Source organism: Mesoplodon densirostris, chromosome 14 (assembly GCF_025265405.1).
Source record: "Mesoplodon densirostris isolate mMesDen1 chromosome 14, mMesDen1 primary haplotype, whole genome shotgun sequence".
Taxonomy (NCBI): Eukaryota; Metazoa; Chordata; class Mammalia; order Artiodactyla; family Ziphiidae; genus Mesoplodon; species Mesoplodon densirostris.
In genome coordinates this window covers 31,121,505-31,343,770 of record NC_082674.1, presented here as the reverse complement: position 1 = coordinate 31,343,770, position 222,266 = coordinate 31,121,505, and the positions used below count along the sequence as shown (strand labels likewise).

The 222,266-nt window shown below is 40.8% G+C and overlaps 6 protein-coding genes across 8 annotated transcripts; 3 read left to right on the top strand and 3 right to left on the bottom strand.

Annotated features, from left to right (window-relative positions):
• Positions 1 to 34,968: 34,968 nt before the first annotated feature.
• On the bottom strand, positions 34,969 to 39,657 carry GEMIN6 (gem nuclear organelle associated protein 6). Its single transcript, XM_060117375.1, has 3 exons — positions 39,569 to 39,657; positions 38,831 to 38,974; positions 34,969 to 35,737 (listed from the first exon to the last, which is right to left on the bottom strand). Exons 2-3 carry the CDS (start codon positions 38,953 to 38,955, stop codon positions 35,362 to 35,364), a joined length of 501 nt encoding a protein of 166 aa, XP_059973358.1. The 5' UTR covers positions 38,956 to 38,974; positions 39,569 to 39,657; the 3' UTR covers positions 34,969 to 35,361.
• A 7,317-nt stretch (positions 39,658 to 46,974) lies between these two features.
• Positions 46,975 to 48,720, bottom strand: LOC132501323 (tetratricopeptide repeat protein 39B-like). Its single transcript, XM_060116940.1, is given in 3 exon segments — positions 46,975 to 47,675; positions 47,678 to 48,555; positions 48,557 to 48,720. Coding segments are annotated over 3 exon segments (1,743 nt in total).
• A 14,131-nt stretch (positions 48,721 to 62,851) lies between these two features.
• Positions 62,852 to 68,304, top strand: SRSF7 (serine and arginine rich splicing factor 7). Of its 2 annotated transcripts, none has more exons than XM_060117879.1 (8): positions 62,852 to 62,997; positions 64,031 to 64,211; positions 64,473 to 64,649; positions 65,517 to 65,591; positions 65,683 to 65,784; positions 67,013 to 67,066; positions 67,591 to 67,626; positions 68,004 to 68,304. In XM_060117879.1, exons 1-8 carry the CDS (start codon positions 62,970 to 62,972, stop codon positions 68,056 to 68,058), a joined length of 708 nt encoding a protein of 235 aa, XP_059973862.1. In that variant the 5' UTR covers positions 62,852 to 62,969; the 3' UTR covers positions 68,059 to 68,304. The 2 variants fall into 2 exon arrangements, with proteins under 2 accessions (XP_059973862.1, XP_059973861.1); XM_060117878.1 differs by having other exon boundaries at positions 65,683 to 65,793.
• Positions 68,305 to 79,547: 11,243 nt separating this feature from the next.
• Positions 79,548 to 177,434, bottom strand: GALM (galactose mutarotase). 2 transcript variants are annotated; one of them, XM_060116885.1, is made up of 7 exons: positions 177,170 to 177,434; positions 122,825 to 122,979; positions 119,208 to 119,414; positions 114,245 to 114,326; positions 82,962 to 83,103; positions 81,288 to 81,462; positions 79,548 to 80,710 (listed from the first exon to the last, which is right to left on the bottom strand). In XM_060116885.1, the coding sequence occupies exons 1-7, from the start codon at positions 177,180 to 177,182 to the stop codon at positions 80,633 to 80,635; spliced, it is 852 nt and encodes a 283-aa protein (XP_059972868.1). In that variant the 5' UTR covers positions 177,183 to 177,434; the 3' UTR covers positions 79,548 to 80,632. The 2 variants fall into 2 exon arrangements, with proteins under 2 accessions (XP_059972868.1, XP_059972867.1); XM_060116884.1 differs by lacking the exon at positions 177,170 to 177,434 and adding an exon at positions 130,094 to 130,469.
• LOC132501713 (small ribosomal subunit protein uS19-like) lies at positions 103,709 to 104,182 on the top strand. Its single transcript, XM_060117418.1, has one exon. It carries the CDS (start codon positions 103,722 to 103,724, stop codon positions 104,157 to 104,159), a length of 438 nt encoding a protein of 145 aa, XP_059973401.1. The 5' UTR covers positions 103,709 to 103,721; the 3' UTR covers positions 104,160 to 104,182.
• Positions 176,445 to 212,834, top strand: HNRNPLL (heterogeneous nuclear ribonucleoprotein L like). The gene is made up of 13 exons (XM_060116886.1): positions 176,445 to 176,996; positions 188,388 to 188,506; positions 193,451 to 193,688; positions 195,118 to 195,198; positions 196,817 to 196,918; positions 197,006 to 197,078; positions 201,363 to 201,434; positions 205,676 to 205,893; positions 207,780 to 207,901; positions 208,358 to 208,559; positions 209,459 to 209,516; positions 209,604 to 209,702; positions 212,599 to 212,834. Exons 1-13 carry the CDS (start codon positions 176,802 to 176,804, stop codon positions 212,652 to 212,654), a joined length of 1,635 nt encoding a protein of 544 aa, XP_059972869.1. The 5' UTR covers positions 176,445 to 176,801; the 3' UTR covers positions 212,655 to 212,834.
• Positions 212,835 to 222,266: the final 9,432 nt, after the last annotated feature.

Genomic DNA, 222,266 nt, shown 5'->3' with positions numbered 1-222,266 from the left:
TTCTAAGCCCCAACAAGATGGTCAGAATTTAATGTTAATTTTATGGAGAACTCTGTAAATGTTTTCTTAAATATTTGTTTTACTGGAATCTAGTTAGGGAACAATATTAATGAAATACTCGCTACAAAATTAGTCTGCACTGCTGTTTTGTAGTACATGTAATTGGGAAGTTCTCAGGAAATGAGACTATCTCAACACTTGCAGAGGGGGTCAGATTGATAAAACATTAGCTTTGTCTTCTTCCTCAAGTTCCACATCTGAATGTTACCATTCAAACTCCCTGACAAGTAATGAACTTCGGCCTTTAAAGTGCTCAGATAATAGAATGGGGAGGAGAAAAGTATATCAAAGCATGAAGCCTGTGGATCTATAGGCATGGTCATTGTTTTTTCTTTCTAGGCAATGGTTTGAATATGTCCCTTAGAGGTTATCATAAAATAAGATCTTGTGAAAGATAGGCTGGGACCTGGGACCCTTTGCTGCAGTGCTTGCACCTGGACAAACGTCTCCTCAAGCAACAAAATACAAAAACAACAACAACTATAAGGGACTAAAAATAACTGTGTGCATGAGCAGTTGGGGCAAATTATGATCAACAAGATACAAGAAGACAAAAAACCCAACAAAAGCAGGGTGTCAGGAGCAAAAGCAGGGTACTGCACATGCCCCCTGCACACGGCACCACCAAGGGGGTGAGCAGACCACCTAAGCCACCCCTCCCGCCCGACTCCTGGACCCGCCCCTACCCTCACCCCCATGTAAGGGACCAGCTTGCACCCCTCAGGGAGCGAGCAAGGGGAGCCCCAATAAAGCCTTGCTTGAATTTCTTGTCTGGCCTCTTGTCAATTTCTACTGATTAAGGAGGCCAAGAACCCTGGTCGGTAACATAGGGACAGAAAAGACTGAAAAAGAGAAAGATTGCCGTTTCAACCCACTCCCTGTGGGTATCTATTCAGGCACCAACCTGTAAACTTCCAGAAAGGGCCAGTGAAGGCAGTAGCACCCTGTCCACTGCCCACCGGGGTGATCAAGCCTGGAAAACAGCCAGCTGTATGTTGTCTGTGGGTCTCTGACCCACAGGTGGGACTCACCCACGCATACACCAGTATACAGAAATCTGCCTTTTCAGCCTGTTCCCAATGGGACTTCTCTTGGTGGCAGGAAAATAAAGGAGAGAATATTGGGACAATCGTACTTCCAGACCCTACATGATATGAGGTTTGAAATCTATTACTCTCAGAAATCTCCCATCAGGGAGAGCCCACTGGACCAAGATCTGCAAAGTGTGAAAGGAGCCTCCCCCTGCTCTGCTTGTCACCTGCCAGCATGAGCTGTTACCTGCCAGAGGGAGCAGGTCTCACAGGCTGAGAGGAGTGATGCTGTAGCTGCCTGATGTCCACTCTCTCAGGACAGGAGAGAAGAGAGGACAGAGAGAGGAGAAGTAGAGAGATTTCAGGAGAGGGAAAGGGACAAAGGGGAGGGGAAAGTGGTGAGGGAAAAAGGACTAAGGAGAGGGGAAAGCATTTCCTGAATGAGGGCACTGAGGCCCTCAGGGGCCAGGAAGGCAGACCTACCAAATGTGGTGACACTGAAACAAGAGGTTCAGGCAGCTTTGTAAATTCAGCACCTGCGGAACATCCAAATGGACAATGGGTGCTCTTGCAGCTGGGACAGGTCTGGCCTTAGCAGCTATGGGCTTTGTGGGCGTGTACATGCAGGGGCTGGGCTGGGTCAGGGTCTCAGCTGCCTCCACAGCTCCCATAGCGGGCCCAGGTGCGTGACTACTGCAGTCCTAGGACCGGCTTCAGTGTATTTGTGCTGGTAGCCTTGTGAAAACAAAGCCTGAGAGGCACCAGGGCCCACTGCCAGCATACAGTGGACATGGGGCCAAGGGCAATGCCAACAACCGTGTACTTTGTGAGCCCACACAACGGGTTGTGAAAGGTGACACAACAGCACAGCCACAGGTGAACAGCTCCAGCAGAGGAATACTCAGTGGCTCCTCTCCCAATGGCAGCGCTCCAATCCCACCTACCTTGCACCACAGATTAGAAACTCAGCTCAGAATGGATCTGGCAGCTTCTACTCCATCAACTAGAGAACAGACCCTGCTCCTGACAGGGCAGTGACAACCACAGAGCAAGGAGGAAGGCCTGCTCAATATCCAGTGCAGGCTCTGGTCACCACAACATCATTCACACCTCCTATCAAGGGGATAACGGCCAGTATACAATGAAGAAAGAAGTGACAGCCACGCATACTAAAAACAGCCCTCGCACCAATAAATATTAAACCCACACAGGCTACACAGGAACATTCCCACATAAAAATAGCCCTCCAAGACCACAGTAGATAATTGTTTCCCCTAAACTCATAGAGCAAGAGAAATATAAGTAAAATGAAGAAGGAAGAGGAACCACTCCCAATTAAAAGATCGAGAGATTTCCCCTGAAAGAATAAAACAGACCTCTTCAGTCTAACAGACGCCGAGTCTAAAAAGGAGATAATGAAAATACTGACAGAATTAAGAAAGGCTATCAACAGAAATGCAGATTACTGTAAAAGGGAACTAAAAACTATAAGGAGGAGCCAAGAAAAATTAGAGAATTCATTTAAAGAGAAGAAAGCTGAACTAAAGGCTATAAATAGCAGAATGAATAATGCAGAAGAATGAATATGTGATCTAGAAGATGAATAATGGAAATCATCCAATTAGAACAGCAGATAGAAACGAAAATTTTTAAAAAATGAAAGCAATATAAGAGACCTATGAGATAATATAAAGCATGTCATTTACACATAATAGGGATCCCAGAAAGACAAGAAAGAGAAAATGGGGTTTAAAATGTATTTGAAGAAATTATGGCTGAAAACTTCCCAAACCTAAAGAAGGAAATAGATATCCAGATACAGGAAGCACAGAGGGTTCCAAACAAGATAAACCCAAACAGACCTACACCAAGATATATTATAATAAAAATGGCAAAAGTTAAAGATGAATAGAGGATTCTAAATGCAGCAAGAGAAAAACAAAGAATTAATTACAAGGGAACCCCCATAAAGCTATCAGCTGATTTCTCTACAGAAATGTTGCAGGCTGGAAAGGAGTGGCAAGACATATTCAAAGTCCTGAAAGGGAAAAATCTGCAACCTGGGATGCTCTACCCAGCAAGGTTATCATTTAGAATAGAAGGAGAGATAAAGAATTTCTCAGACAAGCAAAAACTAAAAGAATATAGCAATACTAAACCTATCCTAAAGGAAATATTGAAAGGTCTTCTCTAAATAGAAAAGTAAGAGTCTATAAGAAAGAGAAAATCACAATTAGAAAGTAAATCACTTAAATAAGCCAGTACACAGATTTTTTAAAAAATCAAAAAATTTCTGTGAAAGCAATGATAACCACAATGAACAGCAAAAGGATGAACATGAAGATGCAAAAGAGGACATCAAAATCATAAAATGTGGGGGAGGAGAGTAAGAAAATGTAGATTTTTTTTTTCTAGAATGTGTTTAAGTCTATATGGCTACCAGTGTAAAGCAAGTAGATATAGGAAAGGGTTAACATACTTGAAAAACAGGGCAACCACAAATCAAAAACACACAATAGATTCACAAAAACCAAAAAGAACAGAACATAAGCATAATACAAAATAAAATCATCAAACCACAAAAGGAAAAACAAAAAGAAAAAAAGGACAAAGAAGAAATATAAAATCAATGGGAAAACAAGGTTTAAAATGGCAATAAATACATATCTATCAATAATTATCTGTCAGTGGACTAAATGCTCCAATCAAAAGACACAGAGTGACAGATTGGATAAAAAGGCAAGACCCTACAATATGCTGCCTACAAGAAACCCACTTTAGGGCAAAGGACACACATAGATTAAAAGTGAGGGGATAGAAAAAGATATTTCACGTAAATGAAAATGACAAGAAAGCAGGGGTCACAATACTCATATTAGACAAAATAGACTTTAAAACAAAGGCTATAAACAAAGATTAAAAAGGACACTATATATTGATAAAGGATCAATACAAGGAGAGGATATTACACTTGCCAACATATATGCACCCAATATAGGAGCACCCAAATACATAAAACAAATACTAACATACATAAAGGGAGAAACTGACAGGAATACAATAATAGTATGAGACTTTAACATCCCACTCACATCAATCGACAGATCTTTGAGACAGAAAATCAATAAGACAACATAGATCCTACATGATACAACACAACAGTTAGACTTAATTGATATCTTCAGGACATTACAGCCAAAAAAAAGCAGAATACACATTCCCTTCAAGTCCACATGGAACATTCGCTAGGACTGACCACATACTCGGACACAAAACAAACATCAACAAATTTAAGAATATAGAAGTTATTTCAAGCATCTTTTCTGATCACAACAGCATAAAACTAGAAATCAACAACAGAAAAAGAAAGGAGAAAAAAAATTTCATGGAGACTAAACAACATGCTACAAAAAACCAATGGGTCAACGATGAAATCAAAGGAGAAATTTAAAAATAACTTGAGGCAAATGACAAGGAAATATAACCATACAATATCTATGGAATGCAGCAAAAGCAGTTCTTACAGGGAAGTTCATAGCGATACAGGCCTTCTTTAAGAAACAAATCTCAAACAACATAACCCACCACCTAAAAGAATTAGAAAAAAAACAAACAAAACCTGAAGTCAGCAGAAGGAAGGAGATAATAAAGATCAGAGAGGAAATAGAGATTTAAAAGAAAAAATAGAAAAAAAATCAATAAAACCAAGATCTGGTTCTTTGAAAGGGTAAACAAAATTGACAAACCTCTGGCCAGGCTCACCAAGAAGAAAAGAGAGAAGACACAAATAAACAAAATAAATGAAAGAGGAGAAATCACAACAGATACCACAAAAATATAAAAACCGTAAAGTGTACTATGAACAATTATATGCCAACAAATTTGACAACCTCGAAGAAATGGACAACTTTCTAGAAACATACAGCCAACCAAAACTGAATCAAGAAGAAACAGATAACCTGAACAGATCAATCACTAGAAATGAAATAGAATCTGTAATGAAATAAACTCCTTATAAACAAAAGTCCAGGGCCAGATGGCTTCACTGGCAGGTTCTACCAAACATACAAAGAAGAACTTCTACCGATCCTTCTCAAACTCTTCGAAAAGACCGAAGAGGAAGGAACACTCCCAAAGACTTCTATGAAGCCACCATCACCCTAATACCAAAACCAGACAAAGACACTACCAAAAAAGAATATTATAGGCCAATATCTTTGACAAATATAGACACAAAAATTCTCAACATTTCTGCCCCAGCATGAGCCGAAGCTGCCCTCCACCTCTTTAGGAGACTCTCCAAGACCAGCAGGGCTCTGTTCTCGAGAACGCTGTGGTTGCCTGGGCTTGGATTTTCCTTCAAGATAGAACTTGATGTTCATCTATGGGGAGTGTGGTCACTTGACAGCCTCCAGCTGCTAATGCCTTCAGGACCCACTTCAGTTTTCCAGATGAAGCTATGCTCTTCCTGGGCAGTGACTAGCCAGCTACTGAGCATAAAGGAAAGGCATCCAGCACAGCTTTCAGCACAGGTCTGTCCCAGGAAGCATCACGTGACATTAGGAAGACTACCTGGGACTCAAGCTCACATCTTTGAGTCCTATAAGCATTTAGGTATACCACATTCTCCCTCTGTCACTCATAAGACTCCAGTCCACTCAGAAATCCACTGACTTATACTTCTGGACACAGGGCTTATCTTTGAAGCCATGTGGATGAAAGGCTCTTGGTGCTGCAGCCAGGAGTCAGTGCTGTGTCTCTGAGGTGGGAGAGGAAATTTCAGGACACTGGGCCACAAGAGACCTCCCAGCTCCACATAATATCAAATGGTGAAAATCTCCCAGAGACCTCTATCTCAACACCAGCACCCAGCTTCACTCAACGACCAGCAAGCTACAGTGCTGGACACCCTATGCCAAACAACTAGCAAGACAGGAACACAACCTCACCCCTTAGCAGAGAGGCGGCCTAAAATCATAATAAGGCCACAGACACCCCAAAACACACCACCAGACGTGGACCTGTCCACCAGAAAGACAAGATCGAGCCTCATCCACCAGAACACAGGCATGAGTCCCCTCCACCGGGAAGCCTACACAACCCACTGAAACAAAGTTAGCCACTGGGGACACACACCAAAAACAATGGGAACTATGAACCTGCAGCCTGCAAAAAGGAGACCCCAAACACAGTAAGATAAGCAAAATGAGAAGACAGAAAAACACACAGCAGGTGAAGGAGCAAGATAAAAACCCACCAGACCTAACAAATGAAGAGGAAATAGGCAGTCTACCTGAAAAAGAATTCAGAATGATAGTAAAGATGATCCAAAATCTTGGAAATAGAATAGACAAAATGCAAGAAACATTTAACAAGGACCTAGAAGAACTAAAGAGAAATCAAGCAATGATGAGCAACACAATATATGAAATATAAAATACTCTAGATGGGATCAATAGCAGAATAACTGAGGCAGAAGAACGGATAAGTGACGTGGAAGATAAAAAAATAGTGGAAATAACTGCTGCAGAGCAGAATAAAGAAAAAAGAATGAAAATAACTGAGGACAGTCTCAGAGACCTCTGGGACAACATTAAATGCACCAACATTCGAATTATAGGGGTTCCAGAAGAAGAAGAGAAAAAGAAAGGGACTGAGAAAATACTTGAAGAGGTTATAGTTGAAAACTTCCCTAATATGGGAAAGGAAATAGTTAATCAAGTCCAGGAGGCACAGAGAGTCCCATACAAAATAAACCCAAGGAGAAATATGCCAAGACACATATTAATCAAACTGTCAAAAATTAAACACAAAGAAAACATATTAAAAGCAGCAAGGGAAAAACAACAAATAACACACAAGGGAATCCCCATAAGGTTAACAGCTGATCTTTCCACAGAAACTCTACAAGCCAGAAGGGACTGGCAGGACATATTTAAAGTGATGAAGGAGAAAAACCTGCAATCAAGATTACTCCACCCAGCAAGGATCTCATTCATTTTGATGGAGAAATTAAAACCTTTACAGACAAGCAAAAGCTGAGAGAGTTCAGCACCACCAAACCAGCTTTACAGCGAATGCTAAAGGAACTTCTCTAGGCAAGAAACACAACAGAAGGAAAAGACCTACAATAACGAACCCAAAACAATTAAGAAAATGGGAATAGGAACATACATATCGATAATTACCTTAAATGTAAATGGACTAAATGCTCCCACCAAAAGACACAGATTGGCTGAATGGATACAAAAACAAGACCCATATATATGCTGTCTACAAGAGACCCACTTTAGACCTAGAAACACATACAGACTGAAAGTAAGGGAATGGAAAAAGATATTCCCTGCAAATGGAAACCAAAAGAAAGCTGGAGTAGCAATTCTTATAGCAGACAAAATAGACTTTAAAATAAAGACTATTAGAAGAGACAAAGAAGGACACTACATAATGATCAAGGGAGCGATTCAAGAAGAAGATATAACAATTGTAAATATTTATGCACCCAACATAGGAGCACCTCAATACATAAGGCAAAAACTAACAGCCATAAAAGGGGAAATCAACAGTAACACACTCATAGTAGGGGACTTTAACACCCCACTTTCACCAATGAACAGATCATCGAAAATGAAATAAGGAAACACAAGCTTTAAATGATACATTAAACAAGATGGACTTAATTGATATTTATAGGACATTCCATCCAAAAACAATAGAATACACATTCTTCTCAAGTGCTCATGGAACATTCTCCAGGATAGATCATATCTTGGGTCACAAATCAAGCCTTGGTAAATTTAAGAAAATTGAAATTGTATCAAGTATCTTTTCCGAACACAATGCTATGAGACTAGATATCAATTACAGGAAAAGATCTGTAAAAAATACAAACACATGGAGGCTAAACAATACACTACTTAATAACGAAGTGATCACTGAAGAAATCAAAGAGGAAATAAAAAAATACCTAGAAACAAATGACAATGGAGACACGACGACCCAAAACCTATGGGTTGCAGCAAAAGTAGTTCTAAGAGGGAAGTTTATAGCAATACAATCCCACCTTAAGAAACAGGAAACATCTCGAGTAAACAACCTGACCTTGCACCTAAAGCAATTAGAGAAAGAAGAACAAAAAAAACCCCCAAAGTTAGCAGAAGGAAAGAAATCATAAAGATCAGATCAGAAATAAATGAAAAAGAAATGAAGGAAACGATAGCAAAGATCAATAAAACTAAAAGCTGGTTCTTTGAGAAGATAAACAAAATTGATAAACCATTAGCCAGACTCATCAAGAAAAGAAGGGAGAAGACTCAAGTCAATAGAATTAGAAATGAAAAAGGAGAAGTAACAACTGACACTGCAGAAATACAAAAGATCATGAGAGATTACTACAAGCAACTCTATGCCAATAAAATGGACAACCTGGAAGAAATGGACAAATTCTTAGCAATGCACAACCTGCCAAGACTGAATCAGGAAGAAATAGAAAATATGAACAGACCAATCACAAGCACTGAAATTGAAACTGTGATTAAAAATCTTCCAACAAACAAAAGCCCAGGACCAGATGGCTTCACAGGCGAATTCTATCAAACATTTAGAGAAGAGCTAACACCTATCCTTCTCAAACTCTTCCAAAATATAGCAGAGGGAGGAACACTCCCAAACTCATTCTAAGAGGCCACCATCACCCTGATACCAAAACCTGACAAAGATGTCACAAAGAAAGAAAACTACAGGCCAATATCACTGATGAACATAGATGCAAAAATCCTCAACAAAATACTAGCAAACAGAATCCAACAGCACATTAAAAGGATCATACACCATGATCAAGTGGGGTTTATTCCAGGAATGCAAGGATTCTTCAATATACGCAAATCAATCAACGTGATACACCATATTAACAAATTGAAGCAGAAAAACCATATGATCATCTCAATAGATGCAGGGAAAGCTTTTGACAAAATTCAACACCCACTTATGATACAAACCCTGCAGAAAGTAGGCATAGAGGGAACTTTCCTCAACATAATAAAGGCCATATATGACAAACCCACAGCCAACATCATCCTCAATGGTGAAAAACTGAAAGCATTTCCACTAAGATCAGGAACAAGACAAGGTTGCCCACTCTCACCACTCTTATTCAACACAGTTTTGGAAGTTTTAGCCACAGCAATCAGAGAAGAAAAGGAATCCAAATCGGAAAAGAAGTAAAGCTGTCACTGTTTGCAGACGACATGATACTATACATAGAGAATCCTAAAGGTGCTACCAGAAAACTCCTAGAGCTAATCAATGAATTTGGTAAAGTAGCAGGATACAAAATTAATGCACAGAAATCTCTGGCATTCCTATACACTAATGGTGAAAAAGCTGAAAGTGAAATCAAGAAAACACTCCCATTTACCATTGCAACAAAAAGAATAAAATATCTAGGAATAAACCTACCTAAGGAGACAAAAGACCTGTATGCAGAAAATTATAAGACACTGATGAAAGAAATTAAAGATGATACAAATAGATGGAGAGATATACCATGTTCCTGGATTTGAAGAATCAATATTGTGAAAATGACTACTACCCAATGCAATCTACAGATTCAATGCAATCCCTATCAAACTACCACTGGCATTTTTCACAGAACTAGAACAAAAAATTTCAAAATTTGTATGGAAACACAAAAGAACCCGAATAGCCAAAGCAATCTTGAGAACGAAAAATGGAGCTGGAGAAATCAGGCTTCCTGACTTCAGACTATACTACAAAGCTACAGTAATCAAGACAGTATGGTACTGGCACAAAAACAGAAAGATAGATCAATGGAACAGGATAGAAAGCCCAGAGATAAACCCACACACATATGGTCAACTTATCTTTGATAAAGGAGGCAGGAATGTACAGTGGAGAAAGGACAGCCTCTTCAATAAGTGGTGCTGGGAAAACTGGACATGTACATGTAAAAGTATGAGATTAGATCACTCCCTAACACCACACACAAAAATAAGCTCAAAATGGATTAAAGACCTAAATGTAAGGCCAGAAACTATCAAACTCTTAGAGGAAAACATAGGCAGAACACTTCATGACATAAATCACAGCAAGATCCTTTTTGACCCACCTCCTAGAGAAATGGAAATAAAAACAAAAATAAATGAAATGAAAGTTCAAAGCTTTTGCACAGCAAAGGAAACCATAAATAAGACCAAAAGACAACCCTCAGAATGGGAGAAAATATTTGCAAATGAAGCAGCTGACAAAGGATTAATCTCCAAAATTTATAAGCAGCTCATGCAGCTCAATAACAAAAAAACAAACAACCCAATCCGAAAATGGGCAGAAGACCTAAATAGACATTTCTCCAAAGAAGATATACAGACTGCCATCAAACACATGAAAGAATGCTCAACGTCATTAATCATTAGAGAAATGCAAATCAAAACTACAATGAGATATCATCTCACACCAGTCAGAATGGCCATCATCAAAAAATCTAGAAACAATAAATGCTGGAGAGGGTGTGGAGAAAAGGGAACACTCTTGCACTGCTGGTGGGAATGTGAATTGGTACAGCCACTATGGAGAACGGTATGGAGGTTCCTTAAAAAACTACAAATAGAACTACCATATGACCCAGCAATCCCACTACTGGGCATATACCCTGAGAAAACCATAATTCAAAAAGAGTCATGTACCAAAATGTTCATTGCAGCTCTATTTACAATAGCCCAGAGGTGGAAACAACCTAAGTGTCCATCATCGGATGAATGGATAAAGAAGATGTGGCACATATATACAATGGAATATTACTCAGCCATAAAAAGAAACGAAATTGAGCTATTTGTAATGAGGTGGATAGACCTAGAGTCTGTCATACAGAGTGAAGTAAGTCAGAAAGAGAAAAACAAATACCGTATGCTAACACATATGTATGGAATTTAAGAAAAAAAAATGTCATGAAGAACCTAGGGGTAAAACAGGAATAAAGACACAGACCTACTTGAGAATGGACTTGAGGATATGGCGAGGGGGAAGGGTAAGCTTTGACAAAGTGAGAGAGAGGCATGGACATATATACACTACCAAACATAAGGTAGATAGCTCGTGGGGAGCAGCCGCAGAGCACAGGGAGATCAGCTCGATGCTTTGTGACCACCTGGAGGGGTGGGATGGGGGGGTGGGATAGGGAGGGTGGGAGGGAGGGAGACGCAAGAGGGAAGGGATATGGGAACAGATGTATATGTATAACTGATTCATTTTGTTATAAAGCAGAAACTAACAACCATTAAAAAAAGATGTAAAATTCTTAGAATAATACTGATATGAAAAAAAAATCAGTCAACTTAAAAAAAAATCTCAACAAAATATTATTAAACCAAAGCCACCAACACATAAAAAAGGTTACACACCACAACCAAGTTGGATTCATCCTAGGGTCACAAGGACCGTTCAACATATGCAGATCAATCAATGTGATACACCACATCAACAAAAGGACAAAAACCACATGATCACTTCAATAGATGCAGAGAAAGCATTGGATAAAATTGACCAAAACTCTTAAAGTGGGTAGAGGAGGAACATATCTCAACATAATAAAAGATATTTATGACAAACTTACAGCCAATATAATACTCAACGGTGAAAAGCTGAAAGCCTTCCCACTAAATCTGGAATCCCACTAAAATCTGGAACAAGACAAGGATACCCACTCTCACCACTTCTCTTCAACATAGTATTGGAAGTCCTAGCCACAGCAATCAGACAAGAAAAAGAAAAGGTATTCAGATTGTTAATAAAGAGGTAAAATTGTCATTATACGCAGATGACGTGATAATATATATAATATAATATAAATATAAATATAAATATAATATAAAGACTCCACACAAAAACTATTAGAACTGATAAACGAATTTAGCAAGGTAGCGGGATGCAAGATTAACATACAGAAATTGGCTGCATTTAGTGCACTTTACATTAACAATGAAATATCAGAAAGAGAATGTAAACAAACAATGCCTTTTAAAATCACAACCAAAAAGAAAAAAAAATACTTAGGAATAAACCTCAGCAAGGAGGTGAAAGAATTTCATGCTGAGAACTACAAAACATTAATAAAGGAAATTAAAGATGATTCAAAGAAATAGAAAGATATCCCATGCTCTTGGATTGGAAGAATTAATATTGTTAAAATGGCCATACTACCCAAAGCAATCTACAGATTTAATGTGATCCCTATTAAATTACCCAGGACATTTTCACAGAAATAGAACAAATAATACTAAAATTTATATGGAACTATAAAAGACCCAGAATTGCCAAAGCAATGCTGAGGAAAAACAACAGAGCAGGAGGCATAACCCTCCCAGACAGACTTCAGATAATATTACAAGGCTACAGTAATCAAAACAGCATGGTATTGGCACAAAAACAGACATACAGATCAATGGAACAGAATAGAGAGCCCAGAAATAAACCCACACACCTATGGACAATTAATCTTCAAGAAAGGAGGCAGGAATATACAATGGGGAAAAGACAGTCTCTTCAGGAAGTGGTGTTGGGAAAGATGGACAGCTGCAAATAAATCAATGAAGTTAGAACACACCCTCACACCATACACAAAAATAAACTCAAAATGGCTTAAAGACCTATATATAAGACAAGACACCATAAAACTCCTAGAAGAGAACATAGTCAAAAGATTCTCTGACATAAATCGTAGCAATGTTTTTTTAGGTCAGTCTCCCAAGGCAATAGAAATAAAAACAAAAATAAACAAATGGGACAATCAAACTTAGCTTTTGCATAGCAAATGAAACCATAAACAAAAAGACAACCTACAGACTGGGAGAAAATATTTGCAAATGATGCAACCGACAAAGCATTAATTTCTAAAATATACAAACAGCTCTCACAACTCAATAACAAAAAAACAAACAACCCAATCAAAAAATGGGCAGAAGACCTAAATAGACATTTCTCCAAAAAAGACATACAGATGGCCAAGAGGCACATGAAAAGCTCAACATCGCTAGTTATTAGAGAAATGTAAATCAAAACTACAGTGAGGTACCACCTCACACCGGTCAGAATGGCCATCATTAAAAAGTCTACAAATAAATGCTGGAAAGGGTGTGGAGAAAAGGGAACCCTCTTGCACTGTTGGTAGCAATGCATTGGGCTGGCCGAAAAGTTCATTCGGGTTTTTCCATAACATCTTACAGAAAAACCGGAATGAACTTTTTGGCCAACCCAATAAATTGGTGCAGCTGAGACAGGCTGGGACCTGGGTCCCTTTGCTGCAGTGCTTGTACCTGGACAAACATCTCCTCAAGCCAAAAAATACAAAGAAATTATAAGGGACTAAAAATAACTGAGTGTATGTGCAATTGGGGCAAATTACAAACGACAAGATACAGAAAGACTGAAAGAACCCAAATGCCATTTCTGAAGAGCCTGGAGCAAAAGCAGAGTACTGTGCCTGCCCCCTGCACACCCACCACCAAAGGGGTGGGCAGACCACCTAAGCCAGCCCTCCGGCCCGACCCCTGGTCCTGCTCCTGTCCTCACCCCATAGAAGGGACCAGCTCGCACCCCTCAGGGAGCAAGCAACGGAACATGTTACTTGTTTTCACTCTCCTGCTGCAGCAGGAGCCCCAGTACAGCCTTGCCTGGATTTCTTTTCTGGCCTCTTGTCAATTTCCACTGATTAAGGAGGCCAAGAACCCTGGTCGGTAACATACTTTGTGATGACAGCTTGCAGGGACAATTGTCCCCTTCCCAGGAGAGGATCTGGGCACCTCCAGGACGACCAAATGCAGTTTCCCCATGGGTGACAAGTGGCTGCCTGAGCCTCTTGTTTCAGCATCACCACATTTGGTAGGTCTGCCTTCCTGGCCCCTGAGGGCCTCAGTGCCCTCATTCAGGCAACGCTTTCTCCCTCCCCTTTGTCCTTTTTCCCTCACCACTTTCCCCTCCCCTTTGTCTCCTTTTCTCTCTCCTGAATCTGCTTCTCCTCTCTCTGTCCTCTCTTACTTCTATCCTTCCGAGAGAGTGGACATCAGGCAGCCACAGCATCACTCCTCTCAGCCTGTGAGACCTGCTCCCTCTGGCAGGTAACAGCTCATGCTGGCAGGTGACAAGCAGAGCCGTGACAGGCTCGCCTGGCACTTTGCAGATCTCGGTCCAGCAGTCTCTCCCTGATGGGAGACTTCGGGGAGTAATAGATTTTGAAACCTCATATTGTGTAGTGGCTGGAAGTCCGATTGACCCAATATTCTCATCTTTATTTTCCTGCCACCAAGAGAAGTCCCACTGGGAATGGGCTGAAAAGGCAGATTTCTATATACTGGTGTATGCGTGGCTGAGTCCCACCTGTGGGTCAGAGTCCCACAGACTACGTACAGCTGGCTGGTTTGGTACCTGAATAGACATCCACAGGGGGCGGGTTGAAAGGGCAATCTTTCTCTTTTTCAGTCTTTTCTGTCCCTCTTCCCTTTACCTCTCCCTTGGTCCTCACCCCTAAAATCCCACCTCCTTTATCCTAAAGGCTTCTTGTCTCTGTCTTTAAGTTTCTGTCCCTGGCGTCTTTGTTTTATGTAGTTTTGTCTGTCCAAATGCTCCTGCAAGTCTCGCCAAAATTGTGGGCAGGGTGGATCATTTAATCCTTGAAATACAAACACAGCCCACATTGCCCAAGCTCTAGCCTTGGGTTACTTGGTGGGATTTTAAAGAGGAAAAACTAAATAAGTAAATAAATAAGAGGAGCTTGCACCTCTCTCCTCTGCATTTGCAGTGTAACTATTCTGCCTGGGCTCTCAGGAACTACCTGATCCATCTGTAGCCTCCCAGACTGAGGGGGGAAAAGAAAGAGGCTTTTAAAATTCAAGCAGGAAAACTAGATCTCTGGTTCTGTCTTTATGTAAAAACTAACTTGTAAATGATGAGCTGTATTTAATTGGCTTAAAGGAAATTGAGTGCTTATATACATTCTCAGAAATATAAAAGAAACTCACCAGAAAACATTTCAGGTTCATGTGATCTGGGAAATAGTCAATATTAAATGAATATCTGGTATTAAATCTAGCTTGAGCTTATGGGTTTAATTAATACAGACCTGTCTTTAGAGTCATCAACATTAAGTATAATACTTTTAATGTACCTAGGGTTACTGGAAGTCAATAAGTGCATATTGTTTATGTTATAAAATCTGTCAACAAGGAGAATAACCTGATACGGTTAAACTTTTAAGTAAGTATAACCGGGATAAGAATTTTTTGGTAAATTCTATAGGAGTAATTATATTTTGGAAATGTCCATCTAAAATAGTCTCTGCAGATTTTGGTAACTTGAAACTAAATTAAATTAAATGATAGAAATTCACTGAATAAATATCCAGGCCATTTCAAATAAGATGAAATACTGGAACATTAATTGTTGAACAGGTCTAAATTTACCTACTTTTGTCTTCTTGTGAGAGGGAAACTAAAGATGTTTGTGGGACTTCCCTGGTGGTCCAGTGGCTAAGACTCCACGCTTCCATGGCAGGGGGTGCGGGTTCAATCCCTGGTCTGGGAACTAAGATCCTGAATGCCGTATGGCCAATCAATAAATAAAGATGTTTGGGTTTATTAGACACGTGTCTTGTACCACATACTACATTGAGGAAATTGTGCTTTGGGATGATGCATGTTTCTAGAGGTTATGGGATATTCCAGTCAGGGAATGCTAATGTAAAAGACAGTTCATGGTTGCTTAAGGAAAGTAGCATGTATGTTTTCAAGAAAAGAAGGTATGAGGAATATTTTGTTAAAAGAAAAAGGGTGATTTTGCCCTAGAGCTCGTTATTTCTGAATGGGAAAAGAATAAGGGAGAAAATATGGCTAGAGAAAGTTGCAGAAGGTTTGTGGAAAAGGAACATTGGGAAAATAACTTTTATGTGGTCAGGACTTTCTAAGTTTGGATTAAATTTAATTAGGTAAATGGATTTTATTAACAGTAGGCTGGTGCAAGACTGGATTTGGTTTCTCTCTTGTAAGAGAACAAAGTTTTTCCTGGAATGCTGCTTTTGATAACAGAAGGCGTGAGTTCCTGTGACAAGTTTAGGGATGACTTTATCAGGCTGGGGTTGACATTCTCTCTTACCTGGCAGGACATCATGGTTATTCTGGCCCACTGTTGCACCTCGGATGAAAAGGAGCGTTTGTTGAGAAAGGCCAGGGAACACACAGATGGCATACTGGCCACCAATCCACACCACCAAATTTATCAGGTGGATGGGAATGCAATCCCAGAACATGACCCACACTGGGACTCTGAAGACTGTGCAGGCCAGGCTAGTACTTGTCTATCAGAGGGAATGAAAAGGTGTATGGTGAAGCCTGTAAATTATGATAAGGTCCAAGAGGTTACACAAGAAAAAAAACCAAAACAAAAAACCGGCAGTCTTCCTGAGCCAGGTGACAGAGGCATTCAGGAAGTACACGAATACATAACCTCAGTCCACAGAAGGGAGGAGACTACTGGCCATGCATTTTGTCATCCAGGTTACTCTCCTGATATCAGGAGGAAATTACAAAAGCCTGAGGCTGGGTCCCAAACACTGCTGTCAACCGTGGTAGAGGAGGCCTTCAGGGTCTGTAACAACCGAGACTTAATGGAGGAGGCCAATAAGGATAAGAGGCTAATAAAGAAAACATAGTTTTTGGCTGCTCTGATTTACCCACCACCCCGAGGGGACCCTGGAGGGCCGAGAAGACTGGACAGACCACCAAGAAGCCGCCTGGACCCAAACCAGTGTGCCTTTTGTTGGAAGGAGGGACAGTGGAAGGGGAAATGTCCTGAGCACCCTCCTGTGGGATTGGGCAACCCCAACTGGCCCCAGTTCCTTGTGAATCTCTCAAATGAGAGATTCCCGCACACCGACTGACGGGACCTGAGTGGCTGCCCGGCTCCAGATCCCACTCGATCCACCCTCATCACTCCAGCGGGGCCTCAGGTCACCCTCAACGTGGCAGGTAGGAGAACTGACTTTCTTGTAGACACTGGAGCCACCTGCTCTGTTCTGACTTGGCCGGCTGGGCCCCTCTCCAACCGGGACTGTACTGTGCCGGGAGTTGATGGACAGACAAAGGTAGGACGATTTACATCTCCCCACGCCTGTGGAATCCAGTCCATTATTATTCTCACTCCTTTTTGTATACGCCAGAATGCCCTGCCCCTCTCGTCAGGAAAAATTTGCTAAACAAGTTAGGAGGTAGAATATTCTTAGGCCATGGCGAAGTCCAAGGAGGTATTCCAAAATATAAGTCCAAGGAGAATTCAAACAGAGAATGCATCTATCAGTAGCCCCAGATGACCCACCTGCTGGCCATCAAAATATTCCAAGACATCCCTCAAGAAATTAGAAAACAAGTAGATCCTGCAGTTTGAGATACCTCAGGGCCAGGAAGGGCAAAACGTGTTCCCCCAATAGAAATAAGGTTAAGGCCTGGGGGAAAATACCCCTGGAAGAGACAATATCCTTTAAAGCCTGAAGCCCTGAGGGGAATCCAACCGCTGCTCAAATTCCTAAAACACGGACTCATTAGGCCCTGCCAATCCCCTTACAACACCCCAATCCTCCCCATTCAGAAGCCTCACAAGGAATATCAGTTTGTGCAAGACTTACGAGCGGTGAATGAGGCCGTTATCCTTATACACCCACTGGTACCAAACCCATACACCCTTCTTGTCCAAGTCCCGGGAAGCGCTCAGTATTTCTGTTTTGGACCTCACGGGTGCATTTTTCTGTATTCCCCTATATCCAGACTCTCAATACCTTTTTGCCTTTGAATGGAGGAACGCTGACACCCTGGAGGCTACCCGATATACCTGGACAGTGCTTCCACAGGGATCTCCAGACAGCCCCCATCTTTTTGGGAACGTGTTAGTAAGGGAACTGAGGGAACTGGGCCTTGAGAAGGGAACTCTGCTTTAATATGTTGATGATTTATTGATAAGGAGTGAGACCAAACAAGATTCAGATCAAAATACTGTTAGGGTCCTAAATTTTCTGGCAAAACGGGGATATAAATTTTCCCCAACCAAGGCTCAGATCTCACAGCAACAGGTTCAATATTTAGGTTTTGTTTTGACCCCACAGGCATGAACCCTGGTCATAGATGGAAAAACAGCAATTAGTGCATTACCATCTCCAACCACAAAGAGGCAATTCTGAGCCTTTCTTGGGATGGCTGGGTTCTGTCGTAGTATCTGGATTCCAAAGTATGGCCTTATAGCTAAACCCCTACGTGAGGCTCTAAAGGGAAAAGAAAGGGAGCCCTTTCAGTTGAATAAGGACCATCAGCAGGACTCTGAAACTCTAAAGACTGAGTTGAGTGGAGCACCACCACTGGGGCTTCCAAATTTGGACAAGCCCTTTACCTTATATGTTCATGAGAGGTCAGGGACGGCACTAGGAGTCCTGTCCTGACCCAAAAGCTGGGACCGGATCAGAGACCAGTGGCTTGCTGTTCAAAACAATGGACTCAGTAGCCCTGGGATGGCCAAGCTGTCTGCAGGCGGTAGCAGCCACAACCCTGTTGGTTAATGAGGCTTCCAAGCTCACTCTGGGACAACACTCAGATGTATTAAGCCCTCATCAGGTACCAACTGTGCTGGAAGTCAAAGGACAACATTGGTTGACTGGAGGATGGTTAACAAGATATCGGGCCCTCATAATGGACACCCCCGACATTGCCTTAAAGGTGTGCCAAATGCTGAACCCGGCAACTCTGCTTCCATCGGTCGACAGTGAAGCCCTACTGCATCAGTGTACAGAGACCAGAGAACAAACGTACTCCAGCAGGTCTGATCTTCTAGATGAACCTCTTAACAGCCCTGAGGTTGAATGGTTTACTGGTGGGAGCAGTTTTATAGAGAGAGGAACCCAAAAGGCGGAGTGTGCCATAGTTAGTTTAGATGAAGTCATAAAAGCCAAGACCCTGCCACCCCAGACGTTGGCCCAGAAGGCTGAACTTATTGCATTAATGAGAGCTTTGCAATTAGAGAAGGATAAGCAATTAAATATTTTTACTGACTCTAAATATGGGTTCCACGTGCTACATGCTCATGCTGCCATTTAGAAAGAAAGAGGAATGTTAACCACCTGATATTCCCCCATAAAACAAAGATTCGTTTCTGGCTCTTTTAGAAGCAGTGCAGGGGCTTCCCTGGTGGCGCCGTGGTTAAGAATCCGCCTGCCAATGCAGGGGACATGGGTTTGAGCCCTGCTCCGGGAAGATCCCACATGCCGTGGAGCAACTAAGCCCGTGGGCCACAACTACTGAGCCCACGTGCCACAACTACTGAAGCCTGAGCACCTAGAGCCTGTGCTCCGCAGCAAGAGAAGCCACCGCAATGAGAAGTCTGCGCACCGCAATGAAGAGTAGCCCCGGCTCGCCGCAACTAGAGAAAGCCCACACACAGCAATGAAGACCCAACGCAGCCAAAAATAAATAAATAGATAAATAGATAAATAAAATTTTAAAGTTAAAAAGAAAAAAAAGAAAAGAAGCAGTGCAGCTTCCGACTCAGGTAGCAGTAATCCACTGTAGGAGCCATCAGATGGATGGAGCCTTTGTGAGCCGAGGGAACAGCAAAGCTGATCAAACTGCAAAACAGGAAGCTCGATTGCAGGAGCCTGAGCAAGTTATGGCCCTAGTGATCGGCCCCCCTGAAGTCCCTAGTCTCCCCCAGTACTCCTGAGCAGAAAATGCTGAGAAATGGGGCTATGAGAAAGGAAGCACAGGCTGGTATAAAAAGGAGGATAAGGTTCTAATCCCTGAGGCCCAACAATGGAAACTTACTAAGAGTTTACATGATGCCACCCTCTATGGGAGGAATAAGGCTTGATACAAAAGGCTTTTTCAGGGAAGGGGCTTAAAAGAACAGTAAAACAAGTAATGCTTGCCTGTGATTTATGTGCGCATAATAACACAGGCCCATCCAACACCCCCTTCATTACTCAGGCCAGAGAGACATATCCGGGGGAAGACTGGAAGCTAGATTTATCAATAAATCATCAACATATTAAAGCAGAGTTCCCTTCTCAAGGCCCAGTTCTCTCAGTTCCCAAATGCCCCCACAATCAGGACATAAATATCTTCTAGTGTTAGTTGATACTTTCACGGAATGGGTTGAAGCTTTCCCCACCTGATCTGAAAAGGCTATGGATGTAAGTCCCTTCTAAAAGGTTATGGAAATCTGTAAGTCCCTTTTTCTTTATTTAAAGAAACAATTCTTTGGTTTGGACTTCCAAAGTTCCTGCAGAGCAATAACGGGCCCTCTTTTATAGCTGAAATTACACAGGGGCTCACAACGGCTCTAGGGATAGATCACACTTCTTGGCAGGCCCAGTCTTCAGGGAAGGTAGAGAAAATGAACCATACTTTAAAGAAAAGCATAGCAAAGCTCTGCCAAGAAACTCATGCTTCCTGGACCAACTTGCTTCCTATTGCACTCCTCAGGTCCGTGTAGCCCCCAGGAGTGGTCTGAGACTCAACCCATTTGAAATGACCTATGCAAGGCCTTTCCTTACTACTAACATTCTACTGGGTGAGGAAGTGAACCAGGTGCTGAGATATATTACTAATTTAGGACAAGTTCAGAAGGTAATCCAGGACTAGGCCCACAAGGCACTGCCAGCTCCCAATAAAAATACAGATGAAGGAGCATTTCCTTCACAAATGAACCCCGAGGATCCAGTTCTTCTTAAAACCTGGAAAGACAGGTCCCCCAAAGACCAAATATTGCCAAAATGGAAGGGCCCCTATAAAGTAATTTTAGACACCCTCACTGCTATCAAACTGCAAGGGATATCTAGCTGGGTACATTTGTCCAGACTAAAGCTTTTACCTCCAGAAACCCTGCGGGTCACAACAGAAGAACAATACACCTATAAGCCAGCGGGAAATCTTAGATACCTATTCAAAAGACAGGCACCGGGACTTCCCTGGTGGTCCAGTGGTTGGGACTTCGCTTTCCAATGCAGGGGGTGCGGGTTCGATCCCTGGTCGGGGAGGTAAGATCCCACATGCCTCGTGGCCAAAAATCTAAAACATATAAGGGACTTAAAATAATTATGCATGGGCAGTTGGGGCAAATTATGAACAACAAGATACAAAAAGACCAAAACCCCACACAGCACCACCAAGGGTATGGGCAGACCACCTAAACCCCCCCTTCTGGCCCGACCCCTGGACCCGTCCCTACCCTCCCTCCATGAAAGGAACCAGCCCGCCTGCCGCAGGGAGGGAGCAAGGGAACCTGTTACTTGTTTTCCTTCTGCCTGCAGCAGCAGGAGCCCCAATAAAGCCTTGCCTGAATTTGTCTGGCCTCTTGTCAACTTCTATTGATTAAAGAAGCCAAGAACCCTGGTCAGTAACAAAAGTACTTCGTAAAATTAAAATATAGCTAATGTAAGCAAATTAGGGCTGAGGGTGTGGTTTTCAGTTGCGGCCCAGGCTGTCTCTGTGGGGACGCCACTCTGTTGTGTTCTCAATTGCTGGGCTGAGAGCTGGTGAGCTTGGGCTTCACTCTCTGAGGGTGTCTTGTGGGTGTCACCCAGTTGCCACATAAATAATGGATTCCTGGGGACAGCAGAGTATGCTCACAGTGCCATTATTTTGCTTGAACAAGCCCAGGCAGAGGCTGGCTCTTTCTTCCTGAATCATGCTAGAATTAAGCATAATTCCTAGGGTTTATTTTCCCCAAAATGCAGGGAGAAAGTCTGCTTAAAATAATACATACAAGGTGAGCTGTTGTTTTCGGAAATTAGAGCTTGATCGTAAACCTGTGTCAGTCAGTATTTGAGTGCCACAGTACAGAGTGCCGCGGGTAGAAAAAACAAGTACAAGTTATTATCATAGCAGTAGTTTCAGACCATTCTAGAGTGACGGGCTTCCTCCATGTCTAAAACTGCAGTGACTGTGTGAACAGTAAACCACAATGAGTCATTAACATGTAGAGACTTTTGTTGCCATTTCCAAGTTATCACCCCCAAATGGTATATCAAAGAGACTGGTCTTAAATAGGATTTGCAGTCAATCACTAATCCTTAAGGTGGTTTTAAATCTTTTTCATAATTTGTTTTATCAAAGAGCAGAAAAAGAGTTCTTTTGAAGAATAACTCGAGCCCTGTATGTGAACCGTCAGGGAAGCACAGAATCCATGTTTCATAAATATACAGGACAGCAGCCCAAACAGGAACTTTTTCCCACAGACAGTGTGGTCTCTGCTCTATCTGTGCCCGAACTGGGCCAGCCCCAGGTCTGCTCCGGAGTCGGTTCTAACCCAGCTGCTTGGGTAAACAAGCCAGAACACAGTGCCCCAGAGAGATAGCTAGGAGGAGGATGGCTTAGAATCAATAAGCTAGGTTTTTTCACCTCTATTTTAACCTTTTCAGAAAGAAACAAATGGCAACAAAAGCCAGCACTACAGGGGTTTGTTTGGAAAAGCAACTACCCAGGGGTGGCCTTGGAAATTCAGCCCAATCCCATAACTACCAACAGTGAGAATCAGCATTCAGGATGATGACCCTGACATGTTACAAATACAATATTGCTAACAATGGTATAATAAAGTAAAGTGATTTAACATTTCAACAGCAGCATTTCAAACAGCGAAGTTTTAAAAAATTATGCCTCATGTAGAAAATGCAGTTACTGCTTCCTCTTCTAACCTGGCTCTTACTAAAAATGGCCTGAAGGAGTTCATTTTCCTTTTATGTTGAATGATTTTACTTTAATCAAGAGACTATCCATAGCTGTGTTTTCCTACAACAATTAAAGACAGGATAACTTAGCCAAGAAGACTCATGTACTTCATGAGAGTCTTCTTTTAATAAGTTTTGTCTCATTCCATCCTTGGGTTTCAAATGTGTTATTTGAAAGGTTAACAGACACTTTTGTTGTAAGACCTTACTTGTCCAGAGAGGTTGATTAACTGTAACAAATACAGGACCTTATGTACAAAAACTAAAGAAGTTTCCTCACAGGAGAAAATGTAGTTTTTGTTTTAAAATCAGTGGTTCTCAACTGGGGGCAATTTTTGGAGGTTTGTCACAACTGAGGCGGGAGAGGGTATTTTCGGCAACTAGTGGTTAGAAGCCAGGGATGCTGCTAAACATCCTACAGTGCACAAGACACCCCAACAAAAAATCATCCAGTCCAAAACGTCAGTAGTGCCAAGGTAGAAAAAAACAGTCTAAATAAAATGAGACAGGTAACTGCTTATAAAGTTTAACTGTTATTAGTCAGATATAAATTATGCCCATAGTTGTCTTTGAAGATGCAGATATACTTGGACTAACAAAAGCAAAACCTCCGCCAAATCAATTCTAATAAATATGTACTACGTGAAGAGGAGCTGGAGAGGACATGATTTTATAAGAAAATAGAGTACTTGAGAATTTGAGGTAAATGTATGTATGAATGGCAAAAGTCATGCACAGATGGGTAGGGATATATTTCCTTTAAAAACATGTTCTACCATCAAATTTTGTTTTTGTTTTTGGGTTTTTTTTGGCTGCGCCTTGCGGCATGAGGGATCTTAGTTCCCTGACCAGGGATCGAACCCATACCCCCTGTATTGGGAGCGCAGAGTCTTAACCGCCAGGGAAGTCCCGAAATTTTGTTTTTTTAAGTCACTTTTTTTGAAAATGTGAAAATAAGTCAAAACATGCTTTATTGAAAACGTGACTTGTGACACTAATACTGCTAGCACTTTCCACTGCAAAAGTTCTCATACTTAGGCCCACATTAAGATGTTTAAATCACACACACACCCTTACCTTATCTTTGTGTTATCTGAACAGAGTCCAACCTAGTAGACTTTGGCCAATAAACTAAAACACAAATAGTGTTAATAAAAGGGGGGATGGGAGTACACAACACTACAGGTGTATGACTGTAAAGTGTTTAAATCCTACATGAAGACTAATTAGGAACTATAATTTCTATGCTCAGTAACCCATCTCCCATAAATTGAGCTGGAAAAAAAATCAGCTTCTCTTACGACTTAATAGTAAGATTACCAGGCTGAACGTCGAAAATGTGTTATGTGCTTTAGAAGACAGATGTCTTTACAAATCAGAGGCCACGCTATACCACGGGCACCAAGGGACTATCCCATGTGAGGAAACTAATCCACTACTTATAGACCCAGCACAAAACAATCTGTAATTAAAGACATTTCTGTTAAAGTCACCCTTCTGTCTCTGAAATTCACCTGCGCACTTTCCCATTTCAACTCAAGCTGTCCCCATTATTTCTAGCCCATAAATCTTTATACCATCCTTTTCCACAGTAAGCATGGCTAAGCCTGGATTAATTGAAGCATGCAATCTGATTAGTTAACAAGAAGGCCGATTGTCCACTTTATAACTAATATGTGCTACATGGCTAGTTTGAGACCCATACTGGGGTTGCAGAAATTCCTCCCACATTTATTTACACTCATAATTTCAATATAACCAACTTATTTTAATCAGGTACTATGTGCCAGTCACCTTAGGAACTCTGGATACAAAGATAAACAGGCACACAGAAGAAACAGGACAAGAGAGAAATAAAGTTTACTTGAATAAATTCAACCGGGAACTAATTTACCCCCCTGCAAGAACCTCTGAAGGTTGCAAGGAGATGGGATGCCTGAATGTTGAAATTAAAAGAAATGGTACTGAATTCTTCAACCAAGCCCCTTAATTCTGTTTTTCGAGACTCTCACCTCGTTCAGCAATTAGGTGTGCTTCTTTAAACTCTGTGAACGACTTCTGCATATCAAGGAATCTGTAGGGAATAAATTTATGGCCTACTCACTCTTCAAAATGTATTTGGATAATGTTAAGTAAATAAGGAGGAAGGCAAAAGTGTGTGTGTGATAAATGAGCAAGGCCACGGGATACAAGATCAATATACAAAAATTATTTCTATATACAAGCAATCAATAATTCAAAAATGAAATTAAGAAAACAATTCCATCCACCATGGCGTTAAAGCAATACCAGGAATAAGTTTAGCAAAAGTAGCGTGAGACTTGTTCACTGAGAACTATAAAACACTGTTGTAAGAAAATTAAAGATCTAAATAATAGAGACATTCCAAGTTCATGGAATGGAAAACTCAGTATTATTATATAAGATGACAATTCTCCTTAAGCTGATCTATAGATTCAACACAATCCCTATCAAAACCCCATAGGCAGGACTTCCCTGGTGGCACAGTGGTTAAGAATCTGCCTCCAGTGCAGGGGACACGGGTTTGCGCCCTGGTCCGGAAGATCCTGCATGCTGCGTAGCAACTAAGTCCGTGCACCACAATTACTGAGTCTGCGCTCTAGAGCCTGAGACCACAGCTACTGAACCCACGTGCCACAACTGCTGAGCCTGTGCACCTACAGCCCGTGCTCCTCAACAAAAGAGGCCACTGCAATGAGAAGCCCGCGCACCGCAATGAAGAGTAGCCCCCGCTTGCCGCAACTAGAGAAACCCCGTGAGCAGCAACGAAGCAGCCAAATAAATAAAATAAATAAATTTATTTAGAAAAAGAAACCCATAGGCATTTTTTCCAGAAATTGACAGCTTCATCCAAAGTTTATATGGCAATGCAAATGAGCCAGAATAGTCAAACAACCTTTAAAAAGAACAAAGTTGGAGGACTTAAATCAAATCTTACTGTAAAGCTATAGTAATTAATACAATGTATTACTAACATAAGGACACACAAATGGATCAATGAACACAATTGTAAGCCCAGAAATAAACTTTTATAGTTTATGATCAACTGATTTTCAACAAAAGTACCAAGGCATTTCAATAGAGAAAGCAATCTTTTCAACAAATCGTACTGGAATAATTGAATTTCCTCATGCAAAAAAAAATTTAGACCTTTACATCAGACCATACACAAAAATTAACTCGAAATGGAGCATAGGACTTCCCTGGTGGTGCAGTGGTTAAGAATCCACCTGCCAGGGCTTCCCTGGTGGCACAGTGGTTGAGAGTCCACCTGCCTATGCAGGGGACACGGGTTCGTGCCCGGTCCGGGAAGATCCTACATGCCGCGGAGCCGCTAGGCCCGTTAGCCATGGCCGCTGAGCCTGCGCGTCCAGAGCCTGTGCTCCGCAACGGGAGAGGCCACAACAGTGAGAGGCCCGCATACAGCAAAAAAAAAAAAAAAAAAAGGAATTTACCTGCCAATGCAGGGGACACAGGTTCAAGCCCTGGTCCAGGAAGATCCCGCATGCCGTGGAGCAACTAAGCCTGTGTGCCACAACTACTGAGCCTGCGCTTTAGAGCCCGCGAGTCACAACTACTGAGCCTGTGTGCCACAATTACTGAAGCCTGCGTGCCTAGGGTCCGAGCTCCGCAGCAAGAGAAGCCACCACGATGAGAAGCCCGTGCACCGCGACAAAAAGTAGCCCCCGCTCGCCGCAGCTAGAGAAAGCCCACATGCAGCAACGAAGACCCAATGCAGCCAAAAATAAAATAAATTTAAAAAAAGAAAAAAAGAAATGGAACATAAACCTAAGTATAAGAGTGAATTAAAACATTTAAAAGAAGAGATAGAAAATCTTTGTGACATTGGGTTAGACATAAAGTTCTTACCTTTGAGACCAAAAACATGATCCATAAATGAAAAAAATTGATAAGCTGCACTTAATGCTATTTCTGAAGTGCAAAAATTTTTTGAATTAAGAAAACTCAACCTACTGTATAGCACAGGGAACTCTACTCAATATTCTTTAATAACCTATATGGGAAAATAATCTGAAAAAGAATGGATATATGTATAACAATCTCTTTGCTGTGCACTTGAAACTAACACAACACTGTAAATCAACTATACTCCAATATAAAATAAAAATTTTTAAATAATAAAAAGAATTCAAGACAAGCCACAGACTGGGAGAAAAAAGTGCTTTATCAGGTATTTAATTTGCAAACATTATCTAGAATATATATAAGAATTCTTACAACTCAAACTCACTTTTTTAAATGGGCAAAAATTTGAGTAAACTTTTCAGAGAAGATACACACAATGGCTTAATAAGCACATGAACACCACTGAACATCATTAGTCATGAGAGAAATGCAAATTAAAACCAAAATGAGATACGACTTCACAACCACTATAACCACACTAACAAGTGCTGGTAAGGATGCGGAGAAATTGGAGCCTTCGTGTATTGCTGATGGAGCGTAAAATGGCGCGGCCACACTGGAAAATAGTGCGACACTTCCCTGAACCGTTAAACAAAGTTACCATATAACCCAGCAACTCCACTCCTAGGTTTTTCACCCAAGAAATATGAAAATATATGCCCACACAAAGACTTGTCATGAATGTTCACAGCAGCATTATTCATAATAGCCAAAAATGTTAACAATCCTAATAATCCATCAACTGGAGAATGAATAAGCAAAATGTAGTATATTCATAATGGAATAGTATTCAGTAATAAAAAGAAGCCACTGATACATGCTACAACATGGACATCAAATTCAAGATTTAGGGGAATATTTTAGTAAGTTGTGGTTCATCAACACAATAGGATATTGTCCTAAATATTCTATAAGTGAATAAATTTAAGTAGAAGGAGCCAGACACAGACTATATGTTGTATGAGTTCATTTATAGAAATGTACAAAAAAATCAAATCCACAGGTACAGAAAGTAGATTAGTGATTGCCTGGGGCTGAGGGTGGGAATGGGAATTGACTGCAAATGGGACAGGGGATCTTGTGGGGATGGTGGAAATGTTTAAAAAATTAGATTGTGATGATGGTTGCACAACTCTGTAAATTTACTTTAAAAAAGTCACTGAATTATACACTTAAGGTGGAAGAATTTTATACGTTAATACCTCAATAAAGCTTTTAGAAATATGTATGGGGCTTCCCTGGTGGCGCAGTGGTTGAGAGTCTGCCTGCCAATGCAGGGGACACGGGTTCAAGCCCTGGTCTGGGAGGATCCCACATGCCGCGGAGCAACTGGGCCCGTGAGCCACAACTACTGAGCCTGCGCATCTGGAGCCTGTGCTCTGCAACAAGAGAGGCCACGGCAGTGAGAGGCCTGCGCACAGCAATGAAGAGTGGCCCCCGCTCGCCACAACTAGAGAAAGCCCTCGCACAGAAACGAAGACCCAACACAGCCAAAAATAAATTAATTTTTAAAAAAAAGAAATATGTATGAAGATGCCTTTGATTAGGAAGAAAAAAATAATAACTTTACAGTGGAGAAATCTGATGAACACCACCTAAACCAAGTAATCACAGTTAACATCACCAAATATGGGCAAATCAACATCATATGCCTCCTGATAATGAACACACTATCATTTCCAGGGTATTCCTACCCAAAAAAATGCATACCGTATTGGATCATTCGGAAACAGACAAACCTGAATTATGGGATATTCCACAAAATAACCAGCCTGTATTCAAAAATGTCAATGTCATGAAAGTCAAAGTAAGATTGAGGAGTTACTCCAGAGTAAAGGAAACTAAAGGGACATGATAACTGAATGTAATACATGATCCAAATAAGTCTTTTTTTGATACAGTGGACACTGAACAATAGGCAAAATCTGGATGTCTGTATTACATCATCCTACTGTATCAATGTTAGTTTCCTGATTCTGATAACTGTATCATAGTTATTTAAGAAAATGTCCTCATATTTCCATTGTGTCCACAATTTATTCTCAAACAGTTGAGGAGAAAAATGAACACACTCATACACATGCACAAAAAATGCAAATGTGGTAAGATGTTACCATTTGCTGGCTAGGGATATACGACAATTCTTTGTCCTGTTCTCGCAAATTTTCTATAAATCTGAAATTAGCTCAAAATAAGTTAGAAGCAATGCATGTATAATTACAGTTGCTTATTAACATATATAGCCATGTAGTAAAAATTAGAAACACAAACTGATATGACAAGATAAGTATGGGGAAATAACTTTTTGAAAACGAAGATTAAAAAAAAAATAAAGATGTGAATCAAACAGTTCCCATACTGGAAACACATGGAAAAATGCTAATAAATACAAATTAAAGCAACTTTAAAACACCATTTTATGTTCAGTTGTAAAAATTAAACAAAATATTAATACTCTAAGGGTGTAATGAAATTTGTATACACATTATTGCTCTTGTTGATGTAAAGCAGCACAAAATATTTAAAGAAGAAAAACCTACGTGTGTTCATACTCTTTCACTCAGTACTTTCCTTTCTAAGCACCAGCTTTCGATAATAGCAATAAAGACATATTCATGAAGATATTCTTTAGCACCATAATCTATGATAGCAAAAAGAACAAATCTTGGGACATCTCTGGTGGCGCAGTGGTTAAAACTCCATACTCCCAATACAGGGAGCCCAGGTTCAATCCCTGGTCAGGGAACTAGATCCCACATGCATGCTGCAACTAAGAGTTTGCATGCCACAACTAAGGAGCCTGCCTGCTGCAACTAAGATCTGGTACAACCAAATAAATATATATATTTTAAAGAAGAACAAATGTCAAAAATTTAAGGAAATGTTTTAGTAAGTTGTAGTCCAACAACACAATATTGTTTTAAATATTAAAATTATGAAAACTACAGAAACAGAAAACTAAACTGTATACATTGATTACAGTTATGTAGAATTTTAAAGGATTCTGCAGTAACACGCAAAAGTAAAAAGCATGTTTGGGTAATGGTATAATTTTTTTTAATAGAAATCCTTTAATGTCTGAAAAATCAAAACCAGTTGTATAATAATAAAGGCAGGAAAAGCTGTTGGAGGTAATGGATATGTTTACGGCATAGATTGTGGGGATGGTTCCATGGGTGTATGCTTATCTCCAACTCATCAAGTTATATACACTAAATAGGTAGCTTTTGTATGTTATACTTACCTCAGTGGTTTTAAAAAAAAAGATTGTATTTGGTAGTGGAAGCAATTAAGTATGTTTAATTATAGTCCTTCACTGTTCCGATTTCTCCCAAAATTTATAGTAATCTGAAGCCTTGACCCTAGTATTCTAGAGTCTACTTCAAGAAGCCTCATGAAAACTCCACCAGTTCTCAAGTAAAACTGCGAATGCTTTAAATTTCATTCATTTTATTGAAAACAATTCACGGAAAAAAATCAATTTCAGCCTTTGGAAGAAGGTGGAGAGTTTTAGGAAATCAGATGAACAATTGGATAGCAAGATACACCACAGAGGCTGGAAAGTTTGCTCCAAGATCAAAACATACTCAGTGAAAGTCCTAACCACCTTTTGTTCTGAGAAGTATCCTTCACACCAGCTGTGTTCAAGGACTGCCCTAGCTACTGCCTCCAGCTAGCAGAGCCAGCTTTGGGGAAGGATCTCCCTCCGGGAATCTGGAACCAGAGGAGGGATCAGAAACAGGTGAGTTAACTCCTAGGGAGAATCTGAGCCGTGGGACTGGCTGGCCCAGCTCCCTAAGCAGGCAGGTTTCCATAGCAGAGTCAGATCATGTACCCTCCTTAGCACTCAGGTTTTGTTCGCAAGGCAAATTTTTAAACAAATCAGATGACTCGGTTGCCAAGGAAGTCTCTGTCCCCAGCTCACTAGTCTGACAGCAAATAAATCCACGAACACCAGTGCACCTGTCCCTAGGTCAAGGTTCACTCCTGACCAAACATTGGATAATTTCCTACGGGTCTTCTTTCAAGGCCTCCCTCATTTTGTCGGAATCCTATCCATTTAATTTAAATTTGTTTTTATTCCCCATCCCCTATCTGCTGCCCAAGGACATTCCAGGGTTTGAAGGGAAAGGCTATGAGCTAAATTTCACTTTTAAGATTATGGAACTTTACAAAGTTGTGAGGGAAGGCCTTTCTGCTCCCCAAAGCTTCTAAACTGCTTTTGGCAAGTGTGATCTGGGACTGGTAGCACTACCATTATCTGGGAATTTGTTATAAATGCAAGTTCCTGGCCCCTTACTGAATCAGAATCAATTGCTGAGCCCTACTCCCAATACGTGTTAAACAAGCCCTCCAGCTGATTCTGATGCTTGCAAAAGTGCAAGAATCACTGGGTTACATCCTATTATTAGACAGCTATGCAGGAAAGTAACAGCTATGTTATCAAACTGCTTTCAAAGACCCCCTAAAACCTGAATATTTTAAAGTATTTCTTCCAAAAATACCACAAGAACAAAAAAACAAAAAACAAACAAAAAAGACACAAAAATACCACAAGATTCTTTTTGTATGGATGACAGGGTACGTAAGTCCACCTTGACCCCTGGCAGACCAGGCTAGTTCAAGGATCTCCTAGAGAAAACCTTTCTGTAAAGAGCCATATCTTTCTGTAAATACAAGCCATATCGTTTCTGTCAATATTCGACTCTGCCACTATGGCTCAAAAGCAGCCACAGACAATACACAAACCAGTGGGTATGACTGTGTTCCAATAAAATTTTAATAAATGGTGGCAGTAGCCTGGATTTGTCCCCATGGCCGGAACTTTGCTACCCCTGTCCTAGGGAGTAAGCTGCTTGGGGTTCTAATCTGATGGACCCTGGGGTCAATGTAGACATTCCCCTGAAAAGACCCCACAGGCATGCAAGACTTGTACTTGCCCAGCTTTGAGTCCAAAGAGAGAGCCCGGAAACAGCGACAGAGACATCAATGTTTAATAGATGGGGATCTTACACATCTGAAGCAAAGTCCTGGAGCGACGCCCTCACTGTGCATGGCAGACGGCGAGCAGGACGTGGCGGCAGTCTTCGCTACCCAGGGGAGGAGGCTACCATTTATAGGGGGAATTGACGTCAGGGTGGCTCATCAGTTACCAGGGAAACCAGCAGCTGAGACCCATCCCTTACAGCCCCTCAGTTTAATGACTAACAGGAGGGCAGATGTTTCCCTTTAATAAACTAGCAGGTGGAGCCATTCTGGCCTAAGGCTTAGAACAATCACTGGCGGGGGCAGGGTGCGAGCACGTCCAGGTGAGCAGCGTGTGGGCGCAGCAGGGACTGGTCACGCAGGGCATGTACAGAGAGCAAGAGGACAGCCACCTTGAGCCATCTGACCACACACTCCACCCCTACACACCCTGCACGACCCTTACCATCTGGGTCCGCCCCTCTTATGTGATATTCCTGGGGTCAGGTATCTAGAGGGGCACTGCAACCCACATACCACACATGCAGTACACACAATAGCAGCCGAAGAGTATCAAGAGTGCAAGACATGGGCAAACTTTGAGGCCAGGCACTTTATCCGGTCAATTTTTCATGGAAATCCCGAGGAGGACATCTTGCTGTAGATCCAGCAATCAAACTCATTTCACAGTGAGGCCACTGTTATCACCCAGTCCGCGGACAGATTACCTCTGCTCGGACTAGGGACAAAATGTATTAAATGTTCAACAGACACAAGAGATCATGACCATTAACCAAAATACAAGCAGTAACAGCATTCTCAGGTAATACCACCCCTGCCTGTGATTTTTGTCCTGGCCTGCAGTACCATCCCACCTGTCCACCCTCAGTATCCATAGCCAGTGCCAAATACAGGCAAGGTGGTAGAACAGCAGACCTCAAGGTTAATATAATGGGGCCTTCCTCCAGGAGGGGCCTGGATTAATTACCTTGGTAGTGGTAGGTGGGGCAGGTAGAAGACAGGTGAAACCTGTAAGTCCCTTTCTAATCCTATTCCCCACAGGGCAGCAAGCCCAAACCTTGGGGAACTTACCTGCCAGTCCCAGGGCCATTTATTTTATAATGTGTTTCCCTGTAGATTCTGTGGCGAGGGCAAACGTGAATTATCACCCTGACCAGTAGTTGGCAATGGTCCCTGCGGTGGTTAACAGGTGAACTCCGATGGTGCTGACTAGTTGCTTCTGGGTTAACATGGAGTAAGCACTGGGACGACTGCTCCTGGGATCCTCAGTTATAGTTCGTAGGGCCTGAGTTAGCCTCCTGGTCCACACGTAGAGAGCGGGTTTCCCATCTCAGTTGTAGTCCACTCATCCTTTCAACTAGCCTGGTAGCAGTGGGGGCGTAGGGTAGGTAGAAATGACAGTGTGTCATTTTCATTGGCCCATTTCTGAATTTCGTGGCCAGTAAAGTGGATTCCTTGGTTGCTATCCATGTCCACAGGGGTCCTATATGTCACACACAGCTGTTCTAGACCCTGAAGAGTGGTTTTTGCATTGCTCCAGGACTCGAGTAGGCCTTTAATAATGTCTTCCACCTGTTATAACTCTTTGTAGACTGCGTATAGCTGCTGTTCCATCACACTGCATCACTGCTTTGCCCCCTTCCATAACTGGGAACAGAAGCCCAAGGGTACTCTTATTATTTTGCCATTGCCATAGGCCTGAACCAAACCCTTCCAGGGGACTGGCCATGTCCAATTCACAAACCTGTCCCTAAGTTAATACCCCTAAAGCCTGTCTGTAGTTGTTTAAGGGTGGTAGGTTGGGGGTGTACTTGCCCTTTGTGGATAATTCAGGTCCTGATGTTTTGTATTCACCAGCCATCCCCGTGCAGTCAGATGAGCCACGAGCATAGGGCTGCTTTTTTTTTTTTTTGCGGTACGCGGGCCTCTCACTGTTGTGGCCTCTCCCGTTGCGGAACACAGGCTCCGGACGCGCAGGCTCAGCGGCCATGGCTCACGGGCCCAGCTGCTCCACGGCATGTGGGATCCTCCCAGACCGGGGCACGAACCCGCGTCCCCTGCATCAGCAGGCGGACTCTCAACCACTGCGCCACCAGGGAAGCCCAGGGCTGCTACCTTTAAGCTCAAAAGAGACTGAGTTTAACAGGATATCATCAATACAATGGAAGAGAAAAAAACACCTTTCATGGTAGTCAGCTGCCACAGGGCTCCACATGTTAGTGGGCGGCCACCCTGGGATCTCCCCCCGACTCCCCACTGCCTCCCGCAACTTTCCGTCCCCGTCCTTTCTTCCCCACATCTCGGCACTCACGCAAGTTCCCTAGGCCTCCTCGCTGGCTTGTGAATTGTTGGGCTGCACCTCGCAGGTCTGGAAGCCTTGTGGATGACCAGCCTCGAGACCGAAGAAAGAGCCCAGTGACAGCGCCAGCTTATTGGACAGGGCATCTTACACGTCCGAAGCAAGGTCCTGGAGAAACACCTGCACCGTGCGGGGTACACGGCAAGCGAGACGCAGCAGCAGCCTTCACCACCGGAGGGGGCAGGAGGCTACCATTTACAGGAGGAACTGACGTCAGGTTGGCTCATTAGTTACCAGGGAAACCAGCAGCAGCGAACCAACCCTTTCAGCCCCTCAGGTTAACTACCATCATGGGGGCAGGTGTTTCCCTTTAATAAACTAGCAGGTGGAGCTGTTCTGGCCTAAGGATTAGAACAATCACTGGCTGGGGCAGGGGGCGAGCACATTCACGTGAGTAGGGCGTAGGCGCAGCAGGGACCGGTCACGCCAAGAGCAAGAGAACAGCCATCTTGAGTGGCCTGACCATACAACCCCCAAACTAACAATCTGAGGTGCTCTTGTAGGCCAGAAACCTCCCTGACTGGCTTCCAAGGGGTAGAATCAGATGTAGTGAAGTGTACTTCCTGCATTGTCTCCCCTCAGTGAAGCCTGACAAGGGGAGTAGAGACTGTAGGAAGAAAGCACTGTGACCCAGAAGCCTGGGCTGAACCCATCAGGCAAAAGAACTGGGTTGAGCTCAGCAGCAGAATACCTGTCACACTTACCTTTTTCCTCAGAGATATCAGCCAGTGCTCACTTTTTAAGGCTTTGAGAGTTTATAAGGTTTATGTGTTAAGATTTTACCAAAACGTTCAAGTTTCAACCAAAAAAAGCATATATTCTGATTCAAAAGCTATTATATCATTACACCAAAAAAATTTTTAAACGTTTTAAAACAGACACATCTAGTTAGTGCAAGGGATGTAACAAGACTGTGATTTTACCTTAGCATTTTATATTGAATCTAACATGTTGCATCTTTTTCACATACATTTCTTGCCTAACAGAAATGGAGGTGTATCCCCATCAAAAGGAAAGGCTCTAAAAAAAAAAAAAAAAAGCTCTTATAATTCTGATGTCCCTATGTTAATTTTATTTGTTTGTGATGTCATCCTTGCCCAGTTCACTTATTAGCACTGATAGTCCCCATCTTTTGATTTTACCAAAAACAACAAAGAATTTTCACAAAATGAAGTCTTATTTCAATCAGTGCATCCATAGCTCTTGGCCTCTCACTGGGAAGCTGCAAGGTGTCCTTGAATAAGATCCTGAACACGGGACAAAATAATTTCATTAGAACTGTTGCAATTTTCTGGACCATATGGTGGATCTATAGTCAAGACCCCAGCCACACACAGAGTCCTTCGTGAATCTCCCTCTTCAGTGATGGGGATGTGGTTCTTCTCCAGCCATTTCTTCAGGCTGTTCTTTCTCTTTTCCAGATCCTCAGGGCTGTACGCCTTACAGTCTCCAGACATGAACAAATGCATCAGCTTCTCTCTCACGCTATGGTCCCCTTCATTCACAATTTCAACAGTCTGCACAGCATGTCCCATAATTCCGGTCACAGACATGCTGCCATCTTCAAGGAAGTTCACAAGGACAATACTTCGGAGGAAAAGTAAGTTCAGAGCACAGTTGCAAAAGAAAAACCAAAAGGCCCATAAAACTATGGAAGAAGCAGTGAAATGAGTCAGCACCAACCCCCAACAGGTCACTAGAACAATATGGAACGCTCTTCCCCGTTTTAAATTAATCCTCTCACCACCAAATGTTTTCACTTGTTCAATACGAATTCTCTGACGGCCCTAAACATCTAAGTCTTTTGTCCAGCCTAAAGCTAATCATTGTGGGATGTCATTAAAGCATTACTTAAAGAGTTATGAATGCTTTAAATGTGTATTAGGAAAGAAGATAGGGTACAGATTTAACTTTTAGAGTTAAAAAGCAACTGAATAACTCTCCTTCAGAGCAGACCAGAGAAAATAACACAGCACAAAATGAGAAAACAAAAGAGTATGCAACTAGAGACTGTCATACTAAGTGAAGTAAGTCAGAAAGAGAAAGACAAATACCATATGATATCACTTTTATGTGGAATCTAAAATATGGCACAAATGAACCTATCTACAACACAGAAACAGGGAATTCCCTGGTGGTCCAGTGGTTAGGACTCTGTGCTTTCACTGCCGAGCGCACGGGTTCAATCCCTGGTTGGGGAACTAAGATCCGAAAGCCACCTGGCATGGCCAAAACAAAAAACAAAAAAAAACAGGAAAACAAACAAACACAGAAACAGACTCAGCCATAAAGAACAGACTTGTGGTTGCCAAGGTGGAGGGGGGAGAGGGAGAGGGATGGACTGGGAGTTTGGGGTTGGTAGATGCAAACTATTACATTTAGAATGGATAAACAACAAGGTCCTAAGGTATAGCACAGGGAACTGTATTCAATATCCTGTGATAAACCATAATGAAAAAGAATATAAAAAAGAATGTATATATGTGTATAACCGAGTCACCTTGTTGTACAGCAGAGATTTGACACAACATTGTAAATCAACTATGCTTCAATTAAAAAAAGAGTCAATAAGAGGATCATCAAAGACAAAAGCTGATTCTTTGAAAAGGATATATAAATTTCACAAAACTCAGGCAAGATTAATAAAAAGAGAAAGAAGGCACATATAAGTAATATTAGGAATAATGTAGCAAAAATTAATAGTATAAAATATTAAGAACAAATTTAGGCCAATAATTTTGAAACTGAAAACAGAAAACTTCCTAGAAAATATAAATTTCTACTACTGACTCAAAAAAAAAGAGAGAGTATGTCAATAGTCCTATAATCTTTTTTTTTTTTTTTTTTTTTTTTTTTTTTGCGGTACGCGGGCCTCTCACTGTTGTGGCCTCTCCCGTTGTGGAGCACAGGCTCCTGACGCGGAGGCTCAGCGGCCATGGCTCACGGGCCCAGCTGCTCCGCGGCATGTGGGATCTTCCCGGACCGGGGCATGAACCCGTGTCCGCTGCATCAGCAGGCGGACTCTCAACCACTGCACCACCAGGGAAGCCCCAGTCCTATAATCTTTTTAAAAAAACCTGAAATAACCAGTTTAAAATCTTCCCATGGAAGGGTTAAAAAAGGCCTGGACAATTTTACCAGGAAGTTCTATAAAATTTTCAAGGACCAAACATTTCTAATCCAACCAAATTCTCCTATGGACTATAAAAGGGAGACTATGCCTTAACTCATTTAATGAGGCTAATATAACCTTGAGACCAAAAGCAGAGAAGAACAGGATTAAAAAATAAAACTATAAGCTAATCTCACTCATGAATACAAATGGAAAAATCCTAACTAAAATATGATATGATATGGTGTATGACATGATGTGATGCAATGTGACATGATATGAATTTCATTTCTGTGGTACTTTTCCCAAAAACCTATAACCCCAGTCTATGAGAAAACAACACAGGGAATTTCCTGGCAGGCCAGTGGTTAGGACTCTGCACTTTCACTGCCGAGGGCCCGCATTCATTCCCTCGTTAGGGAACTAAGATCCCGCAAGCCATACGACGCAGCCAAAAAAAAAAAAAAGAAATCACACAAACCCAAATTGAGAGACATTCTATAAAATAACTCACCAGAACACTTCAAAAGTGTCAAGGTCATGAAAAACAAGTGAAGACTGAAAAACTGTCACGTATCAGAGAAGACTAAGGAGACAGGATGCCTAAATGTAATGTAGGACCTTGGACTGGATTCCAAAACAGAAAAAGGCCATTAGTGGAAAAACTGATAAAATCCAAATGATTGTAGTTTAGTGAGTGTAAATTTTTAATTCCGACAAATATTTGACAGTTGTGTAAACTGTTAACATTAGGGGAAGCTGGGTATATAGGTACTCTCTGTACTTTCTTTGCAATTTTTCTGTAAATCTAAAATCGTTCCAAAATAAAGTGTGTGGATCACCACCTTTAAAGTTGCCTTGCAAAAAATAAATCTGATCCTAATCAAACCTCTAGTTATGAATACCAGTTTATAGGAAATACGAAGGATAAAAGAACATGTTAAACTATGCCATGATAAATGCAATGAGCTAAATCCAGAGTGTGTTGAATTCTATAGACAAATGATTCCATTTCTTCAACAAATAAATGACATGGAAAACCAAAGAGAGAGAAAGTACAGTTATAGATTAAGATTCTTCAGAGACATATCAACAAATTGATATGCTTAAAAAGATACATTGGAGACAATCAGGAAAATCTGAACTCAAACTAGGAATTAGCTAATATTAAAGTTACTATTACTTTTGCTACGTGTTATAATGGTATTGTGGTTACATTTATTAGAGAGTCCGAATCTGCTAAGAGATATATTGAAGGATTTATGAACAAAATTGTGTCTGTAGTTGGCTTTAAAATATTTGGAAGGGGGAATAAGATTAGTGTTCATTATACTACTCTCTTCACATTTGTGTGTATTTGAAATTTTCCAATAAAATGTAATAAAAAAGGAGTGTCCCATTTCTACGAACTTGGTTGGTCTGACAGAAATCTATAATTAGAACAGTACTTAGATTCAAAGGAAATTAAATTCTTATGTGGGAATAATTAGCCTTTCATTTATCTGCTTTCTTAGTATGGATGTAACAGTGCAAAGGGGTGATTTCTGGGAAGCAGGACCCATACTCACTTGGCAGAGACTGGGTCTATGGTTAAAACCCATCCTTTATACTCCTTCTCACTGGCTGCCACTCTGACTTCTTTGTAAGTGTAATCTTGCCATTCTAAGGGGCCTTTCTTCATCCATTCACTCATGGTTGCCAGCTGGCTAGATCTAAAACAACCACCAGTTCGGATTAATATATATGTTCCACTCAGGCAAATGTCTTACCCCAATCTCCATTCTAGAGGTAGAGAACACCTGCAATTTGCCTCAAGTTCCATATCAGAAAGACAGTTAAATTTTACTATTCAGTCTGAAAGCCACGGGGACATCGAGTTGCCACTGGGCCCAGTCTGGGGTAACTTATCTGGCACACTTCTATTTCACCTCCCAATCCCATTCCAGATCGCCTTCACGCTGGCTTTGATCTCCAGTCTGCAGATGCTCAAATCCTTGAACTCTGCTCTCCTTCCATCAAAGGAGCTCACGCCACACGACTCTTAGCCAAAAATGAAAAAGAAAACTCCTCTGATATCCACCCATTCCCTCTCTGGCTCTGTGCCTCCGCTGGATCCCGCCAGGGAGAGGCCCCCGGATCTGTGACACTTTTCATCTTAAAATTTGTTTGGAGGATGCGTAAACGAAGGAGCAGCAGCTAAGGCTCTAGAGCTGATGCCCTGGCGTAACCCGAAGCCGCATGATACTTAGAGCTGTACTCAAGCCAGGTGATACTTAACGTGTAATCCTGACAAATGAGAAAAATACCAGTTAAAACTCCTAGCACCGCCAAGTCCTCAGCAACCGCGTGGGAAGGAAGGAGTCTCTTGAGCCGAGCCTGCCGGAGTCCAGCGTGCTTTGCGCCGTGTCGTCACTTCCTTCCCCCAGAATTCTCTGTTTTGTAGTCCGTGGCCTTGGTAACAGCTCGAGGTCTCAGAGTCCCGAGGCGTGGGGTGATGAAAGCGGGGTGCAGGGTGTGGAGAAGGGCTAAGATTCTTTTGTAATAATAATAATAATAATATTTCTTGTTCGCTAGGGTCCGCCTTTCACTGCCACGATGGACATTTCAAGATAAAAATTTTAAGAGGAAAGGCTCGTGCCACCTCTTCCTTGGGAGTGGAAGTGGAATTCCACTTTTGTCATGAACCCTCCAGGTAAATCCTAAAGCTCTAGAAGTGTGAGGTGACAGTGCCTTGGAGAAGAGCCACAGAACCAATGTATTTCTTCTTTGGCCTGTGTAAGGCAATTAAGATGCCTACTCTTTTGGGATGTGCCTTTGGTACAGTCCTGAGGGTGTGCAGGAGCTGGAAAGAAAAGCGTAGGATTGGGTTGAATAAACCCGGGAGAGGAAAAGTGCAAGAGACTCGTTTCCACCACAGATTTCTGGTCACTGGAGTACTTCGTTGGCTAATGGCATGGTCCAGAATTTTTTCCGGACTATGATCCTGAAAAATGGTACAAGGTGGTAAATGTTGATTGAATTCCTGCAAATGTGAACACCAAGGGAGATTTACAAAAACTGAGTTAGAGGACTGTCAAACCACGGTACAGAAAACACCGACAGTTAATCCGCTTTCCCCTCGCTACTTGGGATTTGAGTTGCATAAAATCCTTGAAGTTTTCGTTTCTTAATGTCATCATTTCAAATAATCCTTCCCCAAACCTTCACTCATTGAATGATTGGCTTATGATATTAATGTCACTTTCATAGATTGGATTTTGCCATCTAATCTACAAAATCTAACTTACCAGTTAAAGTCCTCTATAGATCTACAAAGAGCCAATAAAAATAGCAGTTATTATTGTTATGGTACTATGAAGTAAAATATTTGAACTCATAAAAATTCAGTCTAAAAGAGGTACAACCAATTTGTGACAATTGGTCATTTGCATTTTAAGCCTACTATCTATACTGCAGAATGAAAGACTTTGGCCTTTGTTTTCTACAGGTAAAAGCTAGCCTCAAGCTTAAAGTTACCCCCTGTAAAGCAATGAGTGAGACAGGGCCATTTCCCTCCCTTCTCTCCTCTCTCCCTTTAGGCTCCTACGTAAACTAAAGTCTCATTCCCAGTATCCACTGGTACAAATCACTGACTTCTAACGGAATGAGTCCAGCGCATTACCTTACACAAGTTCTCAGAAAGACCCTCTCCTGCAGCCTGTCCTCACTGAGTTCAGAGAGTGTGGCACTTCCTTTCCCTGGTCAACTCCTGCTCTTGGTACCCCTGGAGCCCCCCTCATCTCCAGTTGATGTCCCTTCTCTCACATTCTCTACTCTTCTCCCTCTCTTTTCCCACCCACTCCATCCATCTCCTTCCTAAGATCTACCTCTCTCTCGAACCTTCACATTTAACCCTTTCCTCTGCCAAGACCAAAACTGCTTATTTTAGATTTTGGAGCACATTTAGTTTAGTAAGAAAGACATTCTAAAGAAACTTTTCTTAAATTCCCTGAGGAAAATCAGAAGTTAAAAACATTGTCAATAGTCTTATGCTGTTTACTTTATCATAGTGCAAAGATAAACCCGCCCTGCCCTGGCTAAACTATCACAAATTTCAGTTCACAGTGTTGAGTCTTAAAAGTAGGTAAAAAATGAAGTGGGGGTGGGAGTGGTAATTTACTGAGTATATTTCATGAAAGGTAAGGTCAGAAGAAAATAACCCTGGTCATTTTGGCCCAAGAATTTTTTAGTGTTCTTGCTTTTTCACTCATTCAATAAATAGAACCCATTAGAAATATCCATTCTTTATCTCTGTTTATTCATCAAGCATATATTGTGTACATATACATGCTACGCTTTCTGTTGAGAACTAGGAATTAATAAACTAATTGTAAGAATGTTTTGCCTTTGGGGAGTTGATAATGTCTTCTTGTACTTGTAACCAAGTAGGCTGGCATTCTACCTGGAGGTGGTAGTAAATGTCAAGGGGTGGGGAAGGCATTCTTAGAAAAGCTTTTTAAACACGTACCCCTTGAACTTGATTTATAGGCAATGAGAAACACCCACAAAAAATTCTGTGTCTATGGGATACAGAACCTGATCAAGGGAGGTGTGAGTTGGATTGAAGAACAGTGGACAGGGCGTTTTAGCAACACTGGTTTCAATTTGGTTAAATCCTGTAGTGTCCTGGCTTCTGCACACCACTGACTGTGCTCCTACCAGCTGTATGATTTTGGAAGTCATTTGCCTTCTTAAATTTCAGTTTCCTCATCCATAAATGAAAACATGGAATTAGGTGATCCAAGATCCTGTCAGCGCTAAATTTTCATGACTGAGACATACACAGTCACTTAGGAAAGCCCTGTAAACTCTCAGGGCAGGGGCCACGTCTGTTTTATTCACTGCCATATACACCACCTCTAGCAGATTGCTTGGTATATAGTAAGATGCTCAATTTGAATTGAATTTTTATTTCTTAATAAAAATTATATTTTATTAAGTTATATAGCACCTAATATGTGCCGTGCACTATTCTAAGAACTTTCAAATATTAACTCATTTTTATGAGTGAATAAACAGACCAAAGACAATGGAAGATATGTGAGTAATGGAATGATAGGTTAAATTGGTGTATTAAAAAGGATGCAGAGAAATTGGATGTGGGGAAAATAGGGAGCTATAGAGCATATACAGCATACAACTTTATGTAAAATGTAGCCTTTCTACTAAAACAAAGCAGTGGTATTAGGCGGAAAAAATTCCAGAACCACTTCCAAATGGAAAGTCAGTTTTTGGGAGGCAGTGTCTCCAAATTGATTAATTATCTGACTAGCCCAGCCCAGCATAGCCCTACCCAGCCCTGTCTACCACAAAGAGGGCAGATCTGTTTTCCTAGCAGTAGAGTGAAGATAGAAATTTTTCCTAGGATAAAAATGATTTGAACAGACTCTGGGGACTCTAGAGAAGTAAACAAATGTAAGGCATAAAAGTTTAGAAAACTGCTTCTGTACTGTTGTATCTCAAATATGCCCAGATAATAACTTTATGGCTAAAAATCAGTGCCTTTTTTTCCCATTGAGTTCCTCTCATTTAACCAAGTAATCAATCTAAGTGGTAAGATGTACATGTTTTACACAGATTTTTTTTTAATTTTTATTATTTTTTGGCTGCACTGCACAGCATGTGGGATCTTCATTCCCCAACCAGGGATCCAGCCCGCGCCCCCTGCAGTGGAAGTGCAGAGTCTTAACCACTGGACCACCTGGGAAGTCCCGAGATTTTATTTTTATTTGAAAAAAGAAGTGGAGTTAACCATTTTAATTTTTCCCTGGAATTGCCTTGGAACAAAAAAGGATGTTCAGTACTGAGTTTCTAAGAACTACTGCAGTAGTCCAGACAGGAAATAATAAAGTCCTAGCGTAAGTTGATAGCAGTGGAAATGAAAAAGAGAGAAAAAAAAGAATAGCTTCAACAAATATTTCAAAGGAGAAATCAAAGGATTTAGTGACTGTTTGGGGGCAAGGACATGTTGAGAACTTTGACACTAGGCCTTTAACAGAAATTCTCTTTGTTCTTTTATTCATTCATAACTTCCTCTTCCTTTTTATTTTTCAAGTACCTCAGGCCTCCAAATAGTTATCTACTAAATTAGATAAGAAAATTTCCTCATTAAATTAAAAATGCTTCAATAGGCCTATATCTGTGTTTATGACACAGGAAGGCAACAGTGAGGTACCTCCTCCAAGCTCTTATAAACTAACCCTCAACATTAAATAAAATGGGTGTGATTAGATCTGATACATTTGCACAAGAAGACCGTCTATCATCTGGGTAACCAAGAATGTGAAAATGACCAAATTCCAAACTAAGTGAGTTTGTTGTACCCTCTGGAAGCAGGACTGGAATGGGACTATATTTTAGTAAATGGAAACAGTTATATTGTATCCTACTTGGACTGAGTAACCCAGGGTTGGCAGAAGGCATAGAAGAAGGAATGTCAGCAAGCAAAACGCTGGGAGGTATTTCTTAGAGACCCTGAATCTGGAAGGCAGGGGCTTTCCAGAGATGTATGCATATTGTGGGGAATGGATGATTCATGAAGTCTCACCCTGGCCTGGAACAGATGTTTCTAAAACTATCTGCCTCCTTATACTCAGATTCCATGCCCACCAGACTGCCTTGTGACTTCTCTACTGGTTTTTGAGGTACACAGTTTATCAGGAGAGATGGTTCTCGAGACAGAAACGTGAACACTTTCTAGTCAATAGAAAGGAATAGACCAGAAGTCACAAACTAGGGCCAAAAAGTCTTATCAGGAAGTGCAGATAAGTTTAATATGTGCACAGTGTTTAATTTTGTCTTTCAGTTTGATAGCCTTTAAATAGGTTTTCTCTCTCTTCTTCACAACTATTTTCCACCACTTTTATTGTTTTACACTTGGCTGATTCATATGTTTACATTACCTGCCTGATTCCTACAGGAAATTGAGTTTTCAACTCTAGAATAGTCCCTACTACAAATGAATAAATTAGCAGAGTAAATTATACCTTAATCTCTGGTGAGTTTGGTGAGAATCAGCCTCAATGTGTCTAGTCAATTCTTGGGCCAGTTAAAGGCCAGAACCTGGGCTGTGGGTAGCAACTTCAAGGAAATGCCAGTTGCAGGATTTCCTGTTAGATCTCCATACAGACTTCTCCAGCTGATTTCTTTATCTGTCACCTTGCCCCCTTTTTAACTATGCCCCTCTGATACCATTTTGTAGCTTATTGTTATTCACATGTGTGCTGTGGCAGTTACTGTAGGTTGGTTCATTTGACAGTCCTCTCCCACAACCTCCTAATGAGGCTTGAAAGCTAAAACTTAATCTCCAGCTTCCCTTGCTGGTAGCAGTGACCATATGAATGCTTCTGGCCAGTAAGATATACATGGACGTCCCTAAGAAGGCTGTCCCTTCTGAAATAAAAAGGCAAAGTCTCCTAAGAAGGAGAAAGCCTTTTTGGTCCTTTAACCATTTCTCCTCCAGCCTGCCTGGAGATGAGGTAGCCTCTTTCCACCACAAGGAGAGATGCATGAGAAGGCCTGTATGCCACACGGAAAAATAAAAGAAAGAGAAAGAGCCACAGCAGACCTGAACTGCCTACCTTTGTATTTATTTTGTTTGGGACAAATAAACTCCTCTCTGTTTAAGCAACTGTTTCAAGTGTTTCCACCCCAACAAAATCCTTTTCTAATTTATCTCCCTAATAAAGTCCTCAGGAGAGAGACCATGCTTTATCTTTACATCCTCAGTACCCTGTTCAGTAACCGCATACAGTAGGCAGTCCACATAGATTTGTTTAGCCAATTAATAAATTTGCTATTTTGGGGGACAACCTGGGACAAACAGAAAACCATAATTTAAGCAGAGAGTTAACTTATTTCATAAGTGACCAAGATAAACTAAGAACAGGATAAGCAAATTGACAGGTCAGATTTTAGATTGGCAAAGCAGGTAACAAAGGGACCTTTGCTTTTTTCAAGAAAGTAATGTAAATCCTCTGCACTGAAGATTACAATGTATTCCTATCCTTACTAGTAGTAGTAGTAATAATAAATGCATATTAACTCAACCTTAATGAACATAGAAAAGCCATGAGATCAGAACTGTTATTACCCTTATTTTACAGCTAAGGAAACTGAGGCACGGAAGTCCAACGCCACATAGCTAGTTAGTGACAGAGCTAGGATACAAACCCAGGCAATCAGGCCAAAGCCTGCCCTCTTAACCACTATACCGTACTAATTAAATAATGCGGAATAACTCAAGTATAGTTGTTCACCTAAAAGTCTATTTTTAATTAGTGAGGAACACGTTTTTCCAAAGTAAGAGTTTCTAAATCCGAAATACCAGCTCTTCATTGTGCTCCAGTTGGTTGTCTGGACACCCAAAGCATTAAGTTAATGTGTTTCACCCATGTGTTCTGGCAAAGCAAACTCTCCCAGCAACTTCTACCTCCAAGCGTGACTGCAAGGAGGGTACACACAGCCAGAATTAATGGTCTGGAAATTAGGGACTGATTTTATCCCTAAAGCAGGTAAAGCCATACAAAGCCCCATTCCTACAGCTGCTGTTTACTCTCAGTTTAGCCCGTGAACAATGGCAACAGGGTAGATGCAAGCAGTTCAATGATGTGGAAGAGCTGATCTTAAGAGGAATTACACCTTACGGAGGGCAACTAAAGACAGCGCTATGCGGTAACTAAACTCTCCTGCCTACAACCTAATCTTTTCTTTTTTTCTACCCAGTGAATCTGTTCTCGTCCTCCAATTATCTTCAAAAGGCTTATGTGTGTGTGGAAGGGAGGCCTCTTTCTCCTCGATTCTGTGGCAAATTATAGGCCCATATTTGAGCTTCCTAATGAAAAAGGGTAAAGTATACCACTGATCACACAGGGCAAGACATCTTCTCTGGTATAAAAAGCCAATGAAAAGCATTGTGTACATGGGAAAACCATTCAGAGTCTATGCTATTCAGTGCATCGTTTTGAAATGTAAGACCTTAAAGTCTTTCTTCTTTCTTTAACGATTAAATAAAAACGGTCATAGGGCACTGGGATTCCTAGTATAGCTACTTTCCCTATTTTATTTGTGAGCTGTATACATTATCTAGTGAGATGTTAAAACATATTTTTTGTTTTTAAAAATGTTGTCTAACTTAATCGATAACTTCATAACATATAAGAGAGCCAGTACATTTTTTTTTTTTTTTTTGCGGTATGCGGGCCTCTCACTGTTGTGGCCTCCCCCGTCGCGGAGCACAGGCTCCGGACGCGCAGGCTCCGGACGCGCAGGCTCAGCGGCCATGGCTCACGGGCCCAGCCGCTCCGCGGCATATGGGATCCTCCCAGACCGGGGCACGAACCCGTATCCCCTGCATCGGCAGGCGGACTCTCAACCACTTGCGCCACCAGGGAGGCCCGTCAGTACATTTTATAATGTATATCATTTGCCTTCTCTTTTTCAGAAATGCACGTCACTCCATTTGCCAGTCTAAGACATTCCATTTTATAGGTATGCAGAAGGAAAGAGGGAAAAGTAATGGCCAATTCATTTCTTCCTGGTTACTGGTCAGATTCTTAGCAGCTGCCTCTTCTTGGATTTCTTCCACAAAGAAATTATTTTTCTACCTGTTAATTACCTTGCTGACTGTAGATACTTCACCCATTAAAAAACAAAAACACACTTTGGGTCTATATCACTTTTCTTTAGCTATTTGTTCAAGGGCTATGTGAGCCCTAAACTGTAATCGGGCTTCCATGGAATAGTCTTTGTAGTTTTTTATGTTTTCTAGGTTTTTTATTGCACTGGCATAATCTCCTTTTAGATAGTATAGAATTCCCAGTTCATGGTATGAATACGGCACCAAATAGTGGTCATGTTTTAACAATTTCTCCTTTTGAATGACATGATTAAAGTAGTGCTCGGCCATCGAATATTCGCCTAAGTATTTCAGGCACAGACCTTTCAGTAAATTTAACAGACTTATGTCAGCTGTGCCATACTCTTTACTTGGATTTTCTCGTAAAAGTTCGCCTCCTTTGTCAATTATTGATAGCCAGGTTGAAATAAGCTCTAGTTTTTTGCTCATGACTCGGAAACCACTCCAGGCATACATGAGTTCCAAAATGGGCTGTGCTGTAAACCAACCTGCAGTGGTCGCATAGCGCTGACCCTTCTCAGCAACAAACTTTTCTATTGGCACAGAAGTTCCTAAAATTCTGATTCTCAGGTTATCCACGTTTAAGAAGAGAGAGCTCATGTCCTCACTTACCGATTTCACAAAATCAGAAGGAAGCACGGCCAGTAGTGAAGCTTCAGCGAACGAATATATTGCCTTGGACCACCTGCTGTGTTGAAACAGTAGCTCAGCATAGTGGTAAACCTGCTTCCAATCCAGCAGAAAATGTGGCACCACATGAGTTCCCAGTAACAGAGGTGATGAACCTGCTTCCATTCGTTCTGAATAAAAAGGCACTCCTCTAATGTTAATTGGGCATGTTTAAAATATCCTTTCAACATACTAAAACGTGCATGAAAAAATTTAAGTATGACACAGTTTGGAAATTTCTGGAGGTAGATTAGGGAGAGATTCTCTGCAGCGGAATTGTGGCTCTTTTCAACACCAAAAGCTACGGAGATATAATTGTAATAAAAGAATAGAGTCAAAACACTTAAGATATTATTTATATGGGATTCAGATGCACTCTCATGAAGCAAAGTCAAGCCTACCTCTCTATTGCCAGAATATCCAACAACACTGAGTAGTTTAAGTGTCTTTGGTGGCACAAGTGATATCAAATTGAATACTCCAAGTCCAAAGTTTATGCCTCCAACCAGGTGTCTGTAAGTTATACTTTGGTAATTAGGTATCTGTGTTAATACTCGCTGACAGTCTTTGTATATTTGGTAACTTAACCCAACGTTGATCCCGCTTTTAAGAAAACAAAGCACACTGTCATCCTGTATAAACGTTACAGTGGATTTCAAGATCAAACACTCAGCATAGCAGATTTCTGCATGCAATTCCTCTTCTTTGATAGCATTTATTCCCTGCTTATTCCCTAGATGAGAAAAACTCATCATCCTAGATTTTCATCGGAAACTATTACAGGTTCTCAAAGCCTCCTTTGTGGCAGTCATCCCAATTTCTATCTCCTGTGGATCAAAAGTCAAGAAGGCCTTGACAACCATAAGGATACCATAAATTAGGGCATGGTACATGCTGTTTTTCGACCATGGATAAATGAGATGTATGGCATCTGAGAATCTGTTGTGAGAATCCAGTTGTGCATTCCTCCAGGGAAGATATTAGATCCATTGTTGTTGCTGCGGGGATACTTTCATAGGCATCTTCGAACTTGTCCTCCCTATCATTTTCTCCCTTACTAAATGATGTAAGGCCATCCTCATTATTTTCTCTTTTATTCAGAGGAGGTGACATATTTGTTTCCCCCCTTTAGAAATGAGAAATATCTGAAGTGCAGTGATGTGGCTGCAATGAGGGTAGCTCCTGCTCTCCTGACTGGGGTCACTTCTTCCACAGCCTGAAGTGTTGCTGTTATAACAGAGGCAAACAAACTAATAGTTGTGAGGTGCAGCACTGGGATATTCTCATCTCTGTCGGACAAAGGGGAAAAAAAGACAATTTTATTTAACTAGAATTTCTGAAAAGTTCAAATCATCTGGAATGTACTAAAGAAAACATGCTCTTTTAGAACCCTGGGAAGCAAATCCTTGGTAAACCGAAGATCTCTTTTGTTAACCATCCCTCCAGACTATCATTTTCATAAGATCATTCTTTTGTGTATTTGTGTTGTAGAACTGTACTATGACAGCTGTACAAAGAAAGTGAATTCTCTACAGGAAGACCTTGGGGGCAAGAATCGGGTGGGAAAGAAGAATGTATTTGCATAGGTCTCTAGTTAAGACTAGAGGAAGGGGTAAGTTGTCCAGACCAAAGACCAAAGATGATGGGAATTAAAAATCCACCCCATGCTATTCTTAGTACCACTGCTGGTGCTTGTATATATTTTCATAGAAAACTAGGTTTTGATAAAATATTATGGTTAGTTGTATAGGACTCTGGACATGGACAGTGCTGTGTAAACTAGAAAGATTTCCTCACATTGCTGCAATTAGGAAAAGAACTCAAATGTAATAGTTTTGATCACAGCGTTACTATAGCATCTTGGTAGGAAGGTGGGGTGAGGGTGGGCACAATGGAAAACCAATTCCAACTTGCAAGCTACTTAATATATTCATAATAATACAATAGGTTCAATTAATCTATTTGTAAAAATAGAAACTGCAAAAAAAAGAAACCACAGACAAAATACTTCAATAGTAAATTTCACAATGTTTAACAATAATTAGAAATACAGTTTAAAATGTACTTTAATTCTGTATTTTTATACGTTAAAAGACAGGAGGGGAAAGTAAAACAGAGGAGAACATTCAAAGGAAAAGAGAGAGAAAAGCAGAAGAGATGCAGGTTTTTACACAGAGGGAAAATAAGTTATATATGAGAAAAAATTAATGGGGGAGGACAGCCTCGAAGATATTATTTTAATAAAATTGCTTGTTTTTACACCTTAAGGTTTAGTTATGTTTCAGTATTAGCAACTGTAATCACTATTCGTTGAAAAGCTAAGTTAATTACACATTTAACTAAAAGGCTCAGCTCTGAGTGGAAAAGCTCTGAAGCCCATTAAGAGGAAAATTATTCTTGGGACTGCAGTAGTGGCTAGATTAAGGTTGGCTGGAGAAACCTAGATGAGGGCCATATTTAACTCAAGGACAAAGTTTCCTTTCCTCTGGCCTAATGCTTTCAAATTATATTCCCTAGAATCCCTATTCCCCAGCGAAGACAGCTCAAATTTTACTTTTTCTGAAACCTTACCTAAGTCTGTCAGCATAATCACTCTGATGGCATGCTGTATATATCTTTATTAGTATTTATCTCACTGCACTGTAATTATTTATACACCTGCTTTAACCACTGGCCTGGGAGCTTCAAGGCATGATTTGTATTTTATTCAGCATTATATCCCAGTTCTAGTACAATCCTTTGAACAAAGTAGGCATTAATAAATGGTTGCTAAATGGATTCGGGTGCCCACACATCTTTCTAGGAATTTCTTGAAAGCGATCTGTGAACTTATCTTTCTGCTACGTAATTGCTAGGTTTGCTACTCCCAGAGTCACCATGTTACGCATTAGAGCCTCGGACCTTATTCATCTTATAACTGAAAGTTTGTACTCTTTTACCAACCTCTCCCTATTTCCCTCACTCCCCTTATTCCCTATCCTTAATGTTCCCATAAGGAGACTCTTCTGCTAGAGAAATACTCCTGGCTGGTGGGCCTACCTCTGGCTGGGGGTTGATAGAAGGAACCAGGGAAGTGTCCCTCTATGCCTTCTGAATTCCTTCTTTTGGAAACAGCCTGTGCAAAGTCTGAAACCAAAAAACAGGAAGAGTTTGTTTTCTGCTCTCCAGCTACATGTGGGACCAGGTGGGTAAATTTGTTTAATTAAGGGGTGGCCGCATAAGTTAGCCCGCGTGGCAGCACATCTGAAGTCACAGTAACTATCAACTTGGTCAAAAAGGTCATGTTTTGATTTCCTTCTGCCGCACTCTTGCATCTGCATCTCGTTGGTTCTGAACTCAGGGGAGGAAAAGGGATGTTATTTGCTGACTCCCAAGACCATCTCCTTCTCCTCCTTCTCTTGTATTTCCTATCTAGATGGTTGACACCATCATTCACCGTAGACTCTTTTTTTCCTCTTCCCATATCCATCAGTGACCAAACTCTGGCAATTTTACTTTGCTGAATGAGGTGCCTCTCTCTTGTCCTCCAAATCACCCTGGGCATACTTCTTTAACAAGGCTTATCCCTAAGGTTAGAAGATGGTAAAATGCAAAGACTGTGAAGTTAGGCTGCTAAGGTGTGAATACTGATTCTCCCACTTGCTTGGCCTCTGTTTTCTCATCTGCAAATAGGGAATAATAGTACTTCTACCAAAAAGTGGTTGGGAGAATTAGGTGAATTAACACTTGAAAAGCAGTCAGGACAATATCTGGCATATATAGTAAATACTCAATATATTATTCTATACCCATCCCCCCATAGCCTGGAATATCGTAGGTGCTTACTGAATTTTTTAAATGGGATTTAGGATGCAGACTGCTATGTTTGGGAGTCCCAAAGCTTTTGGTGATAGAGGCAGAGTCATAGTCTTATCATTCTTTTGCTTAAAATGCACTATCTGAAATGTCTTCTTTACTTCTATCTGCTTGTCTGTGTTTGGAAGGATCACTCTAGTGATTAGGAAAGGCTAATGCTGAGCCAGGAAGATCAGACAGCTAGGGAGCTCGAGTAAGGTAGAGAAGGAAAGGCTGAAGATACAGAAAGGAACAATTCAATAAAAAGGAGGTAGTGGGGGATGCACAGAGCACAGCTGAAGGGAGGATAAGATAAGAAAAATCTCTTCCACTAACACAGAAGAGTCTTCCTTCCAGTCATTCGTTGAGTACATACTTAACTGAGCTCTTTCCACATGCTAAGCACTATTCTTGGTGCTGTGGGTACAGCAGCGGACAAAACAAAGACCCTGCTGTTGGGCTTCCCTGGTGGCGATGTGGTTAAGAATCCGCCTGCCAATGCAGGTTCAAGCCCTGGTCCAGGAAGACTCCACATGCCACGGAGCAGCTAAGCCTGTGCACCACAACTACTGAGCCCACATGCCACACTTACTGAAGCCCGTGCGCCTAGAGCCCGTGCTCCGCAACAAGAGCAGTGAGAAGCCTGTGCACTGCAACGAAGAGTAGCCCCCGCTCGCACAACTAGAGAAAGCCCACTCGCAGCAATGAAGGTGTGACACAGCCAAAAATAAATAAATTTATTAAAAAAAAACAAAAACAAAAAACAAACACCCTGCTGTCATGGAATTAATTTTCTTAGGGAAGAGACAAGAGGGAGGGACATCGTGATGGGGGAGAAAAGCAATAAATAAATGAATAAATAGCATGTCAGCTGTTGACATATGCTAGAAGAAGAATAAAACAGGTTAAGACAGAATAAAGAATTTAGAGATGGATGAGGTGTGAGGTACTTGCTAGTATATGGTGGGGAGTCAGGAAAGGTCTCCCTGATAAGGTGAAATTTGAGCAGAGATGTAGAAGATGTGAGGGTCTCTTGATTTCTTCTTTCAGTCTAAGATAAGTGAACATCCTGTGTGTTCCTATGATGCCCTGTGCTTACCTCTATCACAGCACTTGATATATATATTTTTTCAAGTGTCTGTCTTCTGACTGCATCTTTTATATCTGTCTTCATCACAGAGTACAATGACTGGCACTTAGTCATTAACCTAAATGAATATTTATCACATGGCTATAACAGTTTTCAATTCACATATACTAAGATAAATTCAGGATGGAGTAATCAATCAACTGTTAAAACTGTAGGAGTCTGCACAGACATAGAGAAGAGACTTGTGGATGTCAAGGGGGAGGTGGGGTGGGGGAGGAATTGATTGGGAGTTTGGGATTAGCAGATACAACTACATATAGAATGGATAAACAACAAGGTCCTACTGTTTAGCACAGGGAACTATGTTGAATATCCTGAGATAAACCATAATGGAAAATAATATAAAAAAGAATGTACATATTTATATATATGTATAACTGAATCACTCAGCTGTACAGCAGAAATTAACACAATATTGTAAATCAACTATACTTCAATTTAAAAAAATTTGAAAAAAGAAAGAAAAAGCTAAACTTGTAGCAACAGAGGGTAGAATGGTGGTTACCAGAGGATGGGAGGTAGGGGAATTGGAGAAATGTTGTTTAAGAGTATAAACTTGCAACTGGTAGATAAATAAATCCTGGAGATCTAATGCACAGCATAATGATGAGAGTCAACAATATTGTATTATAAACTTCAAGGTGTCTGAGAGACTAGATCTTAATTGTTCTCACCACAAAATAGGAATGATAATTATGTGACATGATAGACATGTTAGCTAACACTACAGTGGTAATCACACTGCAATATGTAAATATATCAAATCAACTTATAAATCTTAAACTTATAAAATGTTATATGTCAATTACATATCAATTAAAAATGTAAGCTTCTGGGCCTCCCTGGTGGCGCAGTGGTTAAGAGTCCGCCTGCCGATGCAGGGGATACGGGTTCGTGCCCCGGTCTGGGAGGATCCCATATGCCGCGGAGCGGCTGGGCCCGTGAGCCATGGCCGCTGGGCCTGCGCATCCGGAGCCTGTGCTCCGCAACGGGAGAGGCCACAACAGTGAGAGGCCCGCATACCGCAAAAAGAAAAAAAAAAAAATGTAAGCTTCTGAAAAAAACTATAAGAGTCTGGAAAATTTAACAGTGAACACAAATAACTGAAGTCCTTAATATGGTAAGGAGTTCCTATGAATCAGTAAGATAGAAGAAACACTCTAACAGAAAAATCAGCAAGCGACATAAACAAAATGCCAGTGAGCATAATGTTCAATCTCACTGTAAATCAACAAAATACAAATGAAAAAAATATCCATTAAAAAATCAAACTTGGGGCCTCCCTGGTGGCGCAGTGGTTGAGAGTCCGCCTGCCGATGCAGGGGATACAGGTTCGTGCCCCGGTCTGGGGGGATCCCATATGCCGCGGAGCGGCTGGGCCCGTGAGCCATGGCCGCTGGGCCTGCGCGTCCGGAGCCTGTGCTCCGCAGCGGGAGAGGCCACAACAGTGAGAGGCCCACATACCGCAAAAAGAAAAAAAAAAAAAATCAAACTTGGCAGATAAAAAATTTATAACATCCAATATTAATGAAGGTGCAGAGAACCAAATAACCTTGTGTGTTACTTGGTGGGTGTATAAATGGCTATAACCCTTTTGGAGAGCTACTTGGCAACATGTTTTAAAGCTTTTATATTTTTTTATACTCTTTGACCCAGTAATTTCACTTATGGAATTATTCTAAAGAAATAATCAGGGATATGCATTTATACAACTTGTATACACTTCAGCATTATTTATAATATAAAAAAATGAAAACAATCTAAATTTCTTACAACAAAGGATACCCATACAATGGAATACTATGCAAATATTATAAGGTTGTAGAATATTTAATGACTTGGAAAATTGTTTATGGTATAATATACCATATTAGTCAGGGTTCTCCAGAGAACAAAACCAATACCAAATATCTGGCAGCATAGTAAACATATAAAGGCCATATATGACAAACCCACAGCAAGCATCATACTCAATGGTGAAAAGCTGAAAGCATTTCCTCTAAGATCAGGAACAAGACAAGGATGCCCACTCTTGCCACTTTTATTCAACATAGTTTTGGAAGTCCTAGCCACAGCAATCAGAGAAGAAAAAGAAATAAAAGTAATCCAAATTGGAAAGGAAGAAGTCAAACTGTCACTGTTTGCAGATGACATAATACTATACATAGAAAGTCCTAAAGATGCCACCAGAAAACTACTAAATCTCATCAATGAATTCAGTCAAGTTGCAGGATGTAAAATTAATATACAGAAACCTGCTGCATTTCTAAACAGTAACAATGAACTATCAGAAAGAGAAATTAAGAAAACAATCCCATTTACCATTGCATCAAGAAGAATAAAATATCTAGGAATAAACCTACCTAAGGAGGTAAAAGACCTGTACTCAGAAAACTAGAAGACACTGATGAAGTAAATTGAAGATGACACAAACTGATTGTAAGATATGCTATGTTCTTGGATTGGAAGAATTAATATTGTTAAAAATGGGCTTCCCTGGTGGCGCAGTGGTTGAGAGTTCGCCTGATGATGCAGGGGACGCGGGTTCGTGCCCCGGTCCAGGAGGATCCCACGTGCAGCGGAGTGGCTGGGCCCGTGAGCCATGGCCGCTGAGCCTGCGCGTCTGGAGCCTGTGCTCCACAATGGGAGAGGCCACAACAGTGAGAGGCCCGTGTACAGCAAAAAAAAAAAAAAAAAAAATGACCATACTACCCAAGGCAATCTACAGATTCAACACTATCCTTATCAAAATACCAGTGGCATTTTTCACAGAACTGGAACAAATAATTTTAAAATTTGTATGGAAACATAAAAGACCCAAACAGCCAAAACAATCTTGAGAAAAAAGAACAGAGCTGGAAGAATCACACTCCCTGACTTCAGACTATACTATAAAGATACAGTCATCAAAACAGTATGGTACTGGGACTTCCCTGGTGGTGCAGTGGTTAAGAATCCGCCTGCCAATGCAGGAGACACAGGTTTGAGCCCTGGTCTGGGAAGATCCCACATGCCACGGAGCAACTAAGCCTGTGTGCCACAACTACTGAGCCTGCGTTCTGGAGCCCGCGAGCCACAACTACTGAAGCCCATGCACCTAGAGCCTGTGCTCCGCAACAAGAGAAGCCACCAAAATGAGAAGCCCACGCACCACAACAAAGAGTAGCCCCTGCTCACTGCAACTAGAGAAAGCCCACATGCAGCAATGACAACCCAACACAGCCAAATAACAAACTAACTAAATTAATTAATTAATTAATTATTTTTAAAAAAACCCCAGGGGCTTCCCTGGTGGTGCAGTGGTTGAGAATCTGTCTGCCAATGCAGAGGACACGAGTTCAAGCCCTGGTCTGGGAAGATCCCACATGCCGCGGAGCAACTAAGCCCATGTGCCACAACTACTGAGCCTGCACTCTAGAGCCCATGAGCCACAACTACTGAGCCCACGTGCCACAACTACTGAAGCCCACGCGCCTAGAGCCCCTGTTCTGCAACAAGAGAAGTCACTGCAATGAGAAGCCCATGCACCGCAATGAAGAGTAGCCCCCACTCGCTGCAACTAGAGAAAGCCCACACGCAGCAACAAAGAGCCAATGCAGCCAAAAATAAATAAACAAACCAAAAAAACCCCTCAAAAAACCCCAGTATGGTACTGGCACAAAAACAAACATATAGATCAGTGGAACAGAATAGAGAACCCAGAAATAATCCCATGCATTTATTGTCAATTAATCTATGACAAAGGAGGAAGACTATACAATGGAGAAAAAGCAGTCTCTTCAATAAGTGGTGCTGGGAAAACAGGACAGCTACATGTAAAAGTGTGAAATTAGAACATTCTCTAACATCATATACAAAAAATAAACTCAAAATGGATTAAAGACCTAAATGTAAGATCAGATACCATAAAACTGCTACAGGAAAACATAGGCAAATCTAGAAAAATGGTACAGATGAACCTGTTTGCAAGGCAGAAATAGAAACACAGACATAGAGAACAGATATATGGACACCAAGGAGAGGAAGGGGGCTGGGATGAACTGGGAGATTGGGATTGACATATATACACTAATATGTATAAAATAGATAACTAATGAGAACCTGCTGTATAGCACAGGGAATGCTACTTAGTGCTCTGTGGTGACCTAAATGGGAAGGAAATCCAAAAAAGAGGGGATATATGTATACATATGGCTGATTCACTTCACTGTACAGTGGAAACTAACACAATATTGTAAAACAACTATACCCAAATTAAAAAAATAAAAAAACAAGAAGTGATGACACACACACACACGAAAAAAAGAAAAAAAACAGGCAGAACACTCTTTGACATAAATCGCAGCAGTATTTTTTTGGAGCCACCTCCTGGAGTAAAGGAAATAAAAGCAAAAATAAACAAATGGGACCTAATTAAACTTAAAAGCTTTTGCACAGCAAAGGAAACCACTGATAAAACTAAAAGACAACCTACTGAATGGGAGAAAATATCTGCAAGTGATATGACTGATAAGGGGTTAATATCCAACATATATTAACAGCTCATACAACTCAACAAAAAAACCCCCAAACAACCCAATTTAAAAAATGGGCAGAAGACCTGAATAGACATTTTTCCAAAGAGGAAATGCAGATGGCCAGCAGTCACATGAAAAGATGCTCAACATTGCTAGTCATTGGGGAAATGCAAATCAAAATCACAATGAGATATCACCTCATATCTGTCAGAATGACCATCATCAAAAAGAACACAAATAAGAAATGTTGGCAAGGATGAGGAGAAAAGGGAAGCCTGGTACATCATTGGTGCGAATGTAAATTGGTGCAGCCACTATGGAAAACAGTATGGCGGTTTCTCAGAAAACTAAAAACAGAACTACCATATGACCCAGCAATTCCACTCCTGGCTATATATTTGAAAAAAACAAAAACACTAATTCAAAAGATACATGCACCCCAATATTTATAGCAGCAGGATTTACAATTGCCAAGATATGGAAGCAACCTAAGTGTCCATCAACAGATGAATGGATAAAGATGTAATGTGATACACACACACACACACACACACACGCACACACACACAATGGAATACTACTCAGCCAAAAAAGAATGAAATTTTGCCATTTGCAGCAACATGGATGGAGTTGGAGGGCATTATGCTAAGTGAAATGACAGACAGAGAAAGACAAATACTGTATGCTATCACTTTTATGTGGAATCTAAAAAATAACAACAAACTAGTGAATATAACAAAAAAGAAGCAGATTCACAGACACAGAGAACAAACTAGTGGTTACTAGTGGGGAGAGAAAAGGGGGGAGGTATAAAATAAACTACAAGGATATACTGTACAACATAGGGAATATACAATATAGTTTTACATTAATATAAGTGAAGTTTAACCTTTAAAAATTGTGAATTACTATATTGTAATCTGTACCTTATATAATATTGCACATCAACTATACTTCAATTAAAAAATAATTTTAAAAATTCTAGGATAACGTAGAGTTTTTGTTGTTGTTGCTTTAAATACCAACGGTGTCCTACAGAAAAATGGTAGTACATCTGCAGGTTTCACAGGCACATTTTTATAACATAAAACAAATGTTTCACTGCAACTCTCAGAGTTGATAAAAAGCCAAAACAAGTTACTTTTAGGGGGGCAGTGTGGCTCAAAAGAAAGCTCTATGGACTGAGAGAATCAGAGGTTCAGATTTGGACCTAAATAGCTGTATAACCTTGGGAAAATCATTTGTAAATATTAATTGATCAACAACCATGTGAAATAGTTTCTTAGTAGAATTCATTAATGCTACAAATATTACTGAGAAACTAGTACTCCATAGGCCATGCACAGTGCCAGACAGTAGGAATGTATCAGTGAGTAAAACAAAGTCCCTGCCCTTGTGGATCTCACATTGTGAGAGACTCTCATAGAATAAATGAAGAGGTCAGAGGTGAGAAGAGCTATGAAAGAAAATAAAGGTGAGTAAACTGTATAGAGAATGCAGGAGAAGGGCATATTATAATGTTGAAGCACTATTACAAAAGTACTGTATTTGCTTAAAAAAACACAAAATCTCCAAACAATACAGAAGACTACACTGTACAGTTAAACAATGAAGGCTCCTTTCTGTCTTCAACCAAATTCCACTTCCCAGAGGCAACCACAGTTAACAGTTTGGGAGTATACATATTAATGCTAGATTCTTCCCATATTAACTATCCTGTTTAATTTCCCCATTACTACTTCCACTTAAGATATTTATATTTATTTTTATTTATTTATTTATATTTAAGATTACATTTAATTTTTTATTATAAGTAATACAGGTCATAACAGAAAAAAATCTTAAAATAACCAAAACTCACGTAAACTACATTCATAATACCACCCACCCACAGATAGCACCCTTAAAACCTCCATTTTCTTCTGCGAAATCTTGAGCCTAGAATGACAAGTATAGTCACATGTTCGAATTAACACTACTAAACAGTGATTCTCAGTTCAGACTTGGAATTCTTCTGTCTCCAAGCCTCTCACTTTAAAAAGAAAAATTATAGGGCTTCCCTGGTGGCACAGTAGTTGAGAGTCCGCCTGCCGATGCAGGGGACACGGATTCGTGCCCCGGTCCGGGAAGATCCCACATGCCGCAGAGTGGCTTGGCCCGTGATCCATGGCCGCTGGGCCTGCGCGTCCGGAGCCTGTGCTCCGCAACGGGAGAGGCCACAACAGTGAGAGGCCCGCGTACGGCAAAAAACAAAACAAAACTTGGTCAAGGGTAGGCAGCTATTTAACCGTCGAACCCAACTCTGCCACACTCCATAAGCTTATGCTCTTCATCATTACACTATACCATTTCTCCTAAGAAAAGGATTTATGAACTAAAATTATTTTTATTAATTTACAATAGAAGATATTCATTTCCAGGGACTAGTAGCTCACTATCAAAACATCAAACAAAGTCGAGTCAATGGTCTTGCACGGTATTTCTCTAAGTACAGCTGAGAGGTGGTCAATAACATAGGTTCGCTCCTTCCAAGATGGTGCTAAGTGCTAAACTCAAAGTCTAAGGTAGTCTAGCTCTCTCTAATTAAGACACCAAGCTGACCAATTCCCTTTCATTAATGCTCTTCCTTTAGAGAAGGAACAACACAAGTGATTGTTTTAGGGCTTTTTAACGTTACAGTTTCTCACTTTTTAATACAATGAGGCATTCCTCAGAAAGCCTCCCTCTTCCCGGATTGCTTTACATGCCTAAACCATCCATTTAGGTAATATTTGTATCAGTGGATCACTCTTGCATCACAATTTTTCCTAGTTCACCCCTTGCAGTTGGTCAAAGCACTGGTGCTCTTTAACTGTTGCTCCCCTCTTCCTCCTATATACTTCAGTACTGATTGCAGTCCAGTACTTGGCTAATGAGAAGTTAATTTCTTTACACAATATGAAAGCCTTATAAAGATGCCTCTAATAATTTTTCCTTCCCAGAATTTAAAAGTATTCTAGAGGGAATAGAAGAGTATGAAATGTTGAAACAAGAAAAGAAAGTTGTGGTTGAACATAGTTGTTTGGATTGACCTACAGTACAAACATACACAGAACATACATAAATACATATTAAAAGACTAGTGTTGGGGGGATTCCCGGGTAGTCCAGTGGTTAGGATGCCGCACTTTCACTGCTGAGGGCCCAGGTTCAATCCCTGGTAGGGGAACTAAGATCCTGGAAGCCTTGAGGCAAAAAAACAAAACAAAACTACTGTTGGTAATACTATTCTAATATAAAGACTATTTTTTATACTAAAAAGTAATACATGTGCAAAAGGTCTAAACTTGTTTTTCTTCTTTTAAAGTTTTCACATCCAAGCTAAAATGGAGACAATGACTTAAAAGTGAAACTAAAAATAAAGTAAGATAAAACGTGAATATTTCTTTAATGCTTCTCTGGAAATAGTGAATCTAGGAAATGCAGATAAAATCTGAAAGCTGCAGCTTTCAAAAGAATTACCCCTCCCTTCATAAACTAATAGTATTATCAATATTTAACAACAGAAACTTAAGAATTATTCAATGGATATTAGGAAATATTAGGATATTTGTTGAATTGAATTAAGTAACTTTCACATTCAAACTGAATCTGGAAATGTGACATTAATTTAACCCAAAATTTTGAAACTGATTTCAAAAGTATCAGCAGGAATACAGGAACTCTGTTCAAAAAAATCTCCCTGATTGGATTGACATTTAGTGAAAAGAACTGGTTACATGTTCTTAGAGAAAGGGTTTTCAGTATAACAGTGTACGAAAGTAGTATATAGTACTATTATTTTTTCATGGCAACAAGGTTAGTAAAGCCCAGCCTAGAACTGGCCCTCCTTTCATGAGAGAGAAATAATACTTAGGTACAGAGGCAGGCAAACCAGTTGAGGTTTACCCTTTTCCCCTTAATGTGTTGAAATCAGTTTGTTGTAAGTTGGACAATTGCTCTTCTTATTGTTTACACTATTATTTGCTTAAAAATTCTCTTTTGTACAATAGACTTTGTATTCAGAGCCAAAAAATATTTATTGAGGCCTATAAGGAGGTATGCGGTATAATAAGCACTACCTTTTAATAAGTTACTTACACTTTGTACCTATGCTCTTTCTATATAAAGAATATATAAAGGAGTATAAAAAAGATCTTTATTCTTTAATCCTTTTAAGAAAAACGCTGTTAAGCAGATAACAAAAAATAAATAAGGGAGAACAAATATAACAGACTATAAACTTCTATTTTCTTTTTTTTTTTTTTTTTTTTGCGGTATGCGGGCCTCTCACTGTTGTGGTCTCTCCCGTTGCGGAGCACAGGCTCCGGACGCTCAGGCTCACCAGCCATGGCTCACGGGCCCAGCCTCTTCGCGGCATGTGGGATCTTCCCGGACCGAGGCACGAACCCGTGTTCCCTGCATTGGCAGGCAAACTCTTAACCACTGCGCCACAAGGGAAGCCCAAACTTCTATTTTCTTACTAGAGGTTTTCTTGAAATAGACACATTTCTTCCATAATTTGAAAAATTATGGAAAAAAAAAAATTCGCAGCATTACTCTGAGAGAATTCATACTTTACCTGAATACACGCTTATTTAACTAAGCCCCCTTTCTCCTATACTCTGTATCCCACACCTATACCTACCAAGTGAAGTTACAGCAGATGAAAAAAACAAAAATACAAATACCTAAGAATTTCCTCTTGTTTTGTAGAATATTTCCAACTCGTGTATTCCAACTATTTATAGTGTAATTTTTTTTAATGGATGGTAAAAAAAGACGTTAAATCTGTATTTATAGAGTTGGTATCTGGCAAATACACTGTATAAAGTTGAAACTGGATTTTTAAGCGATTCTAACAAAGAAAAGATTTTCATTTATTGAATATATAGAGTGGCTGAGCAGCAAGGCTGCTACTCAGAGACGACAAAGTCCTCGTCCTCAGGATCTGAGTATTAGTGGATGAGATTTGGTACTACAATACAAAGCAGAAAGCACTAGAAAGGAAGCACAAATACTCTGTGCTTCAAATGCAAATAACTTCAGAATTGCCACTACCAAAATGATTTAAGGTTTTAGGGAAATATAACAGGGGGAAAAAACACCCTCTATTCCTTTGTCCTCCTGACTCCAAGAACTCGGGCCGTGTTGCTGAACACTGGTGGCTGCTTCTGAAGTGGCTGGATGGTCGGTGCAGGGCGGGCGGTCCCCTGAGGGCGTCACCCCTTTTGAGGCCTGTGGTGCAGAGACCACTACTCACAACGGCGGGGTTCATGGAGTTCTCACCCTGGCCAAACTCCCGATTACCTCTGACGAGCCCCGAAGATCAATGAGTAGCAGTCTAGGCCAGGTCCCCCCGCAGAAAGGCAGCGACGGCTGCAACATCAGCGGTTAAATTTTACAGCCTTTCATAAACCCGGTCTCGTGCACCTGTAGTAAAATTACCAGGGCTGAGGGCTCCTAGATTGGGGAAAACGAAAGCGTGGACGGAGAAGGGAGGAAAATGAGGAGGGCACAGGGCAAGGGAAGGGGGCGGGTATACAGGCGAGCCCTTGGCGTTGCCATGGGAACGTATCCCTCCGCCAGTGATTCGCGTCTTAGCCTTTTCGGTTCCCTCCGCGCCGCTTCTCGGCTGTTTCCTCCCAGCTCCTTTGTGCCGCGCAGAACGTCGAGATGACGCATGCGCAAAGAAACCCAGCCGCCGCATATATAAGCGCGAACCCAGGCTTTTCCTTGTAGTGCCGCCGGGACCGTTGGCGAGTGTGTCTGCGTTGTAGGTTTTGTAGTAATCGATCTCTGGGCGCTGCGAGCTGAAAGAGCCGAGCTCGCAGGCCAGTCATCATGTCGCGTTACGGGCGGTACGGAGGAGGTAAGAGGATAGGGGCCATTGAGGGACGTTGATGTGGGTGTAGTGAGTCTTTAGAGCCGTGAGGTTGGCGCGGCGGCTGAGAGACTGTTATTCCTCGTGCGTAATGGCGGCTTCGGCGTACACCATACGAAGCCGGAGACGGCAGGGGCGGGGTATCGAAGGAGGACAGGAGGTGGCTGGGGTAGGTCTGTGCCGGGGTTGATATCAATTCTTGGGCATTTTCGTCTCCCCGCCCAGCCCTCGATCCCTGTTTCGTTGTTGCCCTTCTTCGAGCCGCCCGCCCGTCCCCCACGCCCCCCCGCCCTCGGCTGCCATTTTGCGCACATTGACGACCATGGTGGCGCATTTCCTTGGCGCTTTCCCGCCACTTTGGCGGACAGATGTGGTCGCAGCCGTAAAAGGAGTGAATTTAGAACTGAACAAAACTGTGGCAGTTTCGAGCTGCGCGTTCTCGTCAGTCAGTCGGACTGCTGAGTGGGAATGGAGACATAACACGATATTTAGGTCTGGCGGCTGGTGTCTTTTTCTCTTGTAGCTCTTTCAAGCGCGATTTATGCTCTGGGGCGGGGGACCTGGAGTCGTGGGCGAGCCTGCGCCTGGGGCGGTTGCCGCGGACGATGAGAGCCGGCGCAGCCGCGCTTTCCCGGTTCGGCTTCCGCCGGGGCCAGCTCGCCACCGACTCCGCTGCTGCCGCCGGCCCGCGCGCGCTCCTAGCGCGCCTGGGCCTGCCGGGCCTCGGGGGCGGGGCCGGGACGGATCCCGCCCCACGCCTCGGTGTGTCCTACCACGCGGCTGTGCTTGTGTTTTTTGGAGGTTCTCCTCCACCACCACCCCCATTTGAACGTTAAGAACTTTGTTGTACCCTTAGCTTTTCAGAAATGTACGGACTTGTTGGTTTTAAGGCTAAAGTCAATCCTTGAGAGAGCGTTAAACATGCTTTGCAGTCTTAAGGATGGACTCTTTTAAGGCAAAGAATTCAAACTTAAGTCAGTTTTTTCATAACATACATTCTTCTATTTGCGTTTTTAAACAGAAACCAAGGTGTATGTTGGTAACCTGGGAACTGGTGCTGGCAAAGGAGAGTTAGAAAGGGCTTTCAGTTATTATGGTCCCTTAAGAACTGTGTGGATTGCCAGAAATCCTCCGGGATTTGCCTTTGTGGAATTTGAAGATCCTAGAGATGCAGAAGATGCAGTGCGAGGCCTGGATGGGAAGTAAGTAACATGTCTGTTATGAAACTTAAGTGTTTGTGAGAATATTCCTGTGCTAAGCTTGGATTCTGTTGTCTGGAGATTTTAAATAGTCATTTTATGAAGACAGGAACTGGGGAGCAAAGGTGGAGTTTGAAAGGCTTCTAAAGGTATAGCTGAAGCTTGTGAGGGCAAAGAAAGAGTGGTTGGAAAGTTCTAAATATAGGAGTCACGTTTTTTTTTTTTTTTTTTAAGCATTAGAATTTCGTTGTTTTTCTTTTATAGAGTGATTTGTGGTTCCCGAGTGAGAGTTGAACTATCAACAGGCATGCCTCGGAGATCTCGTTTTGATAGACCACCTGCCCGACGTCCCTTTGATCCCAATGATAGATGCTATGAGTGTGGCGAAAAGGGACATTATGCTTATGATTGTCACCGCTATAGCCGCCGAAGAAGAAGCAGGTATTTATTTTAATAAAGGAGTGGTTGGTGTACTGGTTAATCAAGTTAATTTTCTTATTAGCAAGGCAGAAACTAGTATTTTTCTATAAACTTGAATGTTAATTGTACAGGTGTATTTTACAGTTTTTGTTTAATTAAATGTTAATGTATTAATAATCAACCTGGTCAAAACCTTTCAGGTTTCTTCGTTTGAGTCAGTCGCCTTGATTCAGAATGTCACGAGCCTTATGATATCATGCTGAGGCGCCTTGCAAATCCGACAATTAAGATCCTCCTAGACCTTGAGGTGATCAGCATAAGAGGCCAGATCCCCTCGAGTCATCTACACCTAGCTTCACCTTATTCTTTAAAGGGCAGAAAATTTGAGACGGTGATCGCCGTAACAGTAAATTTGGCTTACAATTGGGGCCCCCTCCGGTTTAGAAAGAGGAACACCAGATTGACCACATTCCCAACTAGAAAAATCTTCTTGCGTCAATCAAGCCTCACCTGGCTCATTTGGCTGTCAGTTTGATCGTCGTTAGATTGAAGAAAACATCTAGATGCAGCGATCGGCTATAGATACTTCTAGATCGTCTAGATCTACTAGACCATGGGCCAAAGAGGGTCGACCTGCAAACTTGCAAGGTTTATTTTAAATACACCTTACAGTGTTTTATATTATGTAATTCTAAGATGTAATTGAGCTTTTAACAAATCTTTTTTTAGGTAGTTAAAAAAAAAAAAAGACAACTAATAGGCCCAGAGTTTATTTCCAAATGAGACACTAAGTTTAAATAGTTTTGAGATTTGATTTCAGCAGAGGCACACGAACTCTAAAAAGGAGTTGCCATCTAACATTTTGCTTTTTTCTGACTTGAAAAATAGGTCACGGTCTAGATCACATTCAAGATCCAGAGGTAGGCGATACTCTCGCTCTCGCAGCAGGAGCAGGGGAAGGAGGTGAGAGATGTTGCTTAATTCAAGTTTTAACAAGAGATAGAAAAAAATTTTAATTGGAAGTGGACTTAAACAACTTTGATTTAATTTTTAGGTCAAGATCAGCATCTCCTCGGCGATCAAGATCTGTGTCTCTTCGTAGATCAAGATCAGCTTCACTCAGACGATCTAGGTCTGGTTCTATAAAAGGATCGAGGTATTTCCAGTATGTAGCACCTTTTTTTCCCCTTATTTGTATTTGGATTGTCACGTCTTAATGACAGCAGTGGAGTATCTTAAGGACCTAATTGACATGGAATGCTTCAGGAAAACGTTGAATGTGTACACGTCCAGATGAAGAAAAGCCCAACTAAAGATTTTAAGGGCTGTTACAGAGGTGATAGAGGAGGGTCCAAAGCACAAATCCTCAAATCATTCCAGTGAACACTCTGGGTAAACATGTTCAAAATTTTTCTGGAGTCAGCTTATATCTGTTGTATAGGTAAATGATAATGGCACTAGAAGATGATAGTTGCCAGATACCTGGTAAGAAACCCTTTAGAACCAGGAGGAGATTTATTTAGAGTTAGAAGCAAGTTAAAACACAGTTTCTCTTTGGAATGGTGGGGGTGAGTTTGAGACCATGGAAAGTTGGTTTAGGGTAACATACATATGGATGAACATGGTCTGTTTAACCAGATACTTGGGTTAGACACTGAAATTTAGAAAGTTAAAAATCAAATTAGGCACCTCCGCATTTTTTACTTCCTTTGTAGAGGACCTTAAAAGGTGATGGAAATTGATAAAATTCTAGGTAATGAGTTGATAGTGCTACTCATGTGTCAGTGGTAGGGAATGCTACTGGGAATTACTACTATTCAGTAATAGCACAGTCTTTATAAATTCAGGGATTCAAAAACTGTGGTCCAATTGAAAAATCTCTGGACTCTATAGATAAATGCATTTAACTTGGTTGCAGGACCTCAAGATGTGTATGTCGGCCTGATTTGGTTTGTGTGACAAATGGATGGCCCCTGAACCATGACAGTTTGTTGTTGATCCAAGAACAAAGCCTTACCCAGTCATGGCTTTTACCACCACTGGTTTCAGTTCAGGGGGTTGCTTTGATTCTTTTAAGATAAAATACCAGTTTTCTCAAACGAACACCATATATTTCTTTTGGATACTGTACACTGTTTAAGAATATACCTTTGTACAGGAACTGTGACAACCCAACTCATGATAGATAATTGAAAAGGTGGTTCTTTATTTGATAACAGAACTTACTGAAGGCAATTACTTGTCCAGTCTTGGACTGATACATGGCATCTTGCTCTGTTTTACCCACTTTATGCCTAGCCTACGTAATAAGGTACTCAGTAGGTGTTGAAGGAAATTACTCCTATGGACTAATTGGTATGATTGTATTTCTGTTTTTTATTAAGATCCCGGTCCAGGTCGAGATCAAGATCCAGGTCTCTTTCACGACCAAGAAGCAGGTAGGGTAAAAATCTCATTGATGCTCTTGTAGTTACATGGCGCCAATATCCAAAGTGTTTTTGAATTGCTGAAATTTCAAGTGTTAGCTGTAAGCTTAGGTGTTGAGTAGGAACACAATATCTTATTAATAAACCAAACTTCAGAATTTCATTTATACATGGCCTCTTCTGGCTGACTTCCTGGACAAGGGTGTGTCAAGCTACAGTGAAAAAGAAGTTGGTGAATTTGGGGTTATAGTAAGGCCTGTGTTAGAATTGATAGATGCATGGAGAAGCATTCTGAGTTCATTGTGCTTAAAGTAGAGTGTAAAAGATTATTTGTGATAAAATAAAGCAGGTCACTTATTTTATGAAGAACAGCTGTTATAGGATTAGCTTTTGTTAGTGAGAAATTGGTAGGTTCGTTTTCAGTTTAACTGCAGGACAATTTAAGGTCAAGACAGTTTGGGGGTTCATTTCGTGGTATTGTGACTTAAGGGGTTGGATAGTACTTTTTCTTAATAGAATTTCTCATGTTTTGACAGCCGATCGAAGTCCAGATCTCCATCTCCAAAAAGAAGGTAAGCTAAATAATTTGTTGCCAGATCTTAACTGTCAAGTGTGGCCTCTGCAGAATTTGTTTGCTTACTGCCTGCTTTCCGGGCTTTGAGCTCTGGAGAATTGGTGCTATATATTAAAATACTAGATGCAGAGTTTCTTAGATGATCCAAAAAAAAAAAAATCCCCAAAATTCAAGTAGTTGTTCTCTTTAGCTAAATTTTGTAATATTAGTGAAGAAGCTATTAAGCCTTACATAATTTTTTAGACTTCTGCTGTAAGAATTTACTACTTTTGGCCACTTTTGAATTTATTGAAACTTGAGTTTTGCCCTGACATATATGCAAGAAGAGTTTCAGTAGACACTAATTGGTTCCAAACCTAATGTTTTTCTTTTTAGTCGTTCCCCATCAGGAAGTCCGCGAAGAAGTGCAAGTCCTGAAAGAGTGGACTGAAGTTCTCGAGTTCACCTTTTAGGGAAAAGTTATTTTGTTTACATTATTATAAGGGATTTGTGATGTCTGTAAAGTGTAACTTAGGGAAGGGTAATTCAACCATCTAATCAAAACGGATCTGGACTATTACTCTGTAAATTCACAGCAGTAAGGTAATATAAATTTTTGTTGAATGTATTAACATCCTATGGTCTGAAAATGTGGGTTTTTATTTGGCACATTTAAAATAAAATGTTTCTAATTAGATTTTTGATTTGTGTTCAGTATTAACGCTCCTCAATTTGGTAGGCTTCAGGAGTCAACCTTGATATTAACCATATTCATACAGACCTACATTCAAAGTTTAATGGTGTTATTTAAGTCTTGAACATCACTGGATAGTATATATACACTTGGAAGATTCCTTTCTACCCTTAGAGTTTTGGGTAAGATGGTAAGAACTCGAGTGAGTCCCCCTTAGCATGAATGCATCATGACAAGTCCCTAAATCTATTGGAGTTGGCGTTTTTAGATGTTATCAGGCTAATGATCTCTTGTCAGGCTGTAGGGACCACTGACTTGCTATAAAGTGAGCACAACAGGAACTGAGCAAGAGTAGCTGGACTTAATGCTGGAGAAACTGAATTTTCTGAAGCCTATTTAAGTATAGTAACTAATTGAGGTTTTCAGCCTATTAGATAGGATGGTGTCAAATTAGAGTTCTCCATTCTAGGAAGTTATACTCAATGTTCTTTTGTTTCTTTGTTTTCAAACATTAACCAATTTTATGCCAAAATTTTTGCATGTTAGAAGAATTGTCTGAATTTGGGACAAAACATCTTCATGTAAACCAGCTTTGCAAAATTTTCCAGCCCAGATATTCTCCTCTGTCTCTTCAAATGGATTGCCTTATTCTGAGCAGAGATCTGTTAATTCCCAAGTTAGGTTTTTCAGTTCACGAACACCAACATACTTTATCTTATTTTGCCAGGCTGGTGCAAAGTAATTAAAGATGTCAATCAGAAATGTTAAAAACTAAAGTAGTTTTGTAAATCCAACCTATATTTAGCAACACCTCATGTAGTTATTTTTTGGTAGCATCTGGTAAACTTTAGAATGTTAGAGCCAGTAGATTCTTTATTTGGACTTTAAATATCTTAAGTATCGTAGGGCAGTAAAAATTTTGAGTTTTCTGGGCAAGCTTCTGGTGCAAAAAAAATTTAGTGCTGGTAGCACAGCTGTCTGCCCTTGTTTCTTATGCTTTTAAACAAAGTTATTGGATAACTTTACGATTTGGGAATACTGATCTGCCTCAAATTTATTCACTGGTCTGAATGATCATTAGTATGTTGGAAGTTTGGATGTTCTGTTTTTGGAATTTTGACAACTGGCTGCGTTATATGGTTGGTATAAAGCTATGTGTGTAATCAGCAGGCTTATTTGTTGCACTTGGTCAGCTTTAATTGTTCTGTATTATATAAAGATAAGATTACTCAACAATAAATCTGCAGAGAATAAACAGTCCTGATATTCAATTTTTGGAAGTGGGAGTTCTGAGCCAAGAGTAGGAAACATCCTGTAGCTTTGGGATGGATTACTAGTAGCATCCTAGAGATTAGTGTGAAAGGGTAAAAATGATATGGAGGAGGGGTTAGGGGCAAAAATGATTTTAAGAAACAAGCACAGAAAATTCTGTTTACCCTTATAGGAAAGAGAATACTGGGTGTATAGACCAACACCTTCTGTACCCTGGACTGCAACTCCGTACCCCTGTGTTTAGTATACACCTTAAAATGATACATGTTTAGTGCACCTTTTTTTTGTTTAAAGGTTGGGACTGCTAAATTGATTGTGATTGACTTGAAAAGTGCTGGTCTAAACTCATTGCTTCTAAATTATTAACCTGGCATTGATTGGTAGCTAATTGAACACATCAGACGTTGATGCTTTGGGCAGCGAACCTTACCTTGGTTCTCTCTCCTAGGTATAGAGGTAGGTAAAGCATAACTCATGACTTCACTTTGGTAGTTATCCTTTGGGCTTTGAATTAAGCTAAGCATCAAGTTAAAGTGTGGTCCTACCATTTTACCATGTCCTGTCTCCTGAGGACAAAGAATAAAATTTGAGGGGGTCTTGAAATACCATCAATTTGTGACTTTGGGTTAAATGAATGGTAGTGTGGGACTGTGGTTTTTGTCTTTGTGTAGCCTATCTCAAAGTCTAAAGGAACACAGTGATTTCCAGGATATATTAAGCTTAAGTAGGAATTGAACGCTCTGAAACTGACATGTTGGCAGTGAGTTATCAGTGAAGGACAGGAGCAAAGAACTCATTAGATCTGGCTCTGAGTGAGCAACAATTGCTTGGAGACCTTTGCCGTGGAGGGCTGAATGGTATAGCCTAAAAGATGTATGCGTAATTTTATAGCTGGGAAGACACGAAGGCAAAGAATGTCAAAGTAGCAAGAAATACTCGGGGCCTGGCTGGTATTGGAGTGTTCGGAGGGTGGTGAGAGCTGGTGACAAGCCAAAGAAATGAGACAAAGGTGCCTAGGTTTAAGGTATGGTAGTATTAAAGCTGTTATATCCAGATCTAAAAGGTGGGGAAGAAAAGCACCTTTAGGCGGTTTCAAAGCCTGTTAATTTTTTTCACAACTTAATAGGTTTACGGATACCATTCTAGTAAAAAATGTCAAAGGACATTGTCACTTAATCTTCACAACAAATTAATACTGTTAAAAACCCCATCTCATACAAGAGGAAATGGGCTCAGGGAGATTGGTAACAATACTGTACTATTAACCAGCTAAAAAGGTAGGAAAAGTTTGATTCCTACTTAATGGTTTCAAAGCCCTAACTTTTTTAATAAAGCACCTTACTGCTCCCTTAAAACAAGACCACATTATGGAAAAGTCAGGAAGTAAAAGAACAAAATAACTCTTGGTCCTAGTTAATAAGCTGTTTTCTTTCCAGACTTAATGGGGGAAAGATGCTAGATAGAAGGGTAATTCTAGAGCACAGCCCTCAAGGCCACTTCTCAAACCTAATGCTTTTTACTTTTCCCACAGGCTGCTGGCCCAACCTATTTTCCATTTTTTTATTTGGTAATATACTCGATGTGTATACAGTGAGAAGGCTCCCAACCCCTGACTCTCAGCTGCCCAGTTACCTCCCCAAAGGCAACCATTGTTGTCAGTTATATAGCCTGAGTACACATAGATATTTTCTCTTTTTTTTTTTTAATTTTAATTTTTTTTTTTAGCCACACCGCATGGTTTGCGGGATATTAGTTCCCTGACCAGGGATTGAACCTGGACTCCAGCAGTGAAAGCTCCGAGTCCTAACCACTGGACCGCCAGGGAATTCCCATTTTCCTTTTTTCTTTTAACACAAAATACATACACCTTGTTTTTCTCACTTAATATCTTGGAGATCTTTCGTATAAGTAAAAACGGCACTTTTTTTTAAGTTGCATACTATTTAGTTGCTTGGATGGTGCATAATTTATGCATTAAACTTTTGTGCCCCTTCAATGTGCCAGGTACTACTAGCTTTGGAATATAGAAGTGAACAAAGTCTATCTTCATGGAGCTGGAGTTCTGGAGAGACAAAATGAACAAATATCAGGTGGGTAATAACTGATAGGGAGAATGATGAAACAAAGGATAGGGGATTGGTTGCTGTTATGTAAAGGGTGGTCTAAGGAGGCCTCTGATAGCAACAACATTGGGGCTAGAGAGAAAGTTACACCAGCTTCTGAGGGCACAGTTCATGCAACGGCCCTAAAGTAGTCTGAGCTGTTGGAGGGTAAGGAAGCCAGTAGGAAGTGAACAGAGGGGAGAGTGGGAAGAGATGGCGTAGGAAGGGAGGGGATGTAGGATATAGATCACGTAGGACTTTGTGTCCTTTGGGAGGGACTCGCTGTTTTCCTTGGAGAGTTTTTGAGCAAAGAGTGAGAGGAATTGAATCAGTTCCCTATGAATGGATATGAGGGTTGTTTCTAATTACTATTATAATGCTGCAGTAAATAACCTTGTACAATACATTGCACATGTGACCCTGTATCTAGGATAATTCCTAGAAGTTGAATTGCTGCGTCAAAAGCTCCGGTGCATTTATATTTTTGCTAGGTACTATTTGCCCTGGTGGAAATGGATAGGAGTGCCTATTTCTCTCTGACATTGCCCATTTGGTACACATGGTGTAACCACATGGTGGGCTGTCAACCTTGTTGATTTTTACCAGTCTTGTGTTGAAAAATGGTGTCTCGGCATAGCTTGTTTTAATTGCGGTAAAATACATGTTTTCCTCCCACTCTAAATTGCCGTGCGTTCAAGTCTGGTTTAGGTTCGCTTGCTCTCAACACACTGTCTATAGTAGGAGACTGTAATTGCCTGTTTACTTCTCCGTCGCTATTCTACCACAAGACAAGTTGTGACAGCAGGTACCGGGCCTTGTTCTGTTTCTTCATTGCCTAGTGCTTATTAACACTTAAATATCTGATGAATGAAAAGTGAATTCATGGATGAATGAATGAATTCTGTTAAACCAAATAGAAAATTAGAACCTCCTCTCTTCTGTGAGACCTTTATAATTAATCACCATTTCAATTAAAAGTCCATATTTTCAATTTAGCTACCTGTAAGACTGACTCCTGTCTGAATCTGCCTGCAGGGGATTTAAATCCTTAGGCTGCTATTTACAGTGCCCAGCTCTACTCTGCAACTCTAGTGCAAGGTTTTTATCCCCTCATCTAGGTTAAGCTGAGAGTTCTGCTCAGAAAGGGTGTGGGAAATTTCTGTGCAGAAAGTCCTCTGCAGAAAGGGTACAAACTTACTAACACCCCAAGAACTGGTGAGCCTAGGTGAGTCAGCCTAACCTACATAAGGAAGATCAAGTCATCCATTTCTTACGACTGTCAGGTGCCTAAGGTTATGTCCTATCCACCTCTCTAGATTCCCTGGGTTCTTAGTGACAAGCTTGAAGATGGCTGGATGTGATTCTATACAAAGACCCTGTTTTTATCTCGGTTTATAATATGTCTTTAAGAAATCTGGATTCTAGAAAATGAATCCTTTCGCTGCCAAGGATAAAAAAACTGGCTGTAAAGAAATAATCTTTGTGGCAGAGGTAAAGGTAGATGGGTCTGTTTATCTTGGTCACTGACATTGTTGAACTATCACCAGAGTTCCTGGGCCCCTATAACAAGAATTCCTTTGCCTAAGAACGGGTACCCTGTGACTTTTTGTGTTACAGTGGCTGAGTTGAGTAATTGCAGACCGTAAGTGCCACAAAGCTTAAAATATTTACTCTCTTGACCTTTAAAGAAAATGTTTGCCAACACCTGGTTTAGACATTTCTCTTTTCTCTCTTTTTTTTTTGGCCACGCTGCATGGCTCTCAGGATCTTAGTTCCTTAGACCAGGGGTTGTACCCACACCCTCATCAGTCAAAGCCTGGAGTCCTAACCCCTGGACCACCAGGGAATTCCCACGTTTCTCTTTAACTGTCACAATCTTCAAAATAATTAGCTCTGAAGATCTTGAGTACCAGGATTATTGGTAGGGTTGCCAGGGCCTTACCAAGACATACTTTTGATGTGGGAAGATTGTTTCTCTGTGACTCATTCTTGAGGAAGTACTTCCTGAAGCTAGAGAGCAAATTCTAGCTAAACACACTAATGCGCTTAAAATACTGGTGAATGTTATGAGGCAATAATGAGGAAAGCATTTACACTAGGGCAGTGGTTCTCAGGCCTGGTTACAAATTAGGATCACCCAGGGAGCTTTAAAAACATTCTAATGAAATCAGTTGCTGAGGATGAAGCTTGGGCATTAAGATTCTCAAAATCTCCCTTGGTGATTCTAATATACAACCAAAATTGAAAATGCTGCTTAAAAACTAGTGCTAACCAGCTCCAGCTTCACTAGTTGTTATTAGACAGACTGGCCTAGCTTATTGCTATTAGAAAGTTAGCAGCACTCACATACGATTCAAAGGAGGATTCTACAATACATCCTCTAGGATTCTCTGATCCTTTCTCTAACCAAATGACCCTATGCGGGAATGGAACCTTTCTATGAAAAAGGGGTTTATATTAGTACCAGTAGAGGTCACTGTGTTCAAAGAAATACTCATTTTTTAAAAAGTTAACATTCTGTTCAAGAGATTTGAAGGAGTATTTATCAGAACTGTTGGGTTATATCCAACACTAAGTCAACTCCAGACATGGCCTCTCGTCACAATTGCTTCAAAGCATCTAAGGCTCTATTGCATGCGTACATTTATAATTGTTATATCTTCCTGATATATTGATGTTTTTATCCTATAAAATATCTCTCGTACTATTTCTTGATTTTAAGTCTTTTTTCTGATATTAATATAGCCACTCTACCTGTTTGTTTGTTTGTGGTACGCGGGCCTCTCACTGCTGTGGCCTCTTCCGCCACGGAGCACAGGCTCCGGATGTGCAGGCCCAGCGGCCATGGCCCACGGGCCCAGCCGCTCCGTGGCATGTGGGATCCTCCCGGACCGGGGCACGAACCTGCGTCCCCTGCATTGGCAGGCGGACTCTCAACCACTGCGCCACCAGGGAAGCCCCATTCTACCTGTTTTATGATTAATGTTTGTGTGGTATATTTTTTCCTTCCATTTACTTTCGTCTTATTGGTGCGTATACAGTTGACCTTTGAACAGCGTGGGTTTGACCAACATGGTCCACTTACACGCAGATATTTTTTCAATAGACTCTACATACCTACGTGGTCCACAGATGCAGAACCACAGATGCAGATGGCTGACTGTAGTTATATGTAGGTTTTTGACTTGGTGGTCATGGTGGTGGGGTACTTCAAGGATCAACTATAGTTGCTTGATCTTGCTTTTTAATTCAGTCTGACAACCCCCCTTTTGGTTTGTTTAGACCATCTACATATAGAATATTGATATGGTTGGATTTATAATTGCCATTTTGTTGTTTTCTGTATGTCTCCTGTCTTTTTCTCCTTTAATGGCTTTCTTTTGTATTAAACTTTTTTTTTTTTTTTCTCCTTTTCGGTACGCGGGCCTCTCACTGTTGTGACCTCTCCCGTTGTGGAGCACAGGCTCCTGATGTGCAGGCTCAGCGGCCATGGCTCACAGGCCCAGCCGCTCCGTGGCATGTGGGATCCTCCTGGACTGGGGCACAAACCCGTGTCGCCTGCATTGGCAGGCGGACTCTCAACCACTGCGCCACCAGGGAAGCCCTGTATTAAACATTTTTTTAGTGTACTATTTAAATTCCTTTTTTTTTTTTTTTACTGTATTTTTGAGTTATTTCCTTAGTGGTTGGCTCTTAATTTATCATAATTTACTTCAGATTATTGATTGATTGATTGATTGATTGGCTGTGTTGGGTCTTTGTTGCTGCTCGCTGGCTTTCTCTGGTTGTGGCGAGCAGGGGCTACTCTTCGTTGCAGCGTGCGGGCTTCTCATTGAGGTAGCTTCTCGTTGCGGAGCATGGGCTTGCGGGCTTCAGTAGTTGCAGCTCTCGGGCTCTAGGGCACAGGCTCAGTAGTTGCGGCACACAGGCTTAGTTGCTCTGCGGCATGTGGGATCTTCCTGGAGCAGGGATCTAACCCATGTCCCCTGCATTGGCAGGTGGACGCTTAACGACTGCGCCACCAGGGAAGTTCCTACTTCAGATTAATATTCTGGTAAAATATAGAAATTTTGCTCCAGTATATTTTCTTTTCTTGAACTTCTCTCCCTGTGCTATATTGTATATTATAAACTCAATGATACAGTGTTTAATTATTGCCTTATACAACCTTATGTCTTTTAAAGAAAAGATGAGAAGAGTTACTGTTTCTGATATTCTTCATGTCTTTCCATGGATTCAAGTTATTGTCTTAATTTCATTTCAGCATGAAAGACTTCCTCTAATATTTCTTGTAAGACAGCTCTGCCAGCAATGAGTTTTCTAATTGTTTATCTGGGATTTTTTTTCTTTTTTTTTTTTTTAAGATTTTTTTTGATGTGGACCATTTTTTTTAAAGTCTTTATTGAATTTGTTACAGTACTGCTTCTGTTTTATGTTTTGGTTTTTTGGCCCTGAGGCACATGGGATCTTAGCCTCCCCAACCAGGGATCGAACCCACACCACCTGCATTGGAAGGCGAAGTCTCAACCACTGGACCACCAGGGAAGTCCCTATCTGGGAATGTTTTTATTTCACTTTTGCATTTGAAGTGTAGTTTTGGGTGATACGGAATCCTTGGTTTTTAAGCACATTGACTATGTCATTCTACTGCCTCCTGGACTCCATTGTTTCAGATGAGAAGTCAGATGTTAATTGTACTGGTGGTCTTCTGTAGTGACAAGACTTCTTTCTCTTGCTTTCAAATTTGCTTTTTGCTTTTTGTCATTTAACAGTTTAAATGTGACATATCTGGGACTTCCCTGGTGGCTCAGTGGTTAAGAATCCAGCTGCCAATGCAGGGGACGTGGGTTTGATCCCTGGTCTGGGAAGATCCCACGTGCCACGGAGCAACTAAGCCTGCGCGCCACAACTACTGAAGCCCTTGCGCCTAGAGCCCATGCTCTGCAACAAGAGAATCCACTGCAATGAGTAGCCCGCACACCACAACGAAGAGTAGCCCCTGCTCACCACAACTAGAGAAAGCCCGCGTGCAGCAACAAAGACCCAACACGCCCCCCCACAAATAAATAAATATGATCTAGGTGGGGATCTCTTTGTATTTATCCTTCTTGGAGTTATTGAACTTTTTGGATGTATAGATTAATGGTTTTCATCAAATTTGGGGAGTTTTTTGCCCTTAATTTTTGAAATATTTTTCTGTCCCTTTACTTTTGGGACCTCCATTACACATATGTTGATGTGCTTATTGTTGTGCCACAGATCTCTGAGGTTCTCTTCCATTTTCTTCAGTCTTTTTTTCCTGTTTTTCAGATTGAATAATTGCTATTGATCTGTCTTCAAGTTCACTTTTTTTTCCCCTGCCATCTTTAATCTGCTTCTGAGCCTCTCTAGTTAGAATTGTCATTTGTTAGTGTACATTTCAACCTCAGAATTTTGCTTGGTTCTTTTGTAATTTCTATTCAGTGTTTTTTGTTATTTCTGAAAACATTCTTGTGTTTATTTTTAATAGTTTCTTTTTCTTTAAAAACAAATTTTATTTCCTACAGCAGTGGTCCCCAACATTTTTGGCACCAGAGACCAGTTTTGTGGAAGACAACTTTTCCATGGACCTGGGGTGGGGGTGGGTGGGGGATGGTTCAGGCGGGAATGCAAGCAATGGGGAGCAGCAGATGAAGCTTCACTGGCTCGCCCACCGCTCACCTCCTGCTGTGCAGCCCAGGGGTTGGGGACCTCTGTCCGATAGGACTCCTCAGAGTTTTTCTTTTAGCCGTGCCAAGCGGCATGCGGGATCTTAGTTCCCTGACCAGGGATCGAACCCATGCCCCCTGCAGTGGAAGTGCAGAGTCTTAACCACTGGACCACCAGGGAAGTCCCTGTGTTTATTTTTAAGCTCAGGTTTGTAGGGGTTGCCCTGTGTCTGCATAGCTTGCTTAGTGGTCAGCAACTGGATAGTTGTGCTCAGACACCTCAACCATATTTCTGCCGTCTGCTGATGGATCTGTGTGAAGGTAGGGAGTTGATTCAGTGTTCAGGCTGTTTTCAAGTCTGTTTTAGCTTTTTGCTAAGTCCCTTTTAATTTCCTCTGCACATGCATGCGGCCTCAGAGTTGGCTAGGAGTGTATGAATAGCTTGGCCCACTCTGGTCTCTGCTATGTATGTGTGTAGCCTCTGATCACCCAGAAATCTGCTTGCTCCAACCATAATTGCAAACTCAGGCTAGTAGAACTATCAACCCTCCCTGCTCTCGTAGCACAAAAGTCATTTTTATTGACAAAGCAGCTGAGCATGGATATCACCTACCACTCCAAAATGAGAACCTCCCCCACCTTCTGACCATAGCAATCTCCTGGTCTTCGTGTTCTGTTTTGCTCTGGCAGAAGCTCCACAGTGACTGAGCTGGGGGAATAAAGGGAATGGGAGCAGCCCCAGGCAAGGATGCCACAGCCTTCCACTGTTCCTACTCAAAAGTTCAGCAGTTTTTCAAACATAAACGTGTCTTGGGTTGTTGTATGTTTTGGGTCAGTTCCCAGAGCACTGGAACTGTTTTATCAATTTCCTACATTTGAAGAGAGGATTTGCTGACTTGCTTACACTGCCAGCTATAGCTGGCAGTGCTACCCAGACCATCTGAGAGTTTAATTATGATTTGAGTAATTGGAGAAGTCGGAACTTAAAGGAAGACAAATTCCTCGATTGGAAAAGGACTGCAGTCCTGTCAAAAATATCCAAAAAGCCCATTGCAAACTTGTGATCCAGTTGTTTAAAATGGTTATAACTGATAATGGGAACTAGCTAGGTAAGAGGGTACATGCTGTGCTTCCCTCCTTTCTTCTGCTGGTAGTTCTGTATTTTTTCAAGTTCTTTTTTTTTTTTTTGGCTACATGTGGGATCTCAGTTCCTCGACCAGGGATTGAACCTGCACCCACTGCACTGGAAGTGTGTCTTAACCACTGGATCGCATCTTACCTTGTTAGGCAAAATGAGTGGGAACTGGAAAAATGAAAATCTCATAGTTAATAATAAGAACTTGTGTCATATGAATTTGAAACAAGGAATCCATAGATCGTTAAACTGAAGTCAATAATATGCTCACCTGTGAAAGATCAGTACTCAGAATAATACAGCACTAGTCTGGTTGTGGGTAGAGGGTTGTATGGACTCTACAAAGAAGGCATGGACTCCTGGGGACCTGGAGACTTAACTCTTGGGGGAGGGGGTTGCATTGGAGTGCATCTTTGCATTTTCAACAAGGCTTTAATAATTCTGTAGTTACGGTGTTTTCTATATTGAGTACCGTGTTTGTTTTCACCACCTCACATGAATTGCACTAGTGGCTAGCTTTAGTTGCAGCCTGCAGACATATACTCACCTTCCAGATAATTACAGTCGGATCTCTTTGCCTTACAGGTGAGAAAACTGAGGCCAAATGAAATTAGATTGCCCATGTAGTAAAAGCCAGGAGCAAAGGTAGTGCTCAGGGCTCCCAGCTCTGTCGTGCTGCAATTCTATATCATCTGGTTGTTACTATTAGTCTTGTTTTCCCCAGAGAGACTGTGATATCTCTATGGAACATAACTACATCTGGGACATTACCTCTTGAGCCCCTTAAACCCAGGAGAGAACTGTGTACACAATAGGTACTCAGAAAATCCATGCTGAAATGAATTAAAAAATAAACTCTGGTTTATTTTTGTTGCTAAGAGAGAGGGGAAGTATAGGAATTTCCATAGGCTGCCATTTAAGTAGTGTTCCTCTAGGAAGATGCTGGGGCTGTATTGGAGAGTATGGTAGAATCCAGAACACCATTATATTTGGTCCATTTCCCAAAGGTCCATGCCTGACAGATCTAAAGATAAGTGAAGAAACTGGGAGTTTTCTGAAGATGCAGATTTTGATTTTATTTCAACCGATTATTAGTGTATAATAGTATAAGATACATTTCTTTAAAAACCACCAACCCAAACCCATCACTGACGATTCAGTTATTCAGGAAAGGAGGGAAGCCCAGGCTCATCTACATAACAACATCTGTTCTCGGTGCAATGTGCAATCCTCAGTCAAGGCCCTCCTCACACTAACACAGCTCCTGTCTCCAATGGCTTCCTTCCCATGCCTTGGCTGGGCTGGGCTTTCTCAGTCAACCCCAAAGGCAGAGAATCTAATTTACAGATTCTTTGTGGACATTTTGATCTTGCACTTTAAGTCACACCATCTGTAAGGCTAAGAGACAGACTAAAGCTTCTTACAAAAGTGAATCTGGGAAGAAAGGATGGCTCTAACAGAGTAAGGGTCAGATCCTTCTTTGCCCATCAGTGATGCTCGGAATGCTCTGGAAAACAAGTGGAGGCAAAGAAGGGGACTTGAATTTACATGACCTGACCTCGAGCCCTGGCTAAAATTTTTCCTAGCTCTGTGCCTTTAGGTGGGTCATTTATCCCCTCTAAGCCTCAGTTGGCTCACTTCTCCATCATCTGTTGCCGTATCGGGGCAGAGAGGTCCCTCTGCCAGCAGGTTGAATGAGCTAAGTGGCCTCTGAAAACTCCAAAGTCCAAAGCAAGGTGGTGTGAGGTAGAGAAGGAGGAAAAAGAAAAGGAATGAGAGTAGGATCAAAGAAAGAAAGGGTGAAAAGTAGAAAAGAAAGAGGCAGAATGGAGAGATGGAGCCAACACAAGGAGCTCAGTTACCACTTCTGGGCTACAGTCAAGGCTTAGATGATGACATTGATGGCTGGGTCCTCTTCACTGCACGGAGAATAGAGCTGATCATTAGACCTGGCCTGGAGCCAGTCTTTGGGAAGGAAATTTATTCAGACTGACTATCATGACAGCTACCATTTGTATGATTTTAATTCACAGGATCACTTTTAAAGCCTCTAAATCTTCATCTCTGCCTAGGTGACAGGCTCCTGAAGGGGCTCCCAAACCTGGCCCTGGAGCAGGTCATATCTTTACACTTCCTTAAGCCACAGAAAACTTGAACCAAGTGGTGTGGTCATACTCCTCACCAGGCTCCAGCAACACAGGAGGGAAGTGGGGCTGTGAAGGGGAAAACAATACAGGTTACACCTTGCCAGCCCAGGTTGCACCCTTAACCATTCAGGATGGCTTCTGGACTGGTCTCTAGACCAGTTCTGTGAACCAGTTGCCAGTGTAAGAACTGTTTATTATTGGTTTGCAATGAGATAAAGAACTTGAACCAGAATGAAAATCAATCACATCACTAAACACACTTTATCGCAGACTTTCTTAAGGAAGCAGGGTTGATTTACATTCTGGTGCAAGCTGCAAGCATCTTATTATGGGCTGGAGCTTTGAGGAGTATTACTCTATGCAATAGCTAGAAAAGAAAGTTATGAGGAAGTAAACAGGATGAAAAGATTCGGAGGATCATCTTAACACTGTGGTTGCAGAAAATAATAGATTTTTTTTTAACATGTAAGTGCCATTTTAGTAATGTGGTTAAGAGTTTCCTGCGTTGTTCATGACTTGGAGAAGAGAACACACACAGACTTTTGAATCATACAGACCAAGTCTGACTTGAGTGTTATGACCTCTGTCATCCAGTGTGACCTTGGACACACCACCACTCTAACAAGCTGGCTTGTAGACTTACCTGATTGACTGCATCAGGCCAGTTCTGGGTCTCAAGGCAGAAACCAGAGTGTTTGGGATAGACTGCTCCACTCTTGCCCTTCAGTGTGCCATCCAGGAAGTTGCCCGTATAAAACTGGACCCCTGGCTGGGTGGTGTACACTTCCAGTACCCGCCCGCTCCCAGCATGATGGACCCTAGGGATAAAGCCAGACCACATATATATAGGTCCAGGGTGGAAAAGCAGACAGGGAAAAGCTGGGAAGCAGCTCTGAGACAGGAATTAGACCCAGTCACAGAGCAGGGACAACATATATGGAGGAGACAAAGGTAAGAAGAGCATGGCGGGAACTTCTGGCAGCCTCTTAGGTGAGGCATGAGTAGCTGGTTTTGAGGATCCCCAATAGCAACTTCTCACTCTGAGCTTGGCTTCTCTGGGGAAGGGCAAAAGGGACTCACCCCAGTCAGATATGTTTGTGTGTGTCGGGGGCGGCCAGGTTGGAGACAGGTAGTTAGGCTGGGATACTTTCTCATAAAGAGGTGGAGCTCTCTGCTTGGTCTGGCAAGACAACCAGCTATGTCTTCTGAAAGAGAATAGATGCTTCTCCAAATTAAACTGCCCGCCACCCTTGGGGCTAGAGCAGGCAGGGCTCTTTAGCCAGATCCCCCCAGAATAGATCTGTTCTGGGTTTCTGCCAAATTGTTTCCTTTTTTAAAAAAAACAGGCCTCTACAGATGGGAGAGTACCTACCTGGTCCTATACTTGGGGTCAAAGGGATATATAGATAAAGAAAGGCTGGGTCTTACAGACTTACCGAGGTAAGACATCCCCACAACGTGTAGTCAACCAAGAGGTTCGGGGAAAGATGTTTGGAAAGAGAAAGGCCAGGATTTGAATAGTGGCGGGGAGGTCGGAGGGTCTCCTCACGTGGGGGCCGTGGAAAGAGAAATGTGAATAGGAGGGACAGAGGAGAAAAGCAGGCTTGAGCTAGAAGAACACAGCGGGGGTCTTGGTGCTGGGGCTCTGAAAAAGAGGCTTTTGAAGTTCTTTCTGTTTCTGTTAGAGCCTAAATTATTTTCTCTGCTTTATTTAAGACCCATTCATTCTGCAAACATTTATTGATTATTTGCTAGTGCCGAGCATAGTATTAGGGTGTTAGGGTAAAGGTAGAGATTCACAAAGGTAAGATGGCACGAGGTACTTGGAATTTAGTGAGAAGGAGAGTGTGGACACAGATGCCTGTCAGACAAGGCTGGAGGTGGTGAGTGCTATAAGGGAGATGCAACCTCCAGCTTGTCATGGAAGTAGGCAAATCATACATCAAAAGTCAAGAAAGGACTAAGGGCTCTGGAAGTTCATGGAAAGCAGAGGTGACTTCAGTCAGGAGGAGTTGGGGCTTCTAACAAAAAAAGGGCCTTAGAGAACAGGCAGAGATGGGGAGAGGGGAAGCAAAGAGACAGGATGCCAGGTAGGGGCACAGGGAAAATGGTATGATGGGGGAGGGGGGGGAGATGTATTCACCTATGGAATAGGAGCTTTGAAAAGGCACATAGGATGTGGTAGTTGGTCCCCTGTAGCATAGTAAATGGCATTAATACGGCAGAGGAAAAGCTCCTCAAATAGGAGTTGGTATCTTTTCTTCCCAACAAATGAAAGGCAAATGAAAAGTACAGGCAGCAAATGAAAAGTGCCTACCGTGCACAAAAACGCTTTTCTTTAGATCCCTTCAGACAGAAATTGTGGTCAAAGCCATTCATGTGGAACTCCTGCAGGTGTTTTCCAAGCTCCACTGGCTTCCTCAGGTCAAATGCAGTTCCCTGCACTGGAGCAACTTCTCCTGGTGGGAAGAGGCAGAAAAAAGAGTGACAAATGCCTAAGTAAAATCTGTATATCCTAAAGACCCACTGGTTCTACGCTCCCAGCCTTCATTTCAAGTTGTAAAGGAGGTAGCAATCCAGATCCTAAGAATAATAAATGACTGGAGCTCCTTAATTGTAAAATGTCACTGACTGCAAGATGCAGTAGCTATAACACTCAGAATCATCCAAGCGTAAAAAAAGTACAAAAGTCAAGGAAACGCATAATTTCCGTTAAGGAATAAGTTGGATAAAGGGTGATGGTTGTCCTAATCACTGAGTCAATCACCTTGTTGACATTTCTTGCTTTAATGCTGAAATATCCCAGGGCTCATAACTGAGCATTAATACCTGGTACTGGCTAACCAGATGCTAACAGTGTCCCTGAGATTAGTGATTTTTGAACCATTTGGGGCCATTATTAGCCAAAGTGACACTGGTAGCCACTCTTCCCCAATCACTTCCCTGATCAGTCAGTAGACTTGAAACGTAGAGGGAACTGTTAATAGCAACACTGGGACAAATGAGTTAACCGAGACAGTTGGGGGGAAACTAGGATGTATGGCCACTCTACTATTAGCTACTTTTAGAGTCACTCCTTTGTTTGTTTGTTTATTTATTTATTTAGGCTGCATTGGGTCTTCATTGCTGTATGCGGGCTTTCTTTAGTTGCGGCGAGCAGGGGCTACTCTTCGTTGCAATGTGCAGTCTTCTCATTGCGGTGGCCTCTCTTGTTGTGGAGCACAGGCTCTAGGCTCGCAGGTTTCAGTAGTTGTGGCACACGGGCTCAGTAGTTGTGGCTCACGGGCTCTAGAGCGCAGGCTCAGTAGTTGTGGCACACAGGCTTTGTTGCTCCGCAGCATGTGGGATCTTCCCGGACCAGGGCTCAAACCCATGCCCCCTGCATTGGCAAGTGGATTCTTAACCACTGCGCCACCAGGGAAGCCCAGAGTCAATCCTTTGAATGAAAGCTTTGTGTCTCTAGGAGTGCTTCTTGGAGGAGTTATAGTTGGCAAGCACCACCCCCTTCCTATGTGTAAGCCAGATTCCTCAACCTCTAATAAGTATATTTGTTCTTATCAAGGTGGGACATTCTGAAGCCTCTTTTCAATGATGTGGGTGGGTGACCAGTCCTGAGGGAGGACACTGCAGTGTGAAGACCCTCAACTCTTAAAGGGCAAAGCACAGAAAGAATCTGGATGGGAGCCCCATCTTGGTGGTTATTACACAACAAATGATGCCCAGTCAAGACTATCCCTTCGTGGTGTTACAGAACTCAAGGGTGTTGGGACCAGAAGGGTTCTCAGAGCTCATCTGGTCCAAACTGCTCATGTAACAGATGAGACTGAGATCCACACAACTTGATATAATCAAACAACAACTGTGATATTGATATACCATATTTCCTCAATTTAAGACACTCATTTTCTCATATATATTATAGGCTATAAAAAAAAAATATATATATATATATATATATATTATAATTCCGCTCGGCTTGCAGAATCTTAGTTCTCCCCACGGGATCGAACTTGGGCCCCGACAGTGAAAGCGCAGAGTCCACTGGACTGCCAGGGAATTCCCTCATTTTCATATTTTAAAATCTCTGAAATCACGTCATGTCATGGTTTAACTGGCAGGGTGTTTTTTTTCCTTCATGGAATGTAAAATCATGGTGAACTTTACAACTGATGGCATCTTAGAGTTGATAAAATATGTGAAAATAATTTGCCACATCTTCTGCTCTACTAAAACCACTGAACAAGAAATCAGGGCTTTGAGGAAGTTCCCTGGCGGTCCAGTGGTTAGGGCTCCGCACTATCATTGCCAAGGGCCTGGGTTTTGACCTCTGGTTGGGGAACTAAAATCCTGCAAGCCACGCGGTGCAGCCATAAAAACAAAAACAAAAAAACAGGGCTTTGTGGGCGAAAAAGAGGAATCAGCGTTATCTTGTGAGTAATTTCTCTGGAGATCCAAGGGAGAGAGCAAACTTCTCAGCAGACAGTCCTCTAGACATGTTTGCCAAAAGGCCATAACATGGGTTTTACATTCTTCTGAATATTGTGCCATTTTGCTTTATCACCTTTCATTCTCTTCCCAACTTTCAGATCTGTTCTTCCCTAGATGCTAGGCTGAGCCATCTGAAACAACGTACACAAATATTTTGAATTTAGCTCAGTTAAGAAAGCCCAGGGAATGTGCGGAAGAATTCCTCCTCATAGGCATGTTCCTGGAATATGACAGAGCCAGAGCAATGGGCTAGGAGCCTATTCACAGTCACTCTTCTGATCGATGAACACATTAAACACCTACTGTATGCCAGGCACTCTGCTGGGCAGAGCTGATACATAGATGAGACATGACCTGCCTTTTTAAGCTGCTTGCAGTCTGAAGGAGGGAGAGGACATATAAGCCTCTCATAACCACAGAGTGTGAAGAGTGCTCCCATAGGGGCACAGCTGTAAGAAAGAAGACAGGCAGTAAGACTGGGTTGGCTTAGATGTGGCGGACTGGGGAGATTTCATGGATAAAAGTTTATTAGTTGAGCTGAGACTTGAGGTGAGGTCATGGTAGGTTGAATGGGTGAAGAAGGTTGAAGAATAATCGATGTGGAGGAAACAGCTGAAGTACAAGGTGGTAGTGTGTCTGTGTGTGTGTGTGTGTGTGTGTGTATTGTAATAGTAGTAGCAGCAGCAGTAGTAGTAGCAGTTGTAGGGTAGAATGCCTCAGAGGAGGAAAGAGATTAAGTAAAGTTAGATGAAATCACTTCTCTGAGCCTGGGGTTTTTCATCAGTACAACAAATAAGCTGGACTAAATCACTGACTTTCACCCCCTACCCCATTCCTGCAGAATTTGTTATTTCAGAGGGAAGCTCAATAAATACAAGTGTGCACACACACACACATAAAATAAATATACATATACCGTTGACCCTTGAACAACATGGTTTTGAAATGCACGGGTCCACTTATACATGGAATTTTTTCAGTAATACATACTACAGTACTACACTGTCCTTTTTTTTTTAATTCTTAATTTTATTTTTTTTGGCTGCATTGCTGCACATGGGCTTTTGTCTAGTGTGGAGAGCGGGAGCTACTCTTCGTTGCAGTGCGCAGGCTTCTCATTGCGGTGGCTTCTCTTGTTGTGGCTCACGGGCTCTAGACGTGCAGACTCGGTAGTTGTGGCGCACAGGCTTAGTTGCTCCGTGGTATGTGGGATCTTCCTGGACCAGGGATCGAACCCGTGTCCCCTGCATTGGCAGGCAGATTCTTAACCACTGCGCCACCAGGGAAGTCCCTACACTGTCCTTGATTGGTTGAATCTGCAGATTTGGAGGGCCAACTGTAAAGTTATAGGTAGACTTTCGACTGCATGGAGGGTTAGTGCCCCAACCTCCGCACTGTTCAAGGGTCAACTGTATACAACATAAAAAACATATATATAAAAGCCAGAGTGAAGCCAGTACAAGCTCTGAGCAGCTCACCTAGAAAACCCTAGGAACAGATGACAGCAGAGGTGCACCCCATCCCACCCCCTAGAAGTATGACCCACTTAGGAGTGAGAAGCCCCTGGTCCTAGGATCTTCCCCAAATACAAAGAATCCCAGGTTCCTCTGCAGCAGGCCAGGCAATCTGGCCAGTCTTCCTTGAGGGGGAAAGAGGAAAGGGACTCTGTTTCAGAGCCCTACACAATGATACAGTTTGGTACATTTAAAAGTTTTTGTACTGTCCCAGAACTGAATCATATATTTTGAAGGTAAGTACAGACATTAGGTGTTTAACATACTCTTTCAGGGTGAGAGTTATTTTTCCTTTCATGCGGTCAGATGGATAATGTTTTAGGAACTTGGTTCCTGCTATTTTTAGAGGAAAGATATAGCATGCAAAGTGGGGCTGGAATCTTAGGAGGCTAAGAAAAATGAGGAACTTGTACCTTACCATTAAAAAATTAAATAGGAAAAAGAGAACTGACTTTTAGCCATTTAAAGCATTTGGTTCTGCTTCTTTGAGTTCCTAAATACTAAGAAACATGAATGTCCTGTCTTTGGGTGAAAAGAGGGTATCCTTTTCTTAACTCAGAACTTCTGCTCAGAACTGTAGTCTTTTTGGCACGTGAGGACTGGGGTCTTTGAGTTCACACAGAGCCACGAGGGTGCCTGGGTTCCAGAGCTCCTGAGGGAGACACGGAGGCCTGGCTAAGACCATCCTAGTGTCTGGTGTCCACTGTTCAACCAAGAGGATCCTTCTCTTACCAGAGTCAGCTTTAGGAAAAGTTAAGTGGTATTCTTTTTGAAACACCTTTAAAAGCATCTATTTCCTTTGTCTTGGTTCTACTTTTCCAAAAAAGAATTCTTGAGTAGGTAATATTTACACATGTAATCGATTTAAAAGATATCAAATGTAAAAGTTACAAAGTCGTACTCTACAGTGAAAAGAATTTCTCTCATCTTTGTTCCCTACAGATCCAGTTTGCTTCAGCAGAAGCAACCATTGTCACTTGTTTCTCATGCACCTTCCAGAGATACTACAAGGATATCCAAGCATTTAAGTGCCCGTCCATGCACATCCACAAACTCACAGCCTGTTTCCACCTTGATCTTTTCACTCAGTTTATCTTGGAGGTTGTTGCTAAATTTATTCCTAGGTATTTCATTAGACAACTCCATAAGCACTCATACTTTTCTCTATTATTTCTATGATAATCTATTTAAAATTTCTTTTTGAGGTCACAATTGCAAATTTATGTATTTTCCTAGAAAATTATCCATTTCATCTATATTACTCTCATGTTTATTTGCAAAGAGTTGAGGAAAGAAATAATTTATGATCCTTTCAGTTTCATCTGTCTGTGGTTATTTGCCTATGCTCATATCTAATTCTGTGGACTGAATAGATTAGCTAATGCTATATCTATCTTATTGTGGGGGGGGGTTTCCCTCCAATGAAGCAGCTCTTGGATTTATGAGTACTACCTTTTCTGATTCTTTTCAAAATTATAATTTCTTTTACTTTTGTTAATTTTTCTTTTGTTCTCTTGGGTTTATTTTATTATTCTTTTTCAAATATCTGCATTAGATGCCTAATTCATTTAATTTCACAATTTTTGATTCATATAAGTAGTGCTAAAATTTTCTGAGTATTACTTTAACTATATCACATGTAGGAGTTTCCATTATAGATAATTGTAATATAATATTTGCTTACTATATATTCCTATATATTATGTATATATTTCCATTATACATAAATAATTATATTATTTATTTTCTAAATATCCTTAGTTTTGGGGTTTGACTTCCCTTTTGATCCAAGAATTATTAAGAGAGAGTTAAAACATTTCTAGGTCAATATTGGCTGTGTTGTATTTTGTGAAACTGCCTGAGGTTTTCTTCATGGTCTTAGATATGGTCATTTTTTGGTGAACTTCCATTGTGAATTGCATCCGTTGTGAATTTCATCCTTTAGAAAACAGAATGTTTTCTGTCCTGAAATCAGCCTTTTCTGATGTTCAGATTGAGACCCCCTGCTACTTTGGCTTTCACTTGCTTGGTTTGCTTTTGAATTCTTGTATTTTCAACCTTTCTGAGTCACTTGGTTTGTACACAGCATTCTGCTGGGTTTTGCTTTGTGATTTAATCTGAGAGACTGTTTAATAGGGGCGTTTTATGGCATTAAGATGACACGTATATTCTAATTGTTCTTAGTTTGTCATTATATTTTATGGTATGCTTTCTGTGTTTATGAATTCTAGTTGCTTTTAAAAAAAATCTTTTACAATATGGTCTGTGTTTGTGTGTATGTTCCTGATAATTTAGAAAGTTTGTGTTTTTGTTTTAGTGGTTACATCTATATACAAGTCACTTCAATATAATGTACTTAATTCTCTGTTTCTTAGAATCTTCTGAACGTCTTCCTCCCCTTTTCTCCTCTTTGCTCCCAGTTGGGTTTCTGACACATTCTAATGTGATTCTAATAAAGGCACTTTTGTTTCCCAGTAGATGGTGCTAGAGACACAATATAAAGAGCTTGCTTTATAAACATACACCATGTCTGAGTTCAGTCAGTCCTCTCAACCCTGAGCAGTTCTGGAGGATGGCTGAACTTTTTGGATCTCGAAGGCCAAATCCTGGATGATAGTGACCCACCAGGGCGCTACTGTCCTGTGAAGTCTGGGTGACCAACTATCTCCCACACTGACTTTAAAAAAGACAACAGTGTTTCCTTATGAAACAATTAGACTGGGAAAAAGAAGCAGCTGTTAACATGGGCTCAAGAAGATTTTAATCTTACCAACCCATTCCCAGTGGTAATTTATGTTATGCTTTCTTCCCTAACTTTAAATGGTGCTCACAATATTTAGTTCTTTCTTAAAGCCATATTTGACTCAAAACCGAACCCTTAAAATAGTCCCAATGTGATTGCCCGGATCAGTCAATCAATTACTTACTTTTCTTGACTTTAAAGAAATAAGAAAGTCATGGAATTTTCATGAAGGAAGGACCCAGGGCATATTTCATGTCTATTAGCCTGATATTGAGCAATCTATGATATTGAGCAATCAATGTTTACTTTAGCTTTTCTCTCTGTAAAACAAAGCTGCTTTTATTTGCCACCCCATACATTACATGGAAATATTTGATAAATGATATGTTTGAACATTTTCAGGAGGATGGCATAAATAAAAGGGCTAAATTTCAGGAAATACATATATAACACAAAGCAGAGCTTAGAGAGGGTAAGACTTCAAGAACGGCAGAGAAGCACTGACCTAAAATTTAAACACTTGGGATAATTGTAAAAAGAGATTTTTGCTGAATGAGAAGAAAAAGAGAAGGTTCCAATCTGTCTTTTCCAGCCTCATGCCCTGACACACTCCCTCATGCACTTACTGGTCAGGCATATGGGAAACTTAGAATTTGTCTCCCAGATTCACTATGTCTTTGGACCCTTTCTTGTAACTGGAATGACATTTCTGGGCTCCCCTACCCCACTCCAGCAAAGCCCACCAGGTCATTTAAGAATGCTTATTCTCGGGCTTCCCTGGTGGCGCAGTGGATGGGAATCTGCCTGCCAATGCAGGGGACACAGGTTCGATCCCTGGTCCGGGAAGATCCCACATGCTGCAGAGCAACTAAGCCTGTGTGCCACAACTACTGAGCCTGTGCTCTAGAGCCCGAGAGCCACAACTGCTGAGGCCCGCGCACCTAGAGCCCGTGCTCCACAACAAGAGAAGCCACTGCAATGAGAAGCCCGCACACCGCAACGAAGAGTAGTCCCCACTCGCTGCAACTGGAGAAAGCCTGCGCGTATCAACGAAGACCCAACACAGCCAAAATTAAAGAAAGAAAGAAAGAAAGAGAAAGAAAGAAAGAAAGAATGCTTATTCTCTAATGCTATTTCCTCTGTGAGGGACTGTATCCTCCACAGCTAGAACTAATCCCGTTTTCTACTTTGTTCATCCCACTTTGCACATACTTTCCCCAAGACATTCATCCCATTGAGGCATAGCTATAAGATTATATCAAGCTTTATATCCATAAGGAATGTGAGCCCCTAGAGGGCAGGGATTGTGTCCTACTGATTTTTGACCCTCTGAGCATTAAACAGAGCCTTTACTTGACTGAAAACCTGATGAATGAGTGAAGTAAAGGGGAAAAAAAGAGGGCAACTGTGAATGTTGTAGCATCCTGTGACAAAGTCAGAATGAAAGATCTAGAAAGGACCTTAGGAATTATCTCACCTAGTACCCTCGCTTTGCAGATGAGGTTGGAACCCAGACGGCTAAAGGGACTTGCCCAAGGTCCCTGCATTGTGTCACAGCCTCCAGGCCCCCACTCAGGCACTCTCCACCTCACCCTGGAGTGACTTGGGTACAGCCCCTCCCACCCCCAGCCCTCAAGTACTCTTGATTTTTCTAAGACTTTGGAGAATGAATGTGCAGTTCTTTCAATTTCGGTTTATGCATATGTGCATATGTGAGTTTGTGCTTTGGTGCTAAGAATAGAAGGAGATGTCAAAATAGCTGTCTCAGCAACGCTGAGTGTACAGAAAATGAAGCCGAAATGGAAAGGGTGCCTTCAGAGAGGATGTCACATCACCAGACTTTGGTTTTGAAGCCACCAGAAAGCTGTGGTGTCAGCAGAGAGAAGCCGTCTTCAGCTGAGGATTTCTTATTGTCCTGAATAAGGTTGGCTGGGTGTGTGTTTAGGTCTGAGCAGCAATGCCTGGCAGATGGTGGGCTCTGACCCAAAGGTGTGGGGTTACAGCTCTGGGGGAGTGGCCTGAGGCAGTACTTCTGCTTCCCCATTTCAGGGAAAGTCTGAGCGCAGGCCCCACTAAGGACCCACCTGAGGTTACTGTCATGAATTTTGAATGAGACCAGTAGCTGTATGGCGGCAGCTGTAGAGGGTATGGGGGGGGGGTAGGATTAGTCAGGGTTGGGCTTTGTTAGGAGAATACAAAGAAAAAGGAGAGGGCAAGGGACTGGAGAGCATATGAAAAGGGGTGATTCTAATGATGGACTTTTGATCTTAGTAGGGGAGGAGGTGAACAGTGAAAGGGTGGTAGGATCAAGTGACTATAGGTTCTTGTGGCATTGAAGAATTATTGAAGCTGAAACAGACATCTTAAATAGTGATCATAAAAGGCTGCAATAAGAGGTAGTGATAAAGTCAAGGGTATGACTCAAAGATCATAGGAGTGATTAGCTGAAAACCTTGGAGGATGAGATCATTGGGAGAGGACATCAAGAAGCTAAAAGGTCAGGGTATCATCAATATGGAGAATGAAATAATGTAGAATTATGATAAGAGTAATGTTGGAGTGACAGTGAGCCAGGAATACGGTCAAGTCTACAGAGGACCTCAACAAAGAGAGCTCACATGAGTGTCAGCCTGGCAACTACAGCTGACTCATTCTTGCAAGAAGATGATGTCGACCTGAGCAGTGGAAACAGGACTCTAACATTCCAGATGCCTGTCACAAGGCCTTAAATCTTCCTCTAGCTCCTCATTCCTGACAGTTATAATTACCTGCCCTCTGGAAGTACAGGAAAAACTCACTGCCTTCATGAAATCCATCTGCTTTGATCCGTATCTCTTATCTCACATGAAGGAGTCTTACAGGTGCTCGACCTTTTCCCCATGACTGCTTGTGGCATACTGCATTTTTCAAAGATGGCCACACCAGGATATATTCATCCCACAGGCTCTACTTACAATGTGATGGTGACACTCCTTCAGTGAGAGGTGAAGTCTTTTTTCCCTCCCTTAAGCCTGGATGGACCTTTGTAACTGCCTCAACCAATAGAATGTGGTACAAGTGATGCTATGTGATTTCTGAGGCCAGGTTATAAATACAAAGTGGCTTTGGCCTGGCCCTCTCTGCCTCAGGACATTTGCTCTTGGTTCTGGCCGCCATGTTGTAAGGAAGCTCAAGTCACATCGAAAGGCCATGCGTGGGGTTTTCTGGCTGACAGCATCCAACCAATAGCCAGCATCAACTGCCAGACATGCAAGTGAATGAGCCTTCTGATGATTCCAGCCCCTGCTCTAACCTTCCAACAGAGGCCCTAGACATCATACATAGAGACAAGATATGCCCTGTCTAAATTCCTGACCACAGAAGCAGTTAAGAGATAATAAAGTGGGAGTAACTTATCACATATCAATAGATAACTAGTATACTGCCTTGGGATGTTTTCGCCTCCTGGCGCTTGATTTGACAAGACAGGAAGTGACAAATTTTGACAAAAGTCCCTTTAGATGATTCTACCTTAAGAACACTAATCCTTGCAATTACTTTTGGATGGGGGAAAAACAAATATAAATTTGCTAGTTCACCCAGTTTTGAGTAGCTTTTATGCACCAGGCATTAAACTGACCCCAGGGAACTTAGAATCTGATGAAAGAGACAGACAAAAAAATAAAAATTTACAGGTGAGTATGACAAATGCAACGAGAATGGCATTCAAAGGGCTCTGATGGAGCAGGGAGCAGCAGCATCTATTGCAGCCAGGAGGGTCAGGAAAGGTTTTCCGGAGGTGGTGGCAGGAGGCTAACCTTGAAAGGTAAGTCAGGATTGGCTAACGGGACAAGGCGAGGACTGCTGTCACCCGTGAACGACAAGAGTGGTCATGTGACTATCACTCTGGCAACTACAGCTGCCTCACTCTTGCAAGAAGATGATGTCGACCTGATTATTGGAACCAAGATTCTCTAACCTTCCTGATCTCTGTCACAAGGCATTAAATCTGTCACAGGAATGGACTCTTGTTGTCCATATTTGGGGTGAAGGCAAGACAGTTATATTACACTTGTCCTATGGGCTCCTAGCTCTGACTTGATTTTTTGGGCAAAAGACTTAAGAAACAGAGTAGAAGGTAAATTAGTCCTTATGAACTCCTGATCAAACACTGACTACTGAAATGGTTTTCTGTGTAACATCTGGACATGAACACTCTTCTCAGTATCTGACTGAGAAAATTCACCCGGGGTGAATTTTAATTCAATGCTTTTAATTTCGCATCATCTGAAATAGCTCTTTTCCCTACCTGGTGGCCCTAGTGCCTGACTCTCTGAGAAGATGAACAGATGGTCACTGCAAGAGTCACTGAATCTTCATATTTATTCATTTTTTAGCCCCTTCTTTCCTGGCAGGTCCCCCTTCTAGCTCATCTTCACACAACCCAATAACACAAGTACAGTGTTATTGGAAGAAAACCAGAGTCCCTCCAGACAGTCCTCAGCACCGGTAACTACTGTTTATAATTACAATTAAAAATCACTTTGAGAAAAGAGAAAAGAAAGCAAAAGAAAATCTGGCACAGACTTTGTAGAAAAGTTTGGTGGAGGGAAGAAATTTTCTCCAATAATTTTTTCTCCCTTAAAAAAGAAACGTTTCTGGGACTTCCCTGGTGGCACAGTGGTTAAGAGTCCGCCTGCCAATGCAGGGGACACGGGTTCGAGCCCTGGTCTGGGAAGATCCCACATGCCGCAGGAACAACAAAGCCCAAGTGCCACAACTAACCACTGAAGCCCACATGCCTAGAGCCCGTGCTCCGCAACGAGAGGCCCCCGCAATGAGAAGCCTGCGCACCGCAATGAAGAGAAGAGTAGCCCCTGCTCGCCACAACTAGAGAAAGCCCATGCACAGCAATGAAGACCCAACACAGCCATAAAAAATTAATTAATTAATTATTTAAAAAACAAATGTTTTTTAAAAATATTAAGTATGTTATTTGAAAATTATTTTCTATGATTTGTCCTATATGTTGATTACGAATCTATGTAAGATGTCTTAGGATTTCAACAGACTTGCTAACTGACCTTGGATTCAATTTCCCCACTTATAAAATGGAGCTAATATTGGTATCTACCTAATACAGATACTGTGATGTTTAATTGAGAGAATGCTATGAAGGAGGTCGTATCTCTAGACCAGCACCTGGCACATAGTTAGTGCTCACTCTGTTACACACACACACACACACACACACACACACACAAACAAACACTCCAGAAATACAGAGAACAGAGAAAACAATTATTCATTATAGTTTAAGTCATTAATACTAAAGGAAAGTGCATTCCTGCCTCCAGGGGGCATTGACATTTTCATTACAAAGGATTTTTTAAATTTTGTTTTTATTTTTTGAAACTTTCTCTTAGTGATTTTAAAATCTAGAGCAATGGTTTTTAAAGTATTTTCTGAATCATGGACTCCTTTGAGAAGGTTATAAAAGTTATGGGCTCTCTCTCCAAGAAAATGCACACACGCACGCACACACACACAATGTTCCCAGAACCTCTGAAGTCCAGTGATGTGTGCCTGGTTAAGAATCTCTGATCTATAGACTGGTAAGTATTTTCTGCCTATACCACTACTTGTCACAAAACAAGTTGCCCTCTCATGACCTGATACTGAAATGCACATTTGGAATGTTGCAGTCACATAACCTGAGGTGTCTGGGCAAGAAATGCCGACTGGGAGTTTCCTGGCAGATTCCTCCTATAGCAATGTGGCAAAGGCTTTGCATAATACATCAGGGCCTCCTTCTGGACGGTTTATGATTCCTCCATATTCTTCCAGCATGGACAACAAACTAACATGTGAAAGGACACAGAAGCTTGTCTTAGTCTGAGCAATTCAACGGCTCAAAGAAACCGCAGGAAAATGAAGTATCAGAGAAAGTGGAAATTGCCCCAATGACAGCTCAGAAAATGCAGCTGATTAGGCAAACTGTTCCCTGGTTGCAGGACATATCAGCAGTCATCATCACCAATTACTGTTATCAGCTTCAGGAGCATACTGCTCACTTGGGGGGCAGTTAAACTCAATAGACATTAGAATGGATTTTAGGGTCAGGCAGGCCTGGATTTAAATCCTGACTTTCTTTGCTGTAAAAAATTGTGGAGGTCATTGGGCTTCTCTGAATCTTGACTTCCTCATCTATAAAATGGGGATAACAAGAGTGTCTACTCATAGGATTATGGAAATTAAGTGAGATAAGGCATGCAAAGTGCTCCTACCCAGCACATAGGAAGTACTTAGTAATACAGCTGTATTATGGACAATAGCTGAGGGCAATAACAGCATAGACTTTGGAGTTGGGGAGACTGGCTCCAAATCTTGACTCTACCAGTGACTTACCCGTTTAACTTTGTGCAGGTTACCTGACCTCTCCAAATGCCCGTTTCTTCAAATGAGGCTTAACTGAAGCGTAACGCCTATTTCAAAGGGTAGTTCAATGAGCTAATGCATGTATATGCTTAGCTCAGTGTCTGGTACATATTAAACACTCAGTAAATGGTGGCAATGATGATAATGATGATGGTCACAATAATAGTTAATACTTACAAAGCTCTTAACTAAATGCCAGGAAGTGTTCTAAGCACTTTACACGTATTATCTCATTTAATCTTCACAACTAATGAGGTAGGTCCAGTTACCATCTACACTCTCCACTCTACACATGAGGCCCGCAGAGGTAGAATAAGTTGTCCAAAATCACAGAGCTGGTGAGGATTTAAACCTAAGCAGTCAGGATTTGAGTCCGTGCCCTTAACTACTGTGTTTTCCTGATGATGATGTGTCAGAATCAGCCCTTTTAAACAGCCATTCAAGGTCATACCAAGGATCCACTTCACTAAGGTCAGAGGTGCTTCCCACTTCTCTGGCCAGGACTCGCTTGCCTGCCCCCATCAGTTTTCATGGCACCCTGGGGGGACCCACTGCCCAGAAGCAGTGCATTGCTGGGGCCGGATGTTGATCTATGAGAACCAAGACCTCCTTCCCAAATCCCCCTGGATCCACTGGACTCGGTCTGCCAATGGCTGTTAACTGCTCTCGTGTGAGACGGGCAGCCCTTCTGCCAGTGTTCGGGGTTTGCTTGATGATTTCAAAAGGGGAACCTGTTGGGGCAGAGGAATTTTCCCACATGCTGCTTCAGAGCAGCTCAAGCAGACTCCAGCGACAGTGGAGGCTCATAGGAGACCCCTGGCCTCCACTCTTCCCTGGGAGTCACAAGGCTCCCACAGTGACGGTTCACAGGAAGCCAAGAAGAGCAGCAGGGACAGGTCGGCTGATATCCTGACACCATGAAAAAGATAGTAGTTGAACCCAGATAGCCAAATTATGTTAATGGCCTAGGGTCAGAGAACAGAACCAGTAAGGGAGAGAGGGGAGAAATCAGTCCAGCCTTTCTGGTCAGTTGACACAGTGGCAGTGTCAAGAAATGGCTTTACGTGGAAAATTCAGCCCCTCTGATCTCCATCAGTGCTCCCACTTCTCACAAGTCACCCCAAACCAACATACCACCACCTAAGTTTCGAGGCATACCCCGGACACCCTTATACTGAGACTGCCGCCCCAAGCCCTCCGACACAGAAATGGTGGTCCCATCACAGCTGCTCAGCCTCCTCTGGTTTAGTCTGGACACGGAAGCTGTGTGTTTGTACTAGTGGAGCTGGAGGGCAGGCGGCCTGGAAAGGTGGGGCCGGCCTCCCCGCTCTCACTAACGTGCAGGACGTGGCCGTTGTCCTCCCTGGGAATGTGTGCGCTGCAGACCCGGAGTTCTATTTGCTCCTCGCATCTGGCGCTGCCCACAAGAACAACTTTGCACGCTACAAATTTAGGAGCAGTTCTCTGTCCTGGGAAGAATTCTGGAATGGAGACGGAAAAGGAAGGAGGAAGCCTGCTCCCCAGGAACCAAACACAGATGCATTCAAATACAAACCATTCCTGGCCACCCCCTAGGCTTCTCAGACTGGGTCACAAGGCTGGTGGCTCACGGAGCTTGGGGAGATGAAGCATCCGGGCTTCAGTGAGCAGGCTCTGCAGGGAGTGATCAAATGGCCTCTGATCTGTGGTTAATCTAGATGAAGATACAGAAGGTATTCTCCTCAGACTATGAGAGCATGAAGCTGGGAGGCAGATACGCTTGGGATAACAGAATCAGGAATCCAAAAGAAAGTATAAAGCAGGGGTAAAGCACTGGTTACAAGATGAAACTTATGGATAACAGGAACAGATAGGGTCCTGCACCTGTGTCTGAAAAAAAACCCAAAAAACCCCAAACCAAAGGATACCAGCTAGGTTTAGATTGTAACCCTAACCCCAGGTACAAGACAATCTTCTGAGGTTCTATTTCCTTACTTGTGAAATTGGGACACTATAGCCCCTCCCTCCTTAAGTTGTCATGAAGATTAAGGACAGTTGATACAGGGGAAGTACCCAGCACAGTGATGTGATGGCTCTCCGTACACTGCTTCACACACAGGCGGTCTGGTTCCAGAGCCTTTGTTCTTAACCGTCATGTTACATTTACTCTCATAAATGTTAACTCTAGTTTCTACAATTATTACCGACTAGGGAGAGATGTAGCTGAGCCACAGCTTGTATGAAAATGACTTTAAGGATGTGGTTGGCAGTAAGTTCGATGGAAGTCACATAAAGACTGTAATGAGGTGTTGACAGCTCTTGGTTACTGTCTGCAGCACAGGCATCACAGGATGACCTGAGGATGTTCTGCCTCAAGAAGAAATGACTTGGGGGCGACATGACAGCTGCCTTCTAAGGTCATAAGCCTGCTCTTTAGGGACCTGAGGCCCAGAACTAAGCCAAGTGGGGGTTGGCTCTAGGTAGATGAATTTCAGCTCAATATCAGGAAGGCCTTTCCTACGTGCTGGCCCAGGATGGGCAGTGAGCATCCCGTCCAGAAGGCAGCTGAGTGTCGGCAAAGCCCATGGTTCTGAGATTCAAATACTCGACTGGTGGGTAGTGGTTGGAAAAGATAAGGTCCTTTCCAACTGTGACATTTCAGGACTATAGGTCCAATGGCCCATGTGACAAACACAGCGAAGCAAGTTGTTCCCTTCGGGGGCACACTGTGATATTTGGTTAATTCTCTCTCTTTTTTAAATAAAAATTTTGGCTTGTCTTACCTAAGGAAGCCATTGGCTGAGAGCAGCTCTTTGCAGAATGAGCTGTAAAGAATGGCTTTTGATAAGAGAGGCTGAGTCAGAGCGTGAAGTGTTGGAGCGGAAAGGGGAATAAAGGTAGCTAAGGGGCAGCAGGAGGACCCAGGGCTGTTGGGGAGAGGAGCAAATGGGCAGAAATAGGTGTCAAAGCTGGGGAAGCAACAGAAGTTACTAGAGGTTACACAGAGCTCTTTAGAGCCTTTTCAATAGCTGCTCAAAGCACGGACAGGACCATCAGTACAGGCATCACCTGGTGCCTGTTAGAAACAGGCTCCACCCCACACCGAGTCAGAATCTGCTCATCAACAAGTCCCCCAGGTGACTTGTGTGCACTTTAAAGGTGAAAGGCAGTGATGTGGAGACCATCTAAGGGAGACCTAGGCTCAAGTGTGCTGTACTTTCATCTCAAAAAAAAAAAAAAGGAGGGGCAGGGGGAGGTGAGGAATGCTGGGGCACGAGGAAGAGTCTGGTCTCTATAGGGACGGCCCAGCTATGCTTCCAGCCCAGCTGTTCCAATTATGTCTGTTTCTTCAGGTTCAGAACATTCAGTCAAATTTGCATAAGGAAACCAGCGGTAATGGGGCTCGTGGGCACAGGTACTCATCTGACACCTAATTAAGCCATCTTGGTAAATCATCTCTAGAATGCCTGTTATTATTTTAGGAAACAACATAAAGAGAATGATAATTAAAAGTAACACCCTGGGTGGGAATTTTGACTTCATTCCAGTGGTTGGCAAGTTAAGTACCTTGGGATTTTTTTTTAAGGTAACATTTCTATAAATTTTCATAGATCACACGACCTCAAAGCTTGCCTCTGCCGCAGTTTTTTCCCTTTCCTCTGCCGATGCTTCAATTTTGTGGCTTTATTCTACTGCTGGTTTTTATGTATTTATTTATTTTTTCCCACTGAGCACTTTTTGGTTTTGCCTTGCAGTGGGGGAGGGCGTTACCTCTGGATATTACATGCCATCGGAAGCATAAAATGCTAAACACTGTTGCATGATGTTTTCAGGTGAGAAGACAATTTTACATTTCACAGTTGGGCCCACGTGAGGCATTTTCATGCGGGGAATTTTTCCATTCTAGACTCTCATCAAGATGGTATCTGGGGATTTGCCACCAGTGTAAAATTCACCCAACTGTCTGCAGCCTCCTAGCCTTCCCGCTAGACCTGGCCTCCTCCTGAGTGCCGCCACATTCCCCTGGACTTCCAGGTGTGCACGAGGGCCCTCCCATCCTTTGTTACCTTCCCCGGGCCCACTGTCTGTGACCTGAGCCACTTGGTTAGTAACACCCTTACTGACCTGCTTTACACCCTGTCCTCTCCTCCTGCCCCTCCTTCCAGATAAAACCCAACTAGGGATCATCCCACAATCCACCTTCTCTGCTTCTGACTCCAGCTGCTGAGTGAGAGAAGCACTTGCTGGGGTGGTATTTGTAAAATGCCAGTCTTGCTAGGTCAATCCCCCTGACTTAAAATCCTTCCAAGTCTTACATGATTTAAAGATAAAATCCTATCTCCTTACTATGGCCCAGAATGCCCATGAAGACTACACTCAGCTACAAGGCTGGGACCAGGATGAGGCAATCTAGGACCCAGGGTGCAAAATTTAAGGAGACACTCGCTCTCAGGTGCTGACCCTGCGCCTGCATGACCCTGAAAGCGAGTGCTGCCTTACATTTTGCACGCTAGGTGCTGCACCTCTCTTGCCTCACCCTAGCCTCCACCCTGCCAAACTGTCTCTGTAGCTTTTGACTTAACAGCCTACCCTCACACCCACATTCCGTGCTTATTAGTACTCTTACTCTCCTTGTTGCTAGATCCTCGCAGACACCAAGAAGCTTCTCGAAGCTCAGGGTGATATCGAGAAGGCCTCTTCCTGCCCTTGCCTCCATGCTCCCTTTGTCCCACAGGCATCACCTCTACCACTGCCCTGACTACATTAGATTCTTCACTCCCTGTGCGCCTCTAAAGGGCACAGGTGGTGTTTCTACGGCCAGTGCCCCAGGGAGCATGTAGCAATCACTAGGTGTTCCACAAATGTTAGCTGAACTGAACGCAAGTCTGCTCTGAGAACTTGCTTGAGTTAGCCTCAGGCCCATGGCACAAAGCCCACAGTTACCCCCCATCCCTTTCAGAATGGGGTGACCTCTAAGGATTGTTATGCACCAGGTATGAACTAGAGCCAGGCCCCTGTCCAGACCTAGGGTTGGGGAGGGGAGTTGGTAAGACATAAGCTCTTAAAGGGTGGTAGTCAGAGTTCTAGCAAATAACTCCCCTTCTGACAAATTTACTTGCTGTTACTCTGAACTTTTCATAGGAATTATGCAATGTCTGGCCAAGTGCTAATTTCTGAGCCTTCTTCCTGCCAAATTTTCACCGTGCTGGCTCATGTTTGCCAATCTCGTAGCAGTGATATTTTCTAGTTGGGAACACGAGTAGCTTTGCGAGTATTCTGGAGTCTCATAAAGCTGTTCTTGGGGCCGTTTTATAAGGTGGGATTCGGTAACGCATCCCCTTGGAGGGTATCATTGCTACCAGGAGAGTTCCTTGGAGTTTCTGTATTGAACTTTCTTAGACACTGTCTAGGAGGGACCTGTCATAGAAGAAACAGCTCTAGGGTAAATAACAGTCTATGAGATCCAATATCACCAGTTTTACTCCTTTAGTGTCATTCAAGTATTTTCTTAACTGTAGCCTTATTTCTTTGAGGACAGGACCTGTGCTATGTACGTGGCTGTATGTTCTCCATGCTGCCTGGGTGTACCTATTTTGCTCAGCATTGCTTCCCCAGGGCTGCACAGTACCTGGTGCATAGTAGGCACTTGTTCTCAGCAGGTGATGGAGCATGGGAGAAGAAACTTGGGGGATAGTCTTGGACCTGGAGGGTCTAGTCTCCAGAACTGCAGAGCTGAGGGTAACAAACACAACACCATGCTCTGGCTATCCACTTACAGCGAGGCCCCAGCATGTCTGCCTGGTCCCACACTCCACAGACTGGTGACCAGGCCTGGAATCCTGACTGTACAAGGGCTGGTGAGTATTGGAAGACAATTTCATTCATCTGCTCAAGCAGAAACAAACTCTGACCATCCAACCCAGAGTGTTGGCTGCTGTAGCTCCTCTGGGTAGGACCTTGGGGAAGTTGCTCTTCTTCCTGGTGTGCCATCTTCCTCCTCTAGCTAGCCTTCTAGCTCCCTTTAGGGAATTTAATGGTGATGAATTAAAAAAAATTTTTATTTTTAAACCACCCTGAAGATTACAAAGAGGGAAATACACCATTGCTAGTCTCAAAAAAGATGACTATCTTGCAAATGATGCAACCGACAAGGGATTAATATCCAAAATTTATAAACAGCTCATGTGGCTCAATATAAAAAATACAAACAACCCAATCAAAACATGGGCAGGGGGCTTCCCTGGTGGCACAGTGGTTGAGAATCTGCCTGCTAACACAGGGGATACAGGTTCGAGCCCTGGTCTGGGAGGATCCCACATGCTGTGGAGCAACTAGGCCCGTGAGCCACAACTACTGAGCCTGCGTGTCTGGAGCCTGTGCTCCGCAACAAGAGAGACCACGATAGTGAGAGGCCTGTGCACCGCGATGAAGAGTGGCCCCCGCTTGCCACAACTAGAGAAAGCCCTCGCACAGAAACGAAGACCCAACACAGCAAAAATAAATAAATAAAATTTAAAAACATGGGCAGAAGACCTAAATAGACATTTCTCCAAAGGAGACAGGGCTAAGAGGCACATGAACAGATGCTCAACTTTGCTAATTTATTAGAGAAATGCAAATCAAAACTACAAGGAGGTATCACCTCACACTGGTCAGAATGGCCGTCATCAAAAAATCTACAAACAGTAAATGCTGGAGAGGGTGTGGAGAAAAGGGAACCCTTCTACACTGTTGGTGGGAGTGTAAATTAGTACAGTCGCTATGGAGAACAGTATGGAGGTTCCTTAAGAAATTAAAAACAGAGTTACCATATGATCTAGCAATCCCACTCCTGGGCATATATCCAGAGAAAAACATGGTTCAAAAGGATACATGCACCCCAATGTTCATTGCAGCGCTGTTTACAATAGCCAAGACATGGAAGCAACCTAAATGCCCATCGACAGATGAATGGATAAAGAAGAGGTGGTACATATATAGAATGGAATATTACTCAGCCATTAAAAAGAATGAAATAATGCCATTTGCAGCAACATGGATGGACCTGGAGATTATCATACTAAGTGAAGTAAGTCAGACAGAGAAAGACAAATATCATATGATATTGCTTATATGTGGAATCTAAAAAAAATGATACAAACGAACTTATCTACAAAATAGAAACAGACTCACAGACTTAGAGAAAGAACTTATGGTTACCAGGGGGAAGAGGGAGGGGGAGGGATAGGTTGGGAGTTTGGGACTGACATGTACACACTGATCTATTTAAAATAGATACACAACAAGGACCTACTGTATAGCACAGGGAACTCTGCTCAATACTCTGTAATAACCTACATGGGAAAAGAATTTGAAAAAGAACAGATACATGTATATGTATAACTGAATCACTCTGCTGTACACCTGAAACTAATACAACAGTTAATCAACTATACTCCAATATAACAATTAAAAAACAAAACAAAACCAAAAAAAGATGACTATCTTTATGTATAATAATACATAATGGGGCAACCATAATTTATCATTACCTCAAGAGGGAAAACAAGACCAGAAAATCCCTCTGTGGACCAAGATGATGTGACCAACTCACACAGAGTTTGACACAGAATTTCAGAGGCTGGGGACTTCCCTGGCAGTCCAGTGGTTAAGAGTTTGCCTTCCAGTGCAGGGGGTGTGGGTTCAATCCCTGGTCGGGAGCTAAGATCCCACATGCCTCCTGGCCAAGAAACCAAAACATAAAACAGAAGCAATATTGTAACAAATTCAATAAAGACTTTAAAAAAATGGTCCACATCAAAAAAGTCTTAAAAAAAAAAAAAAAGAATTTCAGGGGCTCATGAATCCCTTGAAGTTCTTTCATCATCTTCCTAGACATACAAGTATGGACCCTGGTTAAGAATATCTGGGTTAGCCTTTCTGAAGAGCCGACCAGATGGCGGAAGTGGAGCAGAAGAAGAAGCGGACCTTCCGCAAGTTCACCTACTGCGGCGTGGACCTCGATCAATTGCTGGACACGTCCTATGAGCAGCTGATGCAGTTGTACAGCGCGCGGCAGCGGCGGTGGCTGAACCGCGGCCTCCGGAGGAAGCAGCACTCGCTGCTGAAGCGGCTGCGCAAGGCCAAGAAGGAGGCGCCGCCCATGGAGAAGCCCGAGGTGGTGAAGACGCACCTGCGCGACATGATCATCCTACCCGAGATGGTGGGCAGCATGGTGGGCGTCTACAATGGCAAGACTTTCAACCAGGTGGAAATCAAGCCTGAGATGATCGGCCACTACCTAGGCGAGCTCTCCATCACCTACAAGCCTGTGAAGCACGGCCGGCCCGGCATTGGGGCCACCCACTCCTCCCACTTCATCCCCCTTAAGTAGCCTGCTGGCCAATAAAGGTAGAGACTTGTCTTAAAAAAAAAATGAATATCTGGGTTAGAAGTTCCATGTGGTCTTCGAATCATTGTTAGAAACTAACAGGACTTCAGAGTTCAACTAATGTAACCGTCATCTAATGAGATTTTACAGATTAGGTTATGAGGACCAAAGGGTTTTCAGGGCTGACTTGAGAGCAAAGATGGTGGGTAGCAGAACTGAGACCTGCATCCAGGTTTGCTGAATTCCAGTTATCACACGGTATTGCTTTAATACACTATGTTTAAAACAAATGTAAAGAAGAGAGAAGAGTGGAAAAAGACTGACAAGGGGTGGAGGGGGAAAGGAAGGAGTAGTTGTTCATAGCATGTGCAGACTGGCTGCTACTTGGTTCCACTTTTCTGTTTATCATAGATTAGTTTTCTAGCTTCAAGCCAAAGAGACCAGGCCTGAAGCTCCCTTCTAGCTTCCTACTTTGGATCTGTAACTAGTAAGTCCTGATAGAACACCTGAGGTAGACTTAATGGAGAGGAAGATAAGGGAGCCTGGGCACACCTAAAACAGATTATGTCATTACGAAAACCCCAGAGCAACAAAGAATCCACTGTTTCCAGGAAGCGGGGGGGAAACATTTCTAAGGAGAAAGTATGAGCCTTGAAGAGAGTAGGGGTATATGCAGCAAGGAAGGGGTATCGAGTGGCCCTGTGGGTGGGAGGGAGATGCTGAAACAGGGTGAGGTGTGAGTGAGGCACGCTGGGGGATGGGTCTGGGAGGCAGCTGGTGTCTGGCCTGGGAGCCATCTAAAAGTTTTTTTAAACTGGAGAGTATCAAAGTAAGATTTGCATTTTAGTTAGATATCTTTAGTAACCAGATGGAGGATAGATCTAAAGAGATTTTTTCCCCCTAGTTAGAGAGCTGTTGTCCAGATTCATTTGTTCATTCACTGATCCCAAATTATGAAGCTCGTAATATAAACCTGGCACTGATCTAGAGAAGAAAAGACAACCTACACTGGGACAGTGACGATGGAGATGGAGCCATATAATCAATGATACATATTGAAGAGACAGATTCAAGAAATATTAGTTGTTAAAAATCATCAGAGGGCTTCCCTGGTGGCGCAGTGGTTGGGAGTCCGCCTGCCAATGCAGGGGACACGGGTTCGAGCCCTGGTCCAGGAGGATCCCACATGCCGCGGAGCAGCTAGGCCCGTGTGCCACAACTACTGAGCCTGCGCTCTAGAGCCTCCATGCCATAACTACTGAAGCCTGTGCGCCTAGAGCCCGTGCTCCGCAGCAAGAGAGGTCACCGCCATGAGAGGCCCGCGCACCACAACGAAGAGTGGCCCCTCTCGCTGCAACCAGAGAAAGCCAGTGTGCAGCAACAAAGACCCAATGCAGCCAAAAAAAAAAAAAAAAAATCATCAGGAGCTAATGACTAACAATATGGGGATGGGTGTGGGGAGGGACTGAAAAGGAAAGAGGAAGCATATTGATGGATGGTTGAAACAAATTCAGAGGATTTTTAGGGCATACTCTGTATGATACCATAATGATGGATACATGTCATTATACATCTGTCCAAACTCATAGAATATACCACACCAAGAGTGAACCCTAGGGACTTCCCTGGCGGTCCAGTGGTTAGGACTCTGTGCTTCCACTGCACGGGGTGTGGGTTGGGCCCCTGGTCAGGGACCTAAGATCCTTCAAGCTGCACAGCGCGGCGCCCCCCACCCGCCAAAAAGAGTGAAGCCTAATGAAAATTATGAACTTTGGGTGATAAAGACATGTCAATGTTGGGTTTTTTGTTTTTAATAAATTTATTTATTTTATTTATTTATTTTTGGCTGCGTTGCGTCTTCGTTGCTGCGTGTGGGCTTTCTCTAGTTGTGGCGAGTGGGGGCTACTATTCGTTGCGGTGCGCGGGCTTCTCATTGCGGTGGCTTCTCTTGTTGCGGAGAACGGGCTCAGTAGTTGTGACATGTGGACTCAGTAGTTGTGGCTCGTGGGCCTAGTTGCCCTGCAGCATGTGGGATCTTCCCGGACCAGGTATCGAACCCATGTCCCCTGCATTGGCAGGCGGATTCTTAACCACTGAGCCACCAGGGAAGCCCCTCAGTGTAGGTTTATCAATTATAACAAATGCACCACCCTGGTGGTGGGTGTTGATAAGGGGGAGGCCATCATGTGTGGGAATGGGGGTTATGGAAAATCTCTGTACCTTCTGCTCAGTTTTTCTCTGAACCTAAAACTTCTCTAAAAAACATTGTCTTATTACAAAAAATCAGCAGGACCTGACGATGATATTGAGTAGGGTGGGGAGGTGGGATGAAAAGGAAAGAGGAAGCATATTAATGGAGGATTGAAGCTAATATTATATCCACTATTTTAGAATTATATAAAGTCTAAAGGAGTTTTCTGTAAGAAGCTCTGCAAAGGTTAAAACACGTAGATCAAAACAGTCTTCATCTGCACCATCTTTGAACTGGGAGACTACTTTAGAATTTGTTATTTCTCCAGGTCAGAGACTTAGACCTGCCCTAGGGAAGTAATTATAAAAGCAACTGAATTGTAGGTTGAACCCAGACAGGTTGAAATAAAATACAAATGTCTTGCTGAGCTTCTCTCCGCAGCCTCGTGGTAAGCCTTTCCTACCAGAATTCTAATTTTGTCAAAATGGGGTTGCTTTCATGTAATTTTAGTAGGACCTTTCAAAAATGGAGAGCAGCAAGAACTGCTCTCCACAAGTGAACAGAGATGGGCTGGGGGACAAAGTGGATTGGGTAAATTTTTATAAAAATAAAAGGTATGTCATCTCAAGGAAGAGAATAAGACAGGATTTTACTAATGTTACTTTAAGAGACAAAAGACCCAATCAAATCATTCATTTTTGCTGTCTTAATTACTTATCTACTACGAGTAAAGAATAGCACAATTAAAAGGAAAAAAAAAAGCTATGTGCTGTAAATGCCTATAAAGACACATGCTTAGTTTTGCACTGTGCTGTACACATCATAAAGTCTTGCTGGGCTGGTGGCCCAGATCGCCTCCAAGCCTCACAGTTCTGTAAGGCGAAAGGATGAAATGTAATATTTACAACCTTGGGAATGAATTAATCCCTGGAGAAACAGGGATTTTCTGTTTCTCACCTGCTCACATTCAGCTGGCTTAGTACCTGAGCAGGGTACCAGGGACCAGTTTCCTCCTGTTGCCACAGGGCAGGACACTAGACTCAGGCCTCGAAGCTAAATATCTGACATGTCAGCACAGAGACCTGGCACTGGAGTGTTCTCTCTCTGTGGATGTCCACCTGTCCTTCCTGGTAAACGGCTTCCAGGAGTTCCACCTCTGGGAAACTACAGGGAGAGCCCTGACAACAACATAAAAAACATACTCAAGGTGACTTGAAGATGCCCCAATAATAGAGTATGTGCCCATCCTAAGTAGCAGCAAATGCTATAAGGGCTGCACATTTTTTTAAGTTGAGAAAAACAACTGCTCGGAAAAACCAAAGCTACACTAACTGCTGACATGCAAACCCAGTTTTGACAGCTTAGTTGCAACTCTGCCCCTGGTCTACAGGTGAAATGAGCTCTCAGCCTGGCAGAGACCTTCTATTGGTGCAGGAGAGAGGTGCCTGTGAGCAAGGACCATGGCTCACATTTGCTGAGGCATTTCCAGTGGGCTTTGGGAAAAGGACAGCCTTTTACCAGAGCAGAGAAAGGGGAAGAATGAAGAAGCCACAGAGTACGGGCTGTTGTCTTCCAGGCTTTTTTGGCGGACAGGGCTGACGACATTTTATATGCTCCCCACAAAAATGTCAAGAGGAAGAAAGGCGGGAGTGAAACAGGTGCCCAAGGCTGCTGGAGGTCTGTGGCCCTGCCTTGGGTAGAGGTCTAAATGCAGCTATAAGTTTAAGACGAAGGGATCTCATCATATTGTGCTTGCTTTGGTTCCCTGAAACTCTATGTCAAGGTATCCCTTTCCTCTCTATGTAATAATGCCCAGTCAGTAAGCCTGTGATAAACAAAATGGAGGACAGGACTTCACCTCTCCCCCCATACATGGGGAAAAGGTCCCTTTTCACTGAGTACATCGGCCACAGTATTACAACTACTGTAAGATAAGAGGTGCTACTTTCTCATACAATGGGTTTTCCCATCACCTGAAAAATTACTTGCTGAGGGTCTGTAACCAAGGTAAAAACACCCCCAAAGTTTAGATCTGCATCAGCATTTCCCTTAAGAACTCAGGTCACAGCTTTCATGAAGGGCAAACAAAAAGGAGTTGAAAAACAAATATAAGTATAAATTAACAGCCACAAAAGATGGAGACATGGCCTCTATCTTTGTCTTTCTTTTTTGTTTTTCTCTTTTTAAATATAATTTGAACAAACTTGTTTGCTGTTTTCTTTGCAGAAAAAAAAAGCAGAAATAAATTGAGAAGAAGGAGAAATGGGAAGGAAAACAGTGAGAGAAGCTGGGAGGCCATCTGTATAAAAGGTGGCAAAAGAATGAGAACTGACAACTGTCCAAAGCTTTATTTGTTTATTTAGTTTCTGGCTCCCTGTTTCTTGGCTATATGGTGATCTTGGCTATCTATATAGTCAAGAAATTCATTTGGGCTTCCCTGGTGGTGCAGTGGTTAAGAATCCGCCTGCCAATACAAGGGACATGGGTTCGAGCCCTGGTCCAGGAAGATCCCATATGTGGTGGAGCAAATAAGCCCGTGCGCCACAACTACTGAGCCTGCATGCTGCAACTACTGAAGCCCGTGTGCCTAGAGCCTGTGCTCTGCAGCAAGAGAAGCCACCACAATGAGCAGCCTGCGCACCGCAACGAAGAGTAGCTCCCACTCACTGCAACTAGAGAAAGCCCCCGTGCAGCAACGAAGACCCAACACAACCAAAAATAAATAAAATTTTTTAAAAAAGAAATTCATTTAATTTTCTTTTTTTCTCTCTTTTCTTCCTTTCCTCCCCCCCCCCCCACCATCTAACCAGGTCTAGTTAAGAGCTTGAGTTTTAATACCTAGGTTTGAATTCCAGCTTTCCACTGCTCTTCAACTGAGTTCGGTCCTCAGTAAGTTACTTAAACTCCTTGTGCTACAGTTTCCACATCCGTTAAGTAAGAAAAATGATCAGAACCTACCTTATAGGGTTGTGGTGTGGATTATTTATAAAGTATCTCTGAAATACCAGCTATTATTATCATAAACCCTCACCTCATCTCACAGATAAACAGTATCTTCCTTTTTCTCAATTCAACACAACCTCAGTCTCTAGATACTGCATATCGATTCCCAGAATCCTTAACAAGTGTGGCCGGTCTTGCAGCCAGGTTTCTTGCAGCATGTCTCACGGAAGTGGGCTTGGGGTTCAGTCCAGTCCAGTTCTGGCTGAATATCTGGTACACCTGTGAGTCTGCCCTGTGTGGACTGGCCTTGAACTCCAGGCCAGCCTAGGGTCATCCAGGGCCACCCCAGGGATTGCAGCCATATCAGAGCCTGGTGCAGATGTGACCTGGCCCCAGCCAACTGCTTATTGGCCCATCCATTTTCTGCCACCAAAAGCATGTCCTGAATGCTTCAGAAGCCCAGCACTTCCCTGGGGACCGTCCTGCTCTTTCCTGCACTGTCCATTCTTGTTCATCTCCGTCGAAAACACATTTCTCCTCCTCACTGCCTGGCAAAACGCTACTTGCCCTTCCAAGTTTTATTTCATTCTCATCTCCTCTACCTGGGAGCCCCCAGGCAGTGCTTTCCTTCTGTACCAAGTCTCTTAGTTACATCTACTTTGACATGATTTTCCAGGTCAGTGGATAATATTCTGGCTGATTCCTCCACTAGACTGTCAACTCCTGGCAAGCCCAGCTACACTGGGGAGGCATTTCTGAATGACCAAATGACTTTGGACTCGTCTCAGTTAAGCCACTTGCTCGTGGGCTTTTGGTCAACGTTAAGAGTCAGATGAAATCTGAGCTCCTAGAGATTTCCTCTCTGCTGAAAGTGGGCCAGACATGTGAATTCTTACATCACTGGAGGGTACAGTAGAAGTTACTGCCCTTTTTGAGGAAGTTACAAAGGAATAATATAATTATTTGTTTCTTAAGCATTTCTGAGAAAGGAGGAAGAAAAAAAACCCTATAATTTCAGTTTGTGTCATTGGGCAAACAGATATAATCTATGAGGGACCAGCTAATGTATGGATATGTAAAAGATAATTACAAATTTTTCATGAGCTTTGAAGTTGTTGCAACTTATTTACTTCTGTAATAGAGTTCTAATGAATTTGAAGGGTGCTGGAGATAGCCGTAAAATGTTATACTAAGAGCCTTGTAGAATCACAGAATGTAAGAGTTACAAGTGACCTTGCAGACCAATTATTGGTTCTTAATCATGAGTGCATAATAAAATTTTCACTGGTCCACAGAAAACTGAGACAGATTTGGATAATCAGCTGTCACATTTCTTTAAAAAGTAAGAAAAACTGGGCTTCCCTGGTGGCGCAGTGGTTAAGAATCTGCCTTCCAATGCGGGAGACACGGGTTCGAGCCCTGGTCCGGGAAGATCCCATATGCCGCGGAGCAACTAAGCCCATGCGCCACAACTACTGAGCCTCCACTGTAGAGCCCGCGAGCCACAGCTACTGAGCCCATGTGCCATAACTACTGAAGCCTACGCGCCTAGAGCCCAGTGCTCCGCAACAAGACAAGCCACCGCAATGAGAAGTCCGCACACCACAACGAAGAGTAGCCCCCGCTCACTGCAACTAGAGAAAGCCCGTGCGCAGCAACAAAGACCCAACACAGCCAAAAATAAAAATACATTTAAAAAAAAATAAGAAAAATTCAATTTAAAGGGTCATTTTCTATTCTGAGATTAAATTTTCCCCACTTTTGTGGTGTTAATATATTCTTTCTTTTATGAAAAATGGTGATTATGAATGGTAGTTTCAGCTTTTTTTTTAAATGTAGCCTATTTATCTCTGCTCCTTATTATTATCCCAATTGGTTAAATTTTTTTTAATTGAAATATAATATGCATATATCCCAATTAATTTTAATAGCCCTGTATTTGTGATAGCTTTCTAGCTTGGCAAAATGAAAAGTTGGGCAACCCCAGATAAGTTTCCCAAACTGTTTTTTAAACAAAATTTATGGGTCTGATTTATGAAACTTTATGAACCCTGATTGAGTTCAACCTCCTATTTGCAGAAAAGGAAATAAGAGTCTATAGAGGTTAAATGTTAAAGCATTATACATGCACCCAAGGTCCCCTAACTAGTCAACAGCAAAGCCAAGACTAGAACCTGGGCTCTTGCCTCCCTGATAGTCCAGAGGTCTCAAAGCTGACTCAACTTCACAGGTGTTCAATATTAGTACAGAGTGTAGAATTTGATCCTAAAGCCACTTACAGTGCAGAACTGAGATGAACATGAGTTTTATGCAGTCAATTAGATTGCATGTTAAGCTGTACTTTGCTTTGCCACAATTATCTCTTACAATCATGACAAATAATCTTTACCTGGTATGAGTTATGCATTTTTGTGATTTTCATCTGATCAAAACTCAGCAGGATAGCATAAAATTTTATAAATATACAGAAATAAATATGCCCTTATTTCATCACCTCCATTTATAAGCTACTTAGTTCATTTTCTTCCTTATCAGTCACAAAACAGGAGTTGCCACCATTTTTCCCTTGCAGTTCACATCACATAGTTCTAATGCAATAATTCTGCACCTAGGACAAGATGGGCCAGCTTATTCAAATCCATCTATTGAGCCATGTCAATATCAGAAGATAACACATTACCAAGACAAACATAAAAGCCCTGGAGCCAGAAAAACATTCAACACTGTGATGCCAAAAATTTTTAATCCATGTATCTTGATTCCTCATTATTATTCTAATAAGTTTTGTAGTCACCTTGTTTATGGGAGTTTCTAATTCCTGCTGTTAACTGAAGTTGCTGTTCAGTATGCAGGCTCACATTCTTTTTCCCCTTAAGAATTTTGAACTAGCAGCCATAAACACAGCCCTATTGTTTTAAAGATGCCGAAATAAAGATGCCCAAACAAAAGCCCTTACCTAAAGTAAGGCAGGTGCCCAGTAAACTTTAGTATCTTACTTGGATCCTTGGGTCTTTCTTTTTTCCAATTTTGAAAATTTGAAATAATTTTAGACTTACAAAAATGTTGCAAAAATAATACATCTATGTGTACCCTTCACCCACCTTTCTCTGCCCTTTTTCTGCCTCATGATCCAGTCTAGGATCCCATGTTGTGTTTAATTATTGTATCTCCTTAGTCTCCTCTGTGACTGCTCCTCAGTCTTTTTTTGTCCTTCACGATCTTGCTATCTTTGAAGAGTACTGGTCAATTATTTTGTAGATGATCCCTCAATTGGGTTCATGTCATGTCTTCTCCTGAATGGACTGAGGTTCTGCATTTTTGACAGAAAACCACACAAGTGTTGTGCTTTTTTCAGTGCATCATATGAGGGGGATGTAATGTCAATAGTCTTCTTACTTGTGATGTAAACCAAGTAACTAACAAAGATGGTGCCCTTGGCTTCTAATTGCTCATATTCTATCATCTAAGCTCTTTATTGGAGCAGAGGTGACAACTAAGGTACGTACCCTTACACAGGGTGGGAACAGAAGGGACAGGTCTTCCTGACCTTTCACACGTAGCTACCATAGCAACCATAGGGCTGGCGCCCTAAACAGAAGCCTGAGAGAGCAGACCACAGGACATAAGCCATCTGATAAAGGAGCTAGGAGGTAACACATCCGAGAAGTCAAGTCACTGTCAGACACAGGTAAGAGACCTAGATCAGGCAAGGGCAGCACGAAGGTGGCCCTTCCTCTAGAAGGGAACTGGTACAGAAAGTGTGTCTTTCTAGATTTCTGTTCTTCCTTCCCTTCATCCTTTACTTTTATTTACTTTAGTTTTCTTTGACGATGCCTCCTACATTCAACTGATCTCTGATTCTAACAAAATCCCAATAAGAATATGTATCTACTGCTTTGGGGATAATTATTACAAGTTAATTTCTATAAACTGCCACAAATAACAGCACCCCTGCCGTTCATCTTGCTGTCATCTATCTGTCCCCTGGAGCCAGACGGGGGTACACGTACCATCTAGTACAAAACTATACCCTTCAATCCTGGAGATAACACATGAACCAAGGTTCTTTCTTTTCTTTTTTAAATTGAGATATAATTCACATACCCTTTTAAAGTGCACAATTCATCAATGTTTCGTATATTTACAAGGTTGTGCAACCATCACCACTGTCTAATTCCAGAATCTTTCACCCCAAAAAGAAATCTAGTACCCATTGTCACTCCCCATTCTCCTCTGTCCCCAGCACCTGGCAACTCACTAATCTACTCTCTACCTCTATGGATTTGCCTATTGAACCAAGGTACTGTTGATCCCAGATAATAATAACCAAAATGATCTCAATCCAGTAAACCTAGGAGACACACACACACACACACACACACACACACACACGAAATGTGACTCTGCCAACACCTCGCCTTCCCTTTTGGTACGCAGAACTCCTCCTTCCACTCCATCCCCCTAACTGTGTCTCGGAGGTGATGTATCTGTATTTGTCCTCCTCAGGGTACAACCCATCCAACCCTTTCCTTTTCTGTCAAAAACCATGACATTTTCTACCAGCGTCCTGCAGTTGTGAGGTAATGCTTAGGTAAATTTATCTCTGCTAAGATGCTAAGGAGTAACAGATTTACATTTTAATGGAGAACTTCTGGAGTCTATGGCTCAGCTAGGATGACCATCTGACCCAGTTTTTTGGGATCATCTCAGTTTATGCCTGTTGCCCTGGCAAAATTATTAATAGCATCACCTTTCTCCCCTTTCTCAAGAGTGTCCTGGTTTGGGTGTTTAAGTATATGGTCACCCAACCATAACCAAAATAAATGACTAATCATGGTAATTATGGGCATAGTGTCAGGCCAACAAGGGAAATATATTTAGGGAAATGAAGTTTTAATGTTTCTCACATTGCACCCCAGCTCTGCATTCCCATAAAAGGTTTAAATTCACCAACCTGTAGGAATCAGGGTTTCATCCACAGGCAAAAAAGCATCAGCTTCTATAGTGACTTCATGGTCATATATATTCGGGGAACCCTGGGAGAGAAAAAGTAGAGAAAGAAAAGAAGGTTTAGTGCTCAGTCTTATTTTATATATTTGCTTTATAACTTCGCTTGCAGAAATGTTTTCAAGTATTGACGAAAACTTTAGAAATCCCATTTGACCTACGATGACGATTAATTCGTTCATTTAAGTTAGGTAGATAAGGGCTCAAAAATAGCAGCCGATACATTTGGAAGAAACTTTCGAGTGTGACCCCAGCATGCATGTTCTTTTCTGAATGGAATTATGAAAGTGAAAAGTCAGAGAAACAACAGTGGTTTGAAAGCCTTTTGGATTTTGACTTATTAGCAGAGGGTTTTCTTCTACTGTCCTCACATGCCAGGCAAACAAAAGAGCAAGGGTCAGTGACCTGTAACACACAGGTGCTGGACAGCCAAAGCATCACCTCTAGGCTCACTAGGCATGGGCCATGTCACCCCTTCTCTGGCCTAGTTCCCACTCAGAGGACCCACTCCCTGCTCCATGGCAGAAGCCTGGAAGTCAGAACTGGGTCCCATCTCCCCTGTAAAGATGCAGCCTGCCCTCCTGGCGGAGTCAAAGCCTGGTCCCTGAAGCACTGGTAGGTGGTCAGAAAGGCCCGGGGTCTAGTTCTGGACTTATTTCCTTCAGTATAAAATCGGGCTGATGTCCCCATTCTGTCCAGGGTTCTTGGGGAACAGTTCAGTAAGGATGCGTTGTGTTGCTTGCAAACTGGAAAATACACACATATGTTTCTAATAAAAAAGATTACATTTTAATAACAGTATTTTAAAGCTTCACAGCAAAAGATGTGGAAAGGAAACCAAGTGAGGGCTTTTGCTGAGTGAATGCTCAAAAATAAACGAAACCAGTAGTTTTCAGCTAGGGGTAATTTTGCCCCACAGGTGTCTCGAGACATTTTTGATTGTCACGGCTGGGGGTGGTAATGCTACTGGGGAAGCAGTCGTGTGAAGAGGCCAGGGATTCTGCCAAACAGCCTACCATGCTCAGGACAGCCTCCGCACCCCGGCAACAAGGAGTCATCTGGCCCCAAATGTCAACAGTGCCGAGGCTGAGAAACCCTGAGCTCAGCTAAATTGAAGCCTCCGAGGGGTTCCTGAGAAGTGAGCAGAGAGAGGCAGTGCTCTGGGTTAACTGAAAACATATTCTACTGTCAGAAGGCCTCAGCCACACAATCAAATGGAGTCGTCCAGAGGACAAAGGCCAAGATTTCAGAGGCTGTGAGAGTCGATGTCTAAACGTGACAGAAATTGGTTTATGTACACTACCAGGAGGCTCTGTTTCTAACGAACTATGATTCTCTTGTACTGTCCCAGCGGTCAAGGGTAGGAGTGGGTGGGAGACAAGGCTGGGGCAGAGGCTTCTGCCCACACTATCTGAGCCACTTGTTTGGTCCCTGATCTGACCTGGGAAGGCAGGTCCAAAATGGGAGTGGCCTGCACCCCTGCCTAGAGCTGTTCCAGCCTAGAGGGGTCTCTCTTCCGTGTGGCTCTCCCTACTGTCACCTCAGGCCTCAGGCTACTGCCAGTACCAAAGAGGCCCCTGGGACTGAGGGCAGCAGCTGTGAGGGAATGAGAATTTGGGACTCTTCCTTTGGCTCTAATTGTTCAATGCTCAGTTCAAGGTTGAGTAGTATTCCATTGTATAAATATATCACAACTTATCTGTCCTCCTATTGATAGGCTTTTGGGTTGTTTTGAGTTTTTTTTTATTATTATGAATAGAGCTTCTTAGGAATTTCCTTGTTCTGTTTGTTTTTTAGCACTAGGGCAGGAAGAAAATGATTCAGTGTGAAAATCACACACCACTAAATTGAGTCCAAGATGTTGGGGAGAAGCCTGGGAGGAGAAGGAAAGGAACACTGACTAGGCACCCACTCTCTGAATTGTTGGGTCATTAAACAGCAGTAACATTCCTTCAGTAAAGGAAGCATGCTTTTCATTTTATGACTCTTCTGACCTGGAATAATGCAATGTCTGCTCTGGTGGAATATTACTGTTGGATTCTTTTCCTTTTCAGGCTGATGAAAACTTGGCAAGGAATGCTGATTCACAAACAGAACTGAGGCCCATCTCTGAGTTCAGTGTTTGCTTTGGTTAACTTTGGCTGCTACTATTTGTAACATTAACCATTTATAGAGCTCACTGCGGCTTGGATGGGGCTTTAAAGACCTTTTTGTGCATTGCCACTACCACTTCCTTACTTCAGCTCTTATTACTTCTAGCAGGATATAACAGACACTCTTGGTTACTACCCAAAAGCTATCTCAACTCCATTAACAGCACCCTCCCTTTCCCCTGGCAGAACACTGACTTGTTGATTTATCCTATGTGAGGATATATTCAGGGAAAGGACCCCCACCCAGGCCCCAGAGGGCAAACTTTGATTTGTCTAAGCCAACCATGGTAGTCTAATTCCCTTGCTGGTGACTGGGTTTAGCAGAGCATAAGACACACTTCTGGCCAACAAAATGTGAGGAAAGTCTACTGAGGAGCTTCTAGAAAAAGTTTTGCTTGTTCTTAAAAATGGAACGTTAGAGATATGAAAAAAAAAGAATAGTTCCTTTTTTTGTCTCTGGATGTGACTATACGAAGAGGTGATTCATGGAGCAGTGGCAACCATCTTGTGACCATGAAGGGATAAGCTTGAAGACAAAAACCATAGCACTGAAGAAGCAGAATGGAACGATGGAAGAATTTGGGTCCTTGATGACATACCTACACAGTCATACCAAAACCAGAACTATTGCTTTTCATCTCAAATTGCCCCAGGCCTGCTTTCATAGTTCTTTAGATAAAGTTTCAGTTAAAAAAAAAAAAGTTCTCCTAGTTTTGTGTTTGTTAGATAAGAAAGGAACAGCCAAAAAAAAATCAACCAACCTGCAACCTACATACCTTTTCCATTCTTTGAAAAACACACTGCTCTCCTCCCGCTAGGCCTCCAACACTCAAACTTAGAAGTGATGAGTCAAAGTCTGACCCCCAAGTAGGACAAAAATACCGCTTATTAAATTTAAAAAACAAACAAAAAGAAAATATGTAAGATGAGCTGACTATTGAAAATATCAAGTTTCGAGCTATTTACCTGGGGAGGGTTTAAGACACACAATAATGCTTTTCCGGGTAGGGCAAGAGATGTTCTGAAAATGCAGAGAGACCCCTTGACCCCGGGCCGGGTAACTGCCTACCAACCCTTACCTGATGCTCCAAAAGGCTGGTGGCCCTCACCCACCCCATCCCTAAAGCTAGAGGCTGTGGATGTGAGCTGTACTTACTAAGACAGCACACAGAAGGGAGTTGACCCTGACCACCCTTCTGTGTGTGGTCTGTGATCTGGGAAACTATTCAGCCTCTGGAAAAAAATTTAGAAAATTTTAGGAGTCACTCCAAGTCCTTGTAGGATTGGAAGGGTAGAAAATTCTGGTCAGGAGGGTCCTCCTCTCACGTAAGCAGAAAGAGCCTTAGTGAACCTTACGTTCCCATTTTGCGTCTTTCATTGGAACACACTGGCAGAGTAATACTTCACACCTAATTTCTTTTTCTATTTCTGAATCTATTCCTTTAGATCACCCCCTTAGTTACAAAAATGTGGAAAATAGTGAAAAATCACCATGATCTACTACCCACATAAAACCATTAATATTTTGTTCTATTTCTGTCAAGTTTCTTTCTGAACTTATTTTAAAAAGTGGGGTCTTTATGCTCATGATTGCAGTGTCTCTTACGGCTTGTGCATGTTTATTTTTTGGTTTGTCTTTAAGATCTCAAGAAGGATGGTGGAAGTTCCTGAAGATAAGGAACAAGCAAGTGAAGAACCGTCTTTCTTATTTTCAAATTATGTAAGAACCAATTAACTCATGCTATTTGAAAAGATTCTAGAAAAAAAATCAGCATATCATCAACAAACTCCTAAAAAGTGTAAAAATGCAAGATATTACTAGCTGGCTGTGAACATCATCTTGTGGTAGGAAATCATGCCAAAGCAATTCAAGTCTAGTATACAATGATGAGCTTCTTTTTTTTTTTTTTTTTTTTTTTTTGCTGTACGCGGGCCTCTCACTGTTGTGGCCTCTCCCGTTGCAGAGCACAGGCCCCAGACGCGCAGGCTCAGCAGCCATGGCTCACTGGCCCAGCCGCTCTGCGGCACGTGGGATCTTCCCGGACCGGGGCACGAACCCATGTCCCCTGCATCGGCAGGCGGACTCTCAACCACTGCGCCACCAGGGAAGCCCTGATGAGCTTCTTAGATGAAGAGAAAGTCACAGATAGAATCTACAGATTTTAGCTAAGCCTTTTATTCTGTCTCATGTAATAGCCTCCTCAGCAAGCTAAAATATTATCATTAGGAGGGAATGAGGTAGTTTAGAGGGAATTACCTAAGGGGGGCTGTCAGTGTCTCCACACCACTCCTAGGGTGGGCCGTACAGCGGGAGCACACAGACATTGGCAGCATTTATCTAAAGGGGCTGGGCTAAGCACATCTTCAAGGATCCAGTGATGGAAAATGCCTTAATTGGAAGTAATTTTGGTGGTGGGGGGCAGGGTGGTAGGAGTGAAACTGGGAAAGCAAATGTAAGCACTTGTTATAATTAGATGACAGGGAGTTCTTTAAATAGCTTGTTACCTGTCTGAGCGTGTGGGACAGCACAATGTACTCATTTCCCTATAACTTCCATTTGTGGACCACCTACTATGAGTCAGATGCTTTGCTGGGCACTTTTCCTCATCCCAGGGGTGACCCCATCGCCACGGTAATTCCATACTGGGCTAGTCTCTCCAGTCACTCCCCCAGGTCATTCCACAAAGCACAATGCCGGAGAGAAGAGGCAAGTGACACTTCACACTACAGCAGGTGATCAAAGGCAAGTTCACCTACCTGGCCTGCCAGGTTGAAGTAAGAATGGTTGGTCAGATTGACCGGAGTGGTCTGACTGGCCTGTGCTCGGTAGTGGATCACGAGCTCCCCGCCATCCAGTGTGTATGTCACCCAGACTTTTAACTCTCCAGGGTAGCCTTCCTCACCATCTGGACTGACCCGTGAGAACTCGACTCCATTTGACAGCACCTGAGGGGTCCAGAGGACCTGGAAGAAAGTGTTTTTGAAGCCGTTTAGTCACTCCAATCCCAAGCTAAATGCCACATTTCAATATTTAAAGACAGCTTGGAATCTAAAAAATAAAACAGACTAGTGAATATAACAAAACAGAAACAGACTCACAGATACAGAGAAAAAAGTAGTGGTTACCAATGGGGTTACCATAGGGGTAAGGGATTAAAGGTGCAAACTACTACTATGTATAAAATAAATAAGCTACAAGGATATATTGTACAGCATGGGGAATATAACCAATATTTTATAATAAATTTGAATGGAATATAATCTTTAAAAATTGTGAATCACTATGTTGTACACCTGAAATGTATATGTAATCTTATATGCCTTATTGAGTGCCCATTATGAGCCTAGGCTCTTTGCTAGAAACTTCACAGACACTATATCAGGGCTGACGTAAAGTAGGTGCCATTATCCTCATTTAAAGATGAGAGAATGGAGGCTCAGAAAGGATAAACTGCTTGTCCCAGGCCACACTGCTAATAAGACAGTGGATTTGAATCAAGTAGTCTAATCCTGAGCCTGCTTCCTTATTCTACACCATCAGAGGACAAGGTAGCCAGAGACCCCCCCAGTCCCTTTGGGGAGCTCTCGGGTCACTAGGAAAGGGGCCCTTTGCAGACATGAGACCTCCATTTGTTGGGTGCTCACCAGCCAGCAACTGACCTGGTGCTTTACATAAACCATTTTATAAGGTAAGGATTTAGTTGAACCAACCGAAATTACCATCTTTATAGGTCAAAACAGTTGAGCACTGGCAATTTCACATGGCTCCAACTAATATTATTACCCCCATTTTATAGATGAGCAAATTGAGTTCAGGGGAGTTAACTCGCCCACTTCCACCTCCCACATTCCAGGGGATGGAGTAGAACCCTGTCATAATTCATGCAATTGTTTAAAGGGGAGAAATATCTTGTTTAAAGTCATACATGTAATTAGTGACAGAGCTAGGATTCAAACTTAGCTTGACAGTCTACACTATTCCACATCTTACTTTCAGTCAATGTTTTGTTCCAATCTTCGTTTCCAACAGCAGAGTTGAGGCCAAACACTGTCATTGCAAATAGAGTTGGAAGATAATAACTTCTGAGGGTCACAGGAATGGCCCATGAGCCCAGGCTCTGCCACCCACTCCTGGCATGGCCTGGATCTCTCTCACTGACACTGCATTTACCAGGAAGAAGAGCCCAATGGGAACGGAGGTCTCTGCCTTCACGTACAGTGAAAGCAGCTGGTATTTGAAACAAATTCGCTGACCTTAGTAAAAAATTAATTTTACATCCTAATTATCTCCCGGAAATGTTGCCTGGTATATGTGTGATTTAAAAAAGGAAAAGGAATCCCCCAAACAGAAAATTTTAGGAATAAAATATTTGAAATAAAATCGTCTTAACTTGCTACATATTTTTTTTCCTTTAGTGAAAGGACACAATGGAAAGATTTTTGTGTAAAGCAATATTATCAGATAAAGTGGAAAGTATAATTCCTATTCACGGGAGGATTTCCCTGACCCTGTGGTTTCCAAATTTCCTGAAAATTTCCGCATTTGCATCTCTAGGCCTACTTACACCATTTCTAATCCTGTCAGGTTATTCAAATTTCATCTTTAAAAAAATGTGTTGGTATAAGTAGAAAAACACATACCTGCAAACCAACAATTATTCAGTAATTGTTGAAACCAAATGCAGCTTAAAACAAAGTCCATGTGATACTGCTCATGTTGCTACATGAAAACCTAGTGGCCTAAAACTTTCAATGGCTCCAAGATTACATTCCAAGTCTTTCCCCACCCCTCTGTGGGCTGTTGCACAGCCACTCTCCAATATCCACTTATTAAATGACATACTATCTTTTCTTCAAGAACAGTTCAAATCCAACCTCCCTAGTTGCCATTAATTTGTCCATACCCAGTTCCTGTAGCACACCACTGGCATCTGTATTATGGGGCTTGTTGCCTGCAACAGTTATGTAAGAGTCCCTCACTATACTGGAGTCTCAGGAATCCCCATCTCCCTGGTTCAGAGAAGGGACTCAGTTGACACACTGCATAGGACATGAATACTATCCTTCTGCGTTTGTTCATACAGGGCATGCCCCATTACACAACATCACAGAAAATTCCATGTGGAACAGAGTGAGCAGGAACAAGCTAGAACAAGGTGCTGAGGCTCCCCTGAAGATCCCTGGCCAAACAGAGCTGGGCCTAACTTCCTCTGGTTGGGGTTTGCCCATGCACCTGGCATATTCCAGAGACCCTCTGCCCTAATATTGCCAGGACAGAGGATACCCTCTGCCTTCATGACTCCCTGGCATGAGGAGTTCCATAATGGAGGAAAGGGGAAGTGATGGGGCACTCCGGCTCTAAACCACAGACAGGAAGCTGGTAGGACAGGGGAAACAGAGAGTGACCAACTTCCTTCAACAGCATGGGTGGCACTAAGAGGTAGAAAAGAAAAAACTGTGATTCTTAACTGCCATACATGTTCCTGTCTCCTCTGGCTTTTTTCTAGGAAGTAACCTGGGTGGTATAATTTAAAGGAAAGCTAACTACCAAAATTACCTCTCTGAAATTAGACTAGTAACAGAATCACTGGGGTTCACCTGCAGGCTCCCACGCAGCTAGGAAACAGGAGGGCAGGCATTCCTACCTCAGGGAGAAGCTGTTTGACCCACTTGTTTTCCTAACCTGGTTTTCCAGGGATTCACTTGGGGAATGGGAGTTTTAACGTGGAAAGGGGGAACAGGGGAGAATCGAGGTCATTTTGAGGCACACTTCACTGGAAGGGCAGCCTGGATGTGGCACCACAGTGCATAGGGAGGGGGCTCACAGACAGTTACACGGGGTGTGTTGGGTTGGGGGCACCCACAGCAGCCATGGCGGACACCAGCAGTTGTAGTATAGGAATGAGGGCTTTGGGTCAGGCAGCCCAACTTAGTAGCTGTGTGGCCTTTCAGGGCCTCAGATTTCTCATTTGGTGACAGTACAGGGTTCTAGTGAGGGTGGGAGATGATATATGCAAATGCCGTGTGCAAGAAGTGGTGGGTATTATTTTTAATCCACTTTTCTGTTGTGCCTAAGGTCAACCAACTCTGATGCCAAAACTGTGAGAAAGGTGCTCCCTGTCTTTCCTAAGGGCTGTCATCCTTTCACTCAGGGCTCTCCTGCCTATTAGAGTCAGATGAGCTAGTGAAGGGTGGCTCCTGGAACACAGCCGGCACAGCTGCTCCCCCAAACCATGGGAGCGGCCTTTTTCCTGTATCACCTTACCATGCATTTGCTCTAGGGCCTAGGATTGTGCCTGGCAAATAGAAGGTATGCTTGAAGGTACTCACTGAAGTGTGCCAGGTGAGGACTCTGTCCGATGCCCCCAACTCACCTTATCAAACCCTCTGACTCCTCCATGCAGGCTGTTGGGCCCATTGTTAATGGCCAGTTGATACTCCTTCCCGTCCAACGTGAATGTTCCTTTGGCAATTCGGTTGGCCACCCTGCCAACCACTGCTCCAAAGTAGGGCTGCTTTTGGAGGTACCCTGCAAGGGTATGGGATGATGGAGTTTTTTATAACTTTAAACCAAAGACAAGGCTCACACCGCTGCCCACCACTTCCTTCTGAGGGCAGCTGCAACTTGGGCATATCTGCGTCCACAGGGAAGCAAGGAAAGATGGTGTTCTTTACACACGACCTTTTCCCTTTCCAAAAGCAATTCATGTTCTTTCCAAACATTTTAAAAGAGCTTTCTAAAGCACAAAGAAGAAACTTAAATCATCCTGATCTCAACACTAGAGAGAACTGTTAGTATTCTTATGTATATCTGTGTATGTATACCTTTCCATCTTTTAGTATATGTGTGCATATGCTTTTCTTCTTATAAAACTGAGGTCTTGATATACATGCTGCTCTGTAATTTGCTTCTAGGCCAATTTTCTTAACTAAAAATTATATTTTTGTATAGTCTTGAAAAGAAACTATCTTATGCTTCTTTTTCTTTTTTAAAAATCATACAATTAGTACATGAAAATTTCCTTTAATGAGCATTAAATACCCAAGTATATAGAGTAGCCTTGCTGGAGGAAACACAGGACACCTGTTAAATCTGAATTTCAGATAAACAGTGAATAACTTTTTAGTGTAAGTATTTCCATATTATTAGAATACATGGGACACTCACATAAAATATATTTATTGTTTATCTGAAACTCAAATTTAGGTGGGTGTCCTACATTTTTATTTGTTAAATCTGGCAAGCTTAATAAAGAGTAAAACATGAAAACCATCTTTCACTTCTCAAGTCCTCTCCTTCCCACTGATAATCACTGCTAACAGTCTGGGATATACACTTCCAATTGCTTGTTTTTGTTTTTTAAATTAACTACATATAAGCACAAACAAATACACAAACACACACATATTCTACATAAAGAGACAAACTACACATATTGTTTTGCAACTTTTCATTTATCAAATGTCTTAAGATCATTCCATGTGACTCCATATCCATCTACCATATCCCTTTTGATGGCTATATGGCATGCTGATGAGCATAAACTGTTGTTGGGCTTTTCTGGGCAGGGGGGCAGGGCGGGGACATAAGTAAGTAAGTACAGTGTCCTTGTACTTACAACGGTATGCGTGGGCATATTACAGTAACTTCCTAGTCTTTAAGCTCCTCTGTGCTATAATCTTTTAGCTTAGATCATCATGGCAGAGATTAAGGTTTGGAGGTAGTTCATTTTTTTGTATTATTGCTAAGATTACTTTCTGCTCTATTTTTCACTCAGTTGTCCTTGGAGATCCATCCCCCCTTCATGTGGTACTCTGTATCCATCACACCTACTGTGGGTCAGAAGAGTATGTGATTCAAGTGCATGAACTCTTTTTACCATGGCTGGAGGGGCTCTCAGGATATGGGCCCTGAACCTACTGGGCCAGTTATAGGTCACACGTTCCCATGACTCAACTGGTTGGGCATAAGTGAAACATTAATCACTCTCTTCCAGGTCTTCCCTGGTTCACTTCCTTGCCAATCTGCAGGTCCTCAGGGTCCTGCCCATAGACTCTCACAAGAGCTAACAGTTACTGACGGCTTCCTAAGTCTCAGCCGCTTTCTAAGTGCTCTCCATTTAAATCATTTCATCCTCAGAATACTGCTCTAAGGTAGGCAGCATTATTACTCTCATTTTACAGGCATGGAAATTGACGACAGAAGGTTAAGTAACTTGGCCCAAAACACACAGCTAGTTAGTGGCAGAATCAGGGTTTGAACCCAGGCAGTCTGGCTCCTGAGTACGTTCTTAAGCATCACATTATTTGGAGGGCACAAGGCGTTAATTGACCTTACCACCATCTCTCAGCACAGGCAAGGCTGAGTCTCCACCAGCTTCCACCTCTCTCCCCACCTTCTTCTCGGAAGCTGTAGCTTTAAAACCCCTTACATTGAGTAACAAAAAGGAGTCTTTAGGACTTCCCTGGTGGTCCAGTGGCTAGGACTCCACGCTTTTCCCGCTGAGGGTGCGTGTTCCATCCCTGGTCAGGGAACTAAGATCCCACAAGCCGCGCAGCATGGCCAAAATAATAATAATAATAATAATAATAATAATAATAAGTCTCAATGTTGTTTTCATTTGCATTTCCCTGATGACATATAATTTCATTTGCTAATCGGGAGCTCAAAAATGTGAAGAAAAGCAGAATTTTTGTTCAAAAATTGTTTGGCTAGGGCTTCCCTGGTGGCGCAGTGGTTGGGAATCTGCCCGCTAATGCAGGGGACACGGGTTCGAGCCCTGGGCTGGGAGGATCCCACATGCCGCGGAGCAACTAGGCCCATGAGCCACAACTACTGAGCCTGCGCGTCTGGAGCCTGTGCTCCGCAACAAGAGAGGCCGCGATAGTGAGAGGCCCATGCACTGAGATGAAGAGTGGCCCCCACTTGCCACAACTAGAGAAAGCCCTCGCACAGAAACAAAGACCCAACACAGCAAAGATAAATTAATTAATTAATAAACTCCTACCCCCAACATCTTCTTTAAAAAAAAAAAAATTGTTTGGCTATATCTCTTTTTGACTCCTACATTGATCCATTCAACAAGTGTACACCAAGCCCCTACTCTCTGCCAGCCCCATGCTTGGCATCAGAGACAAGGACAAATTCAACAGCAAGGTTGTGGCCTCATGGACTTGCAAGAATTCCCTAGGAAGGGACCACTTTCTGGCAACAATGACTAAGCCCATGGAGGTAAGAAGCCCTTGGTTTAGATGAAGAGTTTTTAAGGATTAAACCATAAGGACAGCAGAAACCACTGCTCTCAACTGTCTCTGAGAAACTCTTCAGAACACATGGATTTTATACTATTTTCACATGTTACTAAGCTTTTAAATCAAGTCAGAATTACAAAACATGACAGTCCCCAAATTCTGATTAGGACTAAAAAGCCTGTTTTTGAAATGCAGAAAATACTGTCTTCCATGAAAAAGGGCAAAGTTTCTAGGTCAAGACATGAAGGCTGATTCAGTCAAGTCAGTTGCTGATGTAGGATAAAGGGTAGAGAAAAAGTTTGTCCCTTTTTCTGGGCAAGGGACTGGCCAGAATATATTAATAAATGCTTAACCATGGGGCATGGCCCTGTCCACTCCTCAAACACCCCAAGGATCCCAGCTATGACACCCACCTCAGACAGCCCAAACTTTAGCACGAGTGCCCCAAATCTCAAATAAAATCACTCAGGATTCTCAGTCAAAAACTCCACACCTGAGTGACTTTCTTTCGGCTTTCTAAGGAAAATAAACACTAGTTTAATTGACAAGCACTTTAAACATCCCAAATATTTTATATATTTTTAGATGGCTGCTGGTTGTCCCAGAGGACTCTCCATGCCATTTTGTGCACAGTTAACAAAGTGAAATAAAAAAGTTCAAGGAGAGGGCTTCCCTGGTGGCGCAGTGGTTGAGAGTCCGCCTGCCGATGCAGGGGACGCGGGTTCGTGCCCCAGTCCGGGAGGATCCCACATGCCGCGGAGTGTCTGGGCCCGTGAGCCATGGCCGCTGGGCCTGCGCGTCCGGAGCCTGTGCTCCGCAACGGGAGAGGCCACAAAAGTGAGAGGCCTGCATACCGCAAAAAAAAAAAAAAAAAAAAAAAAAAAAGTTCAAGGAGTAAGAGGGAAGATATTTGGGGGCAAAGGAAGGAGAGGAGATTAAAATGATTAATTGTTCACTATAGTCAGACATGATCACAGCCAATAGCATTTTAATCCATTTGGTTCAAGTGAGGAAACAGATCTAGAGAGGTTAAATAACTTGCCCAAGGTCACACAGCTTTAAGGGACAAAGCAGAGATTTTAAACTAGGAATCCTCAAAGCTCCTACAAGGAGACTCTTGGGCATCTGTAATATTAAACTGCAACCTCTAAACTGGTCTCTTTTCCTCCCACCCCCTGTTATAAACTCAGGTTTTCTAAGAGCACTAAGTTAATTTTTTTCTAAGCTTTCCATAATGGCTCTCATGGCAGTAATAGCTGGGTGTTGGTGGCGACTGGGCGGAAGATGAAGGGGAAGGAATCGCATTGATTGCATGGGTAGGTTATTTACACCTCTGGCTTATAAGCAAATATCCTCATCACGGGTTTTGAAAGAAGTCATAATGACTGCAGGTGGGACTTGCAGATGAAAAACATTAAAAAATATTTTTAATACAAAAAATGGCAGAAAAAATACTTCACAGGAGGCACTACTGATTTTTCTAGGCTATAACTAAAAGATCATATGATTTACCTCTTTAGAATTCTACAGAAGAAAGATCTCATTTTCCTAGGGAGAATTTGAACTATTCTGACCTCCAGTCATGGCCATCAGCCACGTAGTTTATAAAATCTATCTGGGAAATTAGAGGTAGTTCACATCTAACCTGGCAATTACAAAAGGACCATGTCTCATGGAATTATCCATGCTTAGCTCTTCACCTTGGCTCAACACATTTTTGGAACACGGTAATGTGAAGATAACCCCTTACTCACTCTGTCACATCTTATTGCTTTAAATTATTTGCCTCAGTTTGTTTATATAATACTTACATACTCAGACGTCCTAAAAGACTATACAGTGAAAATCTAGCCTCCTTCCTGTCTCTGTACCCCAGCTACTCAGAGTCCCTTCTTAAAGACATCCTCTGTCGCCAATTTCTTAACATGGGTTTTAATACACCAGAATTGATCAAAATAGTAGCAGACCGCCATTTCACACTATTCTGATTGAGGCAGTTATGCCTCCTGTAATGACATATATGAAGTTCAACCTCGAAGATGGCTAGACATATCAGAAAGCCCTACTTGATATTCTAAATGCTTCTTTATCCTTTGAAAATAGCCTGCTCTCTTTTTTAAATAAATAATTAAATTATCTAAATTACAGCATAGGATTGAAAATGTCTATCTTGATCTAGCACCTAGAATACTTTTTTTTTTTTTTTTGGCCACGCTACTACGCGGCTTGCCGGATCTTAGTTCCACGACCAGGGGTGGAACCTGGGCTCCCTGCAGTGGAAGCTTGGAGTCCTAACCACTGGACCACCAGGGAATTCCCAGCCTAGAATACTTTAGATGCTTTGATTCGACCTGGCATCTTGTGGTGCCTGTGACACATCCTGATAAGAGAATGCTATTTAACTTTCTCAAAAGATGTTAATAACATGGGGAACAATACAGTCAATACAAGCTAGATCATTGTAATCTGAGGGGGGTCTATTTTTTTTTCTCCCTTTTAAGAACATTTGGGGATAATACTTTCTTCCACCTAGACTCCCACAAGATTCATAGACTCAGAGAGACGACTGTATTATTGCCCTCACAAAATAGGCACTTCTATGCCTGCTAAGAAACTGGTGCTTCCCAGGTGCCACATCATCATGGCACGCGTTTCATATGAATTCCACAAAGATGCCTTGTGCTTTAAGGTCCATGTGACTCTTATATGAGAACTAAAATTAGTAAGAAGTGAGTGTGTGTGTGAGTGGGAGGAGGGTAGGGGGAGGGTAGTTACCTCCCGAATGGTGATAAAGAAGAGATGGAAATGGGGTGATAAAAGCAGATGATCACTTCTTATCAACTCCAGTGCTTTACTGGCTCTGAAATTCTAGGTCATCTATCCAATTCTCCTTGGACTCCATTGGGCAATTTTGCACCAGTCAAGTTATCTCTTTGTAATCCCGGTTCAGCCTGGCAAATTGTTATGCTACTAACAGAGAGAGGTGACTCAGCAAAAGTGATTCCAAAGAATCCTCTTTTGTCACTTGTCAACTCTCTTGCTTTGTGACTCTGAAGACAGAAGATAGGAACACCACCCCCAGAAGTAGAAGGGGGCGTGGAGAGTAAGGGTAAGTGGAACTGATTTCCCCCAGCCCCTGAACCTTCTCACCAGTGAGTCTCCTATAAGAGACTTGCTGAAATCACCAAAGAAATTCTGCTGAAGGTTACCTACCTCCTTCTCCGAGCCAAGCTGTGGAGGCTCCAAAGGAGCTAAAGACAACCAACCAGAGGGCAAGGAACAGGATCCTCAGAAATATTTTTATAATATATTTTTCTAAGGAAATGAGGAGCCAGTTTTATCCTCCTAAGGGAAAACCAATACTCTCAGGTTTCTTGACCTCTAACAATGAGCTATGTTACATATCTAAAGAACCAAACAGACAGAAAAACAGACACCTAAAGGAAAATCTCAAGCCTCGTCTTAACAGATTTTGTCCGTGCCCCTACCACTGAGCAGAGAGAATTAATTCTCAAGCAGTTGCCCTCTGCTAACTTTATTTCGACCTCATTTTCTGTCTAGCTACTCGGGTGTGCCAAGAGACAGCAAGCACTATGTACATTTTCTTTTGCCCCAAACTGCACTGTGAGTTATTTATTTATGCAATTATTTGGCTAAGGTCTATCTCCACATCTATACTGCAAGCTGCATGAGGATAGGGACCTGTCTCACGGAATGAGGCAGTTGGATCAACAGTATTTGAATGCAGGAATTAATACATGTTCTTAATTGTCTACGGATTCCCACAGAACAAAGTCCACCCTAGCTATAAGGAGACTCGTTTCTCGACAGTAAGTTGGTCTTCCTCATTCTTTCAGCACATAGTTATTGATCAGCCAGGGGGTGATCACAGACCAAAGCGGATAAGCTTCTGCACCCACTAAGCTTACCTTATGGAGCATTTCTGAAACAACCAGACCTCAAAGAGAATCTGATCAAGGAGAAAAGAAGTAGAAGACGCACGTCTTTGGTCATTTTCCTTCTTCAGAAAGGGCAGGAGGAAGAGCAGGGGGCCACACCCACTCTGGCCTGCACTTTCCTCTCCCCGCCTTACAAAGATCCGGCAAAGATCGCCCCAGTGTTGCTGGAGTTTTATCTTACCCTCAACTGACTTTTTAATTAAGACAAAGCCTGAATGTATAACCAGAGGCCAAGTCCTACGGCAGTTTCTATTCATTTTGTCTGTTTCCAAACACTGGATGGAAACACAGTGAGTTAGCCGGATCCAAGTACTCCTGATGGTCACAAGCTCCGTACTTCCCCTGCATCCCTGCATCGCGGGCAAGCTGTGTGGGGCAGTGTGCCAGGTGGAACTGGGGCCCGTCCGCAGCCCGGGGCGGAATTCAACCCACCTTCCAATTCAGCAAAGCCGAGCACCAAGTCTGAGGCTCTGCCCTGCCTGTCTTTAACCTCCAGGGCCGTGATGGTGCAGCCCCAGGAGATGATGTCTACTCTCAGCTGGTCTGACTGCAGCTGGAACTTCTCCACCGTCCCTGCCCCCAAGGGCAGGTCTCCAAAAACGGCTCTGGTCACCGAAACCATGGGGAAAGCCAGGGGTGTGCAGCTCCTCCAGGTCCTTCGAACTCCCGCCGCCAAACCTGGAGCGGCAGAAGTTTACTGGAGAAGGGGCGGGACATGGCTCAGACTCCTCCCTTTTCTTGCCTGGATTTAGGGAGTAACCGCTCCTGCAAAAAAATATCCTCTGGGAGCTTTCTAAATCATTCCTTTGCCTGAGGGTGGCACGCAGGCAAAGTTTCCAGCCAGGCTAGCAATTTCCAGCCCGTTCCTTTCCTTTACTAACGCTGACTGCATTGCATGTTGGGAATGGTAGTCTTTGGAAGGTGAAATTGCATGTTGGGGCCTGTAGTCTTTCTAAACCCAAATCCTGAATCTGCAGGGTTCTACTGCTTTCTCTGACACGAGGTTCTCAATATGCAGTGATCTGTTCATTAATGGTGGCTAACTTTCAGATAAAACGCTGAAAAATGAAGAGATCAGAATTAGGAATAGTGAGGGAAGGAAATGTTGGGGGGAAATTTTGGTTTTTAAGTTAAATCTTTGATCCAGACCAGAAAGAAGTACAGAGGTAATTTAGAGAAGGGGTAAATAATTGCAGGTTTCTCTGCACACTGACTGAAGATCCATTCTGTTTGTCCCACACAAACAACTCTGAACATGTTTCTGCTGGAGCCAACAGCCTGGACAGGGTCACGTGTAGATGGATTAGGGCCTAGTTTATATGGAGGCAATCTCTGACTTTCTTTTCTTCAGGGAACCGGGAAAGGACCTTGGGTATATACCCCTCCTTGTGCCTGAAATCCAAAGTTCCTTTAAGAAGGGATTAAGGATAAATATTTATTAAGGTCCTCATTAATGTCATATACTGTACTTTTATTATCTACTTTCCATAAGCAGAAAAAGGCTTTAAGTGGGACTTCCCTGGCAGTCCAGTGGCTAAGACTCTGCGCTTCCAATGCAGGGGATGTGGGTTTGATCCCTGGTCAGGGAACTAAGATCCTGCATGCTGTGGGGTGTGGCCAAAAAAAAAAAAAAAAAAAAAAAGGTTTTAAGTATGCACTGCTAGAAAAGACACAGAGGTCATAAATAATAGTTATGCTTTGATGTGCCTCAGAATTATCTACAGAGATTTTTTTACAGAGATTTTTTTAAATGCATATCCCCAGGCCCATACCTGGAATTACGGATTCTGTGAGTCTCGGGTGAAACTCAGGAATCTGCTTTTTTCACAGGTTCCTCAAGTTATTCTTCTGCAGTTTATCTGGGACCAGACTTTGAGAAATATTGCTCCAGGTTTTGGTGGTTAATCTCAGATTTTTTTTCCCTCTGATGGCAGAGGACTAAGACAGAGCTACCAAAAGCCTTAATAGGATTGTCAGATAAAATACAGGGGCCTGGGTTATTTCTTTGCTAAATCTGTCCAGACAGTACTGGGCCTAGGAAGGGGGAGGATTCTGGAAGCCTGACGACATGTTTTACTTGACCATCTGTATACTCAACTCATCTTTGCTTGACACTGCTTTTGATTTGGTTCCTAGATACTTCAGAGGGGATCCAACTAGACTGTGGTGAACGCCAAAATGCTTCTATGACTAGGAAATTAGGAGAATTGGGATCCCATTCCTGGAATCAGATGCTAATAAAACATAACAGTCTCTCAGCCCTGTCTGTGTAGTTTGAAGGAATACTTAACATTCTTGCCACAAAGCCTCAATTCTCATTCATGAATCAGGGGAATTCTGATAGCAAAGGAAAAAGAGAGCTTGCAGCAGGCTTCAGTGAAGCATAACATATAATAACAAAAAGACCCAAACAAGTCAAATTATAGACTGCACTGCACTCATACAATAACGGATAGGCACTCTTGGTGCTGCTTCATCAGAAATTCCCATAAACTCTGCCACCCTCATCAGCCCACTTAACATTTATGTGTATGCTGATTCATACACAAGCCCTTTCTGCAATGCCGTATTAGCAAGGATGTCTTAGAATCTCTTCTGTGAGCAGGAAGACCGAATTTTCTTTTCTCAGCCACCAGTTCTCAATGTTCTGCCAAGCTCATGTTGTCACAGAAATAAATAAATGCATCTGGATGGCCAAAGCCAAGTGTCACCAGTGGGTGTCTTGTAGCTTGGCTTGTTGGAAAATGAAACATACCATGATGTCTCTCTAAGAGCTACACTTCTTGGTTTCATTTTCCTTTAGCTTTGAAGGGTTTAACATATTGTCCCCAATAGGATTACTTTGTGCTAAGTCAGATGTCAGGCACAAATCTTGATTTTTCTTACCAAAATATCTTATTTTCTTAATCTCACAGTGATAATTTAAAGGAATATCTGTGCACTTAAAAAGGAGAAGGGGCTTCCCTGGTCTCAACCACTGGGTTGAGAGTCTGCCTGCCGATGCAGGGGACACGGGTTCGTCCCCCGGTCCGGGAAGATCCCACATGCCACGGAGCGGCTGGGCCCGTGAGCCATGGCCGCTGAGCCTGCGCGTCTGGAGCCTGTGCTCCGCAATGGGAGAGGCTACAACAGTGAGAGGCCCGCGTACCGCAAAAAAAAAAAAAAAAAAAAAAAAGGAGAAGAAGCAGAAGAGGAAGGAGGAGGAGGAGAAGAAGCTGAAATCTAAGGAAATATTCTCCATCCCAAATGTTGGATTGGGTTAAAAGCAAGGTAGTAATCTTGAGAATGATGAGAATGAAGCATTGTCAAATTTTAGGGTGTATTTACTTTTATTTGGGGGATAGGGGCAGAGGGTGAGGTTATGAGGCAAAGGGAGTGGGAACTGTGACATTTACGTCAAAGAGGAGTTACTTAAAGTGGATACCTTTTCTTTCAACCAGAGAGTGAGGTATCAGGGTGGACAGGTCAAGAATAAGGTCTGTTTTTCTTCTCAGCTGGAGGTTAGTCCCCAAAGCTGAATGCTAGGAGAGTCAGGAATGAGGAATCAAGGCCCTTGCTCCCTGGGCCCCACCTCCTCTTTCTACATAGAAACTGCAGGTGGGTTGTTACTAGGACCCATTAGACTCTAAGACCATAAAGATGTCTCCAAAACCTTAAGCTATTGACAGGCTGCTATGCAGAGGAAACTCTGAGCTATAATAATAAAACCAACTCACAATACCTCACAGTTTGTCAATAAAGAGACCTAGAATAGATTCTCTTCAGTTAGGCTGATACATTACCATCCTCCTGTTTCCTTTCTCCTTGCCCAGAACTCCAGTAATGTTTACTGTCAGTTCTCTTCATCAGGTGCTCAGCATGCACTGTCTTAGATCATCCCTTATCTTTCCATGAATACATTTTGTTGTTGTTATTGTTTTTTTGTTTTGTTTTTGCGGTACGCGGGCCTCTCACTGTTCTGGCCTCTCCCGTTGCAGAGCACAGGCTCCGGACGTGCAGGCTCAGCGGCCATGGCTCATGGGCCCAGCCGCTCCGCGGCATGTAGGATCTTCCCGGACCGGGGGATGAACCCGTGTCCCCTGCATCGGCAGGCGGACTCTCAACCATTGCACCACCAGGAAAGCCCTGTTGTTGTTATTGTTTATTCAACTATTGGCTCCCTGACTCAATTTTTTGACATATATTTTTTATAACCCAAACAACACTATATTTGGTTTCAGATGAAAACTACTTGTATCTGGAAGCCAGGCATACTTGGGAGAATGCAGTCAAGTTCATGAGAGGTAGGATACTTCACAGTTCAATTCATCTCCATTTCATCAACAATTTCGAAGGAGCTGCTGGGGAAGGTATTATGGGGACAGGTGAGAATTTGCTGAGGAAGATAGATTAAGTTTTGCTGTATGACATGTTCATTTATCAAATAGTCAATAAGTATATGCCAGGCACTGTGCTAAGTGCTGGTTGTACACTGGTAGGTAAAACATGATCTTTGCCTTCAAGATGTTTACAGTCTAAAGTGATATAATGTTCATCTCTATCCGCCATAAAAACTTCAGTAAAATCTTCAAAATTCAATTCATAGTCAATGTTAGATGAAACAAAGTACTGGGACTGGCTTCAAGATAGCTATAATTTCAGGCTTGTCCAAAGATGATCAGCCATATTGGGAATATTTTAGAATTCCCTAGCACCAAGAACAGTGACAGGCAATTTTAGATGCTCAATAAATAATTATTCAACAAATACATCATACATTTATATATACAATTTTCTAGTGGAGAATTGGTTCTGGTGCCAGAAAACCCAGGTTCATGAGGCAACAGAACTTACTGTCTGGGCAATTTGTTCAACCACTTTGGACCTCAGTTTCCTCATCTATGAAATGGGAATAATATCACATGATTGACCCATCCAATTGTTAATTGATCACTAGTAAATATTAAGTACTAAAAATTTACTGAGAACTGTGATAAGCACCCTTATGAGTCAGACACTATTACCTTATACAGAAATTGAGACTTAGAGAGGTTAAGTAACTTGTTCAAGATCACATGGTTGGTAAGTCAGGAAACCAAGATTTGATCCCGGGCTGCTTGACTGCAGAGATAGGAGCATTTAACCACTTCCTTATATGCTGCCTAGAATTGTGGTCAACTGAGAACATGGATTCCAAAGCACTAACTGAATTTTAAAACATCACACTAATGTAAAATACTCATCTTCTAATTTTATGGTAATTGCAAGTTTTAAAAAATCAGTTTCTGGAATTAGGTCACATTGGGTTCAAGAGGGCATTTTATTCACTTACTGTAGGTAAAGAAGGACCCAAGGAGAAGAACTAGTCCTTGGCACCCAAAGACTCTGGAAACAAGGCACTTGTCACCTCTGGACCTATTATATATTCATTTTTTATTTGTTATTATGTCTCCTGCCAAGAAAATGAAGCTCCAAGAGAGCTGGAAATTTCACTGCTGCATCCCAGTACCTAGAAAAGATTAGTAGATGACTAAAAAAATATTTGTTGAATGAATGTTTGAGTGCCAGAAAGGATGTGAAGCATCTCTTTTACAAAGCTGGTGAAAGTCTCAAGTGATAAAACTCTGGAGGACAGCTTGTCAATATTTAATAAAGTCAAAGTGCATATAACTCAGCAATGGTCCATAACCAAGCAATTATATTCCTTCGAATATACCCTAGATGATCTTTTGCATATAGGCATAAGAATATTTATGGCAGTAGTATGCATAAGAATGAAAATTTGGTTAAAAAAAAAGTGAAAATTTGGAAACAACCTAAGGTCCATCAGTTGAAAAATGAGTAAAAATATTGTGGTAGGGGACTTCCCTGGTGGTCCAGTGGTTAAGAATAGGTCTTGCAATGCAGGGGACACTGGTTCGATCCCTGGTCAGGGAACTAAGATCCCACATGCCCCAGGGCAGCTAAGCCCTCGCTCGCCGCAACTACTGAGCCCACGTGCTCTGGAGCCTGTGAGCCACAACTAGAGAGAAGCCCGCACACCACAACTGACAGCCCTCATGCTGCAACTAAGACCTGACGCAGCCAAAATAAATAAATAAATATTAAAAAATATATATTGTGGTAGATCTATGTAATGGAATATAACATAACAGGAAAATGAATGCACTAGGGCTCCACAGGACCTCAAGCATGAATTTCATAATTATGATGTTAAGGGAGAAATAAATCACTGGCAGAAGGATGCAGATATATCATTTATATCAAATACAAAAATTTGTAAAATAAACTAGATCTCCCAGAATTTGAGCCATTAGTCCAGGGTCATTTAGCTTGGTAAGTTGTACAGCTAGGATCTGAACCCAGAGCACTTTCCATTATATCAAAATGCTTCGGGTAAACACTGAGAGGCAGATATGGATTAGACCTTCATAGAGCTCTGGAAACCTTATTGACTGATCTTTTCTTAGCTTGAGTCAGTTGTGGTGCCAAGTGACTGACCTGGAGGGCGAGGTGAGGTATTTTCTTCTCCTCATTCTTTGATATGAATAACAGATGTTTAAGCAAAATTATGTAAAGCAGCTTTAGAACAAGTCCCTCATCCATTACCTCTGGCTTGATTGTAGCACCTATTTATATAAATTCTGGAGCCACAGCTAGCCTGAGGACATTTTTTGCTTTTATACAGACTAGATAGCCACTTCTAGGTATCTTTTGTGACAGCAATACTTTCAAGAGTCAAAGCTCTTTTATTTCTGGAAGGTATAAACCACCTCAAGCCTGGCTTAGGCAAAAAAGGGAATTTATTGGCTAAAGATAGCGAAAAGTCTAGAGATGTTCAGGCATGTTCAGGCATGGCTGGATCTGGATTAAAACTATGTCAGTAGGACTTGGTATTTCTCTTCCTCTTGGTTCTGTTTCCACTGCGTTGGCCCTATTTTCAGGACTGCTTTTTCTATATATGATTTCTAGCCTCCCCAGGCTTATATTATCCTATGATAGCAATCTTAAAATAAATCAAACTTCACATTCCCAATAATATCAATAAAAGTCCCAGTACTGAGTCTCACTTGGTCATGTGCTCTTCTGAACCAATTACCTGCTGCTTGGTAAGGTGGAGTCAGGCTGACCCAACAATATGGACTAGGAAAGTCCGGGGGTGGGAGGGGGAAGGTAATTCCCCAAGGAAAAATCTGAATGCGATTCCCAAAGAGAAAATGGATGCTGATCAGCCAAAAACAATGTGTGTCCACCAAAAAGAGTAATGTAATTAGAGTGTTAGAAGTTGGAAATAAAAAATAACTACACAGGGAAGAATGTAAATTGATACAGCCCTTATGGAAAACAGTATGGAGGTTCCTTAAAAAACTAAAAATAGAACTACCATACGACCCAGCAATCCCACTACTGGGCATATACCCAGAGAAAACCATAATTCAAAAAAAAGGACATGCACCCCAGTGTTCATAGCAGCATTATTTACAATAGCCAGGACATGGAAGCAACCTAAATGCCCATTGACAGAGGAATGGATAAAGAAGATGTGGTACATATATATGATGGAATATTACTCAGCCATAAAAAGGAATGTAATTGGGTCATTTGCAGAGATGTGGATTGACTTGGAGAGTGTCATACAGAGTGAAGTAAGTCAGAAAGAGAAAAGCAAATATCGTATAATAACGCACATATGTGGAATCTAGAAAAATGGTACAGATGACCTTAGTTGCAAAGCAGAAATAGAGACGCAGACGTAGAGAACAAATGTATGGATACCAAGGGGGAAAGGGGTGGGGTGGGAGGAATTGGGAGACTGGGATTGACACATATACATTATTGATACTATGTATAAAATGGACAACTGATGGGAACATGCTGTATAGCACAGGGAACTCACCTAGTGCACTGAAGTAACCTAAACGGGAGGGAAGTCCAAAAGGGAGGGGATATCTGTATGTGTATGGCTGATTCATTTTGCTGTGCAGTGGAGGCTAACACAACATTGCAAAGCAACCATACTCCAATAAAAATTAATTTAAAAAATAACTACACAGGAAATTCTTGTAGAGAGTTCAAGCATTTAGAATATTTTGACACATCAGAATACCTGTGTCTCATGAAGAGCTTTCAACATTTTGTCAGTGCTTTCAGTAGCAGGTGTTGCCACATCCTCTCATCTATTCTAGTTTTACTTCTGCCTTGGTCTCTTGACTAATGTGGTACTGACGCAAACTTGCTCGAACCTTTCTCAACATTTTCAATTACCCTTCGGTTTTTCAAAGGACAAGAGCCACCAACATTCTAGAAAGAATGTTAGATTAGATCCAGTCTAGTCTGAAGCACATTAATCTTTGCCTTGTCTGAAGACAAGGTGGATCAAGGAATTTCTCTCCAAGTTTATCTGAACTCCATCCCTCATAATATGGAAACATATCAAAAATCATGGGTGAATATAATTCTTGGCATAAAATAGCATTCAAAAAATATTTTAAGGGACTTCCCTGGTGGTCCAGTGGTTAAGACTCCACCCTTCCACTGCAGGAGGCACAGGCCCAATCCCTGATAGGGGAATTAAGATGCTGCGCTGTGCAAACAAAAAAAAAATTTTTTTTAAGATATCTTATTCAAATAAATGTGGAGAATTCACTCTCATGATTTTGCCTGCCTGATTCAGTAAGCTTTGATTCAGTCCGTGCCATATCTGCTAACCATGGGAACCAGTCATAGTGTGATCTTAATTCCTTAATTCCTATATGCTATGTCACTTGTTCAAGAGGTCCCAAGACTTTTATAATTTCCTGCTTTTGAATGGATCATATTTGGCTCAGCTTGAATGATAAATTTCTGACAAGATGTAATAAGCAATTTTTTTTTTTTTTTTTTTTGCCAAATCAGAACTTCAAAAAATTACTCTTTGATTAGTTAGAATTATATTTGGCTGTCTGTAACAGACATCCAAAATAATAGTGGCTTAAAAGAGATACAAGTTGGGCCTCCCTGGTGGCGCAAGTGGTTGAGAGTCCGCCTGCTGATGCAGGGGATACGGGTTCGTGCCCCGGTCTGGGAGGATCCCATATGCCGCGGAGCGGCTGAGCCTGCGCGTCCGGAGCCTGCACGTCCGGAGCCTGTGCTCCGCAACGGGGGAGGCCACAACAGTGAGAGGCCCGCATACCGCAAAAAAAAAAAAAAAAAAAGAGAGATACAAGTTGATTTCTTTTCTAAAAACAGTCCAGTGGTAGGTATGTGAAGTTCTGGGGTTTTACTTTACTTGCAAGCTAATAAATTGCTGTTTCACGGATGCTGGCTAAAGATACAAGATTCCTAGGTCTGAGACAAAAGATTTTATTACTCACTGCATCCAAACATCACGGGCATCATGTTGGTGCTGGTTCCTCATGCCTTTCAAAACTCACGGAGGGGGCTTCCCTGGTGGCGCAGTGGTTGGGAGTCTGCCTGCCGATGCAGGGGACACGGGTTCGTGCCCCGGTCCGGGAGGATCCCACATGCTGCGGAGCGGCTGGGCCCATGAGCCATGGCCGCTGAGCCTGCGCGTCCGGAGCCTGTGCTCCGCAACGGGAGAGGCCACAACAGTGAGAGGCCCGCGTACTGCAAAAAAAAAAAACAAAAAAAACCTCACGGAGGGGTACTTCCCTGGCGGTCCAGTGGTTAAAACTCCATGCTCCCAGTGCAGGGGGCACGGGTTCAATCCCTGGTCGGAGAACTAAGATCCCACATGCTGCATGGTGCAGCCAAAAAAAAAACATGGAGGCAGCATGGAGGGACCAAGATGGACACTCTACATATAGTGGGTTTGCATTTCAACTGAAATCTACTACTTTTACAGTGGCTGGTAAGCAAGCCTGCTCTTTGTCTGGGAGAAGACGTTACATTATCTCTTGAGCCTGTTGATTGCAAACTCAACTCTGAGAAATGGTTGGCTAAAAGCAGTCAAGGTCTTGCATTGCTGGCACACCCAAAAGGGATGTTCAGGGATGCTCAGGCTCACCACTGCTTGTTTCAACAGGTGGTCCAAGGTTGGGATGGCAGCTCTGCTCAATATGGTCATCTGGGACCTAGGCTCCCTCTAACTTGCTGCTTCATCATCTGTAGGGTGTGGCCTAAAGTCCACTTGGCCAAGGAGATATGCTACCATGTCCACAATTAGAGGAACAGGGTGGAGGAGAGGAGACAGGGAGAGGAACTGTTGGAGAAAGGGCAGCCCCCCTCCCTTTAAGAACACATCCTGGAAGTTCTATACTTCACTTCCCTTCATCTCCCATTGGCCAGAGTGTATTCACATAATCATATCAAAGTTCAGGGTATGTTGGGAAATGTATAATCTTTATTCTAGGTATTCTATTAATGTAGTATAAAGGAGAAGACATTGGAGAGTAAGTGGCACTCTGCCACATTCTTTACTAAAAGTTGGTGGTATTTAAATAAATACTTTCCAGGGACCTTAGAGGGTTGCTAATCACCACTTTGTTCCTCCCATTCTTTGTACATAATGAGAATCTGAGCCTATGGCTTGGGTGGATACTGGTCGCAGCCAGATATCTACGAGTACACACTTGGGATGGGACTACAGGTATCAGATACTCTACAGGCACTGCCCAAAGTGAGAACACAAAGGAATCATATGACTTCCAAGGATCTGGAAAAAGACAGAGATTTTACTCTCTGTAAAATGGTGTGTTTGTGAGTATGGTGCTAGAGACTCCAAGGATCAAAGTTGCAAGGTCTGGAAGAGCTCTACTTGGAGAAGTTTATTATGCCCAGAAGGTGGGTGGTGCAGCTTGGGAACCATTTTAAAGAGCCCAAGCCACACAGGATTTCCCCCCAACCCTCACATAAGTGGATCCTGTAAAAGATGTGGAGAACTCCAAGTCAGTCAGCCCAGGACAAGGGCTATTTCTGTCATGGAAGAGGAGACAGAATCACAGTTGGAGGGAGGGATTTCCAAGAGTCAGTGTTGACCCAGTATACTTACAGTAAGGAATTTCCCAAGGCCAACTGACTGGGAGTTGCTTGGGGCACTATCCTAAGTAGTCCCCAGCTGAGGTCCCTGGGATGACCTTGCAGCTGGCAGGTGTTCTCTACTAGTTAGTGGTGGCTCTGGCCTTCTAGTCCCAGGGAAGCTTCTCCTTCATGGAAGACTTGAGCCTCTGCTCAAAGTAGAAGCATTTGGCCAGTTCAATCTACTTGGACTTCAGCACATTGCCTTAGTCATATCCCTTGATCTTGTACCATCTCTTACCAAATCGACTGTGTCTCTCTCCCTGCAGGTGGGTAAGACAATTATTGACCAGGTTAACTTTGTCCTGAGCAGGGTTCTGGCAGAAGAAATCCTTGTCAAAAATTATCACATATTAAATTTAAAAAAAAGGGCTTCCCTGGTGGCTCAGTGGTTGAGAGTCCGCCTGCCGATGCAGGGGACATGGGTTTGTGCCCTGGTCTGGGAATGGCCCATGAGCCATGGCCGCTGAGCCTGCGCGTCTGGAGCCTGTGCTCCGCAACGGGAGAGGCCACAACAGTGAGAGGCCCACATACCGCAAAAAAAAAAAAAAAAGACTAAGAATGAGGCCCTTAGAATGGTTCCAGGTATGTCAGCAGATATACCAAGATGTGTGGCATTGATTGATGAAACTATGTGGTTTCTCTAGGAAGAGAGAGAGAGCAGAGAAGGCAAGGAAGTGAGGGGATAGCATTTTAACAGCAAACACTGGGGGCAAAGGAGGCCTATCAGATGTGAGGCCAGGATAGGAAGGCTTATCAGAAAAGATTTTACCTGGACTCCTGGGGCACATTCCAGTGGAAATCGCTAAGTGAGTTTATTGCAGCAACTTTGGGGCACTGATAAATAGCCAAGAGGAACAGAGGCAGAGAATCTAGCTAGAGGGAAGGGGCCTGGCAAACACTAATGACCAGGCTCAAAAGGTTACGGGGCAGCTCAGGCAGGGTCCAGCCAGAGTCAAGGCGGTCAGCTAGTCCATAGATGACTCCAGTAAATGAGCTCGTACCCTACTGTAAAGCAGGCCTTTTGCTCCCTGGTTTGTTGGAGACTGTCTTCTGGGTGTGCTATGGATTACAGTCAGCAAGTCAGAAGCCTATAGGCAAATTCTGCCCTCCTTTTGGGTAGGCTTGAACAGGGAAAATTTTAGCCCTACTCCTAGTCCTCTTCAAAAGGTCAACACTGAATTTAAGTCAGAGAATTGCAGCAGAATTGGCTGTTTCTTCTGGGTTCAACCACATTCTATAAAGAAGTGTGGTTAATCAAGGGCCAGGTGAAGTCAAGAGGAGACAGAATGTGACAGGCCCCTGTGTAGTGTTTTTATTCTGACACCACTTCTGATATGAAATGTGTGTTGTTTTTCCACATACCAACCAATTCTATGACACTAATTGGGTGCCCAACAATTCAATTCAATTCTGACACTATCTACCTAGAATTAGGGTAAGATCCCGTGAGTTAAGGGGCTCACTCCCACATGACTGCCCCTACTTCAGACCAGCTGCAAATGGGGTATGCAGGCTACCCACTCTTCTGCCTGGCTAACTACAAATTTGGGAGTTCCCACGAGCTCTCCTCAGGTTTTTTTTTTTTTTGGAATTTTATTTATTTTTTTATACAGCAGGTTCTTATTAGTTATCTATCTTATACATATTAGTGTATACATGTCAATCCCAATCTCCCAATTCATCCCACCCCCCCACCCCCCCGCCGCTTTCCCCGCTTGGTGTCCATCCCCTCAGGTTTGATAATATTCTAGAATGACTCATAAAACTCAGGAAAAACACTTTACTTACATCTATCAGCTCCTTATAAAGGATATAACTCAGGAACAAACAAAAGGAAGAGATGTGTCAGAGAAGAAAAAAATTTCCCTCACCCTTCTAGGTTCTTCTGGTTGGTCTAAGAATTAAATTGACATGAGAAAGATTAACAGGAGAAAATCAAACAAAAATTTAATAACATGTATACATGGGAGAGACCTAGGAAAACTGAGTAACTCACCAAAATGGCCAGAACTCTCACCTTAAACACCACCTTCAGTTAGAGACAAAAGAGGATGCTGCGGGTAGTGGTTTAGGACTCTAAAGGGGAGGAAGGCAATTAACATGAGGTGGAAAAGCAAATGTTTGTTGGTAAACAAATGTTTGCTGGGCCATGCAGAGACAATGGGACACAGAGAGGAATTTTAACAAACAGACTTTGCTAGGTTCCTCCCTGCCAATCATACCTAGTTCATACTATAGTTATGTATGGTGATAGCTCCCTCCCTAGAACAGGGCCTCTACCTACATTCTTTAGGCAGTTAGGGGGAAGGTAAAAAGTTCTTCCTAAGTCTTTTGGGCCTTGATAGTTTTCAGTTCAGAATAATCTGCATGTCAAGAGATATTTTGGGGTGGCAAATTTTGCTCCCCTACAGATGCATAGGGCCAGTTATAGGGGATGTGCTTCTAAGTCCTGTCAGCAAGGCCAGGGCAGGCCTAGTGGGAGAGTAGCCTTTGAGTTCATGGCTGGGGTAGAAGGAGACAGGCTGAAAGAGGAAAGGTGTCACCCAAGGCTTTTTGAGTTAGCCAAGGTCAAATCCAATGGAAGCAGTGGGGAGATAAGAAGGAGAAGGAATATAAAAGTCAGCAGCCAGAATTTTTTAGTTGGTCAGAAGGAAGTGCACCAGGTGATGGGAAGAGGTTCGGGGATGAGTCCCTGAGTGGACAGCTAGGCCACCACACCTGGAGTGTGTCACGGGGCAGGCACAGGACCTTAGAAGAAATATGTGGATCTGGCCAGATTCTGTTCTGCTTCCATGTAGGTTCTTCTCCGTCTCAATTGGAGTCCACAGTGTGACATGACATTGATAGAAGGGGCAGGACAGGGAAATAGTGGTGTCACCAGGAGAAACTGGCCAAGTGATTACCAGGGTTTGGATTCACCCATGAGTCCAGGGTCTAGTCCTCAGCCTTTCAGGCAAGAAACTCAGTCCTTTTTTTTTTTAATTTACTTTTTCAATGAAGTACAGGTTTTGGGGGTTTTTTGGCTGTGCCACATGGCTTGCGGGATCTCTGTTCCCTAGCCAGGGATTGAACCCAGGCCGCGGCAGTGAAAGCCTGGAATCCTAACCAGTAGGCCACCAGGGAACTCCCTATTGAAGTACAGTTGAATTATGATGCTGTGTTAAGGAAACGCCGTCTTGTTAGAGCCCCAGGATGAGTCCTGCTTAGGGCAACTAATACCAGCTACACTCTAATGAGACTGATGTATAAAATAAAAGCCCATTCTATTTCCTTAAAGGGAGGTTATCCTTTTCCACTGCCAGCCTCTAGTATTGAAAAACTAGTGATGATGAGTTAATAATCAAGGACCATTTGATAAGCATGGATTGGAGCAGAAAGCTGGAGAGTTTGGGCCAGGGCTAGGCCCCCCAAAACGTACTTGCTCGTAAGTGGGAGTTGTCTCTGCTGACTGGATTGCTGATGCCCCACGGATTCAGTGCCTCCCATGGGGGGTGCGGCATATAACCAGCCAATGTTTGTATTTTCGACTTGGCTTTTTTTGTGTGCTTCTGATTCAGAGTGCATAATTCAACTTTGTTGTGCAGAGAAAATGGATTTTCCTATTATTTTGTCCATAACTGATGTGGTCTTCTCTTGAGCTCCCACCTACTGGTTAGTTGTTTGTGGTGGTGATGATTAGCCAAACATCCCAACTGGTTTAAAGCATGGTAATGCTGATAATTGAAATGAGCCCTTTAAGTATGTTAAAAGATAAAGTGAGGCATTTAAAACTTTTAAGAGTTTGTTTGAGCAAAAATGGATTGGCATAGGGCACCACCAAACTGGAAGTGGTCAGGAGCTCTCTCCTAACAGGAGCCTGGAGAGACACTTTTATAGAAAGAAAGTGGAAGCAAAGTAAGGAAATTATTGATTGGATATATATATATATATATTTGGCTGTGCTGTGCAGCTTGTGGGATCTTAGTTCCCCAACCAGGAATCAAACCCAGGCCCTTGACAGTGACAGTGAGGAGCCCTAACCACTGGACTGCCAGGGAGTTCCTGATTGGCTGTATCTTAAAGCCCAGTTGGCTATTTGTGACTTGTTGTCCTTAGGTTTCAATTTCCTAAACTTGAGGCATTGACAGGCTTAGATGTTGGTTTGCTTACATAGGTCCCCATGGCATTAGAGCCACTTCAGTTTAATGGCCTCCTTGTTGAATTAATTTAACAGGTATGTTCAGTTTCTCTTGCATTAAAAAAGCAGAAAACAAACCCCCCTCCCCCTAAAAAAGCAACGACAAAAAAATCCAGACTCTCAGATAACCGCCCCTGTCTCTGCTTCTTTTTCTAACTTGTTGAGCAGGTGTTGAGAAGAGGGAGGGGTATGGCTTATGAGTACATGTCACAGCAGGAAGAGCCAGGGTCCTCGGCTGGGGGTCCCTTGCCTCCTCTGCCCCCATGTTCATTTGTTTGCTATGGGCCTCACTGGTTTCCAAAGCTGCAGCCTGCTGCAGTTAACACGTGGCTCTTACAGCTTTGGCAATGCTTCCTAGGAATGCTGACCCCCCTCTCCCTTGCAGACTTGGCCTCTACTCAGTTCCCTCTGTGAGCCTCTGCTTCATCCTCCACTGGCCTCCTGCCCTGGGGGTCCCCTGCAGCTTCTGCAGTGGGGTTTTCTTAATGACCTTTATCCTCTCTCATTAGTTCTACTGCAATATTCTCCAGATAGCCTCTATGGCCTCCTCCAATCTCTTTTTCTTTCTGAAACACCCACATAATCACGTCACTCCCTTCCTTCAAAACTTCTAAGAGCTTCCAGTTTGCTGTAGGATAAAGTTTAAACTTTAGTGTGCTTAGTCTGGTATATAAGACTGAACAATTTGACTTCAATTTGCTTTCCAGCCTCATCTCCCCTTCTCCGGCCTCCCGTGCCCACTTAACACATCCTGCCCTTTCATGCTTCTGAGTTTATGTATTCTTCTGTCTGGAATTTTCTTTTCTCTACATTCTTTAAGGCCTAGCTCAAATGTGTTTCTGTGAAACAACGTTTTCTTTTTCTTCATCTTTGTGTAGATCTCCAGTATGGCACTTATTAGATCTTTAAGGAAGATAAAATATTTTAAACTAAACTTAAAGGCTTAAGGATAATTTGTGTCTTTGATGAATTATATAACAATTTAAACCCAGGTTAACTATAAGTGGTCTTTTCTGTGTAAAACAAGCAGCCCCTGGACATTAAAGTAAACCCACTTTGACATTGACATATTTAGATAATTTTTAAATATAAAAGTCTCATAATTGGCTTGTTAAAAGTGCTTGTGGTTGCAAGTAACAACTTGTTTGCAACAGCAAGTCATAGTAGGTTAACAAAAAAGTTTTCTTTTTCTCACATAATGAGAAATCCAGAGCTGAGCAGTCCAGCACTGGTACAGCTGCTGAGAAATGCTGACAAGGACCAAGTCTTTCTGCTCCACCTTCCTTAGCTTATGGGCTTTTATACTCATGCTTGTCCTCTCATGTTACCAACTGGCTGTTGCATCTCCAGGCCTCATGCCTGCTTTCTAGGCAGGAAGAAGGAGGAAGAGACAAAGGAACAAAAGGGCTTTGCCAGTTGTAATTATCCCTTTTAATCTGTAAATAAAGCTTCCCTGGAAATCTCATCTGAGAGAGTTCTGCTTATATTCTATTGACCAGAATGAAGTCATACAGCTGCTTCCAGCAGCAAAAATGGAAAAAGAAATATAGTCGTTGGGGGATTGGTTCCAGGACCCCTTTGGATACCAAACTGTGGATGCTCAAATCCCTTATACAAAATGGTGTAGTATTTGCACATAACCTACTTATATGGTCCCTTATACTTTAAATCCTCTCTAGATTACTTATAATACCTAATAAATGCAAATGCTATGCTAATAGTTGTACATACAATGTAAATGCTATGTAAGTAGTTGCCAGCATGTGGCAAATTCAAGTTTTGCTTTTTGGAACTTTCTAGACTCTTTTTTTGCTTTGAATATTTTCAATCTGAGGTTGTTTGAATCCATGAATGCTAAATCCATGGATAAATACAGAGGGCCAACTGTATTTTGCTCTCTAGCCCCTATAGTGGAAAAGGGCGGGAGAAGAGGACATTGTGAATGGCTTTTGGGTTGCCAATCCCTGAAGTCTATCACAGGGCTCCACTGGGTTATATTATTCATGTGATAAATTATAAAGAAGGATCTTGATGGAAGGTGGGGAGAGAAAATGGTGGAATATTAGGATATATTGAATCAAAAACCTCAGGTCTGACCTTTGTTTCCTGGCCTTAAAGCTTTAGCAAAGAGATTACTCAAATCCAAGAGACTTCTCTTTATGGCACTCTTTTCTCTTTCAGATTCCTCCTGGAGAACAGATTTTTAAAAAATCTTTATTGAAATAATCTGCAAACTATAAAATTCATCCATTTAAAGTGTACAATTCAATGGTGTTAGTATATTCACAGAGTTGTGCAACCACCATCCAAATCTAAGTTCAGAACCTTTTTATTATCCTAGAAAATAACCCCCTACCCAGTAGCAGTCACTCTTATCCCCACCCCTAGTCCCACAAGCCTAGGCAACCACTAATTTACTTTGAGCACACATTTTTAAAAGAGTGATTTTCTGCTGGAAAGTCAGTAGGAAGCACTATAAAAATGAGATTTGGGGGTAGGTAATTTGATGTAAATATATCATGGAAGGCAATTCATCTGCTGTAGTAGAGTTTTGTGTGTGTGTGTGTGTGTGTGTGTGTGTGTGTGTGTGAAGGAACTGATGATGCAGTACTGCACCCAATGAAAGCAGAACTTTTAAGCACCTCATCTCTTTCCTCATTTTGTCCTATAGAATCATGCTGTTTTCTAAATCTTGTCTCATATTTCAGCCTTTCTTAAAAGTAAGTGAGATTTATAAAGACATAAATTAGATATAAAGTTACAAAACTCAAAATTCAAATGCAAAATCTCATTAGTGGGAAGACTTTAATTAAAAAAAAGAAAAGAAAAAGAAAAAAAACCCTAAGACCTGAAGGGGCCAAACATTTGCTGATTGAAAGTGATAACTGAGCCAGGTGACTTTCTTTCTCCCCTGGTACGGGTACAGCCCCTGTACCTCTTTGTGTTATTTGCAAGAGAGAATGTCATTTATCTACTGAAATGAAAATGAGCAAATGGGCCTAAGACTCAGAGTAATTGCTTTCATTATTGTTTGCAGCATTCCCTCTATCATGTCCTGTTCTACTTCATACCTGTTGTATCTAGATGAGAGAGAAAACAGGAAATGAGGCAGGTACTGAGCAAACAACTATCACCAGAGAGGTCTAGAACCAAGGCTTTCTGACCAGAGGTCTGAGGAACTTTGGAAACAGAAAATTTGTGCCAGATAATATTGAGAAAAGAAAAACCATGCCCAAACAGAAGTGAGGTAACATTTCAATGAGACAGATTTTGATATTGGGTTACGTTCCACCTAAGGTAGAGATCTTACCTCTGAAGACTGCAGATGTGAATGTTGTTCTTTGGTTTCAGACACAATTAAACTATCAAGTTTCTTTTCCTCTTAGCTACATTTTTCCTTTGCCTTTAATTACTGTCACTATAGCAGGAAGACATTTTGTATCAGTTTGCCATTAAAAATGGTGTACAGTTAAGTTAGCTTTCTGTTTATTTTTATCTTATCTTTTTGAGATTTAAATAAATCAACAGCTGTGTGGATGCTTTAATAACCAATAATTTCACCTCTGAAGAAAAGATAAATCCCCATTTTAAAATCTTTTTCCAATTTATAAAGTTCATAGGACCTCCCTGGTGGTCCAGTTGTTAAGACTCCACACTTCCACTGCAGGGGGCATGGGTTTGATCCCTGGTTGGGGAACTAAGATCCCGCATGCCACATGGCACAGCCAAAAAAAAAAAAAAAAGTTCATAAATGGGAAAGTAATATTTCTGGTTTCTAGAACAGTATGATTCATAAGCACAGTTTTCTCTGCTTAAATTTTTGAAGCATGCAAAAAAATAGAGAAAAATATAATAAACAGTCAAGTTTCAAATCTTGCTTAAGAAATAAAACATTGCAAATACAATTGGCCCTTCTGTGTATTCTTCACCTAATGCATTCCTCACTTTTCCCACAAAAGAAGAAAATTCATACCTGAATTTGGTTTTTACTCTCAGACATGCCTTTATAATTGTGATACATATCCATGTAATCCTTGTTAAAAACAAGACAATAGGCCCAAAATGGAGTCACTTAAGCTAAGCCCTCAGTCTCTCAACTGAGACTTAACTACAGTTTGGCTCTCCCAGAAATGAAATCTTAAACAATTAGGAATCCCCTGATCAGCACTAGTTAGGTAATCTGCCTGACAGAACCCTGTCATCTCCTAAAGGAAAATAACCTTGCAATAACCAATCTGCCTTTTTGCCAGGTACAACTTCCTTGTACCTGCTCTCTTCTACCTATAAAAGCCATTCATTTTGTACCACTCCTTGGAGCTCCTTTCTGTCTGCTAGATTGGATGCTGCCTGATTCATGAATCATTGAATACAGCCAATAATATCTTTAAAATTTATTCAGTTGAATTTTGTTCTCTAACATCCTTAAACAAAATCAGGTTTTCTGCATATTTTAAACTTTTCGGAGTGAAGGAAGCACTACATTTCTGGCAGCAGCTTTGGCTTTGGGAAGGCCAAATAGCTGAATCCTGTTTCAAGATCATCTCTGGCACCCAGTTCAGGGATCAAGGCATGACCAATGATCACATGATCTTGTAGTTAACTTTATAGCTAATCAGTGCAGCTATAACAAATTGCTTGAACAAGACGTGTAATTTGGATTTATTGTTAATATCTGGAAATTCCTTTTCAAATATAATTTAGCTTTCTAGATATAAGTTGGAGTGAAAAATCTCTTTGTATGCTTTTGTATGTTGAAATTCTATCAGTCTCTGAAGTAAAAATATGTATTTATTATTGCAAGAGGAATATGCCAGAATAATTAATGATTATGAAAGATGTTAATTTTTTTTTTTTTTTTTTTTTTTTGCAGTACGCAGGCCTCTCACTCCTGTGGCCTCTCCCGTTGCGGAGCACAGGCTCCGGACGTGCAGGCTCAGCGGCCATGGCTCACGGGCCCAGCAGCTCCGCGGCATGTGGGATCCTCCTGGACCGGGGCACGAACCCGTGTCCCCTGCATCGGCAGGCGGACTCTCAACCACTGTGCCACCAGGGAAGCCCGAAAGATGTTAATTTTATATGAAAATTATTAAGAACTTTTCAATAGTTAAATAAATAGGGAAATAGATGGACATTTAATACAACTATTAAGAGTGCATTTGCTAGATTGTTGTAGGAAGAACAACAGATTTATATTGAGTCAATAAATGTAAATCCTTATGAAAATAATAATACAAGTCAGAATAATAAAGATTATATCATAATTTTAATAATTGTGCAATTATTTGTATACTGGTACAAAACATTAAATAAAATAATCTTTAAGAACTCTACTGTTTAGTTTTAAAATTCTGTTTAGATCATGAATTGTTCAAGAAACAGTGTCATTTGGGAAATTTCTTCTTTTTATGAAGATAAACTTAAAGAAGAATGTCAATTTTGCCAACTCAAAGTTTTACCAAGAGGGGAAAACTGCAAAATCATGTACAACATCTATAATAAATCATTTTTGGTTCAGACATAATAAAAATATAAAGTATATGAAGAAAAGAAAAAAGTATTGGAGAAAAATTAGATAATTCCCAAATACCTTGCTTTTCTACTGACCTCAGTTAAAAATGAATGTCGGGCCTCCCTGGTGGCGCAAGTGGTTGAGAGTCCGCCTGCCGATGCAGGGGATACGGGTTCGTGCCCCGGTCTGGGAGGATCCCATATGCCGCGGAGCGGCTGGGCCCGTGAGCCATGGCCGCTGAGCCTGCGCGTCCGGAGCCTGCGCGTCCGGAGCCTGTGCTCCGCAACGGGGGAGGCCACAACAGTGAGAGGCCCGCATACCGCAAAAAAAAAAAAAAAAAAAAAAAAAAAAAAAAAATGAGTGTCTATTTAGTATCACACATAGGTAGATCAGTGACTGCAGGAGTGAAATAGCATCTGACAGTGCTAAAGAAATGATTGTTAATGTATTATGATGCAATTACAATGTAATTACAAAATTAAATAATTAAATAGCGAGAAATACCTTAAGTATAATTCAGATTTTTTCCTGTCTCCCAGAAGTCATTCTTTGATGTTGATATTTACCTTTGTCCTCAACTAAATATTGATTTCAACTTACTGGCCTTAATGCAAAATGTGTATTTGGTACACCTCTATTATACTTTATTTTATTTTATTTTGAATTTTTGAATTTTATTTTTTTATACAGCAGGTTCTTATTAGTTATCTATTTTATACATATTAGTGTATATATGTCAATCCCAATCTCCCAATTCATCCCACCCCTCTATTATACTTTATACTCTATTACTTTTTATACTTTATATATTATACTATATGCTTTAAATAGTCTTCTTCAATCTGATTTTTTGCTCAACTTTATATTTGTGAGATTAGTTCATGTTTTTACATGAAGTTCAAGTTATTCATTTTCACTAGTGCTGCGCAGTTTAGCATGAATTGTATTTACAATTCATCTCTATCCCTTTTCCTGTTGATGGAAATTTAATTTGTTTTCAAATTTTTGGAATTACAATTTTGCTATGTGCATTTGTGTACGTATCGTCATGTGAGGGCTTCTTTAATATTTGTACCTAGACATGGTAGTGACATGCTGGGTCAGAGTGTGCTTCTTTTTTCCCCCCATGTTTTCCCTACAAGTGCTTATCCATTTTTATCAATTAAAAAGATCACCTTTTGAATGATGACTCCCAAATCTACAACTCCAGTCTGATCTCCCAGGCATCAGATCTCTCCATCTGCCTAGCAAACATTCTAAGTAGAAACTTGGATGTGCTGCCACTACCGTACACTTATCTTATCCAAAACAGAGCTCAAGGTTTCCTCCCAAGCTTTCTCCTTACAAAACATGTGAGTGTTGCAATTATAAAAACCTTGTGCATGCAAAACTGTTCATTACAAAAAAATGAGCATCTTCTATTTAAAAATCTATTTCTAATTCAGACATGTTTTCCACTTTTAAAAATCTATATACCTGTATACAAACATATACACAAATATATGTAAGTTTGGAATAAATAGAAAGATGGGCTGGCCTTTCCTGCCTTGCTCTAAAGCAGGGGTCAGCAAACATTTTCTATAAAGGGCCAGATAGTAAATAGTTCAGACTTTATGCCATATGGTATTCTTCACAACTACTCATCTCTACCATTGTAGTTCAAAAGCAACCATCGACAATACATAAAAAAAATAGGTATGGCTGTGTTCCTATAAAACTTTATTTGCAAAAGCAAGCAGTGGGTCAGATTTGGCCCATGGGTCATAGTTTGCTGACCCTCTTCTAGAAAATCAACAGTTTTCACTTAATAAATGATTACTTCCTTCCTGGACCATCTGCATAGAGTTGTGCATATGAGAAGCAGCTAGGTCTCAGTTCTGCACATTAACAGTATAATTTGGTGAGCCTGCTCTTGTGGTTTCTGATTTGGGTGTCACATTTGAGATCACTCTTTGTTTTCCCTGCCTGTAATATCTTCATATATGTTGTCTGTCTCTCCGAGGGAGCACTCCCCATGGCCTTACGCTATACTTCAGCATCAGATGCTCTGGACAGTACTACTCTGTAGTCCTCCCGCAGTGTGATTTCTTTTGCAAACCAGGTAGCCTATGTTTTATGTCAGATCTTTCTTTGCAAATATCCCACTTAAATTTAGTGAAAACTGGTCTGGAATCTTACATTTATTTATTTAAGTAGCTATGCAATGGTGAGTTTTACCACTTACTAGTTGTATGATTTGGGCAGATTATATAATTTTTCTGTGTCTGAGTTTCCATTTGTAAAATGAGACAAGTAACACTCACTATATAAAGTTTCTGCAATGATGAAATCAGCTAATGCATATAAAGGATCTTGTGGCCAGGCACATAGTGATGATGACAATAATAGCAAACACTTCCATTGCACTCGCCATGTGCTGCATTGATCATGTGCCCTATGCATGTATCGACTTGAATAAGCCTTACAATAATCCTATACAGGGTATTATGACCATCTCAATTTTACAGTTGAGAAACTGAGAGAAAAAGAGGTTACATATCGAGGAAGTGGCATAGCCTGGATTTAAAACCGGGCAGTTTGACTCAAGAGTCCATGCTCTTACTCCTTTATTCTTAGCTTGCCCTAATAAGATTAAAAGAGCCAGGATATGCTCTAATTTACAGGCTATTGTAGTGCTGCACTGTACATCTTTGTTCTTATATCTTTGTCCATATATAAGATTACTTCTTAAGACCCTTGTATATTTTTATTTACAATATGAAATCAAGGGCAAGCGACAGACGTGGAGACGCAGGAGTCATGCTGACGCACGCGCCAGGAATGAATTCCTGCGTGTCACTTGTACTGGCTGGATGGAGTGAGCTCTGAGAATAGGGTCCCATATAGGGAGAGTTCTATAGGAGCTAAGGGAGGCCCCAAGCTGACACAGGAAAGAAGGACCTCAGTCCTATTCTCAAGGACCTGGATTCTTTCAGCAATCTGAATATGCTTCAAAGTGGATCATTCTAGAGTCTCCTGATAAGACCTCAGCCAGCCAACCTGTTGATTTCTCTCTTGTGAGATTTGGAGCAGTGAACCAGCCAAGACCACCTGGAATTCTGATCTACTGAACTATCAAAGGGATACATTAATTAAATAGTAAAGGAATCAGTTTCGTTCAAGATGATGGCGTAGAAGGACATGCGCTCACTCCCTCTTGCGAGAGCACCAGAATCACAACTAACTGCTGAACAGTCATCGACAGAAAGACACTGGAACTCACCAAAAAACATACCCCACATCAAAAGACAAAGGAGGGGCCTCCCTGGTGGCGCAAGTGGTTGAGAGTCCGCCTGCCGATGCAGGGGATACGGGTTCGTGCCCCGGTCTGGGAGGATCCCATATGCCGCGGAGCGGCTAGGCCCGTGAGCCATGGCCGCTGAGCCTGCGCGTCCGGAGCCTGCGTGTCCGGAGCCTGTGCTCCGCAACGGGGGAGGCCGCAACAGTGAGAGGCCCGCATACCGCAAAAAAAAAAAAAAAAAAAAGACAAAGGAGAAGCGGCAATGAGACGGTAGGAGGGGTGCAATCGCAATAAAATCAAATCTCATTACCACTGTGTGGGTGACTCAAACTGGAAAACAATTATACCACAGAAGTCCATCCACTGGAGTGATGGTTCTGAGCCCCTCGTCAGGCTTCCGAACCTAGGGATCCGGCAATGGGAGGAGGAATTCCCAGAGAATCAGACGTTGAAGGCTAGTGGGATTTGATTGCAGGACTTTGACAGGACTGGGGGAAACAGAGAATCCACTCTTGGAGGGCATACACAAAGTAGTGTGCGCACTGCGACCCAGGGGAAGGAGCAGTGACCCCATAGGAGACTGAACCAGACCTACCTGCTAGTGTTGGAGGGTCTCCTACAGAGCGGGGGAATGGCTGTGGCTCACCGTGAGGACAAGGACACTGGCAGCAGAAGTTCTGGGAAGTGCTCCTTGGCATGAGACCTCCCAGAGTCTGCCATTGGACCCACCAGAGAGCCGGGTAGGCTCCAGTGTTGGGTCGCCTCAGGCCAAACAACCAACAGGGAGGGAACCCAGCTCCACCCATCATCAGACAAGTGGATTAAAGTTTGACTGAGCTCTGCCCACCAGAGCAACACCCAGCTCTACCCACCACCATTCCCTCCCATCAGGAAGCATGCACAAGCCTCTTAGATAGCCTCATCCACCAGAGGGCAGACAGCAGAAGCAAAAAGAACTACAATCCTGCAGCCTGTGGAAAGAAAACCATGTTTACAGAATGATAGACAAAATGAAAAGGCAGAGGACTATGTACCAGAAGAAGGATCAAGATAAAACCCCAGGAAAACAATTAAATGAAGTGGAGATAGGCAACCTTCCAGAAAAAGAATTCACAATAATGATAGGGAAGATGATCCAGGACCTCAGAAAAAGAATGGAGGCAAAGATCGAGAAGATGAAAGAAATGTTTAACTAAGACCTAGAAGAATTAAAGAACAAACACCTAGAAGAATTAAAGAACAAACACCTAGAAGAATGAAAGAACAAGCAAACAGAGATGAACAATACAATAACTGAAATGAAAAATACTCTAGAAGGAATCAATAGCAGAATAACTGAGGCAGAAGAATGGATAAGTGACCTGGAAGGCAGAATGGTGGAATTCACTGCCATGGAACAGAATAAAGAAAAAGAATGAAAAGAAATGAAGACAGCCTAAAAGCCCTCTGGGACAACATTAAATGCAACAAAATTCTCATTATGGGGGGTCCCAGAAGGAGAAGAGAGAGAGAAAGGACCTGAGAAAATATTTGAAGAGATTAGAGTCAAAAACTTCCCTAACATGGGAAAGGAAATAGCCACACAAATCCAGGAAGCCCAGAGAATCCTAGGCAGGATAAACCCAAGGAGAAACACCCCGAGACACACAGTAATAAAACTGACAAAAATTAAAGACAAAGAAAAATTATTAAAAGCAGCAAGGGAAAAATGACAAATAACATACAAGGGAACTCCCATAAGGTTAACAGCTGATTTCTCAGCAGAAACTCTACAAGCCAGAAGGGAGTGGCATGATATACTTAAAGTGATGAAAGGGAAGAACTTACAACCAAGATTACTCTACCCGGCAAGGATCTCATTCAGATTCAACAGAGAAATCAAAAGCTTTACAGACAAGCAAAAGCTAAGAGAATTCAGCACCACCAAACCAGCTCTACAGCAAATGCTAGAGGAACTTCTCTAAGTGGGGTGCACAGAGAAGAAAAGGACCTACAAAAACAAACCCCAAACAAGAAAAAAAAATTAAGAAAATGGTAATGGGAACATATATATCAATAATTACCTTAAATGTGAATGGACTAAATGTTCCAACCAAAAGACACAGGCTCGCTGAATGGATACAAAAACAAGTCCCATATATATGCTGTCAACAAGAGACCCACTTCAGACCTAGGGACACATACAGACTGAAAGTGAGGGGATGGAAAAAGATATTCCATGGAAATGGAAATCAAAAGAAAGCTGGAGTAGCAGTACTCATATCAGATGAAATAGACTTTAAAATAAAGACTGTTGCAAGAGACAAGGAAGGACACTACATAATGATCAAGGGATCAATCCAAGAAGAAGATATAACAATTATAAATATATATGCACCCAACATAGGAGCACCTCAATACATAACGCAAATGCTAACAGCTATAAAAGAGGAAATTGTCAGTAACACAATAATAGTGGGGGACTTTATTTTTTTTATTTTTTTTTTTTTTTGCTGTACGCGGGCCTCTCACTGCTGTGGCCTCTCCCGTTGCGGAGCACAGGCTCCGGACACACAGGCCCCGCGGCCATGGCTCGCGGGCCCAGCCGCTCCGCGGCATGTGGGATCTTCCGGGATCAGGGCACGAACCCGTGTCCCCTGCATCGGCAGGCGGACTCTCAACCACTGCGCCACCAGGGAAGCCCAGTGGGGGACTTTAACACCTCACTTATACCAATGGACAGATCATCCAGACAGAAAATTAGTTAGGAAACACAAGCTTTAAATAACACAATAGACCAAATAGATTTAATTGATATTTATAGGACATTCCATCAAAAACCAGCAGATTACACTTTCTTCTCAAGTGCACATGAAACATTCTCCAGGGAAGATCACATTTTGTGTCACAAATCAAGCCTTGGTAAATTTAAGAAAATTGAAATCATATCAAGCATCTTTTCTGACGACAAAACTATAAGATTACAAATCAATTACAGGGAAAAAACATAAAAAACACAAACACATGGAGGCTAAACAATACTTTATTAAATAACCAAGAGATCACTGAAGAAATCAAAGAGGAAATTAAAAAATACCTAGAGACAAATGACAATGAAAACACGATGACCCAAAACCTTTGGGATGCAGCAAAAGCAGTTCTAAGAGGGAAGTTTAGGGCAATACAATCCTACCTCAAGAAACAAGAAAAATCTCAAATAAACAATCTAACCTTCCACCTAAAGGAACTAGAGAAAGAAGAAGTTAGTAGAAGGAAACAAAGCCCAAAGTTAGTAGAAGGAAAGAAATCATAAAGATCAGAGCAGAAATAAATGAAATAGAAACAAAGAAAACAATAGCAAAGATCAACAAAACTAAAAGCTGGTTCTTTGAGAAGATAAACAAAATTGATAAACGTTTAGCCAGACTCATCAAGAAAAAGTGGGAGAGGACTCAAATCAAAAAAATTAGAAATGAAAAAGGATAAGTTACAAGAGACACCGCAGAAATACAAAACATCATAAGAGACTACTACAAGCAACTCTATGACAATAAAATGGACAACCTAGAAGAAATGGACAAATTCTTAGAAAGGTATACCTTCCAAGACTGAAGCAGGAAGAAGTGGAAAATATGAACAGACCAATCATAAGCACTGAAATTGAAACAGTGATTAAAAATCTTTCAACAAACAAAAGTCCAGGACCAGATGGCTTCACAGGTGAATTCTATCAAACATTTAGAGAAGAGCTAACACCCATCCTTCTTAAACTCTTCCAAAAAATTGCAGACGAAGGAACACTTCCAAACTCATTCTGTGAGGCCACCATCACCCTGATACCAAAACCAGACAAAGATACTACAAAAAAAGAAAATTACAGGCCAATATCACTGATGAATATAGATGTAAAAATCCTCAACAAAATACTAGCAAACAGAATCCAACAACACATTAAAAGGATCATACACCATGATCAAGTGGGATTTATCTCAGGGATGCAAGGATTCTTCAATATATGCAAATCAATCAATGTGATACACCATATTAACAAATTGAAGAAAAACCATACGATCATCTCAATAGATTCAGAAAAAGCTTTTGATAAAATTCAACACCCATTTATGATAAAAACCCTCCAGAAAGTGGGCATAGAGGGAACCTACCTCAACATAATAAAGGCCATCTATGACAAACCCACAGCAAACATCATTCTCAATGGTGAAAAACTGAAAGCATTTCCTCTAGGATCAGGAAAAAGACAAGGATGTCCACTCTTGTCACTATTATTCAACATAGTTTTGGAAGTCCTAGCCATGGCAATCAGAGAAGAAAAAGAAATAAAAGGAATACAAATTGGAAAAGAAGAAGTTAAACTGTCACTGTTTGCAGATGACATGATACTATACAAAGATAATCCCAAAGATGCCACCTGAAAACTACTACGCTAATCAATGAATATGACTAAGTTGCAGGATACAAAATTAATGCACAGAAATCTCTTGCATTCCTATACATTAACAACAAAAGATCAGAAAGAGAAATTAAGGAAACAATCCCATTCACCATTGCAACAAAAAGAATAAAATACCTAGGAATAAACCTACCTAAGGAGGTAAAAGACCTGTACTCACAAAACTATAAGACACTGATGAAAGAAATCAAAGATGACACAAACAGATGGAGAGATATACCATGTTCTTGGATTGGAAGAATCAATATTGTGGAAATGACTATACTACCCAAAACAGTCTATAGATTCAATGCAATCCCTATCAAATTACCAGTGGCATTTTTTACAGAACTAGAACAAAAAATCTTAAAATTTGTATGGAGACACAAAAGACCCCAAATAGCCAAAGCAATGTTTTTTTTTTTTTAAACATCTTTATTGGAGTATAACTGTTTTACAATGGTGTGTTAGTTTCTGCTTTATAACAAAGTGAATCAGCTATACATATACATATATCCCCATATCTCCTCCCTCTTGGTCTCCCTCCCACCCTCCCTATCCCACCCCTCTAGGTGGTCACAAAGCACCGAGCTGGTCTCCCTGTGCTATGCGGCTGCTTCCCACTAGCTATCTATTTTATCCAAAGCAATCTTGAGGGGAAAAAACAGAGCTGGAGGAATCAGACTCCCTGACTTCAGACTGTACTACAAAGCTACAGTAATCAAGACAATATGGTACTGCCACAAAAAAAGAAATATAGATCAATGGAACAGGATAGAAAGCCCAGAGATAAACCCGCACACCTATGGTCAACTAATCTATGACAAAAGAGGCAAGAGTATACAATGGAGAAAAGAGCCTCTTCAATAAGTGGTGCTGGGAAAACTGAACAGCTACATGTAAAAGAATGAAATTAGAACACTCCCTAACACCATACACAAAAATAAACTCAAAATGAATTAAAGACCAAAATGTAAGGCCAGACACTATAAAACTGTTAGTTGGAAACATAGGCAGAACACTCTATGACATAAATCACAGCAAGATCCTTTTTGACCCACCTCCTAGAGAAACGGAAATAAAAACAAACAAATGGGACCTAATGAAACTTAAAAGCTTCTGCACAGCAAAGGAAACGATAAACAAGATAAAAAGACAACTCTCAGAATGGCAGAAAATATTTGCAAACGAAGCAACTGACAAAGGAATAATCTCCGAAATATACAAGCTCTTGGTACATTGACAAGATTTGTTGCCTGGAGGACTTTGCTGTAGAATGATTGGGTAGTGAACTAGCCTTATTATTGGGGGATCCTCTATTGTCAGTGTCTGGAGGTCTCTTCTTTGGGACTGTCTACTTCCCCTACAGGAGAATATCTGATTGGGCAAGGGTTGGGGCTAGGTATATGCTTGGTTACTGACATTCTGGGAGCAGGAAAGGGACATGCCTGGAGCTTCCATAGTTCAGTATATAGCTTCTTACATAATATAGCAGTTTTCAACTCTATGACTCATCCTTGCCCTGCATGTGGCTTAGTCTCCAAGTCCAGAGCCTCTTGGGTTGATTTCTCTAGAGTATGAACTTCCATTCTCCTGTGCAGTGGTGAGTAGAGAGGGGAATATTTATCTGGTTGCTTAGAGTTAGATGGAGACCTAGGACTAGAGGTCCAACCATTTTCCACACATATAGTCACCAATCCCACTAATTTTAGAGTCACATCTTCAGTTCTACCTTTTGTGGTACTTGCTGCCTCCACACTGAGACTTTCAGTTTCTAGCTCATTCACTGGAATTCCCCTCTGAGATGCTTAGATTTCACCTTCCTCTGTTCTATTAAGTTAGTTATCACTTCATTTACTTTCCATCTTCCATAGTTTGTTGAATATTCTTTGTTTCTGTTTCCTTTCCAATGTTGTTGGGGGTAGTGCCTTTTTATTGTATATTCCTTTACTGTTATTTTATTGGTGCTTGAGAGGAAGAACAGACGTGATCACTCTGCCAAGTCTTTCTTCCTTTATCTAGTTAACTTGATTTTGAATCCCAGGAATTATGGTAGTGAGCATTCCCAATAATTGGCTGTAGGAATAAAAACGCCAGAGAAAGGTTTTGAGTCACTTTTTAGTGAAAGAAACCCTGTGCAAACAGGCTCAAGCAAAAGGAGAACTAATTGGCTCATGCAAGTTGGGAGGTTCAGAGGATTGAATGAACAACTTTGGTCTAAAAGAGAAATTCAGAGAAATAATCTATTATGTAGGAGGAACACAAGCTATCTATGTTAATTAGTGTAAGTAAAATAAATTAATAAATTCAGGACAAAGTGAACATGTCAGCTAGAAGTTTTGGAAGGAGACAAAATGAGAAGAGAAATGGGTAGGAAATGCAGAAGAAATGGGTAGGAAATGCAGAAATGGGTAGGAAATGCATATCAATTTGGCTTTATGGGTTTTTAAAAAGTGATTTTGTAACCATCTAAATAAAGTTTCTTTTGATGATATGCTTATAGTGGGGAGATTAAAATTATCTCTAATAATGAAATGTATAATAATCTTTAAAGATTAAAACTCCTTAGAAGAGTTTGTGAATCATAACAGTACTTAATTTTATTTTAACCCTTGTGGTTAGGGCTCCATGCTTCCACTGCAGGAGGCACACGTTCGATCCCTGGTTGGGGAACTAAGGTCCCACATGTCGCACAGCGCGGCCAAAAAAAGAGAAAAAAAAAAGCCTTTAAAATGTTTTCCAAATTTCCTTCCAGCTTTGTCTATACGTGCATATATTTTATATAACCGTGATCACAGAATATACACTATACATGTAGTTCATCTAATGAGGATTCTCAACCAGTGGTGATTCCTCCTGCCCCCGCCCCACCCCCGGACAGTTGGAAATGTCTGGAGACATTTTTGATTGTCCCTACTAGGGGCGGAAGTGCACTACTGGCATCTTGTGGGTAGAAGCCAAGAATGCTGCTAAACGTACTACAATGTATAGCCCCCTCTCAAAAAAAGAATTATCCAATCCAAAATGTCAACAGTGCCAAGATTAAGAAACCCTCGTAGACACACATTTGTATTATGCATTTTAAAACTTTGTTAAATAATACATCCTTTTTTGTAACAAGATTCTTATAATTATCCCTTACTTTATCTATTTGACAATCATAATTTATCTAATAATTTCCCCTCTCTCAGATATAGATAATGTTATGAACATCTTCATACATACAGCTTCTAAATTAGTTTGGATTAAACTTAAATTCTCATGAGTAAAATTACTTTGATAAATGGTATTATCATTTTATGGCTCAAACTTGGTATAGGGACCTTATAAACATTAACTTTGGCAAAACACGTTCATTATTAACTGCTTATTAAAGAGAAATAAAGTTTGCCTTTAATTACTGTTTCTAATGCTATAACTTTGTAAGTGGGAAGTAGTGGTGCTGGGGGAGGATTATGTCTGACAGTTTTAGCTTTTTGAATAGGCGATGTGATTTCAGGAGCAGAGGGTATCTCTTTATCCATTTTTATGTTCCCCACTATTTTTTGAAATCTCACTTAAGTCTGTGTGTGTGTGTGGGGAAGGTAATCATGTGCCTTAGCCTCCTTTAAAACATAAATACTGGGAATTCCCTGGCGGTCAAGTGGTTAAGACTCCGCGCTTCCACTGCAGGGGGCGTGGGTTCGATCCCTGGTTGGGGAACTAAGATCCTCGCAGAGGGAAAAACAAAAAACAAAACTATACACACACACACACACACACACACACACACACACACAAACACTGACATGGACTCAGAGAGAGTTGCAACAGTGTCTTACTCATCTTTAGTGCTCACTGCAGCATCAGGTTGAAAATGTACATTATAAACCTTTGTTGAATGGACAGAGATGGGTAGGAGTAGTAACACACGAAGTGACTGACTGTGACTGACTTTATTGGGGCAGATGATAGCATAGAAAGCTTTGTGTTCCCATAAAACCATTAGCATTCATGTTGTGATTGGTTCTTATAGTTATCATTATACTTAATGATTTAAGAATTGTTGCTCTTGCTATCATACTCGGCTAGAAATATCTCCTAAGGGTGGTGGTAGAAGCCATGATACTAAAGGTCTGGGAACAAACACATGGCTCTTTCTCTCAGCCAGGATGAAAAAGCACTCTCTAGGAAGATAACATTGGTTCTTGTTTAATTTAACAGGGACACAAGGCATTAAAAATTAATGGATTGATGAATTTTTAATAACTAGGGAATACATATACATGGCACAAAAGCTGAAAAGTATAAAAGAATATATCAAGTTTTTTTCAAACTGGGATTTCCAGCAATCTAGTTTCCATCTCTGGAGGGACTAACATGGATATGCTAGGTATAGGCTAGAAACTGCCATAAACAACAGGTCCCCAAATAAGGCACACAAGCAAAATAGAAGTTCATCTCTCTCATGTAACAGTCTGGAAGTACATGGGGATGGCGCTGCTCCATAAAAATCATCCCAGGATCTGGTGCCTTCAATCTTGCTGTTCTGCTTTCCCTTTTAGTGTTGCACATGGTGGAAGCTAACTCAGTGCCACATCTGTACTCCAGGATCAGGAAGAGAAGGAAAGGTGATGGAAGTCAAACGATTTCTTTTTAAGCAAATGGTGCAGAAGTTGCACCATTTCTACTTATATTCCATTGGCAAGAACTTTTTCATATGGCCATGCCAACTGAAAGGGAGGCTGGGGAATGAAGTTTTTAGCTGGGTGGCTGTATGCCTAGCTGAAAATGCAGAAGAGAGCTGAATTTGTAGCTATGGGTGTCTATAAATAAGAATTCTTTCACAATGTGGCAATGGTGTCAACTGGATTATGAATCATTGAATCTGTCCCAGTAGTGAACTGTGAAGTCTGGCATGTCACAACTATATCTCTCAAAAATACCAGGAGATAAAGTAAACAGCAATCAACAGAGACTTGATGATTCAATACAGTTCATTTCTAGATTGTCTTCTTTAACTCATTCTTCTCTTTCTTATATTTGAATCTCTAAGACTGGTGCATGATAGTCTAGAGGTCACTGGCAATCCAATCTTCCTTCTCCGCTACAACACCTGGCAGAGTTAATCTTTTAAAGTTGTGAAGTAGGTGAAATTTATCTCTGGTGATCTTAGCTTTCCTTGCCCTCCTTCCCTTGGCATACAATACCCAAGGTGCCATGACCATTCAGAACCCCACACCATAGTACATACAAGACTGCTCTCCATGTAAGGCTGTGGTTACAAAATTCTCTTCTTTGCTCACCTGACAATTACCCCCTTAGTATTCCACCTCCAGCTGGTTGATAGGATTGAGAAATGGGGTGTATAAAAGGGGTTTAAGGAGTGGTCGAAATGTTACCACTTGTGAAAAGAACTCAATTTGATTAGGTAGAACTGTTGTCTTACCTAGTTTAAAATGACTTGAGTTTGTCATACTGTTTCCAGGACAAAACCAAAAAAAAAAAAAAAAACCCCAAAAAACCAAAACCAAAAAAACCCCACAACCCTCCCAAACATATATTTATATACAAACACACATCCATCTATCTATCTATCCATCTATCTATTAAGATGTCTGATTGTAGAGGTACACATTGGTATTTATGCAGAAACATTTCCAAATACCATTTTTGTAAATTTTCACTTCTTTTCACTTTGCTATTCAAAAGCATTGCACTATGGAAACAATCAAGCAGATTGACTTTCTTCTCCCTTCCTATGGTCATTTTGGTGTCATTGGCAGAACAGCTGAAGCCATCTTAAGATTTGCTTTCAGAATGAGATAACATACTGTATTAGTACTTTCTTTTCTCACTGTACATCTTTATTACAAGATGTAAATCAACTATACTTCAATAAAAAAAAGAAAAAAATTTTATTACAAGAGTTGATTTGGTGATATGTAAGTTGATTATTCCTATTTTTAGTTCTCTTAATTTGTTGAAAGAATACTTAATACCTAAAAAAAAATCTCTGACTAATAAAAGATTCCAAAAAGAGCATATATACTGGCCAATACTTGACCAAGACTCAATAATGGACATATTTATTCAAACATTTATTCAAATGCTTCCCACATCACAGCACAGGTAGAAAATATTAATATTTGTATTGCACATTGATGTAAGCTGGAGCCATCTGGTCTGGAGGCTCTGCCTGCACCTGGCCTAACCTAACTGCCCGAAGTGTTGAAGGGAATCATTATCTCAGCATACTCCATTCATTGGGCAACCTGGTTGGAGAGGGCTTATAAAATGCTATTCAAAATGTGGTCTTCACATCAGCAGCATCAGCATCACCGGGGAGCTTGTTAGAAATGCAGAATCACAGGCTCTATTCCAATTTACTGAATCAGAATCTGCATTATCATAAGATTCCCAGGTGATTTATGTGCACATTAAAGTTTGAGAGTACCGATCTAGAAAATAGTGGGTAATAATACTAGATAGATGGGAGGCAAAATAGCCAATCATTAAAATGTTTTTTCCCTTGCAAGAAGTTGTGCTAAAATGGCCTGCCTGGGATCTGAGATTTGATCATATAACTTTTCTGTCATCATGGAGCTTTATATATATATAAATTATATACACATATATTACAAATATGTATAATTTCAGTATTCTATAAATGTGCAGCACAAAATGCGTGGTCTACTTAAACCAAACGTTCATTTTTTTTTAGGTGAGTATGGAACATAAACAGGCTCGCACCTAACAGCCATTTCAACCTCCTTCAAGCTTCAAGTATGCTTCCTGTAGGGCAGAGGACTGGTAAGCCAAAAATTACATTCTCCAGACTCTGTTGCAGCTAGTCATATGGAAGTATGTAGGTTTCAACAAACAAACACTTTCGTGTAAGATCTGGAGGTCTATTTCTCTGATAGGCATAGTTGTGGAGGCAATTTTTTCTTCTGTATCAGAGATAACAGAGTTCTCACTGTTCAGTCATTAGCTTTGTGAACATCAAGAAGCATGGGTGGTGCACCCATTTTGCTGGTTCAGATTACAGTTGGTAAGGTGTGATTCTGGAGCTGGCTGTGGAAGTGGCAGCTTCTTGATTCTAGTGGCTTCCAGACAGTGGCTGTGGTGCCGTAGTTCTGAAGATGTCAGGTTCTCAATGAGGAAGAGCACAGCTGTTTTGTATCTTAGTTCTGAGGTGTGGTTTTGAGAATTATTCTATTAATATTCTCAGTTATTCTCTTCAAGTGTATTAATACTTCCAGCTAAAACTAACTGGAGTATATTCTGTTCTCTGCAACCAAACTTTGACTGACATAGTCTGCTCAATCTGTTTTTAGGACCACTCATTTTTCATTGATTTATTTAGCAAATATTTATTGAAGGCCTTCTCTGAACAAGTGTTGAGATACATATTAAATATATATATTTTTTCAGATGTGTAAAACAATAGTTTTAGTTCACACAAATTACATGTTGCTTTAAAAATTATATTTCTAGCAAAGTAGTTCCATCCAAATAGAGCAGAAAAATTAAAAGTTCCGTTTCCAAGCTAATCACCATGGATAGTTCATATGTCCTCATTGGTATAATGAAAAGATGATGGGGCGACTTCCCTGGTGGCGCAGTGAATAAGACTCTGCGCTCCCAATGCAGGGGGCCCAAGTTTGATCCCCGGTCAGGGAACTAGAGATCCCGCATGCATGCTGCAACTAAGAGTTCGCATGCCACAACTAAGGAGCCCGACTGCCGCAACTAAGACCCCATGCAACCAAATAAATAAATAAATAAATATTAAAAAAAGAAAAAAAAGATGATGAGAATTTAGAGACAAAAGATTAGTCTTTCCAAACTTCATCTAACAAATGGAGGCAGAAAGGACCTACCCTACCTCATAAGGTTTCTGTGAGAATCAAATGAGGCAAAGTATGTGAAACTGCTTTATACATTGTAAAGGGCTACACAGTGCTGGTTATTTACAATTAGTAATAATAGTAACTTTATCCTATGAAGTTTTCAACATTGGATGTTTATGATGGCACCATTAAAGACAACTATTTTTGTTTGCCTAATTCTCAATTCAGTGCAAATTCTGATTTTCATATAAAGGTGTTCTTAAAGATAAATCAGAGAGTGATTACTCGCTTTGGGAAAGGAATTTTCACTTTTGAAAAATATTCACAGTAGGAAATCTTTCATTAAATGTGCCTCTCTCACACTTAATATAATTGTTGATTTACAAATTTAAATAATACACATTTTGGTAAATGCAATGCACAAAATGAGCTATATTTGTTTAGTTGTGTGAAAAACAGAATTATATCTTACAAGTGATCTCATTTCAAATATGGGTAAGGAGCAAATCAAATTACATATCAGTCTTTGAGACACCTACATAGTCATAATTTGCCAAGTTCACATGCTTTATTTTATGTGCTTCTTTTTCTTGAGCTATGCGAAAGAGAAGCTTGATCTAGATCAAGAAGTGTCTAGTTAGGGCCTCCTATGTACCAGGCAGTGTTTTAGGTTTTGAAGACACCAAGATGAATGAGATACAGTCATCCCCTATGTTACAGTTCAGTCCAGCACTGTCCAAAGCAGCAGCCAATTGTATATGTGGCCATAGATCACAAGTGTGGCTAGTGTGACTCAGAAACTAAATTTTACATTTTATTTAATTTAAATTAATTTAAATAGCCATGTGTGACTACTGGTCACCGTGTTGGAGAGCACAGGTCTAGGCCAAACCCAATAGCTAACTGTGGTTACCAAAAAGAAAAAAAAAAAAGATGCATGGGCAAGACCTTTTTCTTCTGTCTTAAAATAAAGGTGGCCTATTAATTTTCTGGTCTTAGGGGTGGGAGTGGGGAAAGTGCTGCAACGGTTTGGAAAAGTATATAGCAACAAGAGAAAGTTATACAATTCTGTTTAAATCTGTTCTCTTTGGGCTTCCCTGGTGGCGCAGTGGTTGAGAGTCCGCCTGCCGATGCAGGGGACACGGGTTCGTGCCCCTGGTCCGGGAGGATCCCACATGCCGCGGAGCGGCTGGGCCTGTGAGCCATGGCTGCTGAGCCTGCGCGTCCGGAGTCTGTGCTCCACAACGGGAGAGGCCACAACAGTGAGAGGCCCGTGTAGCGCAAAAAAAAAAAAAAAAAAAATCTGTTCTCTTTGATTAAAATATCCCCTAACATGTCTAGAATGAAAGACATTGCCAGGGCAAGAAAGCTAAAGACAACAAAGGTCAAAAAACTGAGGTCTAATTCCATCCAAAAACAATAGAATATACTTCCTTCTCAAGTGCTCATGGAACATCCTCCAGGATAAATCATATCTAGGGTCACAAATCAAGCCTTGGTAAATTTAAGAAAATTGAAATTGTATCAAGTATCTTTTCGAACCACAACGCTATGAGACTAGATATCAGTTACAGGAAACAAACTGTAAAAAATACAAACACATGGAGGCTAAACAATACGCTACCAAATAACCAAGAAATCACTGAAGAAATCAAAGAGGAATCAAAAAATACCTATAAACAAATGACAATGAAAACACGATGACCCAAAACATATGGGATGCAGCAAAAGCAGTTTTAAGAGGGAAGTTTATAGCAATACAATACTACCTCAAGAAACAAGAAAAATCTCAAATAAAAAAATCTAACATTAACACCTAAAGGAACTAGAGAAAGAAGAACAAACAAAACCCAAAGTTAGTAGAAGAAAAGAAATCATAAAGATCAGAGCAGAAATAAATGAAATAGAAACAAAGAAAACAATAGTAAATATCAACAAAACTAAAAGCTGGTTCTTTGAGAAGATAAACAAAATTGATAAACCATTAGCCAGACTTATCAAGAAAAAAAGGGAGAGGACTCAAATCAATAGAATTACAAATGAAATGGAGAAGTAACAACTGACACTGCAGAAATACAAAGGATCATGAGAGATTACTACAAGCAATTATATGCCAATAAAATGGACAACCTGGAAGATATGGACAATTTCTTAGAAAAGCGCAACCTTCCGAGACTGAACCAGGAAGAAATAGAAAATATAAACAGACCAATCACAAGCACTGAAATTGAAACTGTGATAAAAAATCTTCCAACAAACAAAAGCTCAGGACCAGATGGATTCACAGGGAAATTCTATCAAACATTTAGAGAAGAGCTAACACCTATCCTTCTCAAACTCTTCCAAAATACAGCAGAGGGAGGAACACTCCCAAACTCATTCTACGACACCACCATCACCCTGATACCAAAACCAGACAAAGATGTCACAAAAAAAGAAAACTACAGACCGACATCACTGATGAACACAGATGTGAAAATCCTCAACAAAATACTAGCAAACAGAATCCAGCAGCACATTAAATGGATTATACACCATGATCAAGTGGGGTTTATCCCAGGAATGCAGGATTCTTCAATATATGCATATCAATCAATGTGATAACCATATTAACAAATTGAAGGATAAAAACCATATATCATCTCAATAGGTGCAGAAAAAGCTTTTGATAAAATTCAACACCCATTTATGATAAAAACTCTCCAGAAAGTAGGCATAGAGGGAACTTACCTCAACATAATAAAGGCCATATATGACAAGCCCATAGCCAACATTGTTCTCAATGGTGAAAAACTGAAACCATTTCCACTAGGATCAGGAAAAAGACAAGGTTGCCCACTCTCACCACTATTATTCAACACAGTTTTGGAAGTTTTAGCCACAGCAATCAGAAACAAAAAAGAAATAAAAGGAATCCAAATTGGAAAAGAAGAAGTAAAACTGTCACTGTTTGCAGATGACATGATACTATACATAGAGAATCCTAAAGATGCTACCAGAAAACTGTTAGAGCTAATCAATGAATTTGGTAAAGTAGCAGGATACAAAATTAATGCACAGAAATCTCTTGCATTCCTATACACTAATGATGAATCATCTGAAAGAGAAATTAAGGAAACACTCACGTTTACCATTGCAACAAAAAGAATAAAATACCTAGGAATAAACCCACCTAAGGAGACAAAAGACCTGTATGCAAAAAACTATAAGACACTGATGAAAGAAATTAAAGATGAAACAAACAGATGGAGAGATATACCATGTTCTTGGATTGAAAGAATCAATATTGTGAAAATGACTATACTACCCAAAGTAATCTACAGATTCCATGCAATCCCTGTCAAACTACCACTGGCATTTTTCACAGAACTAGAACAAAATATTTTGTAATTTGTATGGAAACACAAAAGGCCCCGAATAGCCAAAGCAATCTTGAGAAAGAAAAACAGAGCTGGAGGAATCAGGCTCCTGGACTTCAGACTATACTACAAAGCTACAGTAATCAAGACAGTATGGTACTGGCACAAAAACAGAAATATAGATCAATGGAACAGGATAGAAAGCCCAGAGATAAACCCACGCACATATGGGTACCTTATCTTTGATAAAGGAGGCAAGAGTATACAATGGAGAAAAGATGACCTCTTCAATAAGTGGTGAACAGCTACACGTAAAAGAATGAAATTAGAACACTCCCTAACACCGTACACAAAAAATAAACTCAAAATGGATTAAAGACCGAAATGTAAGGCCAGACACTATCAAGCTCTTAGAGGAAAACATAGGCAGAACACTCCATGACATAAATCACAGCAAGATCCTTTTGGACCCACCTCCTAGAGTAACGTAAATAAAAACAAAAATAAACAAATGGGACCTAATGAAACTTAAAAGCTTTTGCACAGCAAAGGAAACCATAAACAAGACAAAAAGACAACCTGCAGAATGGGAGAAAATATTCGCAAACAAAGCAACTGACAAAGGATTAATCTCCCAAATATACAAGCAGCTCATGCAGTTCAATATCAAAAAAACAAACAACCCAATCCAAAAACGGACAGAAGACCTAAATAGATACTTCTCCAAAGAAGATATACAGATTGCCAACAAACACATGAAAGCATGCTCAACATCACTAATCATTAGAGGAATGTAAATCAAAACTACAATGAGGTATCATCTCACACCAGTCAGAATGGCCATCATCAAAAAATCTACAAACAGTAAATGCTGGAGAGGGTGTGCAGAAAAGGGAACCCTCTTGCACTGTTGGTGGGAATGTGAATTGGTACAGCCACTATGGAGAACAGTATGGAGGTTCCTTAAAAAACTAAAAGTAGAACTACCATACGACCCAGTAATCCCACTACTGGGCATATCCCCTGAGAAAACCATAATTCAAAAAGAGTCATGTACCACAATGTTCACTGTAGCACTATTTACAATAGCCAGGACATGGAAGCAACCTAAGTGTCCATCGACAGATGAATGGATAAAGAAGATGTGGTACATATATGCAATGGGATATTACTCAGTCATAAAAAGAAATGAAATTGAGTCATTTGTAGTGAGGTGGATGGACCTAGAGTCTGACATACAGAGTGAAGTAAGTCAGAAAGAGGAAAACATATATCGTATGCTAACACATATATACGGAATCTAAAAAAAAAAAAAGGTTCTGTAGAACCTAGGAGCAGGACAGGAATAAAGACAAACGTAGAGAATGGACCTGAGGACACAGGAAGGGGGAAAGGTAAGCTGGGAAGAAGTGAGAGAGTGGCATTGATATATATACACTACCAAATGTAAAATAGCTAGCTAGTGGGAAGCAGCTGCATGGCACAGGGAGATCAGCTTTGTGCTTTGTGACCACCTAGAGGGGTGGAATAGGGAGGGTGGAAGGGAGATGCAAGAGGGAGGGGATATGGGGATAAATGTATACGTACAGCTGATTCACTTCGTTATACAGCAGAAACTAATACAACAATGAAAGCAATTATACTCCAATAAAGATGTTAAAAATAATAATAATAATTGTGGAAAAAAAAAAACTGAGGTCTAAACAACCTAGTTTAGGGAGTTCCCTGGCGGTCCAGTGGTTAAGACTCTGAGGTTCCACTGCAGCGGGCAAGGGTTTGATCCCTAGTCCAGGAAGTAAGGTCCCACATGCCACATGGCACGGCCAAAAATTTTTTTTTAATTTTAAAAATAAAAAAATAAGAACCCTAGTTTATGTGTTATCGTTAGCATTCCTTGTCATTTTTATACTGGTCTCAACATCAACAATCAGGAAAGGATGAGGTTATTAGTGACTTGCTTACCATGGAAACTTCCTTGATGGGGTGTGGTGGGCCATATCCAAGATGTATTTTTACTCAAATTTAAGAAGAAAAGAAGAACTGAGGGCTTCCCTGGTGGCGCAGTGGTTGAGAGTCCGCCTGCCGATGCAGGGGACGCGGGTTCGTGCCCCGGTCCGGGAAGATCCCACATGCCGCGGAGCGGCTGGGCCCGTGAGCCATGGCCGCTGAGCCTGCGCATCCGGAGGCTGTGCTCCGCAACGGGAGAGGCCACAACAGTGAGAGGCCCGCGTACCGCAAAAAAAAAAAAAAGAAGAACTGAGAGCTCATACTTAACAAAAAGTTATTACATGCTACTGATCACTTATAATTGGGAGTGGTCTGTAGCACTTAATACGTTTTTGTTAAACGTGAGCAGCTACCGGTTAATTTTGTTTTACCTATATTTTCATATGCAAGATGAATTTACTTTGATAAATTCTATTCACTCTAAACAGTGGACAAATTGCTATGATTTTACTCTTTTTATTCATTACAATTATTTTTAAAGATGTCTAAACACTAGCAATTTATATGAGTCAAAGAGAAAGGTGAAAATAAATATTTCTAAGACTAAAGGTAAGTGGTTATTAACTGATAACAAGAATATGAATTTTACCTGTCATTGGTCATATACCAGATATCCTTTTAGGGTCAATATATTTATTTTTGCAGATCTGTCACAAATTATTTTTTTGAAGAGGCCAAACACAGTGGCAGCTCCAGCCCCAAAGCAGACGTGCCTGATCACAGCATCTGAAAGAGATACCATTGTGGTTACACTTGACTACACAGTGAGCTAATAGTGCTTGAGGCACTTCCTGCAGGGTGCATCCTCCTGGAACGCTGGGGTCTTATCACCATAACTAACCAAATGTGGACTGAATTAAAGGGGCTATTTTGGGTAAAAGCACCATTGTGCTCATGCTTGGTGATCTCTAACAAGGAAAGTGGTATCATCACAAATAGTATACTCTGGATTTGACAAACTTTCATAGGAACTAATTGATTCGTCTCTGAATGGACTTTGTTCTAAGCTGGATTTCATGTTAAACATGTCTTAATTAAAATACATCTCTAGGGTTCCAATCCTTTGGAAACATTGCTCACAAGTAAGGTGAAGGTTTTATTTGATTTTTGCAGAAGGTGAGGCAGAAAACAAAAGTTTTGTATATTAAGTGAAATAGCAATATTGGAAATTGAGTTTGGGTATGAATATCTTATAATTTGCATCTCTAGTTGTTCAAACGATGCATCCGTCAGAAAATGGTGAGAATTTCCTTTTGATTTCTGGGCCTTGTCTATAGAAATTACATTTTAAAATGAACACTGAAACAGTGTATTATATTTAAAATTTCCTATGGAAGCTAATTGAATTTCATTATACCAGTGAAAACCTGATAATTATAAACTATTTATGCCTTCCCAGAGTTACAGCTGTATAAGCCCTAGTAGAAATTAGTGAATGAATAAGTATCATGATAAATGATTCTAAATTTGATCTGTATGTCTGTGGCAGTAAACAATGTAATACTTAAATCATCATTCTTCTTGACGAAGAGTACTGGCTCTGGAATCGGATGCTTGGATTCCAGTCCTGGCTCTCTAGTTTACTAACTGTGGCTCTAGGGCAGGTCTCTTAACTTCTCCTAGACTTTCTTTAATTGTACAATGGCCATAGTAATAATAATGCCTCTGTTAGAGGGCTTTTGTCAGAATTTATTTACATGATCCTTGTAGTGGTTAGCACAGTGCCTGGCACATTGTAAGTGGCTGCTGTTATTACATGTATGTTAGATGTGCCTTGTAGCCTCTCTTGGGTATGTGCCCTGTTTCCTCAACTTGATTGCAAGCTTTGAGAAGGCAGATATCAGGGACTTCCCTCGTGGTGCAGTGATTAAGAATCCGCGTGTCAATGCAGGGGACACGGGTTCGAGCCATGGTCGGGGAAGATCCCACATGCCGCGAAGCAACTAAGAAGTAGCCCCGCTTGTCGAAACTAGAGAAAGCCCGCGCACAGCAACCAAGACCCAACGCAGCCAAGAATAAAAAGAAATTAATTGAAAAAAAAAAAAAAAGAAACCAGCTCATACAGTTTTCTAGTCTCTTCATCGCCCAGCACAATGTCTTTTTTTTTTTTTTTTTTTTGCGGTACGCGGGCCTCTCACTGTTGTGGCCTCTCCCGTCGCGGAGCACAGGCTCCGGACGCGCAGGCTCAGCGGCCATGGCTCACGTGCCCAGCTGCTCCGCGGCATGTGGGATCTTCCCGGACCGGGGCATGAACCGGTGTCCCCTGCATTGGAAGGTGGACTCTCAACCACTGTGCCACCAGGGAAGGGAAGCCCCAACACAATGTCTTATAAACTACTTTACATAGGTCAGCAATGAGGTTTAAAACTGAAGGGCAACTTGGGGCTAGATTATAAAGGACCTTGACTATCAGTTTCCCTAGACCTTCCCTGGAGCTCTCTCTCACTCTAGTATAACCCCTAAGTCCCCTTCGAGCTGCGTCAATGGGAATTCATGGCTGCTGCCTACCCCAATCAACAGCAGCCAATCCAATCAAGCATTCAATTTACCAAAGGCCTGAGGCTGTATGTACAGTAGTGCAAAAGAGATTCCAGGTTGAGCTAAGTAACTGATTATTTGCACGCATTTAGGAGCTGTTTCTGAGTTTTAAAGGCATTTCTGGCTAACTGGGAAGTGTGTAATTTCTTGACCTCACCTAAGTTAAATCGTGCAGAATATAATTTATGCCCTCCTTATTTAGCTCTTCTCATGTTTTAGTGATGAGCTAGTTAGCCTTTTCTATATCTAAGAACTTACTGTCACTGAACAATTCATCTGCAATAAGCTCAAAGGTCACTCACGGTCAATGTACTAACAGATGAGTTTCTGAATTTTACTTCTTAGTCTTTTATTTTATTTTATTTTATTTTATTTTTTGGCGGTATGCGGGCCTCTCACTGTTGTGGCCTCTCCCATTGCGGAGCACAGGCTCCGGACGCGCAGGCTCAGCGGCCATGGCTCACGGGCCCAGCCGCTCCGCGGCATATGGGATCCTCCCAGAACCGGGGCACGAACCCGTATCTCCTGCATCGGCAGGCGGACTCTCAACCACTGCGCCACCAGGGAGGCCCCTTCTTAGTCTTTTAAATTAACAATTTGATTTGAGCTGTTCGAAAAAACGAATTAAGTTTAATACTAGTACGTATTGACTCTAACCTACTTTTAGTGAAGTAAACGCTGAGTACAGTAGCAAGCTTCAGCAAGGCTGGGCTTCCTTACCAACTGATTGGTGTGAGAACTGCATTTTTTTTTTTTTTTGCCGTATGCGGGCCTCTCACTGTCGTGGCCTCTCCCGCTGCGGAGCACAGGCTCTGGACGTGCAGGCTCAGCGGCCACGGCTCACGGGCCCAGCCGCTCCACGGCATGTGGGATCTTCCCGGACCGGGGCACGAACCCGTGTCCCCTGCATCGGCACGCGGACTCTCAACCACTGCGCCACCAGGGAAGCCCAGAACTGCATTTTAACCTGGTATAATCCATAGGTTGGATGCAGGCTTTGAGACTTTTAGATATTTTCACTATCACACACAATATTTGGAAAGTTTGTACAAGGCCGTTCAGCTCTGCTCATTGGTCCCAGTGCTGTGCCATCATTTCCTCATCTGTACCCAGCTCTGCAGCTCCCTCTTTGATACTTCTACTTCCATTTTATCATAATTTAGAAAAATAAAACTCTAATTGTTTTTTAGTTCTATTTTGTCAGTGTACACCTGCAGGCGCACACGAATTTGATTATAGCTGTACGGTGTTATGAAGAAGCTTGCAAATGGATTCCGAAACGACAGGCAATGTAAATTATAAAAGTAACATAACAAACGTAGGTTAAAGCACTGTCAGCAATAAATACAAATGGCTTTTTGCGGGGGAGGAAATAACTTTGGAAAGAAGAGAGAATAGGCTGGGGGAGGGAAAAATCCACAGCATTAGGAAAGGAAGAGCCACACTTAGGGACACATCTGAGGGACAAGGACATTAGAAACACTTAAGTGACTCTTGATCCTAGGCAATCCTCCAAGGGTTAGAGTCACAGAGGGCAGTTAGGTTGCGTGAGATCTGCCAGTTCCTCTTCTGACACTGGACCTTTATTTCCCAAGGCCCACTCGTTCAGCCTTGTTGAGCAGGGAACTTGCGCCCGGGACTGTACAGGAACTGGGTTTGCAAAGATGAAAAGAGCACAGTTCCTGTCTCCAAGCGCTTCTAGTCTTGAAAACAGAACATCCTAATACGTGAGTATAAAGGGCCCTGTTGCAAAAAGAGAGAGCAGTAACTAGAAGCTCGCGGAGGCCTCAGGGCTCCACAGAGGAAATGAGCTGTGTGTGGTCCAAAGGACAAACACTTTTGATAAGCTTTCATAGCTTTCAAAAATAAATGATGTGAAATAAATAGATCGCCTAGAAAGGCACGGGTTGGCATGCAGGATGAAACTTTATGTGGAAGGTTTAAAACACATTTAATGGGAGCTGGGACTTGATACAAGTCCCCCGTAATTGTCAGGAAAAAAGTGTCCATAAGACCCATGAGTGCTAACCGATCAAACGAGCGTCTTCTTCACACTGGCACCTCAGGAAATGTTGAGTGTTCTGGAATATCTGCTTAGGGGCGGGGAGAGAGTCCATCCACTTGTATCAGATTTTGCACACAACATAGGGAGAAGGCTACTTTCACGATTCTAATCCCTTTTCTCCCCTCACCGCCTGTAGTTTCAGGGCTGCGAGATGTCTCTGCAGGGATTTTCTCTTTTGAAGAGAAGTAATAAAAGCATTTAAATTAACGGGAGGGCGGTTAACACCGCAGTCCCGGACCCACTGCACGCCTCCTCGTCCGCCGGGTTTCTCTCCGCGCCTCACCTCCAGTTGGCCCAACAGCGCTAATGGCCGTCGGGTAGCAACGGCTCCAGGGCCGCACGCGGCGGGCGTTGAGCGGTCAGGACTAGCAAACCAGCTGAGAGTTCGAAAGGCGCAGGGAGAGGGGCGAGGCCGGGCCGTGGGCGGCTTTTGATGAACAGCCCTTGCAGCCAATTGGAAGCCTGGTCGACTTTTCCCTCTGCCAATAGGAAGCGAGGCCCGGGCTTGGGGGGGGCGCTTCCCGCGGGCTGCGGCTGGATTCGATCCTGCTCGGCGGCCGCGAAGGTGGGGGTGGAGGCTCGGCCTGCGCGGCGAGGAGTGGATTAGGGGAGGAGGGAAGACCGGAAGCCACGGTCGCGTCCCCATCCTTAGATTTGCTCCCCAGGACTGGGAGTGGAGACGGAGGAGGAGGGAGAGGCTGAATGTTGGCTCCGTGATAAAGGGGAGCGGCCGCTCCGGAGCCTCCTGCCGGGGCGCCCTCCTCATCCCGCGCACTCTCCGCACGCACCCGGCTTCTGGGCGCGCGGCCCACGGGGACAGCCGGGCCGCGCAGACCTTCGCTGAGGAGGCGCTGCCCGCGACGGGGACTGGCCGGCGGAGTCCGAGGCCCGCGCCCCGCCGCCACCCCCACCCGTTAGCCGGCCGGTCCCTCCGGCCGCCGCCATGTCCTCTTCCTCATCCTCCCCCAGGGAGACGTACGAGGAGGACCGGGAGTACGAGAGCCAGGCCAAGCGCCTCAAGACCGAGGAGGGGGAGATCGACTACTCGGCCGAGGAAGGCGAGAACCGCCGGGAAGCGACGCCCCGGGGCGGGGGCGATAGCGGCGGCGGTGGCGGCGGCCGGAGCTTCTCACAGCCGGTAACAAAGCGCGGCGCCCCGACCGCCGTGCCTGGCGGCTCCCCGGGAAGCAGGGCCCAGCGGCAGGGACTCGGCCTCGGGGCCTCCCGCCCGCCTCGTTTTCCCTTTTCGCTGCGCTGACCGGGTGGGGAAGCGCCGGCTCTTCTCTTTGGGGCTTTTATTCTTCGCCCTACCTGTTTCCAGCATCCCGATCGCGAATCCGGTCCCGGCCTGGCCTCAGGCCCCGCAGCGAGTCCACTGCCGGCCCGAACTTGGGGAGGGTCGCTGGGCGGGGGCAGCGGGGAGGCGTTGCTTCCGCTCCGGGGGGCTCTGGTGCGCGATTAGCCCTTTGTTAGTTTTCACTCCTCGGGCGGCTGGCCGGCGTCTGACGACCCGCTCCCTTCAGCCCCCTGCCCGCAGCATCCGCGCGCTGTTCACAGTCACAGGATGGTGGTGTTGGTTCCGCCCAGGGCTCTCTTCGCCTGGGTCCTGAGGAGAGCCGCCGCTAAGTGACAAATTACGCTCTGGGGCTCACCGCCCAGTTCCCCTGAAGGTTTAATTTAAAAATTTTTACTCTTGGCAGGCCTGGCACGCACGCTTTGCTCCCCAGTTTCCTGATGATTGCTCAGTATAGTGTTTAGCTCTTAGGTTAAAAATAAAATGCGTTGGCAGGTGTTCGCACACGCCTACTTACAAGTAAAACGAAATCTTAAAATCACCTCAGTTCTTCATGGGCAGTGTGTTCCCAATTCGTTCCACAAAAAGAACTGAACTCAGGACTGCATCAAACACACGTTCCTAGATTCTTGTTTCTCTCATCAGAAAGCTTAGATGGAGACAGAAGGAATGTGAAAATCGTTTTATCCACGGCAAGTGGCAATTCAGCTTCAGCTGGATGGAAACTAAGGAAACAAAGCAAAGGAAACGTTTTTGCCCTTTTTGGTGCGCTTAAGCTGTCTTAATGACTGAGCTGTTCTTTAAACATTTAACACATTCTAATTGTGATTTTTTTTAAAAGCAAACTTAACCCGAAATTTACGAAATAGTGCACGTATATTCTAATATTAGATTAAAATGTTTTTCACCTTTAATAAGAGGGAAATTAGAAGTCTTTTAGCTCTTGTTTGCATTTTAATGTAAAAAATTCTGGTCAGTAATCCCCGGTGTTAGAGTTTACAAATACGATAATGTTGCAACACATTTTAAAAAGGAGCTGCTTCTTCCTCTAAATAAAATATTTTTTTAAGTGAAATTTTATTTTTATTTATAATGTTTATTTTTTTGGCTGCACTGATCGGCATGTGGGATCTTAGTTCCCTGACCAGGGATGGAACCCGTGCCCCCCCTGCAGTGGAAGCACAGAGTCCTAACCACTGGACCCAGGGAATTCCCAAAATAGTTTTATTATGGCTAGATATTGCTTTCTACTTCTGTACCTGAACATTTGGAATATTCAAAATGTAACTTGAAAGTGTGAATAAAGAAAGTGCATTTTTTCTTAGGAAGTTTCAGTTCAAAGCTAACTCCATTGTGGAAATTGAAAACACAATTGGAATATTGGACTCTTATAACTGATATTTAGATGCATTGGATCAGTGTATTTCTTTTGCCAAAAATTTGCTCGAGTTTTTGTGCAGTAGCATGAAATGTCTTCCATTAAGTGTCTTGGAAAGATACTTTAACCAGTTTACAAAAGTTGTTTTTGAAAACATTAAATATTAAGCCAATAGTATTATTTTGGATGTTGGGAAGAAAATAATGTATAATTAATACATCCAAAGTGAATTGTATCTAGCAGTGGAAATAGCACTGGACAGGTCTTGGGGAGAGTCAGGAGTCTTAGCTAGCATACAGTCTGTGTGACCTTGGGAAAGTCAATTAACTACTGTTCTGAGTTCTCTTACAATGTAAAATGTGAAAGTTGAACTTCACGTTTTCCACACCTGAAGTTGTAGTTCAGTGATTAATGTAATGCAGCTTTTAAATTACCCAGGCAGGAACTAATGTATGCAGATTGAGTTATAAATTCAAATTTTGTTTATCTTATTGCTTTTGTTTCTTAGGAGAGGGTGAATTGCTTTTATTTAACAGAACCAGTATTGTACTGTGAAATCTAATGAAGGATTATTTTTCCTGTTTTTAAACATTTTTCTTCATGTAATTTTGGGTACTAGTTTGAAATCATTGCAACTATGGAAACCTGTGTGTAATAAATTTTACTAGGACAGGAATGCCCTGAATAGAAGTTTACTGTCTAGTGCATCATCATCGAGAAATATGGTAATTCATCTAACGGAAAAGGGTTTGACTCAACTTCAGCCCAGCCCCTTTGTACAAAGTGTTTAAGTACATGCAGATCAGGTACAATGATAGGTAATTCTTTCAATGCTAGTTGGAAGTTTGTAAAAGTGTACAGTAAGACTTCAATGATTTACATTGTTTGGCTCTTCATTTTCCTTGAGTTATTTAATAATAACTAGATTTAAAGAGGAATGTGAGTATTTAAGAAAAACTGTTTCTACAAATGCTCCTTCCTGATTTAAAGATGAATTGATCATTGTGAATGATGTTTTAAGGTGTAAAGAGAAATGAGTTTGTAGTTTAGATATGAGAAGTAAGACACTCTTCAAATTTGTGTCTTCTGGTATTAACTTTGAAGAGCAAGAACCCCCAGAGTGTTTCAAATTCTTTGGGCTGCATTTTGAACAAAGCTTAATTATGGAGGTTCATGCTATGTATTATACAATTACTTTACTCTTGTGGAGTAAATTGTGTTCTTAAATTTAACAGGCATGAACTTCAAGATCATATGAATAGTAAATTTCTGTATCTGCTAACTTTTATGAGAGCAGCTTGACTTATGAATATTAGCACTTCACTTGGCAAAACCGATTGAGGAACTGAATTGGGAGTTTACTTACAAAAAAAGTCTGCTTTTATAGAGATTGGTATCAATAAAAATTTATGGAGTACTAATGCATTTTAGAGACTTTTAAGTTTTTCTTTTACTCTATTCTGCTAGTGACTAAACAGGCAAATCAAAGATTGTTAAAGTGATTGCTGATGAGGTGAAAATTTAAGTTTCTCAACTTTTAATAAATAGACTTGTAAGATGGCAAAATGCCAAGATAAAAAATATGGATCCTAGGATTTCCAAACAAAGGAATATGCATTATATAGAGAATCTAGTTTGAATTTAAGATATACTGTTAAACTTTAATGATCTGAATTACAGAGATGGTAGGACTATTATGATGGCTTATTGGGATGAATACAGAATGGGAGATGGGATGAAGGCACTTTGTTAGCTTAGCTCCCACAGGAAAAGTTTAGAGACTGTGACAGTGAACATAGTAACTACACTGTGGTGTGTACCTCAGAGGTAAGTGCCAGAGCCTTGAGGCTTCTGTAATGGTAATGTCCTGTGTCTTATTTAGCTAAGCTGCTGCAGTAGAGTGAGAATTTTAGGCTTAGTTTTGGGAAGTAAATGAAAAGTAGTAGGTTTTACTATCTTTTGGTTTTAACAAGTGACAGTTTCTTCATGTTAGTACATATAGTGAAAAGTGCTGTTAATAGAGCCCTAAGCCCAACCAGAGCAGGTGTCTTGGCTCTGCTACCAACATGCTTTGTGACCTAACCTCTTTGGAACTCAACTTGCTACCTATCACATGAGATGGTTGGATTAGATGATCACTGTGATCCTTAGCTCATTAAAAAAATAATACTTGAGCCCTGTCATGTGCTAGGTGCTGTTCTTGGTGATGGGATATAATTTAAAAAAATTCCATATCTAAAAATCTGTGACTCTACATCATTTAGTGCTTTATTTTATAAAGCAGGGAAAATATATTTTTTCCCTCTATGAAATTGAATACAACTTTCAGAGCTTGCAGTTGCAGCCACAGCACCAACTCAAGATGAGCTTAAACAAAACAAAAAGGGGGCAGGGGTAGGGAATTTATTGGCCCGAATAACTATGAATGCCAAGTTGTAGCATTAGTTTTAGGCATGGCAGGATCGAAGGTTTTAGATGATGTCATAGGGACTAGATTCTGTCGCTTTCCATGTTTCAGCTCTATTTCCTCTATGTAGTGATAAAGCTAGGCTTACATTTTTATAGCTAGCAAATAAAGAAGAACAGTCTCTCCCTCAGAGTCCATAGCTATCCCCTCTGATCAGCCATTTTTTATATCTCCCTACCCCCAACTAGTCACTGGACCACCTCTGAAGTTGGGGAGTTACGACCATGTGACTGAGAATACCAGTGGAATAATATGGGGTTGAGGAGTTTTTGTTTGTTCGTTTGCTTGTTTTTGTGTTCAGCCACAAGAAGGGGGAAGGAGTTTTGGGTAGGCAAAACCAAAGGATTTCTACCACATGAGCAAAAAAAATAAAGATTACTTTTTTTTTTTTTTTTTTTTTGCGGTATGCGGGCCTCTCACTGTTGTGGCCTCCCCCGTTGCGGAGCACAGGCTCCGGACGCGCAGGCTCAGCGGCCATGGCTCACGGGCCCAGCCGCTCCGCGGCATATGGGATCCTCCCAGACCGGGGCACGAACCCGTATCCCCTGCATCGGCAGGCGGACTCTCAACCACTTGCGCCACCAGGGAGGCCCTAAAGATTACTTTTTAAGAAGTTATTTGAATCAAAGTTATTTTTAATCTTTGTTATGTGATCAAATGTTCCTTAAAACTTTGTATAGGAAGATTACAGGGTTTCCTGTGTTTTGGATCTGCTCTATTAAGAAAAAGGTCAAGTAAAGAGATGTGATTGTTTAATTTTAAGAAAAACCGGGACTTCCCTGGTGGTCCAGTGGGTAAGACTCCGCACTCCCAGTGCAGTGGGCCTGGGTTCAATCCCTGGTCCGGGAACTAGATCCCACATGCATGCTGCAACTCAGAGATCGCATGCTGCAACTAAGACCCGGTACAGCCTGAATAAATAAATAAATATTAAAACAAAAAAAAGAAAAACCATGTACTAGTTAACTCTAAGTATAGTGTGAGTTAAAAGCTATTTGCAGCTGTCCCTTAAAACTAGTTCGTCCTTGATCTATGTGAAGTATCCAAAGTAAAAGGGGGGGATAATCTTAAATATCTGGAAATCTGTACTCATTTCTTGGTAGTACTTTGATAAATTCTAATGTATCCAGAAAATGATTACCAGAATAGAGAAGGCACTCAAGATCATATCGTAAGAGGAATGACAGAAGACTCTGGGGGACATTTAGCCTGAAGGGTAAACTTAGGTGTGATTTAAGAAATCATTTCAAATTATAGGAAGGTTATGTAGCAGAGGGAAATGAAGATAAGGATAGGAGGTGGCAATTAATGTTTACCGAACCCTGTTAATAACAACATCTAGCACTGTGCTAGACATTTCATATTTGTCCTATTTGTTGTAATTTTAAGTGATGAAGATTTTGCTTTATTTTTTAATTTTTATTTATTTATTTTAAAAATTTTATTTATTTTTAAAAATTTTTGGCTGCATTGAGGCTTCATTGCTGTGTGCGGGCTTTCTCTGGTTGCAGCGAGTGGGGGCTACTCTTCATTGCAGTGTGTGGGCTTCTCACTGTGGTGGCTTCTCTTGTTGTGGAGCATGGGCTGTAGGCACACGGGCTTCAGTAGTCGTGGCACAGGGGCTCAGTAGTTGTGGCTCGTGGGCTCTAGAGCACAGGCTCAGTAGTTGTGGTGCACGGGCTTAGTTGCTCCGCGGCATGTGGGATCTTCCCAGATCAGGGCTTGAACCCATGTTCCCTGCATTGGCAGGCAGATTCTTAACCAGTGCGCCACCAGGGCAGCCCTGTTTTATTTTTTTTTAAGTGAAACTGAGGTTCAGAAAGGTTAAGTAAGTAGCGTAGCGTAAGATCGCAGAGCCAGTAAATGTCCAAATATTCAAACGCTGGTCTGACTTCAGAGGCCATTTTGTATAGGAAGTTACAGGGAGACAGATTTGGATGCACATTATGAAGAACTTTCTAAAATATTAGTCTCACAAGGTAGTGTGTTTTCCTGTCATTGGAGGTGATTAAGGAGAGGCTGATAATCACTTGCAGTGGATCTGTGCACGTTTGGTTTTGGGGGATGAACTATTGAATTTGAGGTTGGTCTTTTTTAATCCTATATTTATAGGAGGGCAGAAAAGGCTGTTCAGGGGCTGTTGAGCACGTGTTATGCATGGAGATGTTGGGAAAACAAAAAGCCTGAGGACATTGTGCATTGCCTTTGTGAGTTTACAGTTTTACTATATGGAGAGTTTTAATGGGCCCTTCTCATTCCTCTCATATGGAAGCTTCATTTCTATTCTATTCTATTCTGAGCTTCCCTTCTCTTTAGTTAAGCCTGGTTTTCAGTCTGCAGTCATCAAAATTAGCACTCAAGATGGATGTTATTGGAGTTTGTCTTTGAGGTAGCCTTTGAAGAGGGGTTGGGGGTTTGTAACTGGTCTGTAGCTTGCAGTGAGGACCAAATAATGTCTTCATTGTAGTTGACCCATTTACTTAAAGAAGGGATTGAGTAATTAAAAAGGAAAAAAGTATACGGAAATTGCAGGTATGCCTCCATTTGCTGGGTACTTATTTGGAATATTGTTTCTAGTCTGATAAATAATAGATATAAATAGACCAGGAGAGAGCCTAGATAACTAAACATTTGAAATGGAAAGAATTTGAGCTTCTGTATGAGAAAGGATTAAAACAAACTCCTTAAGCTTTAGAAGACGTGGTCAAAGTATTAATATATGGATGGAGTAAACAATACTGACTTATTCACCAATTTAAGATTCAGCTGCATAGTATGATGCTTACAGGAGGTAATTTCAGGGTAGTAAAAGAAGCTCTGAAGATGATTTCAGATTTCTTATCACCACCATATAGTATAGGTAGAGATAAAATGTTGATTTAAGAAACATGTTAGGGGCTTCCCTGGTGGCGCAGTGGTTAAGTATCCGCCTGCTAATGCAGGGGACACAGGTTTGAGTCCTGGTCCGTGAAGATCCCACATGCCGTGGAGCAACTAAGCCCGTGCGCCACAACTACGGAGCCTGTGCTTTAGAGCCTGCGAGCCACAACTACTGAAGCCCGTGCACCTAGAGCCCGTGCTCGGCAACAAGAGAAGCCACCGCAATGAGAAGCCTGCACACTGCAGCGAAGAGTGGCCCCCACTCGCCTGCACGCAGCAACGAAGACCCCAACACAGCCAAAAATAAATGTAAATAAAATAAATAAATTTTTTGTTGTGATGAATTGGGAGATTGGGATTGACATATATACAGTAATATGTATAAAATGTGTAACTAATAAGAACCTGCTGTATAAAAAAATAAATAAAATAAAATTCAAAATAAATACATTTATTAAAAAAAGAAACATGTTAGTATTTGTGGGGAAAAAGAGGGGTGGTGAAAATATAGTTTGAAAAGATACCTTTAATATATCAGTTTTATATTTGGAAACAACACTAGGGTTTTTAAATTTTTTAAACTACAGAAAGGATGAGAAAATTTTAAGTTCAAGGAAAGGGGACATAATTTAAAGATAGAGAAATATCAAGGTAGATAAACTCATGAAAGGCAGAGTCATTGAGTGGGAATAAGGGAAATACAGAGGGTATGGGATATATTCTCAGCCTTGAGGTTGAGATAATCATATCTTCCCCTGAGTACCATATTGATTGCATTTAACATCTTTCAGCTTTTAAAGAATAACTTAAATCTTGATCTGTTTCATTTAAGAAATATAATTAAGTAGTAATATATTAAAATCAGATCATTTGAGAGATTTTTAAAATTGATCCTATAGGGCCTCCCTGGTGGCGCAGTGGTTGGGAGTCCGCCTGCCGATGCAGGGGACGCGGGTTCGTGCCCCGATCCCGGAGGATCCCACGTGCCGCGGAGCGGCTGGGCCCGCGAGCCATGGCCGCGGGGCCTGTGTGTCCGGAGCCTGTGCTCCGCAACGGGAGAGGCCACAGCAGTGAGAGGCCCGCGTACAGCAAAAAAAAAAAAAAAAAAAAAAAAAAAAAAAAAAAAATTGATCCTATAATCCATTTCTTTGTAAGAAGACCGGTTTTAAAAGTACTCATTTTTTAACACTGTATTCAAGATAGTGGCTATCTGTGTTGGGAAGGGAGGTAGGAAGAGATGTGTTCAGCTCCCTCTTCTTAGTGTTTTATTTATTAAACTGGGTAGTGAGTTAATGAATATTTTTATATTGTTCTTCATACCTTTTCGTAGATCTTAAATATACAATAATTTCCCAATTTTTTTATTATGTAAAATATTTAATTACATATGCCCTTCACCTAGATTCAGCAGTTTTTAACATTTTGCCATTTGGAATTTTATCTCTATATGTGTATATATTTATATACATACTTTTTTCTCTATACTATTTGAAAGTAAGTTGAGACATCATGACAGTTCATCCCTAAATATCACAGTTTTCCTAAGAATAAGGATATTCTTTTCATATAGCCATTGCCATCATAATGGTACCTAAGACAATCAAAAACATCTTAGGGGCTTCCCTGGTGGCGCAGTGGTTGGGAGTCTGCCTGCCAATGCAGGGGACACGGGTTTGAGCCCTGGTCTGGGAGGATCCCACATGCCGCGGAGCGACTAAGCCCGTGAGCCACAACTACTGAGCCTGCGCGTCTGGAGCCTGTGCTCCACAAGAAGAGAGGCCGCGAAAATGAGAGGCCCGCGCACCGCGATGAAGAGTGGCCCCCGCTCGCCGCAACTGGAGAAAGCCCTCGCAAAGAAACGAAGACCCAACACAGCCAAAAATAAATAAATTAAAAAAAAAAATCTTAGAGAAAAACCCAAATGAACTTTTCGGCTAACTCAGTAATATCCTGTTTATAATTCAATTTCTCCAATTTTCCCTAAGATGTCTTTTATAGCAGTTTTTATCAATTGTAAAATGAAGGCTCACATACTGCATTTGGTTGTTGTCTGTCTTTACTCTCAGTCTGAAATTTTCCTTCCACTATTTTTTACTTTTTGAGGAGCCCAGGCCAATATAGTTTTCTTTTGCATTTTTACCTTTGCTAGCTCATTTCTAAGGACCAAAGGAGATGACTGTCTTATTTCTTCTAGTTTATTATTGTCTAATTATTTTTAGAATAAAACTTATTATTTATACTTTAAATGTTTTCTCTAAATTAGGTTTTTAGGTATTACTTAGAGCTTTCTTCCTGCGTTATTGTCATCCAGTAATTAAGAGCTTAATGAGGATAATGTACATTTGGTTGTTGAGTTTCACTGAGGCAGTCTCATTTGTTAAAGTTGCTAATGTGTTGGTATACAAAGGGTACAATCAGAATGATTCATTTCAGACTTAGTGGCATGTAATGAATATCTGTTTAACCATAAAAAAGACTCAGCATAAGCAATTCAAATAAAATTCCAAGGACTGAATTAGTATTTGCAAAGGATTTAATTTATTTGTTGGATTTGACAAGAGTGTAAGAATAGTCTCATGGTTACTTTATATACTTAAATTAGTTCTTTTTTAAAAATTCTGACTTTTTTTTATTGGCATGGCACAAGACTGTTATAGTATTTTCTAACAGTCTTTATGATAATAAAGCAAAGTTGGTGAGTCTTTAAAAATAGCCAAAAAGGGGGGCTTCCATGGTGGCACAGTGGTTGAGAGTCCGCCTGCCGATGCAGGGGACACAGGTTTGTGCCCCGGTCTGGGAAGATCCTACATGCTGCGGAGCGGCTGGGCCCGTGAGCCATGGCCGCTGAGCCTGCAAGTCCAGAGCCTGTGCTCTGCAACGGGAGAGGCCACAACAGTGAGAGGCCCGCGTACCGCAAATAAATAAATAAATAAATAAAAATAGCCAAAAAGGGATTTAATGTTCTTAAAATTATTCTTAAGTTTTAATGGTAAAACATTTGTGTTTTTAGATTAGGAGGAAAAAACCTTTTTTCCTGTTTATAGGAGAAAAAAACCTTTCCTTTAATAGATTTTTTTGGTATATGTGTGAATTGTACTTGGAATTCATTTCTTTCCTTTTAGAAATTACTTTTTAATTGGAATATACTTGATATATAATATTTTGTTAGCTTCAGGTGTACTGCATAGTGATTTGACTTTGCATACATTATGAAGTGATCACCATGATAAGTCTAGTAACCATCAGTCCCATACAAAGTTATTATATTATTGACCATATTCCTTATGCTGTATATTACATCCCATGGCTTATTTATTTTGTAACTGCAGGTTTGTACCTCTTAATCCCCTTTACCTGTTTCACATCCCTCCCCCCCAACGACCCATTTGTTCATTGTATCTGTGAGTCTGTTTTGGTTTTGTTTTGCTTGTTGGTTTATTTTGTTTTTTAGATTCTGCATAATACCCTTTAGATCCAACCATGTTGTCACAAATGGCAAGACTTCATTTTTTATGGAGGTCATTTCTGAAGTGATGCAAGAGAGGTGCCCAGTGGCTAGTTGTAAATACAGATCTTTGTCTTAATAGAACTTGAATAAGTAAATGAGAGCTGTTTTCATTTTCAAGCTAATTCTCCTGCATAGTCCCTTTTAAAATAAAGTTTAAGACCATATGTTTTAAAACTTCTTGCTGGGCATACTCAAAGATGCACAGTACTTCACAGAAGCCTAGGAAGGCTTGTTTTTTTTTTGTTTGTTTGTTTTGGCTGTGCCACATGGCTTGTGGGATCTTAGTTCCCCAATCAGGGATTGAACCCAGGCCCTGGCAGTGAAAGCACCAAGTCCTAACCACTGGACTGCCAGGAAATTTCCCAAGGCTTGTATTTTTGAGTACTCCTTGTTCATCAGCAAAGATGGTATCTTGTCTAAATTTAAGTTGTCGGGTGTACGGAGTAACTTCAAATTATTGTGGGACTAGGTAACCAATTAAACTAGGACAAAAGATGATATTAATCTATATTGCAGGAAAAATAAAGTATATAATCTTTATATTAAAGAAGAAATTTTAATTGGGACTTTCTGTTCATTTGGTCTACTTGAGATTTTGATTTTTATGGAAGTGAAATTATGAATATAAAGTATGTTTCCAATTGTAGCATGCTCTGTGTATCTGCTGACTTTTTTTCTGAGATTTTCTTGAAGTTGAAATAAGTTATTGTTTATTGAAGTATAGTTGATGTACAATATTATATAAGTTGAAGTTGAAATGAGTTATTAAATAACTTATCTGTAGTTCTTATTGAGAGAGAATGCTCCCTTTTAAGAAATCAGAATTTTCATGCCAAACATTTAATTAGTGATTTTACTCGGGTCCTTTCGCTAACTTATGAATTGCAATTTGGTTTGGGATTTTTTTTTAATGTTTGCTTTTTAATGCAGAGATGGGTTTAGTAAAAGAGCAATTTATTTGACTTTTAAAGTTTTTAACTAGAAATTATTTTATCTTGCTAGGAGGCAGGTGGAAGTCATCATAAAGTTTCTGTTTCACCCGTTGTCCATGTTCGAGGACTTTGTGAATCTGTGGTGGAAGCAGACCTTGTGGAGGCTCTGGAAAAATTTGGGACAATATGGTAAGGCCAATAGGGACTTCATACAGATTGTGAAAACAGTATGGTAGAACAAACTTTGCTTGCTTGCTATAAGCCTTGATGTTTAACCGTAGTATATATTGTTTGCCTATGATTGTATATCTTTGAAGCCTTCTGAGGCTTTCTGGGATTATGCATGGATGAATTCTTGTGTATCCATGATCCCCTCTCACTCCTCAACCAGGTTGTGTGTAAAATTGATTATTGCATCTTTCATCTGATTTTCAAATGAATCCATGATTCCTTCTTAGACGCTGCTTTTCAACCATTGAGTTAATTATGCCCTTCATCTTCAGAGTTTCAAATAGTGGTACTTAAATACTAATTTTGTTTTGTTTTGTTTTTTTGAACCATTTAAGAATTAATTGGCAATGAAAAGTGTGTAGATTAAGGGTAGGCGTTATTTGCTTAGGTGCGTGTTGCTGTGAGTTCTTATGCAGGTCATGAGCCGTCAGTGTTTTGTCCTAGATTGTCTTCCTTTTGTGTTTTGTATTCACTCAGGCTCCTCCTTTTTCCACAGCTGGTGTGTACTTAAGAATATTGACTTAAATGAAATATATAATTAGAAAAGTGAATCTGCTGCAAAAATAGACACTCTAAAACATTTTGTAGATTATTTTTGGAATATGCCCGGCTGTTCTCTTAGTATGGATAATCTAGAGTTTATATTTTTTTTTTCCATTGATGAGTACGTTTGGGGTTTTTGTTATAGGCATCAGACACAGACTAAGTCATGATATATAAGTAGAGAAATTTCAATATATTTGCCGAGATCACTTGATTGCTTCAATTTTATAAAAATGTATGTGGAGTTTTGAGTATTGAAAGGATGGTGAATAAATAGATGGGGAGGGAGTGATCAGAGGTTCCAACAGAGGAATCATTGCTTCAAAGGAGTAGGGTTGTGTTACCTTCCATCATGGGATCTTTTTAAATAATTTCTTTGGTGACCTCATTGAGAGATGGATGACTTAACAAACTTGTTACCCTTAACTTATGTACCTCAGAAACCACCGTTAACATATTGTTGATCCTTGGAGATACAAATTGGAAATCCACACAGGCATTAAAACCCATTTCTTGAAATATCACTAAGATAACTATATCACTTCTTAGTCATTTGGAGTGGATATTGGAAGTTAAGTTTGTCTGGACAGTTACATAGTATTGAAGCAGACTCCTTAGGCTATATTTATTTAGACTTGCATGTTGGTACTAGTCTAACCCAGTCACTGTAAGGACCTTCTACGTGGTGCATTCTCATGGAGTTATAAAAAGATGGTTATCTCTGAATTATTACTTTCTTCTGTTCTTATATATTAGGGTTTTTTAAGTTATTTTCTTAGAGCCAAGAAATACCAAAGCGATGTCAGAAAACAAGTTGATGAGCAAATGCAGTTGGAAACTTTAGGGAAATAATAACTATATTGATATTTTGATGTTAATTATGACCATGACCTGAATGTTGGGGATTAAAGAAATAGAACTATTTGTTTAAGTTTGTAAGTAATTTGAATTACTTCTGAGTGGCCTGTCCGTTTTTATTATTTTATTTATATACTTAAAAAATTATTTATTTATTTATTTGGTTCTGCTGGGTCTTAGTTGTGGCAGGCAGGCTCCTTAGCTGCAGCTTGTGGACTCTTAGTTGCAGCACACATGTGGGATCTAGTTCCCTGACCAGGGATGGAACCCGGGCCCCCTGCATTGGGAGCTTGGAGTCTTATCCACCGTGCCACCAGGGAAGTCCCAGTTTTAGACTCTATACTGTTCGATACTTAGTCCATGGTAATGTGTTCCATATATGAATTTTATTTAGTTAATTTGCATAGTACATCGTTCTGTCCTCAAGATTGGTAGCTATGTGGATAGAAAAGTCATGGAATAATCGGAACAAATTAGTGTATAATTATGAGCTTAATTGGCAGAAATATGTATAATAGGAGTTTCAGTTGTGTGGAATGATCTTGAATAAGAGGTGGCTGCTACTAAAGCTAAAAGAACCTTGAACAGCCTCCTATGAGAAGTAGGTGTTTTGCTTCAAAATGTTGCATTTATAGAACCTTTCCCTATTTTTTAATTTGTTGATTTATTTAGTGGTGTGGGGGGGAGGGAATTATAAAAATTATATAGAAACTGCTCGTCTTAAATAGGTGGGTCACCAAGTTCAATATATAGTAAGTTGATACTTAAAAACTAGATGTATAGGAAAGAAGTTCAGGAGAAACTATAACAAGATCTTGAGAATGGTTGTGTCAGGATAATAAAATTGCTATTTTTTTGTCTTTAATCAAAAGAATATTTAGAAATATATACTGAGTCTCTTTTCCTCCCTTCTCCCCTCTCATTAAAGGAGAGGATGCTAGGTAGTGATTAGCTATACCAGTTTAAATTTTAAAACAAAACTTTTGGGACCTAATTTGTGTAGTAAATCTCTTGCTTCCTCCTGTTTTTATTTAAAAATTAGTAAACATGTTTTAAGCTATAAGTTGAAAGCACCCGCCCTACCTACCATGTTCCTTAGACTTTTTGTTTATTTTTTCTCTCTTTGGTCTTCCAGTCTTTCTCATACTAATGCTTTAAAAAAAATTTTTTTTAAATTATGTGCCAGGGCCTCCCTGGTGGCACAGTGGTTGAGAGTCCACCTGCCAATGCAGGGGACGCGGGTTCATGCCCCGGTCCGGGAGGATCCCACATGCTGCAGAGCGGCTGGGCCCGTGAGCCATGGCCGCTGAGCCTGCGCGTCTGGAGCCTGTGCTCCGCAACGGGAGAGGCCACAACAGTGAGAGGCCCGCGTACCGCAAAAAAAAAAAAAAAATTATGTGCCAAACAATTTTAAGTGAATTCTAAAATGTCTTTGTGACATTCTAATTTTCCCTTCCCTATCTTCATATGATGCCACTTTTCCTGGGTAACCTGTTTAACTTTTAGCTCTGTGCTTCTAGCTTACTTCTTACAGTAGTTATTGACAGCACTTTTTACTACAAACAGGTGAGTCTATTTTAATAGGCCAATAAAGAATTTAAATATTTTTGGGCCTTTATAATTTTTCTGTTTCCAAAGAGCCAAAGGGCATTGTTAACATATTTACTTGGTGATATCATTTAGCTATAAAACAACTTATATTTGTGAGAGGAGAATATTTATTATTCCTTGATTTCTTTAGCATAGACCTGATTCCAGGGTTTTCTAGTTTTTTGTATGCAAGACTTTAGAACTTCAGCTAGGAGTTTGCATTTCTAAAACGAATGTTTCTCTCTGGGAATTTATATCTTGCATTTATAAACTAATCCCAGGCGTTATTGTTTCTGTGTTCTGTTCTTTAATTTTGAATGATGTGGGTTGAGAGAGCTAATAAGCGTCATAGACCAACAAATATTGATTGAATACCTGTCATGTGCCAGGCTCTGTTTCTAGATTCTGAGGATGTAAAGATGATTGAGGCAAGGCAAGCAGTATGTATGCAGGAACTGTAATCTTGATGATAATCCTCCCAGTTGTATAAATGAGGAAGCTGAAATTCATAAGAAATTACATAATTTGCCAGGCTACAAAGTGGTCTGTTTCTTACTAAGAAACACTTGCTAGGTTTTGAAGTTTTAGTGGTTGGTCCTGGATGCCTGATTGAGAAGCAGTGCTGTCACTGAGTACCTGACCTGATGTTATTTCTCTGGCCTTCTGCTATTATAAAAAGCACATTGATTGTATTTTAAAATACTTTTAAGGTCCTTGTTCCTGTGAATAAAGGACATGTTTCCCTGTTCTGATCCATGTGTTCTGATTTCTTGCTAACCTCCCTTCCTTCATTTCTTTATTTTTCATTTCATGTATTAAAGTATATTCCCCTTCCCAAAGAGTATAAAATGAAGAGTAAATACTACATTGTCTTGGCCATAGCATCCACGATTACTGTATTCTAGTCAATATCTTTTTATGGATTCTTTAATATTTAAAAATATTTAAGAATTTTAGGGCTTCCCTGGTGGCGCAGCGGTTGAGAGTCCGCCTGCCGATGCAGGGGACACGGGTTCGTGACCTGGTCTGGGAAGATCCCACATGCCGCAGAGCGGCTGGGCCCGTGAGCCATGGCTGCTGAGCCTGCGCGTCCGGAGCCTGTGCTCCGCAACGGGAGAGGCCACAACAGTGAGAGGCCCGCGTACCGCAAAAAAAAAAAAAAAAAAAAAAAAAAAGAATTTTAGAGGAGATTATTTTATGAAATTTGGTCTGTTTGTAGTTGCTTCTTTTTATCTTTTGGTTCTCTGTTTTTAGTAAGACAAATGGAAGTGTAGTCATTTCTTAGTGTGGCGCTTACTTTTTTGCAAAATTCAATAGAGGTGGTAGTTTCTGTTGTCGAGGACACCCATCTGCTAACGTTCTCTTGAGTTTTATCTCTGTTGATTTCTTTAAAAAAATTTTTTTTATTGAGGTATAGTCGCTTTATAGTGTTGTGTTAATTTCTGCTGTTCAGCAAAGTGGTTCAGTTATACATATATATTCTTTTTCATATTCTTTTCCATTATGGTTTTTCACAGTATGTTGAATATAGTTCCCTGTGCTACACAGTAGGATCTTGTTTCTCTGCTGATTTCTGTATCTAGGTATTTTCTAATGTTGCTTGGAAGTGGCAGCCTGAGAAATAAACTGGATGGCATTATTAACAACTGGTAACAGAATTGTGCTTGAGGAGGGCATGAGGTAGTTAAAAGCTTTCAATCACAGGAGGAGGAGGTTTCAAATATGTACCATCTACCTGGTATACCACAATTTATTTGGATAATTTAAGAGTTGACTAATATTGGATACAGGTAGTGAAGACTACTAATCTGTATGATTTGAGACATTTTTATTAAAGTCTGCTTTTACTTGATTGAGAAAAATAATGTTAACTGAACTTGCTATATTATTCTTTCCCAATCTCCCTTTCAGCTATGTGATGATGATGCCATTTAAACGACAGGCTCTAGTGGAATTTGAGAACATAGATAGTGCCAAAGAATGTGTGACGTTTGCTGCAGATGAACCTGTGTACATAGCTGGTCAGCAGGCTTTTTTCAACTATTCTACAAGCAAAAGGATCACTCGGCCAGGAAATACTGATGATCCATCAGGAGGCAACAAAGTTCTTCTGCTATCAATTCAGAATCCTCTTTATCCAATTACGGTGGTATGTATTTTAGTAAGACAAACTAAATTAAAAGTGATTTTGGAATTTGTCTTGAGTGACTAATCTGTAGTTTTCTTCATTGCCATATAGATATTTGAAAATAGTGGATTTTTAAAAAAGAATTATTAAAATTAATTTTAATTTTGACTATCAAGTTTAATGAACAAAGACATGGTGAGCACTGAAGCTATAAAAAGGTCAGAAGCACGGTTGTCATAATTAAATAAGTACATTAAATTTTTTAATTAACATCAGTGTTAACTCTCTTTCTGTTAATAAAGCGTTAGACGGACTTGGTGGAAATGATCCAAGAAATCTCTCTCTAATATGCCATCACATGTATTAAGAGCATCTACTAGGTAGTGACAGAATTCCATAGTACAGTAAGATATATTTATCATTATAAGCTGTTTAGAGATAGCTTGTTAAAAACTTCTCTGATTTACCTAAAAATTCCCTTCTTCACTCTTTAGAAAAGTGATATTAAAATTTTAAAGGATTCATGTCCTTGAACCAGTTCAGTTTTCTACTTCATGATAATCACATGCTGTTTAATAATAAACTAGTGATAAGGACACTGGATTTTTGTAATGAATAAAATATCACAATAAGAGCTTCATTTAGTATGATTTCTAGGGTATATGATATTTGGACATAAACTTAAAGCATAAGACACTGTTTAAATTTAGTTAGACATTATGTATCTATTTACTTTTGTAATATGTATAGACTTATTAATAAACAGTATTAATGTATTTACAATATTTGGTGTTTTGGGAGAAAGAATATAACAAGTACTCCGATTTGTTTACTGTATCATTAGTACCTAATGGTGTGGCTGTGTAATTGTAAGTACTCAGAATTTTGAAAGTTGAAGAATTGTTCCTAAGTGGGTATTTAGGGTTCTCTCTTAGATGATTCAGGCATCTTGTTTGGTGAAATTTAACTCAATATAAATGATCTTCCCTGGGTCTTTTATCTATAGCCATTGTCCTTGAAAATAAATACTGAGTTGTTCTACTACTACTCTTTAATAAATATTTATTATTTTAATTTAAGTGATTATAGTATTAAACATTTCAGAGTCACGTTGGAAAAAAACAAAGTGATTACAGCTTTGGTTTATTAATTGTGTATTGTCAGAGATTCTTTTAGGTACCTGTTAAGAAAATAAAAATTGAGGATTCATTTAGGAGATTAAAAATAAGTAACAATGCTTTTCAGATGTTTCATTGGAAGTTCTCTAATGTGGGTATATTGTGTAGGTGAAGAAATAACTTTAGATTTATTAAAGTGTAGCAGTTTTTAAAAGTTTAATACTTAACAGAAATGACATCTTGACAATTTTTTTTTTAGTAAAACAAGAGTATAGCTTTATTATTTTTCTAAGTATAAAATGTGATGAAGTCTTGTTTTCTTTACTTCATAGGACGTTTTATATACTGTATGCAATCCTGTTGGAAAAGTGCAACGTATTGTTATATTCAAGAGAAATGGGATACAAGCAATGGTTGAATATCCTTTATTTGTAAATTTTTTATTGATGTGTATGAATACTGTGTAATATAGATCTTATTTTTTCCTGTTTAATCATTTCTAGACAAGTGGTGTTTATTCTCCCCACTGTCCCCTATATCTATTTGTCTTCGATTTAAAGAATGAAACTGCAGTACTCACAGAGAATTTTACTATTATTGATAAAATAACTTGCTACCATAAAATAGTCCATTGTTTCATCTTACAGCATGCTTTGCCTTTTTAATGAGGAAAAAATAACACTGTTTGTTAATATGTTCACTTATACCTTTTTGAAATTTTTCCCAAATGGATTTTTCTGAATCTCTCTTTAAAATAGGCAGCTTGGAAGTATCAAAACGTTGGAGTTAATAGACCATTTCTTGCCTTTCTTCACTGAATCTTTTAAATGGTCATGGTTTATGTAAGACCTGCTTCCCTATGTTAAATTTGTTATACATTGAGTAAAAAGAGCAAGTTGCAAAATAGTACATATAGTACAATCCCATTAAACAATAATAATTTTTTTAAAAACCTAACTTATGTGTACATGTGTATGCATAGAAAAAGGTTGGGATATACAGCAAACGCTTATTTTTTAATTTTTTTAAAATTTTATTTATTTATTTATTTATTTTTGGCTGCATCGGGTTTTCGTTACTGCACATGGGCTTTCTCTAGTTGCGGCGAGTGGGGGGCTACTCTTCGTTGTGGTGCACGGGCTTCTCATTGCGGTGGCTTCTCTTGTTGTGGAGCACAGGCTCTAGAGTTCAGGCTCAGTAGTTGTGGTGCATGGGCTTAGTTGCTCCGCGGCATGTGGGATCTTCCCGGACCAGGGCTGGAACCAGTGTCCCCTGCACGGACAGGCGGGTTCTTAACCACTGCGCCACCAGGGAAGCCCTACAGGAAACTCTTAATGGTGCTTACTCTGGCAAGTTGTTTTTGCTTTTTTTTTCCTACTAATTTTGTGGTTTGATTTTTTTATTTTTTAACAATTAGAAACTTAAGTAATTTTTAAAAACTAGTAAAATGAAAGATAAAGATTATAAACTCAGCCTTCTCAGAAATATGTAAAATTCAAGTATTTCTTTTGTATTATATTGATTCTTTGTAATGTTCTTCCTACTTTATTTATTTATTTATTTATTTTTGGCCATTCCGTGCAGCTTGCGCAGCTTGCAGGATCTTATTTTCCTGACCGGGGATTGAACCCGCGCCCTTGGCAGTGAACGTGTGGAGTCCTAACCACTGGACCGCCCTGTTCTTCCTACTTAAGAGTAAAATATTTCCTGTTTCAAGATAGAAAGCTGGCCTTTGCTAGGGAATGGGACCATGCTCCATGCTCCCTCCCACACACCCCCAAACCCCAGGTTATAAAGTACTTCTGATGACCTAGAAGGATTAATGTATTATAAGTAGTTTTGGTTGTATTACGTTTTCTTTGGTACCCTTGATCTTAAAAATAAATTCTCCTACTAAAATTCATCTAGAACTTTTATTTGGTAAAGCATTTTCAGAAGTGAGAAAGTTATTTCTCATTTTCTTCAGTCCATTTCTTATGGAGTGAATAATGATAAATTTTGGACACCTTAAACCAAATTTCCTTAATAGAGCTTATGTTTGAATCAGTCCTTTGTGCCCAGAAAGCTAAAGCAGCACTCAATGGAGCAGATATATATGCTGGATGTTGCACACTAAAAATTGAATATGCAAGGGTAAATATTTTTTTTCAACACTTCACCAAAGAAATATGTATGCTTTGGGTATACAATTTGTACTTACTTTCTTTTTCATCTTAACAGCCAACTCGTCTGAATGTTATTAGGAATGACAATGACAGTTGGGACTACACTAAACCATATTTGGGAAGACGAGGTAAGTATTTTATGCATTTTAGATGTACTTACATCTGCTGTCAAATTTTTACATGCAGTTAGAGTCCTTTTTCCTGAGATGAGCTAGTTCATTCCAATGATGAAAATCTTGTTGGTGAAGCTTTTGTTGCAAAAGACCTTGTAATGCTGGAAAAGAACCTTGAACATTAGTGCCCCTTACTGGTATGTACTGAGTTATTTATATTTAGTTCAACAAGGAGCCCACACATACAGGCACGCCCGCAGTTCAAGGACTTGCATTTCTCCAAGCAGCTCTCTCTCTTTGGAGGAGAGGAAACTGATTCAGAATATTACTTACAAACTGCAAACTTGCACACTGCTTCTCTATGGAAAGGACTTTTCCCCCAAGCTGGACGAGACATTAAGAAGGATAGAGGACTCCAGCAGGCTGACTCTACACTTCATCACGCACAACATCGGCATCAGCAAAAAGCCCTCTGAAAAACTCAGACTTGCAATTCACCTTGACTGCATACTGCATGCACCATCACCCCAAGTTTTTAAAGGAGGACACTTAACAGTACTTCAGACTTGCATGGGATGAATACCATGATAGACTGTGCCCACTTATTCAAGTTGTATGTATATATTGGTTTGACTTCCCTTAAGGTTTCAGTTGTAGAATTTAAAACTTTTCACTGACGGATACTAGATTTTATCTACAATGTTGTAAATCTTAATGCCCGTTGCTGTAACTGTTAGCAGCTTAGATTCAAATTGTTAATTGACAAATAACCAGGGCCAATTTATCTACAGGTCTTGGGAATTATAATGCTCAACCAATCCACACAGATATTAAAGATAAAAGGATTAGAAAGGTGCATACTTGCTGCACTTGTTTACTTTTTTTTTCCCTCAATTGTGGACATTGAATAGAATAACATAATAATGAAAAGATGCATTATATGTAAAAGACGATTTTCTGTGTGGTTTGATTTTTGTAAAGTGGCTGTTTATAAGTTGTCACTTTTTGTAACAATTTAAGGTTATCACTCATGTTAATTTGTGTAACTAGAAATTTTGACATTTCAAATGTAGGTGAAAGTACCATGTGTGTTCAAGGTAGAATATATTTAAACTTGATAAATCTGAAAATAGGAGCATTTCATTTGAGATGCATTTTCACCTATAACTTATAAATGCTAGATTTCATGAGCATAGATTTGACTGGTAAAATTGTTCAACTAACTGTATGGCAATTCTGGAATATACAAATCAAAATGTGGATCTTGTAAAAACAAGGGGGCTGCAGTATTGGCTACATCTCAACTACAATATCAGTGTCTGAACCATGTGTTGGAAAAACTCACCAAGATGAGTATGTCTGTAGAAGTCAGTAAACTAGGAAAAATTTTTATGGCATCCAAAATATCTTGGGCAGTAGGGACTCCATAGTGCATGTACTCTTGCCAAAAGAAAAAAATGAGACAATGCGGTGATCCTTTGCATGTTCGAATATTTAGGACTTTTGGATGATTGGCCCCTTTAATTCTTAGCTCTCAGGAAATCATCTTGCCTTATGCATGGGGTTGCAGACAGGTTTGTTTGGTAATGCAGCTTTGGCTGGACCCCACATTTTTCACTATCACAGAAATCTGCTTGGCAGAGGCTTGATACAGTTGAATACAGTATTGAAAAACAAAGCCTTAGTACTCAAACAACAGAACAAGTGGTTGATGAGAAACCTCTCACTTCTGTTAAGTTACAGTTACTGAATATTCAGTTTTGTTTTTTTAACTCATTTGAAATAGTGAGTTTTGGTTACATTTCTCTTAATGTCTCTTAAAACATTTATAGATATGCTTCTTATTTTAATAGTGTTTATTCTTTGAAAAGGTCTGAATTTTACAAAAGCCAGCTTAGATTTTTATACAAGGAATTACAGTCAGAAAGTTAAAAATGTGTAAAGTAGGTATTTAAATAGGGAAATATAATTAAAGGAAGTAAAACAGAGTTTTAGTTATTTATGCTTTCAAGGGAAAAGAATTCTTTTTTTCTAATTCCTTACAGATAGATACTTGTCTGTATAGCAAATATCATATGGCAGTTTATGTTTTTGTTTTTGTAGTGACTTTAGCTTCCACTCAAGTTGATACTGAATTGTAACTTTTTCTACCAAAAAAAGAGTGATTTTATGAATATAACCTCATTTCAAAAAGTTCTTTTCAGCTCAAATTACCTTTTAGTGCAAAGAATTCATAGCCTAGACTCCAGAGAATCCCTCCAGAAATGTTAAGCAACACTTGTGTATGTGTGCATCTTTGGGGGGAGAAAAGGTCCACAGCTTCCAACAGATTTTAGACTGAATCCATGAAAGGTTACAAACCACTATTTATAGACCGATATATTCAGTGTTTGACTCTTCCTCACCCTTCTTTATGTGACCTTATATTAGGTAGTAAATGCTTCCAATAAAGAGAATTATTGAAGAGAAATTACTATGAGAAATATATTATGAAGAGAAATTATTAAAGAGAAGTAATGACAATGTTTGGCTGAAAGATACCTTGGAGATCATCTATTCTAACTTCTTCACTTTATGAATGAAGATTGTTTCTATGATTATATAGCAAATTACTGGTTAAGTTGAAATTTTATGATTCCCGATTCAGTGCTCTTTCCTTTGTAGCACACAGTTAACTATATCAGTAAAACTAAGCCATGAAGATTTTATGGTGGTTTTGGTTTAAGATTCTTAGATCAGATAAGGACTTATATTTAGCATTTGGTGGCATGCTTAAGCAGAGGAATGTTAGCAGAATGGAATAGCAGACTGGATTGATTGAAGAGGAGTGAGACTTAAATGATGATGCTGTAAGCCGTGTAATGGAAAGACGGAACTCTGAATGTTTAGACTGGAGAAGAAATGACTGGGGAAATGGAGGATCATAGTAACTTCTAAGCATCTGAAAGGGTTCTTGGAGAAAGACTAAGTAATGAGTAAGGCTGTGAGGCCCTAAATGGAGTAGAATATATGTAGAGGACTAATTTCTGTACAATATAGAAATTAATTTTCTCATGATTTAGAACTAACTGAAAGTGTAAGGGAAAGTAGTGAGTACCTTGTTACCAGTGTTGGGTAAGCAGAGGCTAGATGGTCCCAATTGATGGTCTTAGGGATGATGTAAAGAGAATTTAACACTGAATAAAAGTTGAACTAGATGACCTCCTAGGTCCCTTTCAGTGCTATGATAACTTGGAATAGGTAATTAAAGCAATACTTCTGTAGACTGAAGTGAAAATTAAAGTATTTCTCATCTCCCATAAACCTCATTTGTTTAGGTGACTAAGGATATGTAGAAAGCCTTTCTCTTTGAATTTTCAAAGATGAGAATGATCAGACTCTTCAGATACATTTTAAAAAAATCTTACTGAACACCATAATTTGATCAGCAAACTTACCCAAAGTATTATACAGTGATTTTTAAAATTTACTAACATAGGATGTGCTATTTTAGAAACTTAGAAGTAATTTTTTTATTGATGTCTCAGATTTGGGAAAATTGACATGCCTTCCCTAAAAATGTAGTTAGCATAAAAATTATCCTTTAGGAGTATTGTAGTACTCTCGTCCAATAATGTAGCCCCCTTGGTTAGCTTTAACTTGGCATATTTAAACTTTGGGGAGTGCTTCTAGTTCTGCCTGGTGTTAAGGTCTATAGACAATGGCCGGTCCATGGCACAATATGGACCAGTGATGTGAAAATTTCCAGCTCTCCAGTCAGTAGGTGTTTGTAAATATGTGTATATACATACAAAATACTCTGTGTTTACTGATTGTGAAACCATGTAATACAGGTTGTTGTTGGCTTATGCTGAACTTCTTGAAAGAAGCCCACTTTGAAAATGTGTTGCTGTTGAAGCTAATAGTATGCATCAGGTACTGTCTCTCAAAAGTACTGCACTTAAAGCTTGTTTTAAAGACATGTATTGGTAAAAACTTCTGTACAGTGTCAAACTCTAGCATTGTGTACATCACTTTCTGAAAAGTATCCATTCTTTCCTTTAATTTGAAAGTGTGATTGTATTTGGCATTTGCCAAAAAGATATTCTCAAGTTAAGTGGAATTTGTTAGATAGAATTATTTTCTTAAACTTTTGGTGTTTGTATTTAAATTGGATATGAATGGATGTTTAACGTTAACCAGGAATCACATTTCTCTTATGAATTGTAATGGATATTTTGAATGGGTGTTTCCCATGTGAGAACTCTGTTAAGTACTTGGGTCAAAATTGTTAAAACCATGTTTCTACTTTTGTGTCAGATAGAGGAAAGGGTCGCCAGAGACAAGCCATTTTGGGAGAACACCCTTCTTCGTTTAGACATGATGGCTATGGTAAGTTTTTCAAGGCAGAAGGAAGGTAGTATAGACAAACTATTAGAATTTTTGCATTTCTGATGAAGAATGGCACAATTCTTGTCTCTATTTTTCCTGCTCACCTGACTTGGTTTATGGGATCAGTCCCTTATAAATGTACTCCAAAGGAGTTGTCCCAAATCCTTTGTTTTCTTAGGCTATTGTTATATCACATAATCTTTGAGATAAATGAGAACTATTGTTTGGGATTGAAAGCTTTTTTACCATTATATTTTGTTTTGTTTTGTTTTGGCTTTGATTAGTACGGGGCTCTAGTCTGTCAGAGACCAGAAAGAAGTATTGCTCAGTAAGTGTATTTTCTTCCATTCTAGCAGTTATGAGTAAAGAGGAATTTAGAGTAATAAAAGGCAGAGAGAATGGGGTATTTGTTGAAAGGAAACATGTTTTTGGTTAGATCCTTAATTCTTTTAGTTCTGCAGTTGGTACTTCAGCTTTGGTTAAATTTGTATTTAATTATTTTTTTAAAACTTCTCAGTTTTAATGTTTGCTATGTTGATAAGTTAAGATTATGAAAGCTAGAATAATAATCTTCCCCAGGAAGAAGTTAGGTATCAGACTGTTGTCTTTGTTAAGTAGATGTTGAGAATTGTTATTGATAAAAGTTTAAACTGGTTATAAGTTCTGTGTTTTTAAATAGTTTTTTAGTTTTTAGCAGTAGTTATTGACCCACCTACTCTGTGGTTTAAAGTTGAAGTACAATTAGAGGTACTGTTAGAAGTGGTAGAAAATACAAATTGCTATGTTGTACTCTTGGGAGTTATTATTGAAAAGCCACCAGTGTTTCCTGTTGTCTGAAATATTTTCAAATTGTGTACATGTTTGATGACCATTCTTAGCTGTGAGTTTTAGCTTATTCCCTAGTGTCTTTATTTGAACTCCAGGAATTTATTAACCCTGTGTGTGTGTTTTTGTGTGTATGTATATTTGTTCAAGTTTCTGTGGTAGTCTATATTGCAGAAGAGATTATGAAACAATCTCTATGTTATGTCAAAACAGTGAGTGTGGTATAGAAGGAAAACCTTACTACAGTCGTTTTCGTGTGTTCCTTGATCGTTTTTCTTAGTTGTTTCTTTAACAGAGTAAATATTAAATATGGTCATACAAGTAGTTTTCTGATCCTGCAATGAAGAAACACTTATTAGGAATCTACTGTGCGTTGTATAATGGAGGATTTCAAAAGAATGGCTAGTCAAAGTTTGTAGTATAGTTGTAGAGTATATAAATGTGTCATGGCAGTTAGCTTAAGGCCAAAAATTGGTTAAATGTTCTGCTAAAGGGGGTTAGAAAAATCTGTGAGCATATAAATGAAGGACAAAGAACTCTACCATAGTAATGTTGACAGAGACCGTTTTCTCAGTATGGCTCTTCAGGTTTGTCTTCACTTAATAAAATACAAGAAAAATTGCATAAACAAGAATATGTTATATGCCCTAGAAGAACTTTATATTTTCTAAAAGCCTATTGTGAAGTTCTTTGTCAGTTTCATGCCCTTATTTATTTAGTGTTTGTGTGTGTGTGTGCACGTGCGTGCACATGTGCGTGTGTGTATAAATATTAAAATGTAAGCTTACTTAAAGAGAGGTGCAAAATTCTTTGGAATGATGTTTGTTAAATAGGGATCATTCAGGTTCTGGAGAGTCCTGCTGAGGAGGAATGGTTATGGTGGGGTTGTGTAGGGGCGTCCATTCTGAGCTATGTCCATTGAAACATTTAACTAAGGAAAATCTGTTCTACTTTCCTAGGGAAGTAAGCAGAACAGGATATAGGAGATAGTGATAAATAAAGATTGATTGAGGAGAGAAGTAAGATGAGGAAATTGGGGAAAAAGCAAAGGTGACAGTGGATGCTTGTGATATTATATTAGCCTTTTTACAAATGCTTCAAATCACAGCTGTGTCCCTTCAGATCAGCAGTTCAACAAAACAGGTTTATTTGCATTTTAGTGTCATATCATAGGTAGCTTTTCCTTTATGATGGTATGTGAGAAAGAAGGAATAGAAAAGGTTTATTTAATAGATTAAATTTATTCACATAGTGTATTATAGCAGTATAAATTTGTGCTTTCAGAATTCTTTAGATCTCTTAATTTGGGAAGCCCAGCCATGTGAGATGAACTGATAGAAGCCCTCATATTTGAAAAGTGGCAAAAAATAATGTACAGGTTTGTTTGCTCCGAGCACAAGAAAAATTTCTATATTAATTGTTAGCATCTTTGGATATGGTTCCTGGACCAAAGATATTTTAAATAGCAAAGACGAGAAAGGCCTTCAAAACGTTCAAGATGCTGTTTACGTAGCATTTTTCCATATAAGTGAATTTTTTAAAACCTGAAGCACCAAAACATTTTGCATGAACTATTTAGTATAGGAAGCTTTTAAGAGACTTTTTTTTCTTATCATAATATAGGTAACAATTTAAGTAGTGTAAGTAACATAATTTAATCCTGGTGGCCCAATGTCATAATTGAAAACATCAGGTATTCTTTTGCACTGAATTTAATTGTTACCTATGGCAGTAGATTGCAAGAGTTTTTGGACCTTGGTCAACTTAAGCAGAGTATAAGTTTCCACTGCCCATCTACTATACATTTTTCCACTTACTGTGAAAAAATTTACTGATAATAGTGTAGTGTCATTACTGTACTAACAAATGATAGTAGTGGGGGTAGGGCTGGGTGGAGTATAATATGCATGTGTATTTTTGCAATAAGGGTAAGAATGATTGATATTTGACCCCAGTATATATATGATAGTCTAAATTAGAGGCCAAAATATATAATTACAAGTAACTCACCATGAGCTATATTGATTGTCTTGATAAACTAGATTACCAGCAATAAGAACAGTTGAAAACCATGACCAATTTAAGGCAACACTGATGATGATGTATTGATAAAGTATGCCTCCATAAAATTGCAGGAATTTACAGTACATTTGTGTGTGCTCAGTGGTAGTGTTACTGTGTTGTTATGAATGGCAGCTATATTTAGAATACTGAATTGGAGTCCACATAAGCTGTAATAATGTGCTATGATACCAAAATATAGTTCTTAGTAACTCACCTAGTAGATGACAGGTGTCCCTTAGTTTAACGTAAAAATGAAAGCCAGTAACATTACATATTCTTCTTGAGAAATGAGGAAAGAACTTGGGTTTTTGGATTGGTTTCTTGCACACCAGGAGAATCGTTGCATGCACCCCAGAGTATGCTTCTGTAATCACTAACTCAGGAGTGCCTAAGATGTTGGTTTATATTTTGAGTTACGTATCTCCATCTTAGTTGCTTCTTCTGAGTTCTTACGCCTCTCTTCTTGCTGCTGTAAATGTGCCCTGTGCAGACTTTTAGTATCACAGTTTCTCCAGACTCCCTCATTCCCGTCTCTTCCATTCACCCTAGCTTTGTTTTTCCTGTTACTTCTAATCTATTATGGATGGGAAAACAGGATAAATTAAAGTTGTTTTGAACTACTCTAGAGTTAGCAAGTTGATTCTTAATAAAGATTCTTAGTATAAGAGACGGATTTGTTTGTGTTTCTGTGACAGCAGTTTCAGATACTCAAGCATTTTTTTCTTCTGGATTCGTGATGTTGTTTCAAAAAATGGAAGTTGCTGAATAATGACACCTCTGAGTATGTGTGTGGGGGGGTTATTAGCTAAATCTAGGGTTTTAGTTTCCTAAATTATAATCAGGGGAATAAAATACTAACCTGCAAGTACATTAATAGTAAAATATATTCAAGGGAACAGCTTTTCAGTGGAACTAAAGATGTTCTTTTTTTTATATCTGTATATAGTTTACTAGATTTCACTGTAGATTTTATTATATTATCCTCCAAAAAATGTTGGCAGAAGTTTTTTTTTTAATTTTGAAGTATAATTTATATATAGTGGCCCAAAGTTTTACACTGATTCCTCCTCTATCTGTAGCCTGATCTTGTATACTTTTTTGTTAAACTACTGTTTTTTAAAAATAAGGACTTAAAGCCTGGTATATGCAGGTGTGTGCAGGTCAGCGTTTATTGGATCTGGTGCAAATAAGTACATATTTTTGTTAATTCCCACAGGTTATATTTGAATATTCATACGTTTGAGTTTTCCTTGGATATACATCAACCTAGCTAATATTAAGAGTTTGTTTTTGTGTGCGGTGAAATGTGTCTGCTAAAGCTGTGTTTTGTTTTGTTTTGCTTTTTTTAATAGGATCCCATGGTCCATTATTACCTTTACCAAGTCGTTACAGAATGGGTTCTCGAGATACACCTGAGCTTGTTGCCTATCCGTTACCGCAGGCATCTTCCTCTTACATGCATGGAGGAAATCCCTCTGGTTCAGTTGTAATGGTTAGTGGATTACATCAACTAAAAATGAATTGTTCAAGAGTCTTCAACCTATTCTGCTTATATGGAAATATTGAAAAGGTGAGTTTTCATTTTAAAAAATTATTATTTTTTAAAGTTTCATTTTATATGAGCTTCTTCTGCTAGGATATGTAGTAGGAAAATCTGAAAAGGCTGCAAATATGTGTGTCTTCTCATATTTAGAAACTGCAAGTTCTTTCAGTAGTGATCCACATAAGCTAAAAATCCATTAGGTAGGAATTCTGGAAATTGTTTTTTGTAGGTAAGTGATCAGAATAGGATGTTGGTACTAAAAATATTTTTTAAATTACTAATATAAGAAGTCTAAAACAGCAAGTAGTTTAATCAATTACTAGCATATTATAGGCATAAAGCCTATATATTTTTAAATCATTTCAAAGATATTCTAACATTTAACATGTTGAATTGTGGAATTTTGAAAAAGCAGTTACTTTCTTGGAGCTAGGTATATATAAACATGTCTCAGAGTCTGGCCGTAGCTATGAATTTTAGGAGAGTTCTAGATTCATATATTTGCCTCCCAAATACTAGAGTTCTAGTATCTTCTGAGGAACAACATACTTTAATCTCAGTCAGTATTTGAAGTTGATCCACTTTGATAGAATGTGTCCAAAACTTTCTGTCTGGAGGCTTACACTCAAAACGTAGCAAAACATTTAAATTTCACACATTTTGAAGATCTTTAAAATTGTAACTTTATTTTCACCAGATAACTCTGTGGTTTCCCCAGATCTGTGATGTTTTGTTTATTTTTTTATTTATTATTTTTTTCAAAGAGGTCTTTATTTATTTTTGGCTGCGTTGGGTCTTTGTTGCTGCTCATGGGCTTTCTCTAGTTGCAGTGAATGGGGTCTACTCTTCCTGTGGTGTGTGGGCTTCTCATTGCGGTGGCTCCTCTTGTTGCAGAGCATGGGCTCTGGCGTGTGGGCTTCAGTAGTTGTGGCACACGGGCTCAGTAGTTGTGGCTCACAGGCTCTAGAACGCAGGCTCAGTAGTTGTGGCACATGGGCTTAGTTGCTCTGCGGCATGTGGGATCTTCCTAGACCAGGGCTCGAGCCCGTGTCCCCTGCATTGGCAGGCGGATTGTTAACCACTGCGCCACCAGGGAAGTCCTGTTCAATGTGTTATTAATGTTAGTGGTACTTAATAGCTGTTTAGGGACTTTGCAAGGCGTAGGCACCATCCTGAAAGATAGTCATACTTTATTCCATCTAACCCTTACAGCATTATATACTAAAATTGGAATAATATAATAGGATAAGTATGGCTCTGTCAAAGATGTCATGAAACCTTGGGAAGTATTGCCTGTTTTTAAACTGCCCCTTCCTTGCCTAAGCCTTACTGTCAGTGCTGTCTCAAGGCCATCTTGTGTTATTTCTTATATGGTATCTTGTTTATTGCTTAAGGCAATAAACAACACTCTGAATGGTTGGTAATTATTACTTACTTTAAAATTTCTGACCTACCTACTGGAATATAAGCTTTAAGAAGACTATGTCTATTATGTTTGCCATTAAATCCCCAGTACCTAGCACAGTATGTTTATTAGAACATGTTAGGCACTTAATAAATACTTATTGAATGAATAAATATTGATGAGTCCTGCCAAATGTTATCATTATCTCCATTTTAAAAGGAAGTCTGTGGCTCAGAGAAGTGAAATAAATTGCCCCAAATCACACAATTAATAAATAGCAGAGTCAGGGCAAGCCTATGCTCTTCTTTAGTGTGCTGTACAATAGAATTGTAGTCTTGCTTTTAAACTTTATTGAATTTTGATAAGAATTCTAATAGCAGAGCAGAATAAAGTTAAGATTCCAGGTGATTTTCTTTATTTGACATCAACCACCTATAGTGCCTATTAGAAATTCTGTTACTGTAAAAGGGAATTAAATGTTCACCTTTTTGGGATTTTGTATTTACAGGTAAAATTTATGAAGACCATTCCTGGTACAGCACTGGTAGAAATGGGTGATGAGTATGCTGTAGAAAGAGCTGTCACACATCTTAACAATGTCAAATTATTTGGGAAAAGACTTAACGTTTGGTAATTATTTATCTTAAGTGGTAAATTTAAAAAATATTTATCCTTTTTATTAGAGACATTAATTTCCATTTCAGAATATCTGAAACTAGCAGCTATAGTGATGTCATTTTAGACACTTAGGGTCGTATACTTTAGATTTTCCATATTACTTATTCCTAGTTTTAGTTTTATGGTCATAAAATAGCATGTTAAAATGAGCAAGTTTTTTAAATTAAAGTTTTCTAATATGAAAATATATTCAGTAGATTTTTCTTTCTAAGTGATGTCTAAACTGTAAGAGTGATTATAATTCAAACTAAATTTAAATATTAGTAAATATTGAAACTGTAAATTGCTACGTATGCTTTTTTTGTTAAGATTGATACAGGCCTATATGTTAACATTTTGAGACTGCCTACTTGCTGCTTTTTATCTAACAAACGTATGTTCTGTACCTCTTACCTTTCCGATCTTTAGTGTGTCTAAACAACATTCAGTTGTTCCAAGTCAAATATTTGAGCTGGAGGATGGTACAAGTAGCTACAAGGATTTTGCAATGAGCAAAAATAATCGCTTTACAAGTGCTGGCCAAGCATCTAAGAATATAATCCAGCCACCCTCGTGTGTGCTGCATTATTATAATGTTCCATTGTGTGTCACAGAAGAGACCTTCACAAAGGTAGGCACTGGAATACAAATTGTGTAGAATGTTCCTATTTCCTATATTGAAATACATCATGTTTTAGCATCATTTTAAAGTCTTGCTCTGTTCATCTTCTGCTTTTGGTATTATTGGTGTTCTGTTACTTATTTGGTACTTAATATAGTACATCCTTTGACCATTATACTCTTCTGGCCTCCATCCTTCACTGGTCTCTTTGTTGTTTTGTGGCTCAGTTGTTTTGAGAGTTGGAATTAGAATGAGGTACCCTTAGTCCTGCATTCAGAAAGTTCTTTTAGGGCTTCCCTGGTGGCGCAGTGGTTGAGAGTCCACCTGCCGATGCAGGGGACACGGGTTCGTGCCCCAGTCCGGGAAGATCCCACATGCTGCAGAGCGGCTGGGCCCGTGAGCCACGGCCGCTGAGCCTGCGCGTCCAGAGCCTGTGCTCCGCAACGGGAGAAGCCACAACAGTGAGAGGCCCGCGTACCGCAAAAAAAAAAAAAAAAAAAAGAAAGTTCTTTTACCATGTCCTTAGATCTCATGCGTAACAAAATTTTATATATCCCTGCATTTTTCCCTAACTGTAGGAAGTGCTTCAGAAAAGAATTGATTTTTCTGGAACACTACTCCCTACCTTAGGTACTCAATAAACCCTGGTCAGCTTTGAGAATATATATTTCAGTTACAAATCTTGTTTTTATTGTACAACACTAAAATTATATACATAGTTTATAGGATATCACTATTTTAATTGATTTTCTCATACACTTTGTGAATCTAAAAACATATTTGATTTAATTCATTCATGCCATACTCAAAACTAAAATGCTACCATAAAGTTTACTTTCTGGGGGGAAAAAAGGGTAGGAATCTTATTTTGGCTATATTTTTAATGGAGTTTTACATTTCTTTGACAGTTGTGTAATGACCATGAAGTTCTTACATTCATCAAATATAAAGTGTTTGATGCAAAACGTAAGCGCACATTTTCTCTTTTTAAGTTTCCTGGTTAATTTGATAGGCAAATAAAAACTAGATTTGTGTTTCTTTGTTTTCTTTTAGCTTCTGCCAAAACACTTTCTGGGCTGTTAGAATGGGAATGCAAAACTGATGCAGTAGAAGCCCTCACAGCACTAAATCACTACCAGATAAGAGTTCCAAGTAAGTAAAATCGTGTCATAATTATTCAATGGGAGTTACCATCAGAAACATTGTTGATAATTTAAAAGTAATATTTATTGGTTGTTTTTTAATACAGAGAAGTTTGAATTTTAAAAAGGCATATAAATCCCACAACCCTCATAATTCTTATATTAGTTACCTATTGCTGTGTAACAAATTATTGCAGTATTTAGCAGCTTAAAACAGCAAAACATGTATTATCTTACTGTTTCTGAGGATCAGTAATCTGTGTACAGTTTCGCTGGGTAGTTCTGGCTGGTAGTTCAGCCTCTCATGAGGCTGCCTGCCGTCGGCTATAATCTGCAGTAATTTCAAGTCTTATGACTGGCGGCTGGAAAATCCACTTCCACGCTCACTCATGTGGTTCTTTGTAGGGACAGTAAGCCACATTGGCCATTTCATAGCTCTTTTCTTTCCAAATGAGTGATTCAAGAAACATGAAAGCAAAAGGCCAACAAAACAAAAGCCACAGTGTCTTTCGTAACCTAATACCGGAAGTAACATACCATCACTTATGCTGTAATCTTGTGGTCCTACTGACCAACCATGGTCTGGTGTAGGAGGCAGGGAACATTGGGGCCATCTTGGAGGCTGACTTCCATAATTCCTGTTGATCTTTTTAGAAGAAAGCAATAAATATATATGGTTAAAAAACTCAAACAGTACATACTGGTACAAATGAAAGTTAAAGCTTTCTGTAACCTCTAACCTTTCTGTCTTTTTCCTTTTATTCCTCCTCCCCAATGTATATATCTACATTTTAAAAACTTACACAAAATGGTTCTTCTATACATACTATTGTGTGCCTTGCTGTTTTCACTTAGTATATCTTGGAGCTGTTTCTCTATCAGCAGGTGCAACGCTACCCTGTTTTTTTTTTCCCAACAGAGTAGCTATTTTTAGTAGACATGTACCACAGTTTATTCAATTTATCCACTTCCCCACTGATGAACACTGGTTGTTTCCAATTGTGTTTTTCTGTTAGTGCAGTAAACATCCTTATAGTTGCACGTTTTGTGTTTGTAGGGCAGTTTCCTCATAGTGGAGAGCATAAAGTTTTATATTTTGGTAAATGTTGCTAGATTGCCCTGTAAAACGGTTACACAACTTTACCACTTGGGGTATATGAAAATGCCAACTGCCCAACACTCTTACCAACACTGAGTGTTGTCAGACTTTGAATTTTAGCAATATGATAGATGAAAAATGGTATTCCACATTATTTTAATTTGTATCAAATGAAACTGTCGCTCTCTTTGTTTATTTTCTCTATAATGGTAAATGGCCTCTTTTTTACAGTGCAAAGAACACTCAAATATTTAACTTTTGAAGTTTGTGCTGTGTAATTTACTTCGATCTTGGATCTAAAGAGTGTTGAAACTTTGTTTTTCTAAATGATAGGAGAAAAATTATTATTAATTTTATAAGGTGTGATGATGAATGATTGTGGAGGGGGAAAAATGAATACACACTGAAGGATTTATGGGTGGAATAACATATCTAGGATTTGCTTTAAAATATTCCAGCCCCTCAAGAGTGTGCGGAGAGTAGGTGGATGAAGTAAGACTGCCAAATGTTGACAATTATTGAAGCTATGTGGATGTTTATTATACTGATCCATATTTTTTTTTGTTTGAAAATTTTCTTAGTAAAAAGTTAAAAAATAAATAAGTAGGAATACCTCTTTTCATTTTACCTTTAGTCACAAAAGTAAATTTTAAATAGTGAATCACGCTTAATTTTTGATGGAAAATTTTAGAAGACTTTATATGCATATTTGAGATATATTCAAAACAGCATATGAATTGTAAACTCCTTGGAAACAGGTACAATTATTTCTTTTTTTATCCTCTGCAGTGTCTTGCAAATATTTGTTGATGTATATGCTTTTTCTTTTATAGGAATTTTTTTTCCTTAAGGAGCGATAACCTTTTTTTTTTTTTTTTTTGCGGTACGCGAGCCACTCACTGTTGTGGCCTCTCCCGTTGCGGAGCACAGGCTCCGGTCACGCAGGCTCAGAGGCCATGGCTCACAGGCCCAGCCGCTCTGCGGCATGTGGTGGGAGGCATGTGGTGGGATCTTCTCGGACCGGGGCACGAACCTGTGTCCCCTGCATTGGCAGGCGGACTCTCAACCACTGCGCCACCAGGGAAGCCCAGGAGCGATAACTTTTAATACTAAAATTCTGGTACATTAAGATACCAGAATTATTTCTGCCTGTTCTGAAAAGTTAAAGAGGAATGTATAAAATGGAAGTATTTTTGTGGATTATACCTTTTTTTTTTTTTTTTTTTTTTTTTTTTAGCAATTTTAAAATTCATATGCCCCGTTGATGATCAGAGATTTAATACTTGCTCTCCTGGAACTTTTTCAGCTCATTGATATCTTCTTATACATTCCAGTCTTATCCCATTTCCCAAGCTATATTTGAATTAACTTTTATAGAGTAATTACCATTGGTAATATTTTCTGCAAAGTAGTTTTGCTGATGGACTTAGATAAGCCTAATCCTGATACTATTTATCTGTAATGTCTAATTCACTAGAAGAAATTGCGGGAGCCTCCTATGTGTCAAATAATGTTTAGAACAATAGGAATGTAAAAATGGACAAAGTTCCGGCCTTCATGGAGCTTACCTGCTACTAGGTATGAACGAAAGAAATCTTGCCCTTACCTTACATAAAAATTTTCCTTCTTCCAATACTATAAAAAGGTGAAATATTGGGTCGGTTAAAAAGTTCATTCGGGTTTTTCTGTAAGATGTTACGGAAAAACCCGAATGAACTTTTTGGCCAACCCAATAATTTACTCCGCTAACTCAAGGTAATCATGAAAGTTTAAGGGAACTATTAACTTTGTTTTTTAATTTTTACAGATGGTTCCAATCCCTATACATTGAAGCTTTGCTTTTCTACATCATCCCATTTATAAGAAGAGAAGAGCATGTTAGAATTTATGTTTACCTTTATTACAACTTCAAAGCTACACTTCATTTTAAAAAAGAACTAAAATGGTTCATCTAATGTTGCCTTGCTTACTTTGATTCAATATCCTGTCCTGTAATAAATATTTTGCCTTGAGTAAATTTGTTGTAAACTTAAATATTGAATTGCTTTCATTTTAAATAGACTATCATAATGTAGACTATCTACAGCTTTCTTGTAGATTACACAAATATATGATTTCTAATCTTATTTTTCTTCCACAGTGAAAATATATTTGCATTCTTAATGCTAATTATCTGCAAGTATTTTTCCATTGTGTATGAGATTAATGCAGGTGAAAGTATTGCATTTTAATATTATAGAATTCCTATTATATGTTTAGATGTTTAAGTATGTTGCAGTTATTCGTATTAAACATAACTTGTATTTATTAAGTATTTTAATCAAGTTTGAGAATAACATTGCATATATTAAATTTTAAGTACTACAGATTTAGCTGATTTTATATTTCTGAAAGGCTAACAGACATATGGATACACTTGTACAATATGCACTCAAACTTATTTAAACTGTTTTTTTTTTTTTTTTTTTTTTTTAAGTCATTGTCCATTTGTATTGACATGCCTCTGTTTCTAGTTCCAGTTTGGAGATTTTATAAAGTTACAACAATGAGTTAATGTGTTCATCTTCATTTGTTGCATGTGACTTGATCTTGAAAACACACCTGGTATTTGGCATTGAAATTTTAATAGAAGTTATGATTAACAGTTCCTCTTCTAGGTAATCTGAGATCCACGGATGGGCTTTAGGGAGTCTGTGAACTCGCTAAAATTGTATGTAGAATTTTGGGTATTTGCATTTTTATTTTTTACTCTTAAATCCATCAGTAATATATGTATTTTTCTACATGGTACAAGGTATAAGGATCTAATTTTATTTTTATTCCAAACAGATATCTATTTCTTTCAATACCATTTATTAAACATTCTTTCTCCCACTGGATCTGTTTTTTTTTTTTTTTTTTTTTGGGGAAAACAACATAATGCATACATAGGCAAGTAAGATAAGCATTGTATTGAGAGACTATACTGTAACACACATGTTATCAGGTTCACAGCTTTTTAATAACAGAAAACTGATCTAGCCATTTTATTTTCGTCTTTAAAAGAAGGGAGAATATGTTTTATCTACCTAGAGTAACTGTGAAGTCTGTAGTTGGCAATAGCAGTTTTGTGATCCTGAGAGTTTTAAACAAATTTGTATACAGAAGTTTCATTTAGATCTTTTGAAAAAGCTTTATTTTGAATTTTAAGAAAATTTTAAAAAAAGCAGTTTGCCTTAATCCTTTTAGAAATGATGCAGGGGTTTAAAAAAATTTTAAGAGCTATTGAACAGAAAGTTTAGATGGAAATTAAACACACACGTTAACATTTATTTCTCATTGAATTTTGACAGCAGTGGACCAATGTCCCTTTAGCCCTCTAGATCTAGAAAATCTTAAATTCAATCTAGAAGCATTTTAGACCCTTATCATGGAACCCAGTAAGTTACGCCAAAGGTAACCTGTGAATGGACTATAAATGTATGATACTGGGCTGTGTACCTAAGTTTACCTGACTTTACAATAAATGAAGCTTTTTCCCCTCTTCTGTAAGTACTTTTCTACATTTTTGCAAAATTGGTATGTCTTAATTTTTAAAAATAACTTGTGAGTTTATGCAATAGTTGTCTCCTTCCCTTGCCCTCCTCTGAATATAAGATGGATGTCAGTGTTATAGATTATTTTGTGCCTAAAATTTTAGGAGACAAACCTGTGGATGGTGACAGGGCTTATTTAATTTATATTTGCTCTAAGTAGTGTTGACTTTTAGATATGAATTCTATCTTAATGCTTTCTCCCCACCAAAGTGACAAGTAAATTCTTCAGATGTAAGTGAGTTGGTAGGTTGGGCCTTGCTGATTTATGCGCTGGTGTGTCAGTCCTACTGTGTTGCTGTCAGTAATGTCTTTGACAGTTTACTTGGGTATCACCACTGTTTTTAATCTTTTACTTTTTAAAAAAAATTAATTAATTTTATTTTTTGGCTGCATATTGGGTGTCTGTTGCTGCGTGTGGGCTTTCTCTAGTTACGGCGAGCAGTGTGCGGGCTTCTCATTGTGGTGGCTTCTCTTGTTGCGGAGCACGGGCTCTAGGTGTGTGGGCTTCAGTAGTTGTGGCTCGTGGGCTAGAGTGCAGGCTCAGTAGTCGTGGCTCGTGGGCTAGAGTGCAGGCTCAGTAGTCGTGGCTCGTGGGCTCTAGAGTGCAGGCTCAGTAGTTGTGGCGCACGGGCTCATTTGCTCTGCAGCATGTGGGATCTTCCCGTACCACGGCTCGAACCTGTGTCCCCTCCTGCAGTAGCAGGCGGATTCTTAACCACTGGGCCACCAGGGAAGCCCAAGGGTATCACCACTGTTAATGGAGTTTGCTTTGGCAACACCAGCAACATTCTTCCCTTTGTTATCTTTCTGCTTTTAAGAGAACATTAAAGATTAGTTTTTATAGCTGTAAAGAAATAGTAGTTGTGAATCTATTTTTTTAATACTGAAATTCGATTCCATATCCAAATCCCATGAAGTATTTGATAATAAATCTACAGAAGTGATTTACGGAATATAAGCTGCGTTTTAAAATTCCTACTTCCCTGCAGAAGATATTACCCTACCAAATAAAAAATATTTGTAGTTGCAGCTGACATGAGACTTAACAGCACCTTAGTGATTTGATTTATCTAAACAGTATGTTTTCTAGGACTGAACTGAGAGATGAGGATAAGAATGACTAAATGGGGTCAGTTATGTTTCATGTTTTCTTTACATTGCTATCTGGAGGAATAGATAGGTTGCTAGGTAAATGCTTCTTAGTAGTTATCAGTGATATTCTCTTTCTAGAATAAAGAAATTTTGAGTGCAGAACATTCTTCCATAGTTAGGAATCTAAAGCACAAGATTTGCTTTACTTAAAAAGTTCAGGTGACAAAGGTCCTTGTACGAAAGGTAACTTACAATAACCTTCCTGTCTCCATATGGCTGTCTGGCTCAAGAGACTTTCAGTCCATTTGAGGGGCCATGTAAAGAGAGCCTTCTTACTCATAGTACTGCTGGTTGGGCTCATAGAGTTAATAAGCGTTAAAAAAACAATGCCATTTGATGAAATGAAAATGTAAGGTTCATAGGTTCTGTCTCTCAGCATGTTTTATTCAGAGTTTTGTTTTGTTTTTTACTATAATGATTTCCAATATCAACCAAAAAGTAAGTGAGTGTGCAGACATGATTCTTGTTTAAGCCAAAAAAAAGTTGCTGGGGATTTTAAATCTAGTGGCTGTTTAATCTGTGATGTCGTTGCTTTTTCCTAAAACCTAGCATTTCCACCAAATGGATTCAAGTGTTAATTAAAATGATCTATTTTATTTTAGTTAGCTTATCATTTTCCTTGCCACCTCAATTTTAACATGCTTTGAACTTGAACAAATACAGTGGATTTTGCTTTACTAGTAAAAGTTTCTTCAGTATAAAGCCCCTTATCTGAGGGAACACTTGAAATTCTCTTAGGTTTAATTTATGAATGAGGAAGTTAGAAATGGTAGGTATTGCTGCGCCTCTGCCCTTCCCTGTTACATAGAGTAATCAAGGTTTGAGTGAGCCTGACTGAGTCTTGTCCCTCTAGCCCAGTGGTTCTTAATAACAAAGGTACCGCCCCCTTGGAGGACATTTTGACAGTTTGTAGGGGTGCTTTTTCACAGCATGAGGGATACTGTAAATATTTGATTGGCAGAGATCAGGAGAAATTGTCCCTTGCCCTACAATGATTTTCCAGTATCCCGTCAGATATTAGCCTAGAAAGTAACTCTCTTTTATATTTGTAAACACAAAATATTTTTGTATACAGTACACTGAATTTTCTAGGAATGCAACTACCTAATAAATCAAGGAAAGAGGATTGTTTTATTTGGAATATTTCCAAGAGTTGTTCACCACTTTGGAAAATTACATCATCTAAGTGCAATTTGAGTTGACATTGCAACATATCAGGGTCAGTTTTCATCTATGGTGGTCAAATTCATCTCATTTTGTCTTCTGTTGTAGCCATTCCTGAGCATTTATGTATCACAATATGAATTTTATTATAATTTTATTTCTCCCTTATATTACAGTTAGGGTTTTGTTTTTTTTTCATTAAATTGTGTGTGTGTGCGTGTGTAGGTAGTTACATAGGTATTATCCAAGAATTTTGTTTCAGTATAATAAAAGGGTGTCAGATTGTCTGGGTTGGGAACCGTCGTTGCTTTAAGCACAGTAATCTGGGGACTTCCCTGGCGGTCCAGTGGTTAAGACTTTGCCTTCCAATGCACGGGGTGCGGGTTCGATCCCTGGTTGGGGAGGGAAGATCCCACATGCTTCGGGGCCAAAAAACCAAAACAGGAAACAGAAGCAATATGGTAACAAATTCAATAAAGACTTTAAAAATGGTCCACATAAAAAAAAAATCTTAAAAAAAAAAAACCCACAGTAATTTTGTTCTGGGTTGAGGAAGTGAATCTAGGTTAATCCAAAAACAGTGAAGCCTAGGATTTGTGGTATAGTCTGTGAGGAGATGCTCTCCCAAAGGGACATGGTTTGCATGTGTGAGGTAAGCCTGGCTTTGCTCTAGCCATTTTGCTCTCTTGAGAGAAACTAGCTGGAAGAGAAAAGATGATACACAGAGGAGGGTAGAACTAAAGTCACCCTAATTGACAGCATAAGAAAACCACTGTGAACATAGGTTACTTTGTTCATACAGTATTAGCTGTATTAGCCCAAACTAACTGCTCTGGTAAATGGTTAGTGGTTACCGGAGACTGGGAGTGGGGAGAATAGGGAGTGACTGCTAATGGGTGTAGGAGTTCCTTTTGGGGTGATGAAACTGTTCTGGAACTAGATAGTGGTCATTGTTAACCACATTGTAAATGTACTAAGTGCCACAGAATTGTACACTTTAAAATTGTTAAAATGGTAATTTTATGTTACGTGTATTTTACTACAATGAAAAAAAGTCTGGCCCAGAAATCCTTCCATTCAAACAAGGGCCAATACAGTGCTTCTCTTTAAGCTGGCTAGATATGTTGAGAGAGGGGTGTGGGGATATAATTCCAGGTCTGGCTTATGGTTATATTGCTGTGGTGGCTGACAGCTTCTGTTCTCCAGTCACCCTGGACTGTTTATCAGGGGAGTTGGGGCCAGAGGAGAGACTGGGGTCATGTGCACAGTGAGCAGTTAGGAAAGGATCTGAGATGTGGAGGGGATGATTTCATGAGTAGAAACTAGAATTTCTCTGTGTTCCTAAACCAAAGTAACGCACTGGCTGCACAATTCAGGTTCTGCTGGGACTCTACTATGTTTTGAGCTACCCTGACTTAATGAGTCTCAGCCTGCAGGAAGACATATTCGTGAATATGTCTAAAATTTCCTTGAAGATTAAGAAACTATTTTACCCACTCTACCCAGTTTTATTTAGACTTTCACCCGTGTGCTAACATGCATAGCTGCTTCAAAGTCTTGAAGAGGAATTCAGTGAGATTGATTTACATAGAAAACAATACATAGAAACAAAAACATTTATATATAATATATGCAAGTTCTTCGGAGGGCTTTAGGAGCCTTTTATCTAAAATTGTTACCGAACCAAATTTGGATCCACTCGCCTGCACACTGTAAAGCCAATCTGTTGACGCCAGATTGTGGTGAAGGAAAGTGCAGTGTTTACTGCAGGGCGCCAAGCAAGGAGTCCAGGCAGCTAATGCTCAAAAAACCGAAACTCCACAATGGCAAAAGACAAGGTGAGGGAGAGGGTTGCAGGGTGTGTGATCAGCTCATGGACATTCTTCTGATTGGTTGGTGGTGAGGTAATTGGGGGTCAACATCATCAGCCTTCTGGTTCCAACCCATCTGGGTCTACGTGCTTGTGGGCAGCATACAGTTAACTTTTTCCACCTGGTGAGGGTTTCATTATCCGCAAAACAGCTCAAAGGTTATGGCTCAGAATATTATCTGTAGCTCTTGAGGAGGAACTAAAGGTCCTTGACTTTGTTTAATGGCTAAACTATTATTATTTTGTCTTGCTTGACTGTTTCTGTGTTTTCTCACTTCTCTGATTTAAGTTATTCTTTGGAACCTGGGAAAGGCCTAGGAGGCTAAAGTTTTTCTGCAGGCAAGAGGCAGGCAAGGGACTTCCCTAGTGGTGCAGTGGTTAAGAATCCACCTGCCAAGGCAAGGGGACATGGGTTCGATCCCTGGTCCGGGAAGATCCCACATGCCGCAGAGCAACTAAGCCCATGCACCACAACTACTGAGCCTGCGCTGCGGAGCCCGTGAGCCACAACTACTGAAGCCTGCATGCCTAGAGCCCGTGCTCCGCAACAAGAGAAGCCACCGCAATGAGAAGCCCGCACACTGCAACAGAGAGTAGCCCCGCTCGCCGCAACGAAGATGCAAGCAGTGCAGCCAAAAAAAAAAAAAAAGCAGGCAGAAGACGGGTGAGGGGTGGGGGCTGTGGAGGTCTGTTCCAGAAAGGTCCTGCTTGGTTACAAAATGAGAATGCCAATGTGTTTTGTTTTAGGCCCTTGTGTGATACATGATAAAACCTGAACTTTTCTGCCTAATACAGAATAATAGGACTGATGCAAATATCAATGACCACAATCATGGTAGAGCTTTTCTTATTAGACTGTTACAAGTAACATCCACAGTACTGTTGCTAGCACAAATTCAGACTTGTCCTACAAAGGCCTCATATGCCATGATACCTATCAGCAAAGTGCTGGTATCTGTGCTGAAATTTCCACCCTTGACCAGAGAGACTAAAATAGTTCTACCACCTCTTGTATTTCTTCCTGCTGTGTAGTCGTTTCCTCCCTACAGTTTCTGCTCAAAGCACCAGTCTCCGAGTCAGTAAAACCTGTTACTTTCCTTAGTTTGTTTATGTTTCTGAGGAAGGCGAGACTGCTTTGGGGAGTTATTTCCATCATGTGTGACTGAGGGCCACGTGGTTTATAAATTCTAGAGAATGTACAGGGATAACATCTTGGAGCCTCAGCCTCAACCTCCTCACCACCAGGTGTGACATTCTGGATTGATCTGCAACCTAGAGCTGTATCATGGGCCATGATGCTCTTGCAATGAGGAGCAGGTAAGCATGTGACTGTATAAGGGAAAGGGCAGAGACTGAGGTAGGAGAGACCTCTACTGCAGGGATGGTTCCTAGTCTAATTCCACATTGATACAATGTACAGTTTAGGCTAGATGACATAGTTGGCTAAAGAATACAGTTTTATTCAACGGTGATATTTTTTCTGATTCTTTCTTGACCCAGCAGTTAACCACTTGTGGAAAGGGGCTGTTGTAATCAGTAGGGACATAATACTGTACATCAACTATACTTCAATTAAAAAAAAGATAAACAAAGAGCTTTACTAGCTTTAGAGCTGCTTCTCCCACTGCACACAGGCAGGGAAACTAATTTATAGCCCTGGTGATTGCTGAATACAGCCTTCAACCTGCTGGACCAGGGAACCTAACCAGAGGATATGGGAAGCTGTGTAGCCCATCCAGTAGCTCTACATACAGTGGGACTTGAACAGAGAGCACAGCCCGTGGCTTTCCCCATCTGCAGAGCAAAACTTGTGGCCTCACCTGACCAGGGAATTCAGTGAACGCTTGCCTGATTCAGGTCCCCAAACAACAAGCCATGCAGGCCCTGGCTGCTATCCTGCTGCTCTGCCAGCACAGGGAAGCTAATTCATAGCACCATGTACTACCAAATATAGTATCCAGTCCCAACCATCTAGTAAGCCTGACCAGAAAATCCAGGCAACAGTGAGGCCCATCCTATAGCCTCACTTGGGAACCAAGTGAGCAGTTCTATCCAACTGTTCTCAGGGCAAAACCCCCCCATTCCCATCCTCAGGAAAAAAAAAAAAAAAAGTAAAATTGTTATTGGGTAACAGTTTTATTTTTGCCTGAATTATTCAGATAGATTTCTTAAATTGATCAGGTTAGTTATTCTTATTCCCTAGTAATTTTGCTTTTGTAGCAGTCTTAGTGAATAAAGGAAAGGATTAGGCTACCCAGTATCTTGCATCATGAATGCTCATGTGATGATCCTTTTTTTTAAGTTTTTAATTATAATTGACATATAGAAGGTACACAATGAGTTGATTTGATACATTTATAAATTGCAGTATGATTATCACCACCATCGTGTTAGCTAACACCTCTGTCACTTCACATAATTACCATTTTTTCTTTTCCAGTTTTGAGATATAATTGGCATGCAGCACTATAAGTTTAAGGTGTACAGCATAATAATTTGACTTACATACATCATGAAATGATTACCACAGTAAGTATAGTGAACATTCATCATCTCATATAGATAGAAAATAAGATGTAAAAAAACCCTTCTTCCTTGTGATGAGAACTCTTAGGGTTTACTGTCTTAACTGTCATATATAATGTACAGCAGTGTTATATTTATCATGTTGTACCTTATACCCCTAGTACTTATGTATCTTATAGCTGGAAGTTTGACTTCCTTCCTGACCTTTTGACTACTTTAATCCATTTCCCCTTCCCTCACCCCCCACGTGACGAACCTTAAAAATGGTTTAGGTCAGATAGCTTGGATTAGGGTAAGAACTTCCCATCCCAACATAAAGCTAGCTGAGGAGGTGGTTGCTAACAATAGGGGTTCCATTCCATGGGATTCCCAAATGCCGCCAACCACCTGTTGCTTAGATTGTGGGTAAGGTGGATGGGCCCAGGATATGGGTTGGGTTGCCATGGTGGCGGGCAGGGAGTGACTGTTGGCACACCTAGGTGTTAGGTTTGGATATCTTGAGAACTGCTCTTCAAAGATCAGCCTGTCTGAGCTTGAATAAATATCTGAGTACACAGATCCTAACTTTCAAGACTTGGAGAAAAGAAGCACGGTAGTTAAGCTTCAAGGGGAAAAAAAAATTCTATGTGGCTTTGAGAAAAATCTAGACATTTGTGGTCACAAGAAAATCTCACTGTGCCATTGGCTATCTAGAGGTGAGAGGGATTGATCATAGGTATTTAAAAAACAGCTCCGTTAAGTGGGAGAGACTACTGGGAGAACCTGGATTATAGTCTATCTGGACTAGAGTTATACCATATCAACCAAAAATCCTGCTTTGACTGTGTATACGTATTGCCAGCTCCCAAAGCTTCTTGAAAGAAATCTGCTGGCAGACAGGTGGCTGAATAAACTGCAAGAAAGAGTGGTATTTTTCAATTAAGGCACAGTTTTTATACATCCCAAGATAATATATTGGAACTAAGAAGGGACAGAAACAGAACTCTTACTACATTCTGGTTCTGGATGAGTCAAAAATAATTCCTAATAACTTTGAAGGCAGTATTGTGTAATAGAGCACTGGGTTAGAGCTTGTAAGGACTGACTTATCCCAGCTGTGCTACTAACAAGCTGTGTGACCTTGAGCAAGTCATTTAAAGGAACTTTTAAACCTTAGATTCCTTTTGTGTAAAATGAGAACAATAATAT

Coding starts and splice junctions, on each gene's coding strand:
- GEMIN6 (XM_060117375.1), bottom strand. CDS start 38,955: ATGAGTGAATGGATGAAGAAAGGCCCCTTAGAATGGCAAGATTACACT. Junction 35,738..38,830: donor ATAGACCCAGTCTCTGCCAA/GTGAGTATGGGT, acceptor TTTCCTCCGAAG/TATTGTCCTTGTGAACTTCC.
- SRSF7 (XM_060117878.1), top strand. CDS start 62,970: ATGTCGCGTTACGGGCGGTACGGAGGAG. Junction 62,998..64,030: donor TTACGGGCGGTACGGAGGAG/GTAAGAGGATAG, acceptor GTTTTTAAACAG/AAACCAAGGTGTATGTTGGT. Junction 65,794..67,012: donor AAAGGATCGAGGTATTTCCA/GTATGTAGCACC, acceptor TTTTTTATTAAG/ATCCCGGTCCAGGTCGAGAT.
- LOC132501713 (XM_060117418.1), top strand. CDS start 103,722: ATGGCGGAAGTGGAGCAGAAGAAGAAGCGGACCTTCCGCAAGTTCACC.
- GALM (XM_060116884.1), bottom strand. CDS start 130,283: ATGGTTTCGGTGACCAGAGCCGTTTTTGGAGACCTGCCCTTGGGGGCA. Junction 81,463..82,961: donor GAAAAGCGTTTTTGTGCACG/GTAGGCACTTTT, acceptor CTTTATCCCTAG/GGTCCATCATGCTGGGAGCG. Junction 80,711..81,287: donor GGCCTGATGCAGTCAATCAG/GTAAGTCTACAA, acceptor TCCCCTTCACAG/CCCCACTTCCCTCCTGTGTT.
- HNRNPLL (XM_060116886.1), top strand. CDS start 176,802: ATGTCCTCTTCCTCATCCTCCCCCAGGGAGACGTACGAGGAGGACCGG. Junction 197,079..201,362: donor ACCATATTTGGGAAGACGAG/GTAAGTATTTTA, acceptor CTTTTGTGTCAG/ATAGAGGAAAGGGTCGCCAG. Junction 201,435..205,675: donor GTTTAGACATGATGGCTATG/GTAAGTTTTTCA, acceptor TTTTTTTAATAG/GATCCCATGGTCCATTATTA.